The sequence below is a fragment of the Hippoglossus hippoglossus genome, chromosome 5 (assembly GCF_009819705.1).
Source record: "Hippoglossus hippoglossus isolate fHipHip1 chromosome 5, fHipHip1.pri, whole genome shotgun sequence".
In the NCBI taxonomy this organism is placed as follows: Eukaryota; Metazoa; Chordata; class Actinopteri; order Pleuronectiformes; family Pleuronectidae; genus Hippoglossus; species Hippoglossus hippoglossus.
Window position 1 is genome coordinate 27,119,964 of NC_047155.1, and position 288,358 is coordinate 27,408,321.

Consider the following 288,358-nt stretch of genomic DNA (forward strand, 5'->3'; position numbering starts at 1 on the left):
ATCGCCCAATCGCTTGTCAGTCCTAGTATTTCTCAAGACAGTCTTGATTTACTTTAGCACAAAAAAATTGCGCTCACATGATGCATGCTCACAGGTTATGCAAGTCAGTTTGTACAGTTTAAACATTTTGTGGAACACCTTCCTATATGGCTCCAGGAAGACAGTGAGCCCTATTAAACTGTTTGGTGTTTCCAAGCCACTAGTTTGCTTCCTCTCAAGAATTCGCTTAAGCTGGGGGATCTCATATTCTAGATCCTCAGTGCTGCAGTTGTATTGTGAGGCAAATGGAAATACTACATCTTTCTCACAAAATGTGGGACTGCAGGGATTCAAGGCTTGTATCCCTTGCGTTATGACTCAATATTCTCTAGAAAATCTTCTCTCTACCTCAGAGATAAGCACATCAATAATTGGAATGAATGAACCTGTCCGAAACGACTCCTTCTCTGTGTTGACCTGTCTTTCAACTATTGGAGTGCATATGTAATACCCTTCAAACCTAGAGCTTGGTGTGATCTGATGGCCTGGAGGTGCAGCACTGATATCGCATTGCTCGGCAAGGGTCACAGTATTGTCCCACATGTCATTAAACAGAGAGCCCTCTCTACAACTGTCCAATGTTCCAAAAAGAGAGTCAGCAAGTGTAACAGCTGTTCCAAATTGAGTTGTGGCAGATATTTTGTCTCACCATAAACGCCGTTGAATGTTGCAAGGAGGCCAACAAACTTGAGATCTATTTGGGCTAATAGACCTCATGCCTCTACAGCTCTGTCCCCATTTCTCTCTTCTCATATTTCTTTTAGTAGACGTATGATGGCTGGCAGTCTGTCCCTCACTGTCTTGCTAGCATTGTACCTACTTGCCCACCGTGTCTCTGTCAGCCTTTGTAACTCTCTCGGGGCCCCCTGAACCGTCTCCCTCTGTACCTCAAGCTATCTTTGGTGCACATATGACCCTGACACAAAGACAGTTTCTGCAAAAGAGAGAAGAAGCAATAGGCTTCAGGGATGCACACACTGTCAACTAATACTAGATTCAAGAAATGTGCATTGCAGTGAACATAATGAGTTAATGGGGCCTCTGATTTAATGCGTGCTTGAACACCTGTGTTCTTTCCACTCATGACTGAGGCTCCATCATATGCTTGCCCTACTAAGGGGATTTCTGCAGTCAGGACCGTACTTCTGCAGCATCCAGGCGCTGTGCTGCTTCAAAGGTGAGGAAGCTTTCACATACTGATCCATTGTGTAAGTATCAAATTACAAAGGACATCTGTTCCTTCTGGGTTATGTCTTTGGTCTCATCAACCAAATTGCTGAAAGCCTCATTTTATGCAACTTCACTAATTATTGAGGTGTGGACCACTTCAGCCAGGCGATCAATTATATTGTTTTGTGTAGCACGCCCAGGGTATGTTGCATTTCTTCGACTTGTCAGTTTTCTTTTGACTATGGTATCATGCTTGGCTAGCTGTTCCATAATAGAGAGGAAATGTCCTTTATTCTCAACTTCGGATTCTTTATGTGCTCTATGTGCAATGTACTGCATAGCTGTGAGGACAGGGTTTCTCAAACAGTTTTAATGTAGTCTCTAATTTCCCTCACTAATTTATCATATTATTAATTTAAGGAGGCTTAAAGAGAGGATGGGTCTGCAGTTGACTTTTCATATTCATAATTTTTTAAACCCCGGCATAACAGTAGGCAGAGTCTTTACTCTGAGAGTATTCCAGCCATGTATGTGTATTGTACCAGTGTTAAGAGAAGCACCGTCTTCTGTCCCCTTGATGTGTTCAATGGAAGTACTTAAATTGTGGCGGCTTAGGCTGCTCTGCTTTTGACTGGGAGATATCTATGGTGAAATAAAAGGAAAAATCTGTTATTCTGATATTAATATAATAATATGTAATTGCCAATTGCATCTATAATATCAGCCTATAGACAATTCTATTAAGACTATTCAAACTCAACTACCAATAAACATGACTCAGAAGGCTTCAAGCGGTTCATTTATGTCATGAATTGTAACTCAATGCAGACCAAATATTTATCCAGATAACGTTACTCTCTAGCCATCCATTTCATTATCAGGGCCAAACAGTCATAACTTCACCTGTTGGTCCAGGATCAGGTTGAACAGCTGCTTTTGCTGAGTCCTGCCTCGCGTCTGTGATCATTGTTGCCTGTTCCTGGTGCCCTGCTGTCTAGTGTCCTACATTGTCACTGTGCTCTGTTACTGATGCTGTCTGTGCCTGTGCATCCTTGTCATGCTCTTCTTCTGCATCCTCCTCCTCCTCCTCACTAACCCTCTGCTGCTGCTTCCCTGTCGGCTCTGTCTCTCCTGTACTACTTTTCTTCTTAAAATAAGAATTTATGTCTGTGGACTTTGTCTTCATTGTCTGCAAATTGACATAACGCAGCACAATGACTCATCATAGCCAGTAAGCTAACGCTATCTATAACGTAAGTTCCCATTGTTCTGTGCACTAAGGGGAAAGTAGCGTTATTCCGTACGGCTATCTCTGCTTGAAAATTTTGTATATCTTTGAGCAGAACTAAAGAACTTCAAGTTACGCCAAGAGACTTAAGATGTTCAATATAACGGAATATACATCTTAATCAGTTTTAGCTAACTTGAGATAAAAGTTGAGGTTTATAGAACACAGTGGTGGAATACTGTGACCTTACGTTACCAGCCTAGCATACCAGCACCAGCTAACGTTAGCTAGGTAGCGATAACTCAATTTGACACCTCAAAAAACAAGTCAAAAAGCTTGTATACCAGCACCAGCTAACGTTACCTAGGTAACTCAATTGGACAAGTCAAAAAACACACGTCAAGCCAGCCGCCACAGTTTACTGAATACATACACCCCCCCGGCGAGTTCGGTGACCAGAGACACGGGCTGAGCTGGGCTAGGGGAGGTGTGAGTAATGGACGGTCAAAAGCAGCTAGCTGGCTGTGCATTGAAATACAATAAAACTGCTTGAAACATGCAACTTCTTAAAGTGGTACAACTTTTACGTAAACGTTCATTTTGTCGTAGGATGGTGTATTTTTCCTTTTCCTTGACTAAGAGGCCAGATGTCACGTTGAGATATTTCTGTTGTAGCTTACGACATCAGCTGTAATTGTCGAGGCTTGGTGTCAGTCCCAGAGAATCCCAGAATGAAAACTTTTTGTTTACTGAATTGTCTCTCGGAGTTCAGCAGGCAAACAAGGAGAACTCTCATCAATGGGGAGGGAGATAAATGTATCCACTAACAGCTGCCTCAATCTAACAGAAAGTCATGAGCCACATGGTGTTACTTACTGCAGGCCACATGACAGACTCTGAAGCATGGCTGCCAAAAGTACCCGAGAATTACACTTCAATAAAGGTATTACATTAAAATAAAGTGGCAAGAGTCTCGTTTACTTCTACTTTAATTAAGTTTAAGTCTTAAAGGTGCACCAGCAATTTTATTACCTTACTTGTTGAAGTTATCTGCAGGTAGATGCAATAGATCCAGTGGATGATACTGTAGATCCCAGCAGGTTGTCAGACAAAAATAAAAGGCAGCAAATGGAGTGAGTTAATGAAAACCACAACACAGCATTTAAAAAAGAAAGATTTTAATCATTCACAGCAGAGTGCAACATCTTTATCATATTTTCAAGACTCGATTTTCCTTTTAGCCCTTTACTGTTTCATGGAACTGTTTGTCTTCGTTGGCGTGTTCCATTGGGCTAAGACAGGACAAATCCGACTCTTTTCTTTGAAACGCCATGATCAAAAACATTCATTTATATGACAGCTGCTTATGAACACAAAATAAATCTTGACCAAGTGGATGTTATGTCTGGTTTTATGTGATTTGTTAGATTTGGTTATTTGCGTTTTCTCAGGTGGTTTGAATGTAGGTTGCTAATTTAAAACTAATCTGTGATATGATAATTTAATACCATTAATAATATAATCACTGCCCCATCAGAAAACAAATATCAACAGGATACATTTCATGCAGTTAGGTAATAATCCTTTCCAAAGGAAGATGGTGAACTGGAAAGTATCAGGCAGGGCAAGATATTAACTGAGGCTAAAGCTTGGACAACTCACGACAGTTTATCTTAAGCTGTGACAAACTATGCTAAGCACTTGGCAGTCACCATTGGATGCTGTTGGTACACATGGTAGATACAAACTGCTTGTGTGGCATTTCATTTTCCTTGGTGAGTAACCAAAGCCCGTCTGACACAATTGTCTGTAGCTCCTACCATGATGCACTGAATATTCCACTTCAACAGCATCCAAGAGCGGATTTTTTCCTACAACAGTCTCGGCTGTAAACTTTTCAAAGGTTATATTGATATGTTCTGATTGAAGCTCCAGATGGAGGATATTTGAGAGAGTATCAGTCACAATCCCACACCACACTGGAGAAAACATTTCAACAGGGAGGAACTTTAAACTGAATTATCTGTAAATAATGTGCCCTGTTGTGTCTGTCCAACCTTCCACTGCAGTAAAATCATTCTCAGGCCTGTTGAGTTCATTAGTATTAAGAACTTTTAAGTATAAAATCCATGGATGTGCTGTTGCTCTGCAGGAGAGTCTCTTAAAGCAGCCAGAGCTCAGTGCAGCCGCTGGCTGAGGAAGCGGCATCCTGGCACCAGCAGACCAGACAGCGTCCCCGTCCCAGAACTCAAGTGTCACATGGGAGGAAAATTCAGGATGAACTGAAAGATGAGCCCAAGAAGTATTCACTGAGGAAACCAGGCCTGATGCTGAAGGTGAAGTATTAGTGACTCACTCTGTGACTCTGCAAGTCCCAGGAACATTTGGACAACAGCAAATATTCGATTGCGTTACTTTGTGTAAGTCAATGCTGTTTATGTGCAATGATATCTAGAAATCTGTAGGTTATTCAGTTTTGCCCATATTCAGGCAATAGGCCGAACATGTTGAGGGACTTTAATGAGGTGACATTTTCTTGGACAAGACCAAACCTGCTTTGGACAGTAAAATATTCTGAGAAGGAAAACTTCAGACCAGTTTTTCTGCAATGCAGGAGTCAAAACGCTGTTCCAGGTTCTTCGTTATTTTGCTTTTAGGCTGATTTGTTAGATATTCCTAAAGGAAAATGTTTAATTTAACTACCACACAGGAAATCTGGGGTCTGGCTGTCTTCAAGTGTTTAAAAACCGGAGACACTGCAAGTGTAAAGTCTGGGGTTGTAATAGGGAACCTCAGCAGCTAAGTCTTGCCTATAGTGGGTTAATCTGTGAACATTGTTTATTTGTTTGTACAAGATTTTAAAAGATTACTCTTATGCAATGACTGATTTTTGTCAAGTTGTGAACATTGACATATTAAACGCAGTATACACGTACAGTATATCATACCTTTGAAGTGAATATACCTGTTGCTTATTCATAGATCATGAGTCTCTTCAGCAGCTCAATGCTCCACTATGTTCACCAGCTAACTGTTGTTTACCGCTGAGCAGGAAGTGTACGGAGGGTTTTTAGAACAGACATCACAGAAGCAGTTGCCTGCCGAGACTGAAAATGACGTTGACTACAAAAGTTGTTTGCTGGACAACTAATCAATGAGCTATGACTCACTATAAATCTTCATAGAGCAGAAGGGATGTGGGTAATATTTCTCTGTAAATACAGCTCTTGAGTTTTTTAAAAGGTTGTTATTATAAAAATATCAATAACAACTGCTTTGTTGTCTGTTTTTCACAATGCTTGCTAACATGTTTATAATTTATGGTTCTGGTCGCAGTTGACTGACTGAAATCCTTTTAGTTGTTGAGCCAACATCTGTTTTTTTGTGTGTTTGTCTTTGTGTCAGCCTTGTGTCAGCCTTTGTCAGCCTTTGTCTCAACAGTCTGTGATGAACCTGGTCGATGACAAAGCCGAGGCTCCCTAACCCTCCAGGCCCCTGTACGGGCGGCAGCCTCAGCAGCAAAAACAAGGCCACCCCCAGACACACCTCTCGTGTCGACAAGAACCTCCACATGTCAGTTCAGGTTGGAACTTTTACAATCCACAAGTGCTAAAGAAAATATTACAAGGTTTCTGTCTTAATGTGGTAAGTTGTGTTGCTTCGTGCAGTGGTGCCAGAAAGCGTTTCTTCCTGTGCAAAGAGTTCCCTTTCTCTCACAGAGGAGAAGAGTATCTCCACTTTTAAAAAGTACCAACTGAACACACACACACACACACACACACACACACACACACACACACACACACACACACACACACACACACACACACACACACACACACACACACACACACACACACACACACACACACACACACACACACACACACACACACACACACACGAGCTGTCCAGCCATTCAGGAACAGTCTGAAGCTGGAAGCCTCGAAAACTGGACCTTGCAAGCTGAATAGAATGAGAAGCATTAAAACTAGTCTTGTACAATGATTGTAGATGTCAAATTAAAGACCACTTCAGATAGAACTTAATAAAATTCCACCAAAATAGTTTTATTTAGTTTTATTTTTGAAGTCATGGTTAATAAGAAAAGGTAACTATTAACATAAATCTCTTAATTTAATGTCAGATGTCAAACAAAGCAGGACTAATGCAAATGCAAATCACTGTCTGTGACTTGACTCGCCCTTATTGTCCAATCAAGACACAGTGTCGTGGTCACATGGGAGAGCTCAGTATGTTCTCTCGAGAGGATGAGCGCAGATGTACGCTCTGTTCTCCAACACGTCCCTGGCGATCTTCTTGATGTTGGCGTCGTTGTTCTCGGGAGAGTCTAGAACAAATTGAGATAAGAATTACAAGCTGCTTTTTCCTTTGTTAAACACAAAATACACCATTCTCCCTTTTCTGGATAATGTCACAATATAACTTCCATACAGGTCATTAAAAAACAATGCACACAGTGTGACAATGAAAAGCAGCAGGGGTTTGAGTGTTGGTATGTGGGGTTTGGTGGGGAAATTCCGCAACACATGCAAATCTTTGCTACAGAAACGCAGTAAAAAGAAAAAAGCACGGGGCTGTTCTCAATTACCATTTAGTGTTGTACTTACGCTTTTGCAACTGAGCCATCATGTAATTGTTCTTGAAGAAAGCTTCGCTGCAGAACGTGTTTGTGAGCAACACCTAGAAAAATGAAGAACACAAAGCGTTCATCAAAGCCTGCAGACAAAAAGCTCGGAGGAGAAACGACTCGCAGAAATGAAAGCAAAATATCAAGCAGCCAGTTCAAAGGATCAACTGCAACCAAATGTGAAGAAAGACGATTGTAAACATTTGTAGCTGGTTCTATTTTTATCTGCAAATACAACCCGACACAGTAATTGGAAACATTACGCACAATTTCATCGATAAAATGTGTACAGAAACAAGTTTTGGCATGACAGTGGAACTAAACCAGATTAACTAAATGACTGAAGACTTGGTTTGCATCTTGTCTTAGTTTGTGAACCTCAGGCCAAACATTTCAGTCCTAAAAACGGATATGAACAGGGATCTTTGCAGTGGAACACACTAAGATATGATGTGTGTGTGTGTGTGTGTGTTTTACATAAAAAATACAAGTGGACTTATTGTTGAACAGTGAAAAGAAATCTCATGTGCAGAGCTTCACATGTGAAACACACAAGGGTGTCGCAGAAGTGGATGAGAAAAAGCCTCCAGTTACTTATTTAATGTGTCTCTGTGGAGGATTTGTTTTGTTCTACATCCCTGTTTCTGATTACACACATGCACGCACACAAATACACACACAGCTACAGTTTGAGTTTACAGTCCTGTGTCCCTCTCCACCTATTCCACTCTGCTAAAACCCTTTCTTCCATGAAAATGGAGGAGCACAGGTTACAGATCTCTAAAAATATTGAAATGAAAATAAATGATAGTAACCACTCATTTGAGTTACCAATAGATCAAAGAACATGCAGACGACAGTTCAAAGGAATCAAGTTTACAACAAAAAAGAAGAGAAGGAAACGAACTAGCGGTGACACACTGTGATAAGCTGCTGTTTTAATCTCTTTCTGCAGACGACAGCTTCCTGCACCAAATGAAAACAGCCTCATCTAATTAGATAACAATGTGTATTTCATTAAGACAAATACACTGAAGATAATGAAGAGGTGACCTACTTACTGAATCATGACATTGTCATCGAATGCAGGGACTTAACATTTGTGTGTCACCACATGGGCAGCAAAGTGTTTACACTAAAGCTTTACTTAACGGACTATAATTTAGCTTTAAAGTACGTGGACATATAAGTTATAATTTATTCATCAACTCCTCCTGTGTCGGAGTTAGGCAAGTAGTGGTTATAGTAACATGAAGGGATGAGCATGTGTGTGTGTGTGTGTGTGTGTACCGTACACACCTCGTGATCATGATTCCTGAGGCCGATGCTGATGGAGCGGCTGGCTCTGGACAGGACAGCTGTCATGGCGTAGAGGTTGATCAGCACATCTGCTACTCTCTTCAGGATGAGCTGTTCGTCCACTATGGTCTGACAGCATCAGTGAAGAAAGGACACAAGTTGCTTTATTGTGTCTCTGTAATTTAGTGAGTGTGAGGGAAATCTATTGTACATTCATTTGTAATTTATCAGGTAATGTAATAAAGTTCCTGTAAACCTCAAGTCAGAAAAAAGGAGTAGTTCTCTGAAGTGAAATTTGTTCCTGGCTGATCTGCATAGGTTACATAAAGAGGTTGAGCTGTAGATGGAACACACGCTCACTGGTGCTTAGAAGACACTTTAGATTTTGCTCTTGAGTTGAGATGAATTACTTCCTGTGTTTAGAGATTCTTTGACCTTATAGAGACACCAAGATTACATCTGTGTTAATACGTTTAACCTATGTGGTCTAGTTTCCTGAGAATATGATTCTCTTATTTTGGCAAGTTTAAATCTTAAAAAAAAGATAAAGAACTAAAACAGACATCTCGGTGCGAGGCATCTGAATAGACACAGATGATTATTACAGCACATAGTCACACCTTAGCTCACCATTTACATAGCTATTTATGGTAGGTGAAGAAAAATGTCACTTTATAATAACTTAACTCTTTTCAGAATTGTGGTCTTCAATAACTCATATTCATATCTTCATTCATTCTACATATATTCATTGATGTAGTTTAGTCCTTCACCTCTGATGACAAGGGCCTGTTTAAATAATGAACAATTAATCATCGATGCACTGATTACCTGATGCCTTGTAGCAACTAACATTTTTTCCCTCTGCACAAATCAGCAGCACTTCACCATGAGTTTAGGAACGCACACTAAAAAACAGACAGGAAAATGTCGGCAAATCTAAACCTGATTGTCATTATTCTCAGTATAATTTATATATTTTTGATTAGAATAAGTTGGAGTAGATTCGCCAGAGAGAGAGAGAGAGAGAGAGAGAGAGAGAGAGAGAGAGAGAGAGAGAGAGAGAGAGAGAGAGAGAGAGTCTGAGGCGTGCGGCCCTCTCTACTATCGTCTCTCTCCCTTTTATTTTTTTTTCTGTGAACTCCGTGAGTACAATGCATGATGGAATATATTGCTCGGGTAGTGACCATCGGTTGTACACTAATATTCAGGATGCACTGTGGGATACAATGAGTCCAACACATAGGATATAAAATTCACATAACATTCAGACAGCACTACAAAATGAGGAACTCACTATATATTGGACTATATAGTGATTTGTGAGCAATTTCAGACACAGCCTTAGTCCCTAACCATAATTTAATACATAAAAAGACTCTAACCCTAAAAATTTTCTAAAAATATCATCCCCTGGTCTCATCTGTAAAGGCTAAAGAGAATAAACCAGTAAAAAACAATTAAAAGGTATGATTTCCTTCGCTTTGAGCAGTATAATGAGGAGTACAGTGCGATTAAAAGCCCACTGAGGACACTGTGCTGGAACAAAATGGAGTCAAGTGATACAGGAAGTGGGGATTTGGAAAGCTGAGCTGTTTCCAAGAGGTTTACAGCTTCTTTGGGGAGAGCCGTGATTACAAAAGCACATAGAAGTTTAGTATAGAAGTTTTCTCAGAGGAAAAGAGAGTCCGGAGCAGATGTCCTACGGATGAACATCCCTCAAACACTGACTGGAAGATATGAACACATCTCTTATGACATAACGAAGCAACGCGTACATTCAGCCGTTTGAGGAGAATGGAATTTATTCTCAAAGGAATTGGAAACATTTGTTCAGAAAATACCCACAGCTGTGAGTCTCTTATATTTTCCAGAATAAATTATAAATGAAATGTTACCTTTCCGTATCTGTAAAGCAGGCCCTCCACTGTCGATCCAAAGAGGCTCACATTCTGCTCCAGCTTCTTGGCACTTTCCTGCAAACAGAAAACTGCTGAGCCTCTTCAGGATAACCAACAAGTCTGTTAGTGTTAAGACAAAGTTCTTACTGCCATGCTGGGATGCACCACGCCGTCTTTGCCCGTCAGGCCAAGGTCCACTGAGCCTCCGAATGAGCTCCTCAGTTTCTTGCCCGCCATCCCCAAAGCAAGACCGATGTTTCCTTTCTTCATCTCCCTGGAAGCAGGGCAGAGCACAGATTGAGGGATTGGAGCAAATGTCGATGTCAACATCAATGAGTCAGTGTGGGATCATATAAAGAGACGGGTTTCAGAGATGGTCACAACAGACTACATGCCAACAACCTCAAACAACTTGTGTGTGAGTGTAACAAAGAGAACTGGTGCAGATTTTAAGGCAAACAGCTAACACTGCTCTGATTTACTGCACTTTGCATTAAGTTGACCGGATGAATAAAAACTGTTTTTGAAAGCTTTCTCAATTTATGTTTAGTGGCTAAAACATTTGAACAGTAGCATATTTCATAAGGTCAATATTATATGAATATCTCTCACAGCTTCAGACTGTACAACCTCCATATTCTTACTTGATTTTCCCAGTCATAACTTTGCCAGCATACTGCATCCCAGTGAGAGCGATGTACATCCTCAGGATTTCATTGGTGCCCTGAAAAACACACAACACAATTAATACACTGCACACCTCATATTTATCATACTATATATGTATATGATGATGCAGGCACCACCACACACACACACACACACACACACACACACCACACTACATTTTCATATTTAGAAGAGTCCATCATTTTTCTACTCAACAAAAGCACAAGATGCTCTTAATATGTGGATAATCTCATTTGGATTATAACACACAGAGATAGACTGGTTCAATGATAAACTGTAAATCTGTTTATCCATAGATTAAAAGAGACCTTTGCCCTAGAGAATAACACAAAACATCAACCGTACATTTAATCCATGTGATTTGATATTAAGACAAACGCGCCACCTGGTGGCCACTTACAGATTGATTCTCTGAACAAACCAACTATAGTTCAGTCCTAATTCCCATCCACCCAATCAGACACTGTGGACAATATCGGAATATTATTGAAATCGTTTCTTCCAAATAGTGGTCCAAATGTTGTTTGAAAGTTTTCTCAATCTGTTTTAGTATAAAAGACGAAGGAGAAGAACCAACTTCTTCTCTAACAACTTTCAGGAAAAACAAAGGACATGATCTTTAGTCCTCCATGGAAACTATAGCCCTGGTTATATTGGCTGAATATTTCCAGCGTACCTCAAAGATAGGCAGGATGCGACAGTCCCTGACGTAGCGCTCGTAGGGGTAATTCTTTGTGTAACCCAGACCTCCGAGGACCTGAAGAGCTTCGCTCACACAAATCCAGCCTCCCTCTGAGCTGAACACCTGAACAGGAGATAAAGAAAAACACATCATTATCCATTATGGTGTTTTAATTTGATTTTGAACGAACAAATCTTAGTGAGAGAGATTTCTAACCTTGACCATGGCGGCCTCTATAGAACAGTCTGGGAGTCCTGGCCTGTCCATCATCCCTGCTGTCAGGTACGCCATGCTCTCCATCACAAAGGCATTGAGAGCCATCAGAGCAAACTTCTCCTGCAGTAACCAACACACACTTATTCACTTCTGAGACTGAGAGGTGAAGGTTGTTCACTTGATTCCTGTGGGAGGAAAGTGGACTGTACCTGAATCATACCGAATTCACTCAGGCTTTTGTTAAACTGCTTCCTGGTTGCTGCGTACTCAGAGCTCAGTTCTACAGAGAGTCAGACGTAGACGATGTCAGACTTAAGACATTTTACTAATCACACACAAGCTCTTATTCAATTCTCTTGTACAGGGTTTTTACCTATGAGCTTTTTAATCATCCCAGCTGAAGAACTTCCCATACTGAACCTCCCTGAGTTCAGGATGTTCATGGCAATCTGTCCAACACAAAGCAAACGTTCACATACCCTTACAGACACACTCATGTAACACAGGTTGTGTTGAGGACAGTATGAAGCTCACCTTGAATCCACCTCCTATTTCTCCGATTACATTCTCTAATGGCACTGGGACATTGTCAAAGGACACTTCACACGCTGGACAGAAGAAAAAAAGCACAAACTCAAAATATGTGAAAGTAGGGAATGCACTGTAATTATCAGGGTCGAGAATAATATGCTCCCTCTTATTATTCCAATAAAAACATTTAAGCCGATAAATAGACCCGATACTTGCGCTACTTTTTCTGTGGTGGGAGACCTAGGGTCTTGCCAGTTAAAACACATTAAGAACGGTGTTATACTCTCCCAAGCTGCTGGTTCTTTCCAGATGTGTCCCTAGCTGCCCTGTATAATGCAGTTACCATGTGAAGAGTCAGATTTGTTGTTTGTTGTAGGTTAGGTCAGAGCTATGGAATAATAAATCATCCACCTATGCTCACTACATCTGAGCCTTTCTTAAATGTGCAAGACCTTTTAAAATACAAAAATGGGAGATTATCGATTATTGGTATCAGTATCGGTCACAGGTAATATTGGTTATCGGGGTCGGTTGAAAAAATCCATATAGTGAATCCCTAAGTGAAGCTTCTCATTCTTCGATGCAAACTTGAGGAGAACTCACTGTTGGAGCCTCTGATGCCCAGTTTGTCCTCAGGCTTGCCGCTGGTGATCCCCCCGAAAGCTCGCTCCACGATAAATGCAGAAATCTTATCTTTCTTCACGCCATCTACTGTCACCTCCGTCCTGGCAAACACCGTCATGATTTCTGCCATCCCTCCGTTTGAGATCCAGATCTGAAAACACAAATGAAAAGACAGAGGATCTTCAGAGTTTAATAATGGAGGAACAGTGTGGGAGGACTTCACGGTTGATTAGATTAGATTAGATAAGAACGTTTTTTTACTTTAGAGCCGGTGATCAGGTAATGTTTCCCGTCTTCTGACAGGGTGGCTCGGGTCTGAATGGAAGCTGCATCACTTCCACTGAAATTAAGATAAGAGTGTAAGTGGATCTACTGCTGAGACACGAAGTACAGATGCTATCACACAGTGCTCCGTGATTGGTTGGAAGGAGACATTTTGATTCTTATAAAGTGACTCCTCAAACTGGTCAATATTCCACTACTGCTATTTACTTTTGCCAGGTCTAGTGACCAGGAAAAGTTTTCATCTTTTCATGTTTTATTATCTTGAATGTGTATGAAATGTGGCTTTGTTGACTCTGATCAACAGAAAAAGATAATTTAAACTAATTCATGTTTCTTTTTAAATCACAGATACATTTACCTGGTCCTGGCATTTACATAAGTAGGATAAACCAGATATTGAAAACATATCACTTGTAACCTTTACTTTACTTTTTTCAACAAATAGAAAAAAGGGACACTACATTTCACTTTCACAAGTACCTATACGAAGTGAAATATAAAATAACAAACAGAGGAGACAAAAAATAATAATTAATTAGTGAGAGGAGAGTAAAGAGGACCAGCTAAACCAGTAATTAAGTTTAGTTCCAGCCCTCTACAATGGAGCAGTAAGTAAAATAAGGGAAACATGGCCCATTTATGTCCTTACTGGAGTCTCATGTCTCATGATTGTGGGGAAGGCTGATAAATCATTAGTATTTTATGACCAAACTCTCCACAGTTGTTATTTCTCATTGTAATGTTCAGAGAGGTTTGATTCTGCTCCCTCCAAGGAAATAATTTCTAAGAATATTTGAAACCAGAGACTGACAATCTGTATAAAAAATATCAAATTTGTTAGTTTTCAAATAATCTTTATGTATATATTTATGAATAGATGTCAGAAAAATATATATATTTTTTAATATATGAATATTTCTACGTGTAGCCTGCTTTATTTTGTCTGTATATAAAGTCCTGCTTCACCCACAACCACAGTAACTTCTCACAGACTGACACCTACTGAACCCTCATTAGTAGGCACAATTATTCCTCATCCTATGGTGTCCTGGAATGGGAAATGTCAGACTCCACAGGGAATTCACTTAGTCCTCACCTCCACCTCCTGCTATTTGCATATATGTTCATACATGAGGCTCTACACATAACTGTGTCTGCAGAGGGACATTGCAAACAAGCTGTATATGAGCTGTCAGTGTCTTTACCTCCCAGGCTCTGTCAGACAGAAAGCAGCGACGTGTTCTCCAGTGGCCAGGGTGGGTAAATACTTCTGCTTCTGGGCTTCGCTCCCTGCGATCAGGATCCCCTGAATCACACAGAGCAGTCTCAGACCTCATGTAATGTTTCAACCGCTGCTGTAATTATGAACTAAAACTCGATTATAGATTGACCACATCACAGACATGGAAAGTAGATGATTAGCCACTCTTTTATTTTTACCTTCAGTCCGATGGCTTGATGTGCAGCCAGTGTTACAGCAATGGAGCCGTCTAATGAGGTGATCTCTGCCAGGCGTGCATACATGGTGTTGGACAGTCCGAGGCCCCCTGGGAGGAAAAGAGGAGACACGGCCTTCAGTCTGAGTCATGACATGACAGCAGGACTGTATTTCTAATATATGTGTGAGGCATAAAGATTTGAAATAAGAGGAAACAGCTAATCTGGCGTTGTGTCAATCGTCTCATCTAACTCCCTGCAAGAAAGCACACAAACATATCGATGTTTTCCTCCAAAAGCAAAAGAAGCAGTCATGATATTGACATTGCTGCACGATGATACAAGCATGTCGAGTGTAACAGAAACACTGGCTGTGTCTAGTGCAGGAAAAACACAAACTACTAGGCCACAAAACAAAACAAAGAACACACTTTGACTATGAATTGTTTGTAGTATTGTGAAGATACACAGTTTATAGTAATTGGGCTGAACAAACACAAACACTGACACAGTTCTTTAATTACGCTCTTTGTACAGAGGGAATCTGCCAAGAGGAATTAGACAAACCGCCCAAATCCATGTGTGCAAAGCTTGTACAAACCCGGAGCTGTAATTGCTTCCAAAGGGGCTTCAACTAAGAACTGAACTAAAGGCCTGGACGCTATTTATAGATGAACTGTTTCAGGTTTTGATTTGAAGTACAATTCCAAAAAATCTTTATGACATGTTGTCAATTTGTCATTATGGGTTATTGAGTATAGAATGATGGACAGATGAATTTCATCCATTTGAAATAAAACTAAATGTGAAGGTGTCTGAATACTTCCTGAATCCACTGCCACTGTGGCTTCACTTCACTATTTTAGCTTTGATTGGAGAAATGTGAACCTGCTGATGAAATGTTGCTTTGACTTTGTCAGACACACACCTCACTCCTGATCATTTCAAGTATGTGAGAACTGTATGGGCTGTATGTGGGAGCGCAAATGTTCGCGTGAGAGGCTCCGGAATTTCTCTGGCCAGTCCCCCAGTAACAACTCTGGAGAATGTCCGAATGAGCTCATGTGAGAATACAGCAGGAGATCATGCGCTGGATTCACCCAGAGTGAGTGTGTGTGTTGATGATGTTTCTAACACGTGAAAGATGCAAAACTGAGATTCAAGAGATTTTAGTGATATGGGCCAATGTTAGTGTCGATGTGCTGCCTCCTGTTTGCTGCACAACCGCTCACCTTTTGAACGTGTCTGACCAGAGAATCTCCTTCTGCTTTGTTCATATGTGAAAGGTAAACTCTGGAGACAGTCCTGACTCAATTGTGTGAACTCTATATAACTCAGTTCTATGTGCAGATTTACAGTTTGCACTCCACAAACTAAATCTAATGTACTGATCAGATGTTAATTAATATTTGCACCATGTACGTACATGTTGAAACTGCTGTGTAGCTAAAGCAACCAACTTAATATCTGACATATTTAGACTGTAGCAAAGGATAATATTATCAAATGTAGGTTATTAATAAAACAAATATATGATAGTTAGGCAACTGTTCTCACGATTACGTGTCTCTCTCTCCTCCTCTATTCCCCCTCCCTCCTCCTCTCTCTTTCTTGTCTCCCCTCTTTTCGGCTCACCCCAACCAGTCGAGGCAGGTGGCCTCAGACTCCCACATTGGCTCTGGTTCTGGAGGTTTCTTCCAGTTAATGAGGCTATTTTTTTCTCCACAGTCCCCAAAGTGTTTTCATATTGTGGCAACTGTTGGGTTTCTCTATGATTTTTCAGGTATGGACCTTAATATGTAAAATGCCTTGAGATAATGTATGTTAGGATTGGGCAATTTACAAACAAAATGTACTTATACTAATACTAATGATATCAAGTCATATTTCACTAAATTAACATTAGGCTGAATTATTTTGGGTTAAACAATATTATTTTTCCATGTAGGAAGAGATAAAGAAAACAAAGAATGTTTCCTAGCAACAGATTCTCGCACCAATAAATGATTCAGCGGTTAAGATATTCCTTAGGTTTTGATGGTTAAACATGAATTAGTAAACGATTGGTCAAAGTGGTGGATCTGGATTCAGGTCACAGCCGCCTCACCGTACTCCTCAGGAATCATGATTCCAAACAGTCCAAGCTCCTTCAGCCCATCCAACGTCTCCTGAGGGATTTTAGCTTCTTGGTCAATCTTAGCTGAGTCGACTTAAAGCACAAAAGACAAGTCTGTCAGATCCCAACTCATGCGTATTAATGCTGTATGCTGCTAATCACATTTGCAGTTTTTATTTTAACTCTTCCCTCACCTTGCTCGCTGAAGAACCTTTCCACTGGTGCAACGAGCTGGTTGAGCTCCTCCAGTTCTTCATTTCCAATCTCGGGATAAGGGAAGACCTCGGCCTGGAGGAGGGGCAGACTGTTTTAGCATCTAACAGCATCAAACAGAAAACACAAGTAGAGATGCGTTTCTACTTCTGAGTTCAGACGCTACCACTGCAGATACAAAATCCAGTTTAATCAGCCAAAAGAAAAATCAAGTGAGAGAAAATGAGCATCTTGATTTTTCACTGAATTCAGCAGACAAAGATCATGTTGATCAATGGGCTCGTTTCCTGAATTAACTGTATGTATAAGTAAGTCTGATAATTTAAGATTAATAGATTTTTCAAATAAATGTAACTTTACATCATTTTCATCACGCACTTTGAAACAGCTCAGGCAGGTTTACATCTTTTCTGATTGTGTCACCTGCTGAGCTGCTACACTCACAGTGTCCCACTCTGTGAAATACGACTGAGTGAAAAGCAGATCAAGTTCACAGGCTAATACTTTTCTCATCATGTGCTCTGCAGTAAGAAATATACAGCTGAGGTTTTCACTTTTATTCCTGGGAACAAGATTTTTTCTTTCTTTCAACACAAAATGAAAGTTGTCCTCTGGTGTCACAGGCAGCACATTATTCTTATTTTATAAAATAAATTGTGTTCTTCTGATGATTCAAATATTTATGTTCCAAATAACATAAAGCAGACCCTCCTACATCACTACACTGGAAGAAAGAACAACTTGGAAAAGACAAAAAGGAAAATAACTAATCAACACGGTGTGCGATCATAGAGAAAAAAAGTATTTCAAGTATTGAGTGCATTCAAATGTGTCTTGATAATTAAACCTGGCTTTGTCTTATATATTTATTTTTTGTCACCACAAGTTGGACAATGTCTTAGTCTTGGGTGTACAATAATATCTCCAGGGCAAAAGTAATTTGGGGTGGTTAGGGTGGTTAGAATTCAAAGTCGCCAAATGTTTGTTTGTTATGGGAACTTTCTTGACCTTACTATGTTAAGTGCAATATGATAATGTATGTTTTGTAAGCTACAAATAAAATTGAATTAAGGAGGATGTGGGTGTTGTTTCAGTTGGTGAAGGATAAAATATAAATTAAAATAAAAGGACGTTATATAGGGTATTGATATGTTTTCATAATTATATATACATATGATGTAATACAAATAATGGTATTGTTGTTGTTATCATTATAAGTGTGATTATATGTTACGCATATTTATTTATTCATTTTTTACATATTTCATTTCAGCTGATCAGATATGAAGGTAATGAGGTTGAGCTCGTTTGTTGGATGTGTGAATTAATGTGTGTTGTGTTTAGGCTTGGATAAGAAATTAGTTTTTGCTTAGTTGATGAGGGTCGTATATAGTGTTGAATATTTAGCTTGATGTGAAATGTTCTGAATTCTTCTTACTAAGAGCAGGGTGGTCCTAAATAAAGACAAGGACTTGTGTAGCTCTGCCAAGTGTTTTCATGGGGACATGGGCTGAGGTCATATTCCTCTGTGCACCAATCAGGACTCAGCAGCTCTTCAAACCAGTTGTTAGCGGACGTCGCCGGTCAAACCTGATGGAGGAGACTGGCCTCGTTTGTGAGTGTAAATCACACAAGAAACTGTCTCACAACTTGTGTCTCTAACTTTGGTTCTGGATTATTGATGATGAATGCTGACTGATACAGAGGCCCACTGGAGATGTTTCCAGGAGCTCTACATAATGGTAAAAAGGTTTGATGACCACTCAAAGCACTTTACAGTACAGTTCATAAGACATGGCTTCTTCTCCTGGTTAGTGGTGGTGATTGAATACAACTGAAAAGTTTGAACGGTCTGAAACTCAAGATTGTATACATAAGGGGTGTTACAGTACACCTTTATTAGTATGGGTCTTTCAGTACGGCACCAGTGTGAACCAATTGAATGGATATTATATATTTTTCATTCAAGAGAATATTTATTTAGATTTACTTTTATAAATGTAGATTTTATTACAAGGTCACAGCCAGTTGCAGAAAGTGGGCTACAGACTTTAAGGATGACAGCGACAGTCTGTTCTGTAAACTAGGGCTTCATTTAAAAAAGGAGAAAAAAGAAACAGGATCATTTTAATTCTTGTCTTCGTGTGTGTGTGTGTGTGTTTTACACCTTTTATATTTGCTAATTTGGAGCTTTTCACACAATCATACTTGGACAACAATAAACATCTTGAATCAAATCAGTATCCTTTGGGATAATATATGTGTGTGTGTATTTATACATTTATACACACACATATATATTATCCCAAAGGATACTGATTTCCAAAGGATACTGATTTGATTCAAGATGTTTATTGTTGTCTTTTCACACAATCATATAAGTATGATTGTGTGAAAAGCTCCAAATTAGCAAATACAAAAGGTGTAAAATTTGTCATAAAAGTAAAAAATTATACTACGATAAATACATAGAATAGAATAAAATGAACAACTGGACAATAACTGGACATGTCACAGTATTTCCCGTGGTGTCATAATCCCCTCAGGGGTCAAGTGGAGACAGAGTCCTTGTTTCTGTTATTTAGTCTTTGGTTTCAAACTACCAACCTGAACCCTCTGAGCTGAAGTCTTTAATGAAAGGTGTCTTACCTTGTTGACCTGACCCAGGAACAGATCTTTAGCATAAGCCAGTTGTCTGCAGTGAGTCCTGATCAACCTCTGCTGCTCCACATGCAGCACTGCCTTCCCAGCACTCCTCGCGTTACCGGCGAGCAGCCGCCGGCCGACATGAAGAGACTTAAAAACAACGTTTACACTCATCTTTCTTCAGGAAGTCTACAGCTCCAGGTCCATGGAACCATCACAGACCAGCCCAGACAGGAACCTTTCACCCCTTTCTGTCGCGTACTGGTGACGTGAGCAGAGCGTTAGATAAGACGTTCAATGACCCTCGTAAACGGTAGATTTCCCTGTAAAGGACCTGAGCAGCTTTTATGGACAACATGATGAAGTTATAACACTGACAGAGACGAAAAGATATCCTTAACTAAAACTCATCCATCTTAATGTTGAACTTGATATATCCTTGTAGTAATTTCATCCAAAAGACAGAATACTTCCCCAACAATTCAAACTATGTTGATGCAAATCAAATTCTTATTATATCCAATTATTAATTATGGGTTTTCATATTTCCATCTTCTAAATGTGGGACTGTGTCCAAACATCACAACTGTCTAAATCATTTTTATTAAAATAGAAAATAAATCCAAAATTAAAATATGATCTTCTCAGCTGACCATTAAGTAATATATATTATGTAAATTAAATTTTTCAATATAACCCACAACACTGACATACAATCTTAATGCTTTGGATTATTGTCAAAGTCATTTCTAAAAGGCTCTTTAAGTGGAATTTAAATAAAGTCTGAAGTCAATTTGTGTCTGTAAATGTGAACTATTATCGTAGAACTTATATGACAACGAGTTTGCTTTGAGCAAAAAACAAGCTAAAGATTAATATATAGAGGACATGCCCCGGGAGTCCTCAGTAGTCAGTTAAAATTGTGATTCCCGACAGCACCTGAACGCCGCATCACAATGCTGCTGGAACACCAGTCGGTGGCGCAATGCTCAAATGAACTGAAGCAGGGAATAACAAATAATAAATAATAAATCGATAAAATCTGTATCAAAATGTTGCAAAACCTCAGCCATACCGTTTATAAGAACACATTTTTATTGTCAGTGTGACCTGTTGTTTTGTTTTGCAATGAAACTGGGATTGTGAATGTGTTTCTATTTACTATTTATGAATAAATGTAATTATCTATTTAATATATTTAATATATATTTCCAGTCATGTGGCCATAAACTCACGCAAAATACAAACTAATCTCTATTTTATCGGACTGGATATCTCAAGATTAGAAATTAAAATGCATGCATGTAATATTATTATTATTATTACTATTATTATTATTATTATTTCTAGAACATGTAGGTATTGAGTTACTGTGGAATACATTCATTATATCAGACTTTGATCGTGCTATGTCGTTATCAAACTAGCTCGTGCACCATATGCATCACATGTGGACAGTGCACGTCTCTCTCTCTCTCTCAGTATCCTCTGTTCTCACTGCTCTACGATGCACCCCCACTCTCTGGTGGCAGAGGAAATGAAGCCCCTTGCTGGCCCATCCCAGCTGCACGGTGACGTCGCCCCTGCTGACAATGATGATGTGGCCCTCAGAGCTGCGATCTATTTTTAGCCGCAGCCTCAAGGGCCAGATAGACAAGCAGGGCAAACTGTCAGTCAGACCACCTGCCACAGAGAGGCAGCCAGCCAGGCGTGCTGCTTGTGCACGACTGAGGGAAGAGTGAGTGTTCTGCTGTTTTAACCTTCATCAGCAGAGACGACTTCTGTTTAGGTTGATACAAACACCTGGCTGCAGCTACAGAGGACTCCTGCACTGTTGTATGAGTAAAACACAAGCAAGTCTGCGTCACTTCAGAGGCAGGACGTATCTCATGTTTTCAGTACTGTCTCTGGGAATGTGAGGGTTTTAAAGGGAACTACACTTTTACATAAAAGGGTTAAGTCACTTGTAATGGAGGGGAGTTCTGACCCTGTGGAGACAGTTGAGTGACGTCATAGTGGCTCTTAGGGGAACTTTGACTGATGATGTCATCAGGTTTATCTCAGCTGGAGCTAGGAGAGACAAATGACAGAGAGCCTCTGTTATAGTGTGTGTGTGTGTGTGTGTGTGTGTGTGTGTTTGTGTGTGTGTGTGTGTGTGTGGTTTCTAATGTGTACACGATTACCAAGCAGGCAGGGTCTAATAAAAGATGTTGCTGACTGTATAATGGAGCAGGTCCAGCAGGACGTAAGAACTTCTATTCTGCAATCACACAAAAATTTCACATCACATCGGTTTTAGTCCAAATATACTTTTATTTGGCTGTTTTGAGCAGTAAATACATAGATTCTGTGACCAGCACTATATTGGGAGATACAATTCACAGAAAACGAAATGATTGATCAGTTGAGTGAATAGGTACAAATGCAGAAAAAAGATAATACACAAAGTGTGGGAGAGTTTTGTTTTGCATTGTGGGATGTGGTTGTATAGGAACTTGACTTCTTGACATTAATATTTCAGAAATCTTGGCTCAAGGGTTAATTGTTATGATGTATTAGTAGAGTATGAAACCATGATGGAAAAAGTCTTGAGATTTTGAGAATAATGTCACAATATTATGAGATTAAAGTTTAAATTTTATAAGAAAAAATTCTTAATATTTCAAGAATAAAGAAACATTTTTTCGGGAATAACCATCAAAGGGGAAGCCATGCTTGCAAAAGATCCACTGCTTCTGGATCCAAAATCTTGATTATCAATCTCAGTTTTTTTGAGAAACGACACAGCATGTTACCAATGGTAACCTCACTGTCGACCACTACAATTATTTCCGCTGCAACAAAAGAGGCAATATCCTCCATGTCTGTGTGAGTCTTTCTCACACAATCAAGTCCTGACACTTAAAATTATGTGGTGCTGATGAGCCAAAAGATTCATTATTTTGTTGAAATCTACACTAAAGTATAATGTAACTAAATGCTCCACATTCCTCATTTTAACACAGGCAACAGGCCAATGTTCAGATATTCCCCCTGTAAAGTGACACATAGCCTAAAATTATAACTTTATTCTCTAATATTATGACTTTTTTCTTATAGTACTACGACTTTACTCTGAAATTTCCGAATTGTTTTTTCCCTTTAAATAGCCCTAATATTCGGTCGTAAATCGTTGACTCAGTGATTTGTTGAAGAAATATTGAAGTCAAAATACTCCATTAACTTTACCTAAAAGAATACAGAAATATACTACTTTGTGCTCAAAGTAATTACGGTTATGAATTGGGAACACCCACTTCTTCTCCTGTAGGACTCTGGGGCCACATTTAGGTGACAAAGTATCATTTGGAAAGAAATCATTTATAGTGTGGTCCTCAGACTTTTTAACCACTTTTGGGAATAAGGGCATTGCTGCGACTCTGGGGGCCAGTAGAAGAAAAGCCCCGTGTGGTCTCAGGAGTCCTGCAGCCCATTTAGCTGGAACCTCCCTTCAGAAAGTGGGATTACTGGACTTACCCACTCATTCAACTGAGACCAGGAAACCAAAATGAAGGGACGCCCAGACGCAGCTCAGGTTTTACAGTATATCGTTTTATTTCGCGTTCTCAACATCGTCACAGTACTAGTTTTACATCAATAGGGTTTTGTCTACTTAGAAACAGAATGCATAATAAAATAAGAGCACTCCTCCTTTCCCTTTGACTTGAAAAGTGGGCTGTGAGCGTGAGACAACAGGGGCATCTCAGGGAATAAGTGAGAAGCGGCGTTTAACTGTGTAACAGTTGGCTGTTCATCTCTAGATCCTATGATAATTCAGTCCTGTCGGAGGCAGAGAGAAGCAGTTTGATGATTATGTAAATATCAGAGGGGAGCAGGAATGCACCTTCAATGTAACTGCAGACATTGAGTAGTAGTAGTAATAATAATATTAATAATAATGATAATAATTTACAGACTATTTACATATGGTTTCTCATTCTTTACTTCCCACCCACTTTTAAAATGTCCCCTCCCTGTCGAACCCTCTTTACTTCATCTAGTTACATTAGATTTCCCAACATGGATTTTGTTATTTACACTCAGCAGCAGCAGCGTACTGCCACGTCTTTATACTGTACAGTGGGGACAGAGGTGAGATGCATGCCGGGGTAGAATGACACGGCTTGCGATGAAAAGACACACTAGCGGGCCAGGGCTCATCTAAATGTAAACAAGCATCAGTCGGAGAAATCAAAACTATACGATGAAAGTTTAGGGTCTAGTCAAGCCGCTGCTGGAGAGAACAACAATACAAAAGAAAAGAAGAGAAAAGAAAGAAATGGTAGGCATCAATGGCATGCAACAAAGCACCTCACACAGACTCTGGACAGGTTTGACAATAGATCAGTTTTCCAAGGGACTGAAGGGTCGTTGCTGAGAACACTTCGATGAGACGTCATCTGGAGGACTAGACTATCAATATTTAATAAAGCTATAGCTTCCTTCTTGGCTCGTGTCTGCACCATTACTAATTAAACACTAGTCAGTGATAATCAGACGCTGCTCTGATGACAGAATTTGTCAAATGAAGCGTTGTGGTTGTCTCGATTAAATTTGGTCCCCAATTTATTTGGTATAAAACTGATTCAAAATGTAATGACCATGTAACACTGGCACTTTCCTGACTGCACTGAAATAAAAGTAACGGGGTATATTTGATACATCGGAGATACATGAAGTACTGCAAAATAAAAATTAGATTGTGAGAAATATTCTGAAAATGGTACCACTTCCTAATAAGACACCATTTATAAAGAATACATAAGCTGTAACCAATAATTTCTTTGATGGCAACTAAATACAAATGCTTTATACATCAGTAATACACCAGGTTATGAACTAGTGTTATCCAAGAATTGCTTTCCAGAAGTGGAACTCCACTCAGATCCTCAAGCGTCCCAACATGTGATCAGTTTAGTGAGTAGAGGAACGCCTTAGCAACAGCCAGTGTCGGTAAATAGACGACACTTAACTGTGAGATTTGCAGGAAACCCTGCCCTGCGTGACAAATGCTTTAATTGTATCTGCAAACTCTTTAGCTCTTCATGAAGACTGTGACCACTTAAAGCTGCCTCATGGAGTTTTCATTTAAATAAGCAATCAATCTTAATGTCATCCAACAACGCACATATTTGAGTATATTCTCCATCGTGCAATGTTTACATCAACCTTTGCTAGTCTGCATTTGTCTTTCTTCACTTTGCTTCTTCTGCCACCTGTCGATTAACGGATCAGTGTGGAGGTGGGCAACAGGAATGTGTGCTGCATCCTCTACGTGCTTGTGCACATGTATGCATTTTCTTGTGCGCAGTGACAACAGAAACAAAACGGGGACCCACCTGTATAAACATTGCACCACAGCGCTACTGGTGGTCAAAAACTCCACAGGACACCTTTAACTTCAGGAATACAGCTGAAGATCCCTATCTAAAATCTCATATCATACATTTTCAACTGCAGACTTGATGCATTATTGAAGTTAACATCTATAATTGTAGATGACTTACTAACATTGGTTGGAGGATAAATAACAGTTCAGGGAGTTTTGTTTGGGAACGAAAAGGTGTTTTCGTGAAAGGGCTTATTGTAAATGTAGGAAGCAGCAGTAAAAGGCTTATTAACTACGATCAACATTGACAGTGAAATAACTTAACAGATTAATTAGATTAGTTACAATTTTAAAAACGGATTATGAAGGGTTATTAGAAGGTGGTACCTTGGAAAGCTTGGGGAAAGATGTGGTCCTCTTAAAGAACGCAGATCTACTGGGTGTCACTTGACAACAGTAACGTGAGAGCCATTGACAGAGACAGATGATAAATATAACGATAAGAGAGCTCATTTCGTTACACTGTCTGCTGTCGGTCAATTATCTCTCTGATTTCCAGATGGCAGAGCACATCTGTCACCACACCGGCTGTATAAAGATAACACAAATTTCTGTTGGCAAAGAACGTTCCGGCTCTGACTACTGTTGTACACTCAGATCCATGAAACTACTCTTTGTGGATTAGGAACTGATACAGGCTCAGTTTTCCTCCATAAGGGACACAAATACGTTGACTTCTGTTAACTGTAATCGAAGAAGCCATAACTACTCTACCATTCATTTTTCACAACTGTCAACTCTGATATAGTTTGGGAATACACAACAGTCAGAAATTTGCCTCAAAAGTACATTGTTACATGCAGTTACTTTGTTTGACATTCTTTTTCCGTGTGGAGGGTCCAGTCCTTTCAGATCAGTGTGGACACTTGCACTTCGCTGATACATAGATGGGAGAAATGACAAAGGACTGCGGGGGCAAAACGACAAAACTAACAGAACTAAACAAAACGGAACAACCACCAGATTGCAATTGCTCAGAGACATAAAAAGTAAATACATATTGCACAAATAAAAAAACCCATCTCGTAGTCTTTAAGCAGATACAGACTAACCTCTGCCATTGATATCAACTAAGTAAAACAAGTGCTGTCTGCGTCACTGTCAACAGAAAATATGCTCTACGACACCGGCCCTCTGCCTCCACCCTGCACACACACAACAGATACTGTGCACAGGAAGCCTGGGAGGTACGACCAGCCATCCCATAATATGTCAGAAACATGATTGATATAAAACTGCCATTTGCGGTGAGTGAAGCGTAAGAGAGCTGCCGCCATCACAGAGTGATAATTATTGATTTCTGTGGCATCCGCATGGCTCGGAGGAAAAGTCCGATGGAGGGAGTAAATAGCGCTGCAGACGCCGCGCTGGCTGCTCAGGAGAAGCACAGTGGAACTAAAGACGGACAGGGCACACTCAGCCAGCTGAGAGCTTCCACATCAGGACAGACACTTGGACAGTCATGTTGCTGTTTCCCTGCTACACAGACTTCATCAAAAAACCTCCTCCTGCCGAGCAGACTTGAAGAATCCTACCAGGTTGGGGTAGAACAGAAAATATAGAGCATTTCGTATTTTTATATCGGATTCTTAAAAAATAGTTAAAAAAATAAAATGACGGCGCACACGCAGCCGGTACTGGAGGTCGGACATTCAGGTGAATCTGTTTGCTCAGCAGCTCGCTGTGGCTTCCTGTTTCCAGAGCGGGAAACAGGACTCCAATGAACCAATGAAGTGCATGGATGAGGATGAGACTGTACGCAGGCGGGTGAGCACTGGCCGTCAACAATCCCGAGTTCTAACTCAAAGGCAACCATTTCCATTAGTGTTCCAGTGGTGGATCACTGAATTGCCGAACTGATTGATTTCAGAAGTGTGAAACTACGCCACCTATGTGCGAGTGTAATACTGAGAGTTTTAATTGATGCCATTTGTTCCGTAATAATAATAATAATTATATTAACAGCTGATATTATTATTTTACAAAATACTATGCACAATATACATAAAGCGATTTTTGTGACTAAATTAGTAAATGCTTCAATAATTGGCACATTTATCACTGCTAACAGAGATATCACAGTGCACTGTGAGCTACGGCTACATTAAATACTCGTACAGCTACTGCTGAGGCTGACCCACCGTCTGTCTGTCTGTCTGTGTTCAGCCAAACCACCCTGACAAGAGAGATAAAATCACTTTGTAGACGATATTTACTTCTTGTGTAAAATACTATTAAGTGAGATATTTGATCATGTTCTGAGATTAATTGTGATGGAAAAGGACTTGTGGTCTTTGTGCATGCTCTTGCGTTGTTGTCAGACAGACGTGATTTACTTGAAATGAAACGGAAGGAATAAGACAAAACAAATGTGATGAATAAACTGTCCCAGTGATGAGCATGACGAAAAATGCTGAAGGAGACGCAGGATGATGTCTGGCTTTACATCCCCAGACCAGTGATGCACAGTGAGAACCGTCTCATCAGCCGAGAGCCTTGGAGGACAAATTAAAGTTCAGTCAGAGAGCCCAGAGTGAGCCCCCACCCCCTGCGCCTTACACAACTGTACTGATGCCGCTGTGCTTGGGCTTGGTGCTGCTGGGGGCCTGGGTGGGTGGTGGTGGTGGGCCGTGATGGTGGGGGCCGTGGGCAGGGTGGGTAGAGTGCGCTGGGTGGCTGCCGTGGCCGTGCTGCGGGTGAGCCGGATACGACGGCTGCTGGGTGTGAGACGGGGCCGGGTGGAACTGGTGCGGAGGGTGCTGCAAGTGGGCGGGCGGGTGGTAGTGGTGGTGGTGATGGTAAGGCGGGGGGTTCTGGGTAATGTGGCAGAACTGGGCGTGGTGTGGGTGCAGTGGGCCCGGCGTGTCGGCCTCGACGCGGGCCGTGTGGTGCAGGTTGGTGGGGTGCGGGGTGTGGGAGATGAGGGTGGGGTGCAGGGCCTGAGGGGTGGGGCTGGGCGACTTCAGGCGCCTCGTGCCAAACAAAGATCCAAGCAGAGACGAGGAGTTGGGCAGCGACTGGCCACTGTGGCGAGACGGGCAGTCTCGGCTGGAGGGGGCTCTCCGCCGCATGTGAGGGCTGCTAATGATGGACCCCTGGAAGAGAGACGACAGTCAGAACATAACACACACACAGCTGAAAGGCTACTCCTCCTATCCAGTGGGAAACAGCAGGAAAAAGTCAAAGCTAATTGGAATTTTTGTGGACGTGTGAACGGTTTGGCTTGTTCAGTGCGCACGGCCTCGTCAATTTCTTCATGGAGCAGAACTAAATGCACGACCAGCTACAGCTGATCTCAAATCTCATCTGACTGCTTATGTTGCCTCCTGGAAAAGTCTCCATTTCTTTTTTCCGGTTCACTGCCTTTGTTTGTCTCTCCATAATAACGTCTCACGGTCAGCTGTCTCTAAATGGTTGGTGGAGGCTCACGTTGCTGAGCTCGTAAGAATCAGCTCGATCTGTCAGGAAGAGACTAACAGCTTCTCTCTCTCTCCTGATACTCCTGTTAATATTATATCTGGTTGCATGTTTACAGCTACCGATTTCATTTTCTTGTGCCCCAACAGTTACACTAAACTGTGAGGCACACTGTTTACAGTACACACATTTGTCTGCATTACCCTTTTCATCTGACAAGCTCAGGTTCACTGTAAGTGCACAACTAACTGAACTGATATGCTTTGATGTTTCTAAATTACAGCTCAGCAGGACAAACATAAAACACTTCATAGTTTTTTTAAGACTTTAAGCATAAAAACACACAAACATTATAAACGCTGAACAATCAAAACAAAGGTTTATGCTAAATAAATAAAGCACATACATCAGAGCCATGCGTCACATGCAAACTGAACGTTTCATGGATGAGTTATGAAGTGATCACCAGTTTCCATCAGTTAATATTAATTATGTTTGACTACACTGATGGAGCAGCCTGGTCCTTGTAGTGATTCATACATGAAGTTCTGAATAATGTATTATTATTGTCATTATTATTTTTATTATTATTATATTACTCGACTGCTTTGCGGCAGGGAGGAAGGTTTCAGTTATATAGTTGGGAAATGTACCAGTGGTGCTAGCAGCCTGATCAGTGAGAGCTAAAAGGCTGAATGAGAAACCCAAAACAATAAGGAGAGCAGGTTATTAATCTTTGCACTCTGCATGGGTCCTGATGGCAAAAACAATGAGTCACTTTATAAACACTGAATACTGATAACTAAAGCAAATGATACTGGGACCAGGGCCTATACTGTATATGTGGCTTTGACTTGTGCACACTTGTATGTTTTAGGTTTAAAATACATCACTGTTGCTACCTTTATGCTTTACGACCACACTACTCCAGAGTTTTCGAGCCCCTAATACTTTTAGAAATGCTTCATTCTCTGATTTAGTTTGAAAACTTTAGTTTAGATGGTCAGAACGGGAGACTTTTGGAAACACTGACGCAGATGCTCACATTCGGTTCTTATCGGATGCAAATTACCATTGTACATGAGTCTAGATTGTTTTTAACACTAATTTAAAATCAAATTTATTAGTGTGGACGTAGCCCTAAATCAATTCCAGCATGATAACTGGCTAACAGCCGAATAAAACCAATTTTGAGGATTTCTCCCTACAGTGCCCATCTATGTCAGAAAATTAACATTAGATTAAAACTAATAAAAGATTAGAAATAGAGCAATGACAGCCTCGACCTTTATGTTACTGAACATGACAACTGCTTCAGATTAAAACATGCACTTAACACCTAAAGAATTTAAGCTTGTGCCCAATTGCAACCAATAACGCTAACTGGCCCAGGTCATACAGTGTCTCGCCTGCATGCTTGGGTTCTTCCATTGCTATTTGCTGGTGGCTAAGTGTGACAGGAAAAGGGAGAAGGGAGGAACTTGTTGTGAGGGTCAGGGGTCAATAAAAGGTAGCGGGTTGAGTCAGTCATGTCAAACTGTGAGCATGCAGTAGCTGGACAATGCACAGCCCGGTTAAATTTACTGAGTGAACAGAAAAAGGACAAAATGGCTAAAAATCGAACCCACTGAACATAAGAGGATGACTTAAATGTGAGAGTTGAACTTCAACACAGAGCAGCTCTAATGTGAGTCCGGACTGTTATTAGTCGTCACATGCTGTGTACATGAAGGGTTACAACGTGTCAGCCACAGCGGATCATTCCCGTTCAGCCCGGTGCATGCAACGTGTCCAAGGTGCTCACGACAAAAACACCACCAAAGCAGGAAAGAAAACTTAATGATACAAAGAAACAATAATACAGAGACTTGTGTGTTCAGAATGAACAACATAAAGTCAGAGGACAGCTCCACATCAGTTGCATCCTACTTACTTCCATATTGCTGTCTAGTGATCCTGCACTGCTGCGTCTCCCACGCTTGCCTGCCCAGAACATGTGACATGACACATTAGACACGCCTGGTTAACACGTAACACGTTCACATATCCCTTTTTGTCTAGTAAAGCAGGGCGCTAAACCTTAAGGTGACAAAGGCGGCACGCGACTAACCAGCAGCAGGCTGTCACTAGAAGGACTAAAGGAAAGGGAAGGAGCCAGTCACTACTACAGCTCCACAACAAGGTCAGCATCAGGGATAACTACAGCTCAATTATTTCTCTACTTTCTTTCAGACAGGCACTGAACTCCCGATAATCTTCGGACATTTTCCGGTGGGGCTGTATGCGAGAACACAAATGTGTGAGAGAGTTTCTCCTGACAGCCTCCCAGTAAAATGTGAGAACAAAGCAGGAGATACTGCGCAGGATTCACTGCAAGCAAGTGGGTGTGCTGATGAGGTTTCTAACAAGCGACAGAAGCAAAACTGAGAAAACCCCCCACAAAGAATTCAAATATCTTGGGATGGAAAGTAGAGACACTGACAACGAGGTCAAGAGAGCTTTTTCGTGAGAAGGACCAACGGCAGTGGTGATGTGCTGTAAACAAAAAAACAGTGATCTCTACATAGTTCCTGTGTTACTACCTGTTGCACCTCCCATCTCCTGAATGCTCTGGAGAAATCTGTGTTGTTGTGAGCGTGTCTGAGCAAAGAATCTCCTGCTGTGTTGTTCGTGTGCGAAAGACAAACTCTGGAGACAGTATGGACCCAGTTCTGCAGACAATCTCCAGAGTCTGTGTCTGAAAATGGCGTGTCAAGCAGCAACTTGAGCTGCAGCTGGCAGGAGGCCGTGCAGGAGACTTGCAATCTCACTGCATTAAAGGGAAACCAGCAATTTAGTATGCAAGACTCAAACGACACTGATTGAAATAAGAATCGTCAAAATCGAAGCATTGGATGCTGACGTCTCCTAAATATTAGTCCTGAGTATGAATCTCAGTCCAATGACATTCAATCCTACTTTTCCCATAATGCAACAATAGGATATTTTGTTTCCTTTTAATGACCTTGTCTTTCAAAGTCCATGTCTCCAGTTTCTAAGGGCACATTACCCAGACAACATCGCCATGACATCAGCAAGGTTTTCTTTAACTTGTCAGATCTAATCCAGAGCCACAGAAGACAGTCTTCGAGGCTGAGCAGTTCTCCACATGATTAGTAATATCCCTCAGAGGATGCTGTATTAATACCAGTCACCTTTACACACACCGAAGTCAACTGCAAACCTCATGAAGTCAATTTCAGGGAAGTGGTGTGATCCTTGAACAACACTGACAGAAAATATAGCCTCAAAAATCCAGCGCTGACACAGGCCGCCACTAAAATGTGTTTTGTCCAATTCAAGAAGCATCAAAAGCACTGATCAAAAACCAAAGAGCTCATTTCATTATTTGATGTTTCTTCACTAGTCTGAACCAACTATTGAGGTCACTGAGTGTGTTTGTGCAGCGCAGCTCTGCACTGTAGAGGCAGCGTCCTACACCCTGTCTGAATCAACCGCACAACATTAATTCCTCTTACCGCTAAGACGCTCAAATTGATCACAGTGACCTACATAGCACTGGCTCCCCTGCCACTGGTGACGAGGATTATTAGTTGATAGCCTCAAGTAAATTACACCTCGGTCCATCACTGTCAGTTGTGGCTACCTCCACCAAATCAAAGCCGTGCAGGAGTCCCGCCTCTTCCAATTTTCCCGAAAGGAGTGAATAATATTCTTCCAGCACTCAGCTCGGGTAGACACTTTACCCTGTCTAGCAGAGGAATGAGACAGATAGGGTTTCCATGGCAATCTGTGATTCTACCTGCATCTGAGAGGTCACGCAGGGAGCTGCTGAGGGCGCTCCTCTTCAAGCCTTCACCGGTGGCGTAGCTGTCGTCGAGGCTCACTCGACTCAGGTTGCCGTTTCCTGTTTCCTTCTTTAACCCCGAACTCTGGGACATGCTTGGCCTCACCACACCCTTCTGTTTTTCTAGCTCAGCTGTGGAGGGGAAACATATGGAGAGATGACACTGATCTAGGTGTCCACTCACAATATTTGCATCAAGGTGAATGTGTCAGATTGTATTAAAAAATGTAAGAGGAAAACGTATGCTCACATTCTATCCGATACTTCTCCATCTCTTGGACTTCAGCAATGGATTCTCGCAAATCATCGGTAAACTTTTTGCGGTCCTGAGGATTGGGTGCGTTGAAGTTGATGAGGACTTTGATGTCAGCTCCGGGAACGGCCGAGGTCAGGCGAACTCCATTAGGATAATCTAAAGAGGGACAATATCAACACTTTAACACCTGCCCATACAAAGTACACAGACCCCCCTGGTAAGTCTGTGGCTAAGGGTTGTTTTAATAACTCACAGAACTTTTGCCATTATGAAGTTAGCTTGGATACGACACACCAATTCCCTTTTGGGAATAGGTCAGGCACCTTACCAACACTTTTTAATTCCAAGTGGCGTTATTGAGGATTACAGAACAAAATGCCCGAGGTCAGAATTGGATAGATCTACAACTAATTAATGAAACCTGTGATGTTGTGCAGATAAACAGAACAATCTCGAGAAGCACTTTACCTTCAGTTGTTTGTTTTTCCTTGAGAGAAAATATACCGTCTAGTAACACAGCTGGTGTAATAGGGAATTTAACAGATTTCAGGCCAAGCTGCGGTTCTCTGTTAGTCATTGTATTAAACCATCCCCATTTTATACTAGAATGGTACTCAGTAGAGTGAATGGTCTTATTTGGAGGATGAGTGTAAGTAATCTTACAACAATGTAAATACGAATGAATGAAAGAGCACGATGTCCCATTTGTAGAATTCATTGCGTACTGCCTCTTTCTATGCCAGCAAGCTTTTCACCAAGTGTTTGATTGTGGACATTTGAAACAACACAGACTAGTTTATCTGAAGCAAACTGAAGCCTCCAAAAACATCTCTGTGGCACTTACACTGGTTCTCAAAGAGCACCACCTGCATGCCATAAAGTGAGAAAGACTGCCGAAAGCTGTACGTCACTGAGTTCTTCTTCTTCTGGAAGATTTTAGTCACCTGTGAAAAAAAGCACAGCATATAATGTGGTTTGGACTCTTCCAGGGAGAAGATGTGTTGTCAATGTGCAGGAAGAACAATGTCTGCCGTACCACTAGGAGGTCATTAAAGAGGAAGATCTCCCTTTGGTGCAGGCCCAACTTTTGTGGTTTGTTGGGGTCGGGCACTTCAAAAAGTCTGCAGTAACACACCAGTCTCCGGTGGGGTAGGGAGAGTACCTGCACACACAAGCAGCAGCATCTCTGAGTTGGTTTCCTCTGCCTCACAGAGGGATTTCAAGGCACTGATTAGCAGAGATCCAACTTCAAAAAATCCACAGTTTACATCTGTTTCATCAGGTCTCTAGGTATCTGACTAACAATTCCCCTCAACACCAAGATGTAGATGAAAGAAAGTGGAATACTTACACAGCCCAAACCATGATGTAAAGAGCCGATCTGTAGAGTAAGAGAGACATACAAGAGTCATTTTACAGGGACCAGTGGACAGATACAGGTCCTTTTAAATTCCTGATCCTAAATCCTAAATGCGCCACTGTTTTAATATTTTGTGTTTCTAGTTTGTGTCAACCTTAGTGGTCATGATACCGTCAAGGTCCCCTGTACTTTTGATTTGTGTAACATGATTGGTTCTTTTAATAAGTTAAAAGACTATTTAATTCCATGAAAAGGACATCAGTGGATCAAAGAGAAGGGTGAACAGGTTCTGAGTGAACAAGATTGTTGGGTGTGAGACTGTTAATCTTATTTATTATTACAGAGCTCGTCAGACAGCACTTCTCTTGGCTGGAGTTAAGGCCAAAAGACATATTACAGTCATTACGCATGAAGGTCTCCTGCCTTGAAGAATTGATGTGTCCCACAGAGAAGTAGTTTCAGGCAAAGTATGCTCTTTCATTTCTTTTGCTTTTTAGAGAATGTGCGTCAGCTTGTGCTCACTGTGAAACAGTAGAGGTACTCTGGGTAATTTGGCTATGCCTGCTCCTGCTAGATTCCGGCTTTGAATAGAGGGGGAGATAAAAGCAGTCATACTTTACATGCAGCAGCAGCCAAAACTAAAACTCACCGGCTTTTTCCCTACAATGAGTTTTTCCACTTTTTGAACCTGAGACACATGGTCTTCATTAGTCTTGAGCTCCCGCTTGCGAATCCGCTCATATATTCCTACCAGCATCTCTCGGGGGATGTCCTCCCCGTCATCCACTCCTAAGCATGAGAGGAAAAGAGAGGGAATGGGGGAAAAAAGAGAGGGATTAATGATTAACTCACGCGTTTATGAGAGTTGATGAACTCCTGAATTTGCTTACATACTGCAGAGCTGCACATATTTCTCACTGTACGGACAGAAATGTCCTTCAGAGCTCACAGAGGATGAGTGTTTCCCCTCCACTGAATACTGTGCTTTAATTACTGACACTCCAATAGGCAGATAAATGTGTTGGCCATGCCACAAAGCCCCTCTTAATACCCTCAAAATCTGTTCAGGGCAACTGAAAAGTGCTTCGGCTCAACAGCAAAGAATTCTTGACCATGACTTTCAAATGACCCCCCCCCCCCCCCCCCCCCCTCAGAACCTTATAAACAGGGATATTAATAAAAGCAAATGCATGTACAAAACTCGATTTAAGGTGAATAGTATATATAATGTGGGAGGGAGAACCAAGCACCTCTAAGGTTTTTAACAAAGTCCTCCAGCTTCATCTTCCTCTCAGGCTTGACGTTGGGGCTGTACATGTCCGTGTTGAGGAGGATGATGGCAAAGGCCAGGATGAAGATGGTGTCGGGGTTCCTGAACTGTCGCACCACACCAGGGTTGCAGATACAGTAGCGCTGGCTGCAAAGAGGATATTGGACACAGAAACTTTGAAGTCAAACTGCAGATCATTTTCATATACAGTATATTACATATACTAAATGACTATTGAAAGAACATCCACTAGACTATAGGAGGTATACAGAAGCACTATCCCTATTATAGTCAGTGTTCGACACCTATGCAATATGCTGCAAAAAATCCACACCCAAGGAGAGAATAACTATGATAACAATAACAAGCTGGACTTTTATAGCACCTTTTCAAAACACTGTTACAAGGTGCTTTACATGGAGAATTAAGGGAGAAACAATTAAAAGCAATTTGAAGATCACACAACATTACGTTACATTACGTTACAGCAGAGAAAAGAGTAAAAACAAGATGAAATGAAACACTGTAAAATGATAAAAAATAATCGGTAAGAGAATGGCGGGTAGGAGAAAGAGGACCTATACATTCTCATACAGTTTGTCAGATGGATCTCCTCAGGGAGCTTGTTCCACAGAGTGGGAGCTCTGACAGGAAAGGACCAGTCTCCTCTGAGGAGTGTGGAATAGCAAGTTGGGCCTTCGCTGAGGAACTCAGGTTAGGACCGGGCACATGTGGTGTTAAGAGTTCTGAAATGTACTGAGGTGCAAATCCAGAACGGGCTAAAAGTCAGCATTAAAATCTTAACTGGCCAATGAAGAGAAGCTAAAATTGGAGTAAAAGCTAAAGCTCATTAGTGGCTGAAGCCCCAAGCTTCCTCGATTGAGGACTGGATAGACACTTTATCAAATGTATATAAGAATTATAAACATTCAGATGTCAGTGGAACTGATATCTCACAAAATCAAGGCCTGCTGTGAAATTATACTGTGTTAGATCTGACTGAACATGAGAAAAAACTATTAAATGAAGAAGAAGGTGTCAGACTTCCCTTCAAGACATAATAAATCAGTAAGCTTCCTGTTTAGTGATTAGTTCCACTTGTGGGCAGGTGTATCACTGTTCATATTGATATCGATCTCTCCGCTGTCTGAGCTCCAGCTATTTACGATCAAATAATGCTTCATTAATGCTTAAGTCAAAAGAACAACGAGCCAGCACCAGTGAGTGCAGACAGTCGATACAGCCTGAGGCCATCAGGTACAGGTAGGTTGGCCATGTAATAACTTTCTGAGTCAACATAAAGTGAGCTCATAATCGTATCTGTACGGTGCTGCAGGCAAGTGCCAGATGATCAGTTATTGTTATCTCCCTAAAGAAACTTACTGAGGCAAAAATGTCCTTGCTTGTTCCTGATCGAGGCTAATTCTCCGTGGGTACGAGATCGCAGTGCCACCAGAGGTTTGGAGAAAATAAATGAGGAACAAACAACATCCATCAGCAGCACTGGGGGGGGGGAGGGTTTCCTCAACTTTTTGAGCTGTTTTTCTTTTGGATTTGAAATGGCTTGGCCCCACTCGACTGATTTCTGTCTGAGAGTTGACTTTCTGAGGTCGCCTCTGTTTTCGAGGATGGCGGTGTTTTTGGTAACAGTGCAAAGCAAGCTTGTGCTATCCATTAATCATACACGCTGTGTTGACATAAACACTTGACGTGGCAATAAACCCCATCATGATCATCCTGTCACATAATCCGTTGCTTTTTGTTGATTTAAGACCCTACTGGGGAAAACATCTCTTTATTCCTCCTTGCTTGCCTCCATATGGAAAGATTCCATCAATTTGTTTGGGAGATGGAGCCACATCCGCTGTTGTGAGTTCTCACCTGTAGGCCTCGATCAGCCGCTCGACCTTCTGCGCTTCTCCCTGGACTCTGATGTGAGCCTGGAATTTCCTGAGCGCTTCGTCCAGCTCCATAGCTGAGAAGTCCATTTCATCCACCACACAACTGGTGAAAAACACAGTCAGGAGCGGTAAGAAGATCAGTTTGAACAGGAGAATGTACAATACTGTGTGTAGGGATACGCACATTATGAATTTTAAACCTCTTTTGTTTGTTTTGTGAAAAGATGAAACTTTTAAATTTTGGTAAAATACAAACATGCTGTTTCTTATACATATTGTAAGTTTCATTCATATAAGCACCCAAACATTATTGTTTTCTTCTGTTAGAAATATATCATTTACTCCCCTGTCCAGTGTGTGTCAGTTCTGCTCAGCTTCAGAGCCCCCCCCCCCTAAACTCCATGATCGACCTACCCAAGTCTAATGTTTTCCCTGGAAGACTCACATTCAAGTGTCTTTGTTGATCTACTGTGAAAACATCAGGTTTCCACACAGTCAGAGGAAGGTCAAGTGTGCATCCTGATCACACCTCACTCAGTTAGTTTAGTTTACAACCTGGTGTGCTCTTGCTTTTGCATTTCACTGAGTACAACATTTTAGCCACTTAAAGAAAGCATTGCATAAAGTATTCAAACACATTTAATTTATTATCGGCTTATAAAGTTGTTTCACAGCTGATAAGTTGACAAACAGTTCCTTATTTACTCATCCAGTAGACAGTGTGCAATATGAGCATTCATTTGGAGTTTATTGGTAATACACATATACAGTATGATATGGTACTCACTTTTCTCTTAGCTCTGTTCTAGTGTCTATTGACTCCTGAGATTTATGTCTTGCTCTGTAGTTGCCTAATGATCCATTATTTCCATCGACCAGTCACTAACTTCAGCTCTCTGCTGTTTGGTACTGGGCAGGTTGTGCACAATGCACATTGAATTAATGAGACATGTTTTCCTGCAACCCTCTGCCTGCTGCTGGAGGAGAGTGGAGAGGCTGAACCAAACAATTAACAGGCTTTAAATGAAAGATAATATAATGCTCCACAGAGCTGAGGAGAACTGCAGATTTGGGTGATAAGTATCTGGGTTCATCACATCAAGTGATTCCCTTTCACATAATTTGATCCATTGTTCATATACAAATATTGATTTGTTAAAGCAGAAATTGTACTTGGGTTTTTGCTGTGATATTCATGACTATGATTGACTTGGTTAAATAAAGGAGCTGAGCAGTCCTCTTTGCTGAAGAGAGGATTGTGCCTTCGCTCTCCACAGCCCTGATACCTTGATACCTTGCATGTCAGGATTTATAGACGTTTTCTCAAGGCGCCCTTTAGATATGCCTGTCAAACTGACACTGATGGACCTTTTGTGGCCTTATCCTCCACTGAATCTCAATGAGCTCTGATAAAGCCGGTCTGCTGTAAGTGTGATTCAGATAAGTCTGTCCAGTCTAAAGCATGAAAGAGAGGCGCTATTTGAATGATACCATGAATCACTGCTGGAAAATACAAGAGTTTTATGACTTCCCTTCCTTTTTAAAAGGAGTGGGGAATATAAATGGAATCCGTATGTTTAACTGAGCATCGCAGTGATTTCCTGAGTGGGTTCTATTTCTGTTTATTTCCTGGATGTAACTTGAGTCATTATGTACTACTCAGAAACTCCAAAGTGTTTTTGAATGATAGTAGATTGCAAACTGGCAACCCAATTTGCAACTAAATGATGATTTATAGTTATGTTCCCGGGAGGCAGATACAAAAGTGTGTACAGAGGCATATGTGGCAAGTTACATCAAAAGGCTTTTTAGTGAATCTTCATGTTTTCAGGGTGATTCATCAGCACATAAATACACATAATACAAACATATGAAGGGCTGCAAACTCACTCTAGGACGTCTCGGTTGAACTGCTTCTGTCTATTACCCAGGAACTCGCCAATCATCTGCCTACTCAGGCCCTTCCTCTGAAGCAGGAAGTGGGCCACACCCACTGGAGTGTCTGGGACAAAGTTCCGCTCTATCAGATACTGGGTGCCTTTTTCTGGTTTCCTGGAGAAACAGAAAAGTTTGGAGAGACAGAAAGAGAGGACCAGGGAGAGACAAAAAAGAAATAGTGATGACACAGTCCAAATCTGGGATAAGCCCACTGCACTTCTGTACACGGCCAAATGTGTCAGATGAGGGTCAGGATTTAGGCAAGCAGGGAGGGAGGTGGGGGGATGGAATAAGGACGGGGAGTAGGATGGAGGGAACAACATTTCTCTCTGGTGCTGATCACAAATGATTAAAAGGAACTTAATGGGCGGCTCTGAAAGAAACCAAATCCACAATCATCTATGATTAAACATAATGACACAGGCTCAGATGGAGATGAAGTGGGGCAGAATGAGTCCCGGGCTCATTTGCACCTTAAGTAGAACAGGCCAATAACTGTGTTTCAATCAATGTCGAGGCATATTTATCGTACAGAAGAATTTCATGTTGAGGTCTTCAAGAATATTCTCCAAACCACAGGTAATGGACCGGATCTAATTTACATAACTTCTTCCATCCCTCATTGGGTATGTAATGTGTGATTGTACAATTTAGGGGCTAAAAGGTCCAAGCAATGATTATGACTGGCTGTGTGTGGACAGATGTTAATGGATCTTGTGTAGTGGACTGTACTTACTTGTTGAAGAGGTTTAGGCCAATGCGGTAGTGCCTTTTACGGATGATGTCATTGCTAAAAGCAGGTGAGTCCCAGCTGTTGCGAGTCTCTTTGTGGTATGTCTGCTTGCTGAGAGTCTGTTCCCTCAAGCTGTCTCTGGATGAGGACTCAGAGCTACAGTTGATGGTGTCGTTGGAGTTGGACGTGCTGTTGATGCTATCGTTGTCCCCGTCAGAGAAATCCGACTCTGATTTGCTTTGACGGTTTGCAGTTCCGTTGATGGCCAGGTGAGCCTCCAGTTGTCGCGGTCGATGGCGGGAAGCGTCTTCCTCTCTGGAAGGCCCACGGGGCGGCAAACCGTGGCTGATGTTTTTGGGGCTCTGCTGGTTGCTGATGCTTCGGTCGTAGGCATTCTGTCTCTTCAAGGAGCTGCGGTCAGAGCGATCGCTCAGTTCCACCGAGCTGTCGCTGGGAGGCTCAATGGTCAGTAGGGGTAGGTGGTCTACCCGCAAACGCTGCTCTTGGCATTCCAAGGAAGGTGTACTGCGGCAACTGGTGTCAGTGTCCCCTTTCTCATCTTTATGAGCTAGAGACCAGTAATCCTGGGAGGAGTTGAGAGAGCGGTGACGCAAGTCTGATTCTGTGCTGGAGGGTCGGTCTACAGACTGAGATAGAGGCAGGGGTGGTGACAGCTCCTCTTCATCAATGTAAAGGGTTACATCACTGTAGGAAGCTGTCATCTCATCCAACTTGCGGTGATCTGAGGCGCTGTGGGAGGGTTTCACCTGGCAGCTGACTTCCCTGTTCATATCCTGGTGACCTCTCCCTGGCTCAGAGTGGCTGTCCTCACCATGCAGACTGCGACAGTTTAGAGCATCATCTATGGACTCAGCTAGAGATTTGACCTGTCTGGAGAAGGCATCTTCTAGTTCTGTGATAGCATCTGTAAAGTCACTCTGTGTCGTGGGGGTCTTGGCCTGCACCCCCATCTCTCCACCGTGTTCTGACTGCACCAGTGCACCGATTTTGGTGCCGTCATCTGTGAGTGAGACCTGCTTTCCCTCAAAGTAGGAGCTGTGGACTTTTTCAGGTCCTTCAAAGGAAAACTGCATTCTCATATTGGATAGGACGATCCGTCTGGACATACGGTTCTCAGACATAGAGCTTCGAAGACGCTCAAAGTTTTTGTTCATCTGATACTGGCGGAAGGCTGTCTGGATGGTACGGGCTGCATGCCGAGTTATGAAACGCCCACCATATTTACGCTCTAGCATCTCCACCTGCAGGAAGAGAAGGGACAGTTTGAAAAACAACTGGGGACAGTCTAAGAAGCATAAAAAAACATTGATTATTGATTATAACTCTAACCTACAAAGGTTGAGCAGTTCTCTTTTGTAAAGGAGGAAGCTACAGTTTAGACAGTTTTTTTTCCAAGTCTATAGAATATATGACTTTGTGTGTATGAGTATGAAATTAAAATAAACTCAGTCCAGAAACAATTGATAAAGTTTTAACTTGACAACCCAGTTTGATTAATAATATGGTAATGGTCTAAATAATGATAAAGAACTTCTCCTAAACACCAAAAACAAGAATTATTGGACAGATTATATGTGGGCACTGCAGTGCTAATGAACTGACATATAAAAGGAATAATGGTTGGTTTTATAGGGTTATAATGTCTTTTAAAAAAAGGATCACACTTAGAAATCATTCAGGTGTGTACACTGAACTGAAATGCCTGAGAAATAGTGATATGCCTGTAATTAGGACAGTGTCTAGAGCTGTATTACATTAGCTCCTTTTTTCAAGCCTGTAACTGTAAAACATTGACCCAGTTTTCCACCAATGGACTGGTGGTGTAAAAGGATTCTAATTTCCCTTCTTCATGTGAGGGCCAATGTGGCCAATGGACCTTAACTTTCCACAAGGAACATGGACCATGCCAGTGAGTCTCACTACAAGAGGCTGCAACTAGCACTGCTTAACAAGAGGACCAGTGTGATTTCTAAGTATTTTATCACATTTGACCATTTACTGCATTGCCATCGACCTGCACAAGAGATTATCATGTGTCCACTTGCTTTAAAGGGTCCTATTGTATCACTGCAGGTTTCAGAGTGTCAGTATGTGTAAAAACCCACATGGATCAAAGTGGACCCACTAACAGTTCTGAATAAGTGGTGCATCATGATCCTGATAGAAGAAAACTACACGAAAGGGAGACATGAATTACTCCTTTATTATAACTGGTGGAGCATCCTTCTGCATTAGGGTCTGTTTGGACGGACCACATCGTAGATCAAGTCTTATTATCCCAATTCTGGATCCGGTCCAAAATGTCAGGCCTGGGTAGACCTCTACTTTGTAGAATAAATGACACAAATATATAAATGGGCAAGAAAAAGTAATATACTTTAAAGACAGTTGTTGTGGTTTAGCTTTACAGGTCAGAAGTAAAACAGTAATAAAGATTGTTTTTTGTTCTGGCAACCTCACCCACTTTTGTTGATATCTGGCCAAGTAGCAGGTAGGCACATTCAACACAAGCAGTTGATGCAATTATAACCATTTCAAAGTAGAAGAAAGAAGTCTGTGCAATAAAGGACCATGTCATTTCTTCGAAGACAACGTTACAAGTACAGAGTCTAATAAAATATGGTTTGAAAGACTGAACAGAATTCTCACTGATTTTTCCTTTGTCTTATTGCCTGTTGTTCACAGGGACCTATTGTTCTCCCACTGATGTTTGCTTTTATAGTTTTAACACAGATCCATCATCCTTTATTCATCTATAGATCATTTCCACTTCACTACATCGTTGTTTGCTTGTTGTTTGCTATATTTGTGAGGACATGCTTACTGATAGACACTAAATACTGCTCATTGGTCTTCCTTTCCTTGTATATATATATAAATATGCACATGACACTTTTGGTCAGATGTTGAACAAACAGAGTGTGTTTGTGTTGTTCTGGATTAGGTTCCGCCTCTTGCATTTATTGTTGAATTTTGTGAATGTTTTGTTTTGTTGACTTTTTGCTGCTTTACATTACATTGAACTAGTTAGTGAACCGCAATCAATACAGAACTAAAGCCAAACTGCAGATGCTTCATTGATTGATAATTGATAAAGAGAACAGAGGATTAAACCATTTTTAGTGCTCATTGCCTGATAGCTTCATACGGCTACTGATTTGTAGTAATATAGTGTGTTATCAATGTATACAATTTAATTAAAATTAGAGCAGCAAAAATAGATTATTTTGGCCCCTAAGCAGTAGCTGTTAAGACCAACATGTTAGCAAACAGTCAGATAATTACACATCAGCAGACACAGAGCAAGATAAGTCACAAGTGGAGTTGTGTATTATAAATCAGTAAAATTCTACCACTGAACCAAACACGTTTCTGCTGAGACAACCAAAACAATAAGCTAAAAGCGGCTAAAATGCTCAGTAATGTCCTGTAGAATCAGATGATATTTCATTAGGGTTATACATTTCCTTTATCTTTAAATAAATCAATGTGATTATATAGTTTCAAAACTATCCGCCCTGTTTAGGTTGTTTAGAGATGGAAGTTGTCCCTGTCTTTGTGAGTCCCACCCCCCTCTCACCTGCTTGTCCTGTAGGTCCGATGAGAGCTCATAGCTCTCTGACAGCGAGCGGGAGCGCTTGATTGCCTCCTCCTCTGCCTGCTTGCGGAGGATGGACTGGGAGTGCTGGAGCTTGGGTCGACGGGGCCGCGGGTGGCCGGGCAGCAGGATGTGCCCGTAGAACTGGCTGTCCAGGTGGTCGTGGCCGAGCCCGCCGCTGTGGGTCACTGGGACGCAACTGTAGCCGCTGCTGGGGTCCACAGAGGCGCCCACCTCGCTGCCTGGAGCATCACCTTCCACACTGTGGGACACAGAGAAACACTGGGTTGGTCCAATGAGTCAATTGCTTTGTGTTTCAGCAAGAAGCACGTGACAGATAGTGAAAGTGAACTTTGATACTGCAGGCAGGTATAAATATGAGTGAGAGAATTTATAGCAGCACTCTGAGCACAAGGAGGAAAATACCTCAAATCAGCCTCAGCAGCTACAGGACTGAAGCACTGTGTCATGATTAGAAAAGATTAAATGACTATGAATTAATAATGAATACCAAATAGCTCAAATAGCCACATAAAGCTCGACAGACACTGATATCACTGCAGCACAATCAGCAGCTTGCTCTTTCATTAAAAACAAAGCAACACAATGTCAAGAGTGATTGAAGCGTGTGAAGCAGCACCTCGAATGTTAAAAGATCAACAAGGATCATTGTGTAGTCACCGGAGCAGCAACCTGAACAGATAATTGGATAAACCCTGACGGTGTTGAGCAAGGACCTCGCCAGACAGCAGCAGCTACATGTCAGCTGCAGATCTACTCACTTCCTCCACACCTCTCGGACTGTGGCGATCAGCTGAGACGGCTAAAGTGAACACACTGCGCTGCGATACCCGGGCACACGCCAGTAAACCATTACTTTGAGTCATTTTTTACTGGAAGAAAAGAACCTGATCTGACTGCTTTTTTTTAATGTGTGAAAAAACAAGCTGTCCCTCTCCACAGACACAAGCCTCCATTTGTTCCAGCCTTTCTCTTCTTTTCTACAGAGGCAGAATCTGACCACAACAAGAAGATTCAATTGAACATTATACAGAGATGTCAATGAAATGCAGAAGCCAGCTCAGCAGAGAGGAATTGCTGACATGAGAACAAGGGAAGGCATCTGAATACATCCTATTCCAAAATGAATACATATTGTCCACTCACAATAAATATTTTGAACACCCAGTCAAAGCGATGACATTTTAGGGATTGTCATGTTTGTGTGCTCAGATTCATTCTGCACATGTAACTCCACACACCTAAAGCAGGGATGTGACACATGCAGCTCTGCAGATGAGGTAGAATCAGTTATGAAAGTTAGTTTTCTATATTGTTGATTTTACTCCAGTGACTTCATATCGCATTAGAGTGCTCAAACCTGAAACAGCCGATGCTAAAAGTTTGTAATGCCGGTTTTCTGAGCTAATAGAAAACACGGAGAGCACTAGATCGTTTTGAGCCTAAATACATCTTTGAGTTACTTGTACGCTTCAAAACATCCAGATCTTGGTCATCTGGGACAGGTTTACTCAGTGCTTCCACAGTTTAAACCAAGCAAGGTGGAGCGGCTTTTAATGTCTCTGCTCCCCACCAGTGGAACAAGCTCCCTACATAATTGAGATTGGTTAAAAACATAACAAGCCTGAGCTGAAACAGCTAAATTACCTGGGTCAAAATAACCTTGATAACTTCACCCCTGAGCCACAGTGTTTTTACAGACTGAGTAGTACTACTGCATAAAATCACTGATGTGCACCTTTAAATACTTTAAAGACCAACGCAATGTCTTATCTAATATTGCAGTAAAGCAGTGCTGGTCCTTGATTTGCACCATTGCCCAGAAGTCTGTTATCAAGGTCAGGGCTGTATATTGTTATTCGCCTAAAAATAAGTTTGCCCTTGGGTGTGAAATTCACAAATGCCCAAATATAACAAAATATACAGAGGTATAACAAATGTCCCTGTGTACGAGAGGTGAATATTTGTGAGAATGAAAATAATGTAGCAAATCCAAAACATTGAACCTCAAACACTGCAGCTCTATAGTTTGTATGGTGAGTGTCAGGAAGGCAAACTGTACGTTGTTCATCGATTAGTTCCACACAGCAGCAGTTTACTATGCCACCGTCAGGAAGACAATGAATTCCCATCACAGGGTCCAGGTCTACTGCTGCCTGCCTAACATCTGACTTGAATCAGCAGCAGAGTCGATCAGTCTGAGAGACACTTTCATGCAGTCACAGACCCAGACAGCTGATTTCCTGAACTTCATCCATCCAGTTCAAATCTATGGTGGAAATGTCAGCTTTCTGCTTTAAGAAAAAGCTAAATCAATAACATTTCATTTTGTTTGTCATAAGCTGATGGATGACGTGAAAAGGCTCCGAGCGAGGACATCCATCGAGAGGCATCTATCATCACATAACCTTGTCAAATACCGAAACCTCAGTGGGACAATGTGTCAAGGTTGGATAATAAAGGCTAAAGTAAAACCTCTAATAGGAAAGAGATTTGATGTCCAGGGCAGTAAACACATAATGAGTGTCAGTAAACGATGCCTCACATTTCCCTGCACACACAGACTACACAGTTTGTGAACGCTGGATTTCAGTGAGCAACAGAGAATATTGTGGCAAAGCTACATTTTACATTTTTATTGGTATGAGAGGAATCTGGAGAGCGTTACAAAGTGCTTCGAATGTTATCACCACGTTAGGAGTTGTGAGATACAAACAGCTTCTGAAATTGTGTCACTTCATATACACGAAGACAAGCCTCACCTAACTTCTACTACTGTCATAGTTACTACAACTGCGACAGGTCACCTAGTTAAAAAAAAGTGTTCAGGGAGGACAGTGTCCAGTTTTGGTAATTTTTCACTAATCTAGAGGGTTTCATGCGTGGTAAATCTTTTAAAGTAAATGTGTTCACACACTTTAATTTACTGGATAGTTTGACCTTCTAAGGTCAACAACAACATAAATGTGATATCTCATGCGTTTAATATGCACACAAAATCAAATATTAATGTGCTGGAACTTTCTGGGCAAACAACAGCTCAAGTAATCACGGCCTGACTCCAGCTCAGAACTCAAAAGATTGATATTGACCTTCTGGTAAAAAAAATTAAAAAAAATAAAAAGAGGGACCAAGCTTATTCCCCAAGATGCTGACCATGACCACTATCTTCCTCTCACCTTAACAAAGTAATCTCTGTGCCTAAACCAATGAAACATTAACCATACAGGAGGCAAATCATTTCTGTAAACGTCACGTGTAGCACTTGTGAAAAGGTGTCAAGGGATAACATCTCTCATTGGTTAAATGAGATTCCATCTCCGTCTGGACAGGAGACTCCATGCTCATTTATAAAAACTCTGTCTGCATCACCATTGCCCTCCCTATGTATCCTCAACATATTTTTCATTCTAAAAGGGAACAAATCTAATCAGACAGAGAGTCCTTTAATTAGACTGCTCCGGCAGAGGATGTCTGATTGGAAATATCCATTTGTTTAGATGGAGGAGAGGCTTAGCGCTCGGCTCCAAGCAAGAGTAGGCAGACGCCTCTATGAGAGTGCATGCTATGATAGCACTTGACATGTTTATGTCTTCCCTTTGCTGTTATGTTGCATTAGAGTTACTGAACATGATGTTCCACCAACTTAAAACGTCATGAGATGTCATCCTACTGCATAAGTTGTTTGTCCAACGCAGCATCCTCTGAATTAGCACCACAATGGTTGCCGGCTTATGTGCCAGGCGCACCGGATCTGGGTCATCATGGTTAGAATAATAAACAAGCAGGGTGTACCGACAGCACCCAGGCCTTTGTTGCCATGGTTACATTGATAAACATGCAGTTACACCTATATGAACAGTCAAGGTTTGGTTATGTTCAGCTACAAAAAACATGGAAAAGAAGGAAACAATTGGGTTTTAGATTAAAATATGTCCTTTCCTAAGATTAAAGGATAAAGGTAGTCATGGTTACAATAATAAAAAACATGGTTACTTTTTCATGGTTACTCTTCTGTGTTATAGTCCGGTGTTTTGTCGATTCATTGTCATTCTTACTACGTCATCTCACTTCCTCCTTTGCTCCTCTCATAATTCCTACTGATGCTAGAGGTCACCTTGCCATAAAACATAACTATGGGTCATAAACAGCTGCTGCACAGCTGACCTATTGGGTCATAGGAGGGGACAGTCTGCAAAAATAACCCAAACTGCTCAGTAGGAATACTGACAGAATACTCTCTAGGTTGGTCCAAAGGTCTGAGACCACTTTCCCATTCACTTGAATGACTGATTTCTATCAAACACAACTGCAAATATTAGTGACACAAAGGTTGTTTAGAGATCTGTTTTCCATCAGTGTCCATCTCCTCCTCTCAGTTACAAATTTAAGTTCCCACTTGATTCCAGTGAAAATTGACTTTTTGCAGGGTTTCAAGTCAATAATGTGATTTTAGAAAAATAATGGCAACAGTTATTTCACCGCTCATTGAGAAAAGCCACTTGTAGAATTCGAGGAAGATGTTTATATGAATAAAAATGTAATCAGTTGGTGGTGGTGACAAGTCACTGGAATTCAATCATATTCTTCCACAGTGACAAATACAAATCTATATTTGAGGGGCAAGTATTTGAAATTATATCTGTCTGAATATGTGATGAGAAGAATTAAATAAGCAAAGATATTCTTTGATGAGACAAAAACAAACACATTTGTTTTTGTTTTTGCAAACATTTTGCAAACACACTTAATGAATTCATTAGAATTTATTAAACATCTCTATTCAGCATACTCTTAAGTTTGGTATATTTGGGCTTCCTAGAAAGGTCTGCTCAGTTTCAGATGTCTGTGGAGTTAAAGAAAACATGAAGCAATCTAAATAAAAGACTGAGGTGTCTGCCAAATTCAGTATTTAACAAAGGCATTGTCTCTCTGTATCAGGGTGAATGAATGACCACAAACATGCAAACCGTACATATATACGACATGGTGAAAATGAATTTACATGGATCTACATGTAATGCTAAACTGTGAGTATATGTAGCCCATCACAATGTAAAGTGAAAGTTACTGTGGAGAAAATAATTAGAACAGGACACGGCAGGACAGGATCACTTAGGATTCATCCATATAGCGCTTCTGTGGGGCCACTGATGGGTGAAATTGCACGTTGAACTTTTAAATAAAACCCACGCTGCGAGTATCTATGATGGGACTCCCATTATGCCTCATGTCAAGCATAAATCCGGCTTTCGGGTTGCCTTCACAATCAGTGTGTCACAGTGTGCCACAATTTCAGCTAATTGGAGAAACAAGGGTGAGTCTTTTTTTTTTTTATCTACAGTCCAAATGGCAGTAGGATTACTGGCCAATAGTGAAGATAGTGAAGTGTGTAAGCACTGGGTTACAGACTGCTGGACACAGATTAAAAAGAGAAGGGTCAAAATTAGGAGTATGGCTCAACCTGCAAATCTCTGGCTCACTTCTGTACTTGCGACCCGACAGTGTTTTGTTGCTCGAACTTGTGTGGTAAACAACCACTTCAAACTCCGCAACCCTGGTTAATATCCTCAGACTTGACAAAGCCCCTGAAGTGCCACAGACGACATTACACACTTGTTTTCACAAGCTGAATACTCCGCTTGACTAGCAAATTGGCTTTGGCTGTTCTTTTGAAGCTGCCTTCAAACAAAGGTGCCAAATGTGATTTTAAAACTCTGGGCCTGAACGCTGTAATCAGCACATTTTTATAACAATTACACCCACATAAAAGGGTGTGCACTCTCACCTCCCCTCTTGTTAGATTACAGCCACCTATTCAATTCAAAAGCCCACAAAGTACTGCAGTGTCCCATGACAGTGCATAAATTGCTGGCTGATTGAATTTTAATGATGCGTTTGCGGTGGAGGGTGATGCGATGGATCCAGCGGTGGGGGGGTGGGGGGCAGGTGATGTGAGGACAGCTCTGGTGTCAACACCTCCCCTGGAGATACCCCCCCCCCCCCCCCCCCCTCCACGCGCTGCTGAGTGGCTCCTCAACTGGAGCGTCTTCTCAGTGTGTCACTCTCCGTGGTGATGAATTAATTACTCCGACTCGCACTCAGTCACACACACAGAGACACGACCTGCCTCTTCTGGTTACCTTTGTTTTGCTCTGCATTCACTCTGAATGTCTCGCATTTTTTTCACAAGTGAGTAACTCTACGAATCAGCGTCAAGATGCATTCACTTGCTTGGCACGAAGCAGGAAAATCAACTACTGGCTCATTAATGAAGCATTCACTGCCTCACTAATGAAGCACACTTTACTTGTACAGAGTGTGCTCCTTGTGAATTTCATCAGCAGCTCTGTACCTTGGCACAGAATCCACTGCATTAAAGGTAATTTATCTAATAAGGAGTAACATCACTTTTGTTGGGCATTAGTAAATGCTTTCTCAATTGATCTCATTTGAGTCTGGCAGCGATGCCAGAGTAAAAGGGCGGACATTAGTAAAATGTACAACCTGCATCCAGAGCCAAATCAGTGCATAAGTGCATGTCAAGCGACTATTAAAATTATCGACTTCCACACAACAGCACCAGAACGCAACACACTCAGAGGTGAGCTTACCAGCCGTCTGATTCCAGCTCCAGTAAGGACTGACTCCTGTCAGAGGCACACTGCAGACACCACATGTTGCCCTCTGAGCTCCCTACACCAGACCCACTGATCTCTGCTACTCCATCCCGGGGCTAAACGTAGCTTTCACAGACTAACCATACTGCTCGGACACCTTCTCCAACTCTGGCCTTCTTTCATCCCAGCGAGGAGGGGCGCTCTCAGGAAGAGGGAGGGATTCCTCCAGAGGAAACTGGGTCGTATGGCAGCAGGAGTACTGGTGTCCCACAGATCAAGAGGGTCTTAAACAGGAAGGGGCAACAAGTAAGAAGCAAAAATGGGAGGGAGCAAAGAGAGGGCGAGGGAGCAAGCTCTGGTGGATCTATTTATAGCATCAGGCAAAGATGAAGCCTGGGGAAAGCCCTGGATTGGATATACCATTTTAGCTGCTATGACAGGGGAGGTATGGCTGCAGTAACATGAGCTTTACATCCGTACAACTGCCGTCTGATGTCAACTCTCAGCTTCATATGGAAGACATACACAGAGTCTGATAATCTGCACTGTTCAACTGCTGATCAAAGACGAGAGAGAACATCTTCAACGATCTTATCACAGACAGCGAAGAACAAGCAACAGCTGCGTGCCCAGTTGACCCGCCAGGCTGTCCTTAGAACAAACATTATAGTTAATAGGGAATGTTTGACTCACATCTCCTCCCATGTCTGTGCTGATGTTAAGCGTGATTCACACCCACCCCTCCAGCCCTTGCTCCTATTCCCCAGCCTCGGCCCAAAAAGTGAAGGGAAGAGGGGCCTAACCATTTCCACATAATGACATCATTATCCAAACAACGGGCGTGTATCGAGTGGACCAAAGATGTAATCTGCCAAAGCAACCGAGCAGCGTAGAGAAATATGATAAGAGAGCTTGTAGGTTTAGTTTTGGTTGAGATCCGCCATGACTGTAAGGTCGGATTAGGTGCATGAAGAAAATATATTCTCAATGACTCTTCATAATGTGGAAATGATCCTAATAACAGTATATAATAAGTAAGAGGGAATAGGGAATAGGTGTGGAATGCCTCTCTTATAGGCCATTACAGAGCTTAATAAAAAGGAGCAAATGCCTCCCATATGGTGAAGGTTCATGTAAAGTGCAGCTGAGACAAATATGGTGAATGTGGAGTTACTTATATCCAATTATGAAATAAAAACAACACACTCGTGGATGTGCAGTGCTAACAATGAAGCACAAGGAGAGTGGACCTAACGTGATTTCTGCATCCATGGCCCAAACCTTGAAAAATTGCATCGCAGTCCTGGTCTGATAGAGTTGAAGTGAAAGTGAACACTAATTTAAACTTGAAGTCAACCCCGTTGTTTCCTTTGGCATCGATCGTGACTGTGAAGCTTAAGGTAAAGCTGCAGCAGTTAACACCCAGGTAGCATCTGTTTGAATGCAGAGAGGCTGTTGCTTCTGATCAGACTTTGAGATATTTTTGTCCTTCTCATGTCGTGACACTGAGGAGCCAGACTGGTAGTTATCGTGGCGGTGTGATGAGACTGGATCTGAGCCAAACACTGAGCCAGGGGAGCACTCACAAATCACAGTGTTGTGACAAATTTAAAATGTATGCACTGAGCTGTGATCGTCTCCTTAACAATATAGTTGGATTTGCAATGGGCAGCCTCATGCAGCACCAACATGACAATGACAATGACAGATAACCAATAAGGAACTGAAGTTCAATGAGATTATGGTCATTGTGTCATTACTTACACCCCATTAAAGTCACTGTTAACAACCTGGCCAGTAAATTGAAGTTTCTTCTCAGTATGCGCTCATTGTAAGCTGATGTAATATTTTCACTAGTGTAGCAGTATACAGTGGTGTATGTTTAAAGAAATATTCAACATTTCAGGAAATGCAAACAACTCCTACTTTGGCTGTGTGTTAGATCTGTTTGTATGTCTCTGTGTTAAGTATGGAGCTGGAGCCATGGAATCAGCCATGTTGTCTCTGTTCAAAGTTCATTAGTGATCAAAACTCACTAATTAAGATATATCTGGTTTATTAAATTTGTAAACAAGCGGTAAAAAGAGGATATTTTGATGCTACAACTATTTCTTGATGAACAATAGTTTCTCCATCGGCCTAGACATTAAGAATTAAAACTAATAGGTCACAAGACAGTGTTTCTGCATAAACGTAACAAAGTGCATGACACCCCCCATGGGTAGAGGAACCCCTGATAATGAATAACTGGTGTAAGAATATCAAAGTTGTTTGTTGGTGTTTTTCAGATTGACACAGGTTTACAGTGAAAGACTCTCATCATAAACTCACAGCATCCCGTTCACAGTTCTGTCTATTGTGTTGTTCCATAATAAAAAGTCTTATTATTCCACCACTGCTGACACTGCGGCTCATTTTCAACCAATTTGCATCAAGTTCCCCTAATGACTTTTCTAGGTGCGTGTGCAGAATGACAACACCTGAAGAAGGCAGATGGGGCTGTGTTCATGACAGGAATAACTACTTGAGTTACATATTCTCAGAGTGTGACCTTAATGCAAGTTAGATGGTTAATGTGGTGGTGACACTCTCAGTTGAGCACTGTTCTTTGCTTCTTTTAAGGCCTTGTCTTCCACACACACACCGGTCGCAGTCTGTCTCGACTCCAAAGTGGAAACAGAAGGGTCTCTCGTCCTTGTGTTAATCCCTGCATCAGTTCCAGCTCCTCAGCAGGCCCGACGGAGCGTGTCACAGATCTGGTCTACAACTAGAACCACCTGTACCACCCTCTGCACCTTCTTCAGCAGTCAGGATGAGACCGTGCCACTCCCACACACTCCCTATTCCACATATTGCATGAGACTGTTTCTCATTCAGCAGGGACAAAAATAGAGTCACTGGCAGACATTGCATTTTCTGGTCTGCTTGGTAAGTAAATTGACCAGTTTGTGTGAGTTGGGCCAGGTGGAGACAAATGTGTCTGCACATCCACCTCCCAGATGCGACGGTCTGTGGCTGAAAACAACAGCAGCACTGATTAGGGACACAAGGAGCTCGCCGAGTTTCACCGAGCAGAGGGAACATGGAGCTCTGACAAATATGCTGCAAATGGCACCAAATTGTTCATATAGCAAACCCTGCTTGAATCTACCTTCGACTCTACTAGAAACATTCTATCCCCAATTCCTGCTGTGCTAAGCTGAGCGTCAAACGTCGAAGCCTCAATGCCAAACATCATCCACTTAAATATTCTACAATCATATAACAATCTATTAAACATGATGTGGCTGACTGTAATTGATAATAATTATAATCATTAACATGTCTATCTGGGTCTTTTGACACCTGTGGTTACTGGTAGTAACAGCGTTATTGTCCACAGAAGAAGAGCAACTGGAGTATGATGCAGCCAAACAGAGCATAGAGACATTTTATTCATTATGTCACATTGTTTTGATAAAGAATGACTAAAGAACACACTAAACATTCTCTCTATAGTGCAGTTCTAACCCTGGGCCTCTGACTAAATGTTGGGGGGTTAGAGCGGTAGGAAGACTGGCAGTTGGATCCCAGTCTTCCCCTTTACGCATGCCGAAGGACAAGATACTGAACTCCAAACCCCTTCTCATATAGAAAGTGCTGCACATATGAATGTGTGTGTGACTGTATAACTGTACTGTAAAGCGGTTTGAGTAGACATCAGGCACTATATAAATATATATAAATACAGACCATTTACCATATACATGGAGCAGTTTTGTCTTCTGCATTATGTCCAGAGCATGTGAATGTACTTTAAATATGTTGTTTAAATTCTGCATGGGAAACAGGGATTCCAGTAACTACTATATAGAGGAGTATTTATGGAATATGTTAAATGGCTTATTGCTAAAAAACAAATGCTAAAGTTGACAAATGACAAAAATAAATTGACTTAATGCTGCAGCCCTGTCTACTACAAATCACATTACATATACTACTGATTTGTAAAATAAATGTAATAACGATAATAAAGAAACAAATAACGTCAAAAATCTGCATAAATCTTCACTGGCAACACATTTCAATTATTCTCCTGACAATATCTGCAGGTGGTAACTAAAGCTTGATGAAGAGTTAGGCACTTGATTACAGTTATGGAAAGATGGCATGTCTGGCATGACTGGCATGCAGTCATGGTCTTGGTCTATGAGACAGGATGTGTTAACTGCTTTAATGTGTAACCAAGACCTACCTCAATCCCTAATGTTTACAAATGTGTTGTAGTCGGCGGAAATCAAGGGACGTACAATTAAAACAAGTTACGGATACAAAAATGGGAAATCATTGTCAGTGAAAGTCTTCCAGGCAGCAAAAATGTGTCCAGGGTTGGTTTTAGATGAGTGTTTTCGCTGTAGCTTGAAATACGAGACTGTTGTTGACTTGATTTCATTTACAATCCACTTCATCTTAATTTTGAGCTAGAACTGAACGTACACAGACACACATGCAATTATACCACAATTTAGAGCCAGTAACAGAGTCAAAAGTGCTGTTTTCCATTACTCTACACAGACTTGGCCTGAGGAATGTGTAGCGTGTTTTCACAAGTGTGCTGGGCAGAGCAACAACATGCCAGTACATTTATAATTATCTCCTGAGTAAGCATCATGTTCCGTTTACAGACACTGGGGAATATGTTCATTCTGACAAAGATCGAGACAGCGTCTGCCCTCGTGCTCTGGACCAGCTCCAACCGTCATCCACACCCCAAACTGAGTGCGGAGCCCAGCAGGCTGATTGTGTCTCTGCTGTAAAGCTGTTGACTTCAGCCCTGTAATCCAGAATCCACCCACGTGTGGCCTTCAGAGGGAGGTGGTGACCATGCCCTCTCAGCCTCGAGCCTCTCCATCAGAGAGAATAGAGAGCTGAGGCATCCATAGGCTTGTGCACCCATTAGGAGCAATCATACATATGCATTATATGGATCCAACAAGCTGCGCAGGTCAGGAGCTGACAGATAAAAACACAGTGCATGTCTTGTTGATGACCATATGGCATTGAATCTGTCTAGTGTTTATGTTCTGCCGTGGCAGCCTCTCTGACCATGGTGCAGCATTCAGCTTATCTCTGCTAATCCTCCTACAGTAACTCTGCCTCCATCCTGTTCCTGAGCGGCCTATGAGCTCTAGTGCCCAACCAACACCATTAACCTACAGCATGTAGTAAATACCAAGCAGTCTCCAACAGAGGCGGAGTATAAAAGATAGTTACATTTTATTATGACCTGGGTCTTATTTTGTAGTTTTGGTCCTCGCTGAAATCTGGGAACATGATGACATCACTACAACAACCAGTCACATGGGGCAAGAAACACGAGCAGTAAGGGGATAAGACGGTAAACAACCCAAGACTTTAGCCAGATTATCGTAACCACAAGGTAGCATCGAAAGTGAGCGCACATGCACTATCAGTAATAATCCCTAATTAGAAAGGCAACGAACAGGCTAAACTGTGATCAAAGTTGTACCCATGTTTACAAATGAAAGTTGTAATCATAGGTCCAGCACTTCTACAGGGTTCACTAGCACCTTTTCATGCCAGCAAATTTAATACCTGAAAATCTGGATCTACATTCGCTGTGAAATTGATAGAGCTATAGTCACTTCTTGTAAGTGGACAATCTCACACACTTTGTCATTTGAGTACACAATGTACGACATAGAAAAGCTCTAACGGAAGTATCCAGATTGAGGCACAGTGACCACAATCTCACTGACATTACTGCCTAGGTTATGCAAAAATAAATATTTAAGAAAATTGGGAAGTGAAATTTTTGATTTTTGATCTTGATTTTCTAAAATCGGTTTTCGATATATTCTATTTATATATAACTGAATATACCCATTGTTTAGCTTATATCTGTCTGATCGCTTCACTGCTCATATTGTTAATGACTCATATGAAATATTTTTAGCAATGTCGCAGTTCTCAGCATTTAACTTGTTGAGTATGGTGTTATAATTACTGACAGGAACGGTGGCCAGAATGACTAAAATTAGATCTCAGTCAAAATAAACCATCAAAATTTGATGTAATCCAAGCAGATGAAATCTCTGAAAATACTGGCTGGGCAGTAATCTTTACATCATTCTGGATTTTACATCCAGTATTTGTATTCCGCTGCAGGCCTAAGCTTTTATCATCATTATCATCATATCTTCAGTGTTTGTTATTGTCAGGTCTGAATGCTGAGAATCAGAGAGAACCCTGATGCTAAGTGATGATTTGAGACAGGAAGCATGATTCAGATGCCCTCCATACAAAGTGCCAGACCGCATCATCAGCTGGCACGGGAAGTTCAAATAACTGAGATGTTATCAACAGAAAACTCAGATTCCAGCAAACCAAGTGATAACAAGCACTAAAGCACAAGCATTCTCAAACAACTCATCACCTGTCGTGTGCAGCCTGAGCGAGCCTCTCCCTCATGCAGGAGACACAACAGATCCTGACATGTTTAGTTTGCACTGAAAACAGAGGAGAGCCTCGCAGTGACGTAGACCCCAGGCCCTGCTGGACGAGCTGCTGCCTCATCAGTATTCATAAACATTTTGCTATTCCAGGAAGACCAGCGCGACTGGGCGTGCTCAGACTGTGTCTTAAAATGGCTGGACACCGGCGATGTGTGAGGGAGGGAAAGACAAAACATAAAAACATAGAGGGGAACAGAAGAGATCACTAAAAATAACACTTTACCATCAGCCCCTCCCATCTATTGTCACAGCCACTGGACACAGGCAGCTATTTTTGGCAGATCTGACATACATCAGGTTACAGATTTTAAAGGCGTAATCAACTATGTAGGCTCATTATTGTACTTTACATGGACATAGCAGAATGTTGTTAGGTAAAAAATATCATGTGTTAATTCTAGATATTGTTATTGGGAAGATAACTGACTTGGAATCTGTCCTTTCCAGTCATTTTACTGCAGTGAACATACCAGGCTCCTCAAAGTCAAATGTCAACATCTGACTCCTTATACCAATATAAACAACAATGTAGTGATGGAAGAAGAGTGGATGTCATGTTTTCTCAGCTGGCTCACTGGGATCATTTGGTGCCACTTGGTTTGGCCCATATGAGACACATTAAAGGAGCGAACACTCAAATATAAATTGCTAGAGTTTGAGTGAATAATATCAAAGAGGCCTGGTGTGATTGCCTGACATGCAGACCTGTAGCAGCTGAGTTGCCGAGGTGGAGGGAAGTTGTGGTTAAAAGTTTTAATGGGATTTCTTCTTCATTTGGATGAGGTTCCAAGGTTGCAGAGCGGCAAGTATCAGCTAAACAAATGTGACACGATACATCTGTGGATTGTCTTTGGTCCGCCATCAGGTCAGTATGTTAAGGTGTTTGTTCCTGGCACCAGCTGCATGGAACTATTTGGGCTGAAATGGGATTGAATTCCAAGCGGAATTGAGAAAATTGCTGCCGCCAAGTTTTCACTGCCCTGAATGTTCCACACACGTCTGCTGAAACAGTTTCTGTCTGCTCCGAGTTTTTCCTCTTCTTGTAGCTATCACAGGCTGCACGTTCATCCCCTCTGCAGGTGGAATTCAGTTTACAAGACTCACCAGGTGAAACCACAGAACATCTGTACAATCAAACTTAGATACATACCGACTTAAATATTTCATAAACGAACTGAGGTGCTTCCCTGATTCCACTTCGAGTGATGACACAACAAGTAATTGTGTCCTGAAGTGAACTCTGTAGGTGCTACGAGTCAAAACTCCACCATCACCAACCACAAATCAGATCCATGATAGACTAACCAGGCCAGAGGTAAACAGGGAAACATTTTGAAATGGAGGAAGGTTGTATTAGCTTTATAACCCTCATGGTGCTCCCCGCCTCCTCTTTCTTCCCCTCCTTCCTGTTTATGTTCATTCCCTACCATCCATTGCTCATCATTGGCATAAAGGGGGCAGAGCTGCTGCCAAAGTGACTGATGGGCAGTGCCTTCCACTGTCCACTCTGAGCAGGACCATAAAGGCAAAACTATGCAATCTGAGATCCTAGCTGAGTGATAACGACAGGCATTGGATCCGCCTGCTGCCCCATGCTTTCAAGGACGTTTTATCCAGATCAGGGGAAGGAATTGGAAGCTCAGGAGGAGCAACTGTATCGTCTGCTGCGATGCACAGGACTGAACACTCAAGAAGGATGCAGCCATCTATTACCTACCACAAGCACAAGAGCCAAAACCATATGGTCTTGGCCGACCAGCATTTCCCATCAAAATGTAACAGAACAGGGAAAGGAATGGTAAAAAAACAAGGTGTTACACTAACAAAGAATCAATTCTCCACCTGTATTACAACAAAAGGAACTTAGCACAGAGCAGAATATGTAGATTACACTGGCAGCAAACCGCTGACATGAAGGATGCCAGAGATACCAGATGTTTCCAAAGAAACAAGCCACAGGAAGATTACTGAGGCTGAGGATGACAGGCAAAAACCTACCTTAGTTGTGCCGAAGCTGAAATAAAGCACAGCTGACTCCAGGCCTGTCTTGACAAAGTATAACCTGAGCTGGAGCTGTAAAGTTAAAACTCTACAGAGCTGTGCAAACAGGTAATGGCAGCTTGACTCTTCTCCCTCACACTGTTGGATTTCCAGTGGAACGTGGAGCTAGTTCTGGTTGGTGTGGCTCATAGGCACCACCCTGCCTGGCTCTTCCCCTGCCAGCTCCTGTGCCGTCACTCTTTCTGTGGTGGGTAACACACACTGAGGCTATTGAAGGACAGGCAGCACCTCTGTCTACACGCTGGCTCTGGGCGCTGTTGACGTTGGCATCTGCAATAAAGGCTGCCTTTCTCTTTCTTGTATATCCCCCTGCCCTCCTGCTGGAGTGTTCACCTCTGCCAAGGAGAGCTCTGAGGCTGAAATGGAAGAAAGGTTGCGTGGTGGCGTTATGCAGACTGTGTGAGTGTGTGCCTGCTTGTCTGGAGAAGGGAGTGGCAGCCTGGTGTGACACACTTGATTACCCCCGCTGATTGGGGACTATTTTTGTCTTCCACGACACCCTCCTCAAACTGAAACTCTACTCTGTGTTTTCTTCTATTATTATCCTCCTCAGTCGTCACTACCGTTGGAGCGTCACTTGTCTGACACAGAATTGTTCCCTTTGTTTCTTTTTAGTCAAAAATAAGGAATCACATAACCAGTCTAACGTTACAGGACATGACACCCAGTGCTCCCTTCTCCTCCTGGGTGAACCTAAAGAAATAGGGAAGTAAATTGTTGGACTCTACAGCAAAGTTACACAGCACAAAGCCGATTTTCACACACTTTTTATCTTAATTGTTGAACTTCACATCCAGATAGCAGGACTGTAATAAACACCACATTTGGACCAAATGAAATGATTCGCTGGTGTACCAGCCGGAGAGACATACATACATAAAGTGGACATCTCGTAGGGCCGGAGACAGGGGGGTGGGATGTATTGTTGCATTTTTTCAAAGTATAGCCTGCCATTGCTAACTTTTTTCAGGATTACCAACCCTACCTTTAAATCAAACACACTTTAATTTATCAAATAATGGACTTGCGTATGCAAGTCTTTGTCACTAGTAGAGACAAACCAACAGAGAAATATAACCTCCATGCAGCTCCTCTTAGCTATTTAGTCATCATCCATCTATACCACTTTTCCTTTGAAGGTCATTGGGGGCAGAAGTCAATCCAAGAAGTCAGTTTTAGCTAATGTTTTTTTATCATATTAATCGTTCAGCTCATTTCCACTTCTTTCATCAACATAGTTAATATGTATACCTACATGTCCCTACAAGAAAGTTGCACATTAGGTAGATACATTGTGAATATTTATCAATCAAGTGGACAAAAACAAGAGTTCAAATGCACACAAACGATGTGTAAATAGGGAATTATTAGCTAGCATGTCAGCCATAGAAATGTTATAAGGTATTGGTATGCCAAATGTGAGTTATTAGCTCATTCAGCTGCCATCCGGTTCATATTTGACCATGGCCATCTCCTACTGTACAGGATCTCCATGCACTGGAAGAAAGCCCTGACATATGCATTATCCATAAATAGCTTTCAAGACATAAAAACAATCTACAATCTGGTCATTTGACTTCCTTCATGGACTCCACTGAGTGTATTTCATAATATTTCAAAGAGTTTTTTACCATATGATAAAAAGTCAATATGGAATATTTCAAATAAATTTGATGATGCAGGATTACAAATGGCTGCATCAAATTGTTCTTAAATTGTTACTAAGCCAGTAAACACCTAATGTGCATTTCCGATCTCAATTGTTAAGCATATTCTGTCCTGTTGTTCAGCATTGTAATTTTAAGAAGTGGTCGCCATTCGCCTCATTTGTATTGGATCTGTCTGCAACGCTGTTTACCCCTGAAAAGTGTTTTGTGGACTCAAACACTCCACTTTAGTTCACACTTTAGAAAAAACTACACTGCTTTTAGTGTGTAGAGGGTGTACTGTCAGTGTGCTGTTTATCGTGTGCTAAAGATTAGGCTCGGCAACATAACTATCTATTGTAAGCAAGGGCAAAGCAGAAGCCAAGCAGGGGCCACTAAAATGCTTACTGTGTCAAAATATCTTTAGCACTGTCAATAGTCACACTTCCTCTGCAGATGTGACCTCTGTTCGCACTTTGAACCCACCTTCCTCTCCGTGTTTCCAGACAAAGGAGCCCTCCTGCTCCACATCACACTGTGTAGCCTCTAAGCCCAAAACTTGACAAATCAGGGCGGACAAGCAGGGTGGTGTTCAAACATGCAAGTCATGCTGATTTAGTGCAAAATAAAAATTACCCGGCAGGGATAGTAAATCATCTCATGTTAAAGAGTGTGAGAGGTGACGACTGCTGCTTTTCCATGAAATGATAATGATTCATTTTCCCAAACATGATTCTCATTAATATTAAATGGATGTACTGTATCCCTTATCAGTAATGTCAACCTGCCTTATACAGATTTTAGTACAGTCACTAACCCTGAAGAACCTGCAGCCTCAGCACGGTTGACAGGGTCAGTTTTATTTTTGTCTTGGAATAACCCTAATATCTCAGCACCTTTCTATTTCAGTGATAATCTTTTGGACAGTCAGCAGGAGACATTTCTCTGAACTGGAAAAAATATGGATGTCTTTAAAAGAAAGGACTGGTAATAGTTTTCAGGGATATCACCCTCTTAACTATTTTAACATTTTAAATTTACATAACATTGTAAATTCACATGCTCTATTAAGATGGACATTTTATGTTATCTATTATATTAACAATGGATGGGACTCAGGGACAATGTGTGTTTTTCTTTTTTGTTTTTGTACGTGTGATCTCCTTTAGTCTTTTATCATATTTAGTGATCCCGGGGAAACGCCATTTCATTCTGCCTGCACTACTGTTGTATGTCTGGTAAAATAACAATAAGCTTTGATTTGATTTGATATGAAAAAGAAACATTTTTGTATTCGATCCCATTTGCCATTTACCAGAAACTACTATTGAGGGCCCTACATTTCCACCTTTCATCAGCAGCTTTTACGTGTGGGGAGTCCCACATGTCTCTACAAGCAACCAGAATGTGACAGCGGTCGGTGGAAGAGTGATGGAGTGTGAGAATTGGGAATCATGACAAGGACTCCACCCCTGGCTGGGTTTTAAAGATGTCAGTTGGAGTCTCAGCCAGACTCCAAAAGTAAGAATGCTCCCAAGATAGTGTTTTTTTTTTCTGCAGAAGAACTGAAGGAGTTTCCATCTCCTGAGGGAGTGAATATGATTTTCTGAATATCTGCCAACTGAGCAGCCTGACAGGACCTGCTGGTGTTAGAATACTCGCCAGGTAAGAGCACGCCCTCCTCCTGTGTCACCATTCCCTTCCCTGAGGGGAAAGAGATTATGAACAAAATAAAATTTCTTGAAAAGAATTTGAAGTTCATCAAGGTGTTGTTCTTGAATTTGACCACAAGAAAGAATATTAATGACAGACTTGCAATATTTGGGCTCTAAGGTTTTGAAGGTATCTTGTACAACCGTGTAAATTCAATATCTACCTTTTTGTTGTTTCTAGAACACGAGCATGCACCTGTTCCTTTCACACACTGCATCCTAGCCTCTGCTATGGTCTATGTATGCTGTACTTGGCATTTCTGTAGTCTGCTTCCATCTCTCTAAATTACTTGACTTCCACGTTGTTATGATGTCTATATAATTAGTAAAGTACTAATTATGGGCCATGACCTGCACTTTGGGGGAAACAAATCAAACTATGTTACGATAAAAAAATAGCTCCTAACACCTTAACCAGAAAAAAAAACATCTCATTGTTGTTAAAGTTGCTTAGCTGGCAGTTGTGTTGGAACTTCAAACTCAGTTCGAACTTGTTCAGAGTTATTATCTGCAGTTGTGAGTCAACCTGGACTGGGTCCAGTGTGGTAAACTCACCCATCCGTAGTGCTGCAGTAACACTCTATCAAACCAAATTCTCATCTGATTGTGAAATGACAAGAATGGGTTTGGTAATGACCAGTCCCTCTCTAATAGCGAAATCAAAACAAATCCGATCACTCTGGAATCCGAAGGCACATCCTGTGTTGCTTCGACCTCGCTTCACATTGCAACGCTTGGAACCTGAGCATGTCTGCCTGTGGAAGTGTTTTCCTTTGGTGAAAACACATGGAAAATTCAGCAGCCAAACCACAATCACCATGAGCCATTTGGCAACAAACACAGTGAAAAACACACACCACTATGTTCTATATACTTCTGATAAGTTCAACACTTTCAGCTCAGTTGGGAGGGACACCTGTGAGAGCATAGGTAGAAGATACTGTACAGTGCAAGTCACACTGAGGAGTTGGTCATAAAGATGTCAGTAGAGAAATGACCGTAAATGAAAGGTGAGAGATGGCATGTGACAAATGTTCACGGCTAACCTTCCGGAGACGTTGCATTTCATGGTCAGTGCCTTGATCCCCAACAGGACACTATCAAGTTGATTAAATAGTTAGCTTTTGTAGCACTTCCCTGTGTAATCTATGCTCACATATGCACCAGGGTACACCCATAGGGTTCACCCTGAGAGGGGAACATTTTATGCAACACACTAAGCATCATGTGAGTCAGCTTTTCCATTGATATCGCGTGCAAAGCGCAAATTAAAGCTCCTTTTTTTCTTGGCCAGACTAAAGGAAAAGTATTTCACACTGTGAAAGCTCAATTTTAGTTTATAAGCAGGAATATTTTTTGAATAACATGATATACATGTGGAAATACGAATTTTCAATAAAGACTTATCATTCCTCTTAGCTGTAGCAATAAATTGCCAGAACTGGCAATGCTACAGTAAGATCCCTTATTAGCTGAAGGCAGAAGCCACAAACCTGCAGGTTGCCTCGATCTAAGGTTCCAATAATCTTCATAATGAGAAGGTATGGCAGACACTCTCTACAGACCTACATTTCCCAAGGAACTAGTAATTTCATCTGACCCCTTGTTAACCTGCCCCACAGTTACAGTAAACAGACTGATGTTATGAAACATCCCTGCAGCAAAAGCCTGCAACAACATGTAGAGTTTTCTCATGCACCGTCTTTGCTTTGACATGTAGCAGCTACATCTCACGACTGACTGCTGCCCTGCTGTAATAGTGAAACTATAACTCATTGACACACCATTGCTCACAATGTACAGCACATCCAGAACATTAAGTCTACTGACAGTAATTGTGGTGATAATTGGAAGTGACAGAGTGAGCACCAGGAGAATAATCCCCTGCAGCTTTTCCCTGCCACATGTTACTGAGCCTTATGGCAACCTCTTAACACCAGTCCCAGAGACCCAGTGGGCCAGTAGTGGGCATAGACATCTTGTAATCCACATCACGCACTGCATGAACCGTGCAATGTATCACTGTGCATCTGAGACACAGAGAACTGTGTCCTTACAGCGGACAACACTATATGCCAAGTAATCACATCCACAGCATTTTCAGAGAATGTGATCCAAACTTTTTTTTGTTTTATGCACAGTGTTTGATCAAATGCAAAAAATGCTGAGGTGCCGAGATGCCTGAAAATTCATCAAGACCTTGTACAATAAAGACAAAACAGTTGTCTGTGCTTCAAACTGAAGCTACAAGCCCATACAGACATCGGTTATATGGTTAATGGCTCAGCAACCTCTGAACACTTGGTTAAGGTCATCCTTTTGGTCATATGTGCCAACAGCTTATTAAAACTCATAGTGACATTTTATCATTAGGCAACCCCTGGTGTGGGTGGTAACTATGATGGGAGCAAAGGAGGAAGTAAGATGACAGGTTCTAAAAAGAGCTACGAGGTTGGGGGTGGACTTGTGGCGTGACTTTGACATGGAGCTGTTTATCACTGTTCAAACCTGTGGACAGTGTTGCTACTTCTATCCATGACTTCCATGACCTTACAAGCACCTTTATTATTTTCACCAGAATGATAAATATATTCTAACCTTAAGGAAGAATTTAAACCCAAACCAAGATCATTCTCCAAACCTAACCAAGTCGTTTTTGTGCCTAAATATAACCAAAGCATCACCGATCGTTAAATGCTATTGCTGTAAGCTTGACGATGACAATAATGTGGTAAATCTGCTGCACACATATGGCACACATTCTTAAACCATCATGTTGTATATGATGTCTGAAGCCTGATGTCTAACTGCTACTCTAACTCTTGTGCACCCAAATCTATCCCAATATCGTCAAGGGGACTTTTTCTGGTAGGACATTGTTATTAGTGATTATAAAACACACAGACATATATCAATTCATGTTGATTGATTTCTCTTCATGCATATTTGGCCCATGCATGCAAGAAGATTACAGATATGCTTTCTGAAGTTAAAATGTTCTGAACGTGGGAATAAATTTGTGCCAGTGACCAGTTGCAAACAATGCTAATCTGCTAAAACACAAAATAGGAAGCTACCATATTAAGTGTATGCTTGGGTATCTGAATGTTGGCAAAGCATTTTTAATACCAATTCAAAAAGCAATTTTCACGTTTGAGAAATACGAACATGATGTTTAACAACATACACAACATAAGCAGCCATACAAAGTTGTACAGTCTTAAGTCTTGTCTCCACACAAGCAGTGAACATCTGTTTTCCAAGATGGATGAAGACATGTCTATATCATCTTCCATTTTATGTAGCCTATGTAACTACAGTGTTTGTGTGTTGTGAAGGACTGAAGCTGCCGCTGTGCAAATGACTTTCTGCTTCTACTTTACAACCTGTGTAGACATAGTTTTTCAGTGAAAAATTGGCAAAATGTTTTTTCATTTCATCAGGTAGGATTAAGGAAGCAAGATTACCAGACTGACCAGACATTCAAAGCCAGCGCTCAGTACAGTGCCAAAGACACGTTTTGACTGAAACTAAGGCCCAATCCCATTTCACCCCTTGGCCCTACCGCTAAGCGCTTCCCCTTCATTTTGCGAGTTCACTCGTAAGGGTAGGCTGTCCCAATACCTGTTGGGATGAAGGGGTAGGGCCAAGTGTTAGGGCTGCATAGCCCTCGCAACAAAGATTTTTCAGACGCTCACTTCAAACATAGGGGTATGGACATTTCCCAGAATGCCTTGCGAATCACTGCTGGGAGAAAGACCCACAAATGAAGCAATTTCTCCATTAATACGGTTTTAAAAATTACGATAATGATCGTTATAACTTAGTTTAATATTGTTTCAATGTATTATGGTCATTTTTTCCACAACAACCTTAAAAAAAGGTTTTCTTTTTGCATGATAATTCCGTATTTTCACATAATTTAATGTAATCCCCCCCCCTCTTTGGAGACAAACGATGCACTTGATTGAACCTGTGTATAGCAGCGATGTTAATGAACTGAACTGCTCCTCTAATAACAAAGCATCCTGGCAGGGTTGTCTACAGAACACTGCTAGCAGCCTGAAGCTTTGTGCTTTTGATTCATATGTGAAATAATGCAGAGCAGCCAAGCTTTTCAATTTCAAATGTCATTGATTCACCTGCATTAGCAAATATGTTATTTGGATATTATAGGTTAGTCACTTTAGTAACTGCAAACAATAGCATTGGTTTATTTAAGATCTCAACAATGTTATTACATGACATTCCCGGCAAAACTTTCTTTTTGGTTTCGTCTGTTTACATCGACGACTACTGATGATGTAACGGCTTCTTGAAGGACTGTCCCAATTCGTAGGTGAAGATTTCAACCACTACCCCGAGGAACAAGATAACCCTCGAAAACAAGGGGTAGGGGTAGGGAGAAGGGTTGACGGGATTGGACCTAAAAGTATTTATTATGTAAATGACTTTAGCTGTGTTGCACCAGTATTGTATAAACCCCCAAAGTCAAACGAGAAGCAATGTCATTTACCCAAGAACAACACTAGCCATGATGAATTGGCAGCCACCACACAACCCAAAAGTCATCACTAGATCATCAAGCTTCCAGACAACCAATTTTCTTCAGAATATTCAAATATATATAATGTAAATAATAATCAATAATATTTTAAATAACAATATATTAAATATATATTAGGGTACCTTGTTTTGATGTGTTTGGGCACTAACAAAGTAGCGTACAAATATTAATAACAGCATCTGATTTTCAAAAAAAGGATGATGCTTTTTAGGTGAGGACAGTATCACTTTGTAACAAATGAGAAAGCAATTGCACTTGCAAGACATTTGGTTTTGATATTTAAATCTCACAGCAGCAAATCCTGATGCTTTCAAAGTCTAGCATGACGAATCCTGTGCCAGTGTCCATAACGGACAATTCTGACACTGTGAAAACTCTGGTATCTGGATTATCCACCTACTCTTAGCATCATGTGAAATAAGACTCTGGCAGCCTGACTGTTTATTCTCCATCTCAAATGAGCCACATAAAATTCACTTTGAATCAAATTTGAAGATTAAGAGAAAACAGGTCCATGCTGCAGCTCTGATGAGTCAGTGTCATAGATGTGGACTCTGTTCAGCCCCAGCGGACTCCCGTCAGAATCCTTATCCTTGAATGTGTAGTTTCCTTGGTGTGATAATAAATGACAGACCAGCAGAGCGGGTCCAGTCGGCCAGGTCCCTACGTCATACCTTTGAAATGCGACGCGAGATGACTCATCAGACGCTTGTCACAGCTTCCTGGCTCCCTCTCGTCTGCTCTGAACACTCCTGGAAACTCCTCTGATGGGCCCATGATTTATTTAACACATGCTGATGTATTTTTCATAAAAACAGCCTAAACGCTTCAGTGTGCCCTTCACTGGTGGAAAAGGGCTCCTCCAGCAGAGATTTTGATGTGTTATCCTCTCTGAACACTTTCACAGCTTCAGTTTGGTTTTGCAGGGGACGGACCGTTTTCAGATTTAAAGGAGGCAGTTTGTAAATGTTGGACAAGGAAACACATTTCCTCTGACAGCTGTGGTACACTAAAAGTCATTAAATAGGTACATTCACTGCACAACATACAGATTTTCATTAACATAAAATAACAACAGCAGAGCTCAGCCCATTTTAATTCATAACCACACGGATTTCATCATTGTAGAATTATCTGATAGCAAGCGGCTTAATGCTGCATAATCTACCCAACCTGAAAATCCTGCCCCCGAGGATATAAACCAAGAAGTGAAAAAAAACCCCGATCTGGCCTCAGAGATGGAATTATATCCAGCAAGATCACACAAGTCACACATAATCCTGCGCCGCGGGCCACAGCCCCAAACTCATTATTGATGATTTAATGTGTGCTTTGCTAAAACCTATTAAAGTGTATTAAGATATGCAGGATGAAGAGAAATGTTGAGAAGGCTGAGGAGTGACTTGCATGACTGTGACCCCTCCATCTAATTTGCAGTAATGGGGAGTATGGCACAGGAGCCCATTCGCTCTGTGAGTTGAATGTTGTCTAGGTCAGCACAGAGCAGCCTGATGTAATGAACTATTCCTGGGCCTGTTTAAAGGATCAATAGGGATTCATCACACGGCCGTCCTGTGCTCAGCAAAAGAGCACAAGCCACTGAAATGCGGGGGGGAAAAACATTTTAAAAAGAGGACACATAGAGAGAGAGGGACAAAAGACAACAACAACAACAGTCAGGCACTGTCTGAGAAGTTAAAACGCCCCTTCTGCCCCCAGTCTGCAGCCAGCTGTGGGTGTCCTCCAGTGCAAACATCAGCTGCCATGACATCATACAGAGAGATGGGAAGAGGGAATGGCTTGGGGTGTTGGGGGGGGGGCAATGCCAATGCAGCTGCTGCAGTCCTCACTGCCAGACACCTGCTTGGCCAGCGGGTGAGTATATGCAGCCAGCAGCTCTCCTCTCTTCTCCTGCTCTCACCTCATATGCAGGACACACACACACACATGCCAAAAGTGCTTCACACAAACACAGATCACAGATAAAGACATCAAATAAAATAGCAAAAGCGTGACAAGTGGAAGCAGCAGCCCTACCAGCAGAGAGAGACAGGGAGCAGCCCGGCACACGGTCGACACTGGCAGCGTGAAAGCGAGGGAGCATCCTTGCACATTCACCTCCAGCTTCACAGAGAGAGACGGCTCAGGCCCTCTCCGCCCTCCCACCATCTGCCTCCTGTGCTCTGAGCCTCTCTCTACCCCCCCTTCTGTCACTCTCTCCTCACAGCCCCTCCCCTCATCACTCTCTCTCTCTCTCTCTCTCTCTCTCCCTCTCTCTCTCTCTCTCCCTCTCGGCGGAGTTGTGAGACCAGCCTGATGCAGCTTGGCGAGTCTCCTTGCCTCGCACTGGTGCTGCAGCAAGGTCAAGGTTTGTCTTTGCACCTCGTCCCTCGCGGGGGAGAGACACGACTCTGACAGCCGAGAGGATGCACGTTTTTAATTCAGCCATTTCACCTGACCAGATTTTTCCCTCCCTGGGCGATGGGTGTGGTAATTAATGAGATGAGCTGCTCCGAGTTTGATTGCAAGGAAAATGTGCAGAGTTCTTTGGCAGTGGAGTGGAAAATAAAAAGGAGGGAAATTATGGCCGTGACAAACAAGCAGCAGTGCAGACAAAAATCAATCATGCTTCTGCAGGGTTCACTTTCTGCTTGTCTCTCTCTTCTCGTAAAGGCCCAAGCACCGAATAACATAATAACACAAGATTACTGAGTAATCTGGCTCACATATCATGGAGATTTAAGCACAAACAGTGCCGGTAATGGTCTTTGGATACAATTGAGAAAACAATAGCAGGATTTTGTACAAAATTACAGAAACTCACCGATTAACAAAATAACAGGTTTAACAGAAGCACAAAGATGCCAGACTTCTCCAATGGTAACTGTTTTCTAAACAGCAGCAGCTGCTGCACAAGTCACAGGCCTTTCTCAACGCATATATGAAATTTGTTCAACAAATCATCTTAAATAATGATGATATTGTTTTTTCATCATCATCAATGACCTGCATGATTATTCCAACATCAATTCAAATACATTTTTTTGATATGTCCCCTCCGTGAGTATGACGGTGAAAAATGTGTCAACTATTGGTGGGAGTATTCCGATGTTGGAGTCAGATGCTCCAACCATACACTGATACTTCGTAATAGGTTTGAGTAAGAGTGGAATAAAACCTCTAACTCCAGTAAATTCTAACACTTTCGAGTGAAATAAACTCTAACATGAAATTAGAAAGATTTTAGATAAACTGTGGTATAAAAAGAAATCACTCTGTATACAAAATGTTTCCTAAATGCTTTGATTTTCTTGAAAAGAGCCCTTGAGTTGAATATCTTAAACAGGATTGATTCTTGATTCCTGAGTTTCACAATGTGGTGTTTTTAACTCTCATTACATCCTTACATCCTTCCTTGGGTATAATTCAAAAGCTTTGAACAATATTGCCAATGCAGTGCCTGAATTGTGATGATTTTGTTGAGGACTCTGAGGAAGAGAGATCTGCTACCAAACAATTTTTAGGGATGAGGCTCCAATGAGCAGTCGTTCTTTTCCTGATGGAAATATTTGAACCACTACTTAATCGACCACCATGAAATGTTGGTCCCATGGTTTCAAGAAAAGGAAACCAAATGTTTTTTTCGTGATTCCCTGACAAAAATGTTCTAAGTGCTACAGGCAGGTTGATATATTTTCTTTCTAATGAACTGTCTCCACAACTATCAGATGAATTTGAGTTCACACATACATGTTCCATTCACTCAGAGTGAGTCTCATCCATTGCTGCACTGTGCATGTAGTTGAAATGTAAATATTGGTATGCTAACATGCTAAACTTAGACAGTGAACATAACATTATACCTACTAAATATCATCTTCATGATGGCATTGTCGCTGTTACAATGTTGGCTTTATAATATAGCTAACATTATCACTATGGTTGTGGCTGTGTCCCAGGGTGAGAGCATGTTACGTTAACCTAAGTAGTAAACAGAAGATCAGAATATGATTGGTTGAACCCAACGGTGGATATGTCTGTTTCCTCTGACACTCAGGGAATAGATGCCTGGGCAACTAACCAAGTCATGTTGATGTCTGGCCTCTCAACTCAGGATAAATTGCACCAGCTTTGGTGACACTTTCAATTTTCATCCAGCACCACCATCTCTTAAATTTGTTTAATACTTTAGTTTTGACCAATTTCCCTCAAAACCAATGACATTCCCATCATCCATGGCTACAAAGCTGTGCTTGTAGTTCAAATGTTAGCATGCTAACAAGCTAAACTTAGATGGTGAACATAGTTGACATTGTATCTGCTACAGCATTTAGTATTTAACATCGCTTTGCTCAGTTACAGCCTCACAGTGCTCAAGGCTGTAGACTCTGATTTCTAGTTGGCAAAAGTTAAAATCAACACAAGCGGTCACACATAAACTTCTGAATAAAGTCTAAATAAAGTAGAAGTATAGGAAGGAAAAAAGGATATCAACATAACTGACAAATCTGGCAGCTACTTGGTCCACTCGGCTTAGATAGATTGAGAGTCTGCGACAATACAGCAGTGAAGAACACATACACAGGTCTTTGCTTCTTGTTTTAAAAAAACATTGTCACATGTCATCTGACACATTGTTTAAATGGTCAAACTTTCCTGAAAAACCAGCTGATATTAGTAACACGCCTCTGTATCTGTAATACAGTGGAGTTAAACCAACAGCCACACAGAGAGAAGTACAGTGGTGCAGAGAAGCAGGAGCTCAGAGAGAAGACTTACTGTTGCGACTGTAAACGGCAGCTGGCATGGAGCGGCATTAATATCCTAAGCGAGCCTCTCTATCCACCTGGGAGGAAGTTTGCCAGGGGTCGTGGCCCCTTCTAGCCCTGGCACTCACAGGCCTGTCGCCAAAGAAGACTGATGTGGCAGCACGAGTGTTGGCGGTGCCAGGAGGTACGAACGCAGAGGGAGAGAGCAGCGACTCGTTACTGTGCTCTGACCACTGGGCCTATAGGATTACTGGTAATGGGATTTCCGACTAATGGCTGCTTCTGACAGGTGGCGTCCCCGTTTAGCTCAAGTTCTGCCCTGGCTATAAAAACATTGCTGGGTTTAAAGCTTCCCTTCCCAGTGTCTGTGACCTGCGATATATATCCATCTTAGAAAGCTGTTTATTTCAGTGTACACACTGATTATCTCTTTTTCCCCGCAGAGAGGACAAGAATAACTACCAGTAGATTTCACTTTCTGTAAATTCAGGTAATACCATAATCTTTTCCCAGATAAATTTAGGCAATGTGAAGCGAGGTTTATTTGTATAGCACATTTTAACAACAAGGCAATTAAAAGTGCTTCACATAAAATACAAAAGGCATCATGACAAATTGTAAAAGCAACATAAGAGACTATAAAAAAAAACATTAAATGAGAAATTAAAAGAGTTATATACAAAATAAAAGAATTAATAGAATAAGAAATACAAGTATAACAAATGAAGTAATTATTTGACAAAATAAAAGGCTGTGGCAAACCGGTTAGCATTGATTTAAAAGAACTAAGATTTGCAGCTGACCTGCAGTTCTCTGGGAGCTGGTTCCACAAATGTGGAGAAACTAAACGCTGCTTCTAGATGTTCAGTTTTGACTCTGGGGACAGAAAGCAGACCTGTACCAGACGACCTGAGGGATCTGAATGGTTATAACGTAGTATAAAAAACAACATTGTTGTATGCAAGTATAAAAGTATAAAAGTATATATATAAACATATATATATGTTTAAGTATGAAAAGTTCTATCCAAAACACTTTTTACAGGCTTTAAAAAGACAGAATTAGACTCTGAGACACTCAGTCACTATTGTCACCTCAAAAAATCTTGATGTTCTATGTTTGTCAGTAAATCATTATAACAAATGTGTTATTAATTAACATAACTGAAGTTTAAAAAACATTTTCGAGTTTCATCATTGATTGCGTCTTTCAGTGACATCTCATGACCTTTACCGGTGAATGAAGTTTACTCTGAGAGCCTTTCATCCGACCGATCAATTTGAGATTGAGGGAGATGACGGGTTGACACGTTGTGATTTTTATCATTGCACCTTCAAATATTTGAAGAGAATCGTAGCAAAGGCTTTGTAAATAAAGTTCAAAATGAAATCAGAGGCAGAAGATATCCAGGCTTTTAGTTGACAGACTTAGTCAAGATGCAAAAACACTCCGTCCCGCGCTTCCCATAATGCAAATTGGTTGTCTCATTGCTGGAGCCTCCCTGACTGAAAAAGGCCCACACACTAAAGCAAAAGCAAAAGCAGCTCTGATACTTCCTCTGTCCCTTTTGCATCCCCTGGCCTCTCCACTCCTGTATGTTATCAATACACTCATTATCCAGTGTGTGACGGCAGACTCAATCATGCAACACACATCAGTTTAGAGGTGTTGTGTCAATTCACGCATGTAACACGCACCGAACACAAAATACTAAAAGTGACATGGTGCCAAGCCAAGATCGTTAAGGAAACAGTGCAGTGTTGATTTAGATCGAGGTGCCCCTGGTTTGTAGGTTTATATAAAAAATAATAGATGTGGGTGTTTTACTACATGGCAGTTTACAGCCTGAGGCCAAATTACTCTGTAGATGTCACTTGAGAATTATCTCAGACTGGACAAAGCTCCTCCAGAGCCTCAGACAACATCACACACGACATATTATATACAGTGCAGTATAATGCATTGGTTGCAGCAGTAAAACAGTAGTGATGTAAAGTCAGTGGACTGAAATCAATGGCCCCACAAACTGGAAAGTGTAACTGGGCAGAAGAGCTGCCTGAGGATAGCCACTGTTTGGTGCTGCTGCCGGTTACATGCAGCTGTAAGAAAGGCTTGTTGCATTGGTTTGAACCCTGCCACTGTGTCTGGAAGGTAGTTTCCAGTGTCACATGGCCACAGTGAGGGAAACTACTCAAGCTCTGACATTCCCTCTGCCTCCGCTGCGTCACCTGGTCTCTCCTCACCTGCCTCTCTCCCATGCAGATTCAGTGAAATGCACGTTTTCCCGTTTCCACTGAGGCGGGGAACAACAGAGACAGAGGAGGAAGGGCTGGAGACGGAGATGACAACAGTAGCTGGAGGCACGTCATAATGTAATGATGCTAATGAGGATAAAGCAGCTCGTTACCTTTTCTCCATAAGCCTCTGAAGGCAGGACAGCTTGTGACATCACAGGGATCAGCAGCACACTTGCACTTTGCAACACGCAGCAGCGTGTGAGGGTGTTATTGCCGCGTACATGGACACAGACAAAATGCCAGAGGAAACTTTTGGGAAACTTTTGTTCCTCTACATCGAATTCTCTTCCCTCGTTTATGTGGAAATTTATGTGGAAAGAACAAAAGCCGGAACAAAAATATACTTTTAAGTTCCATTTTGTTTTTGGGGTTGTGGTTATCACTTTTCTCCACAAAGGCAGTTCCACAATGTTTGCAATTGATCTTTTTTTATTGGATGAAAAAAATCCTTTCAATAAAACTCTGAGAATTCCCCATCACAGAATATTTCTCTGTTCCTAACACTCTGCACCCATCACAGCGTCAATATTACAGCTGAAAATTCCTCCCCAGGGTCGATTTATGTCGGCATCAGATTAACTGCACCCTCACACCAAACTTCACAACATCTAATCAATATATCAGACACTGGTTAATAAGTCACTGTGTTTAAAGGAGGCTCCTCTGTGTCGTAAAAGTCAGAAAGCCACTTGGATTTTAGAGGGAAAGAAATTAGCGGCACAGGAAGAGAAACAGGCAGTGGCACTTGAGGTGGGTGTTGGGCACAGTACGCCCCCCCCCCCCTCCCCTCGAGTTTCACTTTGATTTACTAACTCAAATTTCTCCTCCTGCTCTCAAGTTGCTATCATTCAGATGAAGGAAATGACAGCGTCCATACAGAAAGAAATAACCATTTAATGGCTGGAGCCTGAGAGGAACATCTGCCCTCACACACTGTTCATGGGTGAAATGTTTAACTCGGATTCACACAAAAAAAGAGGAAACTTCTTTTCTTTCTTTTCACTTTGGTTTTGAACATTTTATGCATTTAAAATGAGGCACTAAAAAACTTGAACTTGATCCGTAAATGCAGCATGCTCCATCAATATTTAACAATCTAATTAATGCAGAAAACTCTTTGATCATATTTCGGTCTCTCAAGCATTCTTAGTAATTTCACAATATCTTGTGTTTATTTTCATAAAATCATATATATATATATATAAATAATGATGAAGCCTACTACATGTGTTACATTACATTAGTTACATTCACCTGCTAAAGGGACGTTTCTCAGTGCAGTAACAAGCGCTGGGAATGGACTTTTCTATGATTCTGTTAAAGTTAATATTTTTATATCATATAAGTCTTACATGAATTAAACCTTTACCCATGTAAACTTTTTATGACTTTTACATTGAAAAACCTTGTTTATAGAGGAGTCTATGCCATTGTGCAATTCCTGTTATTAAACTTTTCAATGTAGAGAATCAAGTCAGACACTACCTGCATTTCCATATGTCATAAAACATGTCTGGAGGGCATGAATGATGAAATGATTTCTGTGTGAAACCAAAGTGCAGGTAAAAGGCAGCTCCTTTTTGCCCCCAAGCAAATACATGTTATATTAAAATAGATTATCAACAGAATCAGTCGATTGATCACCTTTATTGATTTAAGTATTCATCAACATAATTACCTCAGCATTACTTTTGTTTAAAGCTGTTTTTGTAAATGATCTGTTTCAGCTCCAGCCCCCCCGCACTACCTTAAAGAGGACACGCAGTAATGGATGTATGGATGGCTACTAATATTTCATATTATTATATAATATGGTAAGAATGGAAGAAACTAGACTGTGAGCAGACGTGAGAAGTCACTGTCCAGTGCCACTCTGACTTATCAGTGTGTTGACGAGTGACCAGTAGAGGGCGCCATTATTCTAGTCTCTCAGTCCTTTCCAGCTCAGGAACACGAGGAGCACTTTGATGTTCAGAGCCAACAACATGATCAGAATTAGGTGAAAACCCAACAAATATCCTGCACGTGTGACTCTTGCATCTTTCAGGAAGAACACCTGACACCTCTCACTTCACTCATGTTCTTCTCTTCAGGCTCCGTACACACCGGCTGGTGTCATCTGTGCACGAGAAGTTCTAATTAGGAGAAGGGGCTCGCGTTCTGATGTGGCAGAAATATTTCTTTCCCCTTCCTCTCTTTTGTCCAAAGTATTGTCTCCTGTAATTCTGAAGTCTCTCTTTCTTCTCCCACCAATTAGAGGCAGGCATGCTGAGTGAGGGGGAGGAGAGAGAGGACGGGCCATCTCCATCAGTCTGCTAACCACTCAGGGGAGCTCATTAGAGCGGCCCGCAGCCCAGAGGCTTGGTGTTGTGTTGGCACTACTTCTGACACCCCGTCAGTACCATCGGCTTCGACGCCATGAGAGGAAAATGCTGCGATGAGGAGGCGAGAGGAGCTTTCAACTGCATCTCCTGACAGCCCGTCACAACACGAGGGTGTCCAGATGTAGAAGTGCAACTACAGCGTCGTCGTGGAACAACTTTCTTTGAGCCGGCCTCCTGAATCCACTAATTGAATTGTGTGTGTTTTTCAGTACAAAAAGTAAAGATCTCAGAAGACACCTCATACACACCAGGTTGATGTATTCACCCTGGCACCGATAAAAATAAATAAATGCAATCCTCAGGAGAACACATCTGTATAGCCTGCACAGATGCAGGCAGCAGCTGAACGGCAATGAGAAATCCTCCCCTCCTGAAGCCTGTGATGTCAGCCCTCCGCAGGGAGAACAGAGAGAGAGAGAGCCCTTCTTCTGCTACACGAGGGCTTTTGTCAAAACGTTTAACCATTTGCTCGCTAACAGCGGGCTCTGTGCGGGAGCCACAGCTCAGCCCCGGTCACATGGCCGCCCTCCTCCACTTCAGGAAACGGTCTGTGTTTGTTTGGGGAGCAGACGCACCGGGGTCGACTGGCATAACGATGAGGTGAAGCGTGGTGTAGAAAGACCTGGCATGCTGCGGTGCCTATACTCTAAGAGATGCCCCTGTGGATGAGTATGGTGGGTGCTGGACGAGATCCACTGACTCACTACAACAGACAGCAGATGTTTGTGTGTGTGTGTGTGTGTGTGTGTGTGTGTGTGTGTGTGTGTGTGTGTGTGTGTGTGTGTGTGTGTGTGTGTGTGTGTGTGTGTGCGTGCGTGTGTGTATTTGCAGTCCTGTGCAGAGCGATGCATTGGCCATATCCTGCTGTCAGGCTGATAAGTGCCACCTCACAGACCAGACATGATACATTAGATATAGGACAGATCTGCTTTATCACAACTCGGCTCTTATTTGTGTACTTTATCAGCAACAATAACACTGTATAGTCACAGGGTCCAGTGCTGGGATGTGGGAACCTGGCGACATAGTAAAGTAGGACTCTCTCAGGTTTATTTGGAGGAGAAATAAAATGGTTTAAGTAGTTACTGTCTTCATGGCTCGGCTTGTTTCCTTTCATTTTTGTTTTATATTGCACTCAACCTGACCGATCACCTGATCACTTGTAATTTTTACTGAAACCATTCCTTATTCAATCGTACTCAGACAACAGGGAATTAATCAACTCTCTTCTTAATAATCTGTTTATCATAGAATCGATCATTAGCTCATCAAACACGCTCAAATGACTGGATCCCACTGCAGGTACAGACTGTTCCAACTGAGCTCAGCACATCTAGTTTAGTTCATCATGCACCAGCAACATGGAATAACGAAAGCTCAACTCATCTTTATCCTTACGGCAATTTAAGTCCTACATTAAATTGTTTTAATTGATTCATTTGCTTTAAACTAACTTTATTTATCCCATTCGGCTTTTACTTTTGCTCTTTACTTTCTTATTTGTGTTTTCTTGCTCTCTTGGAATGTGTTGTGTGAGGCTTATTAAAGGAATGAAAATAATCAGATTTCAGCTTCTAAAATGTGAGGATATGTTGATGTTCTTTTTCCTATGTGTCGTTGTATGTGTTGTTTGTTTATTGTATATATGGGACAGTTTGTATTAATCAAAGTTATCTGCTGGTGTTAGATCAACAGCTAATTCACACCCACTATCCTGCCACTGCTCAGAATGACCAACGATAAAATCACTTAATTTCTACGTATTAAACACTTGTGGTTCTCCAGGGGGAAAGAGTCTAACCCCCGGCTGTCAGAGAACACCGTTTTTTTGTTTTACTTCCCATGCATGGGTTGTATTTGGGGGAGGATGGTATCTGATCAGGACCTGGTTTTCAGAATATCTAGCATCTTTCTGATAGATTTACCAAACATTAAATCATAAATTGGGTCTGCGTCTTTGAAGCTGGTTTTTTGGTCCCTTTTATACTTTTAATAATAGAGAAAAGACATTTGAACACTGAAAGTAACGAGTTAAGAGGAGAGAGTGATAGACTTGCTGGAAACAGACTGTGGACTGTGCAGTGAGTCCCTTCAACCAAGACAAATAAACATTTTACAGCAACCCCCCAAACAACCTTTGGGGTTTGTTAAAGACTCACTAAGAAATATGCTGGACTACATTCAGAAGTATTTCATATGAAGAAATGAATGAATGCGGAGCTACATTTATTACCTACAGCAGCACTTTGGTTAAGATCAGTAAAAGATGTTTTCTTTTGTTAAATGTTAATAACAGGTTGTGTCACTACAGTCACTACAAATTGATACTAAGATCAGATATATTGATGTAAACGTTTCTGTGAATGTCTTACTGATACATGTCAGTATCAACATCTTTGGAACCTTGGTATGTCAATAGGAAACATCACTCGGTTTGGGAGAAAGGGTTCTGCAGAATGCACATGTTGTTGCAAATGAGTTGCATAGAAACATCATTTCTTATCTCTCAGTGATGTAACACATGTTACCCAAACTGCAGCTGTTGTGTAACAAATGAGTTAAGTCTCAGTTCAGCCCGCTGGTCCAAGCCGAAGATACAGAAACAACCCAAAGCTACTGTTACAGCTGATGACATTTTACACTGCAGATCACTGAACAGCCTCCCAGATGCTCCGAAAACCTTCAGCATCACCTCCTGTAGACCGAGTTTGTACAGACAGATGTTGGATTTAAATTTGATGGCACACACAGTCATTTTTCACCCCTTTACGAACTGTCATTATACTTCTACATTGTCAAGATCAGAGTTATCTTTCAAATGTCTCGTCTTGGTTGAAATACCGTGAAAGACTTCGTGATATTAGTGATGACAGTGAAAAACTGCAAAGCCCTGAAAAAAAAGTGAGAATTATTTTGACAGAGAAAGTCATTCTTTTTTGTTTTTGATGGAGAGAGGGAGCTCATTTCAGCCGAGCAACTCTCATCCGTGCGAGTAGATAGAGGGGAACAGATGAAAGCTGCCGGCACAGAGCAGAAACTGAGGAATTGCTGTTTTTAAGCCAGAAATGAGAAGAGAAGGAGAATGAGGGGTAAAGTCGTGTTATAATAAAGCACAGGATATCACAGGCAGCAGACGACAGATGTTATGTCCCTGATTATCATTTTACTTGTGTGGATAATCTGCTATGAATTTCTTATAGGCCTTGTCTCTTATGTGCCATCAAATGTTTTATCTCCACAATCCATCAACAAGACTCTTCAATGGGCTGTATTGGAGACAAGATAAGAACAAAATGGTGCATGTGAACATCCAAACACACACTTATAGAAACATTACAGACCTCTGGCACAATTATCTACACCTGGATCATGCAGCTCTATAATCAGAAAACTAATATATATCTGCATGCTGCACTGCTTGCCTCTCATAGCCAAACCACGCCCACGCCCACAGAGCGGCAATAAAAGCTAATCAGATGTTAAAAGGCTTTTCATTGGGGCCAGAAGAAGACAGATTGGTGTGTGGGGACCACTGGCTGTGCAGCGGCGCTGCCCAGTAATTACCGGCGGTCCACCACCTGCCCCACCAATCCCACTGCCATCTCATCCCACTGCTCATAAAACATGCGTCCACACTGCTGCGCACGCCCCACTCACATCTGAGAGCTCGGCTCACTGTCATCCACCCGTCTCTCTCAGTGTCTATACAGGCTTCATGCTAATCTGCTCTTGTAAAAGGAGTGGAAGATGTGTGTGTGTGTGTGTGTGTGTGTGTGTGTGTGTGTGTGTGTGTGTGTGTGTGTGTGTGTGTGTGTGTGTGTGTGTGTGTGTGTGTGTGTGTGTGTGTGTGTGTGTGTGTGTGTGTGTGTGTGTGTGTGTGTGTGTGTTGGGGGGTGGGGGGGTTACAAGACTTGTATCTAAATCTTTATCATGTGCAGGGAGGCTCCATATTAGCAAAACAAGAAGCATGAATAGGTAACTAGAATGGCCCTCATAGAGCGCATCCTTATGCCAAAGCCCCATTTCAATCAATGTGCACACAATTTCACACACTCATAGATATCCGCTCCCTACATGTGTCTGATTTTCTAAATGAAGACACATGAATTATTCCCTTGCAAATTGGTGAAAATGTTAAAAAAAATTCATATCACTCAATGTTAAAGAAAGTGAAAAAGAAAACTGGATCTGCCCCCTGATAGGGATCAGCACCAACATTGAATGGGTTCTTCCCTGATTCACACCACATCCTAACAGGTTGTGTGGTAATCCATTCAGAGGTATTTGTTTAATCCTTCTAAAAAACGATGAAGGATGAAAGGATGAAACTCAACCACCTTGGTGGAGGTAAAAGGAAATAGAACAATATTTATAATAACATAGGTTTACACATTAGAATTAAATGTATATTTACAAAATAACTATAATAAGAATACTAAGTATTCTTCATTCTTATCAATGCTTCTCATGGCTTGAAGGAAAAAGCTATTTCTTTGTCTATATTCACTAGACTGCCACATCTGACACAACTGCAAAACTATTTATAGGTTTATTCCTGCACTATAATAATAATGTAAGCAATGGAATGTAAGCACAGGCCACTAAACGTGATCAGTGAAGCTGTGTGTACTGAAGATGAGCAGCAGGCAAGAAAATACATGGTAACTTATACACAAACACACACACTCACATACTGTGGTGCCAGCTCCCTCCTTTCTCCTCCCTCCCGTCTCCTCAATCTCCTCCGCATTAATTATGACATTGGTAATAAAAGAAAGTGTTTAACAGTGAGGAACTGCAAGTTAGGAGGAACTGATTGGGGCCTTCTCTCGTGTTTATTGATTGCAGACTGTGGCCGTGAATAATAAAAGAGGGGGGAGGGAGTTAAAAGCTGGTCCACTGGAGGGAGGTGGGGCAGTGGGAGGAGAACAGGGAAGAGGTCAAAATTCCTGGTCGATTAACGAAGATCTATAATTAATGTGCTGCATATTATTAATTCATTAAAAATAGTTTGTTTTGATGCAGGACACATGAACACATATAATTTAACATTCGGTCTAGTTTGTACTGCTGCTCGTGGCTGATACATCTACACAGTGAAAACCAAAGCTTCAAGTAAACAGTGCCAGTGATGGATATTTTCCCAGAGTGCAAAGCCAAAGGGTGTGGGCGAGTAGCAGGAGGTGTTCCAGGATCCATTAGCCCCCCACTGATTAGCTACAGGGCTGCACATTATAAACAACATTGTTGTGATATTAACCGAACTGGACTTGCGGTAAATAGCTGCCAAATAAACCTTCTGTATGTGGGTATGTGACTGTAAGGGTTTTTTATTCTGCAACATTTTCTACAAATGAGAGCTTTTTGTTTTCTAACCTTATCTTCTTTGATTACCAAGGTACTGAATGTGGTTTGCACAGGCATGTGTTCTTAAAGAATTTTTCTGAAAATAAATAAAAGAGCTTAAACACTGTATTTTGATTTTAAATCAAAGACAGAACCTTTCATAATGATCTTAAATTGAAAAAAAGACCATCTTGTGTTTCCTTGCTCAGCCTTTCCATTTGACCTGTGGTTTGAATAACTGAGCAATGATGTTTTAAGGAATTACATAACATGTGACCTGCCAGATGTTGGCAGCGGTGCATGCTTTGTCCTGCACTGCCAAGTCAATGCTTAAAGCCTCATTCACATTGCACTTCAGTGGAAAAGTACGCATATTGTGTTTTGGGTTAGTTATGCATACACACAGCCACAGTCTGGCGAGTGCTACATCCAGCTGTTACGTGGAACGTGGCAATCCGTTGTGAATTTTCAAAGGTGGATGCAGGACTCTTCTTGAGGAGAGAATAATGGACTTTCTGATGCCATACTGGGAAAAGCACTTTGGAAGCGAAAGGTCATGGTGAGTATGGCCAATAGCTTTAGATTTTAAGTGGCTGCCGGATCCTGCGAGAGCACTGCTGTGTCTCTAATCCGTCAGAGTGCCATTAGCAGGTGACACATTGCTGTTATCAGAGTCGGGATGAAATCAGGCTTCACAGGGCAGCCAGGGCCTGGCTGAAGCAACCCCCTGGACCACTGACAGCCCGGGTTAGAGCCTAGCTGGCCCGAGATAGAGTGATCTGCGCTCAGGGCCACCGTGGCCATTAATGTTGGATGAGCCCTGTCTCACTGAAATGCATAAAACATGGAGGAGGACCCCAGGTGGCGGCTGTGTCCCTGACCACCGCAGCCACTGTCCGCTCATTATTGACCAGGCCACGGGTCACCACTGACTCTAGGACCACGCCAATTATGGCACCTGACAGTAATTAAAAAGGACATTGAGTGCGGCAGTTACATGAGCTATAATGACAACTCAGTGATTACATTGACATTTATTCATTGTTATAGCAATTTAAATCCATTCCATTTTCATCCAAGCATGTATTGAGAGCAATAAATGCAGATGATAACTCATCAGGTCATTTTTATAAAATAAAATTAACAGCTTCAGGATTATTGTGAGGATACACAAACCATTAAAGATTCAGTGAGTAATATTGATCTATTGGCAGAAAATGATTATAAAATAATCCTAGAGATGTTTTCACTAGTGTTTTTCATGTAAATTGTATGAATAGTTGTTTTCTTTACCCTAGAATGGGCCTTTATATTTAAACACTTTATATTTACATCAGGAGCGGGTCCTCTCTAAGGAGGCGGACATGTTTTCTTACAGTAGCCCAGACTGGACAAACTAAACACCTTTTGAGTTTTCATGACAACTGAAGGCTACCACAGGTTCTCTTTCATGTTTGGAAGGGGAGGGTGAGGTGAGGGGGATTCTGCTGCTACATGCAAATTCACCACTAGATGTCACTAAATTCTACACACTGAACCTTTAATGTGGAAAATGCCATGTCTGTCATTGCCACAGTACCCCCTGGACGCCTGGAACAGCACTATGTAACTCTGGTGTAGGTTGCTGGAACATTAGGACCTGCTTTAAGACATACGGCCAACACTAACAACCAGACCCCGAGCCAGCAGCTAGCAAAGAGACAACTAGCTCACCATTCTCAGTGTGGGCATTACGGCAGAGCCACCGAAGAAACAGAACATTATCAGAGGAAACGAAGAAGAAAAGAAAAAGAGACAGGGTAACGTCTGATGGGTTAGGGTTAGGGTTGATGTTTCATAATTGTGTGAATAAAAATGAAGTCTGTTGAAATGAAAAGCACACAAACACAAACTACTGCGAGTCCAGGAAAGAGAACTCGAATCAAATTACAGGTAGAAATAAGACGCTGCAACTCTGAAATATTCATAATAGCTCATTACATTCCTGGCATACTGTCAAACAACAAGCAACATTATTAAAGCACTACATCCTGCGGAGCATCCTCTTAGTGTTTAAATTCTCCAAAAGTGAGAGAAATCCATTGAAAGGTAAACAAAGCAAAGAGAGGAAGAGACACTGGGAGCAGACACAACATTCCCATGATGTCCAGTCACCTGCTGTGTCTGTCACTGCAGAGACACACAGTCAAGGTAAATTAGCTTTTTACATAACATGGCCGGGTCTGACAAGCCAAATCAGGATGAAAAGAATTCCTTCCGTAGTAAAGACGCTAAGTGTGAAATTGCTGAGGAATGGCGGCTGAAATAAAGAGACCTTGAAATCAATTGCACCCAGGAGCCAGGTCCCCTGACTGACACCCCAGCGTAGAGAACACAACATGCAGTCTTCTCAGAAAATACAAACCACTTATTCACCTGATTGTAGAATATGATCTGTCTTTCCTTGCATAATGCCTCCACCTGAGCAAAAAGTGAACCGGAGCCAAACTCACCATACGTCTCAGCTCCCCCCTTTCTCAACTGTGTCCATGTGGTGTTAAAAACCACTGCTCCTCCTTCCTGTGTGACTCAGGTGTGTTATGGCAGAGAGAAGAGAGCTGGGAGCTCTTCCTGCTGCCGCTTTAGCAGCTACAGTTCAGAGGGAGGCGCTGCCAACAGCTGATGGACTGCTCGCTTCTGTTAACACAGGGCCTTTTAATTCCAATCCCGAAATGCCTGCGCCTTGAAAGTGCAGCATGTTAGCGCGCCGTGTCAGCTCTGCTTCATGACATGGACGGCATCACATGGTAGATGTGGCTGTGACACATCAGACTTCGCCAGCTCTCGTTTGCTCGTTTGCCAGGAAGTTGTGTGAGCTGAGGTGTAGTTAGTCAAAACACCAGGGGATCTGTTGTGGTGTTAAACAGAGATACTGTACTTCCTGTCCTCAGGGAGACCAGGAGCATGGGATTGCAAACAAACAGACACACATTATACGTCATCTCAAACTGGCAGCTCTAACTCCAGTCTGAGTCCACGGCCTGAATAAATAATACCCTGTGCTCCTTTGGCTTTCAGTTGAAATGGTCAGATCAGGTTCCCTGGCCTCTACAGTTTCACTGGCAAACCTTTTTAAAGCGCCTGCATGCACAGTAAAAAAATACAGTCTGCTAGGAGTTCAGTCAGTCTGAGCCTACCTCAGCTGTAAAACTCTTTAAAGAGAATTTATTACAAAAAGCTCTGGCAAAGCAGGTTAAAAAATCCCTACAGATAGTGAATATTGAGCGAAAACCACAGTCCTTCTCTCTCTCTCACAGACAGATACCCACACAGATGGGGTTGGTATGTAGTGAGGCATTGGCTGGGAGAAAAGACAGAGTTGTAGGGTCAGAGGGGAGCGAGACCTGCATTTGAGAGGAGTTATTGAGGTATGACTCCTGTCTTCAGGAATGCCCTGCAGGAAGATGACACTCTCGTTCAGAGAGGTGCGATCAAACGGTCAGTCTGACAGTCTCTTGTATGTGTCAGACATAAAACAGTAGTCATGCTTCCTTCAGTGGCTAGGGCCCGAATTGCATTGCCTGATCTTCTTGCTATAATAAAATAAGGTCCCACATAATGTTTTGTCAAAGTTGAAGCAGTTTTGGCTGTTTCACCTTCTCCTATTTCAGTTTGTTCCTGTTTTCTCATGCGGATGGAATAAGGGGATGTCACAAATTCCATTTACCAATCAAAATATAGTCAAATCCCACGGTACGCTAGCAAGAATACTCCACTGGTAATTTAGTCTTAATATGAATAAAAGGATTTGAAGTACTTTAAATGAAGGTTACAGTATAAAGCTGCACTCATCAGCATTTTGATATATTCTCTAAAGGTGACATGCAAGGTCCCATTTAGCCTTGTTTAGCTTATTGTTTTGGTTTTTATGCCACAAGCTTTGTTCCTATCAACTTTTTTTCTCAGCCAAAGCAAGAGAAGGGTGTTTAGCTGCCTGCCTAGCACCGAACAACAAAAAAGGTTGGTGGCTAACATTGCATTCTGGACCATTAAGCAGCTTAAAATACACGAGTCGGAAAAGACCAAAGCAGAGCAAAAATGAGCGGGAATTATACACTTGTATTTGTAGACAAAGCTGTGACTCCAAATTAATAATTAACGACTTAATGATACTTCACTATTGTGTTTGTTCTACCAAAAAGAAAATAAATGAGTGGAGCTTTAACTAAATATTAGTTAACTATTTCTACAACTAACATTACAGAGTTACAAAAATGTACAAGGAACATCTAAGCTAGCGATTTTAAAGCCGCCCATTTGACTTCAGCCTCTAAGTCCCACGTAGTGTGAGTGACTGTGTGGTAATTTGAAGCAGAGCAGACAGAAGGGAGTCCAAGCTGAGAGGAAAAACCGTGTCACTTTGGCGTTCACAAGAAATCAGCAGAGACGGAAAATGTCTCATGGTCAGATTACACAGGAACATGTGCGTGTGCTGTACCAAACAGGAATCAGAAATTCAATAAAACAGCCATGCTCGCTGTATTAAAGCATGAACTCCAAGCTGTGGCTGGCCGACCCACGGAAACTGGAATTACAGACCAAAAGAGTTTATGAATGGTGATTGGCCACTGCTGACTCAGGCTGATCTAGCCACAATGGCCACTAATTTTAGTCTGGCAGTGGTGGAATCACTCTGTGGAACCATTAATGCTTTAACCCGTCTCCTACAGCAGCTCTGTTTTCAAAAACAGTTGTAAGAAGTGTAGTGAATAACAAGTAGGCTACAGTCAATCATCCTCCTGTCTTCTAACTGTTGCTTGAATCTTCTTTGACTAGTGCTGAAACAATTAGACAATTGAATGAAGAGTTGTTTGGGGAAAATAATCAGAATATACAATAACACATAATTATCTTGATCATCAAGTAATATGATTAAGTTAAGTGTATGTAGACATTTAGACTTCCCTCAATGTTATTGCTCATTTATTGCAAATACTGAATCTGTGAATGCTAACATGCCAACCAGGTGAAAGGTCACAAGAAGGGTCACAGCGTAATAGGGGTGGTACGCACTGGTCTGAGTCATTTATCAAGCTATAACACCAAACATTTGCCGGATCCAACTTCCCTCTCTACTTTTTATGTGATTGAAAATCGATGAATCTGTTTGTTTGGGCTGTTAGTTGGACAAAACAAGCAGTCCAAAGACATGAACCTGGTCTTAGTTAAGTTATGTTGGGTATTTTTATAGACTCAATGATTCATTGAGATCTTATTGACAGAAGTTAAAGCAGCGGTCATAATTAATAGTATTGATTAAATGAGTTAGAAAATGATAGCAAACTATAACGTTTGTGCTTCAACCAGACAAATTTTGCAAGTATTCTGAATAAATAATGCTGCAAAAGGCAACAAAAAATGCTGTGTCTGAGCCGCAGATTGACTCAAGGTAACAAAATGTATCAAAAACAGAGAGCGGTCCCTCAGCACGTGGATCAGCATTAACCTGACTGCGATCCCAGCAGCGCACTACCATGCTTTGGAGCAGAGGAGTAACAGGATTGCCCTACCTTATAGTCCGCACTGAAATGCAGTACTTCCACATTAGATTCCACATGACCCCGACATCGCCGGATGGACACTTGAGATTTGGAGAGGCTAAGTTGTCTGATGTGAGGAAAAAGAGTTAAAGAACACCCAGATGTTTTCAGGCAACTAAGGGCATGTTTGAATCCTCCTCCCAGCATCCACCCATGCCACGCCTTCCTTCTCTCCTCACTTGACCACAAAACATGTAGCCGTCTTTTCTTGTTCCTTAGGAAAAATGACTAATTCTCTCTCCTGGAGGTTAGGTCTCTTCAGTCACTGCTCTGCTCCTGCTGAGTTCCTCTTTCCCCCTTTTTCCCCCACAACCACTTCTTGTCTGAGGAGAGCAGAGCACAGACTTATCCAGCATTACCAAGTAAGGCCAGCAGCTAAGTGGTCCAGACAGAGGGTGAAATCCCTCCTTGCTTCAGTGTGTAGTGCAAGCACATGTTCACATTCCACCAGGCGGCTGCACCCCCTTCCTCAGCAGGCTGTCCCTGACTAACTGACTGCTGCCCAGAAATAATCTCCATGGCGCTGTGCGGGAGGTGTGAAGGTGTGGCCTTTGTTTATTGTCATTGTACTCCTCTTGTAGTGTCAGATATCAACGTTTTTATAAACTCTCAATAGATGGGGTTGTGAAAAAGACTGCTGCTAAGGGATTGCAGTAGGTTTTGGACACACTAGACTGTTTGATGCGTCACTTATCAACCATTTCATAACAACACATAGGAGAATAACATCTCAGGCAGAGGATTAAAGTGATTTCACTGAGTCAGCAGAGGGGAATGAAAGCAAAAGTTCACTTAACTTGAGACTTGAAATACTGAGTCTGATGCATGAGGGAAAGAAAAGAAACTGTACTGGACAGTCAACGTGAGACTCTGTAGAGTAGTCTTCATCAGCTGTTACATGCGCTATGACTCCAGATGATGAGCAGTAAGCACACAGGTCTGATGTCAGGCTAAGTGGCTGTGGAGCGGATCGTCCACTAACCACAGGGTAGGCGGTTCGATCCCCATCTCCCGATTCTGCATACCGAAGTGTCCTGGGGCAAAAATACTGAACCCCAAATTGCTCCTGAAGGCTGTGCCAGCAGTGTATGAGTGATGTGTGATAGAGAAAGTGCTGCACATAAATGCACTGTATGAATGGAAAAAAACTGTACTATAACAAACTCTTAGTGGTCATCAAGACTAGAAAAGTGCTTTATAAATCCAGAGCATTTACCAGGTACAAAATATATATTACAGTTATAAAAACTATTCATTCAAAAGACCTGATGGGACCAAAGGATCGAAAGATTCTCACATTACGTTTGTACAGCAGAACTATTGATCTACATCAAAGTGAGCTGCGGTGAAGTCGAAAAAATCTATGAATCATCAAAAGCTTTTTTCCCACCAAGTAGAGCCTTTCTTGGATAAAGATCTGCAGGATAATCAGGTTTGTGCAGAGCATATCAGTTGTGGCGGGGCACACAAGTCTATCTATTCCAGATTGTCTTTCTTTCTTTCAGTCAACTTCCTCATGGACCATATTACTCAAACGTAGATGCAATCATACAGGTTCTTGTAATATACCTGTAATATTAACATCAACAACAAAACAGTCAAGCGCCTCCTAAATCTTCTCCTTTTCTATCAGCTGTGATATACCTGTCACCACAGGCCTAACTCAGATTACAGTCAATGACGATTTGTTCTAGAGTAATTCTCATAAGTAAGTACTTAGTGTTGTTTAACACATACTCTCTACAGTATGTTTTGTTTGGTTTTGTGGTGTATTGACAATGTGTGTAATATTACATTTGCTGGACCACTGAGCTTCATGTTGCCTACAGTAACTCCCTCAGTCCTAATAATCACTAACAGTTGGGTATACCAGCTTTTCCAAGCAAACTTCAGCTGTATGTAAAGGATATGCTGACACATAGTAATGCAAATCCTTACAGTCACCATGTGAGACCATGGCCTTTGTTATTTTAGACGTTTAAGAATAGCCAAGTATTTTCTCTCCCTGTTGGCCTCGGTGGCCTTCCTCTGAGCAGCTGCCAAACATTTCTCTGTCTGTCTGTCTGTCTCTGACCCGCTCCTCCATGAGGGTCATCTACTGGTAGTCAGAGAGACGACAGTCATTAATCTAATGGAAACTGTTCTCCTCAAATTCTGCTGTTTGTCGGTTTCTTTCCAGAATGTGCCAGGTACAGTGAAGAAACAAGCAGATGAAAAAGAGGAGGCATAATCAGTACACAAGCTAATTACCAAGAGGGTATTAAATATCACCGTGTGCCATGTCAGTGGCTCCGAAGCTCTGATTTACAGTGACTGCGTAACACGTTGTATCACCATGCTTGTACACATCCACACAGCAGATCGATTTGACAAGGGCCTCAGACTTTGATGTTTCCATTTCATGCCACGGAGAAAATCACAGAGAGCGTGGCTAAAGACAAACTGACCGTTTCAAGCCATATGTGCCACTGGGTAGTTCAGAAGGAGCTGGCAGGCTGGGAACCCGGCAGCAAATGGTGTGAACGAGCTGCTGGCTGAATATGAAAGACCTCAGTGTCGGAGCAGACTCTACGGACCAAGACATTCACAGGCCTGTGCCATGTTTGGCCCAAAAAGTGAATGTAATTAGCACTCTATTAAAGACTACACATTCTCCTTAACATAGTATTTCACATTAAATAATTCACTACACAGGGATGCTATAGTACTATACTCTGCTCTTTGGTTTGTTACACACTGGCCTTCTCTGAGCATGAACAAAACAAATTGAGGCCAATCCCATTATTTGGGTGAGCCGGTGTGAATCTGCAAACCCTCAAGAGATCTATCAGGAATTCATCTGCAATTGTAAAGAGTCAGGTCGAGCTCCACTGGGATCAATCTGAGACAGACCAGACACCTACTTCATGCCTGCAGAAAGGCTTTTGATGTCCAGAATTTGGTCCTCAGCGGAGACTGATCCCCCCCAAGTCCACAATGAGTGTGGCATATTAAAGGCCACCGCTCTACTACTAGCTTCAGATAGAAACATTATAATCAGATGAATCCTTGAGGAAAAGGGGGGCAGAGCCTCTATCATTGTGCAGGGGAACTGATATACATAAAGGAGACACTTTTATGTGCAATTATTCCATCAAGAGTTGGCACATGGAGTCATGTCCGCCTGGGGTAAGTGGATGAGGCAGAGTGGGGAGGTGGGGGTGAAGGGGGTCTCTTCCACACTGATGGACTACTGTGTTTGGACAGTTTGATGTGGGCCGGTGACCCCTAGCAACGAAGAGGGTACAGCTGTATTGCAGTTTTTCATCTTGCTGCCTACCCTTTGTAGGCGGCACAATCAGAGGCTCCCTCATCAACATGAGAACCATAGTTACATTCAGCCCAAGCTATTAACACACATTAAAATTCATTAGATGACTAACTGAGGGGTTTGACAGATTACCATCGGGCGCATTGATCTACTTGAGACAAGAGAAAAACAACAATATATTACTAGAAGGAAAAATAGGCTGTAAAATGCTCACTTCACCCACCTTGAAAAGCTCTCTTTACTCTAGACATGAAGATACTGCAGGTTTGGTTGTATTTGCTCAGATTTATCAAAGCATGTGTTTTAAATGCCTTTAAATGCTTCACTGGCTGTGGCACAAGCAGATGTGGTTCAGAGACGTCTATTCTCGGCTGAGTCTAAGACATATTTTCCACCTAAGTATCAGCAAATCGCTTTGCACTGTTTCAAACCTCCCATTTGTCAGACATGTGCAAAGCAACCAGACCAAACTGTCAGAGAGCTCCTCCTTGCACTAGTTTTTGCACCACCACGAAAATACTTTCTGATCCTCTATTAGTACTCTAAAAATGTAGATGCTCTTCAGTGAGTATTCATTTTTTTAACATCATATTACTGTATGTCTTCATATACGAATATAATAATGAATATTATTTTACATCCTTCATATAACAAACCATATAGGTAAGTGTGTGCGTTTTTGTAATTTTGGTGAACTGATCCTCTGTATAAAAAAGTGCATAAAGACTTTTGACTGCTGCTGAGTTTCTCTAAGAGACCAATCACTATTACGAGCAGGTCTGTCCTTTGTGTGCATCCTCATCATGACCCAAGCACAGAGCTGCAGCGACCGTCTGGCTCCCAAAACACGTCAGAGCCCCACTGCAATCGAAAACACTCACAGCTTCACCACACTCAAAGACAATACAAGGACTCATCCTCATCCTCAAGCTTAATGAAATGGGTCTCCACCATCCAATCACTGACTGGTATTTAAATGGAAACACACGTGCATTAAGCTGTGTCGTGGGGGGACGTTTTTGTGTCCACCCCCCAGAGACAAGGCTGTGTGCAGGAGATGGTGGGGGGATGGGTGAACTCATGAATAAATATGGCCTGGAGGTGTGCGACAATTCATGCTCGTAGATGCTCCTCTCCACATCACATACTCCCCCTTCTTGATTAGGATTCTCTTAACCACTCCAAGAGTTTGCTCACTTCAACCTGACCCCACGGGTGCCTCTCTCATTACACAGAGAAAATGAGATGCGACACAAGCAAGGAACGACGTCTAAAATTATCAGTCAAGCTGAGCGGGTCCCCTATTTTGTTTGAATAGTCCTACACTGTACAACTCCTTTGAATGTTTCATCAGGAAACTCTTAGAGTTGATCTATTGGACCATTTTGCAGCCATAGTGGTTCATAGCTCTCGAGCAAGAGCCTTCAGCTAAAATGGTCACATTCAAGTTTTATATGGTGTACCATTTCATTCATCTCATCAATTTAGTATTTTGCTTGTAGCGAAGCAAAAAATAAACCAAAAATAAAATGACCATTACGTAGACCTTGGTGCTGTTAGTCTATACCTAAAAAATCCTATTGAGTTTTTTATACATGTTAAATATGTATATGTATGATATTAAATCCAATCAAATGTGATTTGGGGCGACTGGTTTTCCTCTCCCATCATATGAGACTGCACTTGACTGTTAGTTTGTAGCTCACAGTAGCTATGGGCCAATATCATGAGCCAGGAGTGTGTGTTTGGATGTCGGCTGGAAAACAAACATTTGTTTCACATTTTTGTACTCTAATGTATTCATTTCTCCATCATCCTCCAACTCCTTTCCAAGGCAGCTAGTGTTAGAAACATGGTGGGGACAGACCAAACAAAGACAAATCTACACACTCCTCAACTCCCATGGCGCCACCTTTTATAAGAAGATTAAATATCTCAGAGCAAAAGAGAGCAAAAGTGCAGATTATTTCAGTCTGTACATCTTGTAATGTCTTTGCTATTCACAGTAAAATAACGACACAACCACCTGGAGTCACAACAGTCACATAAACTGCAGCAAAGTGTCCATAATCACACGTCAGTTTAAAAGAATCATGTGAAGACACCAGCCACAGCCAGCTATCAACTTTTTCCACCATATAGATTTTGCAAAATCTAACCCAGTACTATCTTAACAGGATACACAATCAATTAGGTATTGCACTTCCATTAAATTGGGGACTCACAAGACTTTATAACAAGAGCAGCAGACACCAAGATATCCTGATATTTACTACGTTTCCAAAATGCAATCAAATTGTGTCTTTTAATTTGGTGAGCACTTCCCCTGTCATCTGAAAAGACTCTGATGTGTAAAACCTGTGAAGTCACATTTCCTAACAAATGAACACATAGCATTAGCATCCGTGCAAACAGTAACAGAATCTGATGTCAAGACTTGAACCCACACTGTGGGTGATGGAAGGACACACATGGGAACAGTGGAGAAGGGGGCATGTGTCGCCTCATGCTGCCGAGCCAATAACTGTGAGTGGGACCACACACACAATAGAGTGAATACTGTGCTTGAGCTTGTCAGGGGCAAACCACAACAATAGCACTTCCATTCAGACAAGTTGACCTCACTGACACGTGGGCCCCGTGTCCCCATGTCAGTCCCCCTCTACATAGGCGTACAAAACAGGACAGGGGCTGTCCATCACTGCAGTCTGGCTCAAACGTGACAGTTTACAAGGCAACAGGACAGAAGTGTGATTATCCTGGGCACCCATAGCGTGTGCTGGTTGAATCCCCCGAGGATTACCACAAAGCACTGTCTCTGACATGATGTTTAGGTTTTATTCCAATTTTGAAAGGGACATAGCTTTGCGATTTTTCTTTTTTTAGGCTTGGAAAAAATAAATAAAGCTTCAGAATGAAGATACATAATACATGTGAAGCAACTTACCCTTTATAGACACCATGTAGAGGCTGCAGACAGAGGAACTGCCAGTAATCCAAACAAAAAGCTTTGAACTTCAACATTCTGTCAGTCCGTTACAAAGGCTCAGGGTTGAAATGTCATGCTGTGTGGGGTCCATAGAAAAATGGTTTCTTTGCAAAGAATAGCCTACACTTGGAAGGACAAGAGAATCCTGCACTGCTCAAGTGCAACAACACTGACACCCCACATGGTACAGTCCCATCTCAACATCTGACTCTGTGCATCCAGGCCACGTGGAGGGGGCTGGACGTGCATCACTCTGCTGCCTTTGTTTATGCTGAGTAGTCCTGTGCTGTCCTGCACTCCTTGTGTGTCCAGGTTTAGTAGTAGTTGTGCCTTGATAGAGATGTTGGCCACTGTGGCTTCTCCTGGATTTGTTGGACAAAACCTTTGTCCCAACACAACCCCCTGTCTCAAAGACCCTCCTCCTTGCCCTACTCCTTCTCTCCACGCTCTGCGCTCACTTTTTCCCCCAGTCAGTCAATAGCAGAGCAGGTTCCTGTCTCCATCATTGCAGTTCCTCACAGTTGAGTTACAGCTGCCCCCATTGTCTGAGCATCCACACTGACAAGGTATGTCCCTGCTGCTGCTCCTCGCCAGGCCAACAAAGCACACAAAGGCCTCCCTCTGCGGCCGTATCAATTAGGCTTTATCAGATGCTGCACAGCCTCTGCCAGCCCAGGCTTCTCAGAGACGAGCTAATCAGCAGCAGCACATGGTGTGCAAAGGGGCGAAGCCGGCACCCATGAGGGACAGCATCTCACACACACACACGCACACACGCACACACACACACACACACACACACACACACACACACACACACACACACACACACACACACACACACAAAGCCTGGGCTGGTTGCCAGGACAACCCTAAACAGCAACAGAAGACACTGATGGACCTTTGATGTGAGTCTCGCTGATTGGTTTGAGAAGAGCGCTGAGGGTCAGGATGAGGATTTGGTGCAAAAAACAATCTATACAAAATCCTGTTAATATTACAAGGAGTAAAAAAGCAGGATTCAAACTGTAAAAATATCATGCTGCATGAAGTGAAACAGACGACTACAGATGCAGGAATGAATTAATGATGACTTTGGAGTCAAAATCATTAATACTTTATAATAACATATGTTCCTCAAGTACAAACATGTGCAACAAATCAGAGTTCTTTCATATTGTGTTGAATTTTCACAGGTTTTACGTGAAAAAAACAACATAGTTTACGGTTCAACCTCTCTTTCATTTCTGTAAAAAATGTGGAGGAAAAACTGCAATAGCAAAGTGGTTAAAATCACAAAGAACTTCTCGCTCAGCTGAAAATGTGTGGTTCAATCTTTACCAGTGCTTAACCAGCACACAATCCCTGTCACATCAGAGTGCCACGGTCACACTCTGTTTAGTACAGATATCACTCCTGGATGGGTGTCATCGCTCTCTGCCGTGATGATTCAGCTGTCATTAACATCCTGGCAGAGATAGTTAAAAGGAAGCCGGACGCGATACCAGCGCTGCCACGGCTTTCAGTTCTTTCCCCGTCAGCCCGCTGCACCACGGACCAGGCCGGGCGGGGAGCTACGAGGAGCGATACAGCAATTATTCAGCCTGGCACACGGCTTTGAAGTGAGAACAGACAGCATTTTGTAAAAGGCTGTGAGTCATGAAAACCGCGGTGGAAAGCTTACAATACTGAACAGAGCTCTGTGGGATGATGCTGCGGACCAAAACACTCAGTCCCATCTCTTTCCATGTGTTATATGGCTGAAGCAATAGATTCATTAATCAAAAGCAAGATAATGTTGCCATAATTAAAGTCAGCAGAATACTATAACACCAAAAATAAATATATACTGTATAGCTTGAGGGAAATATAAAAGGGGCTTTCCAGTGAATAAATACTTAATTTCAATAAAGTCAAAAGATAAAAAAACATCAACTCAAAGCAGCACAGGCAGCAATATCCTGCCTCTTATTCTAAAGGAAAGATGAAGGTGGGTTGTGTGCGGAAGTAGACAAGCTGCTTTCACTGCAACAGAACCTTACTGCTAAATCCATATGGATATTTTCACAAATGAAGTCTGGTAAATGTAGTTTGCCGTTCACATATAAACTCTCTCTCTCTCTCTCTCTCTCTCTCTCTCTCTCTCTCTCTCTCTCTCTCTCTCTCTCTCAGACTCAGCTGACTACAGTTTAAATGTAGATTTGTTTGAAATGACGCAGCATTATCAACATTGATCATCACATAATGATTGATACTTTTCTTAATGAGTTAAATATTTCTTCAGAGCAGCGCATCCATCAGCCGTCCCGTTCGCTCTTTTCTCTCTCTCTCTTTTCCCTGTGATTGGCTCCCTGGGTGTCTGCCCCCGACTTGGTGTCACTGTGGCTATCCGCCTTCTCCCTCGGGCTGTGGAGCTGTCCGTGGTCCCAGGGTCTGAAATAATGCTTTTCATTTTTTTCAGTGTCTGCATAGAACACTTACTTACTACATTTTAAATTTGACATCTTCTTGGTGTATTCTATGCGACGACTAATTTTCATCCTGAAATATTTGTTCTCTTTTTGCCTCTGTCATTTTTGCATCTGTCGCGTGTTAGAAACGTCATCAACACACCCACTCGCTCCTTATGAATTGGCTTGGACATTGTTCTGTTGTAGATAGCTAGACGTCTTTTCTGCCCTGTGCTTTTATCGAACCTCCAGCAATGAATTGCAACTTTGGAAAACAATTAATTTACAGACCACAGCTCTGCTCAGTGCATGAAACCCTCATGTCTTGATCTTATTCAGAGCAGCTGGCTGACAAAGGACCAACCAGGGACTGCTACACATTGCCACTTATACAGAATTATGTTTCTGATTTGTGCTGAATGATGCATTTCTTCTAATTACAGGAGTTTGATGAGTCCTTCTGGGTTGAGATTCTTCACCGAGCACTTTCATTTATCTCAAATTTATTCCTAAAGCCTGTGTCATAAGCAGTTTCAGACTCCTGATGAGAGACTGAATAAGGCCCACATTTGCTTTTCATTGCCACTCTGCCGCTGCTGTACTGGTGACAACACATACATCTGGTTCATAGTTTAAATCCACCCAAAAAATCTCCCATAATTCAATCCAATAGAGTTAGAGCTTCGCTACCTGGAAGCCCAAACTTTTTCATAGACTAAATACTCACTAAAATAAGCTGAGCTTGATGTGTAAAATCAGTGGATTGTTCTTTTAAAACGTGTGCAGTTTATTAATACAGTTTGTTGTTGTATAAATAATTAAATGTGTGGTCCACGGTGACAACTCAAATTTAAGCAGCAGTTAAGGTCACCACAATAAAAGCCATTTTCTTCTCTTTCATTCAGGGCCACTAGGGGACAGGTTTATATACTGGGCCACACATGCTCCTCTCGCCTTATTAAGGACCAGTGTAAACCCTTTCCTTTGTCTTGCTGACAGTCTGGAGGGGGGTATCCCACTCAGGGTGGCCCAGCACAACATTACTGAGCAGACGGTGCAACCAAATGGTCGACCATCTATCATGTGGCTTTTTCCAGCCCGAGGTCTGTGTGCCGGCAGAGTGAGATGTCATCCATGCTTGATCACCTTTTTACCCCGGGGTAGACAAAGGAAATCCCCGCGCCAGAATCAATCATTAAATACTACAGCTTCATTCTTAGTGTATGAGCCCTCAAGGATTCAATGAAGGAAGATGATGATAAAACCCCAGATTTCTAATTCAAATCTTGCACTGATACATCAAGTGTGTCACTCTTAAACTCGTCAAGGATCTGAAGAGTTATTTTGTTGGGTGAATCAGGTGCAGTTATTCCTAAACTCAGCTCTGGGCTTCAACTTGATGACCCGGAGGAAGCATTTCCGCTGCAGAATCTGTTTCAAATGAGCTTTAATTGTTCGATTTTAACTGGCTAATGCCACTGGGAACTGGGAATCCACACACCCAATGGTACCACTAGCACCTTCAGCAAGTAGGGGTCTAACAACCAGTTTTATAAATTTGCTATTAAATGAACCCAAGGACTCTTTACGTACACTATAGGGACACTTTAGTAGTAAAGTGAGCTGTGCAGGGTTTCACAGCTCTGTTTCGTTGAGGGTAAAATCCAGTATTCAATTCAAATCTCAAAGTCTTGGTCTAAAAGTTTGTTTATCACGATCCATCATCTCTGTTGTAGAGATTTAAGAAAATATACAGAGAGCAAGAACTGTAGGAAAAACTTTAAGGTGAGGTGCAAAACACGTTTTAACAGTACTGATGACTAATGCTTGGCAGCACCTGGAAGTTAAACCTTTTCACCTCAAACTGTTAGAATAAACTGTAGGCTATGTCTACACTTTTAACAGCCCTTTCCATTGTTTTAAAGTGTTCTCTTTTGATAATATTAGCACAAGACAACTCACTGGGGGGAACTGAAGCCAATCCCAGCAGACATTGAGTGGCGAGGTACACCCTGGACAGATTTCCAGCACATCACAGGACCAACATACAGAGACAAACTACCATTCACACTCACATTTACACCTACAGTCGGTTTAGGGGTCTCAAATGAACCTAAACCCAAATCGTCACTGGACTGCCGGAGGAAGCCGACCCAGACACAGGGAGAAGGTGCAAACACACCCAACTGGGATTTATCTATGGCTTTTAGATAAGGTATTTAGGAAAAATGGCTAAACAAAAAACTAAACATAAATTGCATATCAAATATGTGACTCCAGTCTTCTGAATGAAAGTCCTATTATGCAACAGCCTCATCCTCACCTGTACCTCCACCTCTTTTTCAAACTTTTCATTTTGTTCCATACAATTATCTCTACTTTCTGAATTGATAGACAGCTGCATATGTGATAAAGTCACTGACACCTAAAGAGGCACATTTGTGAATTTAGGCTCTATGAATAAAATTGACTTGACTGATTTGTTTATTAGTTTTGGCTATCAAGCTTTTACCGGACAAAGAACAACAGAAATAGAAAAATACCCAACAATAAAAATCAATAGACACCGTACATACAGAAGTACAATACACACATTCATACCTCAAACTCCAAGCTCCAACAACTCCCTTCCTGTACCTTTTGTGTTATTTGTATTCTCCTATAGTATTATCTAGTATAACTACTAGAGTGAGTCTCTTTAGTGGTTTGAATTATATTTGGCAGTTTTATTTTTATATACACGCAACCTTTTACGGCAACTTCAGCTTCTTTTTGCACACACCTAGCAAACCATGGTTAGTCCTGATACTCACTGTCACTGTCACTCCTCAAGAGGCTGGTTTTTATACATCTCATTTACTGCTGTTGAAAAAGGATTAATAAACGGAACCAACATCTTTCATATAAATGTTTTTCCACGTTAGTTTCATTAAAACACCTTAAGAGCTTCAGATTGTTTCTAATGAATTTACTTGTTTTATTAACTGATTGGACTTTAAGGGACAATAAAGGTAACAGAACTTGGCAAATGATCAGTGAAGTCATAAGTTGGCAGCCCTATACTGCTGTGGCATCGCAGTGTATACAGGATGTTATCAATCAAATGATGGTATGGGTTGTTCTTCTACTTGCTTTGATAAAAAAAAATGCCATAACTCCACCGAAACCCAACAGTCTAGTTCAGAATCTGACCACAACCACATGAAGCCCAGAGAGAAACAAAAAAGGGGTTGAACGTTTTATTCAAACCCCTGCTGGGCCAATGAAATGGTTGTTAGGTTGCTTCTGATGAGCAGTTTGGGGGAATTCCCTAACAAAAAATGTTTGAAGACGCCAATAACTGAGAAGCTCACTTCAGGAAAAAGTCTGAAAGTTAGAAACATTTACTTTAGTCATAAAAGTTTAGCTGCTTCTAACGCTTAGCGATTCCAAATCTGATCCAGGGACATACAAAGAAGAATATAGCTGTTCTTCTCACACATCATGCTCTAACATGATAATCAGATCGATAGAACATGTTTCCTTCCCACTGTAGCAGGACCTGGTTATTGGAAAAACATAGTACAGTGGTTTGTGTTTCCTCGAGAAAACCGACTGAGGCAACAAAGCCCTGCCAGCGGCCGCACTGTTCTGCTGTTTCAATTGGCAGAACAGATCCCATTATCTTGTTTATCCTCACGGAAATTTTACAGTTTACCATGTGCCCTACATTTCCTCTACAGACTTGGGTCTCAGGCTGGCATCTGATAAACACGGTTTGCTGCTGATTTCAGGGGGAGTCAGAAATTTGCATGATATGATCAAGATAAGAGTCAGCTGCCTTGTCTCCTCTGCATCTGGGGCTATAAGCCTCACAGGAGGATGACATATTGGTGCCATTATTTAAGGGCAACACTCCAACCCTGACCTTCTTTCGTCAAAGTTCATTAAAGGCCGTGCTCTGCTGCATCGTATACTGCTCGCTGTCAGATACGGGGGTGTGTCCGCTGCTCACCTGCTGGGCCTGGACACTGTGTTAATTCTCCAATAAGAATCAGGCCCTCTCCCTGCAGAGAGGGCAGCGGATGATGAACAGCCAGCGTTGGTCTTATCATCACCTCTACAGTCCAAGCTCAGGAAACCAATAAAGAGCCCGCGGCATCGCTGCCTGGCCCTAACAGCTCCCACGAGCCCGCTGCCACCTGGGGGACCGCCATCCATGTAATTGCAGCTATTGTGGGGCCACGAGGCGCCAGCTGAGGTCTGAGCAGGAGTGATGAGGGGGAAGAGGAGGAGGAGGTCGTGTACTTCATGTCTTCACGTGCCATCCATTAGACATAGATTGATGGCTATCTGCCTCAGCTTCGCTTCCAGCTCAGGCTCTGCCCGCTGGACTGAGCTCTACTGAAGACAAAAGCTGACTACAAACCTCGAGGTGAAACTCCTAACAGCTCAATTTGACCTGACTGACACTGGGCTGAGGAGGAATTGTCATGACAGGCACGATAAGGAACCTGCCACAAAATAAACGTAGACGTAACCACACATTTCCTGCACCGTAGGAGACAAACTTCAGCAGCTTATGATAACTTTCATTACGGATTTAACGGTCTGTAAATGGTCTGTATTTATATCGCACTGGTCTAGTCTTGATGACCACTCAAGACTCTTTCAAGTAGTTTTGCCATTCACACACACATTCATACATATCTATGTGCAGCACTTTCTCCGTCATCATTATTTGGGGGTCAGCATCTTGCCCAAGGGCACTTTGGCACGTGGAATGGGGGATTCAGTGATCAAACTGCCGACCTTCTGGTTAGTGGACGACCCGCTCTCTCTCTCTCCTGAGCCACAGCTGCTCATTCTTAACAGATGAATCTTATGATTAATTCAATGACAACATCAAGCAAACAATGCCAAGGTCCCAACGTCCACAGTAACTTCTCAAGTGTCTTGAATTGTTCGACCAACTGTTCAAAACCTAGATATTCATTTAACTAATATCCATATATGTGTCCTATTCATTATATTTATATATAACTATCAATTCACTATAAACATAGTGAAGACATGTTGTTAATTTATGTATTTTAAAATTTGCAAATATGTTGATACTAAATGTATAGGTAAAATGTTCACAATGTATTTTTTATGTTGCAGTACACTTGTAGTGACTCCAGCATTATACATTTTTTGTATGGTTAATTTAGACTCTAACAGAACTCAACCCACCATCCACCCGTCCCACCTCCCGGCCTTAGTCAATAGTTGTTCATTCCATAACAAGTGTAATTTGGAAGCAGTTTAGTTGTATATGACTGAGCAGAGAGGGTTGAAAGACCATGACTAAGAAAACCAGAAAATATGTATACATTTCAAAATATATAACTGATCTATAATTAGTAACAATTTCATGATCAAGTATGTAGATTATCCATTAAATGTCCGAAAGCTGGAGTGAGAACCGCACATCTCAACCAATCGTCTCAAACTCTACAGTTACTGAGTTAATAATAACTGAGAAAAGAAACACATGTTCACATGAGAAACACTGGAACTAGAAAGTGTCTACGCTCGTCCTCAATGTCTGACATAAAAGATTCATACGTCAACTGATTCATCAATTCATTGCACACTGGTGCCTGTGATTATATTCTTTTGTCTGACAATTCAGTGCAGGGTAAAAATATAAATAAATTATAATCTGTTACCACAAAGCAAGTTTTATGATTAATGAAAATATACATTTCATATCAGTTATTACAGTTTCTCTGCATTTGTTGCAGTCATTTGATTCAACCTGAACTGAAAGTATATTGAAAGAAAAAATACCTTATTGAAAACCTTTGTCAACTGAATTTTGCTCTCAGTTAATGTAATGCTTGCATAGGTGACATAGTGAAAGTCTCTATTGATTGTTCCTAAAAAATGAACTAAGTACATGGTGACATGAATATATAAATAATGCAATAGTTGGGATGTTTTCACTTCTTTAACACATCAGGCTATTATGATATAACTTACACCAAGGAGGTTATATTTCCGTTTTGTCTGTCTGTAAATTAGCAGGATTACATGAAAACTACACTTTGTAAAAAACTTGGTGGAAGGATGTGGTGTGGGTCAGGAAAGAACTCCTTCAATTTTGGTTTAGACCCGGTTGAGGTTTTGGGTGCAGGAATTTTTCAACATTTTTCAAAGAATAATTCATGGGTCTTATGAAAAAAATGTAGATATTTACGGGAATGATATTTGTTTGTATTTAGTGTCTGAAATTTAGTGCAGATTCAAACAATAATCTGGCCCTAGTGAATTTAAATGTGGTTTCGTAAGGGGGCTGTTGGGCCTTGGCAAAGGTTTGACTCTACTATTTAGAACCGGTTCAGGTTTCTGTTTATGAAAAGAAGGAAAGTAACAGGGCACCCTGCTATCTGAAGTGTTACTTTACACCACACATTAGAGAAGAAAATACAAACCATGAAGTAAACAATAAATAAAATACTGCTTTTGTTATTTAGGAGAGATAACTGCATCCCCTGAGACCCTGCATCTTTTAACCAGCACCAGGACCACAGTCAAGCAGTGTTACTCTCTTGGTGTGACTGTCTGAGGTCGTCCTCAGTGTTCGCAGCTTTCTCTGAGACGCTGCTTATCTCCACGGACCACGTCAGCCTCCAGTCATGTGAGGATTAATGTGCTCTGAGGAGCACATTAGAAAAGCCTTAGAGCTGTGCTCCCTCTAGTGGGTCACTGCCCTAAAGACCAACAGTGGTGGGTAAACATACAGTCTGGTATAAACACAGAGGCAGAGGTGTGGTCACACTTGTCAATATGCTTCACATGAGGTGTGAGCTCGATGCTAAATACCAGTCACTGACTGTGTTTGTCATTTTTTCCCCTCAAACTGATGATGCATTTAACACAGATACATTATTTAATGTTTGAAACCGCCTCATCTGAAGGATTTGTGGCAAAAACGTAATGAAAAAAACATCAAACAAAATTTGTGTTATTCTCAATTGGCAAATGGAGTAGAGCTCAAATCATTTCAATGATTAGGATATTAACATTTTCGGAGCATCTTGCACGGCTGGAATCTTGGACCTCTTTGTCTTGACTCTTTAAAAAAACATACTGCATCCATAAATGCAGATTGTTTCATTCAACACACACTGAGTTCTCACATCACTTACTTTAGTGATGGAAAAATGTAAATATTGTCGGTGAAATGCATCAGTGAAAAGTAGTCGTTCTACACTCAAGTGGCTCCTGACAGCGGGGCATTGGATTTGATATTTTATTGAATTAATTATTACTGAGGCATTCAAGTTGAACTGGAATTTGACTGAAATAAATATAACAATAACTACGGCTGCTGTGAAGATTTTTCTGTTTTCAGAAGACGATAAAACCACTTTAGGACGTATTTGTGGAAACAGCATCTGAGTCTCCGGGCTAGACGTTTCCCCAGGGCTTCGGCTGAAAGACAGCTGACCGCTTTGCAAAGAGACGCCCTGTCAACCTCGCTGTGTTACTATGCTATGCAGACAACTAATGTTGATCCAAGATGTTTTTCCTCTGTTTTAGCGAGTCCACATAAGTAGTAACACTAACCCTAACCCTTTACAACAGCACCTTTTCTTGTCTTCTTTAACATTGTGAGATACGGCATTTTTCACAATTTCCCCAGGGCTTGACTGAATTTACAGGGAGGTAAGTGCTCTTGAGGGCCATTCTATTGTTTACTGTTGTAGCTTTCATGTGTCTTCCATAAGTTTACAATAGTTTTGCATGTACAAGCACAATTAAACATGTAATGAGTAACTATAGGTGTAAGATTATAGTGAAAACAATATTTGCAGGTGAAATGCAGTTCAGTAATTGTGTATTGCAGCAGTTATATGTGCATTTCAGAGCAATGTTTGAGTAAATCTACTTAGGTATACATTTTATATACATATATATATAGCTGGTAAAATTGACAGACTGCACATCAGATTATAAAATGCAGTTTAGGTTGAGGATGACAGGTTGTATAGCAGCAGAGGTACAGTAGCCTCCCGGCATATATCTGTCTGTTTTGGTTGCCTCAGGCAGGTCGAACCGGAGTCATCCTGTCTTTGAAGTACTTATCAGTGCCAAGTGCATCAGGCGATCCCACTGACGGGATGAAAGGTGAGGCAAAATGTCAGTGGAGCCACACTGTTCAACCTCTCATGTGTTGACTGTACCCAGCGCAGCCTTTTAGCTGGCAGGCTTCAAAACAAATAGAGAATATCACATTGTGACTGAGAATGCAGGACTGAAGGAGGTTAGCAAATCATTAATTAGGCCTGGTTTATCACAGTAGGACCCCTGCTGTGAAGAGGCATATTTTCCTAACACAGATTCCTTTGAAATGGTGTAAATCAGAAGACACAAGCTAGTTAACAGAACAGCAGGGTTGCTATCTATCTCTATCACACTGCTGTTTTATCAGTCATGTGTCTGGGTGCATCACACACACACACACACACACACACACACACACACACACACACACACACAGTGAGGTCAGAAGATAGTGAAGAACAATGAGGGTGCATGATAATGAGGATGATGTTTTTTGCTGCGATGGCCCGACTAAGCGCAGCCATTTCCTGCAGTAACAGTAAAATAAAGTGAAAACCCTCTCAGAGCACAGGGAACAAACTTAATCACAGCAAACTCACACTGACACACTTTAAACATCAACCACATTTTGATAAACACACAACAAAAACTATGAGGTAAATAGGTCAGTTGAGAGTGAGAGTTGAGAAGAAATCACGTTAACTGGCAGTTTGTGTTTAAGTTGATGCAGTGCAAGTATATTATTTCTTCAGCCATGCAGTGCATGTATGTTTCACTCAATATGAAAACATTATTATTTATTCAGTTAACAGACATATTTCTCTGTAACATCTAAATTAACAGGTATACAAAAGTGGGTAAACCCGCTAATGACTCCTTTACTATTACCATTGGAGGAGTTTGCCTTTCAGTCTTATATGAAACTCCACTGTTGCACATTCTTCCCAAGATGTAAAAAACAACAGTATACAAATGTTAGTGGCCATTAGATGCCCAGAACTTCTGTGCATATCATGACTAATGGCCGTGGGTGTTAGTGGGTTTTTGTTTTTACCAGTGGAAATGGGACAACACACAGACACACACGCACACTTTACCTTTAACCTATATTTTAGTACTTTATGTTTTGGAGTCCCAATAATGTGACTGTGTCAACAGATTTAGGTCCCCACAATGTGAGTGATACCTGGATCTCACACACAAATCATACCCGGTTTATTTATAGTTTTCATATGATCAGCTACAGCTCACCACAGCACAATTTACACGACATTTATTCTGCTAGCTTACATAAAAAACTCAGTGGTATGTTCTTCCAACGACAAAGACTCGATTATTCTCAATGATCTATACAACCCTGAATGAGAACTGTACTTTCTGCTCAAATACTCCAACCAAAAGAACTGTGAAGGTCTCACTGCGAGGTTTAGAGATGCTGCTTTTGTGTTTGTTAAATGCAGCACGTGATTAGGTTTTCAGGGTAAAATGTTCCTGTAAGGAAAACGTATTCAGGAGAAACAGAATGTTCCTTATCTGAGTCTGGGCAGGTCAACTCCATCAGCTCCCACTCTCCACACAGATTTTCTATTTCTTGTATGCAGAGCAAGTTTTTACATCGGGCCAACAGAAAACTGCCCTACAGCTATTGAGAGGGAGCAAGACACCACTTTTTCTGTCTCCCTCCTCACACTCGGGGATGTGAGGATACGATAGAACCCAAGATCCTGTGCCAAAATATGTGATTCATGTTTTTTATGCTGACAAATTCAATTTATTTCTGCAAGATTTTCAAGATTGATAAGGAACTAAATCAGTTTTAATCTCCAGGACGTCCTGCTTGCTCAGCAGGCAGAGCCATATATCATGCTCTGTAAACACTGGCTGCATATCATCTCACGTCTCCTCTGTTATTTTTGCTATTCTCCAATGTCTATCTATTGTTTTAGAAATCAGGATATGCAATGTTTACATCCACCCGCTGTATCACCACTGAAGGAAAAAATATTTATGACCCAGGCCTGAGGTTAGATTGAACTAGGATGCAAAACAGCTCCCAGACCCACACAGCAACCATGTTAACATCAGTGGACTTTTTGAGATCACAGCACAGCTGCAGCCTCAGAGATCAGCCAACTTGGACGCTTCAAACATCTCCATTCCTCCGCCAGCACCTGAAAGCAGCATCACGGCCAGAAATAATGATCAGACAGATCGGAATGAGCTGCAGAGTCAAAACTTTCTGCCAAATATCAACCCGAAATCTGCTTGTTCACAATGCACGATTATTACTCAGCCCAGTTAGTCAGTTGCAGATGAGTTTTGCAAGTGTGTGAGTGGCAGAGTAGCACAAACTGCACCTTACATTAACTGCATCTGGCTCGGGTTGGGTTCAGACAGGAAACCTTTCGGGTCAGGCTCGGTTAGTTTCCCTTTAGGCTGGAGTATGGTTCGGACAAAAATATCTGTCCCTCTCTATTCTCTACAACTGTCATGTCCACTGAAGCGTTTCATCTCCTCCAGCCTGATGTGTCATCCTGCTCACCAAATGACACAGAGGAGCAGGAGGATCAGCCCGATTCCCCGTATCTCCTCTCGCATGTGTTTTTGTGATTAAAGGTGGTGTCTGGTTGGGTCAGGGGATTTCTCCTGGTGAAAGGAGTGTGTGACCCCCTGTCGCCAGCCATTCATGAAGTGTGAACTCACAACGACTACAAGACTCAACACCACAGCAAACAGTGGAGTGTGAACCGCGCGGCTATCCGACAACTTTGGAATGTGTGTAGTGTGAACAATTCCCTATGGAGCCCCTGTTGACCCCCAGTATAACGGCTTCATTATTTCCACGGATGCCCAGTAAGAAACCAGTACTGGATTAGCAAATGAAACTTAATATAACTTAATATAAATATCTTCTCACACACACTACAGCCTAATATATATGATTTGAAACATTCAAAATAAGCAATTAAAATCGGTTTACTTGTACATTGTTTAGGTTTGCCATAATAGTAATGTTGATGATCAGTCAGTGGAGTACATGCAGTTACATATGTGTTTGTATCCAACTGAGTCTCAGTCTGCAGTCTCATCAGTGGTGTTGTTGTTCATTGAGTGTGATGGTTGTGTCAGTTGTTGTGATGTAATACACACAGACTGATTTGTAGTATTAATCTAACTGCACTGAGTGTCGTACTTCTGCATGAACACACAGGCATGAACACACTCTGCTGCTCGCTGAAGCACATCATGTTGGTGTGAGGGTTGGATCCACCTTTTATGGCACCACGACTTGGATCAGATTCTGAACACACCAACCGTTGACATTTCAGAGTCAAATGTATCTGCCATCACCAATCCACAAACTCAAAGATGTTTAATGATGTAATGTGGAGAAAGGAGGTGAAATCTTATATTTGACGAGTGAAAATGTGTCCTTTCTGACTAATGTCTTAAATTTAAATAAATTTCAAGAATTATTGATTCAATTTAGCTAATTAACTAATTGGTTCATAAAGGTATTGGCACAGCGCTATGTATACATATGCACATATATCTATGTAGTATAAATAGGCATATATCATGGAATATATAGGATATGTAGCATCAGGGACTGGTGTTTGAGTTATGCTACTTCTTGATGTCAACTGTCATTGGATCAGACAGCCTGGTCGGTGTATGACAGCAAACTGCCATGAACAGCAGAGCCCATCACATTACCCATTATGCAACAGAGACTGGATCACTGCAGATGTGTGTACAGGTACGGCGTGTGTTTGCCTGAATGTGCCTCCATGCAGATTTACGGCAAAGCGAGGCCTCTTTGATCTCCGACACTCTCGGCTGTGCTCTGCAGTGCTGCCATGAAACAGACTTTACAATTAGATCAATTCAACACAAACAGTGGTGGCAGGAGAGCGAATGAAAAGCCTGATCTATTTATGGCTTCTTCACGCACGATGACAACACTTATATGAGGTTGCGCTTAATTAGCTGGAGTGTCTCGGGTCTTATGTACCATCTGAGAGTATCCAGCTGTAATTACTACTGCCTGCTCAAAACAGCCACGTGCTGCAGAGCTCTTACATCACTTCGGCCAACAGCAACACTGCTGCACACTGGATACACACAGACCTTCTTCAAACTAAAACAATCTCTGTCCACATGAGCGTTTTGGCTCTGGATTGGTTTTTATCCCCGTCCGTATTAACGTGCCTGAAAATGCATAATAGTGAACACTCACATACACTGGGCATGCATGTGCCAGAGCAAACAGGAAGCATTTGGTTGTTAGTTGCATAATTGTCACAGATGTTGATGCTCAAATAATAGTTCATCTCCTCCACATGTAAGCAGATGTATCATTGTAAAACACATTTAACTGTACAACAATGCTTGTAATTGATTATCCACTTTGTGTTCTACATTGGTAGTCAAGACCCAATCAGCAAGCTGTTGTGATATCTATTTCTGCCTCTCCAGACTAAAATGCAGCCCAGGAGCTTTCAAAATAAATGGAGTAAGAAGCATTTCCAAACTTCTTCATTTTGACTTCTCTTAAAACTCGGGAGTAGTATGAAGGCCAGGTGTATCCGTAGTCAATCCATGTGGATGGAGCCTGAGGCTCAAACATCAGGGCGAAGGCTCCTTGACCATGCTCATGGAACATTAAAACAACAGTTGTGATGGGATCGGAGAAACAGCAGAGTTTAAGATTAAAAGCAAAGTTCATGATTTAGTCATTTTTCTTGAATGTTTAAAGCAGGGATGGGGAACGATTGTTTGGTGTAGCCTGCGAGGCAATTCATAAATACAAAAAAAAAACACAATAGCACATGCCAACAAAAATCAATTAGGTGCACCTAGAAATTCCTTGGTCGCACGAATGTGGCTAACATTTGGATGGTCTGTCTTCTATCCCCTCTGAGTCAGGGACCAAGGCGGAGTTTACACTCACACACAGACAAACAGACAGTGAAGAAGGGATGAGAGAGGTGGTTTGTCGAGTGTGAATAATTCCACTACGGACCACCAATAATAAATTATTAGCACCGCTGCTTCAGGATCACAGCAGAAGCCCTGGTTGGTCTGTCCAGTGTCAGAGTTTCCTGCTGACCTGCGCTCACTTTACAATTTAACAGTAAACAACAACACCAATGACACACACAATCCTAGAGGCAATGCGGGAATACTAACCTAAAACAAATCCAACCCAAAAGCTCATGTAAATCATAACCATCCCATCCTGTTTACTGAGCTGGATATATCCTGAGCCAAATGTTAAATATTTATCAAAAGCAATTTTTGTTAGCAGAGCAGAGCACCATTTTATTTGTTGTTTGGTTGTGTGTGGTTTATTTTATTAGTGTTTTATTTATTTAGGATATGTTCATTTTCTAAATACTAATTTAAATGTCAGACTGAATATTCTTTAGAATTAAGTTCATTGCTCTCTGAAAGGGTGTACTTGCATGATTATGCTATTACATTATTATTAAAATGATGACAATATTATTCATAACAATATTTTCAGGGACAATATATCTTCAAAGAAACTGTGTTATCGTGACAGGTCTACCTTTATATTTTTAATAATGCAACCAGTTAAAGATTTCCTTGCACAGTTACACATATTCAAGCAAAATTTGTACTGTTCAATGAAATATCCTTAACTGAATTGATATTGAATCCAATAAAAACCTTGTGAATCTGAAACTAATCGATATGGGAAGTCAGTGGCGATACCCAGCCCTAGTTAAGAAATGACCTATGTATATGGGAACTGTCAGGAAATGGTTTAATAGGTGTATTATTACAGTACTAAACGGTGCAGTGATACATTTTGGGTGCACCTAAAGGAAAAAGTTAGTGCAACCAATGTAAAAAAGTAAGTCTGGAGCCCTGGTGTGATATATGTTTTAATAAATAACAATAATTTAGTATGGCCCTTGAAGGATGTTATAAAAATTTAAATGGCCCTTGATAGATAAAAGCTTCGCCATCCCTGATTTAAAGTAAAGCACAAAGGCTGTTCAACACCGCCGCAGTCATCTTTCAAGATGTGAAGGCATCAAACTTTAACAAGGAAGGCTCCTTAAATATTTTAGGGACCAATTTATTTTCGACAAGTGGGCAGACATCTATGAATACATTTACCTTTGTGAGAACAGCAGGTGGGGAACAATGTTGACATCTAAAGGTCCTGTAGCGTTCCCTATGGAAACGAGCTGACAAAGAAGTTCTCTACAAAGTTCAATCAATCAGAACACAGCAGCACAGCTCCGGCTGCTGTACTTGATGTTGCTGTCATGAAGAGTGATGTATGTGGCCTCATTGAACGGCTGTATATGCACACACAGTTAACAGAGATTAAGATTAAGGAGAGGGGCCTATATCAACCTCATCAAACATTCAGTGTCAGACAGCATGGTTTCTACATAATTAACAGTTATCTGTGTCTAATTGTTAAGCACTTCTCTGAAGAGTCCTTACACATTAATTACCTCATCGCTTTGTTGGGACCCGTGTTGTCATATTATAACTACTTGGATCTTATTGAGTATAAAGAAGGAGGCAAGTGAAACAGTGAACCATTGATGTAGACAAGAGGAGGGGGCTACACCTTTGTTCAACTCTAACGATAAAATCATCAGCACTAATGCAGTGTCACAGTTCTTGGGTCAACATCATGACGGCTGTCGGCCCAAACCTGCCACAAACCATAACACTATGCACTCAGAAACCCTAAAAAATATAAAAATAAATAATTAAAAAGCTGCACTCACCAATTTTTGTATATTAACAATTGATCAACGATGTGCAATTTGAAAAGAGTCGATCACGGTGACAGACCACCACAGAGTTCTTTTACCTGCTGCGACAATCCGTCAGCTAAAGAGTCCGATATTTTTCTGTTGGCAGAATAGGCAGAGAGGGAATATCGGACTTATTGGTTATGTGGCCAGAAACCTGAAATGACTGATGATGCTCCTCTGTGCCTTGACCACAAGGGCAACAAAACGGTTAAAAAGTTCAGAAAATAATTTATAAAGACAGCAAACAATATCTGTTAAGTACACACTAGGGAATATAGTGTACATTAAATAAATAAAGATACATTTGTCATTGACAAAATCAGCTCCTAGTTTGAAAGAGGAAGAATGTTTTGAAAGAATAAACTTGAAGCAGTATTTTCTAACTTTCTTACAGTCCTTTTCAAAGGGAAAATAGTGTTAGTATCTAACACTGTGAACACTAGACATTTTAAAATATCAGATTTCACACTCACCAGCAGCTTTGTTCACAAAACAAAACAAAATCTATTAACTTTAAATGGAATTGCACATGGATATTAAGACATTTTGACCTCTGCACACATACAACTTGGTAACTTTTGCTTAACGCCAGGATGGTTATAAATACATTTTCCAACGTCGGTGCAGAGTGAGTGTCAAAAACGGCAAATAGTTAAACATACAGTCCCACAACTCACCTCCTAACAATCTGTTGCTCTCTAAGAATTTAGATCAACAGACTGAATGCAACCATAGACACCAATAGACATCAGACACTGAGATCACCCGATGCTATGAGGAAACCGAAACACAACAGGTGACCACAGAACCACGTGCATGGACACTTATCTGAGTAGAGAAAGAAGAGAAAGCCTCATGATTTCAACACTTCCTTGTCTCACTACAGATTGGATTAGCTCTGGATTTCTCTGCAGAGCGAGTGAAAAATGGACGAGAAGCAGATTACCGCCACACAGAGCTCCCCTAATGCTCCTACACTTCTATATGAAAGACTGGAGGAGCAAGTGTCTCAGACCGGAGGCTGGTACCACTGCTGGCTCAGAAGTGAGGTTTAAAGGGGGCTGGGTGGCTTAAAAAAACATGTATTCATGTGACTTCATGAGACGATGATGATGTCAGCAATAGTTACAAAAGAGCCATCAGCTTCAGCGCGACAGACCCACCAGCGACCTTGATCTTGGGCAGATCACATGATCCGGCGTCGCTGCTTTGCGGCTGTGCCCTGACCGAGAGAGGGGAGGGGCTGCTTGGCAATATGCTAAAAACCCTGCTTAGTGCGGGCGAGCCTTGGGTGGAACAGATGGAGGCGCCTTCTTTCTTATGCAATCCTGCCTTAGTGAAGCAGAAAATATGAGTTTTATGTGACCCCCTGGATGTCAGAGGAAACAAAGAGCCTAACGAACATCCTGGGACGAGCAGATGAGCTTTGGACACAGATGAGTATTCAGATTAACTAGAGGTCAACAGGCATTTCCCCTCACAGAATCCTGCTACCTGGTACTGCTGGGACAGATTGTTTCCCATTTTACTGAGCAGTCACATTAAATGATGTGCAGCATATTACATAAGCCTGATGCATGACACCACATTATGAATTCTCTAGGATAGGAAGTATCAATTCTGCCATTATTGCTCGGATATGTCCAGATTTATTTGTTCCAGATTTCCCATTAGGATTAATCACCTTTATAAATATGATCAAAGACAGTGAAGAAGTGGTCATTAATCCATGCAGGAGATTCTCTGCATTTTAATTCTCTGTAAATCCTATCGATTGGGCTTGTTTCTTTCTGCCTTGATCCTGTGATTATAGCCTCCAGAAATGTAATTATGTTTCTGTGAGTTTAGAGGAAAACAATCAAAAAGTGCAACGAGCGTCACCGCTACCGTGAGACGCCACAACCGAAGGCTCGGAATTCACCAAAGAGGGAGATTAAACAGGCTGAGAGACGAGGACGTGCTGGTGAAAGGCTTTGAATAATAATAACACTCGAGGAAGGGGTGAGAAAAAAAAGCCAGCCTTCTTGAGACCCCTTTCTATAAATAGCTCCGCTGGTGTGACATCATCAGAGCTACGCAAATACAGTCCAACCTTTACTTCTGTGAGTGCAGCAGAAAAGACAGAGTGTAGTGATTGTTTTTGCATTTGTGGTTGATTGGGCTGAAGACATGCAGACACACACAGGAACACATGCACATGCAAAGAGCTCTACACAAGCTACACATTTTTGTTACATATTGACTATGATTAAGGTTTTTTACAACCACTTTCCTCCATGAACAGACAGGAAATAAGAACATAAAAGTAACATACATCAATACTTGAAGAAAAATAACCAAAATTCTATGTCCACTGAACCAAAAAAATTGTTCAGGTGAATTCTGATTATCAGATTTCTTCGACTACACCTCATCCCCCCCTAATCCCCCAGCATGCAACATTTACACAAGTGTACTCACGAGTGATGGTGGCGTCTGTGACTCATGGCGGAGCTGGGACCCTCTGAGTCTGGTCTGGGGGAGCAGGAGAACAGAAAGCTGAGGCACACACTGACTGGCATGCAGTTAAAGCTCCCTCAGTCACCCATCACACACACACATATACACACACACACGCACACACCATGACTTAGCGTGCTGCTCATTCAAGCTTGGTCACAGTAGGAATGATGGCTCACGTACAGCAGTCTCATGATGTAACTGGCGCTACACAACTCATTAGCAGAAGGCAAAGCAAACACTCTCTACTGCATTTAACCTACTTAATCTATATTCATGTACATAGACTAGTACATATCCATTAAGTCTACTTAAGCCTATCTGTATGGTCGATATCTATTAGCGCCTGGGGGGTTCGACTTGGTTGTACAGCAACAGGGAGTGAAAAGACTCATTTTGTTCATCTATGTATATATTCCATATTCATTATTTTCTGAATCTAAATACAGATTTCAATATATGGCTATTATGTGAAGCTTTAATGGAAGAGGAAAGGCTTAATGCTAAATAAAATAAGTATGTATATAATCCCATTGCATTGTTATTATGTTCAATGCCTGTAAATATATTCAACATTAATCTTTACAAGCATCCTATTTACCAATGCGTCATGCCTGTATGTGTGCCCTCACGTGTATGTGTGTGTGTGTGTGTGTGTGTGTGTGTGTGTGTGTGTGTGTGTGTGTGTGTGTGTGTGTTGGACAAGCAAGGATGATCTCGCTGTAAAGGCACAACATGCAACAGCTCACTGTAGCCTACTACTGTACTGAGCTGGGGAGATGGGATTGGCTGTCAGGTCTCTATGGAAACCACTGGCTACGTTGAGGGCAGGTCTACAGAGGGAGAGGCATCAGGGAATCGAATCCTTTCTTGGCCTCCCATCCACAGCGGATGAATGCTTCACAGCTAATGGACCACTGTACAAATGACTGGGCAGGTGCGTGCCTTAATCACATTTCATACAGCTGACCAAACTATTCTAACAAACACACCGATAGACTTTTAATGAGTGGAGATTACTTTGAGGAAATTCTGCAGAAAGCTTTTACTACATGCCCTCACATACTTGCATTTTTTTTTTGCATTTCTACCAATTTTTGTAGTGCTCACTGTTCTATGCACTACAGTCCACTGCTTTATGAACTGTTGGACTGGGAAAGATGAGTTTTGCATTGATGCAGTCACCTTTATGGCAATATTAGTTGGATGCTTGTTTTATCGCTTTGCTCCTGAGTAAAAGTTGCTTGCCATTATTCTTTCTCTTTTTAACAGATATTTATAATCTGCTGATGTTGGTGAATCCCAGACTTAACTTCTGGAGTCATCATGAGGTTGTTGTTTGTGTTCTCTAGTAATAATCTTGATTATTGCTTATTGATAATTTGGTACACACACATCAATTTCCCTTCAGGGTGAATTTCACCAAAGTTTTACTTTTGGTTTATGGTCAAATACCTGCAGAACTGACATGAACATCAGCCTCAGCTCGACTTTGTGTTTGGTGCAAATTATCCATAATAACAAAATTTAAGATGTTAAACGTGTAAAACATCCCACCGGCTAAACATCAGCATCTTTGCATTGTCATTGCGAACTTTTTTGCATGCTGACATCATTGTGCCTGTACTTGCTGCTCCAACATGGTGGCGGAAATACATGGTTTATTGTCTCAGAGCAGATAACTGGACATGGAAACTGATGCAGTTAAACGTTTGTCCTCTGTTGGTGACGATGCCTTCCATTCAGATATTTGTGAGTATTTCACAGTATTTGTGAAATCAGCTCCTTCACTGCGGTTGCTATGGTTACATTGTGCGCCGTGACAGCAGATTGAAAATGAACTCCACAGCCGCCCTTCGCTTTCCTTACTACTGGCAGCAGCCCAGGGCGCCACATCTGCTGCCATGTTCCCACTGAAAACAATGGAAGCGGCAGTGGCTCGCAGTATGTTGAGATATTCAGATAGCTAATTATCAATTTGTGTCCTCACTGGCACATGTGACTGTAATGCAATGTTCGCATTACAGTGACGCTGACCTAACTTTCAACAGTCACATTAGAGAAATCACAGAATCAGCATTTTTATCACCTCGAAAACAAAGTCAGGGACCTCATGAGAAAACAAGACTTGGAAAACCGATTCATGCTGTTATTTCCAGTACAATTGACTACTGCACTGGACAAATCTATCAGGACAAAAGAAAAAAAGTCAATTAGACACTTAAAACCCATGGAAAATGAATCTACAAGAGTTTTAACCAAATCACAACAGACTGCCCGCATCACCCGTGTTCTTAAATGTCTACACTGGCTGCCAGTAAGCCACAAGACTGATTTGAAAGTTGAACTGCTCATATTTAAATCTGTTAATCAAGCTATTTCCATATACCTAACAGACATGTTAGTCTAATATAACACAGCCAGACCCCTGAGATCACTGGGGAGTGGTCTGCTAGTGGTTCCCAAACATGGAGAAGCAGCTTTCAGTCACTGTGCAGCACAGCGCTGGAACCCACTGCCTGAGGATCATAGGAATGCTCCATCACTTGCAATATTTAAAAGCAGGTTGAAAACTTTTTTACTTACAAGTGCATTTAACTAAGCTATTTTGCAAGGTCATACCATCATTGAATTTGATTTGATTTTCATTTTATTATTTTACACAGATCTATTTTATTTGTATTATTTTTCCCTTTCCACTTATTTCAAAATTTTGATACAGAAGTATCCTTTTTTAAATTTCCTGTATACTACCCGTTTGAAACTTGAAATTAGTTTTTAGCTGTGCCTTCATATTTAAATTATTTTGATTTTATTTAATAAATTGTCTCTGTGTTGTTTTTAATGTCCCTGTACAGCACCTTGAATCTACCTCTGTGTATGAAAGGTGATTTATAAAAAAATGCCTTGCCTTGCATTTTATAAAATGTTATATACTGCACAATGTGTGTACCTTAGTTTTAAAATTTTAAGAATATTAACTTAAGGAATCAGAACAAAATGTGAACAAAATCTATGTGGTAGTAATCTCTAAAATGCATATTCCCAAATATAATTAACATAAGGCTATTGCTTTTTTGTTCCATTGTTGAATTTCAAGTGTCGTATATAGTAGACACATTTACAAACTCATGCAGAATATGGACATGTGAATGAAATGATGGACATCATACTACATAGTGAACAAGAAGAGATTTACGGACATATCTTTAGTCTTTTTTCTTTCTTATCCTTTTGTTTTGAGATGCCTTAGGAGATCATAACCTGGGAACCACAGATATAGGTGGCTCACACAACACCTCACAAGTGCCCCAGCCAACCATCGGTGTTGCCAGCACACTGACATGGGCATGACCCCTCACCAGCTTCCCAAAGAACAATATCCGTAGTGTTTGCTGGAAAAGCAGCCAAGTCTGAGATAAAGCTGCTGGGGATTGCAAGTAGCAGCTGTTTTATTTAGGAGTTGTTCAAGTACCAAATTCAATCAACTGGCTACAAGGTAAGGCAATGTCAGCTTGAACACCAACACACAAGCCAGCAGCCTCATATTAAGTAGTAAAAGTGCCTCAGCATCTGTTAATGGACCTGTCAGGGGTAAGCAGCGGGTGGCAACTTGTCACCTGTAACAAAAGTACTATCGAGGAGGAGCAATTCAGAGTGACACCACATCTCATCAGGAAAGCAGGGTCTAGTGCTGTCTTAGTTTGCAGTGAGCTGCTCTTTTTCTTTCTTTGCTCGAAACATTTCAAACCTGCAGAGAAAGCAAAGGCTGGTTTTATCAAGGATGCATTGATGGCTATCAGCTAACGCTCACGTCAAGACTGTTTTGTAACCTTCTGGCAGAGGTATGCCATAATCAGGGAGAGGGAATGGAGGGTGGAGCCAATCACCCTATTGTGTGATTAAAAAAAAGGCTGGAAATAGGCAGTTGCGCAACAACAAAATGAAAAGCTGCACCATCACTCAGCAGACAACATGACTGCTGAATACGCTCTGCATGTATCACATGCTGTAGAACTTTGCTGCATCTTCCTCACAGGAACACACACTGTGCAGAAATGGCGGATCCTTTTTGACCTGGTGAGAGTTGAAGCGCAAGGACGCTGGAACATCAATCACAGGCGAGGCCTTTACAACAGTTGTCATGATAATAGTGATGACTGAAAGCAAATATCTCTTATCTCTTATCCCTCTTCTTAGGGACATTTGGCAGCAATCTACACAAACCGTAGAGATCAACGTCATGGTTGCATGTCCAACAATACCTCCCGCTTGGTTCTCCGTCTAGTCTTAGAGAATGTGAGTTATCCATATGGGAGATGTTTTCAGTCTTTTCACAGCCAGAGAGAAAATTTACAAGGAGGAGGGAGTTTGTCAGTTCGAAGAATACTGCTGGATGGGTTGCTGCATGTGCACTCACTTTGTGGTGTAGATTTGATTTGTTAAACCCCTCCCTCGACAGCAGGGAATGAGTAAGACCCCCCAGGGGCCATCATCTTGCTTCTACAGTACAAACAACACAGATCTTTAGCGGCATTCAGACTGGAGTGACGCTGACAGCCACATCTCTGGTCTGACTCATCATTGGAAACTGGTCTCTGGGGAACCTGGCTGGATTAAGGGACTTGGTCGTGTGCATTGAGCACCGAAGGCTGTCTGCCGCAGACAAAGGGCAGCTCGAGGCTGACATAATTGATTCATCTGGTAAAACTCTCGGTAAAGGCCAACTTGCACGAGGTCCTATGAGCCATGCTAGATTTGAGGCCTCAGTCATAACTACCAAGATCAGATGAACATAGTCAAAACACAGGCATTGGCAGCCTTCACATTAATCATCAATGGACAGCAAGTTCAGTTCAGGAGATTTCAAAGGAAATACTCTGTCTTTCTCAGACTGCACTGGGGATATTGAATCATGACAGCAGTCCATCTATATCTGATGGCCAATGCACATTGATGTCAGAACAAGAATGTACAAAAAAACACTGATGGTTTGAAAGAGTGATAGAAGCCAGTTATGTCAAACTTGAGTGACCATCTCTAAACAGAGCCCATTCTCCCCATGACTCATGAACTGAATGATTCAGGCGTCCATTCATGTCCGCAAACATAAAAAATGTACCTAAAAATGGACAACACCTGACCATTCACGTACACTGGCTATGTGCATGCCAGCGTGGACAGGAAGAAGATTGTCCCCTCTGCAGTTGATTTCTTATTTGTAGAAAATACAACGCATTAGAAATGACAATGGTGAAAATGTAATTTCTTGGACCGTCTTGGTCGAACTGTTAAGCTGTTTACAGACATGAACAAAAATTCCACACAATGGGGTCCAGACATTCTCCAGAGTTTGCCTTTCACATTCAGGCGCGTTCACAACACAAGATCCTTCGTGTTCAGATGACCGGCAGATGGAGGGCACACATATAAATTCTGCTGCGAAAATCACGTGTTCTTGTTGACAGCACATTTACACTGGTGTCGGCCCTTATCACCAATAATCTCCAGTCCAGACAAAAATGCAGCCCTACTACACTAAAACAATATTTAATTCAATATTTCCACAAACGTTCTCCATTTTAGGAGTTTGAAACTCCGAGTGGTGTGGATGTCAGGTGTAAATGTAAATGATGCATTTAAAACTAAAACATATTAGTATGGGAGTTGGTGAAGGGTTTAGAGTGGAAGGAGGTGTAAAGTTTCTCTAGGTAGAGGGAGTTTTTTTGGAGTCATATTACTGTGCATTCATCATAAGAGAAAAAAGCCAGTGGCTAACAAAAAAAATACACACGAAAACATCACTACCCTGCTTGCAGTCGGGGAAACGGAAGACACAGAATGGGGAAGAGGTTGTGAAGTAGAAATTCAATCATCATGGATTTGTTCAGTGAGACACATGATCAGTTTATTGAGTGTGAGTTCTGTTTGACAAAAGCCATTTTGCAGATTTTGGCCTTGGTTTGCTAATCACTTCTACATTTATGCAGCAGTAAGGACACAAGTGAGTGTGCAGCAGTGATATCGTGTTTGTGTGTGTGTGTGTGTGTGTGTGTGTGTGTGTGTGTGTGTGTGTGTGTGTGTGAGTGTGTGAGTGTGTGTGTGCCTGTGGATGTGAGTGATTAAAAGAAAAATCGTCAAAGAGCTATTCCTGTCTCTATGGTCACTGTCTCCCTCCTCCGGCTGTCCTGCCTCAAAAATGCAACAACACTCCTCTAGCCAGGGTCAGAGGACACATGCACTGTGCAGCTCCACATTGTTCTGCTACCAAACCTGAACAGGCCAGTAGGTCAATGGGTCACATTTTCATATGGAATTTCCTGACAGATGTTTTTCTTACGTCCTCTTCCTGTGTCATCGCTCAGTGAGAAGAGGAACAGAGACAGCATGTGTTTAACTGACCTGAAAGCTAACAGTCAGAGACAGGACAGGTGCGAGTGTCAGCTTTAGACATGTACACCTCAACACCTCAACCACCAACATAAAAAGTCCTGTAGTTGTGGATATAAATATTCCCTATATCTATCTACTACTTCCATAAATCTCATGTCTACCTGTACTCGGCTCACATATCTCGGGAACCGTTCATCTTATCAGCTTTACACTTGGCATGTGTATTCTTGAGGTCCAAAGGGAGAGCAGTGTTGATATTGGTGGGATTTAAACATGCAATGCGTTCGATATTAAAAAGCTTTGCAGGCGACCAGCGCTCTGTAGCAGCGGCTGGGACATCAACGACAACAGAATCCCAAAATGGAAAATCAGAACAACTGACTCTGCGTACTCAGTAGAGCTTCACGAATCTTTGGGTAAACAGGTGAGCATTTCTTTTTGCAGCAGGGCTTTAATTGCTGCCATTGGATTACTGCAGGTCATTTTTACATTTTCAGAAAGAAAGCTGCAACCAGTTTTAACACAGGTCAAGCAAACAGCCCATTCCAAACAGGCAGGTTTAGAATAGGCACTACACGAGGGGTTAACAATGGATCAAATGACACTTTGTGGGACTGAGAATTATCAGATAACTTTATCTATACTCCACTGAGCATTTTACCATCTTTCACCTCAAGTTGTTTCTCATGCTGTTTCATTGTTTCGGTTCAGTTGCACAGATTGTGCTATTATCAAAAATAATAATAATGCTATTATCAAATCAACATAATCGCCAAATAAACCTTAAATCCCTGTTTCAACAGTTTGGAACGTTATCCAGAAATTTCACAGCCATACAACTGTTAAAAAAAAAAGGAAATGAGCAAAGTCGGTGAAGTGGGATTGTGGAAAAAAACAGCTTCGGGCTGACCTGGAGCAATTTGGAGTGGTGGTTTGAACCTGTACCATACACCACACGGAACTAAACAAAACACTGCACACTATACCAAACAGGGCTTTATAGATGAACACAAACGAGGACACAACTTTTGAAAGAAAAGCCAAAAAAGGATAATGTTTTACAAACAGATGAAACCAGAGAAGCGCTGTTTGGATATGAAGTGTATCAGTTTGTTTAGTGAAACCCATAAGGAGAAGAACACCCTACAGTAAAACACAGTGGGGCTCCATCATGCTGTGGGACTGCTGTGTTGCCTCTGGCACTGGAGGCCTTGAATGTATCAGAGGGATGACAGCATCACAATATTACCAAAGCATTTCACAGCAAAGTGTGTTACCCAGTGTCACAAAACCAGGGTGGAGGTGAAGGTCTTGGGTCTTTCAGCAGGACAATGAACCACAGCGGCACAATAGAATGGTTGAAAAGGAAAAGATGAGCTGTTTTAAACTGGCCAGCAGTGAGTCCTGACCTGAGGAAGCTGAAAATGGGCTTTCACAATAGTCGGATTTACAAATGGATTCATTTAAATTTATTTCTGTTTAAAATTCAGGGGTCCCAGTAATTGTGACTAGTACTGTAGGTACATCTATGCAACTACTGACTGAACTACAGTTTAAATATGATTGCATTTCACTTGGTTATTTCCCAAAACTCCAGTTTGTTTCTTTGCTGTGTTTATTTGACAGTTGGATGGAATGATACAGAAAACATGCTAACAGGAAAAAACATTCATACGATTAACATGTCTACGATCAGAACTTTTATATTAGTAATGTATGAGATGACAGCATGACAGGCATCAACCATAAGCTGCTTTCAGACTTGCACTGAACTCCACAAATCCTTTGTATTTTCTCCGGCGGAGGTGCATGTGTGAACGCAAATGTCAGAGAGCCTCCGCAGTTTGTGCTGACTTTCTCCACCTGGCCTCTTAGTATAAAGTCTACAGAATGTTAGGAGAATCCGGTGTGAGAACACAGCAGGGATCCCCCGCTGGATTCACTGTGAACGAAAGCAAGAAAAAAAAGAAAACAAACATCTTGCAGTGAAAAAGTGGTTCCAGAGAAGACACTGACGAATATGTCAAGAGAGTTTGTGGTGATAAGAGCAGATGAAAGTGTCAGGGGGCTGTTAACATGATCACGTGATTCCACAGCGGAATTAATACGACGTTACATAATCCAGAGGATTTGTTGCTGTTGTGAATGCGTCTGTGCAGAGAACCTCCCGCTGCGTTGTGCATGTGTGAAAGTCCCAATTCTCATGTCATGTCTGAAAACGGCTACTGATAAATATAGCACCTGAGTCTGTATCTGACCTCGGCTAACGGAGCTTAACAGTGAGTCTCAGCTCATTGTCTGTTTTAGTGAGACCACATAAAAAAAGCTCTAAGCCATAAAGTAATCATGTATCTGCCACCAGTCACACATTCTTACAAATTCTTGCTGGAGAGGTTCACAAAATGGAGTTTTGTGCCTGCTTCCTCTAGCTGCCATCTGAGGCTGTGCACAATCACACAGTTGCACATGTTTCATTAACTTCAGAACAAGATTACAACAAGATGTCACTGCAGCGAGTGTGTTTTCAACAAAGACAAGTGACAAGGCAAGAAAATATCTTGTCTCTGGTTTTAAGATGATATATTTTACAGGTGTGACCCTGTGTTGTCACTGATGTCTTTTCAGTAAATGGCTACATGATTGTAATAATAGTATGAATGGATTTTATGGATAGGTGTTTGTGTGTGTGCGAGTGTGTGTGTGTGTGTGTGTGTGTGTCTGTGTGTGGTCACAGTGTGGAGCCGGTAAAAGGACCAACAGAGGGCAGTGTTTTTTCACTCACTGAGGTCTGTCCCACTTGTCCCTCTGGAGAGACTTCAGAACAAAAGGACAGTGTCGACACACCGTTAATCTAAAATCTACTTTCATCGTGGTTCACATTAGGCCAAAGGCACATGTGAATAATTAATTTTCTGTGTCATTGCATGGAGAAAGAAACCATCTCCAGTAGAGAGCTCAAAAACTGCTGTATTCATTTCTCCTTTCCCTCTACACATCTAACACATGGCTGATGTTTTATTGAATTTCTGCGTTTCATCCATATGTTGTGTTCTCGCAGACCACCACCTGACCTCAGGTCAGTTGTTTGATTAGAAACCACTGGCTGTGTGTGATGTGTGAAACTGAGCCATGTGATTAGAGTTTGTTGGTCAGCTACAGAGCCACTATCAAGCTCTGCAATATATCATCTTTCCCTTCAGAGACATGTTGACTGACAGACAGTGACAGGGATTATTTAAGTATGCACAGTTCATTTAAGGGGCTTCATTCTGTGTGTAATTCTGTGTCATTTCAAATATGTGTGAAATTCTGACATAACAGAAAGCTCTCATTGTTATCAGCTGTGGTGTTCCTCCATTTCTTTAATTAGGCCTAAACACCCTTAACCGTATTACAGTGACACTTCCGAAAACGCTTTACTTTATCATTATACAACACAGCATCATATCAAAGTGGGAGGGAGTCAGTCCAGGAAAGTGGTGTGACAGCTGGATTAAGGAACAGAACAACAGCTTATATCTATCATTAATGAGTTCTCTGTTGTGTTTGTCTGGTCACATACAGATGGCGAAGTTACAACTGTTGGTTGTTAATAACCAAGATGGTAATTACATGCCTTCAAGTAAATTACTGCTTTAGAAGCAGAGAAACACACTCTGGGGTTTCATAAACCATATAGGAACAATTACAATGACCATTACAAGCTCACAAAAACAGATGGCAGAAATCCAAACCTAGAGGACTAATATATAGCCATGTAAAACACTGCACAATTTTGAAACTAAGAACCATAGGAGGAAGGAAGTGTTGTTTGTGTGTTTGTACTAGTGTTAGTAGTAAACAATATTACACACCAGTAAAATGACGGTGTCATGTCCCACCAAACGGTTGGTCCCACACTAACCTTTGTATGTGTCAGTGATGTACTAGAAATACTGTCAGGCCTCAATGACTGTAATTCTTGCTGTCAATGTGGCAGTGTAGTAGGGGCATATTGTTGTTGTGCTATATTGACACATTTATTTTATGAAGGAGGCGGATTGCCACTTCCGGTGTTAAGGGGTTTTTGTTTGATTCTTTTGTTGAGTTTCCATCATTCTGTTCTTTTATAATTGTGTACATAAGAAGGCTTAGTATTGTGTTGAGTGTGCGTGTATTCGGTGGGATGGCGAGGAGTAGTGCCGGAGTTAGAGCAAGCGTTTTATTCTGAAAGCTCTATTACTCGTGATTCCGCGGTGATACTTCCTCTTCACTCTGGATTCTCTCAGGAAGGTACGCACTTTCTTTGCTCTCCCCACTTGTGTTAATTAAATGTTGTAAATACTATAATAAGTTACTATAGATATTATGTAATGTTGTTCTCGTGATTTCATGTCAATTTTTCGTCTTGTCAGTTATTTCTGTTTCTGTGTTAATCTGCATGTGGATGAAGAGGTGTGTCGTGGCCGCGGTGCACATGCATCATTAGCATGCTAACTGATGACTGAAAAGTAATGATATGCATGTTATACAGGCGCTGAGCATGTATGTTAGATTATTTAATATATGTAAATTTGATTTTGCTTACTTATTTATTTTATTCGTTCCACTTATTTTATTTATTGTTTTTTGGAACGGCTGGTGCGCATGCACTTCCTCTTTGCTCTGGATTCTCTCGGGAAGGCGCTGAGCATGCAGCACACTCATGAAAGCCATTTCCTTTGGAGTCTGTCTTCATTGTTATCCACAACGCAGAGTGGAAGACACTACAGCAGCAATACTCCTTTACTATAACCAAAGACAAGCATGGTACTAATGTTAAAACAAGTAAGGCAAGTGTAGTACATTCTAATAAACTGCTCATGAGCAATTCTGTTCTTATTTTAGAAATTGTAACATTTATACTTGCACACTTCTTGCTAATGGGTTTTTACTTATTTTCATATACAAATGTTTCCAGAGACATATTCATCTTTGGGTGAAAATTGTCACTGGCAAACCACAACGCTCCAAAACAACAGAAGCGACTTTCAGTTCTGGTTTCTCTTTGTGTTTGCCTAACCAACAGCAATCTTGGAGCCCATCGGCTATCATCTGATGATGAATTAGAGTCTGGGGGCAATGGCCAATATTTTGGGGCTTCCGGTGCAGACAGTATAGATATCAGGGCCAATCTTTCATTCGCAGAACACTGGTTACAGTCTGACAAGTGTGTTAGGCCCAGCCGACATTTTGGCTAATCTCAATCTGCAGCGATCTGCTTATGAATGAAGATAAATTAAAAAAACACTAGCCAATGTTATTCGGCCAATGTGTTCTCAACAAGAAACCTCTTTTTTCTCTCCATATGGACCTGTGGGCAACCAAAGCCTTCTCAAACCTTCTCAGGTCAAACTGAAAAAAAAACAGAAGGCTTGCAGCCTTGTCCCTCGCCTACAAATTGTGCAGAAGCATGCTCATTCATAGAGTTTCAACCAGCAGCACTCATCTAGGGGCTAACCTGAAAAATATGGTTTTATTTTAGGTAAGAAGTTTACCTACTGCCAGAACTTTTCATGTTTATATGGAGCTTATTAGAGTGTTGTAACAATTCAACATTTAGTATTTGATTAACAGTTCAAATAAAGCCCCCAAAACTCACATACTAAACCAAAGATCCTGTACCGAACTGCTCAGAATGAATACATGTACCATTTTTGCCTAACAGTGTGCACTGTGTGTTCAAATGTGAGAATAAAACTATATGTAAATAAGAGTGCAGAGTGTTTATGCAAAAGTGAAAATGTACATATGGGAGAGTGTGAAATGTGTCTGACAGGCCCAGAATGAATTAAGGCTTGTTTGGCCCCTAACATTTATCTGTGACATTTACAGAAACAGAAGCTCTGCCAAACACGTGTATCTGGCATCACATACCGGCTGCAGTCCTGCCAGCAAGGGGGAGAATGAGCCTCAGTGACTGAAAGACCAGTGCAGTGTAATACATGAAGTCACAGCAAGACGGACATTCCTCACCATCGGCAAAACTGCAGTATGTGCACTACATATATATATATATATACAGTATGCAAATAGGTCAATGATGGAGCGTATACATAATTCTCTAAGATGGATCCAACTCATCTACATTCAATTTGATGAGATTACTAAATCCAAGATTGGCGTGTTTATACAAGCAGAAAGTCTTGACTGACTTTCTCATGAAAAATATAAACTACATGGAGCCTGTCAGTGTAATCCCTTATTTACACAGCCTGTTCACGGCAACACTGTGTTGCACCTTTATTCTGCCTCGCCGTCCTGCATAAAAGGTACAAACCAGCAATTGGGGGCATTTCTGCTCTGCCCTTATGTCGTCAGCAGAGGAAGTCACAGATCCAAAACAACATCTGTGTAAAAGAGAGAACAGGCATCAGGGGATAGATCCCGATGCTGTTGTGTTTCACTTCACACTTCTGATTCCAGAACAACAACATGGTATCTACAATCACTCAAGGGGGGGCAGCAAAATGTTGGCATTCTTTGTTTTGGTGCAAACAAGCAAAGGCAACATAATAAGGGGTCTTCTTAAAGGCATAGTGGGATCTCTGTATCAGAGGCTCTAGGTTCTGCTCTCAATTTGTGATTGAATGATTAGCGACAACACGGCCTGTTGTAACTTCAGCTAAATTGCATCCAATAATGTTCTTTGATAGTGAAGAGTTGCACTAGCAGTGTTCACCAACATCCCCCCTCCCTGTCTCCAGCAGGCAGAGCAGGAAGCTGCTCCTTTCAGGCCTGGCGAGCCACCACCATTGCCCTCACTATGTACACACTATCACCTCGTCTTATTAATGTCATGTCACAGCCAGACAACAATGTAATGATGATTAAAATGATACTAATCGAAATGGCAAATGGTGGCCATTATCATTACAGTTAATTATCTCCGATTCCACCGCACGGAAAGTGTGACAGCAAGCTGTCACAGCCAAGTGAGCAAGAAGCGAAGTAATAACCTGAGTCAAAAGAATGGAGTCTGACTTCACAGGAGGTAGATCTGAATATTTCCTTCTGATTCCAACAGCAGGAGGTTTATAGTGATACTCAGTCAGTCTGGCACTACATAAGAAAATTAGGGCTCCTTTAATGTTAAGAATTAATTTTAAACACAGATGCTTCAGCCCCAATGAGATCTGGTTATTTAAGATTTTACATTACGAAAACAACTTTATCAGATTTCTTCAGATGTGGAAGGGGAAGGGTAATGTTCATCATTTTCATGGAAGATATATCCATTACTGGTGTGAGAAAAGAAAACAAGGAATGTGTTTGTAGCCATGTTTACAGTAATCACTCAGCAGATTGTATGGACTTCAAATTGAATCACTATTGAAGTCCCAAGGTCAACAGCAAGAACAACTTCATCTTGAAAGCATGTAATCCAATTTGGCCTTGACACCCGCCCTCTGGCACTCATGGAGTCTTAGTGAAAGATGGGAAACCTCATTGTTTTCCCAGTAACCCTGTCAAACCATCAATCTGGCCTCAGACTTAGGAAGCCTGCTGCTCCTTCAAGCCATCGTGTGAAAGAAAGAGTCTTCTATTTCAATGTTGTCATCCACTGGGGAATCTGACTTCACCTCTTTACAGGCAGAGAAGTCCTGAGGCCGGTAAACTCTACGAAGCTGTTCTGAGATATGAAATCGGGAAAATGTCCACAACAAATTTGTTGCCTTTCACATATAAAGAGAGCAGGAGGAGATTTTCTGGGTCAGACACGTTAACAACAGCCAATTGTTCTTAAATCTGTCTTAGGTGACATCTTCATTGATGTCTTCTGTATGGCACCTCTTTTCATCCTTAGATATTTCTTCACCATCGCAACTGTCATGTTGAAAATTAAATCCTCGCTGTGAATATTCTGGACATTGTACTTGGGGGTTGGCAGAAAGTGTTTCGACGTTGTCCAGAGCAACTGACCCTAACATTTTCATTCTCACATACATCCCCTCTAGAAAATTTCAGAAAAATGTCCAGAGTGTATTGCATGACTGAAAGAAGCTAATATGCTAAAATAACAGTTTCACCACTGCTGGCTCCAAACTCAGATCACTTTCAAGGCTGTTGTGTTTTTATGACCTTTGCAACAACAAAAACATTTGAGCTATAAAGCGAAACAAATGGGTTGGATTGTGTTTATTGTTCTTTAACATATGCTGCAAACACTAGCATGGGTTATGGACTGAGGAGAATGCTAAAATGTTGCCTGGGACCTCTATCTTTGGCTTCTGTTGTTTTCATTAGCAATTAATGATATATGTAACTATCATTTGAGTATTTAAGACCCTTTAACTTTTTTTTTTAAATGAATATGTTGGAAACATAGAAAAGGCAGCTGGATGGAGTTTCAACCAAGTCACAGACTTCCAGCATCAGCATTATCTTACACTCGCTAGCAAAAGCAGAAGATATCTGCTTGCAATTGTTGTATTTTGCTTACATGATTGATTGTTTTTGCTTACATGTCTCGGTGTTTCAAATGTCCTATTGTTTTGAATGATATTTAGTAGCGTTATCATTGTAAACTGGATTGTGTACTGTGGTAAAATACAAAGTGTGACAGACCCAGTGAGCAGGCCTTTATTTCTAAGACGAACCAGGCCTTAGAAACAATCATTTGTGATCCACTTCAGCACAGGGACAGTAATTCTCATTTACAAATACCTGCTCTGCATGGACACACACACACACACACGCACGCACGCACGCACGCACGCACGCACGCACGCACGCACGCACGCACGCACGCACGCACGCACACACACACACACACACACACACACACACACACACACACTATTAACAGCATTACTGTGTCCTTAGAATTATCTCGTACTATAAGAGTAAAAAAGAAAGAGGACGATAATTCTTAATTTGGTCTTCTTTGGAAAACAGATAAGAAAACGTGAGCTTCCTTCCACATGGGCTGAATCTTTACTCAAACAAAAAGAGGTCACGCTGTGTGCATAACATTTCAGCTACAGTGGATCAAAACAAGAGATTTGGAAGTAGGCTAATGAATGCAGAGCAGTAGGAACAGTTTCCTCTGTTCTCTCAGAGCTCCACTACACATGTCGGAACTCTGCTCAGAGTGAAACCACAACAAAACCATTTTGGTTTCTTCCTCTCCACTCAAACAGAAACTTACCCACTGATTCATCTGCTCTGACTCATTATTCATTTCATCCACTGCTGAACAATAACCATTGTTAAAAACTTGCAGATACTTAACTTCTGCCTTCAATTTTGCATCTGGAAGCTTCAAACGAAAGTTGTATCATATAGAAATATTAGGTCAAATATTAATATGGGCATTTTCTCAACCGTCACCATCGTGTAAACATTTTAGTTATGTTTAGGCCACAACTGTCTTCCTAGACCTTACTAGAAAAGGACTATATATATATACAAACCAAACCATTTAGAGTCAATTTCATACCAAACAATACCAGGATGTGTTCCTTTTGCAAAATGGCTCCGCAAAGGAAATAAAGGGAGACAGGTTTGTTCTAAAGACAATGCAAAACATCCAATCTGCTAAAGCCATTGTTCCAGCTGATGTTAATATGTTACGATACAGTATTGAGATAAGAAACTAAATCAGCACCTATCATTTAACTTGAGTAATAAAATCCACCTGTTTAAGGTTAGTAAAAGCTTGTGATCATGGTTAAAAGAAACCCACTCTATTAGCAACACTGATGAGATGAGAGTAAATGAAATAGCTGCAGCCAGTAGTGAATATGTCAGCAGGTCTGGATGTGACTGCACTGATGTTATCAATGTCTGTGACCCTCCTTCTGTCTCAATATGTCATGGATGTGACTCTTTTTCTCGCTCTGGTAAAAGAACATCAAAGTCTGTTTACAGGTGATGGGGAGTGCTGCTGCATAAGTGACACTTCGATGACTCCAGCTGTGTGAAGTCTGATAAATGTCCTCCAGTGATGTTGCTTAAAGGTTCAGGGTGTAGAATTTAGGGGCTGAGATAAAAATAAAAGAAGAAAAAATCTGGGAGTGTGGAGTTAAGACAGACTTGAATTTACCTGACCTTTCCAGCCGCCGCCTCATCTCTGCCTGAGGCTCGAAGCTTCACGAGCTGCCTCTAACGCACATGAATCTCTGACCGGACTAACAGTGGTCAAGTTGCCAAGTTTTGACAGTAAAGAAGAATGTGTGAACAAGTTTGAGATCTTTGCTTCTGCTGCATGAACTTTGATTTTCTTTTTAAACTGTTCATCATGAGTCTGACAAGGACAAGTTCATATGGACACCAATAATCGGATATTCACCTGATTAAACTAAAAGTCTGAATAAGGCCATGTAAACAGCATTTTCGGATTAATTTAACCTGAATAAAGTCATACTCGTATTAAACAATCATAAAATAATAAAAATTAAGATGTGGAGTTTTCCAACTGTCGCATTATGTAGACATGTAGACATTGGAATGTCCTATTGACGACACATGACCTGGGTAGATACAAGATGGAAAACAAAAAACGGGTTGTGGTGTATTTTTGGTGTAAAATTAGAGAGAAAAAAAACAAAACAGAATACGGTTACATCATACAATGAATTATCTTATAGGCTAAGGTTTTAAAACTGGTGGAAGAACATCTGACGTAATGGCGTCATAATCAGACTATGCTCTGTAAAATGTAAAAAAATAATATGAATTATTTATTCTATTTGCAAACTAATGTAAACACCATAATCAAAATAATGTCTTACTCTGAAACAGAGTGAATGACAAATTCAAACTAGAGCCTATGAGCTTTCTTCTCTGTGACATAGGGCAAAAAAAACGACACTTTGGAACCAAGCTAAATCTTCTCTCCTGTTCACATCTGACGAGAGAGATGATGTGAATTTGTTCATTTTTCTTCCAATTTGAGTATTGCATATAAACCTGCTCACACTTGAATTTAGCTTGTGGGTGAGAGACCTATGAACTGTATGTAGGTAACTGTAGTTGTCCAGAGGCGTCTACTGACAGCATGGTAATGCGATGTTAGTATTATCCTCATACATATAAATGTAACACACACACGCACACAAGCACTCACACACTCACACACTCACACACAGCCCTGCCTCTCTGCCTCCTGGATGCTTCACACTTAACGCTGCTGAACCAAATCTGCTGCACCCAAGCTTAAAGCCTGTCAGCAGATGGTTAAAATAACTTAATAATGTGTTTCCCTTTTCAAAGAGAAGATGATCTGAGCCTCGTGTGCTTCAATCCTGCCTTTCTTTTTACTGCTGCGGTGCCTGACAACATCTTAATACTGACATTCTCCCTCTCTCATTTGGAAATCCAAGACAGGATTACTCGTGTACTTATTGAATTTGAGTGACATGGCAATTCAATTTTTGGGCACAGCGATGAATGGATCTGCTTTATGCCATTGCTGTGCAAATGACGCAGTTCACTATAGAAATCCATCGCTACATCCTCTGCATTCAGAACATAAAAGTAGAAATGAAAGCGGAGATTTGGGGAAAAGGAGAGGAAGAAGAAGAGAGGAGGCAGAGGAACGGAGCATGAGCTCAGCTCTCAGCAGCGAATCCTATTAATTCTACATCAGGTCCTTGAACGTTTTTTTGCACTTAACCTTCTAATGACTGATACATTAAATACATAAAATAAAGATATAATGTCACAGAATGAGACGCCTAAATAGAAATAAACAGACACAGTGAGGCAGAAATATTGTGGTTGAACAGCTGTTTGTCTGTGAGCTTTATCTGTCATGGTGTCATCATGGATTCAATTCCTTTATCGAACACACACTGCTGCCTGTGCTGCTGTTTGGTTTGCTGGTTGTTGCCAGTTCTTCAGGTAAAGTATCTGTTATTACTGACTATTGTTATTCAAAGTATCAACACCAGCGTTTCCCACAGATTGCATTTACTCTATGGTGGTAGCAGGGTTGCATGTGCACCAACATCGCTCTCATGTGCAACTAATTCCGAGAGACAGGTAAACACTGGGCAGAGTCACACATATGCAAATGCTGCCGGCCCAAGTTCACCAAAGTTGAATCCCACCTGAAGCTATGCTGCAGATTTGCTTAGCCACAGGAAGTTTAAGTCACCTCCTCACCTGCACAGATTGGAAGTGAACAGGAGGCGGAGGTTCACCACTGATACATTCACGTTTGCGTGTCCGAAAGAGTGGCAGACAAGTTCTTGCATCAGAGAAAGAACAGCAGTGCCACCTGCATGTACGTGCACAACGGCAGCTGAAACTGAGGTCTGACTGCATATGTATGTGGATGGTGCAATGCAAGCGAGCGTGCTGCAAACAGAGCTGCAAACAGTGCTTTAAAAAAACTATACAATACAGCAACGGAGCAAAAGACCAAGTTAACGATTTCATTAGTGTACAAAAATGTTTTGGTTCATAATGGAACTGTGGCAGGACAAATTAGAATACGGCAGGCCGCCACAGTCTAGATTATTTAATGAGAAACACTGCAGGATCATACAAGATAAAAATCTTAGTGGGAACAAGTACGGAAGAGTTCCTGGATATCAGACATCCTAGTAAAACAGGAAGTAAAGCAGACATATAGAAAGCGGAACGAGCCCCAAAGAACTGCAGCTGTAGGTGTGACAAAAGACATAATGTGACTTTTATTTGGGTCAAGAGAAAAAAGTGAACTACAGATGAGCGTCTGTTTCCTCAGTGTGAATTGAAGACTGAAAATGAAAGGAGCACCCACGGCTCCTCAGGCGCTGCCAAGCCCGCCTGCTCTGAGCCGTCCACTGGCTGCATGTGGGAATGTGTTCTCTTCTAACTAATTTACTTAAGTATAGCCGCACTCGATCTCCTCACTTTGACACAGCCATAGTTTATTTCTTTTCATTTGCCGCTGCTTTATTGAAGGACTTTCATCATTATCTCGCTGCTTTTACTCAAGTTCGTTTTCCGTCACCATCCTTGAGCTCTGAAACTGCCTTAAACACTTCTCGTCTGTAACCATGACTACTACTGGTCAAATATCCCAAAAGGGCGGTTATGGGGGTTTAAATTACCCTCAGCACCACAGTGGATGAGGCATTCAACGCACTCTTTGCATGAATTTGGAAGACAGGGAAGATTTTCCTCCTCGATATTATCACCCAAACTAAGGTTACAATAAGATAATTATTAAGAAATGAGCTAAATTTACACTGGATTGAGTTTGCACGACACAGCTGGGATGTGTAGAGTGTTTGCACGCACATACCCTCCCACAGAGTAAGCCAGGATGAGATTTCAACAGACTCGCCAACATAAAGCTCAGTCAAACAATCTTCATGTGGCAGGGTTTAAAAATCACAGCTGTACACTGTCAGAATCCTTCATCGGAGGAGAAGAGGAACAGTATAAAACAGTGTTGAGATATATTTTACATATAGATCCACCATCAGGATGCAAACGATAGAGCCATTGCCTTTTCCTGCAATGCAGCATCAAGGCTACAGTGCATAGGATATTTATCACACCAGAAACAAACATGGACAGCCTGACGTTGTTACGCTGCACAGCACCATCTTAAAAGGCTGCCGAAACGTCTCAGAAGCCCGGGAGCAGAACTAGAGACATCGTAAAGATCTTTTTGTTTGAATCTGGTGTCTTCATTACCACAATGAAGGGACACCAAGGGTTTCGGCAGCTAATAGCCTATTTGGAACTGAGCTGTTAATTTTCTGACATGTCCCTAACGGCCCTGTATGATGTGGTGGCAACACCCATTCATCGTCTGGTCAATACCAACGTAAGTGATATAAGCTTTACTATGGACATATGGATCTCTGACATAAGTCCAGTGAATAGGTTCTAGAGTAGTTGCATGGCTCAGTGGCTTGACTTTAACATAGGAAAGGCATTACTGCATGCACAGGAGTGCTCTGGTACATATACAGCGACAGCAATCAGGTTATATGTAATTCTTTTAAAGCTTTTTACAAAAATGGGAGATTATTGATAATAAGTATCAACCATGAGAAGCACGTAACGAACAGTTACTGGTATCACTTAGAAAGTAGTTTAAATGTCAAAATAGATCCTGGATCCATTCCATTGTCAGGATCCGCCACAAAATGTCATGTTTCCACCAAGTTCTGTGGATGTCTCTTCAGTGTAGTTTTTTATGTAATCCTGCTGACAAACAAAAGTCAAACGAATTAACAAAGAAGCTAATGGACGGTGGCAAAAACATAACGTCCTTGGCTGAGATCAGAGAGGTAGTCGCATGCACATCCCGTCCTCTATCTAGGCCAGGTGCTGAACAACAGAATCAACAAAGGATTTTAGCTACCACAAAACAAAAAAAATCAAAAAAAAATATATATATCAGATAGAAAAAGCTGACATTTCAACAGTGCCAGGTCTTTATCGGATAAAGGGCCGAGAAAGAACAGCATATGACATGATTCAATGCACAGTCAAGATCAAAGATATTATCAGTGCTTCAAAGAAAAAAATACCATAAAACCTCATAGTGATCCCACAACATATTTTAAGAAAGCAGCTAAATAAGTGGATATACTGTAGTAAGTTGACGCTCCACTCTGCTTCATAGAACAACCATGTTTGGTAAAGGTTGCCTTGGAGCTGCTCGGGGAGAGCATGTATCTTGCCGCATCTGCCAACTGCTTGTCGGAGAACGTGTGTCATCCCAGTTGAGGAGAGATGAAAAGAGGAGATTAGCCTGTACTCTGACTAAATGTAAGTCAAGCGTGTGTGTATTTTGATTACACCAGTCAAAAATTCAAATTTCTGGGAAATTTGGGGGGGAAATTCCCACAGGGAGGCAATTATCCAATAACAACATTCACTTTTAAACCATGTAACTGCAAAATCTAATTCTGTGTCTTCCAGCGACATATCGGTAAGATGTGAATTTTTCATCTGAATCAAAAGGACACTGCTAATGAAATCAGCGAACAGAGAGAATATCAGTTAAATAGAGGCGAGAGCTCTGACGACGGGACTGCAGACACATCAGTACCTCTCTATTCACTCTGGCCTTGTTGTGGCTCTCAGCCTCATTACTATGCTGCCCTCCTCACATAAGCAAACCCTACATATTGACAGAGACAAGACTAAGAGCTGTCTATAACCGTTTGTATACTGTTATATTTGCCCTGTGCCTGCACAACAATATGCCAAAGTCTGCCTTTGGCTGGGAGGAAAGAAAAAAAGTGTTTATACAGCAACTTGCAGATAGTGAGAGAGAGAGACAGAGAGGAAGAATACATTATCTTGACCTGAGACCTGGCTGTTCATCAGCATGCTCACAGGATGGATGATGAGTATTACTGCTATCTGATGGCAGCCACGTGCTGTATCTTCAAATTATCTGCTTCTCACAGAAAATGGCCACATTTCCCCACTGATGCCTTTTTAAAAGTTTTAAAAGAGTTTGCAGGAGTTTGCGGGGTGCCGACAGTTATTGCACTGCGTAGCCACTGACTGACTGACAGGCAGGAGAAGGCTTCCATTTATCTCTCTCTAGCTTTAAATTATAGATTTGTGGCACTGTTTTTTATTTATTTATAGGATGACCTGTGCCATTTGAAATCATTTGATGTGAACATTTAACATCACACATTATTATGTGAACATAATCATTTTGGTCCAAAGAAGATTGAGAGAAAGACGCATCAGTAGGTTCACGCGCAACTCAAAGAGTGGCATTCAGCCTAAATAATTATATTTATCAAAGTAGATCATTCGATTTTTTCCGATTTTGTCGCTTCAGTTCTTATTCCATTAAACCACGCCCCCTGCTTTATTGGCAACCAGCTAGGATGCAAACCCCCGGAAGGAAAGCATGACAGTGGGTCCAGCAAACATGTGATGCAGCACATCGGCGGTCAGTGATTAGCTGATTACAACTGCACCAGATAATGTGACTGATGCCATGCTAGGCCACTACCCCCTTTGGCATGAACTAACCTCCAGAGTGGTGGCGGAGGCACGAATCAATACACACTTGCACACACAAATCACACTGATTACAAGAAAAAACTAAAAGAAATAAATGGTACGATGTGCAACACTGTAAATCTGTTTCAAGCCACGTCACTGAAGTCGACGAACAGTCTCAGCATCTCACTGTGGGTGTTTAAATGACGTGTATGCTTTACTATATGTGTGTGTATGGGGGCGGGGTATTTGGGTATGTTGGTTTCCCTGAGGCACCGGAGGGGTGATCTATCAATTACAGCTCGGTGCAGCCCCTTCTCTCCTCCCTGAAGGCACAGCGAGGCACATTTCAGTGAGATCAACCCCCCCCCCTCCCGCAGATCTGAGGTGGAGAGACCACGCAGGCCTGCTGCCTTTACTGCTGCAGCTACAGCATATCAATATGTAAAGCCCAAGCAGCTGCTTAACACCAATTACAAAGATATTAGCCCTGTAGCCAAAACATAAAGCACCCTTGTTCACTCTCTCCTCCCTGTGAAATGCCCCACATGTCTTTTGATGAGGAACAAAGTGTTGTTTTAATAAGCAGGGTTTAGTGGCTCCATAAAGAATCTTGCAACTCAGATAGAGCCTCATTAATTTCAGTTTTTTCCCAGACCGGTGAGTGGAGGCCTTCAGAAGCAAGCTTCTGAATAGTAATTCTTAGCGCGTTTTTGTTTTTATTTGCAGTTTGCAGTAAGTTACTCCTCGATGCCAGGTGGTGGCGTCCTCAGTCCTGGGGGCCATTACAGAGGGATGTGCTTTCCAGCTGTCTGTCATCCCCTATCACACACACACGACTAAAGGAAGACGCACTGTTCCTTCACGTGCTGGCTCTCCTGAGGGTGGAGGAGCAGAGCCTATCAGGGGGCACAGGTAAAATCCAGCCATCAAGTTGAGCGGCCGCAGCCACACATGATAAGCAAGCAACCGAGAGAGGACAAGTGGAATCCTGCCAGGTCCAGAGAATTACATAACATGTGGAGAAATAGGTTCGCTGTTGTAGGCTACGACATCATAGGTAAATTCCTGCTCGTGGTAATTGCTTTCATTTTAATGAAGCAGAGAGGACTGTGGTTCTGTATTTGCAAGGAAATGACTTCTTTCATCATCTGGTAGAGGTTGTACCTCGTACAAGAGAGCCACAAAGGTTGACATGAAGTGGTAATTAGCAGCAGTGAGCAAATGCCAAATAGTTATTTTTCATGGAGTAACATGGAGGACGGTGAAGGAGCCAGGGAACGGAAATGAAAGTGACAGCCGGAGAGACAGATAGAGAGGAGAGAGTACAGAGGGTCTGAGGCTTTGCAGAACTCCTCCAACACCCAGGAGACAAAAATTATGCCAAAAGACAGAGGTGGATAAAGTCATTCAAACTTGTGGAAAAGGTCAGTTTGGCAGCAGTTGGGTCTTATGTCAGATTTCATAATCAGAGTCTTGTTCTGAGGGAGGAAAAGAATCGGCTGCTTTGCTTTAATTCACAATGTGCCGTGAAGTGTTAAATTGCTCCCATGTCAGAAAATAACAGCCCTTCACACTGCAACACACGCCTTCGTCATTAAGGGGAAGCTCGTACTGAACCCTGGCGTCTTCCATCAGCGAGGGGGGATGTGTGTGTGTGTGTGTGTGTGTGTGTGTGTGTGTGTGTGTGTGTGTGTGTGTGTGTGTGTGTGTGTGTGTGTGTGTGTATGCGCATGGCACATCTGTGTGGGTGTGTGGTTAGGAGTCAAAGCTGTTTCAGGAACACCCTTCCCTCCCTCTGATAAACAATCCATCACTAATTACTTTCGACACCAAGCAGACAGCAGCAGTGGCGTGGATATGATCAGGCTCTATGACGCCTAAACACAAGTGCAACAGAGAGGGGCTTTGTTCACGGGCCTCAGTACAGTGCCTGCATACTGCTGCAGTCAGCCAAGCACAAACCTGAAGTGTTTTAATCTGTGGAGGCTGACCTTTGGTCACAAAGGGCATTTAGAGGGGCAGCATCAGTAACACCATTAACCCTGAATTAACTGATAGACATGTCAACACTGATTTAACCTTCATGCTTCGGTTTTCTTCGGCTGCTTCGATTCACGCTTTTATTTGCACAGATACTGTAAATGTTAAATGTTTTTTTACACAGTATATGTGTTCAACTGATAAAGTGCCATATACTTTTTATAAGAAGAGAGGTATTACACGACTGTTGGGTCATCATTTTCAAATAATGCTGCTGAAAGCAGATTGATTGCCAGTATTGTTGTTATAGTTGATTGATCATAGAAATCTAAGACAAACGACTCACTGCCATACTGCCAATGATTATGGACGTTTGGAGGCTTCACCTTGGGTTTGGTGATAATTTGATGGCCATATTTTTCAGATTTACAACATTTTTTAGAGTCATGAATCAGTTGCTTCAAAAACTAATCAGCAGCTGCAACTGTATATATTAGTTTTAATTCCATTTATATTTTCCCTACACTTAAGTATTGCATGTAAATTATTATTACTGATGCCTATTTTTTGACTCTTGCTGCTGTAATTTTGCAAATTTGGTTGGATATGGTTGGACTTATAAAGGATTATCTTACCTTATCTTATCTTAATCAACATGAGGTAGGGTGGGGGAAGGGAAGCACGTAATCACAACAGCTAGCTGGGATACCAGCGGCTACATAAGAATGTAGAAACATTCATGCTTGCACACTAACCTGGTATCTCTTCACCTCTGAAAGTGCACTGGTATAGTTGCTGGTCAGCTTATATCTGACGTCTGTACAGCTGATACATTGGTCTGGGCCCCCCCAAAAAAGACAAGCTCTACATCTGTTATATTTCCATGTCAAATATTGTTGTCCTGTATATTAGTACTGTAACGGACTGGTAGTTAGGATTATGTTCTGTTTGACGCTACAGTACAATATTGTATATTATCCACTGTTGCTCCTGCTGCTGAGGAGAGGCTGTGGCTGAACTCACAGCTCTACTCTGCCTCAGGCTGAAAGTGATGATTAATGTATGTGGAAATTGCCAATCCCTAAATCAGGCACTGAGGCACTATTTCAAACCAAGCCGAGGCTAATTCCACCGTGTTCAGCAGTGTCCTGAAGCATTTCTACGTGATATTGTGGCTATCATAATGAAAAATTAAAGGCCACATTAATTGTGGTGACAAGGAATTGATGGGCTATAAACATATAAATCACAAGAGTCACAAGTGAGAACAGAAAGCTGTATTCTTCCCAGTCCAGTGCCTGGTGCCCGAGCCCATGATTACACACAAGAAAAAAAACCTATGATGACCATAATCAATTCGCCATTGAACAGTTACAGAACATAAGCAGACGTCATCTCATCTTCAGAAAACGTTCTGCTTCTGTCCATATAGAATTCATACCAAAAAGCAAGGATTAGACTTTTAAGGGACAAGGCAAACTATAAGTTATCTTAGTGACTTAGAGCTTTGTCCCTTACCTTCACAAAATGAACAGGTCCGTATCACCCATTCTTATCAAAGATCAGCAGTTTGAAATGTCAGTCTGTCCACCATTATTGTTCAGACTGAAATATCTCAGTGGATAATTGAGAAATTGCCATTACAAATGTTGTCACGGTCCTCAGACAATGAATTGAGGGCGGTCATCTGATCTTTCCTCTCAAGCCACCGTGACGTTGTAAACTGACGTAGGTTTGAATATTTGTTACAGATTTTGATAGTGCCCATAGCATTAACCCATAGGATATTGGAGATGTGTTGACAATTCCTTTAGCAACACTTGAAGGTCAACATTTTGGAGAATTTTGTGAGCTGTCCTAACATCTATTTGATGGATAAGCGTGCAATCTGACACATTCATGTTTCATGTTGAGCCTTTTAGCGTTGCTACTGTGAGCATGTGGATATTAGATATTAGAATTAAATACCGTCTAATGGCTGCTGACTCTTGTTTTATTGTTTTGTGTGTGTGTGTGTGTGTGTGTGTGTGTGTGTGTGTGTGTGTGTGTGTGTGTGTGTGTGTGTGTGTGTGTGTGTGTGTGTACATGTGTGTGTGTGCCTGAATAACAGTTATCTTGTTGGCACCTGTGTTTATTTGGGTGTTAGCTATTGCTGGCAGTGTGTGTTTTTTGGTGGTCTGCTGTGACCTGTCTGATTTAAAAAAATAGTTTCCTATTACTTAAGTTATCCAATCTAATCACAATTTATACTACAGCAGAATCACTAAACTGAAACTATGCAGGTAAAAAAGAAGGTGATGATTGCCTGCAACAACAACGACAACAACAACAACTACAACAACAACAACAAGAAACAATCCAGCCAATTAATCTCTGGGATCCCAGTGACACAAAAACTGTGTTCCTGGCAATAGTATTGTTTGTTTACAATAATTAAACTAATGATTCCAAATTAACATGGTAATGATTTGTTGATGTTGAAACACAACATGTTGTATCTTAATGAATGTCTTTAAACCCGCTGATGCTGGCTGGATGTTGGCAGTTACAAGCAGAGGCCACCATGTAAATACAAAAAAACTGCATTGTCATTGTTCACGCTTTTAGAACAGGTAGGGGGAGTTTTGTATATGTCCTATAATATTCTATAATATATATTCTAAATTTAGTAACGTACTTTTTTGCATTCATTAACTTCAAAATTTGCAACATAGATCAGCATAATTTGATCTTCAGCCAATCTATCTAATGGGAGCTGCTGGCAGGGATGCAGCTAATGACCAGTATAAAGGAAAACTAGGCTTCTAATGAACAACATCACTATTAAACAGGGTGAATGGAGGTATGGCTGGAGTGAAGAAATGAGACTTGCATCTGTATATTAAACTGGCCATCAGGTCGTCGACCAGTGCTGGGGTTATAGATTTTGCTACGTTTTTTAAAAAGATGTGAGCACTGTTTTGTCAATGCTAACCACATTCAACAAATACAAAACGCCACCATCTGAGTCTCATGGACAATATCTGGCTGTCACCCAGCATCAGAGAAAATAACAGCACGCCTGCAGGAAAATACAATATGTTGTTCTGTTCCAAAAACTGTGCTGAAACTGAGTAAGTGAAAATAATGGGATTACATCTCACCCTCTACTATCCCAGATGGCCTCTAATCTCAAATTACAAACTTCTTCTAGACAGCCGGAAAAATGAAAAGTTGCATACCATGGGATGTCACTGGGGGCAGCTCACTAAACAGGCTTCAAGATGAATCATTGTAAAGACAAACTTATGAATGCATTAGAGGTCCAGTGCAAGATTCAGGTGAAAGGGATCTATTGGCAGAAATTGAATACAAAATAATCATCTAAATTGTACAACTTGTTTTTTTCTTTACCCTAGAATGGGCCCTTTATATTTAAATATGTAATATTTATATCTGGAGTGGGTCCTCTCTACAGAGGCCGCCATGTTTTTTACAGTAGCCCAAACTGGACAAACTAAACACCTTTTGAGTTTTTTATGACAAGTCAAGGCTACCACAGTTTCTGGGGGTGAGGGGTATTCAGCTGCAACATGCAGCTTCACCACTAGATGTGACTAGATTCAACCCACTGAACCTTTAATAAAATGATCACTTGATGGCATGAACATATGCCAGGGTGCATGCAACCTCTCTGTTGCAGGGATTGTAAGTGAACTATTTTTCAGAGTCCAGGTCAGCTTGTTGAACATACTGTAAGGATGAAATACCATCTTTTAGTTTTTACGCCATATCAGTACAAGGCTGCATATATAATGGTGATGATAAAGCTCCTCCAGTAACAAGAAGGAGTAAGAAAGAATTGATGTTTCAAAAGGCCAAAAGAAAATAGTTTTTTCTATTAAACTCCCATGAATAAAATGCGAGCATATAAACAGAAAAGAAGTTCACTGAATAATCACCTCAGTTAGTTATTACTTTCATGGTCAGCCTTTGAGGTAAAAATAAAAGTCATGTAAATTGCAGTAAATAGGAAAAGTAATGGTTTCTCGCTGCTTTACTCATTTTAATGCGATCAACAGAAACTGGGCAGCAACAAATCCAATGTGGGTGGTGAACATATTGTGTCAGTAACACCAGCTGGGCACTTGTTAACAGTCTAGTAAGCAACACATTGCAGAGTTTGATTTCATGCAGCTCTTTTGATGTGGAGCAGTTTCTATGTCATCTGGTTGGGGCTAATGAAGTGAATGTAGGGGGATCAATGTTGCTGTTGCGGGGCCAGCGGTGCAGCTCACTCTGCAAACACCCGTGCATTTATCAGCAGTGATATATTTACCCCAGCCCAAAGGGTCTGCTTCAACACGGAGAACTCCCAAGAGGAGCACAGAAAAACTATCCAGCGGAGCCAAATTCATGATCGATTGGCTTCTGCACATCACATGAGAGGGAGGGAGGAATGAGGAGTTGGGAACTGCTGCTTGGTCAGCTTCACTGAAAAAAGATCATCATGATGACAAAGTAAAAAGCATTGATTCCATACAATACACTTCTGTGTAATGATCTGCAGGTGACTCTCAAGTGACTTTTTGACAGCTTGTTTCTTTAAGTTTTATCGCCTTTGCCAAGGATCTTGTGTTTTCATGAGTGTGTATTTGTTTGTCTGTAGGTTAGCAGCATCGCACATCAAACTATTTGATAGATTAGCATGAAACTTGTTGGAAAGGTGCAGGACAGGTCAGGGGATAACTCATACAATTTTGGTGAGGCTCTGGATCAGAGGGAAGATCCAGCTAAATGTTTATCACTTCCTCTAACACTTCGAGATGATGTGAATCTTAATTAAAATATTCAGGTTGGTATCGATGAGTGTGTGTAAATTGCTGTAGCTTGGTTGAATTTAAGTGGACTATTGGACCTTGGCAAAGGTATGAACTCTATTGAGTAGTTTTGATATTTCTTATCTTGTGTGTGTGCTTATTTTACTCCCTAACATAAGAGGAGATCAGATGAGTTTAGATGAGATAAATGAGATGAGATGACAAGAAATGAAATAAGATGATACTTTATTCGCCCCTTTGGGGAAATTCCAGTATCCAGTAACTCCTTTCTTTTAACTGTAAATTGTATCCACTATATAGTGCACTACTAAGCTCATGAGGGACACCACAACGTGATCAGAAGTTGCACCTTCCATCAATCAACTTAGACCATCATAGATCGCAGCCTGTCTCAAGATTAAGAAGCACTGCCAGACATGACAGAAAAGCGTCATGGTTTCGCTGTCATGTTTTGTGTTCGATTTTTTAATCTACTGCACTCCATGCTCAGGTGTCCACAAACTTTTGTATTCAGAATGTGAAGGCTGGTATGTTTGTACTATTGAATAAAGTTGTCACACTAACAGGCACTAACGTTAGCTGTGATCTCTAAATCCTGGTGAGCTGCATACTCCTAAAAAATCTTGGCCATGCTGTGGCTTGTATCATCATCTGTCTGAGCAGGATTTAAAAAATGATCATTACAATGCTTATGGGGACCATATAGGGAAGCTTGTTAGCAATATGTTGTTAGGTAACACTGTGCCATAAACACTAGTGGGTGGGTGAGTGAGTGAGTGAACTTTTGGACAATCTGAATGCAGCCATTATCTGACCCACCCTTATGTGTTTCACCTGTGTACCATGATGCCTTCAAATGGAACTCAGGAGCTGGTGGTTAAGATATGAGATGTTGTGTGAACTTGAGCTGTGTCTCAATTCAGGAGCTGAAATCCTTCGGAGGACGCAGTCTACCCAGACCATCAAGGAGGCGGTGGGCTGGGTAGACCGTAAAGTCTAACCTGAAATGAGACTGGTTTGGTATCGCGTGGTGGTTTTAATGCCCCCTGTTTTTTAACACGTGCACTGTCAGCTGTTTGGTGAATCAATCAATCAATCAATCAAATTTTATTTGTATAGCCCATATTCACAAATCACAATTTGTCTCATAGGGCTTTAACACGGTGTGACATCCTCTGCCCTTAACCCTCAACAAGAGTAAGGAAAAACTACTAAAAACCCCTTTTAACAGGGTAAAAAGAAGGTAGAAACCTCAGAGAGAGCCACATGTGAGGGATCCCTCTCCCAGGACGGACAGAAGTGCAATGGATGTCAAGTGTAAAGGAGAACATCAAGATAAAGGTTTTAGCAGCCCACACTTCAATTATGCTTGCAACATGACGAGGGCGGTTCGACCCCATCCAAGTCTTCTCCAGGTTCAAACTTAAAAGGTGGAAAACGGACGGTCTTCCTCTTCAAAGCTCATCCCTGGACCACTGCTTGTCTTTGTCTGTTAAAGGCACATAGATCACCCCCATCAAGGGCTTCATTTTGGTACTGCCATCCTACACTTGGAAATATATTTTCACCCATCTGACACCACTTAGTCAAATTTCACTCCTCTGCTGCCTGGCCCTGGAGCTCACTGACCCAGTTGAAGGTGAAGTTACCTCTGAAAACAGTTTGTCACCAAATCGCAATGAATCCTGGGACAGGTTGGGCCGGGAGGGATCCGCCCTTTTCATCCTTCGTTTCATGGGGATGGAAGGATGCATTTTTCTGCTGCATTTGAATGAAACTTTGAATAGATACGGCCTAGTCACACCGCTGTGACACAATGCATCCTCTGAAGGATGCTTATCCTGGATTAAGACACTGCTTGGTGTACAAGTGATCAAGTTGTGAGAACACTGCTGCTAGGCAACTGCAACATGGACATTAATATTAATGATACTGTCGGTGACTAGAATTCACAGAGGCTAACAATATTGCAAGCTTACATAGATGCAAAGAGATGCAGTAAATCCATAGGCATAATGACAGATTAAAAAAAAGTTCTTCGGCAGCTACCTTTGCAACATAGTAACTTATCATTCATTCAACATAAAATAAACATCCCTTTCCTTTGCTATTTCTGAAAACATCAGCAGACACATCACAGCTTGAATTCCAAGCTTGTGAATATCACAAGAGGGGGGGGGGGCGTTGATATGGACTCTTCTCATGAACACAATAAACATGACCTCATTTCAAGGCAACACAAGTATCCCTGTAACGCTGGCTTATTTAGCCTTCCCAGTCCTTTTTGTCAGTTTGTGTATTCATGTTCTCTGAAAACCTTGTGTTTTGTTCATCTCTGCGGTCTTGTTTTGCACTGCTGTTTGTTTTACCTCCTGCTTCAGTCCTGCTTCCTGTTGTTACCTAGTGTTCCTGCTTAGTTCCTTTGTGTTTGCTGGAGTACTTTTGAGTTTGGACTCTCTGTTTACCGGCCTGCCCGCCCACCCACCCAGAGTCTCAGTAAGCCGGTTACAATTCGCAATAACTACTCATCACCAAACCTACCTGCCTTGTCCTACATATGCATATTGGGTCCTGAATACCAAACTTAGAGCAATCTTTATGAGGGCCACTGCAGGGAAAGAAAAACACACTCAAACCCTAATCTCGCCACTCACTTTCATCTCCTCTCTGCTTATGGAGCTGGAGTGATGGCTATCACTAAAGAGGCTATTCACATTACAGTGTAGATCAGTTAAATGTGAGGAGTCACATAGAGTGAATGTACTGTGTATGATTGAGTGCCTATTTAGTATCTACATTGAGACCTCAGATACATTGCAACTGAGTCCAAAAGAAAGTTGATAGATTAAACAAACATCATTAACATGAGACTTATGAGTTTACCTCTGTAAGCAGATGTAACCCTCTGTTTAAAGGAAATCTACAATGCCCTGCTGGGAAAGAAAAATGCAGGAAAGATTATTACCACAGCATCTACCACCATGCAGCAACTGCACAGCAAGTAATGTGGCCTCAAAATAGCCCTCCAAGTTCTTTTTTAGTCCAAACCCTAACCCTGCTTTAAAAGGTTATAAAATATGCCCAGAACCGTGCATTATACATGCTTTCAACTCAAACAATTAAAGAGGCAGCAAATGTGGTCGTCCAAATGTTTCAGGATTTTAAATAGCTGCAGTTAAATGCCACACAGCGGGAACTTACATGGTCAGAGAACTTTATAGTCAGGTCTACACTGGTATGTGCAATACTGTGTACAATGTTTACTATTTTGGGGAGTTGTAAATGGTTTACGACTTCCTGCAGGTGTTTCACATTAAAAGTCAACCAGTAAAGACAGATTTTGTCTTTTAAGGCTGTTGAAAAGTCAACGTCAAACATTTGCCTAAAAAAGAATAACTGTCAAAGACTCAATCTTTACAATGCTCAAAAACGGCAGCGGCAAACCATATAGGAATAAAGGCTCAGTGTGTAGGATTTAGTGGTATCTAATGGTGAAGTTCCAGACAAAGTTATAAAGTAAATACCCTTTCCCTCACCCCTCCCTTTCCCAGCATGTAGTAGTCTCTACGGTGGCCTTCAGGTGGCATTCAAATGTGAAAGGTGCTCTAAATGTGGCTTAGGGAACTAAGTGTAGAACTTACTGTAGAAGCAAGAGAACATGTCCAATGAGTATGTTATATTTACTCTATTAGTACCGGTACATCCTCCTAAATCCACACACTTGAAACTGGGGTGGTGTTAGTGAAATTAGTGCTATAGAAATGTGCATTTGGTATTGGGGGTCTTACTGAAAAAAATCCTATCACAGTTTTTTTTTAACACACAATCAGTGTCCACAATTTAAATTGTGAAAATGTGTTGTGTAGAATATTTCAGGTTCCATTGGACCCATTTAAAACATATATTGTGTTAAAGACACTGGTAGATCCCATCATGCATCTTAAGTGAGCATCAGTGTCTTAAATCACACTTTGTTCACGGCTTTTAACAGCATCATATCCTCTAGAAACAATGTCACTGCCTCAGTCCCCTCTTTCCATCATTTGCTGCTTTCATTGCATTTTTATGACTGTGTCAGTCAGTTTATGTTTTAAGACCTTGTGAGTGGATTTTCTTTTGAAATAGCTGAATAGATTTGACTCCAGAAGCCAACTGTTGCAAAACAAAGTTTACAGATAACTTTGGAGAAATATGTGACTGTGCTGGGCTGAACCACTGCCTCACCACTGCTGCCGAGGGCTTTTGTAAGCGCCAGCTCCTCATCTGCCATGTTGTTAGATAATGCTGAGTGGTTCTTCAAATATATCAAACATAAGACCCTATGATAGAGACGTGTGATGTAATTTGTCCGTCTAGTAGACATTCATCCTGTTAACATGGATCGTCATTATTAGAACAGATAGATGGTAAATGTCAATTTGCTTGGAAAGAAGGTCCTGGACATTTGTGTGGATTATTCTGATTTTTGATCTTAAAACAAAAAGTAAGAAAGAAATGAGTGTGGACTTCTTATTTATAACCAACAGGCCTGAACATCTCACTCAAAAAGATGAACTACTTCAAGTGAGAAAAACAAGGATCATTGAGAATAAAGGCTTAAATGATATAAGAGTGATTCCAGTAAAGGCCTGGTTCTCTACCCAGTTGAGCCATATCTGGTATTTGAGAATTTATCATATCATATTTCTGATTTGAAAAAAAAAGACAAGAATAGAATGGCGCCTTACTGAACACAGTGAAGCGCAATAAAGTAATATCTTGAATGGTTTTACTGAGTGCTGAAAATCCAATGTCATGTGGAGTTTGGTGGTGACACAAAGAGAAACACAGCACTTTCATTCTCAGCAAAACTAAATATTTCAGAGGCCCCAAAGCATGCACAGAGGGAAGCTGAAAGAACCATTATGCAAATATCTGGGCATTTATCTGTGTGGATCCAGCTCTAAACTGACAGAGTGGCAATATGTCCTCCAGAAACTCCCAGTGTGGTTCCTGCCAGTGAGCTTAGCCTTCCGGCAGGGCTGGGGATTGGACTTCACATATCCACGCTCCGCAGGCTGCATCCAGGACTGTCAGCTGAGCTCACACATACTCATGCATCCTCTCACAGCCGATGGAAAGTTAATTAACTGCCTTTTGGAGGCGGCAGGCCTGTGATAGCCCGGCCACTGGCGCAGCCCTATTACCCAGCCTTTAACAGTGATGAATTAGCACTCCTTCCCTGTCTGCCTCCCATCATTGGCAACTTTAGCCCAGGGGAAGGAGCACTAGTCTGCTCAGTCCCTGTATGTCGTACATCTACAAGCTCTGATACAGGCAAAATGCTAGAGGTTTGGGAGGAAATTAAAAGACACGAAGACAATAACTGAGATAATACAAATACATCCAATAGTAGAAATCAAGGATGTTAATTAGTTTGACTGTAACAAGGCTAATTATCACATATCCTATTGCAGTTCTTATGTTTTATCATAAGTTATACCCGGACAAAAACACAGATTATAAACTAAAATTTTGAATTGCTTTAAACAGCTTGCTCACATCACTGTTAAATCTTTCAGCATCAGACCTGAATGCTCTAGGCTCCGTTACACACAGTTATTATTTTCCCAGGAGAGAGACATGAATCCTTTCATCAGTGGACAGCGAATTATTTTGATTGAAAAACCCAAAATCTCACAATTATACTTTTTGAAGAAGCAGCGTTAAAGAACAGGGGGGCAAAGGGTTCGCGCTGGGGTGTTTGATTTATTTTAGAAATCTACAGTTCTCTTTGGGATTCACTATGTTGCACACAATTATAAACTACTCTGAACTCATGGGAGACCTCAGCTATTTAGTACAGCACTAGCAGAAAGTTGGGAAACTTGCAAGAGAGATTTTATATAGAATTGTCAAAACTGAAAGAGAAGACGCTGAGGAAAGGTGAATTTTAGTCACCAAGCATGTTGATGTTCTTCGTCACTCTGGATGAACAGGTCTTACCGAGTCAAGTGCAGTGTGGCTTTACTAAGTTGATGGTTTCAATTGTTAAATTATAAATAATTGATTGGTATTATGGTGTTAGTTGTTGTTTTTTCCCCTACAAATATTTTCAATTTTATTTGATTTACATGTAAGTGTAAGCTGGACAAGGAAAAGTTTAAAAACAATTCCAAAACATAAAAAAGTAATACGATTGTAATTTTTATTTAGTGAATGAGTAAATAATGTGTAAATTGAATTAAGTTTAGTAGGAGTTAGTTAAGAATCGACACTATGTTGACAGTTATATCAAAACATTTCAGACAGTGTTAAATGAGTAAATAAGTAGGAGTTAATTGTGACACGCAAAGGATCTAAGTGTCAAATGTAAATAACACTATGGGTGTTATTTTTCTCATAGTGTCAAAGTTGATTAACTCCCTCACCCTTCTTTGCTGTAACTCAACAGAATGTTTGTTTGCCTCTTCCACTAACACCTCCAATTCCATGGCATTAAATTTCATTTTGCGCTTGCGGTCACTCTGCTCTCCGTAGTGCTCCATGGCAGAAACCAGTAACGCATGCAAAACACTCATTTAAATACTACTGCCTCTATGTTTGCACTTGTTATCATTCACGCAATTATTTTTAGTGGGTCACGATCAAGAAGTTGAGGTAGGACTTTTACTAAGATTAGTAACGAATTACTGCATTTCAAATTATGATCCCATCCACTATCTGTTACAGGAAAACTTATCTTGCTTCTCCCTGTCTGTTTGTCCTGTGTGTTGTGTGTATGTGGGTTTCCTGGTGGGAGGAGCTGGGTGCATCAGTGCCAACTCTGGGCACAGTGGGCCGGATGTCCACAGTCCAAAGTGTTGCCTTCACGAAAGCTGCCTTCAGACATGCACTGAAGTCCGCAGATGCTCCGGATTTTCTCCAGAGGAGGTGTCGAGGCCTTAAGTAAGTACTGCCAAGCATAGATCATTGTACCCTCCCTGGCTGGGGAATAGCCACATTCCTTCATCGCAACATCTCTAACACTGGTTTAGAAAAGACAGAATGTGTCATCTTCCAACGTCCTCCTCTCCACCATCAGCACATGAACATTGATAGCAAATTTGTAGTGTCCAAGAATGAGAGATACCCAGGATGATGCTACAAATTTGCTCACACTGCCCACAGCCAGCATTCACTTTTTTCATAGCTTTGACCTGTAAAATCAGTAAACTGCACCTTTAACCCTTGTGTTGTTCCTGGGTCGAATTGACCCAGAGTGTGTGTGTGTCTGTGTGTGTGTGTGTGTGCGTGCGTGAGTGCGTGCGTGTGATCATACGCAAGCCCTGGCCGGTCAGGGTTAGGGTTAGGGTGACCCAAGGATTGTCATTATCCAATTCTCCTGGGGTAATTGAGACCAATGGATTGTCATTCTCGATTGTCATGGGAGGGGTTATTTAGACCCCCAGAGAGGGCGCTGTGGTGCTCTGTGGGGTCATTTAGACCCACACCTGATTCCAATTGAAATCAAGGGGGGGTACATTAGACCCACATATAAGTCTCAGTGTGCCACTCTCTCACGGACCATGGCATGATGTCGCGTCAGGAGTGTTTCACCAGAGAACAGGTTCTCCAACAGCTATTCTCCCAGCAACCGTCCTCTGAACCCGAAGAGGATGCGAAAGAGCCAGACCAAGAAGTGGACGGACAAGGAGATGGAGAAGCAGACCGAGAAGCAGACCGAGAAGCAGACAGAAAAGCAGACCGAGAAGAAGACAGAGAGGACGGAGACGGAGATGGAGACGGAGACGACGGCGATAGCGACGAAGACGAAGACGACGACGGTGACTACGAAGACGACGACGGTGACGAAGACTACGACCCAGTGGGTGATGCTTCTGCAGATTCTTCATCCTTGGAAGAAGAAGAAGATGGAGGACAAGACCACGGCGACACCACCACCACCACCACCGGACTCGTGGAAAGAGAGACCTTCCCCTCAAGAAACGGGGAAATAACATGGTCCTCGAGGGCGTACGGCCGAGAGGAGGGCCACTGCTCCTGCTCCTCCTCCTCCTCTTCCTCCTCCTCCTCTGCTGCAGCTCAAAGCGGGGTCCCCCGGGGCCCCACGATCCACGCGACGTCCCGCACCGGTGACCTAGCCTCGACGTTCCACCTGTTCATCACACCGACGGTAGAGAACATCATCCTGGAGATGATGAATCGGGAGGGTCGTCGAAAATACGGTGATGAATGGAAAGGGATGGACGAGACCGACCTGCGCGCCTACGTAGGGCTGCTGATCTTAGCAGGCGTGTACAGGTCCCGGGGCGAGGCCGCCGCCAGCCGGTGGGACGATATTTCGTGCCACAATGCCCCTAAAACTCTTCCACACGTACTCCAGACTGCTGCGCTTCGACGACCGCAAGACGAGACGCACGAGACAAGCCACGGACAAATTGGCGGCCGTGCGAGAGGTCTGGGACGCGTGGGTGTCGCGGCTACCGCACCTCTACAACCCGGGGCCCGAAGTGACCGTGGACGAGCAACTGGTTCCGTTCAGAGGTTAGTCTTTTTAAAAAAAATATTATTATGTTATGTTATGTTATGTTATGTTATGTTATGTTATGTAGATAGCGGCTCCTAGTCCTCGTCCTCATCTCATCTCCTCTCATCTCTTCTCCTCCTGTTTTTCTCCCTAGGCCGGTGTCCATTCCGTCAGTACATGCCCAGCAAGCCGGCGAAATACGGGATCAAGTCGTGGGTGGCCTGCGATGCGAAATCAAGCTACGCTTGGAAGATGCAAGTGTACACCGGAAAGCCGAGCGGCGGACGCCCAGAACGGAACCAGGGGTTGCGGGTAGTGCTCGATGTAACGGAGGGACTGCACGGTCGTAACGTCACGTGCGACAATTACTTACTCCTATGAACTCGCGCGGCAGCTCCTGGAGAGGAAGCTCACCGTGGTCGGCCCTCTTCGGAAGAACAAGCCCAAGCTCCCGACCGGGCTGCTCGCGGTCAAGGGAAGAGAGGTGTTCTCATCCAAGTTCGCATTCATGCCCACTGCCACTCTTGTGTCCTACATCCCAAAGAAAAACAGGAACGTGGTGCTCCTGAGCACACGGCACCCTGAAGCCGACATCAGCGACCGCGAGGACGGGAAACCGGTCATCGTCCTGGACTACAACCGCAACAAAGGTGGCGTGGACAACCTAGACAAGGTGATCGGAACGTACAGCTGCAGGAGGATGACCGCGCGCTGGCCCCTGGTCGTCTTCGGGGCGAGTAAGAGGAAGAGGTGTCAGATATGCCCCAGGAAAAAGGACTGTAAAACTCACACCATGTGCCGCGGGTGTAACAAATACATCTGCAAGGGCTGCTCACTTGTCTATTGCGCTACGTCTGCGTCCTAATATGGGGTGGGCTATGTGAGGGGGCCAACAGCCGGGGGAAGCAGGGACAACACAAGGGTTAAAGTAGCTTAATTGTCATTTTCCCACCGTGCAGATTATCTAACAGCATTTTAACTCAAATCCCATGACTACTGTATAAAGTAACAACAAAACAACAGTGGGAAACAGAGCACACATTAGGTAATTAGCATTTAAAGATGTGTTCAATAAAGGCCACCCACTGGGGTGAAGGAGAATGTATTTCTGTCTGCTTGTGTTCAAATGAATGTAACTGGAGCAGAGTATTCACGGAAATCTATAAATATTCCCGCTGCTCCAATGTCAGGCATTGTTGGTATTTATAAATCCCATAAACCTAAATGTGCTCAACGCTGCGTCACAATCCCAAATAATGACACAGATGCAAGGCACAATCTGCAACTTCTGTTTTTTTTTTTTCTTCAGCTACGGCCTAATGCAGAAAATTGGACAGGATTTTAATTACAAACAAAACAATAGCTAAACAAACAAACAAACAAAGTGGATGTGGAGATAACTAAATCCCCAAACTACACTGTTATTAACAAATTCAATACAATCTCAGAGGAAGTTTTGTACATACACGGATATAAACTGTTGGTGCAAGAGAGACAGAAAAAGTGCAGCATGGCCAATGACATGTTTAATTATGTCGGGTCGTGATTTGGGAGGAGACAGAGTGAGCCGGTATCAATTTAACCAGACCACAGCTCTGCTGAGTCCATTTATAAGGTCAAACAGATTCTCTATATCTCCATGTGGGATTTTAGAGGCAGTTGGCAGTGACATGTTAAACCAAACACACCCCTGCCCACCCAATCTTGATGCCTCCCTACCCTGACCCTGAATAGTGTGTGCATGATCCATGCCTGTGGTGCAGCCTTTCACAATCACCCAGATAAAACCACATTAAACATTAAAATATAGGCTTATATCCACCTATATGGACAAGTACATCTATGTGGTGCTGTGTGTGTGTGTGTGTGTGTGTGACTTGAGTCATTCAACATGACTCAAACTGTTCTATGCATATTTGTGTCTTTCAGTCATTTGCACCACATGTGCCATCTCCTTCCAAAATAGTGGGGTTCCTCTGTGGAGAAATTCAGGAGCTAAAATACGAAAAACATGGAGCTGGCTCAGCAGGCTCTGAAAGCGATAAGGGCCAGCAGGTACAGCGAGTGGAACAAAGACAAGAAGAGCATGAAGGATGAGACTGACGTCTTACTGGCAAGAGGGTTGGAAACAGAGACGAAGGAGACTAACAATGGACTAAATAAAAGGGAAAAGCAGATGCAGGATGAGGAATGACTCTTTAAAGTTAACTTTGGTCAGGGCCAGGAGTCTGACCGTCAGCTGAAGGTGCGGCTATGGTTGGAGGAAGACAAGGCGGAGATCAAGAAGAAGTTAGAAGAGAGGGAGAAAGAATTCAATTCATTGATCTCTCGTCTTCGACTCGAGCGGATTGAGAACTGGATGGGCAAAAACACGCTGAATAAAAAGCATAAGAAGAAAGTGGAGCAGATCATTCAGGACAAGGATGAGGTTATCACCAGCATCAAAAATGAAAATATGGAACGATTAGATAGCAACCTGCCTCTCAAGGAAAAGGAGAAGAAGTTGCTCGATGAGATTGACACTTTAAAGTCATCTTTGGTCAAGGCCAGAAATGACTTTGACAGTCAGCTGAAGGCTGCAAAAGTCGTACAGGGAGGGTTGGAAACAGAGAAGAAGGAGATCAAGCAGAGGTTGACAGAGAGGGAGAAAGAAGTGAAGTCACTGAACGCTCGTCTTCGACTCCATCAGGCCGAGACCCAGAAGGTCAAAGATGAACTGATTAAAAAGCACCAGAAGAAGGTGGAGCAGATCATCCAGGAAAAGTATGAAGTCATTGCCAGCTTAAAAAATGTTAATAGGGAACTGTCGGATAGCAACTTGCAGTTCAAGGAAAAGGAGGAGAAGATGCAGGATGAGATTGGATCTTTAAAGTCAGAGAAGAAGCAGATGGACAAGAGGTTTACAGCAAAGGACAAAGAAGTTAAATCTCTGAATGCTCGTCTCCGACTCCAGCAGGCCGAAACTCAGAAGGACAAAACACAGTTGATGAAAACCTGCGAGAAGAAGGTGGAACAGATCATCCGGGAAAAGGATCAAATCATTGCCAGTGTCAAAACGGAGAATACAGTACTGGCAGACAGGAACCTGGAGCTCATGGCCAAGCTGAAGGCCGTCCAGACTGACATCCTCCAGAGCGTAACTGACATGAGGATGAAAGTCACTGCTCTGAAGGACAGTCTGAGAACTGAGGAGACTGAGAAGGAGGCCAGCTTCAACCAAATAAAGGAACTGGAGAGTCACACAATGGACACTGAGGAGAAGTGTCTGGAAAGTAAAGGAGACAGAAAAGAGGAAAGGGATGAAATAGAGGAAGGAACAGGAAAATAAAGAAAACCTGGGAAGAGGAGGAGGAAAAAAAGGAGAGGAATGAGAGAAGGAGGTGCGAGAGAGGAAGAAGAAGAGAAAGACGAAACTCCATCTTCCCTTTAACCCTCCCAACCCCTCCCTAACTCCCTCAACATCCCACCTCCCCCCATCCTGTTAACCACCTTCATCTCTCCCATCCTTCTGCTCCATAAATCCTGTCAACCATCTCCCCCCTCTCCCCTCTCCGCTCCTTACCTTCCACCCCAAACCTGTACATATCCACCCCTTTTAAAAAATGATTCACATTTCCATTTGTTTCATTCTTCTTCAATACAGCCTCATATTCATGTTGCAAATAATGATACAGAGTAAAATAGACACGGTATGCAATGGAGTGGAGATACTTTGTGATAGCTAATACAACCCAATAGGAGCAGGTTGCAGGTGCAAGATCGGATAAGTTTAATTGATCCCACGGTTTTCACCTCACCTGTTACAGCAGCAGATATGAGGTAGACAAGGGAACGGATGAGAGTAGTGAGAGGCAATAAAATAGGAAATAACAAGTAAAATGAAATGACAGAAACACAGAAAATATGTAAATAATATAAACCATTGACCACAGATGGAATTGTTATTTCTAGAGAAATATACTTGAGTAAAGTGCAGTAGCACAGGATCATTGGAATTCAAATTTAATGGAAGTATTTTTAAATATGAGCTTAAAACAGTTGACAAAGTTGACATCAGACTTTGACTTGACCTTTAACATTGTTCTGCCAGAAATATACACCTGATCAGTTTTCACAAGCTCTGAATGTCCATCATTTTTTAATACACTTAGGAATGCAATTTTTTTAGAATTTCAAAATGTCCCCTATTGGCTTGGTAGTCCTCTTGTTGGATGTTTACCCAAGTGCGCAAATACACACACACACACACACACACACACACACACACACACACACACACACACACACACACACACACACACACACACACACACACACACACACAGACACACACACACACACACACACACACACACCATGCTACTCCCCTGCAACTTCAGAGGCAAAGCAGCCATTTGTCAAGGGTATCGCGGGTTGAGTAAACCAGCCACTCTCTATGCATCTCAGCACAAATAAACACCAACGTGAGCCAGGGGGAAATTAATATTTTGTTGCATCAGGCAGACCGTGAACTGAATTAAACAACCTCCAACTGATGTGAGGACAATGCAGTTAAAATGGGAAAGTTAATGGCTGGCACACAGTATGGCTCTTATAGGTCAACTTCTGTCTACATACAGAGAAGAGCCCTGAAAAACAAGGTGAAAATACTGCTGAGAATAAAATATTTCTTATTTTAAAGTAATAAACTTTAAAGACTTTTCCGTGTGAGTCGTTCAAATGAATTACTTCCTAATGCCCTGTAGCCTGAAAAAGATACAAAGTCATGCAAAACTAAATGTCTGGCAAGATTATCCTACGGGTCTCTCACCCAACACAATGCATATTAACAATCTTATAGAGGACACTTGGTTCCATATGCAGATATAATGTGAACAGAGGGCCACTCCAGAGCAATATGCACTGTAAACGTGCACCAAGTCAAACCATGCAGACTTTAAAACAACAGGAAGCTAATTGACATTTCTTCACATATTCACCCTTCAATACTTGAGAGGGCAGAAAACACGCACAATAAACAGATGGGACATTTTAACTTCACTACTAATATACTAACTGTAAAAGATCTACAATTACTTTGAGCTTAGTGCTGTGACTACCTCAGGCAACATCACAGAGGTGGTCAGGCTTCATTAAACATGCATGGCTTATTCCACAAGTCAAGAGCAAAGAGAGACACGGGAACAAATTAATATATCTTCTTTGGTAAGCCAAGAACACAACTGAGACACAGTGATAGTGGGAGGGCCACAGTTAGTTACAAGTGTTTAACGAGAACACATGACGAACAAACTTGTCAGAACCTTGAAAGCTGAGTAATGTCTTCTGAAAGTATTTCTGCATTAAAAAAATATGGATCTTTCGTCTCCTTTGCATCTACAGAAAGTTGTGGAAGGAGGTGAAAATATTCTATTTTATTAGAAAGTGTGAGAGGACTAGCAATTAGTCATGAAAGCACAAAACTAAGTATTATATAATTTGCTTTTCAAACATTATTATGGTAATGATTTAATATAACAAATGACCCTCTTTGTGATGCAGAAGGAATTAATATGCATCAAACTGAATGCTTGTCAGAGTGCCAGATCTTTGCAACTCTGAAATCAAAACAATCCAAAGTGTATGGCTTCCTCATACAGCAGGTGGCCACCCATCTGGAGGTAAGAAGGTGTACAAGAATTACTGTCTTTGCAAGGCATGCATAGCTCTACTGCAAGTGAGGATTTGTTTGAGCTAGCTGTGAGCACAATCATCATAATCATCATCATCACTACCATCTGACATCAGACCTCACATAAGAAAGCATTTACAGCCATTACATTGGAGAGGTTCCTGCGTTACGTGTTCAGTAGTTTACAATGGCCTCCAAACTTGCCTCTGTGACAGAGAATCTGTCATACTCTGCAGCTCTGCTTGTCAACAAATCACATACATTTTTTTTAAATGACCAACTCAGCTATGCCAAAGAGTGCTTATCAGTACAGAACAAAATGAAACTAAATCAAGACCAGGTGTGTTATTGCAGAGTTGCAAATACTTTCAGCAGCAACTCCTAAAATAACCGTGCCAGAGACACGTGACCCCCATTTCCCCAAATGATACCTGCACATGTTGCAAGAATTCCTGTGGTGCTGTAAATTAACCTACTGCAACTGATGCTCTCACTAATTTGTCATAATTGCCTGCAGCAATCACATGGAAAAAGAAAATCTGAGGGCTAATGATTATTTGCATGGTTTGTTTTGAAATTAAACTTTTTATGGAACAATGATGGCTAAAATATGATACTGAGAATCATTCTGAATTAAATATCTGATTTCTGGAAATTATCTTGCAACGCTCCCTCTGTGTCACCCGCAAGTTGGTCCTAACCCCTGGTTTGGGAACCACTGCATTATAGCTGTGCTTGAAGGGCAGATATCTCAAATACAAGGAGAAACATGACAGCAACACAGTGTGCAGCATTGTGGATGGAATGTAGTGTATATGGATGAAACTCCACAGAGGGAAGAAAAGGAGATGCACTTGATTTTGTGGTTTAGAGAAAAGCCATTTACAGAGATCACTGCCTTGTTTTGTGATTCCCACCAGCGACATCCACCATCCAATGGAGCACAAACTGGAAGTAATCTGGGCTCACACGACTGCGCAGAGACCATATTGAAAAATGAGAAATCTGATAACCTCACTAACATCATATGTTGGTAGGCTTTGAAAGCCTGCAGTTACCCTCACCAAGCTGTTATAATAAAAAAAAAAACACAGATCAAATAGAAAAACAGATCAAATAGAAAAGCTGATCTCAATGAAAATGAATGTGTTGTATGCAGCTGGAATGCCTGCAGTTATGTTTTTTTTGTTTGTTTATTTTGAAACATAAAATAGTTAATTTTTTTCAAGCCTGGCAATATGCGAGGACAGAGCCTGGTTTATCTGAGGGACCGCTTTGACAAACATTAGCGAAGAGCAGCACACCTGTTCAAACAGCACAGAATCGCGCATCAACAACACACCCCAAAACATATGCAACTTATAAATGAACACATTCCATACAGAGATGTTTGGTCTACAGCTACAGTTATCCACAGCAGGATGGGTGATGGAACTAGATTTCATAGTTAAGCTTCAAAGTTCCTTCTTGACCTTGGAAAAAGCAGTTGAGAACTGATTCTCTGCACCAGGTCCATTGAGTAGCTGCTTTGGAGCTTTCTGTTATGTATCACATGATCTTTATCAACACGGGGAGTTTGTCCAGTTGTAATGAAATTGTATTTCAATTTCCTCTCTTTTTAAGCACTGACACAAGTTATCATCTGCGACGGCTTAAAAGCTGAAGTTCAAAAGTCCAGTCTTGACACTCACATTATAAAATACCATACTGTATTATCGTTATAGTGCATTTTACATGTTGTTTTTACTGTGAGAAATGAAACCGAGTTGATGAAACTGGAGGACAACAGTTGAAAGTGACCTAAAAGAGGTTTAAATACTTTACTCTTGTTTGCCTTGCAGCTCATTGAACCATTGGTGATGTGAGAATCCTCTTGAGAGAATCATGGCAGAGTTCAGTTCAGTAACCAGTCCAGTGACTTGTGGTACACTTGATTAAACATACTGTGGATGCCAAAAGACTAAAGGGTGAAGGCTGATATGATGCAAAATGAAGCTCCTTCAGAACATGACATGTGCATTAACCTTGTTAAATCAGAATACCTCAGGAGGAGCCTTGAAAGGTTATGTGGGAAAGAAAGTTTATAGTTAGCATTTATTTTTCCTTGGATGAATTAAAACCAGTTTGGATGGAGTATCTCATTCGTAAAATTTAAGATTATGAATGAAAAAAAAATTCAGTTCACCTTCGGGAATTGTACATAAACTATTCTTTGCTTGCGAAACTACCTGTCCAGCTATCGGTCGACCATAGACAGGTCTCCAGGGTTTCGCTGGGCCAACATAGCTTTAAAAACTAGATCAACTGGGTAGTATGCACAAGTGTCTTTAGAGCAATTCACTCATTGTGCATTTTAAGTCATATCTTTTTATTACCAATTGAAAAAAAAACTGTTATTATTGAATATTGAACTTACAAACATGGAGAGGCCAAGGCAAATTACTCTGAGTCTGCTGGATGTGTAAATGGGTTCAGCAGCACAATCACGATAACAACATGGGTGTATTTACAGCTGCCCACAAAGAGCACAGAAAAATCAATTCATGCCTCTTTAGATTTCAAATTGAAATGTTGCACCTTGTGCTCAAGTGCTATGACATAATGAAAGCAATGCTTCTGTGTGATGTCACATTTTGAATAATCTTTCAAAAGTGAAATGGACCATAGTAAAGAGCATGGTCATATCGAGTCTACAATAAACCTTTAATCTGAAATCTGACAAATAAAAAAAGGCTAAAATGACAGATTTATTGAACAGCAGCATATTGTTCCACTGTGGGATTTTACCTGCACCACAGTGTCACATCCTCTCTGGCTCTCAGGGATTTGATATAATTACATTCTTGTAAGTTCCAGCTTGGCCCAAATGTCATTCAGAACAAAACTCCCTGGGTAATTGTAATTGATGTGCAGTTGTTTTTCATGTTTGTTGGCAAATACTTCCCAACAGAGTGGGACAGCTTAAGACCTGTAATCACAAGGGTTTAGGGCTGATTCTCAGTCCCCTCTTCATCTAGAGAGCAAACACACCTATTTAGAGCTTTCGCTGTCTTCTTCCTCCACAGGTAAAAAGCCTGGAGGGTAAAGTTTTTGTATCTTCTCCTCCCCACAAACCTGCCTTTTAAATCTCTCTCAAGCTCAGCGCTGGAGACTCAATAGATGCAGCGAGCATGGCGTCAAGAATAAAAAGCCTTTGAAATTGCCACAACGCTTTTGAAGCCTAAGTCCCACTGCTCGACGCTCTCCGGGTTTTCATCTCCCCATCTCTCCTCATTTGCAGAGGAGCTCTCAGGGCCTCGCTGAGTAGCTGTAATGAACTCCAAGGAAAAGCATCCAGAGAGAGGAGGACTGCATGGACAGCCAGGCAGGGCCCCTCCGCGCCGCACTGTATGTGCCGCGAGATGCTTAATGCAAATACACTGCTTGCATATAATCCACAGAGTTGTACCAGTGCAGCAAATCTTCTCAATCATTTACTAAGACATCCATCTTTATTTCACTGTTCGTGAAGTAATGCTGAATGAAAGAGGAAGTGGAAGGAAGAGATGTGACATCACAGGGGTCTGTTATGCCTGCTCTCTTCCAGAAAGTAGTTGGTTCCCCTACTGCGCCTCTACTTTGCTGCTGTGGCTGTAATGGGTAGGGATGTTCATTTTCCAACTGAGCGGATTTGGGAGTCGAGGCGGCCACCTACCAGCCTGCGCACAGTAGGCGGTGGACGTCTTCATGAGCAAACGGAAAAGACTGACAAACAAAGAAACACTCAAAAGCAGCAGCAGCGTGAGGAATGAAAAGATCAGGCTGATAAACAGGATGATGCTGTAAAATGGCAGCAGGTAAGGTAATGACACGTATGGTCAGGAAATGAGGTTGGTTAATTATGGTCTGATGAAAAGAAGGAATAAAAAAGCCCTTCGATTTACCCCAAAGATGCCGATTTCCATTTGCGACAGGGGTAACTTCTTCTACATGGAGGGGCAATTAGGTTTAGAGGGATCTCTGAGACTTCTACGGGGAATGAGGCGTGTCGCCTGCAACATAAGAAGAGAGAGGCACATTGAAGCAATTCATACTGCAAGTTTAAGAAAACACAGTTATATAATTTCATTCAAAATCAGACATGGACAGTGACATGTTTCTGTTCCAGCATGAACGGTGTTGCAGTGCATACTAGTGAGGGGGTCTGCTGGCACGCTGACTCCCGCTGAGTTTAACGTTGCGTTTGATAGAAAAAGGGATCACCTCCGCCCACTGCCCACAGCATTTTAATGTTTCCTAACCAGCCGGAAACTCTAATATATGCATCAACAAGAGGCTGAATCAGCGCACAGAGCTCAGTGCCAGGTGGGGAGCAGAGAGAGGAGGAGGAGGAGAGAGGAAAAGAGAGGAAGGCACGAGACGAGACATCATCATAATGTACCAGGCTGCATGTGAAGTGCAGTGACTATTAGATATGAACAGGAAGAAAGCACAAGACGAGAGGAAGCAGATTAGAATCACGTTCTGTTATCAACTTGTTAGTTGATAATTAGCTTCTCAGTTCAAACCCCTGTTGAAGCAGTAACTCCCAACACAGATACATCATTGAACGAAAGCAGATAACAGCAGGTAAAAGCCCCCCCCCCCAAATTACCACACACCAGCAGCACAATGATGATACCTTATCAATGAATTCAATCAATCGGTGTCAGGTCTAAGTTCCTCAAAACCAAGAGGTGCTGTAAGGATGTGGACTGTGCACCAGTCTAAACCCTGTGTCACACAAATGACAGTTCAATCAACCTGATATCGAGTTAAAGCTGCATTATGCAAATTCTAGATATCAATGATCTCCTACCCCTGACTGTGGCCTTGTCTGATTGGCTGAACAAGCTGCTGCCAGGCTGTTTGGAGTCACAGTCTTTGACAAAACAATATAATACAAATGTTGCATACTGTAGCTTTAAGGAGAGCTGGACATGGTTAGCAATGTAAATTCATACATTCAGAAACTGTTTATTGACCTATAGCTGGGGGCAGTGTTGTTCACAGGGCTGCGGACTCTTGGCAGTGAGGATGGCAGGTACAATATGATACATGACCTCTTTCCAGAGGGGTGAAACACCTTCCAATATTATAAACACTACCCTCATAAATGTGCTGTTTTTAATGTTAAATACATAATGTTAAGTATGTTTATGGTTTGATTATAGTTAGTTGGCCTTTTTTTTTATGAGAGGCATCAGCCAGATTTCCTCCACACTGTGAAGTAGCCTGGTAGAGGGGTAGAAATCCCCATATCTGGTGGCCCCTTGCACATTTTAATGCCACTCTTCCATCACATTCTGTTTGTTGCATACCTTGATTGGTTTGTCAACATGTAGTGAATTACTATAAAGGAGAACTAGGCATTAGAAAATGAACATCCACTTTGCTTCACACGAAGCAGGAGAAAATTACTCCGTGACAAGATAAACCACAAATGTATGATGTGGAGAAACATATTGATCAGACATATGTTACTGCAGGAAGTTCCATTACACAATATTTTATTTATAAAACATAATTTTCAGAATATGACATTACAACTCAACTGTTTCTGGAGGAGCAAGCGCAATGTCATATTGACTCAATAAAATGTCACTGGAAACAAATTTAAACACGCAAGTAAAATAAAAAAGAAGAACAGAAGACATGAGTCAGTATAAGGCTTTTCCCTATTCTGCATGATCAAGTGTTCCTGGGCAAGAAACTGAACCCCAAATTGTGTGAGTGATGTGTGATAGAGAAACTGCTGCTTTGAGTGATCATCAAGACTTGAACAGTCTTCAGGTACCACTGATAGAGGTGGGGTTCTAAAAAGATCCAAAAAGGACCACAATACGCATGGGAAACCTAAAATCATACAGCTAAGGTTGACTGGGACATGAAGTCCCTAAATATTACACGTGAGCAGGTTCCATAGTGTTGTGGTTATCACGTCTGCTTTACACATAGGTCCTGGGTTCAATCCCCAGTGGAACCATGTTATCTGCAATATTCCACGTGTCTCAGACAGAAAGAGTTTCTCAGATTGATGATATCCTAACATGATCATTCACTTGACTGACGGACACCTTTCATTTAGCTGTGGTTGTGTAAAACATGCTGCTTGGAGACTGAACACAGCAGATGAAAATTTAGTTTTTTTCTTCATACATCTTTAAAGGTAAGATAGTCCTTTATTAGTCCCACAATGGGGACACTTGCTGTGTGTTTATGTGTTTTAGGGGCATAGCTTTGATAAGGGTGTAGGAGAAAGTGCTGCCTGCTCTTACTAGCTTTTCGAGTATTACCAACCCTGTCTTTAAAAGGTAGTTGACTTTATTCGTTGGCAGTTTTCTTTTTTATGTCACTGATAGTAAAAAGCTTAAGTTACAATCATTTCACCTGGTTTATTATGTGTAGTGTGTAGTGTGTAGTGTGTAGTGTAGCAATTTTTATAAGCCTGCCTTTAATAAATGCCATACATTCTGTTCAGTTGAGGTAAATAAAAGCTCTGGTCACTTGCTGTAGCTCCGGGGAGGAGGAAGAAGAAGAAGTAGATCCAGAGGATGGTGGTTACGCACTCAAGAAGAAGAAAGAAGAGGTAATATGGTCATAAAGTAACTGGGAGGACTTGTGAGTACTTGGCTATTTGGCCGGCAGCCGTCTTTTCTGTAAAAACGTTGCCCCTGAGCCAAGAAGAAAATGTTCAACGACATTTACTGAACACTTATTTTTATTTATTCACAGCACTGTGCTGATTTACTTTTCTACATTTCCAAATACCCAAACAATAAACTACACTGTTTGTCACTGCCTCCCAAGACAAACCATTTGAGTGTCTTTTTAATCTAGTACCCCGAGCACCACTGTGACATTACCTGTCAGTGCCTGCAATAAAATACATGTTCATATGAGTGTTTCCTATGGCGATTATTTAGAATCAAAATGAACATATCATATAAAGACTGTGGGTGTGGAAAGTAATCAATCAAAGGACTAAAGACATCAGCCACTGTCCCCACCTCCAAACACTCAAAGGCCCTGTACACACTAACATGTGTTTTTTGTGATCCAATCACAAGTGGACAGCTCTGAGTAAGTGCATTCATACCTGGCATTATAATGTGGCCCCACATTTGTCTCCTGATCTGATCTCACGTCCCCGCTCTATACAACAAACACGTACGTTCACGAAGACGCTCCACATCACGAAGAAGTTATCTTGTTTTTACACAGTCTGAGAACACAAGTCCGATGTCACTGTGTGTGTGTGTGTGTGTGTGTGTGTGTGTGTGTGTGTGTGTGTGTGTGTGTGCGTGCGTGCGTTCGTGCGTGTGTGTGTGTGTGTGTGTGTGCGTATGTGTGTGTGTGTTGGCACGAACAAGCGAAAGAGGGTGGAGAAACGAGTAAGGAGAGTCTGAATGACTGTTGTGCAGCTGCGTGTAAAGAAAGATTTTTACAAATTTAATAAAAGCATCGATCATGTGGTGATCAGTGTTGATATTGTGGCGGTGGTGAGTGCGTTCACAGCTGTACTTAGAGCTGTCCACTTGAGATCCGATCACAAAAACCACATGTTAATACCAGGTGTGTATGGGGCCAAAGGTCAACTGAGCGAGCAAATGAGTGTCAAGCCTTAAAAAGGAGGAAGGGAGGGTCAAGCTCTCACTCGTCTCAGCCCCATGCTCACAGACTGTGAGGATGTGCCCATGCCTAAGTTTTATGTACATTAGGTCTGAGACTAATTTAATTCCATGCCAAGACTGGACCATTGCAGTGAAGAAAGAGCTGAGCCGCAGGGCAAAACTTTGAATTTACCAGTTTACCAGTTGGTCTTTGTTACAACCCTCACCTATGGTCACAAGCTCTGGGTAGTGAACAAGTTCATGAATACAAGCGGCCGAATTGAGTTTTCTCAGTCGGGTTGCTGGGCTCAGCCTTAGAGTAAGGAGTTCAGACATCTGGTGGGAGCTCCGACTAGAACCGCTGCATGTGTCTCATATGGAAAGGGAACAGTTAAGGTGGTTCGGGCATCTATGTCAGGATGCCTCCTGGACACCTTACGATGGCAGTTTACTGGGCATTTCCAACAACAAGGAACCCGGGATCAACCCAGAACTCACTGGAGGGATAACACATCTCATCGGGCCTCAAAACACCTCAGGATCCCCCAGGAGGAGCATGGCTAGGGTAGGGGACATCTGGGATACCCTACTTGGTGGGCTACCTTCGCAAAAAGAAGAAGACAGATAGATATATGGATGGATTGGTGGATGGATGGATAAATACCATCGTTTTCTAATCTGCTGAAGGGTCAGGACCACTACATGGGGTCATGAGGATCCATGAAATTGTATTTGTTTTGCTCAAAATGTTTCCTCTTTCATGTGAAATAATGCTCTTTACTATTTTGACTCTGAATGGCACAAATCACTTTTCATTTGTTCATATCTTAACCACCTATGACCAGGGTTTCCCTGAGGTATTCATTTATATTAAGGGATTATCAGCAAAAAAGTTTGCAAACTGCTGGTTTAAGCTTTTAAAAATAACTAATGTTGTTTTCACAGTGAGGACATTCTCACCTTTTTGTCAACTTTGTTTCAGACAGACATTATGTAATTCAGCTTATGTTATACCCATGGGCAGGGAACAAAGTCCAGGCAAACCTTTACCAAGCACGAGTCACCCAGAGCAGAGGGGAGATAGGGGCAGCACACGGCTGTAGGGGGGGAACAGAGGACTGACCGTAAATAAACCACCTATACGTCTCCTCTTGGTACCTAATTGCTGCAGCAGGCTGAGTAATGGAAGAAGCAGCCACTTGTCATTGAACCATCCCCCAGTGAGGTCTGATGACGACTGGTACACTGGATAATGTGCCGCCTCTGGTCAACTCTGCCTGCTCAGTAACTTTACAACTCGTCACGACCTCCATGAGCAAACACTCCACTAGACAGAGTTACCTTGAGTTTTCTCATTTTACAATAAAACATGTTTTGTTTCTTTCCTGGGAAAAGGATAGACCTTGCAAAGTCATTCTCTTTGAATTGATTTTTTTCCCCACAGATTTTCCCTCTTGTAATAGCAGCAACAACAGCATATGTGTCTGACAGGCACACAAGCATCAAAACAATCACACTGTGAGAGAGAGAGCATGTTCTGCTATTATCAGAAGAGCTCTGCAAGCAACAACTCTATCGTGCAAACCTGACACGCAGATCCTTGCATGTCTCACATGACTTTCCCACTTGTCACCTGGGAATTGAGGAGCATTTTAGAGGCGGTGTTGATGAACTCAATTCACGGTGGACAGGCGAGGGGGGCGTCAACTCCAAGATGATCTGTTGCAGCTGACATAAAAAGAGATTTAAATTTAATTACCCTGATAAGGGTGGGATAAGAACAAGACAGAACTGTATGTCGGGAATAATGACACTGGTTTGGACTTGAAGGGATGATAACTCACTTCATTCTGCATTGTATAATTTAGTTTTCCTGTTTAAAGATATTTAGAAAAACATTTTAGTTAACAGAGAGTAAAAGGCATATTTAAAGGCTCCAGGGAACAATCACTTAAATTAAAGTTTATGTGTAGTCTTCTTCCATCTGTTCTTAAACAACCATTTACTTCCTTTTCCCTTGTTAATTATGCATTCTCAAAATGAATCATAAATAAATAAATTTCTTCACATTTGCGTTTGACATCCATCAACCATTCATGTACATTGTTTAAAGTAATGAGACTATTTTAGGGGCAGAATAAACTGAGACATTAAAACTTGTCAAATGAACAGCACATTCCAATTACAGCCAATTTTACATCACTGTAGTAATCTGGGACCATCAAGAGACACGCCCGGTGACAATAACTGGAACAGATCCCGACAACACCGTATGAGCATTTGGCATGCTGCACTGGGGGATATGAAAAATAATTGAAATATCATGTTGCCGTCATGCTCCACATCAAACTGTTTGCTAGTCAATCATCTGTATGATCAAAATAATTAGCTGTGATGAGTCATCTTGACTGAAGGATAAAAACAAATACAATCAACCAAAAACTTTAAGAAGCTTCTCTGTGAGGCACAAACTCCAGGACTCATTGCACTGTAATGCAGCATGTGATGGGGAGACCCTAGCTGTGTCTCAATTCAGGACCCGGTCTATGCAGCCGATGTCCGCTGCATCCTCCAATGGATTACACCGCGTCGGATGAATCAAAAAGGGGCGGTCTGGTCTTCCTATTGCGTCACAAGCCTGTCCCACAGTTACAGTTGTCACCTCGCAACAAAACTATAAAAGAAAACTTTCTTCTGTTGATTGGAAATGTTGAATATATGTTTTTATGTCCACCGTTAGCTATTTGGTTGAGTACTTACATAGAAAAATGTATTCTCCTGATGTTTTCATCTCGCTTTTTGCCGCCATTACCTCTTTGAAAAACACTGAAGCGCAATGAATCATGGGATATATCGGGCCGGGAAAGATCCACCCGGTGGAGCCTCCGTCACTCTGGAGTGGAAGGACACATGGAGGAGCCATCGTATTGGGACAGTCTACCCGTGCCGCTGTGATGCAATTGGCCTACGACTGCAGCCGACGAAGGGTGGGGCCCCTAAATGTAAATGTAAATCTAACAGCAACATGCCATATGGATAAACGTGTCCCAAGGACAAATGGGCTGTGCTCCTTTGTGACCCTGAACTGCGAACATTAATCTCTCCATGGAGGTGAGGTCCTGGATGGAGATTTCCCACTGGCTGCCGTACATAAGATTCCCGTTATCACTGGAGTGCAGGTTCTCTGCTTACATAATGGTCGTCTCTAAACACACGGACTCCCAAAACTTCTTCACTGTCGGAGGGCTGGCGATGTGGTTTCAAGGACTTACTAAGCTTAATAATGGTATTCACATACTGTGACAGTTAATATGCTTTGGCTAAATAGAAGTTTAGTTTTGTTTAGTGAAGCAGAAGTACTCTTAGAGGCTGTCACACAGCGTTGTAAAAACATAGGTCCTCAGCAAAATCATGGTTTTCCTACGGTGCCAGCAACTTTTAGATGACCTGGGAAGGTAAAACATTTTCAACTTTTCAAGGCAAGATGCAGAGTTGCAGGACTTGGCCCCGGCAGCCAATTTAATCAAGCAATAGGCGGGCTTTACCACTTTACTACTTCCTGTTATGATGCCCTGTAGATAAGACAATAGCAAATACTGACAAAAGATAAATATTAGCGGTGTGGTTTTACAAGGAGCTGTATAATTCAGGGTCACCCCATTATTCAAACAACCCTTGGCGAACCCTGGAGTTACGTGAGCAGCCAAGTAAATATCTCTGGTGAGTATAATACTGTTTGCCCAATGAACCCAAAAAGCTCCACTTTTTGTTGGCTTTTTCTCCCTCCTCATCAAAAAATTATACAAAGGCAAGAGTTTGACGTCTGCTTGAATCCTGTTTTTTCCTGATATTTACTTTGATCACCTGCTTACTCACACAGCCCAGGTCCACATATGTACATGGCACACCACACTTTTTCTCCCTGGCTTTTCCAAGGTGATTGTTACCATATTAATGTACAGTATTCACACTCACTCACTCAACAATCTTTTAAAATCACCGAAGATCTCCAAAGTGGTGACAAATCGTCTTTGCAAGAAAAGACTGATAAAGATAATCTAGGAAAAATACCCTCCTCACAAGCCCTGACTGCATGCTGCTCTGTTATTCCTACCTGATTGGGCACAGTTTTAGGTGTTGCTGATTTTAGCGGTGGTGAAAGAAGGATTCATATCTTTTACTAAAGTAAAAATGGTGCTACAACAGTGAAAGAAGTAAAGGTAATAGTTAGGAGAAATCATTACAGATTTAATAAACAGAATGAGGAATGTAAATATCAGTATTGACATATACAGTAATTAAGTAGCAAAGTAATCTTTCTCTGGGTAGAACAGAAAAAAAAGGAAACAGATAGTATGTTGGTCAGAGGTTGATGTTGTTTCTCAGAAACAGGCCTGAAGCAGAGGATGCACAGCCAATGGCAGGTTTACACTCATCAACAACAAAGTCAATACTGGTCACTGGTTTTAACGTTGTGGTGTATATCTGGTGAGACAGACCAATCAGTCTTGCTGCTTAAATGCTGATTTTCCACATCTGTCACTGAAATGGAAAAGAGATCTGGACTATGTCTGCTGGAGACAGGGAACAGATATGTTGCTCTGTCTCTACAAGCTGTACTATTACTGTATGTTGTATGTTGCGAATACGGGTTGTGTCAAAGAGTTATTCACTTCCAGGGTCATGTACCAGTGCAGCCAGTCTGACTGTGCACAAAACAATCATCTGCATTTCTGAGGGAGGGGGGAGTCAGGCTTCAGGGGTGATGGCGTTGGTGTGAAGTCAATACTGTACACTCCCTCTCTTAATCAGCACAATACAACAAGGTCAGCTGTGGAAACACAGTCATGCGCTGCTGCACCACCAACACTCCAGCACCATCCATCAGGGCTCGGTGCAGAGAGCCGCTTTTCAGACAACGAAGAGATAAACGCAAACACAGGGAGCGTCTGAGGCGTCCTACAACACACAGCGCTAAGCTAGTGAGAACTTTTTTTTCTTTTCTGTTGACACAAATCCCGGAGACACACCACCCCCACCTTTTACTTCCGTCTGATAGATGAGTAGCTTGTACTTCTGTCGGTTATGTCACACATAGTTTGCCGTGTACTGCACTTCTCCAAAAGCAGGTTTAAGCGATTTAGTTTTATATAATCCAGAAATCCTAATCTTCCTGCTTTTGGTAGATAGGCTGTTTTGTGCCCCCGTCTGTAACTATGCTTGGCATTACTCGAAAAGAGAGGGATGCAACTGTTTAATGTTGGACATTATAAGCTATTCTTTTCAATATTACCCTATGAATCATATTATTTACTTCTATTAAAACTTGAGCAACAACAAGCCCTTGCTGTTGCACTCATAGATGGCACTGTCAAGACCTGATAGGTTCATAAACTTGTCCTGCACTGATTATGACACGATCAAACAACCATTTTCTCCAAGGAAGAAAATTAAACAAGGTAATATAAGTGGTAATGTGAGAGAATTAAACATCAGCCGACAATATCGCTTTGACAGAATCCAATTAACCTTTGCCGCTTCAGTATGAGGCCTTTGGAAATCGGCTTTGCTGTAGCAGCTCGCCCTCTATCAGTCTCCCTATCTCATTTCTCTCAGCAGCATCACATCAATGAAGACCGGAGGGAGAGGTATTTATAAGCTTCAGTTGTAAAGACAAAGACAAAAAGACAAAATTATTTATGGTGCCCACTGCCCAGCTCACACAATGTAATAAGGCCTGCCTGAAAAAATGGAGGCTACTTCCCAATTAATTATTGCAGTTTATCGCGCCTCTGAGTGCTGAGTACTCGGATCTGTGTTACAGGAAAGGCTTTGTGCTCAACTGGGCCACTTCACTGCGCCGTGCGTTGCCGCCAACACCACCACCACCACCACAGGCATTGTTCTGATATGCTCAAGCAACCACTTCACAGCACATTCATGGCCTATATCTTCTTATCCCCCAGGAGCAGATCAAGGAACGGAAAAACAAACAGGCCTTGTAATGCACGTATAATCAGGAACGTGGGCCGGTCTGCCTGTGCAATTCCTGAAGGATAGGCTAACATAGTGGAGGGGAACGGTGATCAGAAAAGAATGTGGCAAAGCCTCAATTGCTAATTCTTCCTTTTTTACCGTCAAGAATGTTTGCAAAGCTTCACCTCTGTGTTTCATGGACTGAATATGATAGCTATAGTTTCAATACTCTCTTCAAGACAACAAATTAAGACCTTTAACAGTCTTATAGGTAGGGAGCCAAAGCTATACTCTCGCCAATGAAGTGAATCCAATTACTAATGATTCTCTTTTGGAGGAAACCAATCTGCTGCATGTATTGTGTTCATTGGCAAGATTTTTTTTTTCACATCTTAAATGGAATGTGAAATTCTATGGGCTCATCACAGCAGTAGCTGGCCAAGAGAACTCACAGGTGTCTCACCAGAGACAAAGCTTAATTCATATTCAGCAAGCCTAATACATTTTTACTAAACATTTGAAAAGAGAAAATAATGATTTTTTACTTATTAAGCATTTAGATATATTATACAGTGTAAAATTAACAGCAAATATCCACTTTGTATTCTCTGTGCTAATGGACAACATCCCAGCTGGAATAATTCAACACCAGCTTCCTCCTGATCCATGCACCTCCTTGCAATACGAGTATATTTGTGCAAAATAACACAGAGGACAGCGCCCTGAAACCCTTACAGCAATAGGATTCAAACGTTTAAACTGAAAAGTAACTACATCTAGTACATTACGTATATGTTGAAGTACTAAAACGGCACTTCGCTTGCAGGGGCTGAGTGAACGTACTTACTGGTAGTTACATTCTACCACTGCACAGAGGTCATAGGGGAGGTTGATGGATGGGTGGGCATACAAATAACAAGGGATAATGTCTCTTGCATCCTGGGTTAAAAAAATGTGGGTGTGTTCTACTGAAAGATTATAGTGAAAGATTATAGTGAGAGATTATAGCCTAAACATTATAATAAAAAATGTTTTTAAAAACCTTTGGATGTTAGGATAATTCTAATAATTAAAAAAACATTAAAAGTGACAATTTTGCACTAAAGTGAAATGTTGAATAATACTAATAAGCATTATGTTAAATAAAAACCTCCCCTTGTTTATTTATTATGTAAACTTCCTTTGTTATGTATATAATCATGGCCTGAATAAAGGAACCAAGTGTGCTTCCATAATCATCATGATTAACATAGACAGCAATATTGACAACGTCCCTCATTATGCTAATTGCACAACAAGCATTTCCCTTTGCTTATCACATGAATGTTAAAAAGAAGTTTGTCTGAAAGCATTATGGAGTTATGGCAGCCTCGCAAAAATCAATTTGTTCTCATTGCTATGCGAATGCATGCAGCTCAGGGGTCTAATAAGATCATGGCCTTCATGGTGAGAACCTTTAAGTTTCTATCATGTATTGTTCTCGACTGTATCGCCCCGATTGGCACTGAAGCAGAGCGGAGCTAAATGCATCTTATTTTCTGTTGGGCCCCAGGAGATTTTCTTATGCAGGTGTGCTGGTGCATACCACATGAAGGCACATAGCCACTGGACACTACAGCCCAGTTAACCTTGGTGGGGTCCCTCTCACAAACTGCCCTGTCAGCATACAGAACATCGCATTTCTCTCAGTGGCCCTACATTACAGCTGGAATGGTTGTGGGCTGATGTGTTACAGCTGCCTACAACAGCTGTCTCCTGTGGGACGAGGAGACAGAAGCGAGAAGGGGAAGGGAAGGTTAAAGGTAAAGCCACTGACAGCACTGCTCGCCTGCAAAATGACACACCTGGAACACCAGGGAGTCCTGGGGGACCACTCAATACTGTGGAACAAGGGGAAGAGATACATACACCACTGGTGGCCTCTGTGAACGCAACCTCTACCCACACAAACATCATGTGCGCCCTTGTCTAAGGTTAGACCAATATTGGATATCATATCAGCTAAGCATTGTTCTCTTACATTAAATCAGTTTAACTCTAAATCAGGATTGAGTCAGATGGCAATTTGATATGTCAATCTTAAGTTTTATTAAATAATGAAATCTTTATGTCTCTGTGTAGTATTCTACAGGTCACACTGTATTCTACAGGTCACACTCTAATGTCATTCACTATAAACAGTAGTTCAGAATTGATAGCTGTGACCTTACTGATAAGGTAGATAACCATAATAAACAGCCAGCGTCTCTGAGTCTCATGGGCAGTCTCTCTCAGTGGGACAGAGGTGAAGGGGATCTACAACATGAGTCTGTGCCCTGACAGGACATTTGCATTTAAAATATGCCCAGTTAAAAACAGCCATGAGAATTGGGAGATATTACACAGCAGTAACTCGTATTGCTCATCTTTCCTCTCCACTATGCACCAAGCATCATTAAACAGTTCCTGCCAAAAGGAGACACATGAGGCTTTTTCAGTATATCTTTTCTCTAGTGTATTATATGATTATTTGTGCATGTAAAAGGTTTGGATAGTTAAAAAAGCTCAAAGTCTGTGGTCAAGGTATCTCCTCTCCCTCAGAGACAACACTGCTCCTGAAACACCTTGCCAGTAGTCTGGCCGACACTTCCGCACCATGTAACAATGGCCCACATTTGCATAATGCACACCAGCAGCTAGTCTGACACGCTAACAAAGCCAGGTCAGAGCAGAGGCCAACATTTCGTACACACGCTGGAAGTGGTTGACCAATCACAACAGAGTGGGCCTGCTAGCCAATCAAAGCAGACTGTGCTTTGACGGGAAGTGGGTCTTAAAGAGATAGGAGCTAAAACCAAGAAGAGCTGCAGCAATTAACAGTATGAGGAAAGTGATGTGTTTTTTGAACATAAGAGCATTTGAATGTTAACACGTTAAAATAATGAATCTAAATATAAGAACGATATGTCTCCTTTAAGACATTTGAACCTTCTTCCAGCAGCTCGCTTGATTTATCCATCATAAAAAAAACATATCAGCATCGAGGTGCATCACTTGATGACAACACCTCACACATAGTAAGCACTGCACACATTTGTCACAGCTAATCTCTTAGCAAACAGGGTAACATTTGCGTTGATTGGGAGTTGTGTGGCTTAACGATGAATGCAAATGTTGACTCTCCTTATACTCTCCTCTGATTTGAGCTCCACCAGCTCATTAGAGAAACATCTGGCTCTTTAGCTGCTGAATATTCAACTTTATACAGTTTTTAACTTTTCCCGTTGTTTAGTTCTCTTCAACACACAGTGACTGTATCAGACCTTGCTCACCGGAGGAAGTTTGTTCCTGTGACAAATTGATAAGAGCAGATTAAGTGAAACTAAAAGAATGAACTAAAAGAGTCCAATACTCACTGTAGAGCCGAGCAGACGTCTCTGGGCTCATCACCAGAAGCCACACATTTTACATTAATCATCTGTAGCCCATTGGCATTTCTATTAGGACATTCAAATCTGACACAGAGGACAAAAGAGTTAAAATGCACAGCAATCGACAACACGAGTAGCTTCGATTTTGTGGATGCTAATGTCTGTTGCAAACAAAAGAGAAAATTGCCTCCCAGAAAGTACTGTGAAGCAATTAAAGAGTGAAAAGTTGGGGCCCAGAAGCTGGTGTACTGTATGTTATTGCTGTTATAGAAAAAACTGCAAGGTAACTTTGAATGAATCCACTTCCAAACCTCAGTATTGAAGGTTTCAGAATACTAAACCATTTGACTGCAGGTCATATACACATGCATTATTTGTGAGCGTTGCCATTTTACCTTCCCAACAAAAGCAACAAACAAAATTAGAGTTTGTTACTCGGGGGCTCTCATTAAATTGCCATGAAGAGGCAGCGGGAGTTTTGGAGAGCCTTACGTGAAAGCAATGAGAATGGGAGCTCAGTGTCAACAGCAAAATGAAGGAACGAGAAGCGGCCTCATTTCCATACAGTGCATTAAAGAAATGATGTGTCTTGTTGAGTAATGTCAACAAAAAACAGCTTCACAGACCAGAGACAACAAGGAGAGGACAGTATAAGCAGATTATATAAGATCTATATATATAAATATAACTCTATGATAGCAGTGTTGGAAAGACTTCTATAACATTACTGTATCATTAAACATAGCTATACATTAAAAAAAACTGTTATGCTGCTGCAGTTCAGTTGCTGCAGGTGTCCCTTAATTTTTGGGAATAACACTGTAAAGCCTTTTACAAGAACTCTGGAAAAGGATCACAATGATAACCATGTTGGTGTGAGGTCAGAAGCAGAGCAATGCCACGTTTTTTTTCCCCAACAACACTGCATTCTTTTTGCAGGAGCTCCTTTGCTTCAGATTCTTGCTGTAGCAGTGCCGTATCTAGGATCTCTCTAAATCAGCGGCCACAATTTAAACAGAGGGGCTAATTATATGTCCGACACCCATTCACAATTATCCCCAGCTGCAGAGATGAGTCAACAAATTAGAATTTTGCAGGCAGATTCAGAATCGGTCGTCCCCCTGTGTATATAGCTAGCTACCCACATGTAGCTACATCCATGTAGAATAGAGACACACAAATGCTGCCAAGCCTGGATTGGTACAGCTATTGTATAAATTGAAATAGAAAAATTTGCACATTGTGAAAAAAAACAAATTCTTGGCTCGAGCAACCATCACACATGACTGTGAGGGATATCAGGAGCACAGATATGTCACACGCAACAGTTTCTGAAGTGATTCATTTTAGACACAATATCTGGCTCCATGAATGAAGTGAAGGAAAATCGCAAATGACTCAGGCGAGAAATCAGCTGCCTCACTCGTGATTCACAATCACTTGCACCTTCACCCGCATTTTGGCAACCAGCTGAGTGGTGACATCCAGTCGTATTCTTCCTGGTGCCCAGTGCAGCCATTATAACCTGACCTCTCTTATTATTACTCAAATCCCACTATCATCCTCACCTCCTGCTTATGCCTTGATTTTTGTTCACCATTATTGCCTTTGCTAACATTTAATGCCCATGTATGTGTTTGTTAAGGGGGTTTAGTTCTTTCACCTGATTTCCAGTTGATTCTTTGATATCTGCCTAAAAGAGCAGAACATTTTTTCACAAGCAGTGAATTTTCCAGCTGCTGGGCCAACTAAACACAATCCTTTTCATGGAGCATAGCCATTACATCTCACTGTACAGCTAATGTGCTAACAGAGTCAACAAACACAGAATTACCGACATCCACCTGTGAGTAAATATTTGGATGCAGCTTGTACATTTGTCCGCCCTTCAGCAGGACAACTGCGGTGCCATCACTGTGCCGGTCGACTGTATATTAAAACCCAACCAGTTCATAAAACTGTCAAAGTGGCAATGGCATTTTATAATATTCTAACTTCAGTGGCCAATGGGAAAAAAACAGATTAAATTCCTGTCAGCAGAGTGAATTCAAAGCTCCACTCGGGAGTGATCAGTATTCTGTCCTGTGGTCTCATCAAAACAACATTACAGGGAAGTCTTATCCAGGAGCTCCCCGTAAGACATAAGACAAAATTCTATCTGGGTGTCTCATACTGGGGTCAGCAGTGGAGACATGTGAAACGTAACAGTGGACCTAACAGTTATCTCTCAGCAGCCGGGGGTTAGTACAGTACGCCATCACACATCCAGCCCTCTTCCATATTCCACACTGTCCGCAGCTAAAGGGGGGGGCACTTTTAGAGAGCTGAACTAATTCCATTTCTCAAGCTCAATGAAGTTCTGTTTGTTATTGCACTGGAGGCAGTTACACAGCTTCAATATCCTTCCCAAGCACAAGCTCATCAGAGTTTATCCTTGACCCCCATAAAGAGGGCGAGGCTTTACTTTGTCAACAATTCAATCCTGTAATTCTTTCCCATTTCATAGGCTGATGGAATCTGCTTTCACTGTGGTTTCATAGCGGCTGTGTCTTCACTAAATTATACTCTCTGCACAAAGCATTGAGCCAGTATAGGGTGTAATATCAGCAACACATATGGATGACCACTAATATACCTCTTCATGCCAATATCATACGTATTGATCTGTACAGAAGCTTTACATTTTACCTAGGGGCAGCAATTGTTGTGTTATTGGTTCCTTAGATCACTTTTCTACATAAAAAAGGACATATATTCAATACACATTCAATTGTATGCCTCCGTGCCGGCGACAGCCAGAGGCATTATGTTTGCAGGTTGTCCGTCTGGTGAATGTTAGTCCGTCTCTATCTGTCCGCCTCACTCTCCTAAACACAATAGCTCCGGTAGACTGAGAGAGAGTTTTTTTCCAATTTGGTACAAACGTTCACTTAGACTCAAGAATGAACTTATTGGAATTGTGTGGTCAAAGGTCACTGTGACCTCACACAACAATATTTTGTCACATTTCAATATTTTTTACACTTATTGTGACAAAATACACTTAAAACCTGTTATTAAATTCCTTCGAAGTTTTCACTACATATATTACACAAGTCCGGACAGACCTGGATGTGAACTGCAACTTGACTGTTTTTCAAAAGTCTACAACCACAAGGCAGTAATTCCAGCTGCTTATTTTTTGTGTTTTGTTTACCAACCCAATTACCCCAATGTCCTCCTAATGCAGGTTTTGCCGCTCTGTATATGTACATAAACATTTCTACCTTTAAATTGTATATTTTTATTCATCACCTATTTCTCAAACACCATGACTTTTATCAATAACGATTTTAAGGTCAGCGACTTGGCCCCATGAGGCTTCTGTAAAATGTTTTTTGTAAATGAACAATGACATATCCTCGATTGAAGCAGATGATGACAAATAAATGTGCCAATATCTAGTATCAAAAGTGCTGAAGGGACTAATAATCTAGATATGGAATATGACTTACTTTTTATCTGGAAAAATTACCAAGATTCTCTGGTTTCATCTTTTTAGATGATTTAGGGAATTTATGATTTGATGTTTTATTTAGTTGTAAAAATTATAGTTTGTTTTTGACAAAAGAACGAATGAATTTGAAGATGTCAATCTGGGCTTGCTAAATTATGATCTATATTGGTCAATATTTTGTAGCATTTTATAGAATCAGATGTTAATCGACAAGATAACTGACAAATTGATCAAAAATGGAAAAAAAAAGAAAACTACTAACTAGCCATTATAAACCCTGATGAACTGAGGTTAAGAATGTTTTCTAAAATACAATAAAAAACATAAAATTAAAAGCAACTTTAAAGGTAGGCTAATACTCGCAGTATGCATTAAAGTGCACAACTGTCTGTGGCCAAACTGGTGCATCTCCAGCTTATCATTTAACACACTGATGAGGCCACTTCTACTTACAGTCAGACCTTCAGCCACATTGTCTCAGGCCCATCAAGATGGAGCATCTATCATCGTGATGTAAGGTGTGTGCTGCCCTGGGATTGACTCGGAAAGAACAATGTGTTTACAGTGTCTCTGAAGGGACGGGCCTTCAATTCATCTCTTCAGTCAAGTCCTTGGACATCATGCGGGGTCCCTGCCACATGGAACGTCATCCCAGAGATGATGAACTGGTACACTGACATCAGGGTTGGACCTCACTAATACTGTTGTTGCTGAATGGGAGAAAATCAATCCCTGCAGTCAGTCAAGCCTCTCCAGCTTTTTCCAGCAGCATATGAATATATATGGCTCTGGAATGAGATGCTGAATCACACATTAGGGTGTGTGGGTGTGGCAGAAGTCTGATTCTGAATCATAGATTTATGAAAATGCCCAACCTTTAAATTCGACCTTTGAATTCAAGTGGGATTCTTGATTCTCCAAGTATTTATTTTGTCTCTACCGAGCCCCCACTATACATGTGTCCAAGAAATGAAAAAACTCTTGTCACGGCAATTAGCATTAGCAAAGAACAACTACATACCGGACACAAGTAGCCAATCTCTTGATCTCTACAAATCAAGATGGTAAATGGTCTGTATTTATATAGCACTTCTTTAGTCTTGATGACCACTCAAAGTGCTTTACATAACAGTTTTACATCCACCAATTCACACAAACATTCATACAGTGCTATGTGCAGCACTTTTCTCGATGATGGCCAATTTGGCTTTCAGTATCTTGCCCAAGGACACTTCGGCATTCCGAATTAGGAAGAGTGGGATTGAACCGCCGACCTTCTGGTTAGAGGACGAGCCACTCAAGACTCTATAGTTAGGTAAGGTAACAATGTCATAGTCATCAGTGCTTGTTTGAATCTTTTGGAGAATCATGACACCCCAAAGGGTGTTTGCATACTTTAAAATACCCCTGAGGATCCATCCATACCCAACACTACTGTCAACAGTGCGTCAAATGTATTAATACTCTTTGTTATCAAGTTATGAGCCAATAATTCAAAGACAAGAACTTGAAAATAATAAAATGGTATACAATAACTCCTCACGCAGCTGCAGCTCATCATGGCCGACTCTCATATCTATGTCATAGAGTGCAAGTAGAGAAGGTATGCAGCCATGACTGTGCAAAGGCAGTGTATTGTGACCACAAAACATGACACGACTTCCTGGTTGGCAGCACTGGAGGAAGGATCAATCAAGGAAAGATGAGAATCAGAGAGGAAAAACTATCCTGGAGGAATCGTATCTGACCATCAGGCTTGTGCTGACAGGTGGAGGTGGACACAGCCAAAGTCCTGAAGGGTTCAGAGAAAGCTGAGGCTTTGTTAGATGACATGTGACTGGCAGTGGTGTGGAGGGAGAAAGCAAGGCTTCAGTGAGTTTACAGGCAGAATAATGAGACTGTGTGTGGAGAAACTTTTGCAGCACATACCTTACACCTCTCCAACTTTCACGTTTAGATCTGTAAATGATAAAGACATGCATCAGAACTTAAATGGAAACTTAAATGTATATACAGACCAACAAAAAAAGCTATGTATCTATGCCGTAGCACATTTTCGCCAAAGTCCGGTTACAACTGAAGGTGAAAGTCATGATGCTGCACTTCTGACTGATTCAAAAAATGAGACTTGAAACTGCATCGACAGCACAAAATCACATTGGGCTAAATAACTGTCTCATACAGTATATAAGTGAGGGCAGTTCAGTGCAAAGCTAAGCCACCAATTATACAGTGAAACTGCCTCCACTGCTTTTCCAGATCAGCAGGTTTAAGACAGTTGTATCCCAGTGGCTGTTACAAGAGAAGAGCCAGCCATCAGAGGCAGAGCATCAGATATCCAGCACGTAAACTCTTGCAACTTGTTTTCTAACTCTTCTAAACTATTTTTAATTATGCACCAGGTTTAATTTAGCTCTACCTTGGCACTGTCAAAATGTTCTTCTGATACCATGGAGCCATTTTAACCTACATCAAAACAAAACGTCGTGGGGAACTTGTTTCCGTCAGTTCCACATTTCCTCTAATCCTAATCTATCTGAGAGGATAGTTTTGATATGAACCCAATAGGAGTTGGCAGACGCCTGCCACGCTCTGCATTTTTGTCCCAGAGCAGCTGATTTAGTGGGAGCCTGGTGTATAAACCTCAGCTTAAAACACACAGGAAATTACTAGCTGAATGCAGCAAAATGACCTATGTGCTTCTTTAACCTTGGGCAGATGTGCATCCAGACGTGTGTGTAATGACAGATGCCAGCATGACTGCGGGTCAAAACATTTCAAAGAATATTGTGTCAGAGCCCAGCGGTCACATAAGCAGACGGATGCCTTCAATTCGCTGGAAAAATGGAGGCGGAAAATCTCATCGTTTAAAGGGCACAGCTGAAACACATGGAGGGCACACTGTCTGTGATGATGCTCAACTTCACTCAGGAAAGTGACAAGGACTCTCTCCAATAGAGCTGCTGCTGGACCAAGTGAGACAGTGTAGCAGCCAACTCTAATACGTTTGACGGACTGCTTCATTAGGCCCAGGTTGTCTTTCATAACCAGCTAATAGGGCTTTTGTCTTCCCTCACTCTTCCTTCATGAGAATTGTGTCAGGTTTTTTGGCTCCCGGTGTTCAATACTCAACTAATGAGAGTGATCTATCAGCTGTATTGAACTCCGCTCCATAGAGGTAGGTGAAACAAATGCTGGCAGAGGTAGCGCTTTGACAGCCTCATCCATGCTGTGTTTTCCCAGACAAAGCTACCGAAGCGCGGAAAATCCTTTACTAATGGCATAATGGTACCCCGCCTGTACAAAGCTGCTTTCATGACACTCGGAGCTTCAGATGTTCTACTTTGTCACTACAGTCACAACGAACCAGGCACGGTGAGGGGCATCTTGGAGGGGGATGATGGAGAGGGGAGTGGGGCATCAGAAGGAGCAAGGTAAGCAAGTACCGATTGAAAACAAGACGACATGCCCAGAGGAAATCATAAGCTGTCAGTGTGAGACCAACAAAATGATTAACCTGTCTTTTGTCAAAAGCAAAATCGATGGCGGATCGTAAATAACAAGACTGCAGCGGCAGTAGCGCTGACTAGAGGCCTCTGGCCCTGTCAGCTGCAAAGTTGGGGGGTGATACACAAGACTCCCATTTAAGCTAACTGACAACCGACAAAGATGAGATCACAGACATGGTTACAAAGATGGAGATCACTGGCCTGATAAAACCCAGTTAATTACATCTTCTGAGGATACGAGATGAGCCCTGATTTGTCTTCTCTTACCGAACAGTCAACGTTAGGACTGAAGCACTGAGCCTTGGTAATCAGTGCCCGGCACTAATGGCAGCAACACCAGATGTAAACTGTAACTAACTGTATTTAGCAAACATACTGAATGATATTTTCCCTCGGGTTTTGCTCTATAGTTTTGAATTTATCCATACAAGTAGGGGATTTGACTGTGGTGGCTGTGTTGAGGTATTACAGTTATTGTCCTGCTTTAACAGTATATAATAATAATAATAATAATAATAATAATAATAATAATAATAATAATAATAATAATACATCCCATCACTGCTTTCCATTAGGGAACAGCGTCAGATTTTTTAAGCTCCAAATGCAGTCCAGATTTGTTATCAGCTGAGGTTTTGAGATATGAGCTTTCTACCAAAACCCTGAATAGGTGAAGGGAAATGATTTTGTTTCTGTAGTTCTTTGTTAAAAAGTAGATTTGAGAGTAGGACAGAACCAAGAACTCCTTAGTGTCTCATCAGGTCAAAAATGTACACAAAAAAAAATGTGTCTTACAAAATACACCGGGGTAAGCTTAGTTGTTAAAAAGTTGAAACAACGAAGCTTACCCCGGTGTATATTAAGACCTATGTTTGCACCTTTAACAGTTGCCCTCTGTGGAGGTGGCTGGGACAGCACCTCCACCTGAACGAGAGGATCAGTCAGTGCAGGTGAGAGCTGTTAGCTGACTGATCCTCAGCCTTAAAGAGCTGGACACAGTCACGAGAGACACGAGACATGAGAGAAGCTCACGGAGGCCTGAGTCACGCGGAGAGACACAAGAGACACTGGGACTGAGTGACTGAGCTGCAAAGCTGGTCGTTTATGTTAAGTTTGATTTATGGTTGCTTGTGTCATTATTAATAAAAGATGCTGAAAAGCAACAGCACCGTCTCTGGAAGTGTGTGGGAGAGCCCCGTGGCATGGTCATTTGCCACACCCTATAACGGATTCCCAACCTTGCCTCTTTAGCTAAGCAGTTTACACTCCAGCAGAGGAAGGATCCATAAAAGTGGATTTACGATTAAGCTTGCTCGATTTTCTCTGGTTGTCTGTTTTCTTAAGAGTCAGCACTGTCAAGACATTGTGTTCTTTGTCAAAGACTCAAACTATTGTGTTTAAGTTCACCAAAGTTAACTCTTTGCAAATAAAACTACGGATTTACTTCTGCAGAAAATCTATCATGAGATACTTTGCTCTGAAAAGTCACTTTCACACAAACCAGGTACATACAGCGATGTTAGGTAACAGCACAGTAATTATTCAAATTTCAAATCACCTGAAATGAGATTCAACCAACAAAAAGATCACAGTTCACGTTTCAAAACCAGGACCAAAAACTGCATTGATACTTGATACTAAGGTAAATGAGGATATACAGTGTGTTTTATTTATATGGGGAGGCTAACCATATATGGTATAGAGTAAACCCTGCAGGATCACTTCTTCTGGGCAATCATCAACACTGTGTCACCAACAGCAGCATTCCTGCTGTATCCTCCTTCCTGATGGATGGGTCCTCATCTCATGACCCTCTTTGTTCAAACTGATAGCGGGCATGCAAAAGGGCAACTGTAAGAGGGCTTGAAAGCACAGGATGTGACAGGCAACGCCCACAATGCTTGACTAATTGAGAGAAAATGAAGGATCAAGCCAGGTTGCCTCTTGGGAGAAATAGCGGGCTGTTAATCAGCTAAATGCTCCTCTATGTGAATTGTTGCTAATTTTGACAATGACATGTTTGTTGCAGGTCTGGTGGTGGTGCATTCCATTTTTTTTTTGTTTTCTTCATGAGAATAGCTCTTTTCCTTTTAATTACAGCTTGGGATCATGTTTTGATTGTGTTGGCCATCATTTCTTTCAGTTAAGATGAGAGAACTAAACAATACGGTATGACCAGGAAAGAAACACAAATGGTAAAACAATTTAACAGATTTCAAACAAGCTAGCAGTTTAGCCAGATTATTACAAACACATGATTTGGAGGTAAAACCAAAAGTGAGCATACCCAAAGTAGCCAAAGTGGGAGCAGAACATTCAAGATGAACTAGGGAAATGGCATTCATGGCAACCAGTTCATTGTGAAAGCCAAGTATTGGATGTTCAGCATCAATAATTCTACTAGTAATCATCATTATATTGTCTGAATACTGATTTTTTTTTGCCCCATCAGACTTTATTTTAGTCAGTGTATTCCCAGATCTCAGCAATTTGATGGACGCGAAAAGTAGCATTACCAATAGGGATGACAGTCAAAACTACAAAACTAAATCTAAAGCTGGAATCATCCAGAATAATTCATTATGGTCTGCACACCAGATCTTCTGTGTAACCTCCTGTGGTTATTAAAAGTGTGGAAAGAAAACGAAGAGCTTGTAACCATAAGAAAACATCCAGTTCTTCCAGATGAGTAGTACCAAGCAGATAAAGGCTCAATCACTGAAGAGCTTCTCCCATGGTGACAAAAATATCTGGGCTCTTTGTTGATTTCATTTCCGCCTTCTACTTCAACTCACAAATCAATACATCCGGTGCTAATGAGGTGGGGGGGAAAAACTGATGAGGAATGTAATGTTTGCTTGTAGAAAAACTGCAGCACCAGTGTATTATGGCAAATGTGCTTCGCTCACAATCAACTGGGCTGCAGCAGCTGTCAGTCCAGTCAGAGCAAGGATTAGGATAATTAACATTTTCTAGACCCACAGAGTTTTTCAATCAAGTATACATTTTTAATAATCACAAATGAATGGTGCTGCAGGGAATTATGGGTTGCATTTGTTCAAGCACTCCTCCACAGCGCCATAACCTTCCATCGGGGAACACATTGTATCTGGGTAAAATGTACCTACGGTTTATATTATGCTGATTTCAAGCTAGAATAAAAAATCTAATTCAAACCAAAAACCAATGAAAAGAAGTTTGAAATACAGCTTCAAAACTGCCTCAACGTAAAAATCAGTTACAGAGTCACACACAGAGATTTCCCAGTAGCTGCAAAGGGATTGGCAGGAACCCTGGGCAGCAATGTGGGCAAATGCAATCCAGGCATGCTGTAATGAACTGGCAGGGGGCTGCAGCCAAGCCAATTAAATGATATGAGCCTGACAATAAGTGATTTTCATTACATGACCTCAACCCACTGCAACCAAATTTAATCATATCACCATACACTGACTGGTTATAAGAAAAAGTCATGCCTTGACACTTTCTAAAAAACAGATAGCAATTCCCAATACAAGTTTCAACTTGCAATTTCAAAGACTTTTATATGGGCTAAGGTGCCGTTTCAATTGCCGTGTCAGTTTCTTTTGCACCTAAAAATATAGAAAGCCGTTTTAAAAAAGGGAGTAAATGCGATCGCGTTTCCTTTGTGGTGAAGTGTCTGTGTCCTTCTGGGTAAAGAAAAGAAGCTTCCACTGGCTTCTTCAAAGCAGGCTGTCTGGAGCCAAGTTTAAATTTTCTTCTCAGTTCCTGTGTCAATACATCTGTGGTTGTTTAACTAGACAGGGTAATGAAATTAACCTTTTCACATACTGGGCAATATATCACAGGGAAAGAGGACGAGCACAATGGGCAAGCTCTCTGCAACAGCGCTGGAGGATACCCATAGGGTAAAACAACACAGACGCCACACTACAGGCACACACATAAAGCTTTCGGCACAACTGAAACATAAATGATGGAAATTGCAAGTACTGGGAACACAGAGCAGTAAATCCAAGTTGAGAGAGGTCTACTGACATTGAAAAGAGCTGTGAAACTACACGCTGTTACTGTCACTAATAACAATGTAAATTTAATGTCATGGTCAATAAATAAACAAAGTACCTGTCAAACGAAACTAAGGGGCATTCGAACAGTCCATTTTACGTAGGTAACTGAGGGAAATGACCAAGATGTATTAAGTGGTCGCCATATCAATAATGATTCAATAATTCTGAACCTTTCTCCTTTAGCATAGGAAACAATGGACCATCCTTAATGAAAGGAAAAGAGAAAAAGCCATGCGACAATTCGTTGTGGCATTTACAGCGACCTCAAAGTTTCACCTGGGCCAAACCCAAGTGATCAATCCTGTCCAGTCAGGAGTCCCAGTGAACTACAAGCTTATTAAATCATCATCATATAGATCACAATATCATCATCAGAACTAAATACAAATATAAAAGTATCTATTGTGAAATCGACACAATATAAATACTAAATATTTAAATATATGAATATTATCTCAGTCATTTGTTTTTAACCACCAGTGATGGGACAAATGTGAATTGCTGTACAACCCCATCATCAACCAGGGGTTTGTTGTAGTGCAGCAAAAAGGACATGCACCTCACTGGCTTCCCACTCACAAACAACTGCTAATTATTCTTAATACAGCTCTCAGCTAAGCTGGCAGAGCCTGCAGTGTTTCAGTGGTGCCATCAGTATTGACAGTATGTTTGAACACCCCATGGGAAATGTGCTATGTATACAGTTGGCGTATTATGTATTGAAATGTATGACTAACCCTTGCAATGAGTCTGATGTACCATGAGAGCTTTCATTAAGCTCTTTACTTAAAGCAACCTTGAATGCATTCCCATGACATACCCGCACATTTTCTCAAATATAATGTATTTTTTTGTGGACCATGTATTGGGACCATTTGCATTATGAATACAGAACACAAAAGAAAACAAGAAACATCTGTTCCTTCTTGCAGCTCATTTTTTAGTGGGTATTTTTTTCTTTCCAGAGAAACCAGGATCCCTCTTTAAACAATACGTTGAATCATTCTCTATCTATTGAACAATATAGAGAGAGTGACACACCAGAGTCGTAACCAGAAACGGTGGATGAGCTCTGTGCATTTCCTGAAATGACTCATGAAATTAACCTATAATCAAATCACTTGTGATAGACAATGACTGCTGTTGGAGGCAGGCTGACATAGAGCAGAAGTAAATAACACATCTGATTGCAAGTAATGTGGAATATTAGCTCCACACAAGCCTCAATTTGTTATCTGCAGGATGGAATAAAAATGAATGCTCAGTGTTATTGGAAGATACTATCATTACCTGTGAATAGAGTAACAGCAATAAGGGCAGTGTGCCAGCAGGTAGTAAATGTATGCATGTGTGTGTGTGTGTGTTTGGAGGTGGCGGAGTGCAAGCCACAGTTGTAGAAAAAGTCACCTTAAGAGGCTGCACTCGCGCTGAACCCTGTCAGTCGGCCTGAGCCAGACAAATATATTCCAAACGTAGCAGACCTTTGCACTCTGGTCCTTTGGAATGGAGTGCAGACCACTTCAGGTGCACTTTGACGGGCCTTATAACCTCTCCTAGTCCCATCTCTCTCTGTACTGTATGCATAGCTGTGGCTCATCTCATCATCAATCACTGTCAGATCAAGGTGCAGCTGATGCAGATCCGAAGTGTTGAAAGAGGAATCAGGAAATAAGAGCAGCCGTCCATCAGTGATCCTCCATGAGTGTGTCCGCAATTTGATGGCAACTGCCACAGAGGTTGCCAACAGGAAACAGCAGCAAGTGTATTTCTATTGATTTCTTTGCATATGACCGAAGCATGTGTGTGAGGGCTGAAGGGGGGGGGATTCAATCTCAATTTAAATCAAGCAAAGGTCAAAATGTCAGGTTTTTACAAATTAACATATTTTACTATTTCCTATTTTATTTTCTTGGCTTTGCAATTACCTTTTAGATATACAATATATATTTGCACTCTCTGCTGTATTTGTGCTTTTGAGCTGCTGCATTCATCTGAGAGATTTCGATCAACACACAGAATACAGATGACATGTGAGGTGAATGCAATTTGGTCTGGGGTGCTCACAGCATTAAACCCTGACAGATTAACCGATATTTCAAAAGAAATACAGGTTGTGGTTCTGGAAACAGACCTGTTTGCACCTGATAAACCACAGCACATGATGTTCAGAACAACTTCCAACAAAGTTCTGTTTACCCCAGTTGTCATGGGATGGCGGTCCAAATGTCAGAGACAGAGACTGTATCGCAATTGCTGGACAAAAAATCAAACAAAAATGCTCTCTGTGTATCTTTGACCAAAAAGATGAAAAACACATTCAATAGTTTATAAATAATTTCAAGGACTCACAAGGGTTGAGAACAATCTGTTAAATGGAGTCAAATGGAGTAAACCCTAACCCTGAGACCATGAGCTGCAGTTAAAAAAGCATATAAGTGGACCATTAACTAAGATGTATTTTGTGAGTCTACCAAGGTCAAGAATTACCCTTCATGGTCGTAAAAAGTGTGTTTGTTGAAATTTGGAAAACACAAACCTTTAATTCTCCTTCAAGAAAAGTTCTGTTCATGTTAGGAAATTTCTGCTTTCATTCTCAACAGAGCGACCTTCACTGTATCCATAAACAGCCACCCATTCCTTTTCCAAAATCATTGACTTTGCTGAGAGGCAGGACTCTCCCTGGACAATCTGTTAGCACACAGAGTGATGAACACATTCACACTCCTTCTATCTCCATCTCTCAAACACACACACACACCACGTGACTGATTTCCAACAAGTAAACAAAACTGTCAGTAGCAGCTCTGCTGTAGAACCGGGGCTGAACGCCAGTGTGAACAGCAGACAGCCGCGACAGCCAGAAGAATTAACTGTCCCGCGGCACAACAGCAGCCAGTGTGGCCTGAGCGTCAGACGTCACAGACAAAGCCAGGTTACATAATTTGAAGGTACACTCACTTACTCTGGGGATTTCAGCTGAGGAAGGCATCATTCAACGTGGCCTGAGACAAACTTCATCCACACTGCTGAAATAATTTGAACTAAATGTGTCCTCAACCCCTGAATGCTGTCTGAGTGAACGAGTGAGTGTTCTTAATGTATCTTGGTTGCATTTACACCTGCACTTAGAGGTGTCCATGTGTGATTGGATCACAAGACACATGTTAATGAACATGCCTGATCTTACCTAACATGTTTACATACTTGGCCGGACTTTTATATCAACATGAAGTACATTCTTTTCTGAAAGGTTTCTGCCAGCAGCACTTTAAGGTTCTATTTAATTTGTAATCTTAAATGCACCATAAGAGTACAGTGTTAGTTGCAGAGAGTGTAAGGATCCATATCTTGTCTGTAGTCCAATGGAAGATGAATTGTCTTGGCAGTCACACTAATATTTGGATAATAACTACATTATCGCTACACACTGTGTGTACACATTTCTTCCTGGAGAATATCAGTTTATCATCCAGGCTTTGCATTGTGGGATGCCAGTACTACCAGCAGTCCCCAGATGCACAGCAGTTCATTAGAGTAAAGCAACACAGTGGCTGTCATCAGTTACTCTCCCTTACAGAGTGCTGGCAGGATAACAGTTCTCTCTGGGGCTTAAGATGCTCATTTCACCCAAAGGTGAAACAGCAAGCACGCAGCGCAGGAGCTGTTTGTGAATGTGAGCGCCTGTGTGACCCGGCATGTATTCAACTGGAGGGTTGGGAATGCCAATGCTTGACAAAAAGAGAAAATACATACCTAGCATACATACATAGCAGCATAAAGGCATCATCATACCAGCATTTGAATTCAAACATTTTATGGACTCAATTTATTACAATTTACTTGCTGGGAGGAAGAATGTCTGCACAAATGTTTCATAATATTCTAATCCTGTACGCAATCAAGCCATGTATGCAGTACTGACCTTTTCTAACAGTCCAAAATTGAGCGAGCTATGACATCAGCTGTGTTGTACAATTTAGTGTTGTTAAAGGTTATACATATGAGATTTTAGTCGTTAATATAGCAGCCAACAACCATTTTCTATGTAAACATGTAGTGGAATAACAGCTTCCTTAGCAGAAAATGAGGTCACACTCCCTCTGTGTGTCTTGCGATCGAAACTTCTCCAAGCTTTGGTTCTGGCGCGCATTCGTGAATACGAAGAGTCCATTGCAGCATTTAAGTGAAAGCGACTGTTCAGAATTTCTTCCACCGCAGAAAGCACGTTATCCAACAAAAACAGCCTCTTACATAAACTTTTTTACACTTGACGAAAACCACCACATTCACAAACATCAGTTTTTTTGTCTTAACAGCATGATATTGCTGGGTCAAATGACTGTGCAGTAGTTTCACCCATTTCCCACACTGTGACGCCTTAGGAGCACAACAACTGCCCAGCAGGGTGCTGTTAAACCAAAACACATCAGGCGACACAATTTTCTCTGAAGTTTGAGGAGGCGACAAAAAGTCAGTGAATACTGGTGTACTATTTGTCAAGAGAACAGGAACACATTTCCAGTGTTTGGTATGTGTTATCTAGTTGTTCTACTGCTGATCAAATCCATTCAAAATAATAATTGCATCTGAGTAGTTGAGGTAGGACTGTGAAGTCACTTATTTAAGTAAAGTTGAAGAGTGCCTGTTATTGCTTGAAAAGGATTCAGATAAATTGCCTCAAATCAGGTATTTAGAAAAAAGTGAGCACATGCCTGTGCCCTGCCCTCCACCTCTGCTTGGGACTACATTGGTGATATACTGCAGCTGCATGACCACGTTCTTCAGTGTGATCCAAGCTATAGCCCTGTACAGGGCCCACACTAAGTGGTGATATGTCACTTAAAGGTTCAGTGAGTAGAATTTAGTGACATTTAGTAGTGACGTTTTTCACCTGAATCGCACACACTGGACATGTAATAGCACGACATTAAGGGTCATATCATTTTAATATACCGCGGTATAATATAGGTCCTGTGGCAAACCTTCAACAACACATTGTGACCATGATTTGAGGTGTGAACACTAATCCCTTCAAGCCCTTAGAGAGAGAGAGAGCATTAATATGTGGCAGCATACTGCACAGATATTATTCCTAATTACATCTATGACCACAGGGAAGTCATAAGCCACATGAAGGAAAAATATGACGCTAAAGCAATGTGTCGCTAATGGTTGCTACATTAAAGAACGTGGATTACAAACGAAAAGGGCTGATCTAAATCTATCACCACTGTAGCCAACAGATGACAGCATCAAACATATCAATGTCAGTCTGCTGGTGCAATGGCAGCAGCTTTACACAGAGGAACGTGCAGGAGACATAAATTATCTTCTGAGTCTATTTTAAGGCTGCTTTGTAAAAAAGGGCCAGTGACGTTGCCAGGGAGCAATGATGTTTGCAACCAGTTTTGTTTTGTTGTTGTTTGTTATTGACATCTTTTGTCATGCATCATGTGCACGCTTCCCTCCTCCCTCCCACTGCGTGTCAGCAGCAATTATTCACAACAGAAATGTTCATCTGAGACAAGATGTGTTTGGGGGAATGTTTAGCAGCCATTATATACATGCCAGTCAACATTTCTAGGATCACTTAACAGTCTAAGACAGCTCTAATACACTGCAGAATACTTCAAGTTACATGAGATTATTTCTTTCAGCCAGAAATAAAGACTGGAGTAGATACACAAGCTCTATACATTTGGGAATGTCGCATTAACTCAATGGACTACCCAATAGTAGGATATTGTCTCATATTGCAAACCTTTGTGCCACATAGACAAATCCAAATCAATACATCAAGTGAAATGTTCAGTGACAGTATGTCGTCAATTCAACCTCTTTAAAAAGATAAGAAAAAAACTTTACACAAACTACTTAAAAGGAACTATGCGGAGAATTTTCATATCAATAAATCATTTGGAGAAATTAGTGTAATTAGCAGAAACAAATGAGACCGCCACTGAGAGCAGGCCTGGCAGCCTCTCAGCCGTGCTCTGCATTCTTACTTTTGTGTGCCACCATGTTAGATTTGGCGGCAGATATGTTGGATCGCTTTACAGCACAGAAACAGGACGAGGGTCTGCTGTTGTGCCACTGCAGATGGAGATGAAGCTGGCAGAGCTTCTGCCAGTGGCAGATGGTGGAAGGAGTGAAAGGCAAATGGAAAAAACTACTTCGAAACGTGATTATCATCTTCAGTGGAGCCAGTTCAAAGTAAATGGGGTTTATTCTGGGAGTCGCTCTATCACCAACAAAACCACTGGTTTAATAGAAGCTACCATCAATTTCAAATGCTCCATGTAAAACGCTTTGACAGGAAACTGTATTTGATACATTTGTCATGAAGAAAAAATAAAACTTTTAGCTATCATTTAGCACACGTTAAATTACTTTTAAGATGCATTGTCCTCTGCTATTTTTGTATGTACATTGTTATGTATCTATGTTTACCAGCGATATTCAACAATTTGGCCTTTCGCTTTAACTGCTACCATAAGCGTTGGTTGTACCGGACCAAGTAAGGCTGTGACAGCAGAAGTCTAGTGCATTGATTTACCTTTGATTTATTGCTAATGAGCATCCATTCTAATTAAGCAGTATTAGCATTAATATTTAATGCTAAAAAACAGTATAAGCAAGATCAAAAAGTCAGCTAACAGACTCAGTATTTTAACAGCTACACTAAAATATCCATTTAAAGTGTGCTAAGATTGGCTTTCACTGTACTGCTCATTACAGACTTTGGCTCATGCCAAAGTAAGCCTCTACTGACAAAACTCTCAATTGTGTAAAAAATTTGTTCTCTCGATTTAATGATTTAACATTTAATTTTGTGGCAGTTAATAAATAATGAAATGATTAAATGTATAATAAAACTAGCACAGGTAAATTTGAGCGATGAAGTCAGTGCTCGAAGTCAGCTATTAAAATTATACCAATAAATACTGCAAACATACCATGATCCACCATGAACTACTGGTTATACTAGTCCACATCAGGCTATGGCAACTGTGCACTAAATAATACAAATATATAGATATTTTGATATGGCTCCTTACAGAATCTGTAACTAACAATTTACTCTTACTGTGCATTTCAAATCAGAAATGAATATAAGCTCCCAGGGCTCCTGACAAAACCTTCCAGAAAGGAATGTCCTTCATCTTGATTTGAAAATTCTGCCAAACATTTTGACATGTCAGGCATTACAGGCTCCATTATCATTCTTACACATGTTTTTGAGAGGATAAAGTCATTTCTAATTACAAAGTGTACCGAGTATCTCTTTTTGGGACCACATATGGTTGTCAGCTATAGTAAAACCTTTGTGTGATGTTAGGAGCTTCACACACAACAACAACTAGACTGTTTATTACAGGCTGAGCTCTGACTAAAAAACAGCCAAGCTCTTACATATGATGAAACACTGGCTTCATGTAGGTAGTAACCTGTCGGGTTATGTCGTCAGACAGAACAGAAGAACGAGATATGTGAGCTTGCACCTGCCTCAGACCATGGAGGTGACAGTTTATTATAATATTTAATGTGAAGAGAAGAGAAAAAAGGGTGCAAGTAAAATACAGAGGTAAATACAAGATCAAATCTCAAATAAACCCTTAATCAAGTTTCCAGCTTTATACAAAAAGTAGACACTATATTGTCTTGATTATATTCACAATTAAGGTTTTTCCTATCACAGGTTGTGAAATAGGAAGATGGAGTCGCATTCCACCTGTACATTACTGTTGAACTGGCAGACAGGATGAAAGATATACTATAATGTATTTAGACTCTTGAGATCAAATAAAAACAATTTGTACAGAAAATCCTATTTGAATTATGTTGCATTATTTAAAACACTCAGCCCTGTGTTAGAATAATTCAGAAAGCATAGATGAAATATTGTGTGAACTCAATGTTTTTATTGGACCATTTTCTGTTGTTTTATCTCACTAATCTAAATAATGAATATACATATGCACACACAAACAGGCATATGGATGCTTTTTTAACTATTGCAGCAACTCTAACATGTTAATGAACAAAGAGGTGCCACATTAATACTTCTTAATTACTGACACAGTACTTGGCGAGCAGCAGAGCAGGACAAACCCCTTGCGAGATGTTTTTGGCAGTCGCCATCATGGAGGCCTCGCTCTCACTTCCTTTGTCACTGGGCATCAAAAGCAAAGCTCAACTCATCCAGGGCTCTGAGCTTATTTCTTTGGACATTTGGGAGCTAATTTAATAAAGACATTTTGATATCTGACAGGGTTGGATGAAACACGGATGATCAGCCTTGTCCGGCTTATTGGTGTTCAGAGGAATGTAATTATGGACATGAGGATGAGGACAGTGGGACTGTGAACAGCTAAACTGATCCAAAGAGGAGTGACACTTCCTTCTCTTCAAATTCGCATGTCAACTCTGGCTTTATCCGTGTTTCAATCCAGCTGTGTTGTTCTCTGTCCAAACAAAAGTATTTATTAAAAGTCAGGGGATGGCTGTATATTGTTCCAGGAATTTAATAACATGAGAGCTGTGGTTCACTGAAATCTGGTATTTACTGAACCTAGACAGTTATGATTTCTACTTGAGCTCATGCAACATGTTAACCTGAGAGAATATCTAACCTTTTATTTCACTCTCTACCAATAATATTCTAGGGCTGTCACATCTTATTTGAAAATTGAACATTCATTCGATGTGGGGGGAATTAGTATTCGAACTGTAGTGACCAGTTCTATTTCAAAATATACTGGTGTGGAAGTATCTGGGGTTCTACACCATAGACAGCACAGTAACAAACATATGGGCTGTTTGTGGACTTTGTCCATGGAATCTGTGGGTTCACCTGTTAGTTTTCCACCCACAGGAGGTACCACAGACAAGAGGAGCAACGTCAGCTGCTCATCCTCATCTGACTCAGTGTTTTGTTATAATAATCTAGACTGTGGAGGCCCACTGTGTTTTAATTTGCAGCATGCTTGCTCCCATTGTCGTGCAACAGTATGCTCATGCCATGGTCCATAATGTTTTTATCACCTCCACAGACACTGGAATGTAATGCAGTTCTTTCTCTCATGCAAAACCGTATCTTTCTCTTTAGTGTGTTTACCTGTCACTTGGAAACTGTTGCACGTGAGAGTGACCTTTGTAAACATAAATTCCATTACTACAATAGATTTAATTAATTATGTGGGAAACACCGTCTGACTTGTGCAGTGGGGGATGTCAAATTCGTTTGAACTTGTTTAAAAAAAAAAGTGAAAGCCCTATAATATTCAGTATATAACAAAAATGTCAGATTCAAGAGTAAGAAGCATGTAACACAGTGAAAAACGCATTTTACATGACCAGATATGTATTTTGCAGTGACTTCCCCTCAGTATGTGAATGTGTCTGTCTCTGTGTCCTGCAGCCTGGTGCTGTGAGGAACTCTTTTAAATATAGTCTTGTTGTCAGAAACCAGAGGACTGTTTAATAATATATGAAGGGTCTGATTCCTTTGGAGAACGTCATTCAGAAACCCACGTCTCTCTCTCACCCACCCTGCCTCCGCATTCAGAGTCAGAGTTGAGACAGGATTTTCAAAGTATCCCCTTCCTGTTGTGTTATCTCCATCTCCTCTCTGTTCCTGTCATTCAGAGCCCCTTCCAGGGCCACGCTGCAGCCCTGACCTCACTTCCTCCGCCTTTTCCTGCCCTCTGCTCAAACCCTGCTGGCCTCACCCACACACAGGTGATGCACATGTACGACATCATTGAGCAGAAACTCAGCTCAGCTCAGCTCACTCAATAGTTTTTTTTTTTTTTTTTTGAAGTCTGGCTCAGTTGAAATGTCAGAGCAGAATACATCGGAGATGATCAAAATTGGTATTATTTCTGCCAGGGAGAAATATACTCACTGGCTGTGTCCATCTGTGGAGCAGAATGTGATATCGAGGTTCTCAAAACACCCCCATGTTTTCACAGGTAGTCTGGAGAAAGGAGACTTTGATTGGGCGAGAGCATATTGACCAACCAATCGACCAGTCGACTGGGAGACTGTAGCCCTAGCACCTTTTGATGTGCTTTATTTAACTTCAGAAACGCTAGAAATTCCCAAAAAGCTAAGAGATTTCCAAAAAGTTTTGGGATTTTGCTTGGCTGAGGTGGAAATTTGGTGGATTTATAAAATCAAAATGCCATAAAGTGCAAGCAGACTTGCACAGTTGACATTTCACAAAAATGCTATGAAGGAAATGTTCGTACCTATGTACAACATATTTGGCAAGTCATAAATATGTTGATAATGAACATGTTAAAATGTTCACAGACCATGTATTTGTTTTGTGCCAGTATATGTGTTGCATTTAGGACCACTATCATCAAAATTAATTTGATTTCAATGATTGCAACAAGTTATATTTGGCAGTATGGCTCTGTTCTGAGACCTCCCTGCCCTTCCCCATGCATACGTGGAAAACCTGAGGTAGGAGGAGCCCACTTCCCTACCATTCCATGAGCCTTCATGGAAAGTGAGGCAGGGAGAGCAGCAGCTAAACGACCCCAGCACTGAACAGAGCAGCATCAATGACAACACATGATACTAATTAGGTCAGATTCAGTATAAAGGGGGAGCTGGGGTGGAGGTGGGTTGTGAAGTGGCTCTGCAGTGGAAGCAATAAGAGGAGGCAACAAAAGCAGCTTTAATAGAGCGCAATAGGAGCTTTGCCAATTGGATGCATAGGAGGGGATCAGCTGAGCTGTCAGCTGATGTGGGCCGGTTAGAGATCTGCTGCTGTCAGCTGACTACTGGAATGCGGCTGAGCTTGACTTTGTGACTTCCTGAACTATTGCTAGGCTCAATATCTTATCACGCAGTACAGAATCTATTTGTAGTGACTCCAGCATTATTAGGTGATTCTTGGGAACAACTATGGAAAACAAATAAACCACTCCCTTTTATTGCTCTTTCAGAAGCCCCACCCCCAACATTCTTGCACGCGCATTGCCACGGTGAACCACTGATCTCAACAAGTTCAAGTTAGCCATCAAAGACATAAGCATTATCTATAGAAAAACATACACCCTCTGTTTATAAACAAACTACACATTCAACAACCAGAATAATATCAACAATATCAACTAACAACCATTATTAACCAACATTATAACAGTGACACATCTGACAACAGATGGGACAGATTGATCTATGGATCAATACAAAGTCAATCAGTGTGTTTACAGCGGTTATTTCAATGTTACGTTAGTCCTGTTCAACCTCTGCCCTGCAGTGAAAACACTATAACATGAGTGGGGATTTTTTTAAATAAAATTTTCATATACAGGACACGGGAGTAACGAATGTTACTCTCACTCAGACTTTGCTTGTTTTGACAGCATGAAAAAACAATTTTCCTGAAATGCTTGTCATTACCTACTGGATTATAATAAAAATAATAATAAAATTCTGCTGGATTTTTTAAAAATGTCATTGTTATTTAGCAAAATTTCATTCTCACATTTATGAGCATTTACCCGAAGCAGTTGCCATCTTGATTCGCTTCATCCATTCATAAAGTATTCGGGAATTTTCGTCTACCCCTTTGTTTTTAGGGGGGGTCCTGAATACACTCAGGTTGAAGGGGTGTTTGAAGGGCTCGATGGCCACTGCCCCTACATCACATAGAGAAATGGGACAACACTTTCACACGCCACACGCAAAATGTAGGATTAGGACCAAGTGGTGGGGCTGAGGGATGAAATGGGACAGCTGCCTGCTCGGAGGATGTTATGTCACCACAGCATAGTCCGAAGGCAACTCCCAGTGGTCTCTCTGCCATTGAGATGGCTCACCGATGTTTACGTAGGACTCCGCCCCTTTTACTTATTTCATTATCTTCTTTGGCCTAGCTGTAGTTTGTGGTGCTCAGCACTTAGCATTTGCACTAATGTGAAAATTACTCTGTGTATAACGTCCTGTGAGATAGCAGTGTTGCGATGCATTTCCAGTGGCTAACAGTAGTCGTTACGTTCTAATACAGTAATTGTGTGTATTTGAGGCCACTTTTTCAGGTCATCCTTCCATCCCTCGATAGCGCAGACAGGGCAGATCAATGCTGACATTATCTTGTTTGAGATGTAAAAGGTGATGGTTCCACAAAATTACAGACCATTCAGACCATTCAGAAACCTCTGTCTCGCTCCCACTGTACCTTTAACCTGACTTAAACTGTGTTGGGGTCATCCATCTTTCTTTCTTTCCTAATTACAGAGCCAGGCCTGTGTGTTTAGATTTTTTTTCCCAGCATACAAACAGAAAGTACAGCTAGCAGACCATGAGGAGATATTAGCAGAGTTTGACAAAAAAGTGTTTAATATCTCTTACCCTTTCGAGTGAATAACTTCTACATGGAGGATTCCAAAATAAGAAACAAGTAGGAAGTAATTTCTGAGCAACTGTGAAAACAAAACACACTGATTGGCAAATCCTTGTTGAATAGCAGTATGTGGGAGTAAAACTTATGACCGAAATGTTAATGCTTACATTTCTCTGATTGGAATATGCAGATGTTTTGAAGGGGCCCCCAGTGAGTGTGCTTGCTTTTGTGCTGAGACTGATGTGTATGTGTGTGTGTGACCAAATTAATTTGTGTTTAAATGCTGTCCGCCGAGCCAAGGTGATGCTCACTGGCACTCCCGACTGCTGTGTAGCTGCCCAGCGTTGGGGGCAGGGGGCCGTGCACCATCATTAGCAGGTATTCCAAGCAGACAGACAGTCCCAGCATGAAGCTTTCCCTGGAAGCTTTAGATGAAATGGCACAAATAATGAGGCACATTATCAATCACAGGCAGGGGGCAGCTGGTTCAGTGTAAATGTGCCACACACACTCCAACACACATACACACACACACACACACGCACAGCCTGTGGTGGAGACAGTGGAGCAGAGGAAAAGGGCAGTAGCTTCAGAGTGGAGCCCAGAGATCATGGCCCAGGCAGCACTTTAGTTCAGCTCATGGCTGGATTAAATACAAGTGAAAAGATATAAGGTGTCCCAATGTCCCAATTATTAAATAAATAGAGGTCAAAATGTTATGGTAAACAATTTAAATATCCCAAGATAGGAAAAGATTAGTAGGATTATATGTCAAAATATAAGAAATACCTCCATTATTCTGCTATGTGGTACAAGTGAGAAATTCAACAGAATCTGTGGGACTGAGCTGTTAGTCAGTGGTTCTCAGCCAGAACAGCAGAGCTGATGTTGCTTTAAAAACTCTATAGCAGCTTCAGGAGCGCATACAGCTCCAAACCAGTCTCCAGACAGAGAACTGTGGTCTCGCTCTTATCTTTGTGTCTACATCAGACAGGCGGACTGTCTGTACTGTTTCAATATTTGAACAGCTGGTTGAAGATTTTCTGCTACCAAAGTTATCTGAATTTTCCTGCCACACACCCGTCAATCAAAGTCAGAATGCCAGCTAACTGTCATTTTGAGTTTCACAAGCTCCTCTGTGTCACACTGGACTGTTGGTGTGAATTTTTCATTGAGGGCTTTTGCTTTTGTTGTTTCGCCACATGGGGGCAGTAGAATAACCTGACGACATAAACAACACAAATCCCTAAAGCAATTATGACGATGTAATTATGATCAAAATGCTGCTGCTATAGGCTCCATCCCACCGATCTTACACATATTACATTATTTTAACCTCTATGTACAAGTTCCATTATTATTTTTTAATTCCTAAAAAATGTTGGTGCTCACTTATAGAGAGAGCCGTACATGGCTAGGCCCCACAGTGTATCAAAGACCTCCTGCACCCCCACACGATGAGCCAAGCTCTTAGGGCCTCCACTAAGTGAACCTTGGACACTCAGGGGATTGTGTTGTCTAGGTGGTAGCTGCAGAGCTTTGGAATAATCTCCCAATAGGCTTTGATGAATTTGGATCCTTTAGAGTCTTTTTCAAGAAGTATTTCAAAAACCATGTATTGAGACAAGGATTTAGGTAACATGTAGTATTTTATATTGTAACCCGTGTCTTATATCTGCTCCCCTGTACATTTTATCAAGGGCTTTAATCTTTGTTTTATTAACTTGTACATTTTGTCTGGCGTTTTTTTCGTAATTATTTATGTTCCTGTCTAACTTCCTTTGATTTTATCTCTTTAATTGAGGTCATGATACTGCACTACTTCTTCATTCTCTAATAATGGACTGAGTGACGACTGGACAGTTCAGACTGTGACTCACTGTTGCCTCTTGAGGTACTAAATGGTATTGCACTAGGAAACTGACCAGGGTTAGCTTGAGTATGTACATATCTCTCCAACACACGTCTTCAACATATGAACACATCAATTCCGATATTACTTTATATCCTGTTGATCATTTAATTACTTTTTTATTGTTTAAAACTAAAATACACTATAATATAATGTACTCGTTTACTACTGATGTCTGTTGTGTCATGACTGGAATGGTCCTGACTAAACACTTTCATAATTTGTGTAAACAGAATGCAAGTATGAAAAACTAAGAGTAATGAAAAGCAAACCATCATCTCTGAGCTGGCCTTGGCATTATAAAAAAGATACAGTATTATGTAACTGTAGCTGTAGGTGCTGCCATAATCTCCTCCCTCTGACAACAACATGCCTAAATCTAGAGCAGCGGCCTGGACTTATAAGTTCATTGCGGTTCAGAGTGGCCGAAGCAGCCTGCCTGTGGTGTGGCGTGGGAACCGCAGAGATTAAAGCCGCAGAGATCACACCGGCCACAATGGCCGGGCTGCACATCTGTGACCAGATGTCATCAGAAAGGATTGAATAATACGCCTCTTCATCCTGACGTCAGGACTTGACATGGGATCATAGGATGTGCCTTAGTGTTCCTTCATTTCCTCTGCAGTGTCAGACACATGGATATCCTTCCGCCGTCTGGCTCTGACTATAATTTGAAAGATATGTGGGCCGTGCACAGTGACATAAGCAGTGATTTAGCACAACTCTGAAATAACATGGAAATGCTGATGTCTTCATAGACTGGTTTATTCCGTTGCACAAACCTCCCTGCCACATTTTGAGATTAAAACTGTTGGGATTATATTTAAGACTGAATGATGGTATTAATTACTGAATTACACACACACAGGCACATCCACTGGTGTATGTTTTACCAATTAAGACCTTAGGCGTCCTCTAAAAAAAAGTCCAGAGGGTTTTCTGAAAAAAACTCGACGTTCAATAAAGCGTTTGTTTCTAAGCCTCTAAAGCAGATTAAAACAGGAAATAAAACTTTGGCTTTTATTGAGAGTCATTGTACTTGCCTCGGGAACTGGTTGTGGCTGAAGATATAGATTTTTAAATTGTTTTTTGTTTGTTCTTGAGTATTAGAGCAAAATGTTTATGGCCGTGATTTACAATAAAGGCAAAAAAATGTAGCTCTTTTTTTATTTAGTATTTTAGACTGAGGTAGGTTTGACCCTGTGATGGCAATTCAGTCAGTCTCTACCTTTAAGTTGACACTTGTTCTTATTGTAGATATCCATGTAAACTTGGTTCTCTGAGTGAAGAGACTAACTGGTATAAATGGAATATGAAAGGGAGTGGAGAGTCTCGAAGCTATAGAGAACACTGATCACTCAGGTTGGCAGGCATTGTCTGAACTGCAACTTTAAACTGTGACTTTAAGCAGCTGGTTCCCAAAGGAACCGACTCGCTTTCACATAACTAACAGAGGTTCAATCTGAACACGATCTGTATTCTGCACTCAAAGTGAACAGAGGCACTGTGATCTTTAATATATCTATTCTTTAAAAAGGAGAGATTGGATGACAGGGATCTTTACTGTTAATTGGGTGAATTTCCCCCAAAAAGTTTAGCAGTTACCAGAGCCCCCCTGAGTCAAAACTCCTGACAACTATTTGTAATTTGACAACAGCAGTTCTTGCCAACAATGACAGCTCAGGTGGGCTCTGATCACTTCCGTGATGAAATATGTTTATAAGAAACCCAAAGCCCATAGAGATGGCTCTTACGTTTGGCATGAGACACCCACACATCCCAGCGAAACAAATCTCACGGCAAATGCGTAGACGCCTCAAAGCCACACTTTCCTGAAAATATATAGCCTAGTTATGAACAGACCTCCTCTGCACACAGGATTAAGTCTGAGCCTCCAGGCTTTTCCTGCATTTCAACACCAATATTGGTCCATAAACATTTCATGGAGCACAAAAAGACACAGGCTTTATATATGAATGCTGTACTTCCCTAAACTTCAGGAAAGTCAGCTGTCACACAGATTTACACTTATTAGCACCAGTCACCCCATTTGCTCCATAGCACCCTGCCGTCCTCAGGTTGAGTTCTAGGCTGTATCACAGCTGTTGGCACATTTTAACTTTACGATGAGTAAAACAATCCCTTTGTAACTGGCACCTATGTGGATTCAAGGATACAAATGATGGTGAAGCCCTGATGTAACTCACACACTTATATTGTTATATAAACATCTTGGCTGCAAAAAATCTTCTCCAATGTGACCGACACTAAATCTTTTCTTAAAATCTATTTCATCTCAAATGTCCATGTGTATTGTATTGTCAGAAGCTTTGCCTTACGTTTGGATTTGTTTGATTAATACTTGTTCACAGTATGATCACTCCACACACGTATAGCAGACATGTTACCTATGATGTGCCTATAGTACCATATTCTGAATGTTGGATTGCAATGAACCGTAAGCGTTTTCCATAAAACTCCTGTCAGAACAATATAACTAGTCATAACTGTTTTCCATTCAACATTACGGCTCAAACATTTTTCATTAGTTTACAAACAGTGAAAATGTATTTCTAATGTGTTCTAAAAAGCACCTACCATTTATTTGTTCCCACCCAGGTAGCACACATTTCATGGTTTTAGTAACAAACCTTACGTTTTGCCTTAAGAACCTAGAGCTGGATGGCTGCGCTGAGACACCCCTCTCTATAGGATAGGGGATGATGTTGAAAAATGCATTAAAGTGGAGGAGAATATCTCTTTAAAAGATTGTTTGACAAGCGGTATGATTACGACAAGTTCCAACTGCAAGTAAGGAAAAGCACAGAAAGGTGGTTGAATAACATGAGTATTTAATTTTCAAACATTTGGAGACTTCTACAAAATATAAACAAATAGAATATGGCTGTGTGTTGTTTAAGAGGGGTCACCAGGGGCTTCCCTGTGGGACTACCTTCAGCAGCTCTCCTGTCAGAATATCGAACCAGAATCTTCACAACCTGTGTTGATCTCGGCAACAGACAGGATCCCCCGGGGAGTGAAACCAGAGAGTGGACAAATGACAAGGACCCTGAACAAGAGACTGAATCAGCAACATGCTATTATCAGCATTGATTAGAGGGTATCAACGGTCATCTATCAGGAATGGTGGGGAAAGATTGAGGAGGATATTCACATCCAACATCAAATACCATATGAGTCCCATTCTCACCACTTATTACACTATAACATTAATACATGTCCACATATAGGTTAGGTGATGATAACATATCTAGCTTCTACTCGTAATATTCAAGCAATGCAGTTGAGGTTCAGGGTATTTCAATCTCATCCCACAGCTTTAGATACATGCTCTATCTCACTGTCAATACGCACAACTAACCTCAATGGTGAGATAGAAAATAGGATTTACAGTGGCCTATTTATATGTGATGGTGATTGCTTACGGGACATGGAATTAAAAGAATCAATTCTGTCAGCTTGTATCTCTCACACGTACCCTCGTACACCAAAGGCCCAATGTTGAAGTCCTTGTGCAAAGAACATAACACTCCTCCTTGGGATATACAACATTTCCATGAAAGTATGGATCATTACAAAGTAAAATGCTCCTATTATGGATACAGGTACTAACCACAGCTTTTCATCACTGAGATTTAATTGGGAGCGCGGCAGATGTACAGCAAAGCGGACATGAGTCACAGCAATATAGCAGCCAGCGAAAAAAACCAAAAGGGTTCTGACGTCACAGAAAATTGTGAGGAGCTCGTCCCCAATACATGGCATTCATTATCCTGAGAATATATTCAAGACCTCATCACCTGCTAAAAAGCAAGAAAAAAGAGATCTGTGCTCTTGATTCTCAGAGAGGTTAGGGTGCAGCTGGCAGTGACAGGATTGAGGAAGTGAGCAGATAGGTGCAGTTTAAGTGGCAGATGTTTTCTATAATAAAGTCCTTAACACTGAGCGCTTTAGAAGATGCCAATTATAACTCTTTGGAGGATGAAAACAAGCATTCTGTCGACAGGTCCATTTTAGCATTTGACTGAAGAATTTTAGGAGAGGGCTATAAATGCTCCCTCACATGGTTCCACTTTGATGAAGAAAAGAAAATAGATAGTGGTTGATCTAATTCAGATCATTCTCAGGTAAAGCTCATTGTAAAGAGGCAGCTTAGACAGTCTTGAGATAGAAAAAGACAATCAAGGGATCTATAATCAATAAGAGAGTCCTTGGACTTGCAGAGAGTGTTTAGAATGGCTGCCTGCATGTTTCAATAGTATGGATGGCTATTTCCTTCATACCGGGCAAGAGCAGGTCACTTGTCTAGCTAATTAGTTTGCAGAAAAGCTTTTCCTACAGCCTAACTAGCATATTAACTATCACAAGTGCAGCATCATGAGGCCAAACAATGACTCATAATGGATGTGGGGCCACATATTCAGGAATATACTGGCTGGATAACACATTTAGAATACAAAGTCTTACTGGCCAAAAGAGAACTGTTGAGTTGCTTTTGAAATTAAAGTTTCTATACAAAACCTGATCCCCCAATTAAATGTATTATGATTTTGCAATAAAAAGAAATTCAAAATCTTCAAACATGTTTGATAGCTTAGGGTGACACGGTGGCGTGGTGGTTAGATACTGTCGCCTCAAAGCAAGAGGATTCAAATCCCCGTGTGGGCAGGTTCTTTCTGTGTGGAGTTTGCATGTTCTTCCCATGTGTCTGCTTGGATTTTTACTCCAGCTTCCTCCCACAGTCCAAAGACATGCAGATGGTGTTAGATTAATTAGAGTGAATGTTTGTTTGTATCTTGGTCCTGTAACACACTGGTGACCTGTCCAGGGAGTACCCCGCCTCTCCCCCAAGGTCAGCTGGGATTTACTCCAGCCCCCTGTGACACTCAAAGGATAAGCGGCATAAATAATGGATAGATGGATGTTTGATAGCTTAACACTGTAGCTCTTAAGTACATTGCACATAACTAAGTAGGCTCTCGTCTTTCATATAAACATGAATACATATAGAAAATATAATACAAATACATCAGAGGGTTTTTCACATCGATGACAGCAACACAAGTCTACAATGATATACTGCTTGTGTTTTATTCAGTAACATGAGTCCCCTGGTGTTTTATCAGGGTCTTATCTCTGAAAGAAAATGGTGCAATAAAACAGCATTTACTCATCATGTACCTACTCCTCCAAAAGACCAGCTGTCTTTCCCTAACGGAGGCCTTTTTAATCTGAGAATCACTTATACCTGTTTGAATACTGGATGAGAGAAACCTTCCTTTAGGCATTGCTTTGTTGATGAAAGACTGTATAATGTACATAAAGAATGCCAAAAAACTCTAGTTGCTTTCATTGTTTCACCCCCAGCTAATAAAAAACAATACTAATACATTTGTGGGGAGTTGATAGAGTTGCTGATCAATACCACTAACTCAACAATAGACCTCCCCAACCTACGACATTTCATCTACGAAAGCCAAAAAACAAACTGACAAAGAGGAAGCATTTTGAAGCATAATATATTTTTATGATCACAATGTGTTCCCAATTATCATATCTATTATAAGGCTATTTGTGCCTTTAAAGGTTGTCACTCCTTATGGTCCTACAGAAGTCACACATCACTTTGAATGTCTCGAAATATGTATAATCCTTTCTGCTGTTTCGTTGCCTGTGAGGCAGAAAATGGAACACACTGGCAGGAGGGCAGGTCGGGCAAAAATCTCCGAGAGGCTTGTCAGAGCGGAAGGCAGTGGAGCCAGGACCTCAGCCCTCTTCGCCCTGCTGATACGTCTGTGTATCCTCTGCTGGATCGGCAGTCAGAGAACCAGAAGGGTTTTCTTTAGTGATCCACTATCAGCCTGGCAGGCAGGGGGTGCTTTGGCAGCTTGCAGAGCCATTCTGCAGCATCACAGAGCCGTGACCAACTCAACCCGAGGACACGTCCAACACAATGGCAACAAGGCCTCGTGGCAAAGATACAAATGATTGCTAGCTTTTTTTTACCTACTCTAGTTGATCCATGTATACACTTTATATAATGTTAAATTGGGATGTATATATATATATATATATAAACTGCACTGTAATGCAACTGCAAGAACAACTTTACTAACTGCATGAATCAAATGATGCCCTTCAGCAAAGAGTCCAATGTAGAGAGGTTGCTGCCAGATCAGACTGAATATGAGCAGACACTGACCATAAAAAATTATGAATGTAGTTACACACCATCTGCACAGATCCGACGATGTAAATAATAAAATGCTGCACACAAAATTAAGTTAATTAAATATCCTACTACCCCATTTCCTCGAGCATGTAGTACAGGCATACAAGGAAAAAACTATAATTGAGCTTTTAAAGCAAAACTCAAGCAAAACCCCATCGAAAACCCTTCAGTTGAGTGTGAGAGGAGCGTTCAGTGTTTTGACAGGCAGATAGTGTTCATGTCATCGCTGTACTCAGGCTTCGATTTTATACATGAGTAGTACAAAGCATTACGAGGATGCATTAGAAAATTGATTATATGTCACATATAACATCACTGTATTTTCATGTAACTTGGGGTAAAGTGATGAACCAGCTGTTAAAATGTCATATTTCTTAATCGCTGTGTTTGAAATTTGCACCATTCACATTTTTCAGATCACACAGGCAACTGAGTGCACGGCCATTTCAGTAGCTTTCAACTGCAGTGCACCTGAGGTCAATGGTATGCAAATATGTGAGGACAGCGCTGGAGTGTGGCTGCAAAGAAAGAGCACAGTGACCGAACAAACAGCACTTGATTCAGCAGTCAATCTTGGTCCCAAACCTCAAATGTGCTCATGACCTTTGGGTAGGTATCAAGAGAGTGGAAGAAAATCATCATACTAGCAGTGGAGATGAGGTCACTCGTGGTAGACGGACGGATGAGTGAGAGGTGCAGGAATCTGGGCGGACCTAGGTATTGAGCCATGTCGCTTCATATTAACAGTCCCCTCCCTTCTTCACAAGACCTGCAGTGAGGGGCCAGGGCTGGACAGGGACCAAAAATAAATAAATATCGACACTGACATTTTGGCCCAGACCTGCCCACCACAATCGACCACACACCACTCATCATCATTATGGACCCCTCCCGCCTAAATATGTATACCAACTGCACCACTCCCCAAAATCCCTGAAGATGTGTAATGAGTATAGAGTGAATCAAGGAAAACTGATGGAGAGCTGATAAACCTTCAAAAAGGTGTTGTTGCATAATTGTAAATCCCACTGTGATGGATTCACTGCAATCCTGTGTGTCTGAGGGTCAAAGTAATCCCAGGATGTCCTCGTGCTCCTTGCTCTCCCTGACACTCTCAGCCTCTGGGGTTTGCTCTCTCAACCTTGCTCAATAAGAGATGAGAACTGGACTAGGTTTTAACATAATGATAGAGTCAGGTAAGAACTGTTGGATCCCCTGATGAGGTGGTGCAAATTAGCTTATTTGATGCAAAAAAAACGGGGTGAAATGTCATGATTGTCATCTCACAAAAGTTTAGCCGAGTGCATGAATTGGCAGGACCGCCGCTTCCTCGTTTCAGTGCAAGAAAGTGATATTTTTTCGGGGGACATTTTGGATTCATTACTAGTGGGAGGAAGTCGTCCACCTTTATATACGACTATGATATTGACAACACACAGGCTAACAACTAGCGAGAAACTAAAACATCCATGTCTTGCATGGAGTTAAATGTGCAGAGAACTGTGTGAATAATTACCAACACTATAAATGAATTACAACATTGAGAAACTATCCAATGTGTACACAGAAACATAACAGACCCTTTAATTAATGCATTCTAATACTATTCATACACACAATGGTTCCACAATTATGACAACATCATAACTTATATTTCTTTGGATGGACACAGGGATAATACAGGTCTGTACATAACACTCAAACCACAAACTAAAACTGTGTCATGTCCTTAACAGCAGACTTGCATTTGGCTGTGTCCATCAGAATATTTAGTCTTATCCAATATGGCTAATAGTAACAGCAATGAGCCCAAATGGCTAGGGGACTTTAAAAATCTGATTGGGCCAACTCTGTGTAAATTGACAAAAAAACAATGGGCCAATTTACCTGTTGTATGCACCAGCCAGTGAACAAAATACAGCTGTGTCAACCCAATAGACACATGGGCCCACCAAAAAAGTGCAGAGACGCGAGGTGGCCAGTCCGGCCCAGTGAAGGACTCTCTCTCCACAGGCAGATGCAGGGAAATGTGTCAGTGGAAATGAGGTCACTCCCGTGTCAGTAGAAAATGGATGGATGGTCTGATGGTGGTTGGTACACTGTTTACATATCCAGGATCATTAGGGTCCATTATTTTGGTGAAAATACTGTTGGTTTACATTTTTGGCAGGTGTTCTATGTTCGGCAGTGTCAGTTGGTCCAGATTAATATCTCACGGACTACCCTTCCCTAATGACTTTGCCTCATCTCATCTATCTTCACCAGCAAAGAAACATCTGAACATGGATGGAATGGTACAACACATGACACAGGCTTTTACGTCTTTCCAGAATGAATTCTCCTGATCTTTCCTCTGACACCATCGTAAGGTCGAACGTTCATATCGTACTTTGCTTTAACTAAAGACGTTGCCATCAGCTTCAGTTGTATTCAGTTGTTTAGTTTTAGTTCGTAAATGTTAGCATGCTAACATGGCGAACATTGAGAGCATATCAACATGTCATTAGCAGTTCGCTGGAAGCACCGCTGAGCTTAATTACAGCCTCACACAGCCTCTGATAAGGCTGCAGACTCAAGAATTCAAACCAAGGTCGTGTAGCATATCACAACTGTTCAACAACATGCCATGAGATATAAACTGGATTTCCTACAAAGAAAAATGGATGCATGCATGCAGAGATCACCTCATCAGTTCTTAAAATTCACACAGCAAACACTTGTTTATGCATTTCCAAATTTAGAATGCATTTGCATTTTAACACAAGACTGACTCAGTGATTAACAGACAATAGTAAAATGAAATGCTCACTGCTTGATTAGGAACATTTATTCAGAAGTACCATATTAACGATGCATTCGTCTTAAAAATCAAGACACATGGCTCGCCCCTGAATATTACATTAGCCACATATTACATACTGGGATTAGCATTTAAAGTGGTGATATAGGTCCAGGTATGAGTTGGTATTAGATTGAATCTTTATTGCGAACTCCTGACTGCAATTTAGACATATGTGATAAAAAAAATATGTAAACGACCATAAGAATGACAATGTATTTCAATTTTAAGTATGAACAGTTTTGTCAACCCAGCACAGTCCTAACATAGTTCATATACGTTTGATACACTGAAAGAAGCCAATGTATTTTCAGCCAGCCTTTACCAAATACCCAATGTCTGAAAGAGCCTGAGAAAATCCACACGATCCCTCTATAAGCTGAGTGGAAAATCTTTGCTTCTGGAGCAGCTCTCATTTTCAGTCTGCTGGATGATGTGAAATGAAATGGAACGCATCTCTCTGGGCTGTCAATACATATATATTGGCTCCATGGCCCCAAGGTTGGTTTTAGCCCTAAGCACAAACTGTGTAGATATCAGAAATATGAACAATATTTGTGAAGAATTTACTTTTTCATAAGCAGGTGATGGGTCACTTAAAATGAATATAAGTCCATGGGGTCAATATTTCACTTTGAAAAGAAACAGGCAAGATAATTTTCTCCTTTTCCATTCCTCTTCAAATCCCACCATGTGGCTTCACAAGATAACTGCTCTCCTGGGTTTCTGGGGTTCATGAAGATTACTGAAGTTCTGCTTGATCACAAAAGTCCACCACCAAACTTTGTCTATAAGAATGTATGGTGGGAATGCAGATTTCTGATAATCAGAATAAATTACAGTAGCAAGGAAAAGCACACAACAGCCGTGACAGATAGGTTACATAGAGTGATAGACAGACATTTAATAAGAGACATGGTATTTGTCAGACTTTCTTCAAGCGGGTAAATCAGATCAGTTTTTTGAAAAAGGACAAACGATACTGAATGAACACTATTAGAAGGAACCTTTAACACAGGGACTGAAAATGTCAAGATGAAAGCTTCGTGACATCTCAGAGAAGTGTGTGTGAGTGTGAGTGTGTGTGTGTGTGTGTGTGTGTGTGTGTGTGTGTGTGTGTGTGTGTGTGTGTGTGTGTACCTGCTAGTATTCTTCACAGAGCTCATTTACACTCACAGCTGACCTTTAGATACTCTGCACAGCAGTGGATGACAAATATCTGATCAACAAATTAAAAAAGGTACATGTTGTGCCTGATGGATATGAACAGGATGTCTTTTTGGCTCCTCTATGAATACAATTATATGACAGTGGCAAAATGAATTGTAAGTAGGCCGACAACATGTCATGGTTATCCTGATTTCTATCTGTCATGCTGAATTCCCACCACAGGCATAGCAGGTTTTTGTTTGGCCACAGGATCATTTGCTCATGCCAGCAACACAAATAAACACACAACCTGAGAATTTTCACCTGTCTCCTCCAGAAAAGAGGAGAGGAGAACAACTGGCTGAAGTGACTTCAACCGCTGCGTTGTACATGTTGTGGAAACACTGGACAAGCCAGCGCCATTCTGTGCAGTGGGTCCAAGACACATGGGGCACACAGCTCAGGGAATTTCACTGTCTGCCGTTCCCAGCACTACCAGAGGCTGACCCGAGGCCAGTTTGATGACCTGCTAGCTCAGGTCAGTTCCAGGACCCGTCACCAGTGAGTTTCCTTTTTCACAACTGATAATCTTTTGCAACATCACAACACGCACATTTTTCACTCAAGTTCAAATATTTCAACTCAAGCAGGTGAAGTGAATGGGGCAAATTTCACATCTATTCACTTTGTATGTAATCTAAAACTTGCTTCATGTTTGGTGTGAACACACAATCACAGTTTTATATCAGACTTAGTTTGATTGCAATGTAAAAGTACATCGGATTTTTTTTTCTTTTCTTTTACGTACTCTTGACGCCTTTTTCCACCTTCCACCTTGAGCTCAACAGATGTGGTGTGTAATACTCTACTCCACTACAGTGTTCAAACTGTCCATCCATTATCTACACCAGTGGTTCTCAACTGGTCTGGCTTCGGGACCCACCATCACCCCTTAATGACAAGCCGCGACCCAAATCGAGGACAATGTTCAACTTCTCAAATTTATTTAATGAAAAGATGGTGCAGTTTGAACCTGAGATAGTACAGAATATCACAGTATGCCAACACAAAAAAACAAGTTTAATGATAAACCAAAACGACCAGCAAGTGGTGATGCTAGAGAGGGGAATATTCCCTTTTACACTCATTTAGCTGCATTTTAATTAAAAACCAAAAAGTGCATCTTAAGGACACAAGGTAATACAACATACATAACAATTCAGTAACTTAAGTAAGTACTTAAGTAACTTAAGTAAGGAGTGTGAATAGACGGCACTCCGCTGCATAAAAAATCCCCTTCAAAATAAAAGCACAGGATTTCTTTCTGCACATTTTCTTTTGCCCAGGCAAAGGCCCGCGACCCACTGAAAACGGGTCCACGACCCACTTTTGGGTCCCGACCCACCAGTTGAGAATCACTGATCTACACAACTTACTTGAGGGTTCCAGGCAGGGCTGGAGCTAAGCCCAGCTGACATTGACAGGTAACCAGCGTATAGCAGGGCTGACATATAGAGACAAACAACCATTCCTACTCACATTCACACTGACGCTCAATGGAGAACATCAAAGGATCCTGGCTCTTGCTGTGAGACTGTGAGGCGACAGTGCTAACCACCGCATTACTTCCCCACCATGCAACCTGTGCATCATGTGACTGATGAAGACAGTTAAAGCATCAATGGGCTACTGTTTGTAGCGTCACTACCTTATAATAAGTGCCAATGGTACCAATACCTCAGCTACCTGCCACCGTAGCGGGCACTCAGGAGTATCCTTAAGCGATGCTGCTGTATGGACTCTACTTGTTTTTCCTAAAAGGAAAGTATTTGCATCCGTTTACAATTGGATGGAGGGATTTTTTTCTTATACAGCTAAGATAACCATACCTAGATCCCAAGTTAATACCAGATAGTACAAATGTTTTCAACTTTTCCAAGTAGCTCTCTCGCCTCTCCCTCCTGCATGTGGTATTCTGTTAATCACGTGGTGTAATAAAGGTCATTTGTTGATGTGATTTTATAAGACATTAGGAGCATTTGATCTGATGCAGCAGCTCTCCCTGCTAAAAAAATGTGGTTGAGGAATGAATCACAATTGCAATTTTAAGTAACCATAAGTAAACCAAAAGTCACCATATAATTCTACTGCAATCAGACTCAGTGAGGTCCACAAGAAAAGTTGGTGTAGTGACAACACTGTAAAACAAAAGTACTTGTGTCCCTCTCAGGAGAATGGAGAAGGAAGAAGGACAACTCTGCTTATGTTCGTGTTAAAGATTCATTCATCATCATATAGAAGTGAATTTCCTCCCTAGTGTTTATCATGTCCTCCACAAACTATCCCCTGCAGCATTTAAGATGTTAATGACTAAACAGATGATTCAGGGAACCGTGAATCCCAACTGGCACTTTTGACTTTCATTCATCCCACTGGAATAACTGTGCAAACTCTAACATGAACCAACGTGCACAGTGGCACACACCCACATCCATGATGACTGACAAGGCGGCAGACGGAATTGCAATTCCAGCTTGTTCAACAATGAGCCTTTGGGTCCACTGTGATATAATGGATGAGCAGCGATCAGGCCAGTTTTAAAGACAGGTCCTGTAGCTGGCAGAGAAATGACTCCAGCCCAATGATACATGGCCTCCATTGACACATCTGATAAAATCCTACAGAAAAATGTTATCATCTGCTCTCAGAGAACGGTGCCAAGAGGAGCTCACCTGAGGTCATCTGGCTGGGTGAAGACCACTACTGATAAAGAACACAATGTATGATGGTTCAAAGCAAGACATGTGGAGATAAATAAGTAACAGTGGTGCTTAAATCATAATGTGTGAAAGTTTTGTACATTCAAAATCATTTGTAAGAATTTGATACAATAGGATAAAAAACCATACACATCAACTAACCCCCTGGTAACTCCAAAAGATGGTATTTCAGTGTAGCTTACAGACATGCTGTGGAACTTGTGGGTGACACGGCTGCATCTAGCAGCGGGCGTCATTTAAACATATTTTTTTGAGGCTATTGTCCACAGAGGCTATATTTGCCATGTCTGACTGTTTTGTATATTATTTTTTTTGTATGGTTTTCTATACTTGACAGACAGACCACTGATTACTTTAGGGACCCTTCTCCTAGCAACCCCCATTTGGCTTTGTCCAGTGACAATCACAATAAAGGTTATTCAAACAAGACACCCACATTCTCATTAATGTTGACTGAAAAAGAGCAAAGCAGCATTGTGTAATTCTACAATGATACATTTTGCTGAGAGTGAGAAGAATAAAAGAAGAATATGCAGCTGCAGATAGGGTTCGGTACCAAAATCCTGTGCCAATCAGGCAGCAGTTTCTACATGTGCAGTAACCACCAGACCGAAGCACAACGCAGGTGTTGGTGCTTGAAACTTTAGAACAATACAGTGTAAAGGGAGGAACACGACAACAATGTGTTTTGTGTTTGGGTGATGAGGAGAAACGTCTTGAAGAGTTTGGAGTATTTTGCTGTATTAAGCACTGAAACTGTTATTTTGTGTTAATTATTTTTGTTATGGTTAGGTTTTATGTATTTTGTGATTTTGTTATGTAAATTTGTTGAGAGTTTTGCACTTATTTATAGTTGTACGTTTAAATCAATACTTTAAAAAGTTTGAAGGTTAAAATTTTTCATTTAAAATTCCAATTTGCCTGAGCAATAAAAAAAGCCGCTCTTACCATCTGCCACCGTTTAGGCACCGGAAACATTATAAAAGTGTTGATTTAGCTCCGGTATTGAAAAAAAAAAAGTTATAATCAAGCTTACCTGCAGATAACTGAAAGATACAGACTGTTCCACAGTTCAGTTTTATATCACAGCTACAGTTTTAATCATAACATGTAAATACTTCCTCAATGACAGTAAAGAAAGCTCAGTACAGAGCATAGAAATGTAGCCATGTGGGAAATTGGACTGTGGAACTGCTCACATTGCAAAATCAACTGGCCAAAACTTTCTGACCTGACAGAAATCCTACCGATCACCTGAGAGTGTGATGGTTGATCATTCAGGTGATTGAACAGGCACCATGACGCTTCTGCATTAAACATTGTGTCAAACACAATATGGCAGAACTTGAGCCTGATTCAAAAGTTACTCAACCATTTGGCATTAAAAGCTAAATTCATCTGTACTTTGTCTGCAGAGCTTTTCAGAACTGGTTCCAAAAATGGTGAACAATATTTACTAACACTGTCTGATAAGGCATCACCAACAATACAGAGATGTTGAAGGTAATGGAATACTAATGGATCTGAAAAGTTTGGAGCCTGCTCCTTCCCAGACGACAGCAGCTGCAGACGGCTTTTATTTCCACTCCAGTTACTTGACAGTGTCAGATATTAGGCTGGATATCTCTGGGTTTTGGACTAATCGTCAGATAAACGCCACCTTGGACACCGAGGGAAATTATGAGCACGTTTCAAAATGTTCTGACCCATTATTGACAAAACAATTGAGAAAATAATCCGCACATTTATCGACAGTGAGGATAATTATTAGCTGCAGCCCTATTCTGTGCATTTCTACTCTGCATAGAAAAAGATGAAGATAAAGAAAAACTAAAATGTGGAAGTGCAGGTGGCTGAGAGAGGCCAAGTTCATCAAGTTTATCTCTGTCATGGAAACTACTGCTCAAACAATATAAGGACAAGCTCAGGTTTATTACAGACCTTTGACAAAAGCAATGTGGGAAACCTGCTGACTCAAGGGAACATTCAGCATTCTGCATTGGTTGGGCCTTATAGATGCACACAATACATACAATGGCTGGGAGAGAAACTGTGTCTCTAACAATGTAAATCCAAACACTTTTAATCTTGCTTTTTGGCAGGGAGTCAAACATGTATATAATTTGTAACAGTCTGCTCCAGTAAAAGATACTCTATGCTCCCCACACTGCCACAAGCTTATTGATGAGCGTATTTTAGCACAGAGCCAGTGGTCCGTTCTCAGAGGAATCATATTTAAAATGTTAACAGAAAGGTCACAAAATGTTTATAAATTAATATAGATTTAATTCAGACACAGGGACGCTTCACTTAAGTGTTTCCAAATGTGACCACATATTTTAAAATCATCAATACAGGCTAAATCCAGCTCCTCTCACCTCAGCCTGCCATGTAACTGCCAATAAAGAAGTGCTGACGAGTCACAAACCAGGACACAACACACACTAATACACTTCAGTCAGCAGTGTTGGTACTTATACCTCATATACTGATCAATGTAAGGAGGGCGTGAACAGGATACTCCACTGATTAAACATTACACTTAAAGAGTGTTGAAGATTTGGGTGTGTTATACTAAAGGTAGATAATGTAGCCCTGAGTTTGGCATGAATCGAAATTATGAATATTAAACATTTTAATTAACTATGAAAACAACACAATGAAAACTATGAAAAATAACCATCACAGGTCGACAATGAAGCCATTTTTGCACTGGTTATTGTGGGGGAACCACGTCGTTTTGCAGGGGTGTTGGAGAAACTGTATGTTGATAATATTTTAATTTATATGTAGTATTTAATTTCTTTATGAATTAAACTTGTTCATAAAGCTGTTTCTTTAAGGATAAGGAGGGCAACCAGAATTTTTATGTTCACCAATTTATGTTATTAACTAACTGTTGTACTTTGTGGTATAAGAACAGTGTGATTCCAAATGGAAGGTTTAAGAAGCAGCAGTGTCTATAATAGATTTAATTTCTGCAAGTATTGCTTTCACTTTAACTTATAATGTGCAACACAAGTTTGTTGACGTCCAGTGCAATTTGTGCAAATAAATATAAAGAGGCTGAGCCCTCAGCTTCAAATCTATAGAAACACTTAAGGGTAAGATTCCTTCTCAAAAAGCTCATTAGCTAACAATATAGTATATATATGGATACTGGATCTATTCCAGAAGTATTCAGATTCAATTAATTGTTTCTGTAATGCAATGGGTGATGATACTAATCACCAAAAAAATGAAACCTGGTTTGTAGTAGTCTGAATCAACCCTGTTGATAGATTACATGAACTCAAACAGTAAACTATTTCATTCATGGCTAAATGAAAGTCTTGTTGTTGTTACTGTTTGAAATAGTTTTTATTAGCACACTCTGTCAAACTGCTTTTATTTATGTCCAAGATGCAAATCATTTGTTATTATTAAATGTTATGAGTTTTTTTATATATGCTTTATGTTACTGGGATTTTCACTAGGTTTGTATTTAAAGAAGATTGGTGAAAATGTTTGGAGGTAAAGTATTTTAGTGAAAAACTGTGTTGTATTTTACACTTTCTTTCTCCTGGTTGGATGATTATAAATTATTATTATATTGTGTTTTAGAAAGGTAACTTCTTGAAGCAGGTTTAATGAAGCATTTATGTAAAGTTACATCCATGTTCAATAAATGTTTGATCAGCTCAGCTGCTCTTTTGGGCATGTGTATCTGCATAATTCAGTAAATAACATTAAACACTTACTCCACATCAGTCACACTTTTCAACACGATATAGAAAACTGCATTTTAAATGCATTTGCCGTCCCCAACCAGAACCAACAAGACGGCATGATTCATAAAACAAGGAAATTATTTGCTGACTAATGTGGAGGTTTCACAGTCGCTGCAAGATAATTATAATATAATAACATTACGCAGCTGCTATTGTCATTATAGTGAAAATGTGTTTTGTTGTAAATCATATCAGACTGGCATTAAAACCAACATTAAAGTCATTATGAGTGAAGAAAATGTTTCCTGTTAATGTGGACATTAATTAAGTTTTCAATCTCACATCATGATCTCACAACAGGGGGCAAACTCAAAACCAATCTCATAAGAAAAGCTTGATACACCCGGAAAAACAGCCTTATAATTAAAAGCAGATGCATGAACCAGATCTGTGTTACTCAGCTTTCATTTGACATAATAGTGGATTGTTGGATCTGTTGTGTGTTCATTGTGAAACCATTTATTTCATACATCAATTTCTCATTAGTATGTGCCTTTCAAAGCCAGTGCAGATTGTAAATAAATCACCACATTCTGCATCTTCTGATGTGTAACTTGTATTAACCCTCTGGCAAGTTTACATGCATAAAACATCAAAATACAGGAACAACATAAAGCAAGTGTACATGATGTTATATGTCAGTGTTCAAACTCTGACAGAATCATATAAGGTAGCACATCTCTTTTACTTCAAACACCCATCATGAATATTTCATTCCAAAATGCATTCTCCTTTTGAAAGTGTATTTATTCTTCTCATCTTCTATATTCAAATGGCAGCATGTCGACGCCACCCTCAGGCTTCAAAATCTACAGTGTTCTCTGTGTGGAATGGATTTCTGCCTTGGCTTTAAATGCATCACAAACAGTGTATGTTTCACAGCCTGCCCACAGCAGCTGTGGAATACTGTCTGTGCTTACTCAAACTTGAAACTTTGTTAAATTCCCAAACAATTTTCATATGTCTTCGGGCAACGTTCACTTTTTTTTGACACTCTGAGCTGCTGCCCAGTGAAGTGTTACAAGTGCTTCCTGCAGTGCCACACACTCACATGTAAACACGACAAACTGATGAGGCCTTTCTTAAAGAAAGCAGCTCATGCAGTGTCTGAGGGACATACAGTGCTGGAATTGGATCATTCTTTGTGTCTATGAGTGAATGTAATGTGATGGAGAGAATCCTAAACCAGGGTGTATAATAAACAATAATGATAATCCAGAGCAGACCTGTTATACCAAATTTTACCAGTGGGCGAAATACTTGACTGAGACTCACCGGAGTGGAAGATAATGAGATAGAGAGCCCATGCATGAGAGATTAGTGACTACAGTCCCCTTGTGCTACATCCATACTACTACGTTTGCATTTAAAAAACGTCATTTTCAAACTAAAATAAACTCCATCCACACAAGCGTCTTGGCTCTGTATCGGTTTTTATCCCTCTCCATACTCTCATGCCTGAAATTACACGTCATTTGACCACTCATGTAACCTGGGCGTGAACATGGCAGTCTAAACAAGAACTGGTTATATCGCATAATGGCTCGTCTTCTACACAGGCAAGCAGCTGTATCATTGTTAAATGCAGAATTTTACTGCCAAACAGCTGTAAGCAAAGATGGCAGGGTCAGCAATGCTTGTAACTGATTATCCATGTTGCGTTCTACACTGGTAGCCAAGGCCAGCTGGTTTTTTCTTCAGGGGATTCATTTGATAGGAGCCTGACAAATCAGCAAAGACCACATCGGGACCAAAAAGACCCAATCAGCAAGCGATTGTTAGTGTCTATGTCATCGTTTCAGAACATCTTAGTTTGTGTGCGTTCAGATTGAAATGTAGCCCAGCAGTTTTCAGACTGAAACGGGGCCATCAGCGTTTCCGAACTATATTAAACTAAGATATTACAATCATTATCAAACATTTGTTGGTCTCTCTCCCAGCTTGCCGGTGATTCGCAAGGCATTCTGGGTACACCTAGGTTTGAAGTGAGGGACGGAAAAATCTCAGTTTTGAGGGGTATAGAGCCCTACGCCTTGGCCCTACCCCTCCGTCCCAACAGGTATTGGGACAGCCTACCCCTACATGTGAACGCAAGGGGAAGGGCTAAGGGGTGAAATGGGATTGGGCCAAAGTCTACCTCATCTCCTCACCTTGTCACCCCGAAAATTCCCTCTGCACTACTGAGGTATAATACTAGTGTGTACTAGTGCTGTGGCCCTGTTTCACACATGGGCCCTGTGGTAAAATCTAGTCATGAACCTGTAATAATTTACTTTCATATTGTGCTCACAAGGCAAATTCTCCTTAACAAACTTTGAATCACTTCCCACAACCTTAATGACTGAGAGACAACCTGAGGTCAGGTGGTGTTACCCTGGGTTTCTGAGTGGGCATAAAATGAAGCCGTCATGTGTAGTCTGCTGTGGACTCTGTAATTACAGAATCCAACAGGGGCCCAACAGCAACATCCTGCCCTTGGCCACTTAATCTGTCCTGTTAATCCAGCACTTCCTATATTCATAAATTAAAGCCATTTCATTTCACTGACCCAGATCTTCAGGCCATGTTGGTTTGTCACTTCAATAAACCTGAAAACTGGTGTTGCAAATGTGTTCAAACCATCAACTGAGGGAATCTTTTTCCTGTATTGTTGGGGACACACATGCAGTGTGACTTTGATAAGAGCCACATGAAGCACAAAGTAAACAGTGGATTAGCTCATAAAGTGGACTGTGGTAGGAACAACATGCTCCCACTCGATCTGCACATAAATACTGCTCAAACCTCCAAGCAGCCCTCTCTCACATTGATTACCTGGAGTAACAGGGTGACCTATCATGCATAACGTTCATGTGTGTGCGTGTGTGTCAGAGGAACTGGGAGGGACAGAGCTCCCCCATTGGCCTTCCAGTCAAGGCTGGGACCGTACATGCTGACAGCGGTCAGCATAAAAAGAACAGCTGACGTGGCGCGACTGCTGACTGACCACCGGGGACTGGACTCCTCTCAACTGTGTGTGCGTGTGCGTGTGCGTGCGTGCGTGCGTGCGTGTGCAGAGCAAGTGATTTTAACTAAAAATATTTGACTTTTAACCACATGCAAGAGGAAAGCAAAAATAAATCCTCATGCTCTTTGCGCTCAGGTTTAAAAAAAGGCAACACTAGGATGGAAAATCCTGAGAGACGAGCACCCACCCCCTGCCCTGCACTGATAACTATTTATAGCCCTGTACAAATGATGAGTGAGCAAATATGATAATGATGTCATAGGTTAAAAGGCCTGACAGTATTGCACTCGGCACAAATAAACGGCAGGGTATTGCTGCAGAAGCAGCTTTCCTGAGCAAAAGTAAATTTAGTGAAGGCGGTATATTTTCAGCAGATGCGGCGGCGTAACTGGTGGCATCTGAACTTGTGCTGTGATCATCAAAATATCTGTTTGACTCTAGAGCTAATCATTCATCACCACAGATGCAATTTCATACTCAGACGGGCATGGAGGCAGGAGCACAGAGGGAGTTAGGGATGCTACCATGGCACTTGCACAGACTATATCAATTTGTCAAATATCACAGTTTATTCCTCTGATATCTTTGGTTTTACTGCAGGCGATGTGAAAATCAATAAACAGCACCGTTTTATTGCAATTCTGGATTACCAAGGTTCTCATATCTTATTCTGATGGAGCACATTAAGTTCGGTGAATCCACTGATTTTACACGTCAAGTTCATTTTCATCATCACTGAAAACATTAGGTTGATGTAATGCTGACTGTGGCCCTTGGTGATGTCATCAGGGTTATGTAAGATAACTCGGCTTAGGCCGTCTGCATTACAAACTGCAGTGTTGGGGTTTGTATAAAAACACCACTCAACACACTAGGAGGCTCTGATTGAGGGTTTCTTTACATGTACACTACTTGCTTGGACCATCAGACCTTTAAGTTTAGTCCGATTCGGGGCATTTTAACACCTGAAAGTTCAGACCCATGTCATAAGTAAGGTTTCATGTCTTTGTTACATTGTTTACATTTGATCTGGTTAGTTTTGGTTTCAAAGTGCAATTTACTCCACTTTGTATAACATACACACTTCCTGTCTTCATCCCCAACATTGGCTAGGTCTACCTACTTGATTCTATTATTGTATTAATTTGATTGATTGCTACCACCATCACCAATGTCCGGCAAATGTGTCAAAGAATCATACTCATCTTTCAAACATTATACTGTCAAAGGCGAAGATTGCAAACTCTGTTTCTGGAGAGACCAATAATGTGCCTTCTTCTTTTCTCCTTTTTTTAATGCCGTCTCAACTTACTGCAATTGATCAGAAGGTCCGAACTATCCCCAAAAGGGTTTTCACACTGCTAACGAACCACATCCATGGTTTGCTTGACCCCTATCGATCTCTTTTGGTTCACTACATTTTGGTCTGTCGGTCCAGACACATTTCACATCTGTTATTTTGGTTTGGACTAAATTTAAAAAAGTCAAAAAGTTTCATTGTTTGGTACAAGGTAGGTTTGAAAGTGGGCCATGGATCAAACTGAACTGTGGTTTAGTTCATTTGCAGTGTGAAAACACGTTTTGGGGACGGTTCAGACTCCACCAATTAAAGGCTCATCAGCTGTTAAACAAGAGAAGAAGAAAAATAGCCTGAAAAGAACTAAAAATGAACTGGTGTAGAAACTCAGAAAAGTTATTTTCTGAGAGGATGAGAAGGAGAGAACAGCATGAGACGCACATTTAGATGATGACGGTAAGACGTAGGTGTGACAGACGAACTTGCAAAATTCCTATGTGAAACTAAAACCATGACCAGATCTAATGTGTAAAATTTATCGAAAAAATACTCATTGGTTCGGACCTTGATCTGGACTTTCAGGTGTGAAAACACCCTGACATACTGCCCAGCTACATCAAGGGAAATGTAGAATCTAGTCTCTTGGTACCTGATCCACACACTGAGGCAGGATATATCTCTTGAACATTATCTTGAACTCCATCTCCCCCAATTTAAGTACAACACTAAATCACTGGACTGCAACGTTATATAGGTTTTCAATTCACTCTGAAGCCATTCTCCCTTTTAGCAGTTTCCCAATTAGGTTTCCAAGAACACCTTCTCTATCAAAATTAGAGCTGCGATAGTTGATTGACTGAAAATGAACTGCCAACCATTTTGATAGAGCGTTAATTGTTAATATCATTTATCAAACAAACTGCTTTTCTGTTTAACATCATAAAAAAAACATATTATCCATCCATGCTAGACTGCCCCTTTCGTTTGGGGAAATTTGAATGGGTAAACTCTTTATATACTCAACAATTAATATTTATTATACTAATAATGAAGAAAAAACAATTAAAGGGGACATAGCATGCCCATTTTACCACAAGTTGATATGGTTCCTTGGGGTCTTAATGAAATGTCTGTAACATACTTTGGTCAAAATACCACAAGGATCATTTAAAACAGCTCCTTTTTACCCTGTATAAAACAGCCCTCCACAGAGTGACCTGTTTTGAGTGCCTGTTCCTTTAAATGCTAATGAGCCAGCTCCCCCCTCCCCCCTCTCCCCCCATGATTTTAAACGATATAAATTACATATTTTATATGATATAAATTATCAAATATGCATCCCATACTTTGTATTCCCCTTCTGTTGTCCTGGAGTTTTAATTTTCCCAATCACATAATTAAATGTCCCCCTCTGCCCATCCACTACAAGCACACAAGCAGACAGACAGAGAGAGAAAGAGAGGTGGGGGGGGGGGGGGCTATGAAGACCATCATTTACCCCCGAACCCCGACATTCAACGGGTACAACAACAAGCGGAGAAAGCAGAATCGCGGGCTGACCTTATATATACAGTCTATGGGGCTGACCAGCGCGGAGAAATGCTCGTCCCGTGTGAACAGCCAGGCGGCTGCGCGCTGGAGAACGGCGCTGCGCTGCCTCGCAGCGGCGCTTCCGCGTCCGGTGTAACTACTGTAACCCGGCATACAGTAGAGCTGAACACTGCGGAAGTCTTCCACACAGCTGGCAGTGTGGAAGACCGCTGCGAGGCAGCGCAGCGCCGTTCTCCAGCGCGCAGCCGCCTGGCTGTTCACACGGGACGAGCATTTCTCCGCGCTGGTCAGCCCCATAGACTGTATATATAAGGTCAGCCCGCGATTCTGCTTTCTCCGCTTGTTGTTGTACCCGTTGAATGTCGGGGTTCGGGGGTTACAGTAGCGCTGAACACTGCGGAAGTCGTCCACACTGCTGGCTGCGTGGCGCTGACACAAATTCCAGCTCACGCACGGGAGAGCGAGCGGTCGCTCCCGAGCAGCTGCTGCAGCCTCCCAGTCCCAACGATCCAGACAAATGCCACATGTGAGTGAATCGCGGGCTGACCAGCGCGGAGAAATGCTCGTCCCGTGTGAACAGCCCGGCTGCGTGCTTGGGAACGGCGCTGCGCTGCCTCCGGTGTAAACCCGGAAGTAACGAGTGTGGGGGGACGGGGGGGACGGGGGGGGACGGGGGGGGGCCAAGACCATGTAGGGAGACTTCCAGTTCCTTGTTACGACACAATACCCAGGAAGCGCAATCGAGTCGCTCAAGCATGACGTTTCTGACTTAGAGGAACTATAACAAAACGCGCAAGTGTTTTTTCCCCAGAGTTTTTGGGTTGGTAGACATGCCAGATACCCACATTAACCTGTAGAAGCACTAACAAAGTGGAATTTGCATGCTATGTCCCCTTTAACAGATTACTGAAAGGAATTGTTAAATTCACCATTACTCCCAGCTAATGTCAATGTCCCATTCTGAACCAGGACTGTAAAATGCTTATCATGGCTTCCTCCTGGAACTAAAACTTTTCAGTCAAACATCCATTCATAAAATGTGTCATATGAAACTACAGAGTCACTGCATGGCAGAAAATCCTCTAAGTGACCTACAAGCTGTAAAATAAACACACGCAACAGCAAAGTGAAAAAAAAAATATATTATTCCAACAGAGAAGGGTTTTCCATTAAAGTCAATACAAACCATGCAAGAACACCCAGGATGTCTCCTCCACAGGCTCACTGCTCAGTAGCAGAGCGGTGGCTGCCATCTTTGATTTTACATGGTTTGTATTGACTTTAATGGAAAATACCTTTTTCTGTCTGAATGTCTCTCGTGTTAGTTTGCAGCCGCCTGAAGCCTGTTTTCGCAGATAGTAGATTTCCTAACATCCAGCAAGGCTGTGTTTTCAACCCTTGGCCACAGAGCACATTTTATCAGCTGATCAAACCCTGAAATGTTCTTCTACTTCTGGGCATTGGTGTCCTGATCATTTGTATCCGGCTGGACCAGGGCTATATATTAATATTGGGATTAGTGCTACACCTGAGTCCCTAAAATGAAAAGAAAATACTATGAAATGATGATGAAAATGTCGTTCGTCCAACAGTCTTAATCCAAAGACATATTTAGAAAGCAGCAGATAAGGCAGCAAATCCTCTAATCAAAGAATCTGGGAGCAGAGAATGTTTGACACCTGGATCAGAGATAATCAATATCCCTCATACTGCGATTGTATCTGTACAATGCTGCAGGAACCGGCACTGTGTGCATTAGAAATTAAAGTATTTTATAAGATAGTGCATGTAGTGGCAAGTGGTGACCTAAGAAAGTGTAAAGCCTCTTAAAAGCAGTCTGCAGCCTGGAGTTGTGAATAAATAAATACACAACACCACAATGTGCAAACCATGTGGCTGCACTAAGTTCCCTACGCGCACCACAAACTGCAGTTTTTAGTCTACAATACCCACAGCGTGCACCCATGTCTCACCATTCAATCCACCCTCTATGTGTTGGCAGTCTTGATGGAACATTTGTGAGTCGCTGTTATAGTAGCACCGGGCACTTCTCCAAGCCAAGTGCGTCTTTTCAAATTAAAAGCCAGCCACGGTGGTGAGGGAAATAAGTCAAAGTCAAACTGCTGTTGTACACACCGAGTGTACATCACGTAAATCAATCACTGGCAACAACTTGGTGGATGTTTTCCAAGCAGATGGTGAGACTCGACCAAGCAGAGAACCAAAGGCGCGTAAACGTGTTTCCTGACAACAACACATGCACAGCGCGCAATTTCCACGCGTGTCATAATAAAAGTCACACCCACTGATCCGGTGCTCTGACACAGCCCGAGCTCCCCTTCAGACAAATACTCGTGATGTTATACGGTGTCTCTACAGTGCGCCTTTTAACTGGATCCACATTACGCAACAGCCGTGGAACGCGTGCGTAGCCTGCGTGTGAGCCTGGCTTAATCCCGGACAATGTATAAATTACACGGATCAGTAAAAACAAAAGATGTCAGTGACAGAAGTGACAGAGAAGTGGACATTTGGTTCGGTTGCGTGGTTCCACCTGACGGGGATGATGAACACAGAGACCTCTCCGGCCCTGGAGCAAACAATCTGGTGACACAATAAACTTTGGCAGCGTCCTGTCCGTCCACAGCGCGCAGCACACGCGCACACACACGCACACACAACTTACTTTTCCTGCAGCACGTTCTCCTTGATGGCTCCCAGGCTGGAGTGGTTCCCCTGCTGGAGCCTGCAGGTGGCCAGGTGCCGCTGGTGCTGGTCCTTCAGACAGGCGTTTTCCTTGCAAAGATCCGTCACCTGCAGCTCCAGCTCTTCGATCCGGACCCGCTGCTTCTCCAGCAGCTCCTGCTGGGTCTCGATGATCTTGTTTAGCTCCTGCAGGTACTCCGCCGCCTTGCTGGGGTTCTCTGCCGGGTTCTCCATCTCGTAAAAGCCCCGTTGCCCGTCCATGAAGGCGATATCCACACACGCAGGGAAGCAGCCTTCTCGCTCCCTCTCTTCCACTCTCGCGCCCTCACACACGCACACACACAAACAAACGCACGCTCAGTAGTAGTGACACTGAGCGCTGTCACCATCCAGAGACCCTCCCTCGCTCCGACATGGCTGCTTCGTAGTGTAGTGGCAGCCGCTTTGCTGGGAACTTGTCCGGGGGTTTGTTGCGCTGCTGTGCGCCGCCGCCGCCGCGTCCACGATCTCTGCAGCGCAACAGCCCAACTAAAGCTCCGGCAGCCGCTCCGCTCACAGGAGCACCGTTAACCCTCTCACTGCTGGAGCTCTGACACACACACACACGCGCACACATACACACACACAGTTTGTGTATCAACAGGTAGGCTGAGTTTGTGTCGCGCAGTGACACAGACTCACTCTGTACCTGGACTGTCATTTCCACTCATGTCATCTCAGTGTTTGTCCAAACAGGAGCCAAACCACTTCCACATCCCTCCACCAGCTCCAGCCTGCACACGACTAGTCAACCCTGGAGCTGTGTCCTGCTCAATCAGGTAACAAAAAGACAGAGAGGAGATAATGATGATTATAAAAACACAAATATGATTCTAAATATTTTAGCCAAATCCAATGCAATTGAAGTTACAGAAAAAAACATAACATGCCTCCATACTGCTCCTGTGGTGTCATCCAAGTGTCCGGAAGCACCAACATTCAATTTCAACAATTTGTTTCTGTTGTTTTTTACGACTGAAGAATAGGTCACCATTTACTTGAATTGTATCGGATTTGGCTACAATATTGTTCACCCCTGAGACTCCAAAAGTGTTTTGTGGACTCAAACACTTCACCCACCCCTCTATCAGCATAGTGGCGAGATATAGAGTCAATTTTCCTTTTCGGGTGAACTATCCCTTTAATGCTGCCTGGTTCAATGCATCGATGGTGAAGAATTTGTTATCACAGTGCCCTTTGTGGCCACTCTGTGGCAGCAAACCAGGATTTATAGTATTTATTTATAAAACAGTAGCCTAAACCTTATGTCCCTGTATACAATTGAAAAGGCAAACATGTTTGCAAACAATTCCCTGTTTACACAATGAGCAGAGATAGAACAAGTTAGCATTAATTTATGTATAAATGAACGTTATTTATTATTTCAGCACATGTAAACAGAATGCAGTTCAAAATACAAGTCAGCAGTAAAAACAAAACCATGAAAAACACACAAAGGTTTGGAGGAAGGAGAAAATACTTGAGGAGGTAGAAATGGGAGTTTTACCAGTTATACAACCACATCCACACAGATTCTATAGAAATATTACAACAGACAGCTGCTAGTTACAGGCTATATAAAAAAAGATATGTTTTGAGTTGTCCACTGAGTCAGTATATTTAACAGCAGAATGTTTCATGTATTTGCAGGGGTTGGTGTACAATAATGGGATGATGGGGATTCTGTGATATAAACTGGGACGGGGCCATTTATTGTGTCCTAAAAGGGAGCAGGTGTATGTTGCGTATAATTTTACAACGTGTCATTTTAGTTTCTTTTAAAAACGCTGGCAGCAGCAGCAGGCTGTACATTGTTCAGTTAGCAGGGACAGTATCACAGCTTCCTGTCGGAAAACAGCTGCCTGCTGGAAACAAGGTGCAGAAAGTTCACCACAGCTCTATGGAGCTGAGCAGGGTTATTGTTGCCTGTGGGAATTTCACTATAGCAACCATTTCCTCATTACATACAGTATAGTGAACAACTGTTAATAAAAAAATATTGATAATTGCACCTTTAATACTGCTTGATAAAATCAAGGTTAAGGACTTAAACTAGATTTAGGCACTGGGACCTTCTTTTCAAGACAGGATTAGGTTGTACCTCATCTTGTTAGAATATATAATGAATTGGCAGTACATATTCCCATATTGCAAAATGTAAAATCACCACAAACCAGATGCAAAGCAGAACATTTGGGGGTTTGTGTCCCATGGAGTTATAGAGCACCTGTGTCAGTTGAACACTGATCAGAAGTCTTCTTACATGGAAGCACATTTCAGCACCTTTACGCTTCCTACTACCATAACCATGAACCCTTAAAGTGTGCACAGCTGTCCCACAGTTTAATGCTATGTTAGCCTTAATTAAAACTGCAACCTGCATATTACGCTGGCATCAGCATCAGAATATTCCTCTTCCACAGGGAGTATATGGGTACTGGAGCGGGGGAAGCTTTAAAAAAAAAACTGTATTCAATCATGAAGATGTTTTCATGTGACTGAACCATCTTCCTTTTCCATGCTTGAATGGAATGGTTAGGTAGAGCTTATGTGTATCTGTGGCTCACAAGGCTACAGTGTGTACAACATGTGTAATCATAGTGTAACTGATGCGCCATGGAAACCAAAGCCATAGCCTTTGTCACATATAAATGCCTTTCTCCTCCCGGAGGTTCACTGCGCCCACGGCCCTCCACTGATCATGTGCAGCAGCTGCCTTTGCATTCTTTCCCCTAACCATCCCTCTCTGTGCTAATGCCCTTCACACCTGACCTTCGGTGGGTAATTGTTTCTGAATGCAGTTGCATACTCTGTACCAGTGTGGCCCACTCAGTGGGTCCCCTGATGCAGCGTCACCATTTAAAGAACATTAAAGTCATATGATGGTAAACCTGCTCTACTGGCAGCTGTAACAGAACACACTACACCATTATCATTTGGACAAGAGCCTAAATATGATATTTAACCCTAATCCCTCCATCATATTTCCCATGTAAACAGACATAGTTTTTTAAGTGTCCATGATTTGCAAAATAAATGTTGTTTCAGAGAGAACTTAATTTGAGTGACCCAGCAATTGATAAGAAAACGAATTGAGACATAAATCATTGAAAGAAATGATTGGTTACAGCTTTAAAGATACTGTGTAATTTTGACTGAAAACATAAACCTGTAAGACAAATCTACATTTTAAAGTTCTTTAATACCAACAGTCCAAGCATTTACAGGTTTCATATGAGAAATAATTCATAAGGAAACTTGTTAACTTTGTCTTTTCTAGTTGAAGTTTACAGTTTACAGTTACAGCCTCTACATCACTGCAGCCAGGTGGAAAGCTGAATTATTAGAGGTCAGTTAATGCAGCATTTTCATCCACGTCATTTTGTTTTTAAATACATTTTCTTGTTACAAAAACAAAAAACACAGAGGAAAAATATGAATCACAAATTTATAATTTAAAATGCACACACTTGAACTGGTAAAGCATGTCAAAAAATACAATTGGAGAATGGTGCAACTCTACCTTTGAGGTTGTGCAAGGGATGACAGAGGGTCACTATTTTGTAAGAATAGCTGCTGACAAGGTGACAGAAAGGAGACATTGGGATTTCATACAACAAAACCCCATTCAGATTCCAAGCTGGGAGATTGTGACTACACGGTTAAGGTGTTCCATGATATTCTGCACGTCTACTGCTCCATACTGTCCCTTCATAAATCACATCATGGGTGAAATATAGCGGCTGCGTGTTCTGTCTTCTGTGTGAGAAGTAGTTTCTGCACATAGGTTATCATGCGAAAATGAAACACCACACAGTCTCCTCTGTCTATGGAGAACATGTGATTGTCTTTGAAACGTGTAGGGTTTCTTCTGACATGTCCCTGATATTTTAATCTACATATATTATAGATTATATACACCTTATATCAAGGTGCGTCAGTATCTGCAGCACAGTCTGTAGAGATAATGATGGCCATTCATCTTTATCTCCTTGCAAAGCGGCATCGCAAATACATATAACCTATGACTCCTGTGACTCAACGTGAATAACCACAATGTCACTGCTTCAATAGGAATAAAATATACTGGATTTCTTTGTCTTAGTGTTGAAGTGGAGAAGGTGGTTCGGGCTTGACTGTAGAATAAAGAAATATAATATACAAGATGACATTTCATGAGTTTTATTTTATTTTTATTCAGAGAGATGGTCAAATTCTGCTCTCCTCACTGTGTTAATAGCTTCCAAATAAAAACAGGTTTCTGTGTTTTGTTTCTGTTTTGTATTTAGCACACTTGGATGTATTCTCATACAGAAAAAGGAAGTGGAGAGGCAGACCTCATATGAAAACAGTCATGATCCCTGACACACATGCTGTGGCTGCTGGATGCTTCTTTCACACACTGATTGCCCTCTAGTGGTTAGTGTGCTCAGGACGCAGTCAGTCAACAGTGTTGGGAGTGGAGATGTTGGTCCACTCTGAATCCAGCGTCTAGCTCAGTACCTGAGAGTTTCCAGCAATAAAACATTGTGATAAGGCACAGGAAGGAATCCAGTCTCATCTGGTAAATGCAGGATTCCATCAGCTTAAGGGAGGAGGAGGAGGCTCGCTCACATTGTCCACTGACAGACACAATACAGAGGCTTAAATCCTCCCTGCCATCACCTGCCAAACACTTTGATGCATTGCACCACATCTCTGATGAAAAAGTGGGGACTGATAATGTGCATAATTCACAGAGAAGATTCTCTGATCCTTTCCTTGTGGGAATCTTCAAAGCATGGCAGAAAGAGTGAATTGCAGAAAATGGATAATTTCCCCCTCCTCTTTTTTCAGAAGTTTTATTTAAGCACTCGGGGTATTCTCTTTTTCCTTCAGATGATATAGCTGCGTCTCACAGAGTGGCTGTGCAGCCACGGCAAGACGCTCTCACAGTTTTCTGCTGCGTGCTGTTTCCAGCAGATCCAGGGTGTATTTTCTAAAGCTTTGGCTCACGTCAAATCTTCGGTGTAGATGCGAGTGTCATCTCACAAAAGGCCAACGTATCAAAGGTTGCTACAGAAACAGTGACAGCAGCAGCTGTAATGCCAGATCCCATATGTCCCCAGATGAATGAACGACAGACTGAAGTGGCTGAAGTGTTCACCACAGACAACAATAGAGCAAAGCCTGGGCCAAACTGTGAATCCGAAAGCACACATGGGAGAGTCTGTTATTCTTGCCAGCTCGCAGCTTGTGATTGAATAAGAGTCTTCTGAGATTATATTTGTCTTTATGGTTTCAGACGCATAGATGGCCTTTTTCTGTTTTTTACAAAACTTCTTCCTACAAAGCAAAGTTGCAGCCAGAGAGAGAGACCGGCTTAATGCCCCTAATGGTGGAGTTCAGAAGTTTTTATGGCCTCATATTGATTTTTCTGACTTCATGGGGCTAGTTAGAATTTAATTTCCAACAGAACATTAAAGCCAACAGAAGCCGCTACCCCCCCCCCCCCCCCTCCACAGTGTGGATTTATGGACTTTAAAGGTTTAGGAAGTTCAGAAGGTTTGCAGGCTATTTATAAGTTTGTCAGTGATGCTGCAAAAACATTTATGTCTTGTCTTGCAAAGTGCCTCCAGCAAAGTAAAGATAATTATATGTGTATATATATGATTAAATATATAAAAATTAGAGCAGATTCTACTGGACTAAGCTCCTGATTAACATCACCGGTCTCAGCAGACACGCTGATGAAAAGAGCAGCCAAGAAGAAGTATTGAGTTTCACTGAGTGTCTTATCACAAACGTTCTCCAACGTCACCACAAGAGTCATCTTATGCAAAACCATCACAAACAGCTGTGGCTATTTATAGCAGCCAAAGTGTTATTAATTCATCACACATTTGCCAAAAGCAGCAGTGATGTTTCACTCATCGTCAGTAGTTTAGTCATTCACAGCCAAGGAGTTCCAGAAATAAACAGAATTCAAATGATGGAACTAAAGACAACTCTAAAATAAAACTGGAACTGAAAATGATCCAAAAGGTCTATGAATTAAACTTGAATCTGCAATATAAGTTATTTGCTTGGTGTGCGGGGGAAATAGGCATACTTTAATTCCCACTTTACTCACTTCCTGCCCTTGCTCTGAAGAATTGTTCACATTATCACTGCATGTTCTTTTTTTACCTTTTTCTTTAAATTTCCAACTTTCCAAAAGTATCACTGAATAACTGCATGGTCAATATAAGGTACAGTTGGTTTATACAATGCTAACTTCTGACCTACAGGTCCTCAGGTGTCCTCAAACCATTATAGATAACACACAGGTTTACATGGATGTAAGATTTTACTAACCTTGAAAGTCTACGTTTTAAATATTGTGATGTCTTGAGAGGTCGGGAGCTTCTCTCTTGGAGCTTTGGAGGTGTGGGCGCAGGGCAGTGAGACAGTGTTGTTTTCCAACTGAAATTCAGTGTGTTCAGATTTCTTTTAACAGGTCCACTTAACTCTTGTATGCAGAAGGTATAAACAAAACCTGTATTCAAATCAAAACCCTAGCTCACTGTCAACATTAAACATAACTAAATCCTGTTCCTCTCTGTACACTTCAGTCTTCATCTTTTCCCTTTTCTGCTCCCTCACCACAGCAATGAGCTTACAGAGTTCAGCTGGGCTGACTGCCCTGCTGACTCATGGGCTTTGTAGTCTTTTACGGGATGCATGATGGTTTGTAGTCATTGTTACATCCACTGGGCGGGAATGTATCTTCCCTGTATGAAACTACCTCTCATGATTTTATTGAATGGAAGACTCTAGTACAACCAGTAGACACACACACAGTTGTTTTTCCATGACTTCAGAGGAAATGTACCCATCACCTCAACCCTGACTACAACTTAACCTGCAAACATGCTTTCCCCTTAAAGTGTTCGGATATAGGTACACTTAGAGTTAGGTCACCAAAATGAGAGTGACACCTGAATCACACACACACACACACACACACACACACTGTGGATACTGTTCTGTTGTTGAGATTTTCATGATCCACAGATGGTTTGTACTCTTTTCAATGCTCACCGGAGAAATGGCTGTTAAAATCCAGGCTGTAAAAGCACTGTAATACTGACTTTGTCATACTGCAGTCATTTTAGATTTAAAGTCATTTATGGCTAAAATATGACCCATACCCTAAGGACTGTGATATGAACACTTGAACTATGTTATCTTCCTGGTCCAAAAACTGTTCCACCGTGTTGAATGCACACAATTCTTCTTACAGTACCCTGGCCCTGTTGCTGAGAAGAGTCTGATGCTGGTAGACTTTATGTTTCTATTAGAAGCTGACACCTGCTGTCAGAGTGTTCACCTATTTTGTCACCGAGGATTCATTTGCTCGTATAAGAATCTTGTATGAGTTACCAGGTTATTCATGTTCCATGTCAACATCATAATGATCCTCACTGAGATCCTGTCCAGGCTGCGCTGCAACAGACCCACACTGACGCCCTCTCTGTATATATCTGCTTAAACTAGAAGACTATAGGACGTTATGCATGTTATAATAGTAAAAACCAATATGTAACACACATCCAATGTGTATAAATGGTTTTAAAGGGTGTAAAAGTTAAGTTGTAAATGTCTTTTTAATAGTTTTTGGAGCAACGATAATTGTTAGGGTTTATCAAGCTTTTGAATGTGATTCACAAATGATCTATATTCCTAAATCTACAGTATATAACCCCTGTTATTGCTGGACATATTCTTTATCGAAACATATAGTGGACAGCTGTTAACATACAACCCATCACCTCTCTGCAATCTCACACTCTTTGTTAGCCTGTCATCTATCTCAGGTTCAAGGTTTGATTGGCTGAAGTCCATAGAGCAACATCACTGCACTGTGTGTTCCATTGTGAATGATTGGGTCTAACAGCATCCCAGCCTTTGTCCTTGGGCAATTACTGGTGATAATGTTTCACCTATGATTACATGAGAGAAGGTGCATTCAGTTATTTTATATTTTTAGCTTGGAACAGGAACTAAAAAAAAAGTTTGACACAGCTAGACCAGAGAAGAAGAAAAAGGATCAGAAATGTTTCATATGCTATTTTCAGTGACACTAATTCCACAAAATGTCTGTATGTGGAACACATATCTCATGTTCATCTTATTGACTTCATACTTTGCATGTGTATCCTGTGCAGTGTAAAACTTGGTGCGATTTGGGGTTAGGGTTAGGGTTAATATAAATTACATTTGAATTAATAGGTGACCAGCACTGTGTAGCAGTCAGTGGGGTCGGGGCAGTGTGCCTTCAGTCTGTGGACTAGTAACTCAGCTGAGTTTAACGTGTGTTCTTGTACTTTTATTTTTCTTATTCAAGGTATAGTCTGAAGAGATGTGTTTTTAGTCTGCGGCGGAAGATGTGTAGACTTTCTGCTGTCCTGATGTCCATGGGGAGCTTGTTCCACCACTGGTAACCAGTGAAGGGAGCGGAGGAGCTGAGTGGTGTGAGTGAATTTAGGTTAAAGACCAGTCGAGCTGCTGCATTCTGAATGAGCTGCAGAGGTCGGATGGCACTAGCAGGTAGAACAGCCAGGAGGGAGTTGCAATAGTCTAGGCGTGAGATGACCAGAGCCTGGACCAGAACTTGTGCTGCCTTCTGAGTGAGAAGGGGACGTATTCCTCCTGATGTTGTGCAGCATGAATCTACAGGAACGGGTTGTTACAGTAATGTTGGCAGTAAGGGAGAGTCGACTGTCGAGTGTCACACCCAGGTTCCTAGCAGTCTGGGTGGGGACTAACACAGAGTTGTCAAAGTTAATAGTCAGGTCGTGGGTGGGAGAGCCTTTCCCTGGAAGGAGAAGAAGTTCAGTCTTGTCAAGGTTAATTTCCAGGTGGTGTGCAGACATCCACTGAGAGATGTCAGTCAGACAGGCAGAGATTCGTGCTGCTACCTGTGTTTCAGATTGGGGAAAAGAGAGGATTAGTTGGGTGTCATCAGCATAGCTGTGGTAGGAAAAGCCATGTGAGTGAATGACAGAGCCGAGAGAGTTGGTGTACAGAGAGAAGAGGAGGGGACCCAGGACGGAACCTTGAGGGACCCCAGTAGTGAGAGGACAAGGTTCAGACACAGATCCTCTCCAAGTTATCCGGTAAGTGCGGCTGTTGAGGTAGGACCAGGTAGGACCAGGTAGGACCAGGTAGGATGAATGCAAAGTTTTCTAATGTCACTCTGCATCATAGACTGTTTATAAAAAGCTCTGCACACAACGCCCAGCACACAGATAATAAAAGTGACAGTATATTGTAGAACTGTTTGAGGAGGACTCACTGATGACAAGGAATCATTCTGAAGTAGCTGCAGAGCATCAACACAGACCAAGAGAACAGATCGTTCCAAACAGGCAGGTTTAGAACAGACACTGTTCTAGTGTCTTAAAAGTAGAGTACTTTCTTTTATATTTTCAGAACGTGTAGGCTATCTATTCCATACCCATATGTATTACTGCATGTGAGGTTAGAATATCGATTTTTCTACAGCTATTAGTCGTCTTTAGATCTACAGGGGATAATAACAGGCTTGGAGAATACAATGCATCCATTGTGTGCTTCTTTCTCTGCCTGACAAAGCTCTGTATCGTCAGCTGAATCCTCTGAGTTTCCTCAGGCAGCCTGGTTGCTCAGCACTGAGATCCATCAGTGGCCACCAAAAGTGTTTTTTATTTTTCTGTGTCCAGTATGATATCACCACTCCCCTTCGTCTGCCTCTGATAGATGGGCACTGAGCTGTTAGCTCTGACATGCTATCTCACATCAGACATCTGTGGTGGGTTTGTGGACACGATAAAGACAGGGGCTGTGGCACACACCTTGGTCAAACAAAGAAGATAAGGCTGCTTTCAACACTTTGAACCACAAACAGTGTTATATCTTTTTTTCAGATGAATGAGCATATGTGAAATTGTAAACACTGTTTAATTTGAGAGGCAACGCACTTACACATTAAGTCAATGCTGCAAATATGTGAGGGAACATGAATACACACACAGATTTGCAAACTGAGGTAGGTGCAAACTGAGGCAAAGACAGGGCTGGAAATATTTTTTTTAAATGTGCACTTATCCTGATGCTACTCTACACTTTCAACAACATAAAAGAACTCCAGAGCTGTCCCCCTGGTCCCTGAAAAGTCACAGAAGAAATTTCTTTCTGCAATTCTCTTGTTAGCCCATACTAACTTTTGCATTCCCTCTGATCCATAGACAGAGACGGAGCTGTATTATGAAATAGTATTATTTAATATTTAGCTGAACCTCACGGGTTGTGACCGAGTGACAACGGGTGTATCGAGTTAACCTTGCTCCTTTGGCGGCTGCTGCTGAGGATGATTGAGAAAGGTCATGGCTTTGATTGGGACTCTTGATGCAGCCATGGCTGTTAAAGTTGCTCTGTGGTTGTTACAATTGTGGCTGTAATAGATTGATTTATGATAGATATGAAAAAAAGATATGCAATGGTTAAGTGTGGTAAGATAATGTACATGTTGAACTGATATATATATGAGAAAATGACATGATATAGTAAGAGGGTATGTGTAGGTGTGGAGTAGAAGGCAGCACATGGTGTTACATGGAAGCTATAGTGGGAATAGGCAAATCTTTTTTCTTGTGCTGGATGGATGTCCACAATGGGTCAATTTAGAGATCCAGGCAAGAAGATGATACAAAGTATGAGTAATATTTTATTAAAACATCTCAGTGGCAGTCGAGAGACAGCTTAGCTCTAAGAGAAACCCAACATTTATCAGGCTGCTACTGAAAGATGGGAGAGACAACAGAGAGAGAAATAAGGGAAGTGGAGAGGGTTGGAGGAGTGTGAGGAAAGTGTGTGGATTATAAAGAAGGGTGGGTGATGTGCGCACATGTGAGCTCTAGATGTAGCTTCGTGGGGAGAGGCACACAGCAGTATTACTGTAGCAGTATCACAGTAGGGAATAAGAACATTAATATATATGAATACTTCAATTAATTACTTCACAAATACATGTTGGGAATAAAAAGTAATTATGTAAGATGTCACAATTACAGTCCATATCGAGATTTTCACATTCGATGAAGAAGATCAAGACTTATGGCAATTTACATTATAATGTAGAGCTAGAAAGAGGAGAACAAATTAATTCACAATAAATTATCAACTTGGTGAATTGTAGTAGGAAAACAAAGCTATAAAAAATTTAAAATAGATAACTATGATAAAGTAAGGCTGACACAAAGGAGGATAAACATATTTATAAAAGAAAAACAACATAATAAATTAGCCATTTTACAAATACAAATTCAGATTGTTTTGGGCAGTTTTAAGTATTGTGGGGTATAGTTATGGATTAAGAATGCTACAATATGGTGCAATATAGTAGTGAAGCTTTCTGAACCCCCACTGTGTATCTGACACATGTCACAGCTGAAGCAGAACTGACTCAACCAGCACATCCAGGCAGAGCAGCTGCAGCTGTAGTTACAGCCAGTGGCTGCTGGAGCGAGCAATGAGAGCAGAATGTAGAATCTCCCATCACCTCTTCTTTGTGTATTTCTTTAATTCTGATTGGGCCGACATCGTGCTCTCATTGAGCTTCATATGTCTTTTTTTCAGGGTTCCCCTAGAAACTGTAAACATATTTTTTCTCATACTTCATTTCTGCACCTCTTTTGTCACTCTCTGTCTAAAATGTGGGACAGACTATTAGGTCCATTTAAAGGGGAAAGAAATCTGAGATTACAAGAATACATTTTTTATATTACAAGAATAAAGTCGTAATTTTTGGCTACTTGTCATTTTACACAAGTGGATATCAGAAAATCACCTCCATTAAAATGAGGAATGTGGAGCATAAAGTTATACTTGAGTATATGTTTCACAAATAAAGAAAAACGTAATCTTTAGTACCACATTATCATAATACGTAACACCTTATAGAAGATTTCTCTTAATTCTCATTAAATTACATTGTTCTCGTAATATAAAACATTTCTTCTAAATTATGACTTTTTTCTTCTAATATCACAACTTTATTCTCATAATATTATGACATTAATCTCAAAATGTTTGTTTTTCCCAACTTGGCCATGTAGAGCCTGAGCAGGAACCAACAACTCCACAGAAAACTACTGCACATCTTACGAGGAAGTCTGAATTAGGCCATTTTCCTTAATATTTTCTTTAGGTAAGTAACCTCTGTCACATAATGGCTGGTTATGTCTGAACAGTAAGCACCTCTGTGTGAGTCAGCAGTTTGGTTTTATGTAATCTAATGGATTGTGTTTATGAAAGGGCTGTCATGTGATCAGATTTTTCACTACACAGATTTGACGGATTATTATCATGGCCAATAGAATTCACAATAATCATATCATCAAGACATCTATGGAACGTTTGTAAAGTAATAACAATAATGACATGAATGAAACGTTGATGATCAGCAGATTTTCTACTTTTATTGTGTTATATCAGATTGTGCACATAGATGATGATCTCATTGAGGGTCAGAATGGAATGAGAATTATTTAGAAGGGGCTGGATTGATTTACACAATATTAGATGTGTAATATTTACAGAATGAATTAAAAATAATCATTTATAAATAATAAAATCAATAATACTTTTGTAATTTTATACTCAATACTTAATTGGAAAAATTGCCATGTTAATTGTATTGGATAACTGACTACACTTCAAATAAATCTAACCCAACCCTTTTGAGAGTTGAAAAAAAAGTTGGAAAAAGAACTACTAGGAAGAAATGTTCAAAGCAGAAGGAAATGTGGGCTTTTGTCTCACAGGGACCATTTTAACATACGTCCACCTTAAGCTTTGGAACTTTGGTCACATTAACATGGGGCATCGCAACAGTACAGAAATGAAAGACAATCATCTTTTACGAAGTCAGTAAGACCCAAACAGAGCTATAAGGACAGTGGATGCAAACAACTGGTAATGCGTGTGTGTGTGCTAGATGTGTAAAGAGTAAACACTTTATCAACACATTACCATAACATCTATATACAAAGGTTTGGTTTGTTCTTCTGCCAACACAAAAACAGTTCATGTTCATCTTGAGCAGAGGGAAGTAAATCTAGACACAGCTTATTCTCCAGAGTCGCCACAAGGCAATCTTAGAGATCGGGGAAATTATATGTGGATTGTTAATCATAAATCTTTATGACTGTACTGGCTGTAATATTAACTTCATCGTATCCCCTCAACTTATTATTCTTGCACTTTTTCTTCTCATGCTGCTCCTTTTATGTCTTACAAAGTATCTGGCTAATAAGTTGAATATCATTTTTTGAGCTTCCATGTTTAATTTGCCATTCTCATCTGTATCCATCTGTTATATATAATTGTTATTATATATATAGAATAATTATGCATATAATTCCACGAATTGGGCACAATTTGAAGATGCATCTTTGTGTTGTTTCTGGACACTTTTCACATGTTAAAGCCCCTTTAAGCTATGTTTAGGTTTCCAGTTACCCCTGTCTTTAGATGGTGAATGCTCCAACTGTATGCTCAGCAGCTAATCATCAATGTTGTCTGTTAGCAAGTAGCATAGAGTACATCTACCAAGTTTCAACAAGTTTTCCAGATTAAAACCAACAACACAAAAAGCTGAAAGAGGCCAAAATACACCGTCAAGCTGTGTGCTTGTAGCTTTAAAATAATCCATTATTTATTGCTTTCCAGCAGAATGTAGCTTTGAAACATGATTACTGCAAAGCTTTGTGAAGACAAAGAAAAGTACATGTAGAACTTGGTTGTGCTGTGTCTGAAACCAAATAATACTTATTTTTCAGTGATTCAGCTGCATGTTTATGAAATGTCAGCGTACATTACCAGAAGACCTTCAGTGTGCATGTCACCTACTTCAATGTATTCGTCTGGTGGCTGCAGATTGGCCTAATGGTAGTGCCCTTTATCTCACTTCTGTGATCTTGTGTAAAGAGATGAATGTCCTCAACAACACGATATGATATGAAACAAAGACGCAATATTTTGAGTGATTGTATTGCTTGTTATCAAAGCCTAATGTTCTTGAGCTGAAATCTTTATGATACAAATGCTGGTGCTTTTGCTATCGACGAAAGCAGATGTGTATTTGAAAATGCTTCACAATCAGCACAGTTAAATATATCTTTAGTGCTTTTAAACTTCAAATCGAGACCTTCATAATGAGGGGAGGGAGAGATAAATGTAACACTTAAAAGTGAGTCACATTTCAGCAGAGTAGCTGTTTGCAGTTTTGTAAACATCTTTCTGTGGCAGAAGATTTAAATGAATCAACTGGGAAGTGGCTCTTTCATCAAACTGACATTGAAATAGCAGATAGACGGTTAGGTTACTGCCAGATGTTGCATTCTAAATCATCACAGAAAATGTGGATGATACATCTGATGAACGCTCCTCCTTGTAATGCAGAAGATAAGCGTGGCCCGCTCCGAGTGGATTCACCATCGATGTCTGGGTGTTCAGTTCTTTCATTCCCAGGGGGGATTGATTGTGTGATGCTGAGCCACCAGCTTCAGGTATCTGATTTAAGCAAAGACAGTGACTGAGTGCTGCTCAGCACTCATGCATTCTCATTATTAGGAGGAGGCACCACCGCCCTGAAAACTGCTGCTGCCGTGCTCCATCCTCACTGCCACTGCCGGTTTGTTTGCCATTTCTCACAGTTGAGGAAATGTGCACTCTGCCCATGTGGGCGATAAATCAGCTGTGTTCCTGAGCTGACAGTCAGCTGAGGACCAACAGCAGCGGTTTGAAGGGTGTGGAGATGCAGAGGTGAGCCCAGCTGCCAGTCAATAACCCACCCTGACTGAAAACAGCAGGTAAATACAGGAAGACACACTCCTGCTGAGTCCATTTTTACATTTACTCCACATGTCGCAGCTTATTTCTGATGGCCCCAGGGGATAATATCTTCCTCAATCATATTTCACTGCCTTGGGAACTGGTTTAGCCTTACATCAGGGTTTGTGTTGGCCTACTCTCTGCTGTTAAGGAAAGGTTACTGTCATGACTGGAAGCAGAAAATTACATTTACTCTTGTTATTGTAGTTGAAATGGCCAAAGGTTATTCAATTCCTGGCTTTCTAGGCCGACATCAGACACATTCTTTGATGTGGTTTCCAGTCTTTAAGTGGAAAGTCAAGAGCACCGCCGAATAGGAGGAGGTGTGAAATTATTACTATTCGGGGAGCTAAAAATGAAATTCAAAATTTATGCAAAATGTGTCCTTAATATGGCCACTGGTACAATTGCCTTTTTGTGTTTTGCTGTGCCTTTGCTCACTTATTTGATTTCTACCTGACCTAATCATTTAAATGAAGTACAGGCCAGTCAACTCACAAGCTGCATAACTGTTATTTACAGAAGATAGTTCAAGTGGGTTCAACAACTGTTAACCATACTCTCTGATGTCGTCAGCCATTTTCAGGGCTGCCTCATTAATTGCAGTCCCTGAATGTACCATTTAAAAGCTTATGGAAGTGGCTGTGTGCTACATATGTAGAAGTACATATGCAAAACCAGATTTTTCAGCATTTTCTGTTTCTGTAATACAAGCAATATTCAATAAAATACTTCATTGAAAAGACACATCGGTTTTCTTGTTCGTCTTCTGAAGCTGTCATGAGCTTGGTGCACCACAATGTTACCTCATTGTGGTGCACCAAGCTCATGACAGCTTCAGGTTAGAAAAAGAAAACCCACTTGTACTTGACTGTTGTAGTCAGTGTATTTCCCCCATTGGCCACAAGCACATCCTTCTCTCCAAAGCAAACTGCAAGAAGTGGCAAAAAGATGAGATTCATGCTTTATTGTTAGCATTTCCAGGCAGTGTTTTACAATTTTGCAAGAAAGAACACTTTAAGGCTGAAGACCAATATCTACTAGGATACCACTAGTGTGCCCTCTAGTGGTATCCTCCGGTAACACGCATAGTACATCGACAAGTATGTGAACAACTGCGTTCACGATGCAGCCGGTTGTCTACGCGAAAGCGTGTTTAAACAGCAAGTATATCTCCGGCCTAAAGGGTCATGGTGTGGTTGTTTTGGTCCACACTCAAGTATGGCTGCTATCTTTAGTTTTGTCCAAACAAACCAAAGAGGAAAACCTCTGTCTTATTAAATCAGAGCAAAGAGTGCATGTTGGAAAACACCCTCCGTTTTCTTTCTCTAATGCTAAAGTCTGTATGGTTACATAGAAAATGTGCTACAGATACAAATTCTAAGTAGTATTGGTAAAAGATGGCCAACTTTAAAAGTACTTCAAGAGTAAATAAAGCGCACCAATCATTAATATATAATTCCTGTTCCTGAATTTTTCCCTTAGTTTTTTTTCTTTTTCTTTTACTAATATGCTGTGGACTTAATGGGGCTTTTTAAGTGTAAATATCAAGATACTATATATATGGGCTTCAGCTATAAATGTTTCTATGTTTACTGTGAATCACAGTATGCATTCTATACTATACTTATAGTACTATAAGTGTAAATGTACAAGCCATGGAATGTCCAATGTCCTTGTTTAAAGCTGGAATTATTCTATCTGCATCAAATGATGAGACAAATGAATAGATTAACTCAACAATCACCTTTTGCTTCCTGGCAAAGCTAAAGCTCTGGTGGCTAAAGTTTGACCTGTTACCCCGACTGATGTGGCCACTTACAATGGTCGACGTTTTCCTCACAAGTTGAGAACATGGAGAGAATGATCAACTCCTATGTGAGAAATTGGTCTTGAGTCCCAAGATGTTTGAGCAACATCGGCCTGTATGGACACAGCATCCTGGAGCTTTCTATCTCAAGTCATGTAAAGGAGTTTAAATGCATCAAGACTGGAGTTGACCCTCTTAGAGTGCCGAGACAAATCTATACGGGCTGTAGCCAGTCAGATTTACCTTTAGCCTCAGCGTACCCTCAAGTTCGGCCTGTATTGTTGATTACAAGGCCAAAACACTTGAGGTTGGGTCCCTAACACCTGCTAACTGTTAGTTGTTAACTTACATTTTTACCTCACTAAGTTTATATCATTTTATATTTATGCATCAATACTTTCACTTAGAAAGAACATTTTGAATCATCAGCTTTATTGACCATGTCATCTTTCCACTGTAAAGAATGTCTACAATAAATATATAATTTTTGTCTCCACAATTCCTTTTGTTTGGTTTATACGCAGAGGCAGTGGGAAAACAGCCAACTCCCTTGGTAATGCTTCCACCTCGGTAATGGTCTGATTTGTTTACTCCCCAATAAACATCATTAGATGAATGGCTCCTCTGTAATGGGACCCATTCAGGTGAATTGACTTAAGTCTGTAATTCACTGCAATCAAGGTATAATGTCTTTTCCTGTGCCTGTGAGGTGGTGCTGTTTAATAACCTCAGTGCAGTCACATACACTAATGGTGATGTGCCACACAAATTCTGCCCATGTTACTGCTATTCTGTCTCACATAGGGTATTAGGGGAATGCAAGGCAAATAATTACATATGCAATCTCAAACAGTCTTAAGCTACAGCCATACTAAAACTATTTAGTTTTAAAGAGAAATATGGAGTCGGGTGGCTTGCTGTGTGTTTTGGTTGCTTCCTGCTACACTCCATGTCCACTGTTGGATCCATAGACTCAACTGTATATAGAAAATGGATGGAGACACCAAGTCCAAAAAGTGAAGCCAACTCATTTTCTCTGGAATGACAAGCAGAGGGCAACTTTACTGGTTGTAAAAAGAAGTCAGTTTCTATTGAAGTAAGAGAAAAGCTCAGTAAGCATTGAGAAATAGATACCCTGTGATTGACAGCTGGTACTGTCCAATGGAAGCCGGTCACACAGGTGTAGGTAAATTGTGCAGCTTTCACCCAAGCCCCCCCCCCGCTCCTTTAAACATGGTTACTTCTAGTTTCAAAAAGCCAAGATGGCTCTGCCAAACTCAAGGCTTCAAAATGGCAGTTCACAAACCAGCGGGTGGTGTCAAGGTGGGTTGCTACTTGGTTGGATCCTGCACCTGTTTGCATGTGAGCTGCCTGCTGGGCGTGTGGGCGTGGCTTCCATCTCTCCTACACACCTAAGATGCATTAATCAATCAAGACCACAAGATCTTTGCTGTGTATAAGGACCCAATTATGTCAGTCTGAAGCAATGACAATTGTGTAGGGCCCACGCAGGCCCCTTTTGCCTGGGGCCCCTAAAGTCCCTTTAAACGCACCTGGATAACATCGTTGTCTGTACTTACTCAGTTTTTCAGTTGGATCTGCAGAACAAGCTTGTTTGATTTTCAGAAATGTGGCCAGTTGACCTAAAAAAACTTTTCTGAATATTTGACTGTTATATAAATGGTAATTCCTATTAACAGACAAAGAAGGCCTGGTCGGCGCAGTAACCCAAAGCTTTATAAAGCCTCCTGGTTCAAGTATAAGTATAATTTTTCTGGAAACTGTCCATCACCAGCAATCAGACAGACTGTTACCAAGTAGCTGATAAACACAGTGTTTAGGGTGGAGACCAAAAAGAGCTCAATGAGAATATCTGACAAGATGTTGAATATCCCTTGTACGTTTGAAGGTCTTCTGCACCATTTAGGTTACCAACTACCAGTAGATGTTAGCAGGTGTTAGCGGCCGCCAGTGGATGATAGGGAGATAACTTTGCACCTTAGCGCCATCAAGTGTTTTAGGCTTGTTTTGAGGGTACGCTGAGGCTAAATCTGACTGGCTACTGGCTTGTATTGCAGTACTATGAAAGCCATGTGGCCCGCTCAGTAGATCAGACATCATTACTTCTATGCCTTTTTAAACTAAACGCTTTCCCTTTTTGAACATAGGACAAGATGGAGAATACATAATGTACGTTGGGCTGCACTAATTAATGCCGACCGCCAGTTGATGTAATCGGATGTAAGTGACCACCAGGGGATGTTTGGAACATGTCTTCAGTTGTGTACCTTAGTGTCATCAGGTGTTTCGGCCTTTTAATCACAAGACACCCTCTTCTAAGGCAGGCCCACCACAGGTTGATCACTGGGTGCATGTCCCTAACATCTTGGGGCCCAGTTGGGATCTTTCCTCCTGATCCAGAGCCATTGGCTGCAGCGTTCTGCAGTATGCAATATTTATTTGATGGTCTGGCGCAGGACTTGTCCATGAATCCCCAGATCTTTGGGCAACCTGATGGTGGATGTTGTGAGGAAACCCCTGCAGCCAATCTCCACAGGTAAAAGTATTGCTTTCCAGCCTCATTACTCTGCCTCAAATGCCATGTCTGCATACTGCAGCCTTTTCCTCTCATTCGTTTCATCAACATTATCCTCCCAGGGTTCTGTCAATTCTATGAAGTAGACAACGTGCAGGGTGTTGCAGTTGTCAGGTGGTGACTCCGAATGACCTAACACATTCTGCTTAATGAGATTGTCACACCAAACTATTACCACTGTCATATTCCACAATATGATTTCCCATGTGTTGTCTTAAAAGGTCATAACAACAATTTCAGCTTGTTCTGTAAAATAAAAACAATCAATTAATGCAGCTTTAATTAAGCGAGTCCAACAGATAGGAATAATGTTAACTGTAAAAACAATAAAGTTTAAATTAATTTGAATGATCACTTAGCCCCAGCAGAGTACTGTAACTATATTGCATTCTTTCATTTTCAATAAACCTTAACATACATTAATTTATGCTTAGTTGTGTGTTTCTGTGCAAGCAAAGGTCCTGACATTATATTTTTGCTGAGTACGAACATTATCACAAATAACAGACAGAAGAAACCAACAGGTTTCTACTGCTATATGTGTGTTGTACTTTCAATTTTGGCTCCTCATATGAAGGAAGTAATCACACCATCAACATCAACAAGAACATTGAGAATTACTTCGGAGAGGTAATTGCTCTTAAATTCTCACATTGGAACAAAAAAAAGTATTCAAGCAGCAGGTGAACTGCTGGAGGCGACACTGACATTTTTCCTGAGCCAATGAGAGACAGGCAGCTTCAGTTACAGAGCCTCAGCTGCACAGAAGCTGAGTGCAGGCTGGCACCGACTGTAACATTCTTCTGTCACACAATGCTGCTCCATTGCTGTGTGTATGTGTGTGTGTGTGTGTGTGTGTGTGTGTGTGTGTGTGTGTGTGTGTGTGTGTGTGTGTGTTCAGAGCATCTATTCCACTTTTTAAAATAAAGGTATTCAACCTAAACAAATAGTAACTTTCATCATAAATACAGAAGAACACAAGAATAAAGTGTTGACTCTATGCAGATGTGTTTATACAGAATATGCTGGTTTAAAGTCGAGAATAGAGTCAGACATAAAACCTAAGTCAGTTTGAACATGGTAAGATTAAGCTGTTGGCAGATTGCATTGATTTTGTAATGAGCATTGAAACTTTTGCTCATACAAGGTGTCTGAGGGCCAAACCTGTGATATACTGTTATCCACTTTATAATATATGTTCAGCATTTTTGTTTAAAGGTAAGTTCTGCTAATTTCTGCGCATTAAGAGTTTTACCAATGGAAACCTCAGTGAGAATGGAACAAAAACGTTAATATTATATACGAACTGTAATGAAGATGCAAGTGCTTTGTCATAAAGAGCTAAATGTTGAACGTTAAATTTCAGTGAGGTGAGGTGATTTATATGTATATATTGTATACGAATAATTTACTGCTAGAATGGCACTCATGGCCAAGGCCCAATATTCCCATTATTAAACCACATATGAATTCATGCTATCAGGATTTTTATTTGGATCCCCAACACATTGCATATATAAATATCAGTCCCCTAAATATCCCTGTTGTGTTATCATCAAGATCCATGAATTATTATCTGAAAATGATGAAAAACACAATGTTAAGGAAGTGAAAAAAAACATTTTTAGATGTCGTCCCTGATCCAGAGCTGCACCAAAATTCAATGAGTTCTATCTTGGCTCATGCCCCAGCCCTCTACACAATTTCATGGAAATTGGTCGAGTTGGTTGCAAATTGTGTGTTTTACTACCTGTTGTTCTTCTGCGCATGCGAGTTACATCAGGGCCATGACCAGTTCACATTAGAGTCTGATACTGGCCACATTTGAAAAGAAAATGTGAACAGCTACATCCAATCTAGAAAAAAATCTGAATTGAGCGCTAAGGCTCGCAGTGTCAACGTTGTCTAAGTGGCCCACATCTAATTTGAAAAGATCAGATCCCATGTGATCCGTACTGTACACACTGTCAAACAATCAAATCTGGGTCACATGGGGGACAAATCAGATTCGGGACAGTGGTGAAGAACTTAACCCCCTTAGTGGTGGTAACAGATGAAGTTCAAATCTATTTATATGGTGTATATGGTGATTTATAGCGTACATGTCACTTTCAGGTTTTTTAAGCATATTCATTTGGGTCACTCATTTATGATTCTGCATTAACAAAATGAAGCTGACTTGCATTACAATCCATCTGCACCTTAATTGTCATGCCAGAGTTTGCCCTCCGGTAATTTGAGCAGACGCACGTCTCGCATATCATGTTAATTTGTTGCAACAACACAGAACATCAGCGGTGTGATTGGACTTTAATGTGTGCTGTGACTCGCATCAACAACTACTTTTAGGATAAAAAAAGATGTTTTGTAAAGCTGTTGTACAAATCAGCTGAAGGTGAACAGATAATGAAGACTCTCCGTTCACTGCTACATTTTTCTTCCTGTGTCAAAATATTCAGTGTTTCAGAGTTGTCACTCACATCTGCTTTTGTATCTGGGAGATTATTTGGCATCAAAGTGGAAAAGATAAGACAAGATAAAATCAGACTTTATTAATTCCGAAGAAAATTCTTGTGCCAGCTTGTCAAATATTGAAGTACAGAACAATATATGGTAGAATAGAATTCAGTGAATAAGAGTAGAATCAAGCCTACAATATAAGTGAAATCAAGATACAAATTTAAGTATAAGTGTATTTTGAATGAAATTAATTGAAGTGTATACTGAGTAATAAACAACCAGTGCCTATTGGTATATATAAATTACAATAAGATAAGCAAAGTTACATTAGACAGGGAAACTAATACTTAACTAAAGTGTCAGTAAGTGGAAATGCAATGATAAAGGAGTAAGTAATGGGAAAACAAAAACAGTAATATTACACAAATAGCACGTGAATGGTGTTATTACACATGGAAAAGAAAAAATCAGCATAATATTGCACTTCTATTATGTATGTTGTTGGAATGGAATTATTTCTAAGTGTAATACATTTACATTTATATTTCATTTAGCTGGAGCTTTTATCCAAAGCGACTTACAATAAGTGCATTAAACCATGAGGGTACAAACCCAGAACAACAAGAATCAAGAAAGTACAATTTTCATCAAGAAAGTCAAACTAGAGTCAAAAGAGATGTGTTTTTAGTTTGCGGTGGAAGATGTGTAGACTTTCTGCTGTCCTGATGTCATTGGGGAGCTCGTTCCACCATTTAGGAGCCAGGACAGCAAACAGTCGTGAGTGTTTAGCTCGCAGTGAGGGAGCAACAAGCTGATTGGCAGATCCAGAGCGGAGTGAACGGGCTGGGGTGTAACGTTTGACCATGTCCTGGATGTAGACTGGACCCGATCCGTTCACAGCACGGTACACAAGTACTAGTGTTTTGAAATGGAAGCGGGCAGCCACTGGTAACCAGTGAAGGGAGCGGAGGAGCAGAGTAGTGTGAGTGAATTTAGGTTAAAAACCAGTCGAGCTGCTGCATTCTGGATGAGCTGCAGAGGTCGGATGGCACTAGCAGGTAGACCAGCCAGGAGGGAGTTGCAATAGTCTAGGCGTGAGATGACCAGAGCCTGGACCAGAACCTGCACCGCCTTCTGAGTGAGAAGTGTTAATTGTAACAAGCAACAACAGAATTAGATTTATTTCTCATAAATTCAACAGACCATGTGAGGGACTAAACACTAAGGTACTTTTCATTAATCAATAATTAAATTATGTAGCGAGACTGGACTTTTTCATTATGATGAGGTCAAGTGACCTGTGCTGTCTTCAACAGGACATTGTCCCTCTTAGAGACAGCACTGTGATAAGAAATCAGAAAGTCAGATAAAAATTCCTAAATCAAAGATGAACCTGGATGTTTTGCAGTAGCCATAATTATGGTTTTCTTTTATTTAAGTTCAAATAAGTGCAAATAATAACAGTGGCAAATATAAAGTAAGTGCATTACATTTGTAGCATATTTAATGTATGATTGCTACAAAGGTTGTAGTATTTCACAACAGCATACCTATAATTAAAGATCGATTCTGCCTCATCATATAAATTACACAGTTGTTTGGTGTTGCAGTGGTGATATCAACCAGCAAATATGACATTGAACAAACACTTTTGGATCCTTTTAGGGATTAATATGCCTTTTCTTGTTTTGCTGAAGGTTAGGTACAAACAATTATTGTTAGTGAAGTGAGCATAAAGAGTTGAAGAGGAGGGAGGCCGTCTTTATAATAAGCAACAGACTTATATAATAGTTCACATGCAGACATGAGAGGTATAGCCTATATGTTGGAAACAGCATCTGGTGGCCATCAGAGGCACTGATGATTCGTTCACAAATGGTGTGGACTTTCAGTACACAGAGCGTTATGAAACTTTCCACTTAGAGGCAATGGAAATGTTGTATTATTTACTCCAGTCTGCCAACACACAGCCCACATTCAGGTCAAGAGACGGATCGCATGGTTAATTTTCTGCATTAGACCAGTGATGATAGCAAACATCACTGATGCAAGCCAAAACACTGATGTAGTGACCCCACTGGTCACTGCTGAGTGTTGGAGAAATGAAGCCTGATGGAATCCTGTTCTCTGAGAGAGAGGTTTGTGTGGTGTTACATAAGCGACTACTGTTATTATCATGGCCTCACAAAACAAGGTCCCCGTACACTTAATTAGTAAAAACAACAACCAAGCAATAGGAAACAGCAGTGAAGTTGTCAAAGTCCTCGGCTGTTTAAATGATCTCCTCCTCTGTTCTCCACAGGAGAGAAGTAGGATGATGTTTATCTTGATGGGCAGTCAACTCAACAAAAGGATTGTATGTTAGGTGAGCCACTTATGAAAATCAATTATGATCATATATTAGATGCTGTCTCATTGTAAATCAGCGAAAATTAATCAATAAGGAAAAAAACTTTTGTGCTTGCTAAAACCCAATTTTATGAAGTAAAGGTACTTAAGGCTTTAAATATTCTAACTTCAATTCATCAATTACTAAAAGGTCAATTTGAATCCAATTAAAATTTTGCAACGCCACGTAGATCTGCTCTGTAAATAAATTCAGTGGTTAACCTTGAAGGAATTGGAAAGAAATGGTCTAAATATCATGTTATCGCCACAGCTGTCTTTTGTTTTTATTGTTATTCATTGACTACCCTTGTCTAATAGTAGTTTCTGTGAGAGATGTGAGAAACTATTAAAAGAAAGTAATTTTAATAAAGAAGCAATTACTATGAAATATATAAACATCAAGTGGGAGGTCAAATCATCAAGGAAGAGTCTCAAACACGTGTAAATTTGACCTAATGCAGCTGATCAGTGCAAAAGAATGACTTTTTAATAAGTTATCTGACTCTGGTGGCAAGAAAACAGAGCAACAGGTGATTTACATCTTAGGTCAGGGATTAGGTTTTTTTTTGATTCCCCAAAATAAATAGGTGAACTTTGTGCAGTTCAACTATTTGAATGGGTTGATCTGCATAGGGAATAGACCATTAGGGCATAGAATTCTCAACACAAATAGAGAGCTCGATTAAGGATTCTCACAGTAAATTTAGGCACAAAAACAATAAAAAAATACTATCCCTTCCATTAAAGCAGATATTGAAAAAAATATAAGTTTTAAAAACTGTAATTACAACTAAATTGAGGTCTGACAGACACAACTTTGCTATGTAAGACAAAACGGTAGAGAAATAAGTGAGAAAAGTCTTTCTTGACTATAATAGCAAGGCAAGAGGTAAATGCTCAAATGATCTGGAACCAGTTAAAAACAGGAAATCACAATAAAGGGAAGCTGCTTGAACTGAAAGTAAATGAAAAGCTTACGGAAGCTCCTAACCATTAGTTTATTGATTCTGTAGCTACCATTGCACAATGTCGAGGGCACAAACGTTTGTCCAGTTAGTCCAATAAAGAAAGTGTTCTTCATAAGGAATGCCACTGACTCAGTGGTTACAAGAATGATCAGATCTCTATAACCATCAAAAAAGAAGTATACATTTGGTCTGGATGCAGTTATACTCAAAGACCTTAGTACAGCACTTACCAATACAATTAGAAAAATAATTACATTTCGATATCTTCTGGAATTTTTGGAAGTGAGCAGTCCATATTTAAAAGTGCAAACACCCTTTCTACCTGTAACTACCTATCCTACCTACTGTGTCAAAGGTTGCAGAGAAGTTGAAGGAGGTTAAGTAATTGCATTCTAAATGCTAGTTGGGCGGCTGTGGCTGAGTGGTAGAGTGGTCGTCCTCCAACCAGAAGGTCGGCAGTTTGATCCCAGTCTTCCCCATCTGCATCCCGAAGTGCCTGTGGGAAAGATGCTGAACCCTGAATTGGCCCTCATAGAAAAAACTGAACTGTATGAATGTGTGAATGGCAAATTGTAGTGTAAGTGAGTGGTCATCAAGACTAGAAAAGCACTATATAAATACAAACCCTTTACCTTTAGTTCTTCTGGTCTGCATCCGTTGCAATGTGATTCCAGAGCCAACTGTTTTTCACAGAAAGAAATGAAATCTCTAAGAGTAAAGGTGGTGCTGTCAGAGCAGAGTTTCTTGACCTCAAGAAGGAACTGGATCCCAGTAACAGGTTTCCCACTCTCTAAGAAGTCATTTCCAGGAAGTTCTCCTGAAGATTTAGGACAGCAATTGGTCACAAACTGTCACATAATTTATATAATGTCCTATAAACTGTGAGTCCAGGTAATAAACAACCACTTTCTCTTCACTTTCACAGTGACAAACACATTCATCCATCTCCTCAGTCTGAGTACCTTCATTGAGACATCCATCAAATAAGATGATGCAGCAGTTTGAATGTTAAATATCTTTCACTAGCTTCTTTCTGAAATTTACAACCTTTACGAATAAACTGTGGATCTGGCAGTTGAGCTGGCTGTATTAACTCTGGGAAGTTCAGCTACACACAAAGATTCTCTATCTGCACACACAGCCCTGTCTCTCATAGGGGATGGGGGTGGGGGGTGGCAGCGTTGACAGGTTATCATGGGGGATGAACATTTGGTCCTTTTGGTCCCCATTTGGTTCACTCTGTTTTAGTGCTTTGAGTCAAGTATATCACCATGCTAACATGCTCCCAAAGGTACAGTGGCCCTGAAGGGCAAATGACAACAACAAATAGGGAATCACAACAACAAATCACAATACAGCAGTTTACCTCAGAAGATACATGCTTGCCATTCATTGTCGGACTTTACAATTTACCATTTTCCTTTCTTGAATTTGACAATGACAATATTTGTGAAATATTTTCCAACCCACAACCTATGCACCGCAGTGAATTCAAAATCAGTTTGCTTTTTTAAATGGGATGTAGATAGTCAGCAGCAATACTAAGGCTGTGGTATTCTGTGGAACTTGTGATGTTGATGCCAAATTCTAACCCTATACAATCTGCAGCTTCAGCAGAAATCAAGATTCATCAGATCAGGCTTCAGATCAAGTTTCTGCCTATGACCTGTCCGTTATCGTCTGACCTGTCATCAACAAGGGATTTCTGTCGACAGAACTGCTGATCACTGGATGTTTGTTTGTTTTTGGCTTCATTCTGAGTAAAAACAGACTGTTTAATGGGAAAATCTGCAGAGAACAGCAGGTTCAGAAATACTCAAACCAGCCTGTCTGACACCATCAATCATGCCACAGTAAAGTCACTGAGATTTTTCTACATTCTGATAGGAAAATCGAAGCCCCTAACCTGTATCTTCATGGCTGTATGCCTCGTACCTCTGACACATGATTGGCTAATTAGTAAATTGCACAAATAAGAAGGTGTACAGCTGATAATATGTGCTTGTGTAGTATAGTGTTTGGGAAAGTGGTCTCAGACATTTTGACCCCACTGTATGTATAAACAACATATGTTTGTGGACTATTTGGACTACACAGCCTGAAAAGGTGTTGCTACTCCAGGACTTCAGGCCCTGTGAGGACGTATGCTTGTTATACAGCACAGACATACACTGCATGTCTTTGTTGTCAGTCAAGTGGCTGCTAATTCTCTATACAAGAAGTAGACTGCTACAGCAACAAGTGTGAACTCCCTGTGCAGATAAAGCTGCCACTTCAGGATCATCAACTGCAACAGTGGAGAATAGTGTTTGGAGGCAACCAGAATCCATGCACCATTGTGGTTGTGAGTATAAACACAGTCAACAGCAAGCAGACAGTGATGATTTCCTACCAGCTAGATGTTAAAACCAATTCTTGATTTCCCATCTTTTTTGCCAATACAAAAGATGGGAGAACAGGTCTAGTGGGTCTTGTCCCTAGCCAAGCTTGGATATATGCTATTACTACACTTGGAGGTCTACTCACACCACTTTTGGTGCTTCCTCATCTGGATCACTACTGTAGCCTGTGCCTATCCGGTGTTCAATCTTGTAGAGTGCAATATGACTAGACTCCACAACTTGTGTGTTTGTACTCATTCTGCCAATGTGCAGAAGAATCAGGCAGCTGTAGCTGAATGTTTCTGCATCAGAGGTGCTCTCTTTATTAAGTTGGAGAGAAGCTGCTGTGTGTGTACACATGGACGATGATGGGGATGATCATGATAAACTCAGCATGTGTGATCCCCATCTGACAAAGTCCCCTGCTGATGGATGAAAAGCGGCAGATGATGACTCCATATGCATCCGAAGAAACAATTAGCTGTCTTCACCTTCTCCCTGTCCTCTGGCAAGATGAGGTGACAAGACCTCAGTATAAATGGTCATTCCACATTTTAAAAAAAGGGACTGGACCAAATGCTTCCCATTCAAAATAGTTGACATGCTTATATTGCCTTCATACAATATTATTAAGTGTTAAAATTATGGCTAATTAAGCCCATATTCAAGACTTTGTTGTAACACTTTGTCAGGCTGTACTGGAGGGGCACGGGGCTGGACAAGCTGCTGACAGGGGGAAATTATACAGTATTGTTCAGAATTCATATTAGTCCTTCACAGATTCACACACTGTATCAACCAGGCAAAAAAAGATGAAACAGAGGAATAATCTCTGAGGAGTGAGGAGCAGATTGAGATGGTTTACTTAATATATGCATCTTCACAGTTGCTGTTGTCTGTATGTCGCCAGTTTCTCTGCTGAACTTGAGTAATGTGGGAAATGATCTTAAAGGTTTTGTTCATTGAAAGGCTCCACTTTGCCAAGTCCACTGATACTATGAGGCGCTTGGTGATAAAAAATTCATAAAGCTTCTGATATAAGATCTAAAATAACAGACTACCTTAATATGTTGGAATCACAGCCTCAGGGCTGAAACAGCATGGAAACATTACCATATGGAGCTGTCAGCAGGCACAGCTCGTTGAATACGTTCTGTAGTAACTCAATCTCTTATCCTTTCAAAGGGCGTCCTTGCTGCACTAATATGTGTGTTTGTATATATACTGTTACTATATAACAGCTTCTGATATAACTTAGTTTAAGCCATTAGAGGAGATGCATAATAGGACATGACATATCTAAAAAGGCCTCTGCAGTATACATATTTATTCAGTTCTTAAATCAAACTTAAATTGGAGATGGCTATTCAGATTTAGTATTAAGAGTTTATTAATGTGGCAATTTTGAAAAGTTACTAAGTGACAAGTGACCTGCAAATAATGTAACACAATGGTGATTAAACCCATGGCCCACTGCTGAAAGTATTTACACTGTATATTTGCAGTGTTATGAAGTAGGTGTCTGACTGTAGGGCTGTAATCTGAAGCATTACCAAATTGTAGCAATCATGTAGTGATTTATGCTGTGGTCTTACGGTATCCTGCAATAATAGCATAGCTAACAACAATAATTAATGTCATTATTCATTTCACATCAGTAAAAACCCACACACAAACACACAAACTACTAAATCTGATGCACTGCATTTGGAAATGTATTTTACAATATATACAAAAAAAGAAAAAAAATACCGCTTCCCATTTTTAGTGCACTTCTTAAATCACTCCATATATTTATAGTTTTTATTTGGATTTTATTAGGTTACTTCTTTATGATGCCTGTTTTCTCTTGACTGTCATAAGGGTCCAGACGATCAACCAGAGGCTGCCTCCTCTTCTCCTTCAGATTTACAAAGTTTTAACTCCTCTACCTGTTAAGCTCTGGTATTTGTCACCATGGACACTTACAGCCACTGTAGAACTATTTACTACCTCTGTGCTTTATCCAACACACTTCTCGAGCACACAGGTTCCTTGCAGCTAAATGCTTATATTACAGAGGTTTTGGTTGTTGCTCCAGATAAAGTCGTCCCTGCTATTAAGTAAAGTTCAACACTTCTTTCCACAGCCTCCCACTTCAATTCAGGGGCTAGGAGGGTAAGGGTCCATTTTGTTTGAAATCCACATTGAGTAGCTGACTTAATCTTTTTTTCCACCTAAGAAACATCAGTAAATAGAGACCTGTAGTTTCCCACATTGAATTAGAAATCCTTTTTCATGCTTTAATTTCCTCCTGTATCGATTACTCTAATGCACTCTTTCTTCTTCTCCCTCATTAAGTCTGCCCTGGACTGTCGCAAACAATCCAGACGGCTGATGCTAGACTTTTAATATGGGAGAGATGGTGCATGCTCCTGGGACATTTGAGAGCAGTACAAAAACAATAGAAATTGTATAATATTCAGTAAATTTGACTATTTAATGAAAATTTTGACAGGCTTACCCACTTAATATGAAAAACTTAATGTGAAAACAAGTTTTTGGTGATACAGATAACTTTCTGTTCTGCAGGCTCTCAAAGCTTTTACGTGTCAATCGATTGCTCTTGTGTGTTCTTATCACATTCACTAATGAAATGGTCGAATCACATCTAAAGGGGGAGGGGAACTTTGTCAGCACATAGTTTCTTGATCATGCTGTACTCATCTGAGCATGCCACCAAAAAGCCACTCACAGACTTGGCACTAATGAGCTCATCTCTGATCAGTGAGGTTGTTTGGAAATCAATTACCTTCATCTCCGATGCAGACTCATCCAGCAAGGGAATAGTTTTTTCACCAGGGAGAAGTCCCCACTTGGTTGTACTCTGAGGCGTTCAGATATAAAAGCAATGATTTCCTTTGGGATCGAAGAGTCTTCAAACCTATGAGTGATCAATAGCTGTTTGATGAAATCCATCAGCTAAGTCACTTGTTCCAGTGCCTGCGTTTTTAGTGGGCTTTACTGATCCAATGCTTTTCCTTTGATTAACAACCGCACATCATTGTGTAGCAGCAGGTCATCCTGGGTCAGCCACAAGTTGTCGTAAATGGCGATGCTGGGTGCTTAACGTACCCCTGACAAGATTAATGTACATTAATATTAATTCCTTCAATCAGCTCACCAGACCTCTGTGTTTTCCCACCATAGCAAGAGCCCCATCTGTCGTGATTAGGTTATCCTTCTCAAATGACAATGACTGCAGCCTAAACAACTCTTCCAATGTTGGGTATATGTCCCCAGTGGTGTGCCCTTCAAAGGGAATATGAAAAGGTAGCTATTCCTTAAACTTATATCCATAAAATGTTTTAACATAAACACACATCTGGGCGACATCTGTGCTGTCTGTGCTCGTGTCGATGGCTTGGGAAAACTAGTCGGTTTGACTGTGACCACTGATAACAACCTCCTGACAGCGCTTCTATGCAGCAGATAGCAGACCTCGCACAAAGGGGCACCTGCTCCACTGAGGCAACGATACCATCCATTTGTCAACAGCCAGCTCCTCCAAAACTGTAACCTTTACCTCTTTGAAAACTTCTGCATCAGTGAATGGTCTGTTGTGCTGTGCAAGCACCCAAGATGCTTTTAGGGGCACACTATTCCCTTTCTGTTGGGCTGTGAGTCCTCGCACTCAGATCCTGCTTCAGTGTACATACCTTGCTGCCAGTGCTTCAATTTTGAGTGTTCTTGCCTTTGTCTGGAGCAGAAAGGCCTTTTTATACAATTTCATTACAGATAAGAGACGGTGCTTTTGCATTTGTGAAACAGGAAGAACAAACGCAATTCTTCTTTGGATTCCCCGTTTCTGTTGTCAACTTTTCTCTTTTTTAGACTTTTTGATAGAGACATTTTATCTTGCTAGCTTAATAAGAATGTTAACCAAGCCTCACTCTGCACACACCATGCAAACAATAAAAAAAATGTTTTGTGTGAGGAGGGGTTACTAATGCCAAGAAATAATTCTGAAGTAGGCTATGTGAAAATTATTGTTAGAAATATGCTCTGGAGCATTTATTATTCACTGTAGGGGCTAATGGCCAGGTAAATATACAGGCATTTGTCAAAACCATCTCATTATAGACTGGGGTCCTTTGCCCTTGCTTACACAGAGCCTAGCTTGTTATTATGTTCGAGACTGGCAAGGAATTAACGTTGAGTGCGAGAATGAGGAGCTATACCAAACACATACATGTTCACATTCCTTCTTGGGAAGCTGTCACCAAGTGTTTTTACAATTGTGACCAACACTAGCTCACAGCACAGCATTACCCGCTAGATACCCACACGTCTGTGTCTCAAAGCAGTCAGTGTGCCAAATTGGTGAATAGAGGCCAGACATGAGTCACTACTATTGGTCTACTTTGGTCTGGCCTGCCATCTAATGGCTAAGGAAAAAAATAGCCCGCAACCAAACTTAGTTGCTGATTCCTGTCCTACACCAGGGAGGACAGCAGTTCAGAGGTAAATGAGGTTGATGCTGGTGGTAAACTCGACTACTACTCCCTTACTTTACTTACTTTATTTTTATGCTCTACCTATTTGACTTTAACTTTATACAGTTAAAGTTATGGAAAACCAACTGCTTACCTTTGACTTTTTCAATCCTAATTTAAAATAGTATAACAACTGAAACCAAAGACGGTGTTCTTAATTGAGCTATGCTGCTGCGCCCTGGTAGCCCAATGGCAGAGAGGAGGATTTAATTTCTTGAAGTTTTCCACCCAGTGCTCTGTTTAGTCAGAAGTGCTCAAATGATCACAAGAGCTTCCTCGTTACTGTGGCTATTCCGTTGATCAAAGTTGTGTCTTGTGACTCTTGACCCACATTACACTAATGCAATATTGTAACTACTATTTTAATTTAACTAATGAATTTCCCTGCAGGAATCATTCAAATATTTCCATCTCCATTCCAGCAGTGGACCTTCATTGTGTAGTCCCTCCCCTGCCATCATTTCCTGTCAACGTTATGAATGATGATAAATATCTTGCTCACAACTAGTCCATCAGGAACTCCAGCATCAGGCCTTGCTCCAACAGCCTCCATGAGCCTCAAACAATTAAAGGATGAGTTGTTGGTGCACAGGGAAAGATAATACAGCTGCAGCTGTAATTGCTGCCCCTCCTCATTGTTGCACTAGGTTTATCACTACTGTGAAGGTGTTTTGAACTGCCTCTTGTGTTTTTAAATAGTTACATTTCACCACATGAAAACCACGACCAGATTTCTTACATCACAATTAAAGCTGAAGTGTGCAATCAAGCACGTTCCACTCAGTGATCTCAATGTTTACAGCCTCAGTATCTGAAAAGAATAAAAAGGAAAAAGACAAACCTGATGAAAATTCTTTCTGTGAAACCATGAAGGACAAGGACATCCTCTTCCTGCTCCTCGGCTGCCCCATCTTCACCATCTTCTTCCTCATTCTCATTTGAGAGGAAAAAGAAGAAAAGGAAGAGGGGAAAAAACAAACAATCTGCATACAAATGCTAACATACGTTGTACGTTAAATGACAACCCAGAGTTGGGCCCAGGAAGCAGAGCTGCAGTGCTAAACACTTCTCTGCGCTCCCTCTGGATCAGTCACACAACCACAACCCCATAGAGATTGTGTCTGTCCACCGTCCCATTCAATTATTTAAATCAAACAATAACAGAGGGAGAATTCTGCACAAAAATCTAATACAAACGAGGTCTCCTTTAAGGAGCTGCCGCAGAAGAAGATGTTGTGCAATAATAGGTAGACTTGATGTTGGCTAATTATTAATAATCATAAAATATGATTATTAAAATAATAAAAATATTTATTAAAATAATAAAACTATTAATTAAAAACAATAAAGTTATCAATTAAGAATAATAACATTTGTAATTATAATTTATCAAAGACGGGGCACCACCCTGGTATCAGGGACCAACAATCAATCTGTAAAGATCAGTCTCATAAAATCAATATTTACTATTAATGATTGTAAAATGAACAGTGAAGGTTAAAGTTCAAGCACTGGCTATCATGTTCCAGCTGTAGTCACATACATATGCACAAATAATCACAAAATACCCAAAGAACCCAAGGTCCCAGACCCTGAACCCGAGGTCCCAGACCCTGAAGTGGACGTCTCTGACCCTGAACCCAAGGTCCCAGACCCTGAACCCGAGGTCCCAGACCCTGAAGTGGATGTCTCTGACCCTGAACCCAAGGTCCCAGACCTCGTCATCTCCTTTACAGGATGAAGTGGCTCATAAGAATTTCATTATCCGAGAACAGGCCAAAATAATTCAGTACCTCAAGGCTGCATTTACAGAGATGTACGAATGCAACCACCACCTCCCAGACCCTGAAGTGGACGCCGGTGACCCTGAGGTCCCAGACCCTGGAACCGAGGTCCAAGACCCAGAAGTGGACGTCTCTGACCCTGAACCCGAGGTCCCAGACCTCGTCATTTTGCCAGGAGCGAGAAGAAGAAGAAAAGGAAGAATAAAGTATACTATCCACAGATAACAGAGAATATATACTTGAGGAATATGGTGGCGACTTTACAGGATGAAGTGGCTCATAGGAATTTCATTATCCGAGAACAGGCCAAAATAATTCAGCACCTCAAGGCTGCATTTACAGAGATGTACGACTGCAACCACCACCTCAAGAGGCAGAAGTACCAAGTCCAGGACTTGGTACTTCTGCCTCTTGAGGTGAACCCAAGGGTCTAGGACCTCGGGTTCAGGGTCTGGGACCTTGGGTTCCAGACCCTGAACCCAAGGTCCCAGACCCTGAAGTGGACGTTGGTGACCCTGAACCCGAGGTCCCAGACCCAGAAGTGGACGTCTCTGACCCTGAACCCAAGGTCCCAGACCCTGAACCCGAGGTCCCAGACCCTGAAGTGGACGTCTCTGACCCTGAACCCGAGGTCCCAGACCCTGAACCCGAGGTCCCAGACCCAGAAGTGTACATCGGTGACCCTGAACCCAAGGTCCAGGACCCTGAAGTGGACGTCTCTGACCCTGAACCCGAGGTCCCAGACATCTCTGGTTTGAAGCTCAACTGAAGAGGATAAAAACCCACTGGTGCCGACCTCCAGTCTGAACCTTCAGGAGACAACATTTGTTCCAAACCTCAAACCATAGAAGAGGAATGAAAAGAACTTAGTAATTTAGTAAAGTAAGAACTTAGTAATTGTTTTTCAGTGTTTCTCATGTTTCTGAATGTATGTTGCTTTTGTGGTTCACATGATTCAATCAAAATAAATGTTTCAATATCAATGAAAAATGTTGTGTAGTCAATATTTGTATGATGATATAAACCTTTGACTATTTGCATATATTTATAGCCACAGAGATGCACAACAGCAACAATAATTATAACAATGATAATATTGACAATATTGAAAATGATAAAAGTTGAACAATATTCCAGAATGAACTGAATTGCATTCAGGTTAGAAGTTGTAATGTAAATTAAAGCCCTCAAAAAGCTAATTCATTTGCCTGAAAAAAAATATATATATTATTATTATAATAATAATAATAATAATAATAATAATAATAATAATAATAACGAGCTTTCATCCCAGACACACCTAAAGGCGACTAATAAAGTCACAGCTGGTGAGATTCCGCAGAATATGTACACGCAATTCAGATTTCACAGCAGCAGTCAAAATACTGTTTAGTGCTTTACGAAATAGGGGATATTCAAGATCATTTTTAAGACACTGTTTAAAAAACTATAAAGAACAAAAACCACAAATAGATAAAGAAATGATTCCTCTTATTACAACATTCTCTACTGTGAGTGGAGTAATGAACAACAAACTTAAGAACAATTTTCAAACAATGATACAAGATCAAGGATTACTGGACAGATTCCAAGTAATTTCGGTTTACAGGAAATTTAAAAACTTAAAAGACCTGCTAGTTAAGGCAACACTCACACCAATGCATCACAAGAAAAACAATATGTTATTACAAGTGTTTTGTAAACTTAAATTCGTCCGAAACACACACACCAAGATCAATTTCATAATTTCACAGCATTTCACACCACAGATGTCCAATTGCATGTACATAATATTCTGTGAAAAATGTGGAAAACAGTATGTAGCAGGAACAAAAAATTCCATAGCCACAAGAATGGTACAACACAGGTATAATTTGAGACACAAGAAAAACACAAATACTCCTCTAGTCAAACACTTCATATTACCTGGACCACAATCACTTAGAGTAGCAGGCCTCCAATATAATTTGACTTGGACCGATACAGAACGAAAGAAAATGGAGAGAAGATGGATCTTCCTCCTAAATACGAAAGAACCAATGGGCCTAAATGTTAAAATAAATTAAACAATTTTGTGAATATTGTATGACTCCTAAACAACACGGGGCATTTAATTAGAATGAAGATAATATTCAGCACCCAGGAGACCCAATTCATAGAGTGTACAGTGGGTTTAAAATCCTGGCCGTGGACTAGGGCCCTAATCCTAACCATTTTCTACCCGTGCCTAAACCTAAACCTACTCTATTATTGCCTAAACCTAACTCACACATTCTCTCTTCCTGAACCTAACCTTAGACTCTTGCCCTAACCCTAACCACTATGGACCCTTGCCTAAACCTAACCTCCGAACTAGCCTAATAAGACTGGCCGTGGCCTATTGCCCTAACCCTAACCATTTTGAACCGGACTATGCATCCCTGGCTGACTCCATTCAGTGCAAATCGTCAGAATAAGGTAGGTACCCTACTGTAAATCTGTTGAAATGTAAGCTAAATGTGCTGTGGCTTCTGCTATGTGCTCAGGACCATGGATAGCTCTGCTGGTGTATGGGTGCCTGTGCTGCTGCTGTGCTATTCTAAATCTATTGAAATGTATTCTATTGTGCTGTAGCTTCTGCTGTGTATGTGTGCTCAGGACTATGTACAGCTCTATTGGTTAGTTTGGTTTCTTAGCTCGATTGCTTCTTGTGCTTTTTACATGCAGGGAAGTGAATGGACAGTCTGAATCTATGAGAGAGGGACAGAGAGATCACACCTGCGTTTTCTACACATGGACTGGAACTACAAACTATTTTACAGCTAAAAGCAAAGAACTTTGAGAGAGAGACTACTGTACATAGTAATTTAAGTAAGAGTAACAACTATAGCTCCATGTTACCTTTAGTTTATTAATAAATGTCTTAATTGATTTTGAAACAATGCAGCATAACCTTCATTTGTTCTTCAGTACATTTTGGGGGGGGGGGGGGGCGTGGCGGCGGTGGATACCAACATTATTTGGTCGGTAGATCTTGTTGAGCTGGTCATTTCAAGAGTAGCTCACAAGCCTATAAAGTGTGGGCACCCCTGCTATAAATAGAGGAGCCCTCAGTCTCCTCACTCACTCTTGCTCTGAACGTTGTAGTGGAAGGACCTCACAGCTCAGATAGAAATATTTAGCTTTTTTACGTGCCTAATAAGACCTGAAGAAGACCCAAGAGGGTCGAAACGTCGTCAGGAGACACGCAACACAGTCACTTGTTTTCAGTTTTGGATTTCATTTCAGTTTGTTTCTTTGAGTTTTTGTGTTTTTTATTTTATTTCATAAATTTGACCTTTAATAATAAAAAATATTTCACACTTGATTACATATATATCTCTACTAATACATTTTTTAAAAAGTATTATTACACCCTTATTACAAATCATATTTCATAATAGACAGATAGCCAAGGAGACTGTACAAGCAACTATAAATCATCTATAAATAATAAAAAAACACAATCACACATAACACAAAATGGGTTACTCTAACCCAGGGGTCGGCAACCTTTTTGACAATAAGTGCCAATGTAAAATTTTCTTGTGAATTAGTGTGCCATATCAAAAAAATGTTATATTAACTTTTATTATTGAACCACATTAATATTTCCAACAGACATGTCATGTTATTCCATCCACATTGGCTATATATAGAACAACACTTTAAAATAACATGTTTATCTCATTATGATTGCAATAATAAGTTTGTCATTAACCCCACCAACCACACTCATTCAGAATTGCAAAAGCTTGCTTCAAAGACTTTGAGAGAGTTGGCTTCTCATACCTGGACACTGCACGTTTGATCGATTCTCCCTTGTCTGCCTGATCTTTGGAACTTCTTTCGTGCTTTGTCTCAAAGTGGCGCTTAACACTGGACGTTCGGCCAACAACATTTTCAAACGTGCACACAGCACGGTCCTTATGAAAAACAAAGCCTTAGTCTTCTGCCCATGAGGGCTGAAATGCCCATGCCTTCAGTTTTTAGCTAGCGGGCATGCCATCACCAATATACCTGAACGGCTGCACTTCACGGGGATTCATGTGGGGAAATGCGAGCAGCGCCGGCTGGGAGGCTTCTTATTATTATTATTTAATGGCGATTGGCATCCAGCCTATGGCGCATTACTGGCACCTAGTGGCTGGGAGGTGTTAACATCAATCGAGCTAAATAATACAGGCTGCGTGACGGCAAAACCTTTGAACATTTCTTTAATAAGTGTGCCAATGATTATGGCTATGATGGCACTTAGGTTGCTGACCCCTGCTCTAACCAAAACAATGAGAGATGGATAAAATAAAAAGTTAATTCCACCGCAAACTAAATACACTGTGGTGTCAGATGGTTGTATGACTCGTGTTGATTTGCTTTTTGCTCGCATGCTAAACACCTCCGGAGAGAATTGTCCCACTTTCTTGCTGATCACCCCAAATTTACTTTATTTTGTAAAAATGTGTCAATGGCATCCATGACAAGATCCTCAGCTCTCCATTGTATCTGATTCTTTAAAAAATGTATACACACACAAATCCTTTCATACATCTGATTTAAATGAATTACTGTGGTTCACTTGATTTACATTTGTTAAATAAAGTTATTGGAAGTGAGGGTGAAGGACAGAAGATGTTGCACCTTGTTAAGCCCTATGGCATAAATTGAGATTTATGAATATGGGCTGTACAGATAAAATGTGATTGATTGATTGATTAATAAAAATAAAGTGTATAGCTCTATCAGCAGTGCTCTTCTACCAAAATAATAAAATCTCACCTTAAAGCTCAGTCTACAGAAGCCCTAAACGGACATGGAATCATACATTATATTTCCTCTGTTTTCCCGTGATAACGAGTTAAATTTAGTTGTCAATCAACGGCTGATGGATGACATGAACACTCATGTATGCGGGTAAGCCCATTTCTGCATTTTTTTTTTGTGCTTTATAAATGATTTATCCTTAATTAGATTTTGAGTAAAAAACTAAATGTAGAAGTTCGGGGTAACTGGAAGAAAAATATTATGTGATGCTCAAGCTGCAGGCCCCAAACCCCCAGAAAGTACGTGATTCAGGTTTAAATGTTATGTTTATTTATCTTTATCTATATATGTGGTTGTATTGCAATTTTCATGAGAAAAGCCTGCCTGTATTAGTGTCACTCTAGATAGACATAATAGCCAACAAATAGTTCAATATAGCCACGATGGCAGTCATGAAGAACTCTGTTCAGACATTGGTGCAGGCAGCCTCCAACACCCTAGTGCAGGCTGTCCTGCAGGAAGCAAGCACTCGGCGGATTCGGCTGCTTGCACGTCTCTCTGACCGCTCCTGTATAGGAACAAATAATCAGTTCAGTCAGACAACTCACGTTCAAACATTTATTGCAGCATTACAACAGGTTTAGTGTTTGGCGTCTAGGCTCCAACTTAATCACTCCCCCATATGATTACACAGGAATGATGGGAGTGATAAGCAAATACTTGTAACCCCCCGTTGGAGCCTACAGGTGGATGCTGGGGTGGTGGAGGGGCTGAAGCAACTGGTAGCCATACTGCTGCAGCAGTGTGAGCAAAGGGGATGATGGGAAATTCCTCTCTGGTTAAATAGACCACCTGATAAGGTGGGTGTGTAATATAGATGGTTGTGGAGAGTGAGGTATGTCACATGATGTATGTCACATGATTGGCACAGCTCATGATCATGCATGAAAAAGATAAACAATCTTTGAGATTTTCATGAAATTAAAAAAGAGCTTTGGTCAAAAAAGTTGCACCGACAGCAAAACAAGAGCTTTTCTTTACACCCTCAGAACACTTTGCACAACATGAAATACATGTCAGACATGATCAGTTCGCCCTCGGTCTAAAAATAGGGAAATATTCCAGGAATTCCCACATTTTATCCTGGAGAGAAATATTTTGAGCATTTTGTGTTATCACATCACTTCACTCGTTTCTAGGTTGTAAAATATCACAGTCCAGCTCTTTCTGAACGCCTTTTCGCTCGGACAGCAGCTTCTTCTCCTGGAATTACACAAAAAAACTGAAATCACAAGTGCCTGTTATAAGAGAGGAAGCTTCAACAAGTTTACAGAGAGAACTATTTCCCCAAATCAGTTTTCAAAATGTAAACTATCTGATCAACCTTAAAGTAGCAGACAACCTGCTACTGATGCAGATATAAGAGGCTCATTCTAAAGTAACAGAAAAATGCACTGATTGTTAGTTTCTGGAGCCAATAGATCCTCCCAGATCCTTCACACTGGTCCTTTAGGGGACGATGTGCAGGAGAAACGAGTGAAATTTAATCACCTCACTGACAGACTTGTTTGCTTGTTTCAGACTAAATAAAGATAAAGACAAGTGGAGTGTTTTCTTCCTCCCACGAAGACGACGGCTCGACTGTAGCTCTGCCAGTCGCTGTCGTCTCCCTGTCATGAAACCGTCTGGACCTCTGACCTAACAGCCTCCAACCCTGTACTTTAACCCCACAGCCTCTGAAAACCTCTGCTCCTATTTATACCACAGCCAAACCTTGCAGCTCGTTAAAGCTCTTGTGGCTGTGAGCTTGTAAGCAATTTGTTTGTGGGGAGAGTTACCAGGCAGAAAGCTGCGCGTCTGTTTGGATGCACGCATCGGATCACATAGTCAAATCACAGAGTCCAGTGTGCACTTGATTTATGTTTGCTTTTCTCTATTGGTCAAACTGGGACAAGGTTGATGATCACAAACTATCTTGTCGTACGAGCTTGGTGGTTTTAATGCTTCAGCCGTACCTTGACCTTTTGTCTCTGTCACCTTCTTGTCCACCTGACAGTAACCCGTCGTGTCTCTGTGCTCAGGATCACCATGTTTAGCCAGAACTCCACCACCACCGTTTCCAGACTGCAGCCCTGGTTCCACCAAACAACAGTAAGTGAACGCATCACTCAAAACCAAACCCACAAAACACCACAGTCACGGGTCATTTAAAACCTTTTATTCAGCAGGAGAAGAAGAAGCTTCTAATCCGAGTCTTAGAGGTTTAACCAGAGGAGGTTTGCGTTAAGTTGAACTTTCCTCTAAACGTGTCTCCTTATTTTGAGCTCGTCCGTTTATAATCCCTCATTAAAAACTTTATTTATATAAGTACTTTACAAAGATGAAATAACACCAAACGGGTTCAATGAGAATAAGACAGCAGAGAAAAATAGAGCGATAAAATAGACCCGTTAAATAAATGAATCATTAGTCAGTGTAAATAAAAGCAAATGTCAGCCACCCTTTGGCATGACCTGTATCCTGCAACGTGGTCTCATGAAACGGTTCGTAAGATATCTTACGAAAAGTTATGTACAAATTTACGTAGAGAATCCTACGAAATGCACAGCGCTACAAACGACAAGTGCGCCTGCGCAGACCTCTGCATCGATATTCTCAAGCAAGATGGCGGAGATTGCTGTATTCTTGGTGGAAAATGCTATATTTTAGGAATGTTTCTTAATAAAAATGCGTTTTGATATTTATGGCGAGATGTGTGTTTCAGTTTCAATATTTTCATTCAGTGAACCTATACGATGTTTGGTTTGTTAGTTATTACGAAGATTTTTCACGTTTCTGTCGTATCTAAGGTGGTTGCTATGGACGCTTTTGTCGCTCCTTGCCGTCAAACCGGAATACTTTGTAAATTGGCCCCGTTAATATCTTTCCATATACTGCAAGGCATCAGTAGAAGGACACAATGCCTGTTTATTTTCCTCCCCTCGTCAATTCCTCGCTCTGCAGTACATAACCACTTCCGTTGCTTGTAACAGGAACACACACCAACTTCCACATTAAAGCAAAACTTTGTCACCGTGCACTCTGAGTTTTACTCTGTTTAAGGTTGGTGTGATTCCATTTATACGGTGACGCATAAAAGCAAAGTTAGAAGAATTAGGTGAGAACTTTTGTCTCATTAAAGCAACAAAGGAAAAACAGCTGCAGGGTTTTTTTTTACACATACGATCAGATAAAAGGTGCAATGAGCTGCCGAAAGCGTTTATCTGATCCGAGATCAGTTCAACCACTGTGTGTCTGTGCGTGTCACAGTATTATATTTGTTATGTCATTTTTTACATATACATGTTCAGTTTTCATCATTGAGATTGATGTACACGAACCAGCATCTGGAATAAAAGAGCAAACTGGGATAAGAAGTCATAATTATTTATTTTTTATTTTCCAAAAATATGTACGTAATACAGGTGTGAGGGGGGGGGGGGGGGGGGGGGGGGGGGTGGAGTCAGGATGAGGAGATGGTTGAGGAAGAGGAGGACCTCTGTCGTTTAAAGAGAAAACAGGGGAACATCTTCCTCCTGTGTCCCTTCTCCTCCTTCTTCTCCAGTTCTTTATTCTTCTTCTCCAGTTGCTATTTATTTTCCTGCTTCTCCTTCCTAAAGTCTGAACATGAAACAAACCTACAATCCATATAATTCAAATCCAAAATGATCTGATGTAACGAACTCAAAGCTCAAAGTTCTGCAGGATCAGGAGTTCTACTTCCTTATGCGCAGCAGACAACTTCTCCTTTGTCTCCGTGATCTGGTTTATGAGATCCTCTATCTGCTGGATGTTGGCCTCCTGTTCCAGGACGCTGCTCCTCAGCTTCTCCTTACAGTCCAGCAGAGCTTGAAACTTCACCTTCCAGTGGTTTTCCACTTTCTGGTTCTCCAGTTGCTGGAACTGAAGATCAGCGCTCAGCATGAAGTTTTCTTCCTCCATCCCTTTTATTGTCGTCTTCAGATATTCAAGCTCCTTCTCAAACTCTTCCTCATTGGCTCTTCCTGTGTCCACAGACGTCTCCATGTTGACCGAGTCGTCTCTGACCTGATACAGTAGAGTCCATGTTCTTCTCCAGATCTGCGTTTTCTGTTGCCACAGCAGTTGGCTGCAGCCGGCTCCTTCCGAGCAGCATTGTCTTCAGCCGGAGCTTCATTCAAAGCATCCAGCTGCTTCTTCAGATCACTATTTATTCTCGTTAAATCATCGTTTCTTGCAGCCTGCTTTGCCACCTGCTCCTTTAGAGCAGCGTTCTCAGCAGCCAGGAGGGACTGAGTTTTTTCATCAGAGCGTATTTGTCCAGGTGACTGAAAGATACAAATATACATATAACAGGTAAATACACAGTCCCATCCTAACTTCAGATATATTCAAAGGGACAGAGCTGAATGGACTTTAGTCATTTACACACATCTGCTTTTAAAGTATGTAAAACTAGAGTAAAGTAAGAAAAGACAGTTGTGTTTTGAAGGTGTTAAAACTAAAAACTGTTTAACCTGAAGTCTCTCCTGCTTAGAACAGAACTTGTACTGTGTCTCCAGAGCAGTTGATCCTCTCCATGTTGAATAAACGCAGGTGATCCAATGTAAGAAAAGTACTTGTAAAGTAGTTTTGCTGTGAAGCGCTGGTCTACTGATGGTCGTCTGTCGGGGTTTAAGGACGTTGTCAGAGAGAAGATTCTCGTGCAACTGTTGTCTACTATTGGTCGTAGAGTCTGATTCTGCTGAGAAATGTTGCTCCTTTTATATGTGACTTTATTGGCTCTGCTATCAAAGCCAATAAAGAGTTCTGTCAGGGTGAGGTGATGCAGTAGGACCCAGACGCAGAGTATTAACAAAAAGTGTAATTTTAATGAAACCAGAGTCTTTGACAGACAAAACAACTAAGAGCACAAAGGGAGAAAACACAGGAAGCTTACACAGGGGGTGCAGAGGCTCAGGAGACACTGGGTACGAAAAACACAGGAGATCAGGACGGGACATAACGACGGTTAGACAAGAGATCATACCAAACATACGACAGACCAGAGAACACAACTGACATACGACAACGATCCGACCAGGACAAAGGGAAGCACAGAGGCTTAAATACAGACACACAGGGAAGGCAGGGGCAATTGGACACAGGTGTAACACATGAGGACTGGTGCAGACAATCACAGACAGGAAGTAAAACTAGACACGAGACACAAGAACCCAGACAACAAAATAAAACAGGAAGTGAAGAGAAAAAACACACTATGAACAGAGACTACGAAATAAAACAGGAAACAGAACATGGAGTGGGAAAACCAGAGACACAGAAACACATACAAACATAAGCACAAGAATATACATGAAACACGAGGTACTAATAAACTGAAAACACTTTGGAAACAGTGGAAACTACACATTGACAAATACAAAACCCTGACAAGTTCTAAATGTGACATCTAAGGATCAAAGGACTTGTTTTTGTTATTTGACCTTTACTGAAACATCAAAGCACAAACTGTTTGAAGTGATTTGAATGATCTGAATTTCAATTGAACAGTATTACTTACAGTATATATATATATATTATGAATATAAATATAATATAAATAATAATAACAATTGGAAGCTGATCCAACAGTTGTTGTCAGCTTCCAAGCTCTGCTTGTTGAGCACTGCCATGTAGAGTTTAACAGCATCTTTAGCAGTAATGACCTCAATGGGAAGAGGGAGACAACACTCAGTCGCTCAGTGAGCACCATTCAGTTCATGGGGGAGCTCTATAGGACATATATTCTGAGCCAGGTTGTCATGCACAGCTGCATCAAGGGACTTATAAATAAGCAAGAGAGCCTGTGTGAGCTCCTCAAGGTTATCGGTGTGTGAGCTCCTCAAGGTTATCGGCCAGGATCTTGAGGTGGTAACAGCCTTGCGGGTCATGAATTCATACTATAACCAGATGGAGGTCATGGCAAAAGAAGAGAAGATGTCCCCCAGGATTTCCCTCATGTTGAAGAGCACAATTGAATCAAGAAGAAAGTCATTCTTAGGACTGAAACAGTCTGAAGTTCCTCAGGCCAAGGATGAAGCTCCAGGCTCAGCTGTGTCGTCCAAGTTCACTGTGGATAAGAAACCACACAGAGAATTGGACCAAACTGCACAAGAAGAGATAACGATCCAGGAGAAGCTGGATGAAAGTGAGCGTGTTGTGTTGGTGGAGCCTTCAAGCTCTACAAGGAAGACACAACAAAGGGCTCCATCAAACCTGAGGAAGAAGACGAGTGGACTCACTCAAACGGAGCCTGTGGTTTTTGTGGGAGCTGCCTTCTGCAAAGAGTGGCCAAAGATTTTTGTCAGTTTTGGATTCTCTGAGGACGAGTTTAAGACGATCGAGCAAAGAAAGAGCAAGGAGCACGGAGGTCATCATCTTTTGAGCATGTCTAGGCCCTGAAAAAGCCCCAAAAGGGAAATAATTATTATTAAAAAAAATCTTTTCTTGATTTGTAGATTTTTGAAAAGTTGTGGTAATCTGGCATAGCAACCTGTTCCTGTTGATAGAAAACGGTGGACGGAGCAGGAAATGTTTGCCACATAAATAATGGAGAAAATCATTGTCCAGCTGCAAACAAGTCACTTAGTTTAGCACATTGACATCAGCGACGGCCCTTATCACCAAAAGCTCTCTTGACATGTTTGCCGATGTCTTCTACGTGTATGACACCTCCTTTTCATCCTGAGATATTTTCTGTTTTCCTCACATGGGCTCACTTGGACATTATCCAGAGTTTTAACCAGGGGGCTGGCATGTAACACTCTGGAGAATGTCCACAGCAACTGATTCTGACCTTTGCGTTCAAAGCCCCTCCGGGTAATTTCTGGAGATTATCTGGAGTCCAGTGCGTGTCTGAAAGCAGCTTTGAAGTCAAATGATAAAAGAGAAATAAATATCATTGGTTGTGTTTATTACAGTCGTGCGAGGGCCACAGGCTTATTTCCCAGAGACAACTTTATTTATTGATCAATTGGTACATGAAGAGGAAATCAACAATTTACCAACCCAGCCTATAAAACCATGACACCAAATATTACAGGAAGTTCTCAAAAGGAGACGTGTAATGCAAGTTATACTTTGAATCGTTGAAAAACATCTCGATTTCTTTAGTGACTTTAATGATGTATTATGAGTTTACCTGTGAAATTTACTCTTGGGTAAAATTGAAGAAATACAGAATTACTCCTCCTGAACATACATATCAGAAATATGGATAAGATTGAACTGGATCAGTCAACAGTGCCTTGATCATGAGGCAGAACACCCAAGTGACGTATCTTACCTTCCCATCTCTGGGGTGGATGGTGTAGTGTGTTGTGATGCGGGGCGCTGACACCGAGGAGCAGGATCTGCTGTGTAGTGTTGTGTACAGCTGAGGGGCAGCATGCTCTGTCTGCACTGTTTTCAATGCCCTGATGCACCTGTGGGCTCCAAACACATCCCTGCTAAGACCAGTTCAGACCTGAGACTGTGTACTTTACAGGCTGGGTTTACTAGTTGGGTTGAGCCTTATCTGGTACTTAAGTGATAAGATACACAGGAAATACAACAAATGCACGTAGCAGTTCAGAGAGGTGACATAATGCATGCAACTTTATGACAGCATGAGAGAAACAAGCTTAAAAGCTATTTCAGTGGCTAACGTGGAGAGAATAACATGAAGCTGCCACACTAATATGCAGCAGTAGCACCATGCTAGTTACCTAGGCTATATGTGTGACTGCTGCTAAGCTAAATTCAAGCTCCCTGCTGCGAGTTAAAATCATCATAACATCACACAAACGTTTACAATAACAAGTCAGTGACAGAGTTAGTGAATATCTGAAAAACGTGCGAACGGGTCATTTAACCCGGGACGGGGCCATAATGTACACAGAGGTGCCCGTTATATGTCCAACATCCACACCCAACCCCTGATTCAGTAAGATGCACACTTCCTCATCTACTGTTCACTCTATGGCTTTGACTATACAATGCTCAAAAAAAAATTAAAGGTGCAGTGTGTACAATTTAGTGACATCTAGTGGTGAAGTAGCATGTTGCAGCTGAACACCCCTCACTTTACCCTATGCATGCAAGCATAAAGTCGTAAAACTCAAAGGGGTTAAGGTTGTCCAGTCTGGGCTACTGTAAAATACATGGCGGCCTCCGTAAAAAGGACCTGTTCCTGATGTAAATATAAAGTATGTAAATATTAAGTATTTAAATATAAAGGGGCCATTCTAGGGTAAAGAAAACTACAATTTAGATCAAACACACTAGTGAAAACATAATTATAGGATTATTTTTTATTCAAAGTCTGCCAATAGATCCCTTTCACCTAAATCTTGCACACTTCTACATTTTGTAAATTTAACCAAACATGTAGCCGGTAAAGACACAAACACAGCTCCAACTATAACGTATAAATAATTACATAAATTTAAAAAAAACACATGAATAAGTTATTTCTAGAGACAGTAATTCTGATTCATTTATGGACGACTAATGACTAATAAGTGGTGGACTCGCACCAACACACACCAGAGAATAAGCCTTTTCCCTCAGGCCACAAGACCTCAATAACTAGTGTAATCAATATCAACAGCAGAGCATTTATTTACAATTGCATCATTCAAGTATTCAGCCCTAACTGTTATTTAATATATTTGGCATTGTATTTTTAAATATTAGATGTTCTCATTATGCCTTTACCCATAATAAAATAAGAATATAAACCTTTGACTATTTGCATCTATTTATAGCCACAGAGACGCACAACAGCAAGAATAATTATAACAATGATAATATTGACAATAGTGAAAATGATTGAACAATATTCCAGAATTAACTGAATTACATTCAGGTTAGAAGTTGTAATGTAAACTAGGGCTACATTGTAGCACTGACGGGCCCGAACACACGCATTTCGAAGCCTGTTGCGGTCGGTGGAGAAAGTGATCAATGACCAAGCGCACGTCTCTGCGTTGCATGCGTTTTGCGCACTGCGGCAAGGATAAACGCTTCACTTCCTGCGTCCGTCACGTGATGTCGATCCTTGCCTGCTAATTGCTCATTACGGTCCACGCTATCAATTGCAGATCACACTGTGAACATTTTATGTAAATCGAATGATAGTTGTAAAACAAAGCTTACTTCCTGTTGCCAGTAGGTGGCGCCATCACTATTATTACCTACAGACTAATATATCTGTTCAAGTAGGGGCTCTGATGTAGCGTGAGCAATTTTGTGTCAATTGGACAATGTTAAAACAACTTAATTATCACACTGATCAGTAGGTGGCGCTATGACCCTGAACTAATATTAATATATGGAGCTGTTCAGGTCAGGATTGTGATCATAGGTCAGTAGTTCGGAGACGGTTGGATAGTGCAGAGTAGATTTACAAAGTACTTCCTGTTTCATGGCGAATCAGTAGGTGGCGCTATGACACTGAGGAAATATTGACACAGAGCTGTTCAGGCTTGGTTTCTGATCATGAGATAGCAGTTTGGCGGTGATAGGACAATGCACACTGGAGTTATGACAACATCGTCTCCTTTGGCAAAGGATGAACCTTCGCCGCACCTCAATGTTTACACGGTTTGAGGAAATGTCACAATTCTGACCATGGTCCAATGACTTCTCTCAGCTCATTTGAGCTGTATATTGTAAAGCAGCCAGGAGCAGTTCATCAAAGTATAAAACATGTCACTTCCTTTAGCCAGCAGGTGGCGCTGTGATTTTAAGTCATGATTTCTGTGTAGATGTCATCAGGCCAGGACTCTTGTCTTACATGTCTAGTTTGGACTTGATTGGACCAAATATGTCAGAGATACAGAACCTCGTGTTTTGATGGCGTGTCATCAAACTTTGACACCACGCCACGGTCACACCGTGTGACGAAAAATCGGTCTTTGAGTTAGTTTTCATCTCCATCTTGTTTAAATGACACTCATCTCAATTTGAAGTTGATCTGATGAAAGCCCTGGGACAAGTTCTTCAAAGTAAAAATGTGAAAAATGGCCACTAAAGTCAAAATGGCGGGCTTCCTGTTTGGTCTAGCATATCTATCCAAGAGACTTATTTGTTTGTTATGAAAAGACACATGTCCCTATCGATTTTTGTACATGTCGGCCAACCGTAGTGCCGGGGCTGCACTTTAGGGGGCGCTAGTCAGTTATTTTGCCACGCCCATTCCTTAAAACCATCTGAATGTCTGCAGGGGGGGGTGGCTGTTGTTACACAAATGTAGTTTGAGGGAGGTTGAACCTCCAACACCTAAGTTGTTATTCGTTAATCTGTGTCCTTGCATAAATGTGATTGAGGGTAAACTAGGGTCACACATAGAATGTTTCATGTCACCTCATAAAGATAACATACTGTACAGTAAAATCAGTTGCCATTTGACATACACAAAATTATAAACAGGAATCCATTGATAGTTCCATGTCACTAACTAAGGACATTTTATTCAATATTTAATATGCAGATACTATGAATTGGTCTTAGTGTTATAATGTGATTCTAGTGGACCAGAAGCAAACAAAATAGATAGATGGTTGTAAAAATGTTTATTGCTCAATTGGTTGGAGCTGGAGTGGGGTAGGGGGTGGAGACCAGAAGGAAGGCAGGCTGGTGGTGATAAGGGGGGAGCTGGTAGGCTGAGGCCGGAGCAGATGAGGTTAAAAAAACAAGATGACGCTGAGCAGCTGGTTCACACTGGTGGACAGACGATCTGGCGAAGACCGTAAAGATGAGCTGGGGTTTTATAGACTGAGGAGGGGTGGAGTCGACGAGGAGATGAAGCTCAGCTGCGTAGGTAGTCAACAGGAGGCCCTGCCCAGCTCCAGAACTCTAGAGCTGTATTTCTCCAACCAAATATAGTTCAAAATCCAATTTAATAAACAAAAAAAAGAAAAAGATGCCAACAACCAAAACAAACCAATTGAGTGGATGTCACCGTCAAAACTTACAAGGCAAAGTGTAATTTAAAAATTGAAAGGCAAAATTGCGACCAAAAACTTTAAAGGGAAGTTTTAACATATAACATTAAAGGAAATTCTAACCTTGTAAAGAACTATGAAGTATGAACAAAGGAGAAGAAGAAACGATTAAATATCAAGGGTAATACTGATTAAATATCAAGGGTAATACTTCATAGGTCTTTCTTATTACCCTTGATATTTAATCGTTACAGTACCAAATGAGTACCGAATGAGGAAAAAGAAGTAGGATAGTGAGCCATATTTTTCTGCCTATCAACAAACTGCTAGTTGGAATTACTTTTGTCTAACTTATAACATTTAACAGCAAAAATGTCATCCAAATACATTCTTTGCAACACATATAAAGTTCTGAAGCCACTAGGGGAAGGGGGTTTTAGTAAAGTGTACAAGTGCATTACATTAGACACCAAGGAGATAGTTGCTGTGAAGGTCATTCCAAAAAAATTTGCCTGGTATGCTGAAAATGAGTTGAATGCCCTTATGCGACTCAGGAGCCATGGCCAACATGAGAACTTAGTCAGCCTTAACAGGCATTTCATAACCAAGGAAAGTTATATACTGGAATTTGAAATGCTTGACATGACCCTTGATGATTTAATCATTAAGACTGGTAGGCCACTGTATCTGAATGAGATTCAAGAAATCACACAACAGATAGTAATGGCTCTCAAGACTCTCAGCAACCTACGTTTGGTACATCTGGACATCAAGCCAGACAACATAATGTTGGTTAACCATAAACGCTGGCCTTTCAAGGTGAAGCTGATTGATTTTGGTCTGGCTTTTTCTGTCGACAAACTGACCACTGGCTATAAAATGCAGACCATTGATTATAGGGCCCCTGAAGTCATTCTGGGCCTTCCTCTAAATGAGGCTGTAGACATGTGGTCTCTTGGCTGTATTGTAGCCTTCATGTTCTTTGGCGAAGACTTTTATTCAGCAAGCTGCGAATTTGATAGAATAAGAGAAATGGTGCGCTTGCAGGGTCAGCCAGAGGACAAACTGCTAAATTCTGGAATTTACAGCACAAACTTTTTTTTTCTCAACGTCAAATCTGTTTCATGGGAGCTACTGGAAGAGTGTGACTGTCATGTCGATGGTCATTCAACAACCCACAATGTACTCCCTTCTTTGTTGTTTAAAAGTATTGATGAGATAATGAAGGATCACCCAAATACTACTGAGAATGAGGACATGCCAGCCTTTGTTAACCTTTTCAAGCAGATGATGGAAGTAGATCCGGAAAAAAGAATCACCCCAGATAATGCACTTTGGCATAGTTTTTTTAAAAGAAAACATTTTCCTCGAGATTGTGACATGACCCAACAAGGAGCATTCAATAGAGAAACCTGTATTACCACCAATGAGAAATGCAGACTGGAGGAGCCAGCAGTGAAGTATAAGTTAAAGTCCCCAATTCACATGAAAGAAGCAGCCAATACTAACTTGGATGACTCGCATTCAGTTCAGGAAGAAACTGCTACTTGCAGCAGTAAGGAGCGCAGACTGACGAAACCACCAGTGAAACCCAAGAGCAGGGCAACGTACACTATACGCAGTGAAGGAGCATCCTCTACTAAATTCAATGATGCACTTTCCGATCATAAAGAAACTGCTGCTTACATCAAAGCTGTATTCAGTCGGAAGAAAGCACCAGATGAATCTAAGCACAAGGGAAAGTCCCCAATTCACATGAAAGAAGCAGCCAATACTAACTTGGATGACTCGCATTCAGTTCAGGAAGAAACTGCTACTTGCACCAGTAAGGAGCGCAGACTGACGAAACCACCAGTGAAACCCAAGAGCAGGGCAACGTACACTATACGCAGTGAAGGAGCATCCTCTACTAAATTCGATGATGGACTTTCCGATCATAACTTGGATGACTCGCATTCAGTTCAGGAAGAAACTGCTACTTGCACCATTAAGGAGCGCAGACTGCCGAAACCACCAGTGAAACCCAAGAGCAGGGCAACGTACACTATACGCAGTGAAGGAGCATCCTCTACCAAATTCGAAGATTCACTTGCAGATCATAAAGGAACTGCTGCTTACATCAATGCTGAATGCAATCTGCAGAAAGCACCAGAGAAACCTAAGCGCAAGGGAAAGTCCAGAATTCACATGAAAGAAGCAACCAATACTAAATTCAATAAGTCACATGCAGATCTTAAAGGAACTACTGCTGACATCAAAGCTGTATTCAGTCTGAAGAAAGCACCAGAGAAACCTAAGCACAAGGGAAAGTCCAGAATACACATGAAAGAAGCAACCAAAATTGAATTCAGTAAGTCACATTCAGTTCAGGAAGAAACTTCTACTTGTACCAGTAAGGAGAGCACACTGAAAAAACCCAAGCGCAAGGCAAAGTCCACTATGCGCAGTGAAGGAGCATCCTCTACTCCTTCCCCTATTGTAGTTGCTTTCAAGAAGATTCGCCGATTTCTCAAATCCCTTGTCATGTGTTGTAAGTCGTAGCAGATCAGATCTGATTGAAGACAAAGGAGAGCTTCCTGAACTCAGCCTCCCAGAGTCATTCACATCTTCACAGCTAGGTGTGAAACCTGCCCCTGGACCCAACTTCCGGCTACTGTTGGTCACTGTGTGGTCGTTATTAATAATGACTTATCAATGAACTGTTAATTCATTCATCCATCCATTCATATTGGCTTCAGGACAAAAGAGACATGTGGTCAGGATTTTGATACAAATGTATATGCCCATCTATTGTTCACCAATACTATGTACCAACACTGCTAAAACTTTCCAAAAGGCAGCCACAGGAGAGTCTACCTTAGGGCTTCAGCACGAGCAGCCACGACACAGTCTTGCCAGATGCACAACAACAGAAGCCACAAACCAGCAAGATCGCTTCACTGGACTTCGCGAACAGCACCAAACGGACCCACCCCCCTCTGTTCCCATGGACTGTTAACAAATCTGGACTAGTTAGTTAAAATAAGCAAAAACTGTTATTTAATTAGTGTGATGTTTATAAGTTTGATTTATGTTGCTGTGATATTTTGGTAATAAAAGCGTTACTGAAAGCGTTTCAACAAGACTGCTTGATATAAAATGTCTACTTGCATACTCTTCCATTACTGAACCTCAATTCATGTGTCATTGCTGCTCTCTTCATCTCTATCAGCCATTTTTCTTATACAAACTGTTTCTTCTAATCAATGTTGCAAATACTGTTATTTTGCTAATGTTCTCACACACATGCAGCATCTATTACAGTTCTGTCTGTCCTGGGAGAGGGATCCCTCGCATGTGGCTCTCTCTGAAGTTGTTTCCCCTGTTAAAAGAGTTTTTGGTAGTTTTTCCTTACTCTTGTTGAGGGTTAAGGGCAGTGGATCTAGCACCTTGTTAAGCCCTATGAGGTAATTTGTGAATATGGGCTATACAAATAAAATTTGATTGATTGAAAGCTGTTTTTAGTTATGTTTTGCTTTACACAGACTCAGGGTCTTTTTTTGCATGCAACTAACCACTTTCTTTAACCTGACACCAGCACCTCACACATGCACTTCCCCAAACTTAACACACACGTGACCTCAGCCACTTGGTCTATTCATTCCATGTGGCCTTCATAGTGGACGCAGCAGCCATTTGAGCCACATGCACTCACATACACTACATCTGTATATACTAAGTACTCTTTTAGTTAGTTGTGTGTTGTTTTACTTTTGTTATTTCCATAATAAATATTTTTCTTGAACACACGTCTTCATTAATACTGCACATGTATGAATTTTGCCAACCTCTACACTGTCAAGAGCTTCCTTCAATCCTTCAACTTTGCTAACTACTGAACTATGGTTATAGTAATTCATTTAATTAATCAGAGTTCCAAATTTGTAGTTTGTAAGTTCATGAGACTGAATCATTGGTGCACCGAGGTTCATTTAATATCAATTAATTAACATTAATATTTTATTATAATTATTAAATATTTTTCTGATAGCCACATTTATTGAATGCCCAAAGGTGCCACATTTAACGGTACCGCATTTAAGGTAGAGACATATCTCTACTTTATCTCAAAATGTATCAATAAAGACAGCATATATGGTTAATATTTGCCATTACCTCTCAGATCCCATTTATAAATATGAGTGCTATTTGTTTTTGTGATAAAATGCAATAAAAAATATGAAACATGTTTTTTACGTCACTATTGATGTTTATTTCTCTGAACTTATTTAGAAATTGAACACTCATGTCAGTCTGCACATCACATGAGCCCCACTGAACACAGACTATTCATGCCAGCCTATCCAACACATGAGGAGCAGTTTGATATAGTAAGGCCCTATGACAAATAATTTATACCCTTTCTCACACACATCATAATCACACACCAGTGTAAACATGCACCAGCATACTCTCACACGCTCGCCACTATAGTCTTACTACTACATTCTCTGTGTGAGAGAGTATGATTAAAAAGGAAGTGAGTTTGACCAAACAGGAAGACAGTTTAAATTCTCAATCCCCGATTGGCTTACAGTCCTGAAAAGTGCTTCTGCTTTATATATAAGTGCTCTGAGCAGGTGCAGGCTCTGTATTTAAGACGACTTTACAGCTTTGTTAGAATGTGAGGGAGATAACCATGGCATTTCTTCTTATTTACCTTCTTTTTCAAGGTCAGTTTTTGTAGTAATGAGGGGGACATTACAATTTCTTCCACCAATACAATGAGGTGTGTTCAGGGTTAGGGCAGACACGCTCCCAGTTTGAACCAGTGTTGTCTGCCTGGGGACAACCAGTGTGTCCCCGGGATTATATAAGGTTTGCCCTGAAAGGAAGTGCCCCTGGTCCTCCCTGATAACGCTACACCTGATAAACCAGGTCGAAGTCACCGTTGCATTTCCTCTTCAGGCACATTTGAAGAGTTCCCTTTGGATGTCAGTATTACAGAAGGTCCCAGTGTGGATCCAGCATTTCTGACATCGTTGTAATGGTGGGAGAGTTGAAAATATTCCTCAGGAGGAAGCGTGGTTCCGCTCCCAGTCCACCATCTTCCCTTGTGGATCTCTAGTTCGGCAGGCGGGCCATGTCAGTGAAACCATGCTTCATCAATCAGGAACTGAGAATTCAATGTTATTTCCTATTCAATCAAAATGTTCTGTTATGGGTAGGCTGTAATATACACCTGTGAATACTAAGGGGGACTCCTGTGTCACAGTGTTCCTTTCAGGGAGAAGAGGAAGAGTGTGGAGGAGAGGGAGCGTGAAGATCCAAGAGTGTGTAGCATGGGAAACCGTTCTGGCCTTAGAGAGTAAAGTCTTGCGACCCTTTAATGTGAGTCTAGCGGCAAAAGTAGTGGCGGTCGTTGAGAAAGAATAAGGGAGTAATACACAGATGTTTGAGAAATGCTCTGCCTTATCGTTAGCCTAGCCTGTTTCTTGTAGCGCGTCTGTGCGAAAGGAAAGGCTGCACCAAGCCACCTCGCTAGTCAAACTGTCGGAAGAGAGGAGCTGTGTCGAATCGCCTCGCCAGTCAAATGCCGGAAGAGAGGAGCTGTGTCGAATCGCCTCGCCAGTCAAATGCCGGAAGAGAGGAGCTGCATTGGGCCGCCTCCCTAGTCAAGCTGTTGGAGGATAGGAGATGTGTCGAGCTGCCTCGCTAATTAAGCTGTCGGACGAGAGGAGGAGCGTTGAGCCACCTCACCAGCCAGGCTGTTCGAGGAGAGGAGCTGTGTCAAGTGTCGGGATCTAGGGAGACTGCGTATATGTGTGGAGAGGCGGTGCGGAATAGGACTTCTGTCACTCACGGGTCGTGGAATGCAACGTGGTGCGGCAACGCACGTGCGAGTCTGCGTCCTAGGCAACCTTGTTCCAAAGTCATGCGGTTATCATATAGGCTGAGGGATTCCCCTAAGGTTTGTGCCTATTCTGTGTTTAAATTCAGACTGGGAGGTCAATAAGGGAATGTAAGTACTATAAGTACATCAAGACCAGTTCTTTTTAAGACATGGTTATTTGCATTCACATGTACTATTTATTTCTCTTACATATGCTATTATTCTCTTTCAAATATAATATATCTGTGCAAGAGAGGGCAGTTTTGTGTGTATGAGCATATGAAAGTGTGGTGGAAATTCTTGTTGAGAGAAATTAAACAAGAATTCTTAGATCATCTTTTGTGAAATTATTGTAGCAGGAAATACAACAGAGAATATAACAAAAGAGTATATCTAAGAAAATAATTGAGAATCTATCATAATATATCAGAGTCTATATTCAGCTGAATAGGACAGAGTTCTCAACATCAGAGTGTGATGCAGAAGTCTAACAAAGTGTTCACTCTTTCGGATATATATGATATTCTGGTCATACCACTATCATCAGAAAAGAAAAAAAACTTTCATCCAGTATCCCTCCGCCAGCTCCTACACTGCGCAATCAGCACTGTATTTAGTCACGAAGTAGTAATAACAACATGATTTATTACAAAAACAATACATGGATGTAGACAACTCAAATAAATAACATGTAATTTGATATGTGAGTTAAAACAATCACAGTTTATCGATACGAAATTCGTTTAAAGTCAAAAGTCACAATTTTATTTTAAATAGAATATAAATATATCACTTAAGTCCAATAAAATATAATAATAATAATAATCCTTACAATTTCAATAGGGCCTCCCATTCTGTTCGGTGCTCGGGCCCTAAAAATTACTCCAGAATACGTACATTTTCACCACTTTCTAATTTTCTGCAAACTTTGGTAACGATTTGAGCATGTTAAAGCCCTCAAAAAACCAATTCCTTTGCCTGAAAAAAAACAAAAAAAAAAACGAGATACAGAACATCGTGTTTTGATGGCGTGTAATCAAACTTTCACGCCACGCCACGCCCACACCGTTTGACGAAAACTCGATCTTTGAGTTAGTTTGTATCTCCATCTTGTTGCGATGACACTCATCTCAATTTGAAGTTGATCTGATGTAAGCCCTGGTACAAGTACCTCAAAGTAAAAATGTGGAATATGGCCAAAATGGCGGGCTTCCTGTTGCGTTTTTCAAATTGCACCTCCAGACTTTTTTGTTTGTCTGGTCATGATACACCTGTGTATCGATTTTTGTGAAGATCAGTCAATGTGAACGCGTTCACATTGGTTGTTTCTTCAAATAATAATAAAACCCAGGACTTCTGGCTCGTTCAGTAAAGGTTTGTTGTCGCTATGGATTTAATGGCTGCGGCTGAGTCTTGTAGCTTCTTGTAATCACAAGTGTTGATGATCAATTTATAACAAATCAATAAAAACAAGATAAATATGATGGTGGGTTAAAGATGTTCAGAATAAGGGTATGTTTTCACTGTAAATGGCTTTGTTTTAACGGATGTTCTATATGTATAGTGTATTTTCCCACGAGAACTTAAAGCTAAACTCAGCTGGGGTTTTGAACCAAGAACCTGCTGCTATCAAGACCTGTAGCCGTTCCTCTACACTACAGGAAGATGATGGCAATGATTTAACGGATGTTCTATATGTATAGAGCGTTGGACTTCAACAGATCATTGGTTGTTTGCATTGGGGGCTGGACTTTAGAGAAGAAGCTTCTAAGAAGGAAACAGCAGGTGTCTGACTTTTTTTCATTTTTCAGACGACAAAACCTTTGACTTCTTTTTCATTTTTCAGACGACATACTAATCTATGACTTTAATCCGTTTTCAGGCGAAATATTAACTTACTACTAACTGGAAAGGATGTTAATTTGCTAAAATAAAAATGTATTTCACATCTAAAATATTAGTTAGACTTAATTGATCCTATTTTTTGGAAGCTTTGACTGTACGGGTTACAACATAACATAACAAGATTTGAACCATGTCCCAAGGTGTATGAGTTAAAATTCCCACCATCATAGCTATTTGATCAGACAGTTTCTCTTTCTTAGAACCTTTGACTGTTTGCATTGGATTAAACCATGAACCCACATCAGATGATATATGAGGTAATGTTCAATTAGTTTCAGCCATTGAACAAGAGATGTTAAACTGTCTTTTACACACACCTGCTCCCCTCACTGCATGAAAAGAAGAATTTGGGTCAGATAGTGTCGCTGCAAATTTTGGTGGAATTTCAGGTTAACGGCTGTTCACAGGAATCTGCAGGCAGCACAGAAAACTGCCAGGTACTGCCGGGAATTGACGCGGGGTTCCAGTTTCTGGCAGTTTTACAAGCCTGAGAATGTTGGCAGTTGACCCCCCTGCTCCTAGGCCTAGGAGAGGCTTTCACATGTAAATGACAATGCTGTGAGCTTTACAAATGCAAATCAGGGTAGTTTCACTCAGTGGTGCAGAGGTAACACCTTTTTCTAAAAGGTACTAACTAAGGTACCAACTAAAATATCTGGCGTAAGTACACCAGGCTTAAAATAAATATAAAATCTGAAATTGTAGCTTATATAGATTTCCCTTATGAATTACATTGTATACCATGAGCAAAGGTCAATGCTATAAAAAAAAATTAGAAACAGTGCAATTTATTTCAACATTTGCCTGTCAAGCTCATCCAAGATAATATGTTGGAATGGAGAGAGTGGCACCACTGTACAGTTTTCTAAGAGAAGTCTTTCTGCTGACACCAAAACACTGTGCTTCACGTAAAGCATATCAGTTGTGTCATCGCGTGTTCCAACCATTTGTCCTCCCAAAATACTGGCAAACTCAGCACCATGTTCACATGTCCATGGCACACTAAGCTGTTGACTGCTGAAATTGCCTCATAATTTGAACTTCAATTATCCTATTGTTATTAAACTTTCTCAGTATTCCATTAAAACACTCTTTTTATCCAAGGTGACTTACAATAAGTGCATTCAACTATGAGGGTACAAACACAGAACAGCAAGAATCATGTAAGTACATTAACTTAACACCAGAAAGAATAAACTGGTCCTCAGTCACATACTCGTCCAATATAAATATAAAGTACAATTTAAAAACTTATAACCGCTGCTTCAAAAGTGAAAAGGTCATTTGTGAAGTTTTCCTCTGAAAATGTCACAGTCAGCTACATGCCATGTCACTCGTTAACGTCAACGCGGTAGAGGGCTGGTCCAATCCAGCCTCGTGAATGAAGCGTCTGCCTCCTGCAGACAAGAAACTAGCGGCTCGTGTTTTGCGTGGTCCGAGGAGTGACTCTGTTTTCGGTGTAAAAAACTTGCTGAAGTCGACACGACACTGTTTCCCTGGAGGAGAGGAGGAGTGCGTTGGAAAGCAAAGCCGCGGGCCCAGTGTGGACGAGTCGAGGCGGAGAAGACGGGCGCACAATCCCAAAATTACGGTAAGAGCTAAGCTACAGAGAGAAGCCATTCCTAACTGATAAACTAACTCTTAGCTCTGAATAGCGTGTTAACAACTGTGGGGTTAGCGAGAAAGTTGCTAAAAGAAGAAGAGAGCATCGAGTGCTTGAGCAGAACGAGTGCATGTTTAAATGTGTACGAACTGCTTCAACTCAAGAGTTTGTTCTCGTTAAGTTTTTTCATAAACGTGACTTTTTGTCCTGTTGTATTTTACAGGAAACTGCCCGTCTCTTCACACCTCTGAGGCAAATGGCCGGCGCCACGAACCGGAGCAAGGGCAAGATAAAGAAGAGACGCACTGTGCTGTATAAAATACATTCTCCAGGTTTACTTTATCTGATCTATTTCATCATTGTGTTTTCACAGCCTGAGCCCCCCCCCCCCCCCCCCCCCCCACACACACACACACACAACGAGGCAGTCACTGCACATTTGGCCGAGACTCTAGCTGCAAGTCCGGATTTGCAGTGTGGAAAATTACGCCATTGTATGTAAGTAATTGTGTTTGTTTACTGTGGATCTTCCAACGGTGATGTAGCGAGGCTATTTCCGTTTATTAATAATATACTCATGTTACTCATGTTGTTTTCCAGCTGCCTGTACTATGACGTACTATGAGCCAGTATGAAGGAACTTCCTGTACATCCAACCGAGCTCTTGCAGCAGCATTGAGAAGTTCAGGAGTCGACAGAGAAGAAAGAGGGTAAGATTAGATTCATTAGATCATTTTTCGGTTACATGTATGTATGTTGTCATTGAACTGTGCTAATTGTACTGATTGTGTTTACAGCTGATTGAAGCGGGACAGATGACATGGATCCATCCTTCCACAGGAGCTCACCGATCTGTGTGCCACACTTCAAATAAGACTGGAAGCTACACTGAATCTCACAGCTACACACCACAGATGGAAGAAACTGTTGGAAGAACCAGGGGGGGCGGGGCATCATCTCCATCTTTTAGTGACCATGATGGTTACACCAATGAGGGCAGCTGCAGTAATTGCTATAGGCGCAGCTACTTTCAGTAGCCGTTTAACACGGAAACCCCAGGATTCAGCCGCAGGAGGTTCTTGAGGCCCTTCGGTTGGAGTCTGCGTGAAGGCGTTTTCCAACTCGGAAAAAGGGTTTGAAAATTTAGAAATATCTAAATCAGTCTCCTGGCTTGCACTGACATATCCCTGCAGCAATTCTTTCTTGCGTGTTATGTTCATTAACTGCATCTTATTCTTCCGGCAATGCAATTCATGTAACTCTTTCTCCTGTTCTGTATAGATGTTATTCTCAGCCAAGAGCTTGTTTAACTCCAACTGAAGCAACGTAATCTCTGATTGGATCTTGTCTTTCTCGTCCTGACAAACCCTGTAGAAGGTTTCCAACTCAGCTAGACTCTCCTGTTGCTGCTGCAAACAAACAGTTTCCAACTCTGGTGGAATCTCCTGTTTCTGCTGGGTACTGACAGTTTCCACTGCAGCTGGAGTCTCTTGTTGTTGCTGCGTAAACATGGTTTCCAACTCGGGTGGAGTCTCCTGCTGCTGCTGCGTACAAACAGTTTGACAGTTGGTCGGAATCTTCTGTTGCTGCTGCATAAAGACAGTTTCGATCTCGACTGGAGTCTCCTGTTGCTGCCGCATACAGACGGTTTCCAACTGGGCTGGTGTCTCCTGTTTCTGTTGCGTACAGACGTTTTTTTTCGACCTCAGTTGGAGTCTCCTGTTGCTGCTGCGTAATGAAGGTTTCCAACTCGTGTGGAATCACCTCTTGTATCTTATTATATTCAAATAAAGAATTAATTGATATGGTGTCTCTGTGCCCCTATCTACCAATAATAATACAAAAAATAAATATATAAATAAATAATTAAAGCCCTCAAAAATAAAAAATAACGAGAAACAGAACCTCGTGTTTTGATGGCGTGTAATCAAACCTTGACGCCACGGTCACACTGTGTGACGAAAAATCAATCTTTGAGGTAGTTTTTATCTCCATCTTGTTTAGATGATACTCATCTCAATTTGAAGTTGATCTGATGAAATCCCTGGGACAAGTTCGTCAAAGTAAAAATGTGAAAAATGGCCACTAAATACAAAATGGCAGGCTTCCTGTTGCTTTTATCAAAGTGCACCTCTAGACTTTTTTGTTTGTCCGGTCATGATACATCTGTGTATCGATTTTTGTGAAGATTGGTCAATGTGAACGTGTTCCAAGAAAAATAAAACAACCCCAGGTTTCTCTTCAGCACTGTAGCCAGGCTGACAGAGAGTCACACCTCCACCGAACCCAGTATTCCTCGATCCCTAAATAGCAATATCTTTATGGCCTTCTTTAATGATAAAATTCTAACTATTAGAAATCAAATCAACCATCTCCCTATACCCTACCAAGAACAGAAATCTCAGAAACGGCTGAGAATCTTACGAATTATTGAGACAGCTTCTCTCTGATCACCCTTGATCAGCTGACCAAAATAATCTCATGTTCTAAACCAACAACTTGTATCTTAGATCCCATTCCTACAAAATTATTGATAGTTGCCCCTAATTGATAGTTCGTTACTGAACACAATCAATCTGTCATTATCATCAGGATATGTACCACAGTCCTTTAAACTAGCTGTAATCAAACCCCTTCTCAAAAAAACCACCCTAGACCCAGAGGTTTTAGCCAATTACAGACCGATATCTAACCTCCTCTTCCTGTCTAAAATCCTTGAAAAAGTTATAGCCAATCAGCTGTGCGAGTTTCTCCAGGAAAGTAATATATATGAAGACTTTCAGTCGGGGTATAGAGCTAATCATAGCACAGAGACAGGCTTGGCAAAAGTCACTAATGACCTTCTAATAGCTTCAGATCAGGGATTTGTGTCTGTTCTCGTTCTGTTAGATCTTAGTGCAGCATTCGACACATTTGACCATCAAATTTTATAACAGAGACTAGAACAGTTAATTAGCATTAAAGGAACCGCCCTAAACTGGTTTAAATCATATTTTTCAGATCGATTCCAATTCGTGCAAATTAAGGATGAGTCATCTGTGCGCACCAAAGTTAACCACGGTGTTCCACAGGGCTCTGTGCTCGGCCCAATTTTATTCTCTTTATATATGCTTCCACTAGGAAACATTATCAGGACACACTCTGTAAATTTACACTGCTATGCGGATGACACCCAGTTATACTTATCAATAAAACCTGAACAATGTAATCAATTAACTAAACTCCAAGCATGTCTCAAGGACATAAAAACCTGGATGACCCGCAATTTTCTCCTATTAATCTCACATAAAACAGAGGTTCTAATACTTGGCCCTAAACACCTTAGAGATACATTATCTAATGATATAGCTGCGCTAGACGACATTGCCCTTGCTTCAAATGAAACAGTCAGGAACTTGGGAGTGATCTTCGATCCTGATTTGTCCTTTAATTCACACTTAAAACAAATTTCTAGGACCGCCTTTTTACACTTGCGTAATATCTCAAAAATCTGACATGTCCTTTCTCAAAAAGATGCAGAAAAACTAGTCCACATCTTTGTTACATCCAGACTTGATTATTGTAATTCCTTATTATCAGGCTCCAGCAGTAAGTCGTTAAAAACTCTGCAGCTTGTCCAAAATGCTGCAGCACGTGTCCTGACAAGAACCAAGAAAAGAGAGCACATTTCTCCAGTATTAGCTTCGCCACACTGGCTTCCGGTTAAATCTAGAATAGAATTTAAAATTCTCCTCCTCACCTTCAAGGCCCTTAATAATATGGCACCATTATTCCTCAAAGAGCTGATAGTACCTTATCACCCCACTAGAGCACTGCGCTCCCAGAATTCAGGCTTACTTGTCGTCCCTAAAGTCTCTAAAAGTAGAGTAGGAGCCAGAGCTTTCAGCTATCAAGCTCCTCTCCTATGGAATCATCTCCCACTTTCAGTTCGGGAGGCAGACACCATCTGTACGTTTAAGAGTAGGCTTAAAACCTTCCTTTACGATAAAGCTTATAGTTAGAGCCGGTCCAGGTTCGTCTTAGACCCGCTCTTAGTTATGCTGCTATAGGTCTAGAAGGTCGGGGGACACCTGACACACAGAGCTTCTCTTTCCAGCTTCTCCTTCCTCTTCTCAATCGTTGTCACATCAAAGAAATTCATATATCATCAATACATGTTACTGACTTGACTTCTTCCCCGGAGTCCCTTTGCCTTATCATCCGCAGATCCAGGGCCGCAGCTGTGGCCACATCGTGGATTATGATCTGTGGATCGCGTATCAGAGGTCGTAATGGTGGATCCAGTATGGCGGATTCTGTATCGTGCTGGCTGATCGTGATAATAATGGCGGATCCTTTATCGTGTTGGCATCTGATAATGGTGGTGGACCACGACCGAGGTGGCAGCTGATGGTGGATCCTGATGGCGGCAGTGGACAATGACTGTGGACTATAGTGGCATCCGATCTTGATGGTGGATCATGATCGTGGTGGCAGCTGACCATAGACTATGATTGCAGCAGGACTGCTTGATATATAGTATTTCTCCTCAGATACTTGACCATTACTGACAATAATCCATCAATTCATTGACCTTCAGTTATGCTTCAAAATGTTTACCCTTATCAATGCTGCTAAAACCTTTATCTTGATGTTCTCCTTTACACTTGACATCTATTGCACTTCTGTCCGTCCTGGGAGAGGGATCCTCACATGTGGCTCTCTCTGAGGTTTCTTCCTTCTTTTTACCCTGTTAAAAGGATTTTTTAGTAGTTTTTCCTTACTCCTGTTGAGGGTTAAGGGCAGAGGATGTCACACCATGTTAAAGCCCTATGAGACAAATTGTGATTTGTGAATATGGGCTATACAAATAAAATTTGATTGATTGATTAATGAGGTAGCAAAAACATGACTCACAAAAGGAACCATACATATAATTAAAGTGAAGACACTTTGTGTCTACACTGCTAGCTGTAGGTGAATTTCTATTCTTGAACAGTAATCCCTTATTAGCTCTGCTTTGTTTGTCTACTAGCAAAGTTAGTTGATTTGCAGGATTACAGTGAATGGATATTTTGCCTGTATTTAACATAAGCAGAATTTTGTTGGTGTACATGGTGTATGTACCTGATCTCATTACATGCATATGCAATTTAGTGATAAAGTGGCCTATGAGCCTTGG

General features: G+C 41.2%; 2 protein-coding genes across 10 annotated transcripts; both read right to left on the bottom strand.

Moving 5' to 3' along the window:
- Window positions 1-6,502: 6,502 nt before the first annotated feature.
- On the bottom strand, window positions 6,503-19,999 carry acad9 (acyl-CoA dehydrogenase family, member 9). The gene is made up of 18 exons (XM_034585915.1): window positions 19,732-19,999; window positions 17,064-17,157; window positions 16,861-16,962; window positions 14,757-14,863; window positions 14,522-14,622; window positions 13,293-13,371; window positions 13,011-13,182; window positions 12,411-12,484; window positions 12,250-12,325; window positions 12,086-12,156; window positions 11,877-11,996; window positions 11,655-11,783; window positions 10,933-11,012; window positions 10,436-10,562; window positions 10,286-10,363; window positions 8,388-8,516; window positions 7,069-7,141; window positions 6,503-6,788 (listed from the first exon to the last, which is right to left on the bottom strand). Exons 1-18 carry the CDS (start codon window positions 19,900-19,902, stop codon window positions 6,688-6,690), a joined length of 1,884 nt encoding a protein of 627 aa, XP_034441806.1. The 5' UTR covers window positions 19,903-19,999; the 3' UTR covers window positions 6,503-6,687.
- Window positions 20,000-25,449: 5,450 nt separating this feature from the next.
- iqsec1b (IQ motif and Sec7 domain ArfGEF 1b) lies at window positions 25,450-224,721 on the bottom strand. Of its 9 annotated transcripts, XM_034585124.1 has the most exons (17): window positions 224,172-224,721; window positions 178,932-178,961; window positions 160,413-160,520; window positions 113,130-113,183; window positions 43,480-43,759; window positions 39,882-41,140; window positions 39,098-39,259; window positions 37,188-37,310; window positions 35,287-35,453; window positions 34,686-34,825; window positions 34,028-34,057; window positions 33,713-33,838; window positions 33,521-33,620; window positions 32,671-32,832; window positions 32,376-32,552; window positions 30,507-30,556; window positions 25,450-28,251 (listed from the first exon to the last, which is right to left on the bottom strand). In XM_034585124.1, exons 1-17 carry the CDS (start codon window positions 224,450-224,452, stop codon window positions 27,712-27,714), a joined length of 3,789 nt encoding a protein of 1,262 aa, XP_034441015.1. In that variant the 5' UTR covers window positions 224,453-224,721; the 3' UTR covers window positions 25,450-27,711. The 9 variants fall into 9 exon arrangements, with proteins under 9 accessions (XP_034441015.1, XP_034441016.1, XP_034441022.1 ...); XM_034585125.1 differs by lacking the exon at window positions 178,932-178,961; XM_034585131.1 differs by lacking the exons at window positions 160,413-160,520; window positions 178,932-178,961; window positions 224,172-224,721 and adding exons at window positions 115,681-115,683; window positions 118,687-118,690.
- Window positions 224,722-288,358: the final 63,637 nt, after the last annotated feature.

What these genes read in the sequence shown, in the direction of transcription:
- iqsec1b (XM_034585124.1), bottom strand. Translation starts at nt 224,452, where the DNA reads ATGGACGGGCAACGGGGCTTTTACGAGATGGAGAACCCGGCAGAGAAC. An exon ending in TACATCATGGTTTGGGCTGT is followed by an intron (nt 33,839 to 34,027) that starts GTAAGTATTCCA and finishes TTGTGTGTGCAG; the next exon opens with GTACTCTCCCTACCCCACCG. An exon ending in TCTTTAATGACCTCCTAGTG is followed by an intron (nt 33,621 to 33,712) that starts GTACGGCAGACA and finishes TTTTTTTCACAG; the next exon opens with GTGACTAAAATCTTCCAGAA.
- acad9 (XM_034585915.1), bottom strand. Translation starts at nt 19,902, where the DNA reads ATGAGTGTAAACGTTGTTTTTAAGTCTCTTCATGTCGGCCGGCGGCTG. An exon ending in TGTCTGACAGAGCCTGGGAG is followed by an intron (nt 13,372 to 14,521) that starts GTAAAGACACTG and finishes TCTTAATTTCAG; the next exon opens with TGGAAGTGATGCAGCTTCCA. An exon ending in GGGCATCAGAGGCTCCAACA is followed by an intron (nt 12,485 to 13,010) that starts GTGAGTTCTCCT and finishes TCTTCTGTCCAG; the next exon opens with CGTGTGAAGTGTCCTTTGAC.